Below are 288,358 nucleotides of genomic sequence, written 5' to 3' on the forward strand. Positions count from 1 at the left end.
TCAGTTTTTGACTACCAGCCACCTGTTATTAACATTATGACATTATAACATTGTATCAAAGTACACTCATAGCAGACATGGACGCTGATACAATATTCCTCTCTGAGACATGAGTCAAGGTTAGAGTTAGTAAAAGAAAACAAAGCAGCAGATGACTGTAAATGTGCGTAGTATATACCTTATTGGTGCTGAAGGGTTATTCGGTGGAAAAAACAGGGACAGCGCCACTTTCTGGAGATAACTATAATTTCATGTCATTCAGAAAACGACAGTAAATGTGTGTATCTGCAGCAACAATATCAGATCAGGGCTCTTCATCTAATGCGGACGCAATTTCATCTAAAGTACATGAGCAAAAACGCACGATCGTGCTACACAATAAACTTTGGTCGTCAGACTCTCGAGATTTTGTACTTCACAATAAAAGCATATCTAAATTTCTAAACGTTGCGGGTTTTGTCAGTGAAACAATATTTTGCATAGAAAGTGTGACAACGAAGACATGTCGGTGTTTTTACAACTAAGATCATTACAGCAACATAACTGATCTGTGCTTCTAGTCGGAGTCTAAGTAAATACAAAGGATTGTTGCGGTTTACCGGATGCGCGTTCTGCCGCTGCAGGGCAGCAGCACAGATCACATGAGCTGGAGCTGGTGTTGTGTCACGTGAGGCGTCGCTCTGAAACATGGCTCCAACTAGCCCGGAACACAACAGCGTCGGCTGACTGGGACCTGACACGCATCTGGAGACACCAGGCGATGGGGCAGACATATGTCATCCCGCGGCGTTGTATCGTTTTTTAAAAGTTAATGTGTTACAAGCTCATCATGCGTGAAAGCGGAGGTGCCCCCTCGGCTTAACGCTAGCTAGCTGTCAACCTCTACAAGTGGCGAGAGGTAAGCTAAACATGTAACGGTAACTAAGCGCAGTTCTTGATGCTTGTCTGTTGTCCTGTAATTACGGTGGGGTTACATGGAACAGCGACGACCCTTTGGATTTGAGCCACCCATCTTAGAAACATCCGGGAAAGCAGGATTTTTGCTTTGTTCGGTGAGACACTTAACAGTGTTTTATGTTAGCTTCCTTGTTACGCTAACTGTTAGCTTTAAGTTGGCTCTGACGGTACTTCCCTAATCGTAGATGGTCTGAAAGATGTTAGCATTAGTTGTGCTAGTTCCCAACGTACTTGACTTATATACTTGCGTTATAACATTAATTATATGAAGAAATAGAATAAGAAAATATTTGAAAGTAACGGTGGTTGTTAGTTTATTCTAGTCATAGTTGTACTTTAAATTAGCCTGTATTATTATGGCGTATTAAAGCTATGGGAAAGGCATATTTTAAGGCTTTTTTTCTTTATGGCTTAATTTGAAGAACTGATGTTTGTTTAAAGGCAGCTGTTAGTCGTTTAGCTCACCAAACACAGTGTTGGAATAAGTATTAAAAATGTTCTCTGCTATTGGGAAGCTAGCAGCTTAGCTAACGTCAACGCTATACGAACTTAAAACTGTACGTTTACTACAGGTAAAGATTATAAGATCTGATATGATGAGTTGTGCATTTTGTCAGAGTCAGTGAATATTAATTAACATCATGCATTTTAGTATATTTAGCACCAGGCTGCAGTACTGTGGATCTGATGTGGTAGATGCAGGTCATGTGAGAGAAAAGTAGTCGTGCATTTAGCAAATCTACTATTTTAGTATTTCGCCAATAAAATTTCTCAGTCCTCTTAATGCAGAACCACTACCCATTATACTGTTTTAATTATGTGCCCATTTATTATTTTTTTCATAGAGTTACTCGGCAGCATTGGCAGTAGAGGAGACACTGTCCCTCCATGGATCTCTGAACATCAGCCCCAGTGGGTGACAGTGACGTGACCACAGCCGATCGGTATGCAACTCTTACCAGACATGGATTGGTTGATGCACGCAGTTGAAAAAGACTTGGGGGTGGACCGGCGACAGCAGGGTGCAGGCCCACGGCCCCTGGAGCTTGTTGCACTTGTTCCCACGCGCTGGGTGATGGGCTTGCGAGAGAGGAGAATCATGCGTTGTGCTCGCTTCGACAGCATCAGTGAAACCGAGATTCGGACCTACCTTCACTGCTGCCAGGCGAAGTTGCCTCCCGGCTGGACGCGGGTGTGCATTCAGGGTCTGAGGAAGAGCAAGATGAACTACAGATTAGCTAGAGACCCGTGCCATCAACAAATGGAGTTCACCTCACTGGAGTCTTATATTAAAACCATGCAGTGTGTGTCACAGCAGAATGTCAGGTACAGTATATACTATAATGTTATAGTTGCTATTGTTTTTACTAAACATTTAGATTAAGGCTTAAAGTAATGTATGATCTCTTACTCAGTTAAGAATTCACTGTTAAATTACTAACTGTGAACATTAATTTCTCAAATTTAATGTTTGCTGTATTGCAAACATTTTGTAGTCAATCAGTGGGAAAAATAGAAAATTAAGTTGTAACAATAACTACAAACAAACAAAAAATATATGTATATATATATGTATGTATGTATATATGTATGTGTATGTATGTATATTTATATATACACACACACACACACACACATGTATGTGTATATATATGTGTGTGTATGTATATATATACACACACACACACACACACACACACACACACACACACACACACACACACACACACACACATATGTTGCAAGTATATGTTGCACGTAATTGCAACCGCAATCTTTTAAACAAAAATAATGGTTGAAATCTGAAAAGATTTGATTTGCCTTTTGCAGTTGTGCCTGCCATGTCTAGGACAAAGTTCTTTATTCAGTGTTAGTGGGATCACTTAATTGATTACTCTTAATTATTAACATTAGAAATGCCTGACTATGGCTTTTAAAAGGCAGAAATTGCATATAATTTATAAGTTTGGTGATACATTAGCTTTTTATCTTTTTTCCAGGAACTTATGGCACGAAGCACATCACAATCTTGTGCAACCATATGCAGGGGCAGCGGAGCAGATGCATGTTGCAGCGGTAGATTCAGTGCGTCATGCACTGCAGAAGCTATTCCATACTACATTCATCTCATCTGACCGAGTGTCCCCATCTCTTTCTCCAGCCAGAGAGAAGGAGAAAGAAAACTTCTTGCCACTCACTTCATCCTTTTTACCCAAGTCCCAGTCAGACCAGCTGTGTCCTAATGTTCTGCTGGCTGAGTGTCTGCTAGAGACTGCAGATATGTTATATGTGATTCTACCTTATACTCAGTATTCACTTCTTGATATAGTCTCCTTCAGTCCTGCCAAGCTTGCTAACAGTCATGCCAAAGTGTTGTTCATTCTCTACCAATTACTAATTGCTCTGCAGGCATGTCATGTAGCAGGTTTGTCTTGTGGTGAGCTCTCATTGCAGGACATAGCAGTGGATGAGCAGCTCTGTATCCACCTTAAGCTCAACCTAGCTCACTATGAGAAACTGGGAACAGAGAGGGATGTAGACAATGATGTCAATAGCAGACAAGTACCAAAAAGTGTCCTGCCAAAGCACAGTGCTTGTGTGAGCCAAGAGAACAAAAGACTTTGTAGAGACTGCTTTGGCGACCTCAAGACACTTGTTCTCGACTGGGTTCATGGCCGAGTCAGTAACTTTGACTACTTGATGGAACTGAACAGGTTAGCAGGACGTCGGGAAGGAGACCCTAATTACCACCCAGTTTTGCCATGGGTGGTGGATTTCACTGTGCCGTTTGGAAAATTCCGGGACCTCAGGAGGTCCAAGTTCAGGCTCAACAAGGGGGACAAACAGCTAGACTTTACATATGAGATGACCAAGCAGGCTTTGGCGGCAGCAGCCAGTAGTGGTGTTGGCGTAGTAAGTGGAGATCTTAGTGGGTCTGTTGGTGCTGGTGGTGCTGGGCAATCTGAGCACCTCCATGTCCCTCATCACATATCAGATGTCCTTTCGGACATTACCTACTATGTCTACAAAGCTCGGCAGACACCCAAAACGGTGCTATGCAGCCATGTTAGATCCCAGTGGGAGCCAAATGAATATCCAGCCAGTATGGAGCGCATGCAGAGTTGGACCCCCGATGAATGCATACCAGAGTTTTACACAGACCCCTCAATTTTCCACTCCATTCATCCTGACATGCCAGACCTGGATGTGCCTTCCTGGTGCAAGTCATGTGAGGAGTTCATTGAGGTCCACCGGCGTCTTCTGGAGAGCAGAGAGGTGTCCCAGCATTTGCATTACTGGATAGACCTCACATTTGGTTATAAGCTGTCTGGTAAAGAAGCTGTCAAAGCTAAGAATGTGTGCCTGCATCTAGTGGACAACCACACCAATCTGACGACGTACGGTGTAGTCCAGCTATTTGACCAACCCCACCCCCCCCGCTTATCTTCTTCTCAGTATGCTCCAACTGAACCTCCTTTTCTTGGTCTTGCTGCTCTTAATGTGCCTTTACATGTTCCTCAAATTGACCCCATGGCTGACGCTGTGGATGGAATGGTGCCAGAGTCCACGGGGTGTGAGTCCGCTGCCTGGACAATGGTAGACAGAGACGAAGAGCTTGAACAAGGAATGGAGGCTTTGGACTCATTAGCGTCCAGTGGCACGTCTAACTCCACGTCCTGCTCTGTGCCACTTCCAACCACCACCACATGTGGAGTGAAGATGGGAGGAGAACACACAGCACTTACTGTGTCTCAATCCCCAAGCTCATTCACAGGTGACTTCCCAAGTGGTATAGGCCCAGGTTTACGCAGTGGCATGTTACAAAAAAGTGGGCCAACAAACAAAAAGCCTGGAGAGGGAAGTGTGGTCACCAACAATGCGGAGGAGTTCAAGATAATCTTACCTGAAGGTTTCAGTCCATTGCAGCCCTTGGAAGAGCTGGAGAAGATGAACAATTTCCTTGTTAAGAGTCTGCGTGCTGAGGTTTGGCACCCTGGAGGACACAGTGACTGCATTAGAGATGACGTGTTAGCTGAAACTCTACCCTCTGTTACTCAGCTCTACCAAAGAGATATGCAGGCGTTTGGCATCCTCATTGCTGAGATATTCTTCTCATCCAAACTGAGAGGACTGAAACCAGGCACCCCTCTCAGACAGCGTTTCCAAGCTGTAATGAAGTTATGCACTGCTGGCCTTCGTGATGTGCCACTGTCTTTGCATCATGCCCTCGAAACACTGCTGCTGATAGAGAAGCACTCTGGAGTAGAACACAGGGAAATGCCAGATGACCCAAGCCCACTTCTTTTCAAGTATGACCCCATTTGTGATGGTCTCCCTCCCCCAAACCCTTCCCAGTTTTTGAACTCAGTCATCACACCCCTTCCATTCCCTTCATATTTTGCAGCACTTCATCATTTTATCTTTTCCTATCATACCACAATTGAGAAACCGGGCAGCCATCAAGGAAGAGATGTTGTGTTTCAACTGTGGCAAGAGCTTGAGACACTGCTACGTGGTAATATCACAGCTGAAGGCCTTGAAATTCTCCTGCCCTTCATTTTGGCCCTCATGCTTGAGGAGTCTACTGCTGTTTATGCTGCTTGGTACCTTTTTGAGCCCATCTCAAGGGTGCTCGGTCCCAGAAATGCAAACAAGTATTTATTAAAGCCATTGATCAATGTATATGAAAACCCTCACTGCCTTCGTGGGCGTTTCTATCTCTACACTGACTGCTTTATTTTGCAGCTCATAGTGAGACTTGGTTTGCAAGCATTTCTATCCAGCCTACTCCCCCATGTGCTGCAGGTCATCACTGGCTTTGAAAGCTCAGGTTCAGAAGGGGAAACATGTAAAGGGATAAGGGGTGGCACATGTAATCTAGGAGAGGAAGAGGAAGACGACTACCACTGTGGGGATGTGCGGTCATCATCTGGGTCTGTTAGTGGGAATATGGGAAGTAGTGGTGGAGCCAGTGGAGGGGTTGGGGTTATGGGGGATACAGGGTTAGTTGATTACTCCTCCGGCATAAGTCTGAGTGACCAAGTGTTTCTGTCAGAGACAGAGTATTTTCAGAATGGGTTTTATGTCAACAGTGGAGCGGGGGCTTCTGGAAAGCAGCAGAGCCAGAACTCTGCATCCAAAGATGAAGACCAGGAATCAGTAAGTGTAGGAAAGTTAAGTGACAAGAGCAGCACAAGTGAACTCTCTCTGGGTGACGGGGACTCAATGCGGGACCGAGCCAGTCTTAAATCGGCTGACAGCAGTCAAGACCTAAAACAAGCCAGTGAGGGTGAAGAGGGAAAAGAGTTTGAGGAAGATGAGGTGACTGAGACAAATTATGGGAAAGAGGGCACACCTGACTGTAGTTTACCCAACATGGCACTCACTCTATCTAGCTGCCCTGAAGCTTCCACTCTGAAGGCTGACTTTGTCAATGGAATGACACTGGAAGAGAGCAAGAATGGGATTGTGGGAGAACAGGAGGAGGAAGATGACAGTGATCTAACAGAAGACTCTGAGGAAAAAGAGCAAAAGATTCTTTTAGGTGAGTGAATGTTGTAGGTTTATGGAAACCATACCATTCATATTTTTGAACCACCTCTCTGCGTCTCTCAGATACAGTCTGCAAAACTGTTAGATGGCTGTCGGCAAAGCTTGGGCCAACGGTGACGTCTCGATATGTAGCCAGAAATTTACTGCGTCTGCTTACAAATTGTTACATTGGTAAGTAAGTTTAGAACACCCAAAATTTTCTTGCCTAACTCCTAAATTGTATTTTCTCACCACACTCGTGTTAATGCTTGTGTTTTCCTCGCCCTGAACCCTTCTCATTGTCTCCCTTTGCAGGACCTAATAACCATCGCTTTGTGGTCCCTTCTGAGGAGAGCACTATAGAGAGTGTAGGACTGGGCAGTGTGTATGAGAAGAAGCCTGTGGTTGGTGACCAGACAGCTGGGCCTGTGTTGGATTGTCTCATTTACATAGCACAACTTTATGGAGAGCCTGTACTCACCTACCAGTACCTTCCTTATATAGGATATCTGGTAAGAAAATGTCACTTGTACATATGAATCCAAGAAATGCCTTTATTTAGAGGTATGGATTTACAAATCCTTACCTCTTCATTCATCAAGCCACTTATCTCAGGCTTGATTGTGGGGGCAGCAGTCTAATAGGAGAACCCCAGATTTCCCTCCAAACCACTCCTGTAACCTCAGTTTGGGAGTTTGGTGAGTCCGCCTCAGGCTCCCATGCCTCTGCTTCCTCAACGAAAAGCATGCCAGTGGGATTGCGAAGACCCTTTCCAGCCTCTCTTGGAATGTTTTTAAGCTCTCTCGGAGGTTGAAGTTGACTCTTCCTCTGATGGGGTTCAGGCAGATGTTTCCAACAGGTCCTCACAATACCTTTGGTCCTGCTGAGTCAGTCTAGCGTTTTCCTCCGTCAGAGAATCCAACCCACCACCAGGTAGTCACAGTGACAGCTCAGCCTTTCTCTTCCTTTAAGTTTCCAAAACATATGGCTGAAAATCAGATGACATGATCTTCAGCCTAAGACACCCAGCTCCAGTAACTGCCCCCTGCCCATCAACACAGTGATGTTCTTTGTTCTATGTATTCTATGTCACAAAAGCTAGTTTGTGTCCACAGATTTGTTTGCTTTTAGTTGTTACTAATTTGCATTTTAGTGGGTGTTGGGCCAAAGTAAAAAGCAGAGAAGTTATGAGATTTGTGTACAAGCACTAATCAGATTGATGATTGATTTCACAATTGTTTTTTGTTTCCAGGTTTCTCCACCTTCATCACAGCGTCTCAACACGCGTAAAGAGGCAAGTCTGCTTGGAGCGGTTGCACTTACACAGAAGATAATAGTCTTCCTCTCTGATACCACTCTAATGGACATGCTTATGAAGATCAATCAGGATGTGCTGCTTCCACTTCTTGACCTGCTAACCACTCCTCGCATGGGGTAAATAACACTCTTTTCTCAACGTGCATTCTTCGTTTGGTGTCACTTTATTTATATTAGATAAAAGCAAACTTGTTTAGTAGGACGGCTTGCTGTCAATGGGCCTCTGTTCACCTGTGTACAAGCTATTAGTATGACTGACATTAGTTGAATTAGTAATGTCAGTTTCAGTATCTCTCATTTGATTCTTAGTATAAAAGCTGTAGCGCTTACTAAAACAAGAACTTTTCTTGTAACTTTCCAAAGTTACACTCTATAGCCATACTTACAGGTGATGCTGTATACAGAGGCATCACAAAGTAACGGTGCCTGAGGACTCAATAATTTAATCACAGCATGTTGCAACAGCAATCTCACTGTAAAGTAGTGAAGATTGTTTACCTTGTTAAGTGTGTGACATGCTTTTAACTGTTCATATAGTTTGAAGTCTAAAATTCACTTCAACACAGGTTTGTGTTGAAGTAGTGTGATGAGAAAATGTGCCTGTGTGATTGTGCTCATCCTGCTGTACTCAGGTTCCCCAGCGGGGTGCAGACACGCACTGCCGTCTGTATCAAGACCCTCAGCCTCATGGCTCTCATCTGTCTGCGCATCGGGAGGGAAATGGTGCAGCAGCACATGGCTGATACTTTGCATCGCTTCTTTGCGGTTTTCTCCCTGCTGCATTCTCTGCAGCTCCAGGTACAATCCCTTTACACACGCACACAAACACACAGATACAATGCTTAAAGACTGACAGGTGTCATCTCAAGAATATGTCTATAATTATTACACAGAGCAGATCTGTCACAGACGTTGATGGGAAAAACAATTAACATCAAGGCAGAAAAGATTAATGGCAGTGAAAGTAGGACGAACCTGGCATCTAATTTTTTTGTGGAATGGGAAATGAAGAGAGAACATTTATTTGTGAACACTGAAATTACATTGAAGGCTTGATCTTTGTCTCTGTTGTAGCTGGAGAATGCCCCTCGCAGAGTTGTAGGAGAAGTCACGATGGTGGATGTTTGTACAACTGAAGAGTCAAATGTGACCTACGAATTGGGTGTGTTGGAGGAGCTTCAGACTGTCTTTAACTCTGAGATGGCCCATGCGTCCTACATCCCATTCTACTGCCTCATAGGTAGGATATGCTGTCCATCAGGAAGACAGCAGCATAATCTGTTGCACTACTGTGTTACGAACTAGTGTTGGATTTCTATGTGTAGGTGACGTGGCAATACGGAAACTGGTTCCCAACCATGACACTGTCTGGCAGTTGGCCCAATCCTACCATCAGAGTGTGAGCCAAGGGAGTCAGAAGACAAAGCTACCTACATCTTCCATTGGTCTTTCTTCTGGTTTCGGCAGAAGCTTTGGTGGTAGCCCTCTACCTACACCTTCAAGTAGCTTCATGCCACTGGCGGACTCCCTCCCTGAATCAGGCACATTCGGAAGCCACCTGGTAGGAAACCGTATCCAAGTGTCCAGAGACACCGATTACGAGGGACGCCATACTGCCGCCATTATGACTACAATGTCCACTTACACCTCTCCTTCTACGGGCATAACTTCTTTTTCCTCCTCCTGGGTAACGGGTCCCACCCCAGAGGACAGTGCCCTGAAGCAGGAGCTCCCACGCAGCAGCCGGTCCCTCCAGGGGAACTGGCTGGCCTACTGGCAGTATGAAATTGGTCTCAACCAACAAGATCCCCATTTCCACTTTCACCAGATCCGCCTGCAGAGCTTCCTGGGTCATTCCGGCACTACAAAGTGTTTGGCACCACTCGCCGGAGAGGATTATTTCCTTTCTGGTAGCAAAGACAAGACTGTGAAACTATGGCCACTATATAATCATGGTGATGGAACCCAGGAGGTGGAGCCCAGGCTGACATATAGTGAGCATAGAAAGTCTATCTTTTATGTTGGACAGCTTGAGGCTTCATTGGAGGTAGTGAGCTGTGATGGGACCGTGCACCTGTGGAACCAGTATACAGGTTAAGGAGATCTGCTTATGATTAGAATATATATTGGGCTTATTATTTCACTTGGTATTCTTCTATGTAACGCTCCACATTCTGTCTGATTGGCTTAGGCAAGCAGATCCGCTCCTATGAAGCCGTGGATGGAAAGAATCCCATTACAGCTGTCGCCACCATGCCAGCTCCACACTGCAGCGTCGTGTTTGGCAGCGCCGATTCTGTGCTTCGCTTCATTGACCCTCGCAAACCAGGATTACAGGTACGGCAGCAATTTGACTTGTTCAGCTTAATTTTATAAAGCACCTTTTACCACTTCTGTCAAATAGAGCTACTCCTGACAGTGATAAATTTCTTGCATCACCAGCATGAATTTCGTCTGGCCTACAACAATTTGAGTGCTGGCCTCATCCGGTACCTGGCAGTGAGCCCTTCAGGGCGCACAGTGGCTGCTGGTTTCTCATCTGGCTTCATTGTTCTGCTAGACGTACGGACAGGACTTATTCTCAAGGGTTGGCCAGCGCATGAAGGAGATATCCTCCAAATGAAGGTACAGTACCTGTGTGTGTGTGTGTGTGTGTGTGTGTGTGTGTGTGTGTGTGTGTGTGTGTGTGTGTGTGTGTGTGTGTGTGTGTGTGTGTGCGTTTGCACAGTTCTCCTACGTAACAAAACATACTATAAGTATAAATAGTAGCAAAATTCACATAACTCACCTGGTCACGTCACACAATAATACAGTCAGCCAGTCTGAATTTTCCCATACAGCATGAATCCTTCCGCTGGGAGGTATTTGTGGTTGCATCAGAGCTGTTCTATGTTTTTGAAAGTGAGAAGGAGAGTCTTGGGGTGTTTGCTACTGCCCAAGCTTGACATTGCATCAAGTCTGTGTGGTAGTAATGAATACCTGGAGGCAGGCTTGTCGTTCACCTGAGGATTGTTTATTTCCCTTTTGGATTACACGAATCCATGGCTGACATTGACAAGAGTGTAATCGACAGGTTACTGGTTCTGTGAATACTCTGTAAATGCAATTCTACATGAGACCATTTGAACGACCTCACAGACACTGTGATCTTTCAATGTCTAGGTGTATAACCAACTGAAATGAACTGAAGAAACGTCATCTATGTTTCTTCAGTTTCTTCCCCCGAACATTAATATTACTGCGTGTGCGTGCGTGTGTGTGTGCCTTTGGGTTTCACAATATTTTGCTCACGTGTGGGATTCGTTGTTTGCAACAATGCAATGTTGTTTGCAGAAGACGTGGGCCTGGGAATACAGGTCGTGCAGTCTGTCGCATAGATGGGCCGCCTCCTCTTTTTTCTGTTTGCCAAACTTGCACTCTGGCAGATGAACTTGTTCCCAAACACAGTGACAATTTCTTTTTTCAGCATGTTTTCAGTTACAGACATTACTATCATACTGTAAATATCTGTTTATTTGTTATTTAGGTTGCAGCATTTGAACCAGGCTGAACAGTGTTTGTGTTTATGTAATAATAGCTGTTTTTAAAGTATTGGCACAAAAATAGTGGCTATTGTCAATACAAAGAGGAGAAATAAGTTATTTTATGCACCTTTTAACATGTAGATGAATAGTTACAATTTAATAATGTGCTCCAGGTATGAGGCCATTGTGTGGCTGCATCTACCAGACAATTGTTGACACTAATTGTACTGTACGTTGAATCCATATTACACATTGTAGAAAAGTCTGTAGATGTGGCTCTTCAGTACTTAACTGATAGCTACAATAGTTAAGATGATCCGCCAAGTGGCTTTTATTCTGACAATTCTGGTAGGCAGCGGTACACAGATGGTGAAAGATGTACTGAGCAAATGTGTTGTCAACAGAATGCAAGGATGAGCAAACTTTATTTAACCCCAATTTAGGTCAAGGATTGTGTCTCTAGTTTTAAAAGCAAACATGGACACGGGTTACTCATTAGAAAGCCCACCAGGATTCCCATTGGCACATTCATATTACTCAGACTGCTCCTTAATTCTTGTGTGTATCAGTCCCTTTTCTAGTTAGGATATTAAATAGAAAGTGGTAATTTAAAGTAATTCTAATAGGACTGTAAGTAAAAAAAAACCAAAACAAATTCACCTTGTTCGCTACTAAGGTTGCAAAAGTGTAGCTAAAAGAACACAGCTAGGCAAACATATGTTATATTACGTTTGGGATCTGGTTCGTATGGGGCTAGTAAGGACTAAGACATCGGACTGTACACTGTTGCCCGATCTACATATTACAATCACCACATATTTATCCCCTCACATATAAATAAAATAAAGGTAAGTTAGATTCTTACAACAGTGCATGTCAAGGATATGATCGAATGAAGTGAACAGTCTGTTTTTGTCCTTTTGTCAGTGTGTTAGATGTAAGGTGAATGGCTTAGACAAAGTTCAGGCTTTTATGAGCCTGCATTGGTAGGACAAACCATAAACCGGTCACAGAGTCTGAATGTAATGATGTACTGCCGTTGTAGCTTCAAGCCTTCAGGACCAAGGGATCCATTGGTACCATCCAGTTACCAGATAGCACAGGGTGCCTGTAGAACGCTTCCAAAGTCCATGCTTTGGGTCAGGTCACGGTGGGTTTAGTGTCATGTGAGGGACTGATAATGTGTAAGGTGAGGGAAGCCACTGTCTCTTGGCTAATTAGTTTATTTCCATTATCACAGATACATTCTAACTGTGATAACTAACCGTTATCACAGATGCATTCTAACTGAAAGTACTGGAAAGACAATTTATAAGATAAAACTGTTTTAAAAAATCTGCAAACTTTACATTTGGTGTGTCTTCTCTAATTTTTAGGCTGCAGAGGGAAACTTGGTCATTAGCTCCTCAACTGACTACACACTGACTGTGTGGAAAGACCTGGAAAACAAGTTTGTGCGCCAGTACAAGTCGCAGTCAGACCCCATCCATGCCTTTGACCTCTACGGTTCAGAGATTGTAACCGGAACGGTGGCTAACAAGATCGGGGTGTACTCCATGGCCGACATCTCGCTGAGCCCCATCAGCAGCACCAAGCTGAGCTCGGAGAACTTCCGCGGGACTCTTACCAGCCTGGCCATCCTACCCACTAAAAGGCTTCTGCTGCTGGGCTCTGAAAACGGTGCCATTAGGTTATTAGCTTAGGCCTCACAGCGTTACTAAACAGTCTTACTGCCAACTGTAAGCGTTTCTAATTTTAAAGGCACATGCAAAGGTTTCTTTCTCGGCGTCGCCTCCTTTGCTTTATGTCACTTGTACTGTTCAGATTGTTCACTTCTCTAAATTGCAGCACAACAAGAGGCAGTGAAAAACGCTTCATAGATACGGAGTCAAGCTACTCTTAAGTTCGGCACTGAATTTAAAGGACAAGAAATGTGTGCCACACTACTTACATATATCATGTACCTATGTATTTTTTTTACTACCTATACATGTATAGACAGTCTATAGTGGGAAATTCCTATCTTCACTAGGTCAGTTATTCTCTTAAAAAGAATGAATTAGAAGATGTGCTCAGGAAGGTGGAGCCAAACCTGGTTCTCATGTAGTGTTTACACTTTCCAAATAGATACATAACACCAAAAATACATTGACCTCACCTTTTGTTTCTCTCGATGGTAGAATACATATGTATCCAAATGCACTGATTAAACTATGCAGTATTTGTAGCTCAAACTGTTTATTTGGGTTAGCATTACTTCTTTTTCATTCATTGTCTATACATAAATAAAAATACATTGTTGTGACACCAGTCTTGGTGCATCTTCACAGACTGAAGACATGAACAGTAAGTTGTCATCACTTAGAGATTTACTGACGCACAGCCTTCTTTCAGCTTTACCATGTATGGCCTGAATTGTAACATGGATTCTCATACAGATTTTATAGGTGAATGTGTTTATTCACTAATTAATTACTTGACGCTGCTTTGGGCTTTTCTAAAACTGTGTGTGGGGACTCTCTTCAGAACTTGTAGCAGCATCATCCTGGGAGATTCTTTTAGCAGGTGTTACTTGTTACGCTCGTAACTTTTCAAACTTCTGACCACAAAATGGAAGAACAGTCAACGCCAAGGTTAAGAGTTTTGTATTTTAACATTTCTATGTAACTGCATTTAAAGACGTTGAGAAAATGCCAAGAAACGTTGAAATAAATAAAAAATGTGATGCACATTAATACAGGTACACATTTTGTTGTGTAACTTCAGCACAATTTTGTTTAAAATAAAACCTGAGGATACAGCCCATTTGCATTCAAACTATTAAAGCATTTCCCTTTATTTATTCTGACTACTGTCATTTTATAAAACTGTCCCTTTGCTTCTTCTCTTTCTTCCATACACTGTCCCTGGTTTTTGCTGTTCTCTGGTTGTGATTCACCTGGATTCATCAGGTCTCCCTGGTTTCCCATCCAGTCTTAGCTTTGGATTGGACAAATTGGACAAAGTCCCCTCTTGTGTTTGTAGATGACTGTCGTGTGACCTAGAAGATATCACAGTTGCTTAGTGGTGAGACTAAACTAGCTGAATACATTTATTTCCACTCTGTTTCTTTAAGATATTGTCGGTCGTGATATCAATGTGATTTGGGAATGTAGAAATCAAGGGTGTTTGGTTTTGCTAGAATAGCAGCTTGTGCAAGCCAGGGATTTCAGGGAAACGTGGACTCATGTTCTCTGACAAGTGAGTAATTCAGGAGTCATTTGTTTACCAGTAGCAGTGACTACTTTACTAGCAGCTAAGCTGTCACGTTTTCTTAAAGTAGATGTAGTTGTGTCATGGTGTTATCAGCTGTTACCATGCAAATTAGCTAAGCATGTCTGAGTATTTTACCCTGGAGCCTTAGTCGCTACATTTCTAAATAAATAGTGGTGTAAACGAGGCCCCAATCAATGCAGGTTGATCTTTAACTTTTTGCTGAGCAAGTGCCAATCTTTGACTCTCAGGAATTCTGCCATCCACGGTCACAGTCGTTCTTTTTTTAGGACAAGGCAGCCAGTTTTTTTACTAAATTTAAGGTAAGATCTTACTGTGTTTTTAAAAGTGTTAAATTATGTATTTTGCATTTAATCTTGCATTCTAACAAAAAGATTAAATGAAAGATCTCTCAATTATTCGTGGATTTCTTTTAGGTATGATCTGTAAAATGGGTTATTGGTATAAACCACTACATTTGGCTGTTATCAATGCTACAGTGGACTAATATTAAACGGTTCACCTCTACAACGCTTACATTTTTTTGGACAGTCGGAACGTAGGCTACTCGCTGAGAGTACACAGTTTGCAATATGTTGCTGTGTTTCATGTCCAATTCCAGATGACGTGGGCAAGTGACAGTGTTTATATAATATATAATATAAAGCTGTATTTGTTGCTAGATTGTAACTGCTAAGAGCTATATTGTTCTCTTTGGAGAGAGATTTATGACTTATTATTTATCAGGCCACATGTTTCAACCATCCTCATTTTTTTCCCTCAGTTACAAAAGGACATGGACCTCTGTCTGACACTCCTGTTGATCTATCTCTGCAGCCAAGGAGTTAGCGTAAAGCACCAATATTACTAAATCATTTTACATCAGGCTGCAAGATTACGATCTGAGCTTATTGTCATGCTTGTGCATATTTATGCCGTCTTTCTGCTTGACAGAATGTTGCCGTTGCAGACGATGAGTCAATTCCCTTGGTTCCTCTGATTCCCAGCCACCCCATCGAGGTCAGAGGCGAATTTGTAACGTTTGAACATTTGAACGTTTTCACTCTCTTGTGACCTTGTGACGTCTCGCGGCACTGTTCTGATTCAAAATGCAGCCACATTTCTCCCTTTAGAACGTAGAAAACGAAATTACAGTGGCACCGCTAACGGATGTCCAGGAAGCAACTGCCACGACTAGCAGGCCCCAGGGGGGCTCGTCCGAGGAAGAACAAGATGAGGGCTGTGTATCCGCTGGCCGAAGCCGGCGGTCAAGGAGCGCCATCGCTGCTGCCATTCAGAAACTTGGCGTGCAGCTGCTGCAGAACCTGGACACAACAGAACAGCAACCAAATATCATCATATCTCCTCTCAGCATATCACTAGCCCTCTCCCAGCTGGCTCTAGGTATGTGTGTGTACTACTATCTGGAACTTTATACTGCACCTAAGCAGCTTGCTTTTGTTTTTTTACACATGACCATATTCAATAAAATGTGTCAGCAACTATTATTCTCTTTTACTTTTATTTATTTTATTTTTTATTCATCCGGAAACTATCACTGTTCTGTCATTCAATTACTGCCCCTCTGTTTTTTTTATTACAGGTGCAGTAAATGAGACAAAGGAGCTACTGATGCATCACCTCCACGACAACGCTCTCCCCTGCTACCACGATTCTCTGCATAATATCTTGGAGCATCTCAGAAGAAACAACTTGCAAATTGCCACTCGTATCTTCCTGCGCCAAGGTTACTACCTAGATCAACACTGCTCACACCTAAGTCATCTTCATCCATGTTGAGGCTGTATTGCTCTCGCTTGCAGAAGCAGTCCATTATTTTGAAAAACTTGTCTTTCTTGCTTGGTGGTGCTAAGCCTCAGAGAAACAGTGTTATGCTTCTTCATTGTATATTTCAGGTTTTGAGCCAAAGCAAGACTTTGTCCATGAATCCCAGCGACTGTATAAATCGGAACCGGCTGTGTTGGAGAGCCTGCAGCAGATAAACGACTGGGTAGAGAAGGCAACACAGGGAAAGATAGCTGAAATCCTGCCTAGTTTGCCTGCCAATCTGCTCCTCATGCTCATTAACGCTGTTCATTTCAAAGGTGAATGAAGCAAAAGGTCATCATTTATCAACTGTTGATGCTGAGAAATGTACTAGAACCTGGTAAAATATCAAAGGCCAAATATCTTTACTGAAAGTTTAGGCTCTTTGGAGCCTCAAATGGCTTTCCCTGGCTTTTCCTTAAGTTTTAGTGCATCCATTTTTAGTAGCAATAAGAGATCACAGTTTATCCCAGCAGCCACCAGTGGATGAATTATTGTTTACATCACATGCCTATGAAGGCCACATTAGTGCTGAATAGTATATCCTGTCCTGGGTCCAGTGACAGCTAGAAAAGTAAGGAAACTTGGTTTAATCTTTGACCAAGATATCCCTTTTACCTTGGATTTAAAATCTCTGGAACCGCCTACATATTTCTTTTGAATATTGATGAAATCCTGAGCATTCCCTCTCGAAGTGATACGGAAAATTGAATTCATACATTTGTTACTTCTTGTCTGAACTCCTGCAACTCCTTCCTAATAGGAAGTCCAAAAGCTCATTAAAAATAATTAAATTCAAATGCTGCAGCCAGAGTTCTGAGAGAAACTAGCAATAATTTTCATATATTAGCTTCTTTTCCCTGGCTCCACATGAAATCTAGGATAGAATTTAAAATATTCCTCCTTGTTTAAAAAGCACTTAATGATCAAGTTCCATCTTTATGGGCTTTACGGTATGTTCACTCTCAGAACTCTCAGGTCTCTCCGCTTTTAATTTTGCTGTGAACTAACACTCAGGCTTTGTTTCATGTTTGCCACAGGAGAATGGAAATCTCGATTTGACCAACGTTTTACCTCCAGAGGCGTGTTTTACCTTGATGACAAGCACATGGTTGATGTTGATGTGATGGAAGATGCCAAACATCAATTAAGTTTATTTGTGGATGAGGAACTGGAGGCTCAGGTAAAACACATTTTTCCCTTTGTCAAACACATTTATAACTTGACATAACACCTGTATTTGTACCCCCCCCCCCCCCCTTGTGCAGGTTGCAAGCTTTCCATTTCAGAAGTCCATGAGCTTCTTGGTTGTTTTGCCTGTTTCTGGTCAGCTTAATACATCTTCACTGTTTGCAAAGCTGAATATCTCAGACTTGTACAATCATCTACCCAAGGAGAGGACTGTTCAAGTCAAAGTCCCCAAATTCAAGCTGGACTATGCGCAAGAATTACAAGAAGTTCTCACCAAGTTGGGTAAGAATCTGTTCTCAAATCCTTTTTTAACAAATGGGATAATTCTAACATGCTAAAGACTAAAGATCTAACCTGCTGAAGTGACTTTTTTGCCTATGCTCCATTTTAGGCCTCGGAGAGGTGTTTTCCAATCCCAACTTGGCTGAGATAACAGATGGTCCTGTGCTGGTGTCTAGTGTGGTTCATAAATCCAGCATGGAAATAAATGAGGAAGGTGCAGAAGCGGCAGCATCCACTGCTGTGGTCATTTCCCGCGCATCTAACCCAGTCTTCCACCTCAGCAAGCCCTTCTTCTTTGCTCTTGTGGATGATAAGACTCTGGTACCGGTTTTCATGGGAATCATCAACAACCCTAACCCTGGTGCTCCTGTCTTGCTAAGAGAGGATCATGGAAGCAATGATAAAATGGGATTCCCAGTTGACAAGAATCATGTCAGCTCATTTGGAGTCCCACCTAAATAGGGACTAATAACCTGCCCAGTAATCCCATAGAAAACCAGACCAAGACCGTTTTGATTGTACAGATTAGGTGTACAGGATCATAGTCTGTGTAACAACATAATACAAATGCTGGAGAGCCCACTACCCCCTTACTAGTCAATTAATAGGTTAAATTAATAAGAGGTTTTTCTACAATGCACCTGCTTATGAAGCTGTCAAGTACAGTAATGTGTCAACTCTATTAATCTTTTAATTGATTGTATATATTTTTACAGATTATCAACATGTAAATTTAGATGGTATAATATCAGAATAGCAATATTTAATTTGTTTTATAATGGGCTAATAAATTCAGTTGATCACAAGTGAGTTTTGCTTTGGCAGATGTTAGCAAAACCTTGTACTGTACCAAATAACACACGAACGCTGCTGCATTAAAGGCATTGGGAAAAAAAACACAGACGGAAGAACTTGTGCTTTTCACAAGTCAAGCCCCAGTCATTTGTGGTTGCAGCCAATCCCTTCTAAATCTAAAAGGTATGGAGTCGTTTATGTATTCGTCTCGCGCTAAGATGATCTATTAGAAGGTGCTGAGACAATTCAGTTGCGCCGGAACAGTACCTTCGGGATAGATAAATGAGGACCTTCACACAGACGGTTACATAAATTATGTTTTCCATGTGTCTTTGAACGCTTCTTGTGTGCGCCTGCGCCTGGCGTCACGTCACGTTTGGCGCTGATTTTTCTGTTGCTGGCCTCTGGTCAGTTTGGTATTTTCCCGGAACTCATAAAGCAACCGTAATGGCAGACTGTAAACTGAACCCAGATCTGTAAACGGAAGCGGAAGCTGCTGTAGACTATACGCGCGTTTGTCTAAATTGTTGGCGCCAGCAACACAATTCACCAACGACTGTCAGTGGAAGGACGTTACAGTTATTTGTGAATATACTTTTCTCTTATTTGTGGTTCAGTCACTTGTGTTCAGACATGACAAAGCTCACAGAAGGTGCGATAGAGGTAAGGATATTGTTTCTGTGCTATTAATTATCTAAAACGCTGTTTTTAAAGGGAAAACCGACACTTTAACGTAGTCTGAAGCGAATGGTGCGCTCTTTGTTTAGCAGTAAAGTAGATGTTGGAGTCACCGTTAACTAGCATAAATGCAGTTGCATTCCCACGTACTGTACGGTATTCTGACTAATTTGTTAAACAAAAAACAAACGTTTCATGCCTGTGGGGGATTCGGTATTAGTTGCTTAATTAACCAGTGTTAGCTACAGCCTGATGTTGAACTCAAAACTTTACACAACGCTTGTCAGGCTTCACGTTATTTGAACCTGCTTAGGTCAATAAGTTTACATAGAGTTGGTGAAGTGTTTACGAATGGAACGGTGCAGGTAAACGTCGAACTGTTTCAAGCTAACTACGTGTTTTTGCTTACAGGCCCTGTCAAATGGATCAGGTGCTAACGACGTAGTGCTTCAGTTAGTGGTAAGTGACCAAATTCTACAGCGGCTTATTTAATGTAAAACTGTCAACGTGGTGTCATAATGTGGCTGCATAGGAATACGACTTCATTTGAGGTGTAATATATATTTAATATGTTTATACAGCAACTGAAAACATACCTATACCGATTAATCTTCTTGTATTATAATAATTAACTGCAGTCTTAGTTCATTTTCTTTGTATCAATAAAATCACATTTTATTGCTCCTCCATCTTTTTAAATTTGATTTATATTAGTTTATCACATATGAGTAGCAATTGATGAAACCAGATTGTTCCTAAGGTAGAAAAACAATCACACTAAAATAAAAATATAATCTCCAGGATCTATGACAAGGAGCCAGGGAGGCTAAAAACGTATAAAGTGTTTCATATATGGAATTAACCTAATGCTATCAAAGTTTCTGTCATCATTTCAATGTAATATTATTAAATAAGAGTGCATTTCGCTATGTACTGAATAATTTCCTTTATATTCTCAGAACATTCGCAAGATTGATGGGGGAAACGGTCCCGCTCGCTTCCGGGTGATGATGAGTGATGGACGACACACACTGTCGTGTAAACTTCTTTTACCATTTATATTAAACAGTAATTGTAGGACGTGTGGGTCTAAATGCAGTATGTTCATTCCCCATGATCATTTCCTTAACTGAATGTGGGCTGCACTGACTCCTTTTATGTCCGTTGTCTCGTTGCACTTTTGCAGCCTTCATGCTCTCCACCCAGCTGAACAGCCTCGCAGAAGAGAGCAAGCTTGCCCCAAACTGCATCTGCATTTTGAAAAAGCATGTGACCAACATACTGAAGGATGGTCGGTATGTGGCTTTTGTGTAACTTATTGGTAAACTTTCACCATAAGGTGAAACGATTAAAGGTTGCCTATTTTGTGTCCAAAACTGAACAGATGAAAGCAATTGAATTACTATCAGATACATATAGATGTACTTTACGTTTCAGACGGGTGGTGATTATTTTGGAAATTGAAGTGATCAAGTCCGCTGATGAGGTTGGTGGCAGGATTGGTGACCCTGTTTCTTACGTTGATGGTAAGGATTCAAGATGTATTTCATACAGACCTTTCCAATTTTTGTATGACTACAGTGCAAGCAAAATATGTATATATTGAGCATGTTAATTTATAATTAATAATCTTGTGTTGCTGTTGGTAGGTCAGAGCAAAGGCCCACAGTCGGCATCAAACCCTGAAAGCCGCCCCCCACTGCAAGCTCAAAATAGAAATGAAGGTGAGTGCAAGCTTTACAGTCTTTAAAATCGTGAATGTAAATTCAAGTGTTAAGAATTCTATAGATAGCAAACATCCTTTGGATTTTATTGAGAAAAGCTTCTTGTAATGCAGACCTAGACGACAACTCGCCACCAGATGGCATAATTTTTCTTTTCCTCAGCACAATTTGTTTTATCCACACATTTGTAAGATGCTAGTCATTTTCATGGCTGCATTGAGAGGTTTTCACTTTCATCTTCCTAAAGACTGTTGGAATGTCAGTCACTGAGTTTGGTTTTATTCATTTTATGCACAACTGAGCAGATCGGCAGCAGCACAGACTAACATTAGTGTATGTATTAACCCCATGAACAAACAGATTTATTTTTGAAACACTGGCAGCTGTTCATGTCAAAGATAGGCAGTGGATCACAGCATTGCAAATAACTTGGATGAGGAGAAATGTGCCATTCAGCTGTCAAGGGTTTTGCTGTCTTCTACTGTGTCATAGCAGGTATTCATCCCTCTAATCTTCCATGTGGGAATTTAGGTTGTTGCAAGCACCCTCCTCATCAGCACAGTCATTGTTCATTTCTCTGTGTGCGCTGCTTGATCTGGTGGCTTAATTACCAGAAGTGCAGTGGTTGGCAAAGTGGGAGGACTTAAGTGGACACTTTGAACTCTAATCCTCTGCGTGAGATGCACACAAATCAAATGTGCAGCGCTTGTTCAAATGGAAAATCTTAAAGTCATGCAGCACCACTCTCTAGGGGAAGAGCAGCTCCAGTTTGTTATAGCATTTCACACTGTGCCCTGATTCTGTGAAATGTGAATCATCTTTCTCACCAAAATGCTGGATCACACATCTCTAACAACTCGCCTTGACAAGGTTTTAGTTTCCTGTTTAAGTCTCTCCTCTTGCCTGAGTTACGAGTCACTGGTGATTAAAATATATTTTAAGTCATTAAGGGTTTTCTTTGATGACATTTCCTTATGACATAAGATAATTACAGCAAACACTGTTGAGTCCAAATAAATTGGATTTTTATAATTAGTTGCATCTCTTGAAACCTTTCTGTCTCTGCTCTTCTTGGATCATTTGTTTCTTTTTGTTTCTCCATTAGTAAACAGAGGTTTCAATAGAGACTTTGGAAAAAAGGCCCCATCTGCTATGCCCAGTACACCAGGGGGCACCTCCAAAGTGGTGCCCATCGCTAGCCTCAACCCCTACCAGTCAAAGTGAGTCTGTGTGTGTCTGTTATTCATTTTATGTCAACAGATGTGTAACAAAAGCGTGACAAATGCTTGCAAAACCATGGCTTACTGCAGGTGGTCCAGTGTCTGTTGCATATGTCCACAACTTTAGTATACTTTTTTCATTTCATTCTTATATAGACTATAGTCATTACGAAAATGAAATCTTATTTCTTCTGCTGACAAATTGTTCTACACAGTAACAATAATATTGGGAAGTTAAAATTCTGCATTGAAATTGTGAAGCTGTGATTACAGGTCCTAGTTTTATCTGGTGTGTATGATATTTAAATGATGTCTTCATGTGTTTAGGGTAGATTATCAAGCCTTGTCCCGTGTAATCCATCTGTATCAGATTATGTTAGTTTTTCACCATCTATTTTAACAGACTTATCAACAGGTGCTGTCAAGCAGATCCATCCATTTTACATGACCACTAACTTGAAATGAAGCAGTCCAGAATAAATTTAGTTTTAGTTTAATGACATTAATATAAATGACAATTTCTGTCATTTTAAATACAGCTCTTCTACTGCTTTACAGCCATCCCAGTTACTGTAAGTTTGGTGGTGAAATCCCTCACCATTTCAGCTAACGTTACCTTATTGCACGTCTAGCAAAGCCTCCTGTGTCATTTCAAGTCTTTTCTCACACTTTATCATCTCGTCATCATTATATATGTCAGCCCTTGAGCGTACAGTGCCTAGTAAAACCTGAAAGTGCTGATAGTGGTGGTGGAAGTTAACACTGGGCACTGTATAAATCAACAAAACAAACTTCAAGTATCACTGGCGAAACGTTCTGTTATAAAAACACTGTTTCATAACATTGTAGTGATCTGGGTCTTGGTGTCAGACTGTTGATTGCTGCCAGCAATCAATGGGTCCAGGTGCAGAACCCAGGAAATCTTTCCTCAGAGTAAAAGCCTCACAGGAGTTCATATTTTACCCTTCCGCAGTGCCTGTCTTTAAAGATGTGGCTGTAGTAAAGGTAAGATAACATTCTGTAGACCGTCTTCAGTTCCCCCCCCATAGGTTTCCGAAAAAAGTTTGCGGTTTGTACACCTACAAAATATTACAAAAAAACAAAACTTCTAATGTAAACTATTTTACCATTTAGTGCAACCAAACTCAAACTATAACATTATACAGCATTCACTGGTTTACCAGCATAGCATTTCCTTGAATCAATTGTAGGCATCTGAAAAGTTTTATAAACTGTAAATAATTTAGGTCTGTGTGTTTTACCATTACAAAAGGAGCGAAGAGCTGATGCTCTGTTGATGTCTTGCCTCTACACTCCTCTGTGTGTTGTTACCATACATCTAGAGGTTCTAGATATCCCCCAATGCGACCTTTCTACTGTCGTCTGTTCTGCAGACAGACTTTCATCTTTTACAGGAAGTCAAGGAAATGACCCAGCTTCAGGGTTGTTCCTACACTTTGTCATTAGTCCAAATGGCCTCCAGAGGACACACTATTAAATGGTTGGGTTGATGAAGTAATAAACACGCATGTAGGTGTCCACTCTGGGACCTTGGGGCGTTCTAAAAATAAACCGTATTGACAGGAATAACCTCAGGCTTGTCATTGACAGGTGGACCATCCGGGCTCGTGTAACCAACAAAAGCTCGATTCGTACGTGGAGCAACTCTCGCGGTGATGGCAAACTCTTCTCCATGGAGCTTGTAGATGAGAGTGTGAGTATGTGTTTGATTCCACTGCATTTTTTTGATAATATGTTTTGAAGGGCTTTCTTTTTAAATAAAGCCAAATGTTCTGTTTATACACAGGGAGAGATTCGCGTGACTGGTTTCAACCAAGAAGTGGACAAGTTTTACAGCCTGGTTGAGGTTGGCAAGGTGAGGTGTTCTTCCACAATGATTAAGTTTGTCTTCAGTTTTTGCCACCACTGTATTTCAGTTGAGTTGGCCCACACACTGCTCTATCAACAGCTGTTGGTATCTCATGAGTTAGAACCTTGGAGACTATTAGTGATTCATCTGCTTGCACTGTAGCCATACAATAAGCAGCTTATGATCATCTGCCAGCCTCTGTTGATTCCCCTTGACTGTCTGAAGTCAAATCTTGTTTGCACCATTCAGTCAGGTGAAATGCTCCCTAGATCTTTGATTTACAGGTGGCTCATCTGTGTGTGTGGGTATTAGGTCTATTATGTCACCAAGGGCTCCTTGAAGATCGCCAATAAGCAGTACACCACTGTGAAGAATGACTACGAGATGACACTCAATGGAGAGTCCACAGTCATCCCCTGTGAGGACAGCTGTGATGTTCCCATGGTGCAGTGTGACTTTGTCTCTATTGGGGATTTGGAGAACAGAGACAAAGATGCAATTCTCGGTAAGAAGCCCCACTAATGACAGTTCCTATGTAATTTATCTATTCCCTGTATTCCCAGACTGTTTTTTTGTTTTTAAAGGGAAATGCTAAATAGAATATAAACCAGATTATAGATAGTATGGTTTTAAGATAATTATTATGTATGAGTAGAAAAGGAAAAGTTGTATTAATAGCCTGTAGTGTAGATTGACTTCAGGCTCTATGGCAGAGTTGATTAGAGAAATAGAACATGCTCTCACAGGTAAAATAAAGTAGTTGTAAGAAGCCTGCCTGCAATTCTTTTTAATGCAGCTCTACTGTTGGAGTCCTTCCTTTCTCATTTAAGTCAGCATCACGTTAAGCTTAGTCACCACCATTAAATACACTTAAAATCTACTTTTACTCAGAGGAGCTTGTGTTTATATTTAAGGAGCAGTCTTCACTGATCGCTTGCATAAGAACAACAAATGTCCCAGCGTCTTTGGTATTTAGTTGCATTGGTTAACAAAGAATGCAACACACAGTGCAACTATAGATATAGTCAGGTTTCTTGAATTCTCTACTGCATTATACTGTAGGTGGAAATACCTCTGTACAGGCCAGTGCCCTCACACCTGATGGGGAAATAAATGAATAACTTATTTCTCCTGTGGCAATTTGCACCAGACAGCAGGCAAAGTGTGTCCTTTGGGCATAAACACCAATCTTAATATTTAAGCTGTGTATATGTGGGATCTGTTTGGCATATATGCATGTTATATTTAATTATGCCGTGTAAGAAATAACTAATTTGACTAGATTTCTGCTTTGCTATTTAGACATTGTGACGTTGGTTTGCTTTTCACCATAGATGTAATTGGAGTGTGCAAGAGTGTGGAAGACGTCACCCGCCTCACAACAAAGACGAACAGAGAAGTGTCCAAGAGAACCCTGAATTTGATGGACATGTCCGGGAAGATGGTGACTGTCACCCTTTGGGGAGAGGAAGTGAGTACCGACATTAGATGGAGAATGAGGTGAATAAATATTATTGTAATTGTTGGCGGTAATCTGCAAGAACTTTTTTATGGTAATGTGACACTCTTTTTTTGAGCACATTTGTTCTTTAAAATATTATCATAATTTGTGAACTGTCTCTGATAGGGTAGTAATTGTCCAGCCCTTTTTAATTTGCGTTTGAAGGACACCATTTAGGTTTGAATGAATGAACAATGATGAATGATCTGAAGTTAAGGATGCACTCAGGCTTGAAGACAATGACATGAGCACCTGCAATCAGTGCCTCTGTTTTAAAAATGTGTTACATTAAAAGGCTGTTTAATGCGCTCACTGAGCAGCGCTCAGCATTTGGCGAATCCAGTACATTTAACAGTGTGTAGAGTGTAATGGAGGTGGAAATCGTTGACTAAATTCCCTGTCATGGGGTGATGAAGTAACTGTGCTCCTGCAGTGGATTTTTACCTATGGCTCAGAGGGACTGGGCCTGGTTTACCACCATTTCTTTCTTTCTGACAGGAGGCACAGTTCTCCCTGTTTGTATGTTTGTTTGACAAATACCCCTTTTCTGTTCATAGTTTTGTCTTGTACGAAAAAAAAAAACGAGATTCAGATATTTGGTCATCCATCAGCATGGTCCTAGGAACAGACTTTTCTGCCTATATTCATTTTGGTTTGCCAGTCACCCTCATACTATGCTACAGATTGAAAAATCATAGCTACCACATATAGTAGGTGACCATTTTGATCAGGCATGTTCCTCAGATGTTAAACCCTTGTAGATATTTGGCCAACCTTTTTTTTTTTTTTTTTTTTTTTTTTTTTAAATAGCTTTTTTGTTTTGAATGTCTTGCATGTTTTGACATAGTTTTCACTGAAGATTAGTGCATACAGATTAATTTACATTAATTCAAAATACAAAAAACTGGAGCTCTAATAATATTTGTATTTCGTCACAATTGGGTCAAAATCAGATGGTTTAGTATCTGATGTAATAATTGTTGCCATGTTGAGCAATTTCAATGTAATTTAATTCAAACTTGTTTAGTAAAGCACTGCTTTTCATAACAATATATTATTATAGCATTATTCTTACAGCATATCAATACTAAAAAGGTCTTTGTCCACATTTGATTTTTGAATAGGCAGAGAAGTTTGATGGCTCAGGCCAGCCCATTGTGGCCATTAAGGGAGCGAAGCTTTCAGACTTTGGAGGCCGGTCCCTCTCCGCTTCATTCACAAGCACCCTGATGATCAACCCAGACATCCCTGAGGCATATAAGCTCAGAGGCTGGTAAGTGAGCTTGAGGTTCATCGGTTATGCAGTTACAAAAATTGCTTATGTCCACGCTGTCATGTGCTCATGACAAAGTGCTGGTACAGCAGGTATGAAACAAGGAATGCATTTGATGCTGGAGGGCTTTTCTTATTTACTTCTCCCTAAGGAAACCAAACTTGTAACATGCAAATATTACTGTTAAAATTGAAGAACTCAAAGGATTTAAACAGCACATTTCAGTTTCCCCAAGATGAGAGAGTGCATGCTTGGATTCTCATTATCAAGATTAGCTCTCCCTCATTAGCCATGATGTGGGGATTGTTTTAGTGAAGCATTACATATAAATGGAAATCATACTTAATCTGTGGAATTGCTTTGCTGTGTGTGTGCGTGCGTGCGTGTTTACATCTCATCGTCTCCAGATGGAATGAAATCAAGACACATTCAGTGTGATTGAGTTGAATGTATTGCTTGGGGGTTCTGTCGTTTACATGCTGTGCTATGTGGTTTTAGTTGTACAAAGATAAACTGAAATAAAGCCAAGCTATATTTAGCTATAAATGAAAGTGCTTATCTGTTGTACATGTTTATTGCACTATATAATCCGTTCAGACATTCTTCAAACATTTGGGTTTCCCCCAGAAGGTCTGAATTGCAGTAGAATAGTCTTTAAAACTTGTAGAACTTGTGAATCATTTTTCATTTGTCTGATGTAATGTTAAATTGGTCTTACTTATCTGTTCTGAGGAAACTGTAGTATGGTCTAAATTTAGAAAAAGCAAGTCAATGACAACAGTGCATAAATCTGTACCACCATCAAAATTGATGCCTGGACTGCGTGTGTGTGTGTGTGTGTGAGACTCTGTTTTTATCTTACAATATGGATGGAAAAATATTAACTTTTTTTTTTTTTTTTTTTTTTTTTTTTTTTTAAAGCTTTAATTGCAATGAGTTTGTGGCGTTCATGTTTAAGGCACAGTGTACACCCTAGCAGTTACCCACTGACCCAGAAGCAGAGATGGGGGCTGATGCTTAACCTACCAATGCTGTGGCACACCGATTGACCTGTCCTCCTTATCGATACCATTGAGGCAACCCATATGTCCCTTCTCTTAGACATGAAGGCAAATGATTTTTATTTATGGGTGGAGAGCCAATCAATTCTATCCAAATGGTTTCATCTATTTACCTCCCTGTAACCCTGCCTGCTCTCTCCACTAGAAATAAGGCAGAAAACAATGAGTAGGTTCTTTTTCTTTTGCCTAGAGAAATATGTTTTCACTTAAACAGTGGATGCATCTCCAATCTTAGTGATAAGATATGTATCTTTTGTCATTTGGTCTTTTTACAGCAGCAAAGCAATGAGCTTTATTCAGATTTCTTGCCTCAGGGCCATTTTTGGGGGGTTTAAGTTAAAATCATTACTGTGCCTTAGTTTGTGATAATTAGATATATGTGTAGTTATGCCTTTTTATAGTTATAAATCTTCAATCTTAAAACACATTTACTTTTACCTTTTTTATATATTTATTAGTGCTAGGCAGTGATTTAAAATCTCCTTAACTTTGAGTTTTCTGTGATTAATCGCGATTTAATTAGAGAAGCATTCAGTAACAAATTCAAAAGTAGTATATCTCGCATTTTTATTTTAAAACTACATGCAACAGTTGGTGCATGTTGTAACGCTGTTGATTTTATAGTCCTCTCCTTTTCATACAACTTGTGTATTCTTCCTGTGATGGTGCTTCTTGAGTGAGGCTCACAAGTGCCATCATTCATTGCGATTCTATTAACGTTCCTCAGACTGACATATTCCAAGACGGCCTGTAGTTTGTAGCTAACCAAATTTGTTAGCTTGCCTTGTATTTGTTTATACTTTTGCCACATGCTACATCCAATGTAGTCCAAAGTCTCCGTCTGCTCTTTGTTTAGCTGGGTGATATCAGTGCAACAGTGTTTATTGCCTTTAAGTGATACTTCAGACTCAGCTTTGCCGTGAAGGACTTGTTTCCATGAACTCGGCCATTCGGAAGAGATTTAAATTGTCCACATAAGACACCTTTTATTCTATTAGGGTCCATTTAAATTCTGCAGCTGTCTTAAGCCCCGCCCCCAAGGCTGTCATTGATTGGCTGAGAAGCATATCTCGGCACAGTACTAAACAGCCTACTCCTCCTGTGACCTATTGTCTGTATTTATTTATATTCAGAGCCAGTGAGCAACAGACTTTCCAAATATTAATAATTATATTGTCAGTGCTAACGAAGTGTTGCATTAACCTGCAATTAATGCGTTAACATGCCCAGCACTAATCTTTATATAATATTTAATATAGGCTCGGTTCCCTACACAATGAATAATAAAATGGCATATAGGTTGTAGCACATCTTTCTTGCTGTGGATAGAATGTTATTATGGAGGATGTTAGGCTCCAGAAAGAAATTATATTTAGAGATGACAATTAAGTTGTTGTCACCGGAAGAGGGCCTGTTGAATACATAACATGTTTCATTGTGTTGGTGATGAGCCCAAGTCTCAGGGCGGTAGCAGTCCACAAAGTGCGTCCCTTAATTGTGTCGTAAGCCCAGTTTGTAAATATGGGAACACAAAACTAGGAAGCAGATCAATTAAACTTGAAATGAATCTTTTGACGACCATTTTTAATCCCGCACAAAGGAACCCAAAGCTTTTTACTCTCTCAGCCAAACAAAGTGCCTTTGCAGCACAGCCAAGGCTGCTGAAACATCATTGTTTTGCTCATGTGGGGGGCATCTTAATTTGATTGTGTTTTGGTGCAGACCTTTGGGACTACCTCAAATGAATAGTCTGTCCTTGGTGGGCTGTTAACTCAAACTCATGCAGTATTAGTAGGTGCCACTCAGCCGTTCCTAGTGTAGTTACATGGAAAACACAAATGCACGCACATCAATCTTGCATAGATGAAATCATGTTTTTTGTGCAATACATTAAATATATTTCTCTTGGTTTTTTCGAGGCATGTTTTTATTTGGCATGTGCCTTTTGCCAACTAGGCATGTAAGGTTTGTGCATAGCTGTGGAGAGGCAAGCACACATTTAGAGTTGGTCATACTGTAATTTCCCATATCGCCACACAAGCCCGTCACTTTTTTGTTAGTCACCAGATGTGCTAATGGCACAGAATATAGCATTCTAAATAGACTAAAGCCTGTGTGTAATTTGTACTCTACATGTTCACATTTATTCACTTTTTTTGTTGTTTTGATTCTATTAGCTCAGGCAATAGTCTCATCTTGTGCTGATGCTTGCTAAGTTTCCTAATTATTGGATCAAACGCTTGTCTGCAAACCTTCAATCATCTATCCTGATGCTCGAGCATCAGATTTTGCATCAGATTTTGTTTTTTGGCAACATTATTGTGGAGGCCAATATTGAGCAACCACTTACAGTAGCGGGAGTTGATCAAACTCTTACGGATTTTGCATGAGTTTGTGCATTTCTCAGCAAACCCAGTGTTAATAGTGATTTATTTTTTTTCTCCAATTAGTCATGTCCCTGGGAGCAATGCAGGTCTCATGTGTTTACAGCTTGACACCTCCAATCACGCAGCAGTCTGCCTTCTGGCAGAGATTACATCTGATTAGTAAACTTCATTCATTTCCTACTGTTTTAAATAATTCTTTATCCTTTTATCGCCTACCAGTCTTTTCTGTCTGCCTTATGTCTCTTTCTTCCTTCTATCCTCACTGAAATACTCGAAACAATAGGCAAAATGAGTTAGTGAAATCAGAAACAGCCCTGACCCCCAACCAACTCATCTGTCCCTCTTCTGTTGATTCATTTCATAAACCTCTCAGCCTGCTTTGCTCAGACTTGAGCCATTCCTGCTCTGACAAACACAAATGAATGTTTAGCCTGCAACCATTTTTGGTTTTTATAAGCCAACTTTTAAATGGACAGCCTGCAGGATGTTGATAGCCATGTGAACAGCAGCGTGTTCTGCCCTCTGTTTGGAAAATATTAAAATGAAAACCGCTGCAACCCAAGAGTGGTCTCCGCATACAGACAGTATGAATGTTTTTAGTGGAAGTGCTGCTGTCTTTTATTTTTATGACGTTAACCTGGTAATGTGGAGTTTTTCTGCCCAGTAAGTCAATCCTCCAAGCTTTACACACAAGTCTGATTGTAGGTATGTGAGAGTTTAACTGCATAAATAATTTAGTGCTGCTCCACAGAGAGCTGCACATATTCAGATAAATTACTAGAACCTTGTACGAAATTGGTAAATATTTTCAGTTATTAGACTTCTCTGATGTTTAGCTTTGGCATTGCTTTGGAGGTGGTATTGGTATTTGTCATTGAAAGCAAGGAAATTGTTGAGTAATTATACCGTAGTAAATATTTTTAGTTTTATTACAGCACTGACCAACTTATTGCATTTTCCATAGGTATGACAAGGAGGGCCATGCCATGGACGGGCAGTCTCTGACTGAGGTGAAAGGTGGCGGTGGAGGAGGAAACACCAACTGGAAGACTTTGTCTGATGTTAAGAATGAGCATCTGGGACATGGAGACAAGGTACCCACATGCTGATTTTATTTATTTATTTGTTTATTTTTTTTTTCCCCTCTTCAAACCCTCCGGATATGGGAACTTCAGTCGTATTGTTATTCATGGATGACTCTGAAGATATTCAAGGACACACTGGAGGGCCGATGTTGAATCCCAAACAACAAATATGAAAGTGCTCACTGTTGAGCTGCATTTGTTAGTGAAAATCCTCTGCGCATTGCAGGTTTCTATAGTCTCACTATAGGGTACCTGTATGCCTCCAGTTGTGCTTAGCAAAGGTTCTTTATATTTACCAACTCGCTGGCTGCCCTACCAGGTTTGTATGCTTAAAACCTGCTTATTAGTCACTTTGTATTGTGGGTGTCCTCTCAGAATCTTTGTGTACGCTGTTGCTGAAAGTCCTATTTATCGTTGGCATTGATTGTAGTCTCTGTTTGCCCTCCGTATTGAAATGACTGCCTTCAGATAAGTAATGTGTGCTTTTAATTTCCGCCTCGTTATTTATACTGTTGAAGGAAATTGTACTCGCACGAGTGTATAAATAGTTTAGAGTGGATAATGTGTGGAAACCTTAACTTGTGTAAATTAACATGCTGTGCACTGTAGTAATCATCACAGTATGATTAAAATATTCCATTAGGACTGGGACAATTAATGGACTCAAGTGATTATGATAGGGCACAAATGTTGTGTGGGTTGCCTTTATAGAACTTCTAGTATTACGTACTCGTGCTGTGACTGAACTCCCACCCCACTGCAGTCATGTCCCTGGGGCATTAGAGACCCATTGTTGGGGAGGCACAAGTTTAAGTCTCGGTCACAGAGGTTGTCGCACGTCCTCAGCATGGCATGTGATGCGGCCTAGTGATGACAAAAGAAAAGGAGCTCCCGCTGCCCTCAACCCTTCTGAGACATCCAATACACAAGGGCACAAAGGTTGCGCCTCTGAAGCCCACCCCTTCAACTAAAGTCTGTTACAATTAATGGTCCCTGTCATAAAGTCTTTGTGTCACAATCTGAAGTTTCCACATTGCTCCTGTGCCCTCTCTGTCAGGAAACGGTCAACCCTCCTCTTGTTGGCTTGACACCGCATTTGTAAACGGGTGTGACAGAGACTGGAAACAAATTCCTTCTCCTTCTCACAGCGCTGGTCAGTCACATGCTAATTAAAGAGGTATTTACTTGATTAATTGGACCTCTGGAAAAAGCGGCTTAAGCTGTTTTTTGGTAATCAAAACAGTCATCAAAAAAAGCTTTGCCAGCAGCTCTGTTCGCTGCAACACAACAATTATTCATTCTGTTGCTGTCATTTACTACACTCTAAACGGCCTTTTATTTATCTAAGTGACAGTAAGTATCACATTTCCAGTTTGGGAAGCTAATTGGTGTCTGAAGCCTTTCTCATACTAATGTGGTGGTTAGTGTTGGAAGAAAAAACACTAAATAATTGTTGTAATAATAATAATAATTTATAAATCTGATTTAGGTTTAAAATATTGTTTGCTTGGTTAATATTAAAAGTTCTTTAAACACATGTAGCATTCACAAGGCATCTCGACATGATGTACTGTATTTTTTTGTAAAGGCCTATAATCATGGCTGCATTACTGAAACAGTTTTAAAAATGCCTCTCGATACAAAAAATACAGCCTGTGTCAGTCATATGGACAAACTGTAATTAGAGTTCTCCCTCTGATTTAATGTACATGCTTAATTACATCGTTACGTTGTGCTGTTAATAACGTACTCACTTTCTGGCCACAGAATGGCAAGCGGTGGTTATGCTCCCTTTTCCAGAGCAGGCTAGGTGGTGTGACTCATCTGCAAACATGCCCAAATGTCTGATCTCTTCATTTCGGCTTCCTTTTTGTATTCAGCTATTTCTGGCCAAGATGAAATTCTTGTCACTTGCTTGGTTATTATTCATGCTGACTAGGAATGCTCCACGGAGGCTGTTATGTGCCGATGGTTTTCTAAAGTTTTCCTTTCCGCAGATGCCTCACGGGGCTATGAGGTGTTTGGTTGGGAGTGTAAACCTTCACTTCATCTGCAGCACTAATGTTGCTTTGACTGTTCACATCCTCCTGAAAATGTCGTCCTTATGTTAATTTAATGGTTCTCTCATCCTGGAACTGGAACACTAAATATATGTAACATAGAGATCGTTTTTAAAGGTAAAGTAAGATTGGAACACTAATATGCCTTCTTCTATTTCAGGCAGACTACTATACTTGCATCGCTACTATTGTGTACCTGCGTAAGGAGAACTGCCTTTACCAGGCCTGCCCGAGCCAAGACTGCAACAAGAAAGTGCTGGACCAACAAAATGGCATGTTTCGCTGCGAGAAGTGTGACAAAGAGTTCCCTAACTTCAAGTACCGCCTCATCCTTTCTGTAAGTGACTCAGCACTAGGTCACGCTCTAGCATGTGTGCTAACGCATTAGCCTAGCCTGAAGTCACTCTCTCAGTTAATTGCCCCACTCCCTGGAGTTGAACATTGTCTTAATATGCTCTTTGGTGTTATGTTTACATCTGAAGCCAACTGGGGGTGTTTATGTGGCACAAATCCTAGTAAGGACTTCATTCATCACTAGTGTTAATGCTCTGTTGGCTCAATTCTTTCAGCTTTAGATACTCTGCCATGAGCCGTTTTTAATTCTATTCAGTTTTATTTACATAGTGCCAATTCACCCCACGGGTTATCTCATGGCACTTTTATAAGGCCCTTACACAACTAAAACCCAACAAATCCCACTTAAATTAGGCTTTTAATTGTAGCCAATCGATAAATTTTATATACACACAAATATGTTCATCATTTAAATATGTTGTTTACATAAAGTGCAGCAATACACATAAATACAGGCTTCTTCTAATATCTTATTTGCAAACAAACATTGTTTTTAAGAAAAGCAGAGGAAAAACTGTGGAATAAGTTGTGTTTTGTTCCTGAGTTGACACATTGTCGTTCCCCACAGTCTATACCATAAACTGTGAATTTGCTTTCCCAGTATGTGTAACACGTGCATGGTGTTACTTCAGGTTTTGCCAAGTTTGACAGCAGGATAAAGTATAGGCTAATTAGAGAATGTAATGATTTAAAGGGCTAATGTATGGACTCACTCACTCACTCAAAATCAATCACGAATATTAACTTGGAGTATGTAGATCTGTTTTATATGGGCCTAACATGCCCTCTCACCTTTGCCATCTGCCCCCCACCGCCAACAGGCCAATATTGCAGATCACGGGGACAACCAATGGGTGACTTGCTTCCAGGAGAGTGCAGAGGCCATCCTGGGCCAGAATGCAGCTTACCTGGGCCAGCTGAAGGACTCGGTGAGACCTTTTTTCACCAAACTCACTGGAACACTTACACAGGTTTTGCAGAAGTGCTGAGACTTCTATTTGGCTTTGTTGCTTCCAGGCAATTACTGAGGAAAATCACAGAAGGGCTTTGTGTTTGTTTGTTTGTTTGTTTTCGAGTGTTTAGGTATCAAACACCTACTTTGTTTTGTACTTTCGACCACAATGAAATCATCTTTGGCTGGAAGGAATGTGTATGACTTGCATTGAATTCAAGCCAATATATGTCCTTCAATTTCAGAACGAGGCTGCCTTTGATGAAGTCTTCCAACAAGCCAACTTCAACACCTTTGTGTTCCGCAACAGAGTGAAGCTAGAAACATATAATGTAAGTAAGACACATTTAGGATGATAATGTAATGGCAGCATGTCGTCACAGCAGGCGAGTTTTAACCTTTTGTAAGGTTAAAAATGCATAGAACATAAATGGATGTTTATTTTTTTTTCAGTATTTTTTTCCATTTTCATCCATGTCCCATTCATAAACAAAACTGCCCAGCTTTCATTCTGACTGACAGCACATTCTCTACAAAAAACAGTTTACCTTTAAAACGCTGCTTGTTTTCAGTGGCTTTGTGAAAAGTGCACACACAGATTAGTTGCAGCCACTATTTCCTGTAGGGTACACATCTTCTTTTTTTTCTTTAGGAAAGCACATAAAAGAATTGATTGGGCTGGGACTCTGAGCAGGAAGTCTGGAGCCAAGCCAGTGGCTGCATCCGGCTTCAGCACACAAAAGAGGCCACTGTGCCTGTCACATTCAGCTTAGCATCCCAACTGCCAGTGGCAGCGCTACAAGCGTGTATTGGCTGTTGCCTCTGAACCGCATTCTTTTTCAGAGCAGACACCTGCAAACTCTTCTGTCTGTATTTCTCCTCTTTGGTGCTACAAGCCGGTCATTATGCTTTGCGGTCACATTTTGTTGTGTATTCAGTTGAATATCATTGATACGGGACAACAGTTAATGACAGCCTCCCATTTTTCATCCTCATAGTGAGACTAACAGGAAGGAACAGAACAGTTGAGTAACCTTATATTATTCATAAGAACATTCAGAGAAGTACTATGACATTATTTCAAACACACAAACTTTCAGGCTATAACTATGGCTACATTTTTTTTCTCCATTTAATACAAGTATAAAGCAATGTTAAAATCATTTCTTACAGAACATCTTGGAATTGGAACTGTTTTTTATGGCTTACTGTAAAAACAGCAGTCTTTCTGATTAACTTTCTGAAATCTTTAAAGCCTGCTCTTCCCTTTAACCTGTACATAGACATGTGATTGATGGAAAGCCAAGTTTTAAACCGAAAGTTTTTGTTTGTTTTTGCGGATGAATGATATATTAAGGCCCCCCTGAAACCACCCGCACGTAGTGGTTCCTGTAAGAGGGCCAGCACAGGTTGTCAAATCCTGGATCAACACTCACTTGGCTGCTTACAGCTTCACGCATGTGTCTCATCTAAACTCACCCACTCATCATCTGCAACACCAGGCAACTGCTCAGTGTGTATGGTAGATGCATGACATGACAAAAACATTTATAATGGCTGCAAATTATATTCAGATTTATTTTCCACACTCTTTATCTTTAATCTCAAAGCTTCAGTCATGTGTCTATTAAGAATATACTAACAATTAGTAATGTCAGCTCCCAAATGATTAAAAGGAAAGATGATGTAGCACAGCGGTAATCATGCATTTTGTAAATCTCAAATACTGGCACAATTCATTTGATGAGTGAAAACAACTTTACTTTTAATAATAACATTTCAACCAAACAAATAATAACGCATTCTAGTTTTTAATTGTATGTCTGTCTATTACATTGTATGTAAATTTCCAGCCTCTGGGGAAATGTAGTTTGTACATTTAAAACTTGTTGGAGTTGGACATAATATTTTGGAGGGAATGGGAAATAAATGCGCGGCAACGTTTTGGCAAAGCAGATGGTCATTTAGTGCTCGATAGTGCCCTGTGGAGTTTGGTTATGAATAGTTTCTGTTTGCATTCAGCGTTACTCACCGGAACAGATGGTGTGTATTCTTGAGGCCTGACGAACGTGTTAAATGAATTTTAAATGAATCATGCATTGTTTATAACCTTGTTTGATAGCTCCACGTCCTCGTCTCGCCTTTGATACATTACTGTGTTTGATGGCGTTTTACTGTTGCCAACTGCCAGTGAAGGTGGAGGCGAGGATTCCTATTGCTTTTACAACAAACGTTCTCTTTAGGATTACTATTGTCAAACAGTGGGTACTGAGTTCACCCTTCGATCCTCTGTCCATCTGCATATTCTGCTTCCCATGTTGCACCTTTTTTCTTACCTGCTAAAATAGTAGCATCAAGCAGTACATTTGTTTCTTCAGTATATTAGGAGGGAGGTGGGAAAAGGAAATTCCCTTATTAGTCCCACATTCTCTGCATTTGACCCGTCCCCTCAGGGAGCTAGTGTGGCGTGTCTTACTCAAGGACACACCTGGTGCCAGAAGCGGGGATTGAATCGGGAACCTTCTGTTTCCCAGGCTGACCCACTGAGCTACCCGGCCACCTTGTTCTCTGCACTGGACCCATCCCCTTAGGGAGTAGTGGCAGCACCAGGGAAACTGGGGATTTTCTGCTTCCTAGGCCAATGCGCTACCTGAACTACCACCTACTGAGCTACCATTAGTTGTTTTAGGCAGTTATATTGTATTTGTTCTCCATTATTATGCTGTTGACAACATTCATGTTTTACAAATGAAGCATAGGCCATAATAGTGACTGTTCAATCCAAATGAAGGCAATGCACACTTCACCCACATCAGCAGCATAAGGATTAATGGAGGCAAAATGAGTGTAACCTCTGTTTAAATGCAGAGAATAATTGCCCTGGTAGAAATGACCTTCCCTGTCTAGACAGTTGTGGAGGTGGTTGTGGCTTTAAAAGCTGTCTCTCTCTCTCTCTCTCTCTCTCTCTCTCTCTCTCTCTCTCTCTCTCTCTCTCTCTCTCTCTCTCTCTCTCTCTCTCGCTCCCCTTTTTTAATGGCTTTTATTTGAATGCCAGCATAATTCAGATCCTTAGACCAAATATCTTGGATAAACCCACTCCATAATAAGAACGATGTGTTTCTACTATATTGCATTTGCTGCAACATAATAAATGCTTGACTGTATTTGCATTTAATTTAATTTTGATGCTGGATGTAATAGGGGTGGCTGAAGTAGCTACAAAGGCCTAGTTCACTTGTATCTGCTGTTGGCCTTTGCTCATCATTGCTAAAGAGTGTGGGTCTTTACAACGTAATGCTGGGTTTTTCAGTGAAAAGAGGTGCACGTATTTATTATTGTTTCTCTGACAGGACGAGTCCAGGATCAAGGCCACGGTGTATGAAGTGAAGCCCGTCGACCATAAGGACTACAGCAAGAGGTTGATCATGGCCATAAGGAAGCTGGCTGCCCAGTAGAAGCTCTGTTCTGGGTTTGCTCTATTTTTTTTGTTTTTGTTTGTTTGTTGTTTTTTTTTTTTTACAAGTTTATATCTGTAAAGCCAGCAAACAGTCTTGTATATTATAGTTTTTCGCTTTTGCAGCATCAGTTTAGTTTTCTTTACCTTCCTGTGAATGAGTAGTGCTACTAATAGAGTGACTGCTCACCTGTCATTTTTGTCAGTGATTCTGTAAACTGGCTTTTTTTGCAGCAAGCATAAAACATGATTTTTTGTCCTTGTTTTGCATGAAGCAGAACAAAGTAAGTCAGTCACACACAAAAAAAAAAGATCCGTGTGTCTTTAAGTTAAGTTGGTCTTCCGTGTACTGTGATCATGTGGGGGTTTGGTGGTTGCATTAAGCAGAAGACCAGCACAGCAGCTCACACTGTTCACCGTCTGATGCGCAGTCATTCTGACTGGGCTGAAGCTGCACATCCCTGATAAGGACGTTTACTTTCCCACTCTCGTTTCCGACTACTCTCGCACACTTGCAGGTATAAACGCACGCACAGTGCGGCTCAAGTGGAGAAATGCGCTGCATTATTTACAGTGCATGTGAGGAGTTGTCCAGAGATCTGTATTCTCGTGTGTAGTTGCTTTTTGTGTTATAAATATGACAATAAAGATTTATTATGATTGTTTGTCTTTCTTAATGTAAGTATTGGTAGAAGTACCACTTCTACATTTTACTTACTTCACTATTAATGTTGCGAGATTATTGATTTGAATTTGCACCATATCCTTTTACCTTGTCACTATCATTTGTAGTGCTTTTCAAATGTTTGTTTGTTGAAAGTGAGGCTCTGTTACCATTTACTGTAGTTTTTTATTCAGTAAGTGACATAAAAACTGCTGAAAAATAAGTGTACCCTCCTTCTGGGTTAAATCTACCGCAGCAGGGGATTTTCTGTGTTTAATTCAAGGGATCAACTGAAGTGCTGTTTCGATTAGGACGATTACACCGTTTGATTGAAAAGTATTGTTTTTGAATGCAGTTGTCAAACGAACGGAGCTGAATTGCATTCGTTACCCACTAATGGTTCGCTTCGGCTCCTTTATTAGCAGTAAACGAGCGTGACTATGAAATTGTCACACATGGTCAAAACTGGTCACGCTTTGATTCCGTTTATTTATAAACCGACGGTTCACAACAAAAGCCATCTAAGTTTCAGAACCTTACAGGCACAATAAGCACTAAATTTCACTTAAGGCACAAGGCAACAGTGGCGAGCTGGTTGGATTTGCCTCGAATGATGGGGTCCATGGGGTGGATGGAGATGAAGGCAGGACAAAGAAACGTTCAGAATAACAAAATTGTCTTTTAGCATTAACCTCATCGTTCCAAAGTTTTAAGCTGTAGAGTGGCTCGTTCCACAGGAGAGGTGCTTGGTAGCTGAAGGCTCTGCTTCCCATTCTACAACCAGCGCACGGAGGGTGAAGTGCCCTGTTGGGAAGAAATGGCACTATAAGGTTTTATAAGGTCTTTTATTCCTACACAGGTGGTCACATACTTATCTCCCACCAAGGGTTTCAAACGCAGATTGAATATTGGCCTATAATTAGCTACAATGCCTGGCTCTAGAGCGAGACTTGGCCTGTGGTACGCAGCCTGGTTACCTGCAGCATGTAGACAGTGTGCTGATTAAAGGTAAGAGTCACATTATGGATCGATCTGGGGGTCCAAGTAACAGCACATTACAATATGATGACATAAACAGTTTTTATTAGCTCAAGCTGTGTTGCATGCTTATACATATCTGTTTCCTTTGTTATTTCTACTTGTAATGAGTTTACTTAGCTAGTTTACTATTTCTTTCCTGTATATCACTTAATGATAACTTAGTAACTGTAATCTCAAAGTACTAGATAATGGGGGGTTGGACTTTTATATTCCATTTATATTTGAAATCTGTTTGAACCATATACCACCTGATGAGGTCTGTACAAAAAGGAGGAAACATGGAGAACCGTCACAAATAAAAGCCTGCCTTTTCACCCACGCTTTAATAATACAGATCTGATCATATACAGGTGTCATGTCCAGATCCAGTCCTAAAGCTGCTGGTCTGATCCACTGTCGTTTAGCCACACAAGTTGAGTACTGCTGATGTCTTCCTGGTGTTATGCTGCACATGGGGCACTTACTGAAGCACCCACATCACACACCAGATGCACCCCCGCCGGCCTTCGAACACTAAAAATTCTATGTTCAGCTGTTACCGAGATGTTTATGGCTTTGACATTTTCTGTCTCAGCGTGGAAAAATGTCACTCGTGCATTTACACACGTGCCCGTAAGAGCGCCATAAAAGCATGTGTGCCATAAGATCGGCCGCCTGAGGGAACGCCGTCGTTTTAGGCTCCTGCTCAATACACACCTTTGACTTTATGTTTGTCTTCTAACACAATGCAGATGCTCCGAATTGTGTTCCGATAGAAGAAAAATGCGAAGGGAAACCGGGACCAGGAGAGAGCTTGTGAACTATTTTCCCAAATTATGATTATTACTGCTGAACACACCCGCCATTCCAGGCCTAGCAAGCGAAGAAATTGGTGGAATTTGCATGTTTGTTCTTCTATTGTGTATTTGTCATATTGTTTAATTAAAGTGCCCTGAGTTTAGAATGTGAAGGTTTGGGAAGGGAAGGTCTAGTCAGTATTATGAGTTAGGGGTGGAGTTAGCTGGAGTCTCTCCAACTGGAAGCATCACTAACTTTGTTTAGTTGTACCAATTAGTTAATATTACCAAGAAACTGTTTTAATGCAGAGACGAGCCGTTTAAATGCAGAGATGAACCCTCTTGGCCCTTGAACACAGTCATTCAGTGACCATAGCTGACGCTGTGTTTCTATGCTGAGGCTCATTAAATCCTCCTGTATCGGAGGTTCACCAGGTCTCAGGAACATCTCCGAGGCTGTTGTCGTCTGTAGTAAATATGCAAATGCAGGTGAAATTCCTTATTATAACGGCCTGGAGGAAACCTAGAGAACCTAGAGAAGGCATGGTGTTATTCTAAGATAAGATACTTGAAACATAGATGAAACATATCAATCAATTTAATTCCTCGTGTTTCTTTGAGCTCGGACATATTGCTTTTATTGTTATATTTTTTTGGCATTTCGGAAACATGAGAAAACACACAGGGTCTGACATGTAATAAAGGTCTTGAAGTGGACTTGAATCAGGGAAACAGCTTCCATTCCTTTACTTTTAATGAAGTTTGATGCAGAATGTTGGCGTGCTCAGTATTGTGACTGAAGATTACACGATTTACTGTTTTTACCTTGCAAAACCTTTTCAGAGTCTAAAAGACTGAAATAAAATATTTATCACATTAAAGGTTTATCTGCACATGAAAGTCGTGGCTACAATGTTTCCAGTCCTCTTCGTTCTTTGGGTTTGAATGAGTCTACAAAAACCCCATCCTTATCAAAAGAACAGCCACAGTCAGCAAGGCTGACTGCATATTTACCAACTCTTCTTTTCACTATTGAGCTTCACATGAATCGATTGAATGACCCAAACTTAAGGTGACGTCCACGAATGTAGGATCACGTGCAGGACAGGAAATAAGCCAAGCTTTCAGGTGAGCTACTAATGAGAAAATAATTGAATATCAAATAAAAGTGAACCTTGAAACAAAAAAAAAAAGCAAAAAGCAAAACTCACAAAAAGGTAAAAGAATGAAACAGAAACGCAAGCGCTACATCCGGATCGGGCTGTGACCGCGCATGCGCTCGCTGCATATCTGCAAATCATTATGAGTTATTGTGGTGGGTGTCAGTCAGCGGGGCCGCGGCGGCCGAGGCCTTGCTGCCTGTTTGCTTTCATGCCCGTAGACTCCTCGTCGTGCAGCGGTGCTCAAGGCCCTGACACCGTGGAGACAAATGGGCAGGATGAGGACCCCTGGGTGCTGCTGTAATGAATGGGAGTGAGCGCTGTGTGTATTTCTCCAGATTCATTGGCCTCGTTCCTTGGCTGCGCCGGGGGTGTTTGCTTAACGTGCATGTGAAGAGAAAGCTGTGAGACTTTTGAGCCTCTGGTCGAGGGACGTGTTAACTGAACGCTACTCGTGCAGATAAAGTGTTTGTTTTCTTTGTTTCGCTGACCTCCACGGCACCGGAGAGCGCGTCCCCGTGTCTCTGGCGGTTTGTGGGCCTTGTTTTCAGTGGAATCGGCCGGCAGGTGGAAACCTGATTGGTTATTGTTTTATTTGAGTGCAACAATTAGAGTGATAACCGCTGCAGATATGAATGCGTCTCCCGTTTTCGTTCTAATTCGTTCGTCCTCGTGCACTCGATCACGTTGGCTGTTTAGTGAGTGGAATTCGTCCTTGTCCTCGCTCATCTCTGAGAAACACACTTTAGTTTGAGGCAGTTCACTGTATGTGAATGTTGCTCCCTGGAGCCCTGGAGCGGCGGAAGCGAGAGCGAGCTGGGGACCAGGATGCAGAGGTCACTCATCTTCGTAGCCAGGATGCGGCCGGTTTGAACCATGTGATAGACAGTCTCCATTTTCGTGCCCTGAAACAGTCGGTGACCTCCACATCCACACCGAGAGGCTTACTTATATGCCTGAGTGACACGACTGTTGCTCTCTATGCATTTCACATCTAACACTGCTGTAGGGAAGAGCCAGGCCTGGTGTAGCTGTGCTAACAGGTTATGGGCAGAATGTTTGTTCGTTGCTTTACTGGGGATTCGAGTGCTTCATTCTGTGACTAGTGTTGTCTCACTATGCATCGTTTCAAACATTTCTTTTTGCTCTATGAATGAATCAGAGGTACTTTGATTTCCAAGGTCGCACATCTTCCCTTTTTGTAGCAATGTTAAAAACAGCAGGTTTCTTAACAAATAGTACAAATAACCAAATTGGCAGCTTTAACATTCAGACAAACCAAAATATTTTTGAGATCATTTACATTTATGTAATCCTGGATATCGCAGAGATGAAATGATTTAATGCCTATGTCTGCACTAATATATAAAAGAAGAAGAATGTGCAGTTTAAAACATGGTAGGATCAAATGAGATAAAAGTGTGCTGGACATCATGCATCAGTTTGTGTCGTTTCCTCAGCAGCTACAGTAATTCACAGATGAACAGGTTGATTTTAAGCGTCGTTAACAGTCGGTATTCACACAAAGGCTTTTACTGCCTCAGAAGAAGGGCTTTATTAGGCTGCGAAGCTGAAGAGATTAGGGGCAACCAAATTAACTGGTATGTTTTAAAACTGAGACGACAGCAGCGAACTCGGAGGGGTCAAACGGGTCGTGGTAAGAAAAATGGGTTCTCTTGTGAAGAAAAAACCCTTAACATTAATTGGCCATCTGTTCAAGAACAAAGCCTCAGGAGGTGTCATATCGGAGTCAGAGGAGACGGGAACGGGGTGGGGGGTGTTGAGGAGGACCCCCACGGAGGAGGCCGCGTTCTGGTCCGGTGGCACTGGACCCTTTTATCACGGATGGCGCTGGGAAGAATCCGCAATGGCCGAATGATGATGCAGTAGTTCCCAACAAGGTGGGCATCAGGTGGGGATAACACACAGTTCAGCCAGTGTCTTTAAAAGGCTGGACCTCAGACGCTTGATGGTTAATTTGAATTGATTCTGCTGCTCCATGATGCCAAAATACTTGGAACGTGTCATTGTGTATTATATTCTCCAGCATTAAGAGAAACTGGCGTCACTATGGTCTAATGTCGCCACATAAATATGAACCTTTATCCGGCCAGTTATTGACTTGAAACCCCAGCTATGTCATTCGCCCCATGCTGTGGGAAATAACCCCCCTGCTGCTCCACTTATTGGCACTGTGCTTTAACCCCGGCCTACAATGTGAATGAACACTGAAAGTGTTGGAACAAGCTCGAGCCGCTAAAAGCTTGCACCACTTCCTGGACTCCGCAGTCGCCCAGAGCATCAGCTGCACCAGCGCTGAGTCGCCCTGTCCTGCTGCATTCACGGCTCCAGAACTTTAAAGCACTTCCATGATTCAACAGTTATTCAACTGTTGAGTTTGGGTCAGGAATCCCAGTAAAGAGTGTGAACCTGTCTATAGTCCTTCACGTAGAGAGTCTGTATTGGCCATGAGAGCTGGAGTAGAATGAACGTTCCCTGAAACTGTTTTTCATAGCAACACTTTCTGTGCATCTCTAAATATAGGTTCTGTCAGTAACATCTGCATGTACTCTTATTTTTTTGCCATTAAATCTCTGTCAGTCCTCGGCTCCCTCGCCGAGAACCCGGCTTCCTTGGCTGAAGTTTAAAGATCCTCCAAGGAGGTTTTTTGTGTTGAGTGTGCAGTCTTGGCATAATTACTGCATATATAAATTTTCTCAGCAAAAAAAAAAAACAAAAACTACTCCTGAGTGCATGTGTTTAAAGCATCATTTTAATATAATTCAATTTAAATGAATTCAAACATAATAGGATTTGGCCGAGCTGAGTCATTTGCTCAGCACTAACCACGGGGCTATTGGCACATTTCACCACTTAACCACCATTTGTGGCCTTTTTTGTCATTTGCTTGGTTTCCCTATGTATTAGGAAACATAATAGTGGGTGTTTGTCTTGTGCCTGTCAGGGCTTTTCTTTTCTTTTAAAAAAAATTAAATTTGATTTTTTTTTTTTAGAAAAAAGGACCAGAATCAGCACCACAGGGGCGTTCTGAATGGCGCTGGCAGAGTATTTTTCATATACTCATTATACTGAAGGGGAAGAAAAAAAAAAGGGGGGGTGGGGTGGGGGACATCAAAGGTTCAGCACATCCCTGAAATTACTATTCCTTGTATGGTTTCCAATATCAAAATAACTTTGAAGTTTCATGTTGCTCTTTTGTAAACCTCACAAAGGAAGCGGCGTCCTCATTCCGCATGTGCAGATGTGGCTGACCTTGCCTGGGTCCTCTTTAATTGGATGACCCGTTGCTTTGAATGCGGGCCCCGCTCATCAGCGCATGCTGACGAGCGGTCTCATCCCTGGGTTCGTGCAGGTGTCAGGATAAGAAGCGATTAGACGGTACGAGGAGGCGGCCGCCGCCGCCGTCAGAGCGCGTCTGCGTACTGGAAATGGTTGCCCTTGGTGCCAGATGTGGACAGATGTTTTAGCTTCTCCCACATCGGGCCTTCATCGGGGCTCCTCTCAGACCTGAGTGTGTGAACGCTGCGACTCCAGCTGCTCTGCATGAGCCCAGACTCGCCCGCTCCCGTCCTCACCTCCCTCTCTCCCCTCAGCTCAGGTTATAGGCTTCATGGGCGCCGCTCCTCCCTTACGCTCTTATCCGACGTAGCCTCGGTATCTGTCTTCGCTGAGCGCCTCCACATATCTCCTCGGTGCGATGGGAGTCCGAGTGGAGCTCATGCATTCAAACATGTTTGTCTGAGATTATGCCAAGGTCTTGTTGGTTAGAAAAAAAAAAACAAAAATCTGCTTGCTCCTCTGTTTCTCCCCAGGATACAGATTACATCTCCATGTCAAGTAGGCCGGGGTGAGAGTCAGCCCTTGAGGGGGAGGCCGGAGCCTCGGGCTGAGCTACAATACGCCTCAGCAGCCTCCATCCGTTGATGCTCTGTCACCGCGGTGACAGAGTCATTTTTGCCTGCATCCGCGCTGCGCTCAGTTTACACAAAAGCCCTTTTCCTAGTCCACCCTCCCTTCGCTCCCAAGTGAAAGGCAATTGGCTTATTTACTTACTGTCAGTAAAACCTTCTCCAGTTTCTGGAACAAGATGAAAAAGGGTAAAGTCAGGGAGGGAGCGGCTGCACTGTCTCAGGAGTTGACAGCTTTACACACTTCCTTCTACAGATTATATTTTGACATCTTTTAACGGACCCCTTAAAGAGAGGGATACATCTGGAGGAGCCCTTTAGTCAGTCATGCGAATGCAGTGGGAAAAAACAGACAGAAATATAATACCAAAATACAGCCGGGGAAATATTTCCACCTTCTTTGCTCCACTTCTTCAAAAGCTTTGCTCGATTCATATCATCACTGTCTCATTTGCTGTATTCCCACTGAAACGCACTGTCTCCAGCTTATTACGGCGACGATGAATGTACAGTATTTGCGGTTAGCGAAGCGAAGCGCCCCGAACTCCACACAATTACAGCTGTGCGCGGAGTCGAGTTTGGCTGCAAACTGATCCGAGCTGTCGGATCAGGCCGTGACGCATACAATCAGGCTGAAGAGCACGATTGAGGGAAATGTGCCGTCACCTGCGCGGCTGTTGGGAACGTGTGTCACACTGGTGGCTCCTGGTTGTGTCGTCTTCTCTAAACTGAAAACCAGACAAAAGAAGAGTCAACTGCACTGCAGACACACGGGCGGCTGTCAAGGTGCCCCAGCTTCGGTCCTGCCAACATCCCGGCTCTAAATGCAGCAGATGCCCTGCAGCCATCATTCCCCATCATTACTTACAAGCCATTGTGCCGCGTGTTTGCCTAATAAAATCAACAAAGTGAAAATAGGGGAGGAGGCAGAAGCGAGGGGACGTTTTATAACAGCCATTAATGAGGGAGAATTAACGTAATGTGCAGCATTACTCTGAAGAGCTATAATCAAACAAGGGGGTCCGGTGCCAACTGCGCGTCTTCTGAGGAGCTGCGGGCGATGCATGCGCGTCTGTGGCGAGGGAGATAACGGCGCCGCGTGGCGTGGGCGGGGAGCGGATCCCGGGGCCGGTGGTGGAACCCACCGGCGGCCGTCGCTTTTGCCTAATTGAAGCCCTGCTTGGCCCGGCGGTGACCCGCGTGCTTGCTGGCCGGCGTCTCGCCGTCCGTTTAATGGTGCTTGTGTGTGTGTGTGTGTGTGTGTGTGTGTAATTGTTCTGTTTATCCCATCAGCAGCGAGCACCGGCGGAGGAGCACGGGGGAGACGCACGGAGCCCCCGCAGGGATGCGTCGCATCTGAACCCGAGGACGCGCCTCGCCGGAAGCTTCAGTGCGGCGGTGCCAGGTTGAGGGATGTGCGGGTCAGCGTCTAAATCCCTTCTTTTCATGCCTGTCAGTTCTGGAATCGACAACAGCCCCTTAAGACGAGAGTTTACAGAAGACACAGACGCCGTTGTCCCCTGCCATATTGTCTAGCCTGAGTTATCCTGATAAAGAAATAAGCCCGTGATCCGGTGTCACCGGGAGCAGCGCTTCAGTCACTGGGGATTCTGCGAGATTGTTTCCTTCAATGAGCAAACAGTGTAGAAGAGGAGTTTACTGTACGTGATGCGGGGAGGAGAGAGGAGCGGGATGTGATACAGTGCATTATTCAGCCAATTATTATAAACAGGTGGAGCCTTTTAAAGCTGTCATCCAGTGTTTCCTCTGTGGACGAGCAGCCTGTTCTCGCAGACCATCGGCAGCTCCATTCGCTTTAAGTTACGGAAATTAAAACAAAAAGCACATCAGCCGAGTCAACAGCAACGTTAGCTTCACCTGAGATGAGGCCGCCGTGGATCGGACGGTTCACGCCGAAGGACACACAGGGATCAATATTGGTCCCTTGACTCTCTGCAGCCTCTGCAACACAAACTGGGAGTAATCAGACGGTGCCTGGAGGGGGGGGGGGGGGGGGGGGGGGGGGGGCACAGGAGCCCACCAGTCCAGGAAAGGATGATTTGTGTCCAGCAGGACTTCTCTGCAGCTCTGTTTTAGGACAGAATCACATAATAGCGTGATCGTATCATCTCCTGATCAGCCATCTTTGACCCACGCACCTGCACACACAGGACATCTGACCGTGATTGGGGCCGTTTTATTTATTCTGCTGCTCCGTCGATGTGAAATTAAGTCATGAACCTCACAGGCCGGTGCGTCCGACTGTACTTCTACTCAATTGATGCAGACTTCAGAGTCGAGTCGAATGTGCTGACGTTTGGGGTCCAGCGTCCACCAAAGCGAGTGAAGTGCAACCGACAGCGAAGGTAGACAGAAAGTTTGAGGTGGAGCCGATGGAGGGAGTTGGTTTGATTGACACTTTCTCGTACCTGTTGTTTGTGTTTGACCTATTTTCTGGCTGCTCCTCACAAAAAATAAAAATGAAAAAGAGCTTCTATCGTGTGTGTGTGTGTGTGTGTGTGTGTGTGTGTGTGTGTGTGTGTGTGTGTGTGACATCACTTCCTGTTCCCTGTTCACCATCACCTGTCTTCCACCACTTATGTCGCTCTGTTAAAGTTACATCTCGTGGCTATTGCTTGTTGTCCAGTTTGTTCATCTGTTCAAAGGTTTGTCTGCTGTTCCTCTGTTTGGTCTGTACAGTACTTTTAGTTCACCTGCATGAGCTGTGATTCCAGCATGTCCAGATTCATGGGATTTGGTTTGGTGTCTCTTAGCTGTGGTTTAGTTGCTCTGTCGGCCTTAATAGCTGCCTCAGTGTGTTTTTGTAGGGTTGTGTGTTACTTAACCTTAACCTTCAGTGCTGCTGGTCAAAATTGGTACAATAACAGGAAGATTTGGAAAAAAGGGTAGTTCAGGGGAAATAAGTGTTAAATTTCTGCAGCCTGATTTCAATATAGTTTCTTTATCCCATATCCTGACTGTCAACTGTCTGACAGTCAACTGATTCAAAGTGATCTAATTTGAGTTGCCAGTCGAGTTTCTGCTTGTTAGCAGCAGCAAAACAAAACTTGAAACCCTCACAGTGGATATTTCATATGAAGCTGTTAACGTCACACTGTACCTTCATCGTCTGCACTAATGATTCAGCAGCAGCCGAACGCCCCAACTACGAGTTGTGTAACGCTTTATATGGAAGAAAATGAATGGGAACAAGGAAATGAAATAGTTCCACTTTGCAGCGTGCTTCGGTTCCATGTAATTTTCTAAGATTGCATTTTTTTATCTACTGTACTTATTATAAATAGACACAATCTCTGATCTATAAACAGAAGTGTCTTATGGGTAATTGCAGGTCACGGAAGCTTGCGATGTCGACTAGAACGACTAGACCTCAGTGATGTTTTATATGAACATAATTGGTAAGTGTCTAGACTGGAAGTGACTGGAATCAAATGAAAGGGAAATGAGGAGTGGAGGGAAGATGGAGCAGCTACAGTAGGAGGTTGAAAGGTGACCTTTCCTCTTCAACAAACGGTTTGTGTGTAATGATTTCTTACACCTGGGCAACACCCGTTTTATTTTCCACACATTTCATACAGTAATACTTTGCTGAATGTGACACTGCCTTCAGTGATTCAAGTATATACTTGATGAAATATTGATCGCCATTATGTTCTGTGGAATCTAGTCCTGGAGTACAGTACTACAGTGGCTCACAGTTTGTGGGGGGTTTCATGTGGATTTCATGTCTCAGGAGAAAATAGACAAAATAAAAACAGCCTGGTCTATAAATAAACCGAAATAACCCTAAGATTGTTCTGGGAAAAACAAGTTGCTGACGAATGTTTGGAATCTCATTATCGGCCTTTAGAGCACCACAAACACCCATCACCCCCATTATGCTGAGGTGAGCCATTAACCTGAGCAGTGAACATCTTAAAAAGTAACAAATAAAAGGAGAACTACACTTTCTGTCTGGACAAACGCCAAGAATTCTGTTTTTAAAGCCTGACACATTGTTACAGACCGTAATAATCTCACAAACTAACTGGGAAACCAACTAGAATCTCTTATACTGGGGATGTTTGTATTCACTACTCAACAAAGAAACACATGACCAGACCAACTAACAAGATACTAACAAGCTGGAGCTAAAAGTGGAGCTGAAAGTTAATAAAACTCAAACTCACTGTCAATGTAGGGGAAACTTAACAAACTATAGGAATATAACAGGAAAGCAAAACAGGACCACAGGGTTGTAATACACATGACAAGGCCCACGGAGTGACAGACAGGACAGACAGAGTAACAACATAGACAATAGGGAAATGTTCAAGCAAAGCAACAAAGTTGGACTGAAGTAACAGACAAGTACATGATGAGGAGTGACGTGAAAGCTTTAAACAAACTAAACCTGTAACATCCACTGTAACAAAGCAACAATCTGGTGTGAGGTAAACATGATTTTATATTCAACCTTTTATTTTGTTAATCGGACAATATTACTCACATTTAGTTTGACAAATCTTGCTCGCAACAATGTTCAATTTTATAACTTAAAACACATTTTTCCCATGATAATATTTACATTTAAAGGATCTTTTCATTGAGAAACATGTGCATCAAATACACACACACTACAACTGTGTTAACACCATCTTCATACAGTTGTGCCACAAAACATCGGCTGCTCTAAAAACACTGAGTGTGTTTTAACAAATCAGCAGTAGCATCAGCATCTTTCAGTGGTAAACAGCTGCCACTGAAGACTTGTCCTCTGGGCTGGATGCTGCCTTTTCCAGGATAAATGGAAACGCCTCACGTCCTCACAAATATTGACTTAGCCGTCAACTTGTCAACTCTTTAATGATGGACTCTTGAGCCTGTAGCGGCGTCATTTCTTCACAGGAACGAACGTGTTGGGTTCTTTTGGCCAACGGATCAAGTGCTGTGGATCTAACAGTTTTTTGCATGGATGAATTAATCATCTACATGTAAAAGTTAACACACTGTCAATGGTTAGTTTCTGAGTGAATAAAGAGGTGAGGACGATACAGTGGATGACGGTGACCTACTGGGGAAAAGTGAAATGCTTTCTTTATGAATCAGTAAGTGATTAATAATTTAAATAAATGATGAAAGGTTCCTTTTTACTGTTGAATCTGTCACTGCACATTATATAACCATTAGTTAGTCTTTCTGTATCGTCTCAAGTGAAGTGATACACAACACTGAACACTCTCCTAGCACGTCTTTGATGAATCATGACTATTTTTGGTGTCTCTGAATTGACTTGCCATAATTGCTTGGTGCACATTTGCAGCACGTGGCCCAGATTCCTCTCATTCATCTCCATTCGCCTTTTGTGGTGTTCTGGGCTAAAGAGCAGAAGGTGTTAGTCAGCTGGTTACCTTGTTGGCTCTAAGTGAGATCAAACCCAGAGGTGACGTAAAACGTGTGCGAGCGCGTTGGCTCTGTCACAGCAGCTCAGTGTCATGTGAGACAGAGGAACGAGTTGAAAACGCATCACCGCTGTTTGTCATGAAATACAAAGATAAGTTGCATTTCTTTGATGAAGTTACAGACGCATAAACAAAGCATGCTCCCATTTTTCCTAATCACTAAACTCTGAGGAAATAAAATACACACGTCCAAAGGCTACGTGCTAAACAGTGAAACTAAGCAAATGTAATAGAAAATATATTGCAGTATAAATATTGCTTATTTAGGAAGTTTCATAAAAAAGACAAGCAATTGTGATAATCATTAATTTATTAAGGACTAACAAATAATTACGTTGGCTCACTTTCTTTTAATGATAATGTTTTTTAATGATTACGTATTGAGTAATAATTAATCATGACATCTTTGTGACAAGGTCTAATTAATTATCATGGTCCAATATATAGTCTTGGATTCAGAGTTTAAACGATGTAGCAAACATGAATGATCGGTCCTCGCTCACCACTGACGTCATAGTGTACGTGCTACGTTTTCTCACCTGGTGCAACATTTATGAATGTGCATAATTAGATGATGGCATAATTGGACGTTGCCATCACGGTGCACATTTTGCCCTTTTGTTTCAGCAACGTGAATGATTTTACGGCCGCGGATGAAGGCGCGCGCGCGCGTCCGTCTCCATGAAACCCACCCGAGGCCGTGCACGTCCCCTGTCTTATAAAACAGCGTTAGATTTGTTCATTTCCTCCCAGCAGCTTCATGCATATGCAGGAAAAAGCAATTATTTCCGTGAGCCACTCAGAGCCTCCATTAACTCATACATCACACTGTCCAAAATCCACATTATCGCTCGCTGCAAATACGACAACAAACAAACAGCCTTTCCGCAAATATCAAAATGGTCTAATGACACAATTTCAATTATCTTGGGCGGTTTTTCCGAGCATCAGCAACGAGGAGCTGAAGCTCCGGCTGTAAAGCTGCGCTGCTCCATGAGAGTCAAAGGCAAATACGGTTAGCGTTTGTCACGCTAATGCAATCGTAACAACAAATGTCAACATGTACGGATGTGATTAAATCATTTTAAATAACGGGGGGTGTTTATTCTAGAAACGAGTATCTTGTACTCAATGGAGCCGTGAGGTGAGGGGGCGACGAACACGTTCACGTTGGCTGGTAATTAAAACCGACGCGTTCCGGGACACACTGGCTCCGACACGACGCCGCGCGCCTCGTGCTCGCCCGCGCGTGCGTGCGTGCGCGCGCGTATTGTTGTCTAGATAGCATCAAAAAGCAGCGGCAGACAATTGAGCTGCGCCAGATAACAGACGGCAGAGACCGATAGACTAAACCGTCTGAATGACAACTGAGTCCCCTGTTCTCGCTCCTGCTCGGGGTTATTGATTCAGCTACAATTGATTATGACTCCAAATGGCTTTTCAGTGGACTATGGGCTAAGCAGAAATGGAGTGATCGGGCCAAGACGTATTATGGGACTTGAGTTTGAATAAAGAGACGTTCCTGTCAGGACAAGCAGGCCTTTCTGGCTTAATGATGAGGGCGGGGCGGGAACGTGACGGGGGTCGTTCGTTACGCGCGCGGATCAGCTGATAAACAAACAACAGCGAGCGGCGCCGCACGCGCGTTTGTTTGTGTCTTCACATGGTCAGAGCCGCTGTAATTGAACTGTGCACCCCCTCCAGCGCTCTGTAATCCTTCCAGCTGGGTGCTTATGCTAATCACCCCTCCTCTGCGCCCGCTTTGATGAGAAATAAAGCCAATATAAAAGGCCACCTCTCGCTACAGCGGTGCTCGCGCGCAGTGACCCTGACCAGCTCCACTGATCGATGGGCAACTTGGCGCCAGGCTGTGTTTATTGGCAGCATCTGCATTGTTACTGTAAACACTAATTAACCAAAATCATTTATGCACGGGATTAAAGATGCGCTGCCAAAGCCTGCCGTGAACTATTGCAGCCGTTGATTACTTTGTAGCAGTCTTCAGTAAGGCTGATGTTGGTGTGGAGGTTGTGACATTATACCACATTAACCTGCTGACGTTCCACGAGGAACGTGCACAAAAGCAGGCAGTTCTTTTTACCAGCAAATACAGAACAGCAGCATGTAAAGAGTCCAACAACTGGACTGTAGGTCGGTGATTTTGTTTGACTCGACTGAAACTCCTCCTGAAAACGACAAAAAGGAAGACAGTAGCATAGAACAAAATGATATGAGTTTTTACCAACATATCAACCAATCATTTTAATGGCTTTATTCACGTGACGGTTGTCGGCGTTCAGATAGTTGACCCACAACAACTGCAACCGCAGAAATGCACCTTTTAGCAACAGGGTTCACGTGAAAACAACATTTCTGTGCAACCTGACAGCAAACACACCTATTTTAATTGTAGTTAATGTGTATGACTGACAAACAGCTGCTCTTTAGGCCCGTGTGAGGTTGAGTTTGGAGAAGAAAAGCACATTGGTTAAGACGACAGGAGACGACAGACGACGACAGTCGTCGGTTCCCTGTTCACTTCCACATTTCAGACCTCTGCCATTTGTCAAGTAAGTTGGTCAGTATAGTGAACTTGTGTTATCCTGCTTCACAGTGATTTTTATTTCCAGCCTTTCTAAATTGAGACGCGTTTCCCCTGTGTGGTGCAACGCTCTCAGTTAGTAAGTTTGTTTGTTTGTTTGTTTGTAGTTCCAAGCATTTAGTTCCTGCTCAGAGTAGTGAGTTTTGTTTCCTGGAGTGGAGTGTTTTCGTCTGAACTTGCCGTCGCAGCCTGTAATAAAGAATCTGCTTTGTATCTCCTTGGGTTGTGTTGTGGTTACAGCAATTGGGTCCCTGTCGGTCACGAGTCGGGTGTGATCATTTATATAGTTCCAAATCACGTCCTCTCAAGGCACTTTTTAAGGAAGGTTTAGGACTCTACAGAATACTATATAAAAAAACCCAACAAAGTTCAGAGCAAGTTTTTCAGTTCAGTGAATAAATAAATGTTAATTCATTCATTTAAATGAAATGTTAATAACACCAGTGGAGAGGAAATAGTCCCTCTAGTGGAAGAAATCAGTAGAAGTAGCAGCCATCTGCCTTGACCGACCGCATGGAGAAGAGAGAAAGGAACAGCAGTAAACAAAGGAGCAGCATAGCAGCAGAAGTGCAGGCAGGAGGCTGGGTCATCTGCTGTAACTTGGCCAATGCTCTGCAGATGGTGGGAATTACTCACAGATCAAAAACCTTTGAGCACCAGAGAGGGGGCGAACAAAAGTCACCACGAAAATGACTTTGAGACTGCGCTAACGGACATCTGTCAAATGTCAAAGAAACTGATTGAATAATCAGAACTAGGAAACTGAGCGGGTGCCTCGAGCTGAAACTCCTTGAAGGTACCCGACTTCTTTCTGCAGAACTCCACCTACTTCACCAGTGCCTCGTTTCACTGATGTGTTACAGCAACCAACCACCCAGAAAGAAATAGTCAGGATAATAATTGTTCTTCATCATCAAAGTCAAAGTAAATTTTATTGTCAATTTCTATATGTTGTGGACATACAGAGAACTGGAATTAGGTTGCTCTCCTTAGACTCATTGTAGTTATTTGTGAGAAAAGCAAGTGAGCGGATGATATTTCCTCAGGTTATTCTCTCGTATATAAATCTTGAAATGGCTGTAGGTGATGGAGATGTTTTGAGGGTTGCGCTGTCAGTCTTGGAAGATTTTATTAGCAGTGCACTGTGGGAAATGGCTCTAAGGTGCCATACAGTATCATGAGCTAAAAATGCAAAAAAAAATAACTGGAAAGGAAGGAACCTGCCTGGAAATACTGCATATGCACTTTTGGAGCCAGCTGTTCTTAGACAACTTCTCCCACTTTGTTTCAGAGGGAGTCATTTTTAAGTCCTGCTATTCAAATTCCATTTGTTAAATATTAGCATTTATCTAAGACAATTGTCTGCAATAGTAATTAATGCCATAATAAAAATAATTACAAACACAAAAATGTAATCCCAAAACTATTACTAATTATATTAATTCTGAGTTTAAATTTGCAAGAGTGGTTCATCTGAATCTGAAATCAGAAAAAATCACTGATCAGCTAAGCGATAGGAACCGATCTGATTTAATACTGACCACAGTCAACACAGTAGCGATTCAGCCGAGCCCCTGTCAGCCTGCATGGTTGTGTGCTACTGTAGCATGTGTGTGTCTGTGTGAGTCTGTGAGAGGCAATGGGCTGAATTTGAATAAAAATCATCATTTTCCACATTGCCCACTGACACGTCTGCCATCCTGCATGTGGCATGTGGCCACCCTGCCTCTACCTGCCGTCTACCTTCTAACCTGGAGTCTTGTCAAGCTCCTTCTTTCGTGTGTTATCTGGGCCTGAGCTCTCTTCATCTTCATTGCCCTCTCTCGTTATCGATTCCGACTTTGTCCCAAGGGGAGAAACTTGTGAGGATTTCAGATGCTGCAGTGCCTTCACGTTAGAGAGGACACTGTTTGTATTCTGAGAATTAGCTTTTGCTTTTTTTTGACCTGTGCACTTGAGAAAAACCAAGAGAGTTAGAGGTTTAGGGCAGTAGAACGAACAGAGATGACGCACTGTCAGAGGGTGAGTGTATATACTGTACATGGTTCACCATAATATGTTGTGTGTAGAGTCCCTGTCTACTTCTATACCAGTTCATTACACACCATGTTTAGTTATTCCTGTTTGTATGACGTTATCTGTGACAAGCCAATGTTTTGTGTGGTCTTTGAGCAGCATGGTCCCTCTTAATGACACGATGCAGCCCAGATAAGGTGAGCTGTTGAATTTAGAACTTGTGAGGTCATCGTTCCAGTCGCTACGTGGGGTTTCACCGGGCTTTATCAACTGCTATAAGGCTGTTAGCGTTGCATAGGCCACAGCTTTTCTTGCTTTTTGGTCTCAGTACGAGATCCCAACATAGTAAAACAGCACACTGGCACCTCTGACATGAGAGCTGGAAGGAGTTACAGCTCTGAAGCAGACGAGGAGCAGCAACTACCTTTACAGGGATGAGGAAGTCGATAACCTACCACTATCCTACTGTACGTAGCCTAAAGGCCAGGAGAACAAATCAGTCAGCGCATAGAGACAGCCGCTGTCCCTTTTCCTTTGACTTTTCTTGGCACTGGACCTGCAGCCCATACTGTACACGAGGCTGTTCCTTAGAGATGTCGGTCAGTTAGAATACAAAACGTGTGGGTCATGGACACTATATGGCTCCATTTCACCTCCAGTAGATCACTATAAAGAATGTTTTATTGCTCCACCCTCACATTGGTTTAAATGATGTTCACTGCACTCTTTTAAAAAAAAAACAATTTCTGACATTTATAGTTTGCACAGAATAACTATTTGATTTCTGGTGATGTTTTACAGTGACTGTTTGAAAATTAAACCTGAGAAAAGAACATTTAGTTCTACATCAGTTTTTAAAATTCTAAAGCCTCTCACTCATGTTTAGATTCAATTCAAGGTTCAAATGTTTTAATATTTAAATCCGACACTGATTCCAGTTATAACATGTAGACTTTACATCATCACAAAATGATTTGTTCTTGTTTCCATTACGTGAGTTTTATTGAAATGTTTTTGAATCCTTTTGAAGTTGTCAGCCATCACATTAATCCTTGAGACGGTCTGCAGAGGTTTTCTTGCGTTGTCAGTTTCATTAAGTGTGATTAATTATGAACGCATATACACATTTTTTTTCATTTGTTGGTCGTACTCTGCTTTTCCACCTGATCAACCCTGTAACTGACACAAATACAGACATATTGGTTTGTGCAATAATTAAAAAAAAATAATAATTTTTTATCATTCTTTTAAATTTACCAATCATATGTTTTAATCCATCATTTTCCGCCATTTAACAAATATTATAATTTATATGGTTTTAATCTTATTTGTGGAAAAACACCTTATCAGTTAAAAATGTTCAGTGTTTCTGATTTCAAGAGATTCACAAGCCGATTAGAATGATTTGTTAGAATGCAGATTTGCCTTTTAGAATATTAGTACTGTTGATTTTCAATGTCAGTACATATGCAACGTCTTTAATTTACGTACAATCGAATGAATATTGATTGGTTTTCTGTTTCTGTCTGCTTTTCTGTAGGCATCTATAGATCCATATACGTCATAACGCTAATCCTTGTGTGATGTTTAGCATTGGAAGCATTATTAGCATATTTGGAGTAGAGGTGTGTATGTGAGCATTGTGTGTGCGCGCACCACTGTACGTGTCTGTGTGGGTGTGACAGGACAAACGTTGACTGTCTGCACCATAAGAAAGCGGATCAAAGGCTCCCACAGATCGTGCTGTTAATTGAGTGCACTGGACGGCGTGCGAGTGCGTCACAGCAGAAGCGACGTCTGCCCGCAAATGTCAGCTTTCTTCTTCTCACCGTGAATTAAAGGCATCAGTGCTTCTGCTTGTGTACCTGTCGGGGGCCTGTTATGTGTATGTGTGAGAAGAAGAAGGCAGCGCGAGCCTGTTTGATCTGACGCGCATCGATTTAATTGACTGTGATGGGGAGGAGGTGGTGGTGGGGGGTGGGCTACAGAGGACACACAAGTGGAAGGCCGGACAAAGAGCAGAGGTGGTTTCTATTTTTGCTCAGGCTGAGTTTGACACATGAGTCTTTGAACCACAGCAACACTTGAAGGTCTGGCTTATTAAAGTTTGGAGTCAAGTTCCTGTGTTGCTCCAGAGCTTGTATGTGGGCCCAGACATGTTATGTTTCCAATCAGAGTAAGATGAGTTAGTTTTTCTGTTGGAATTTCTACATCATTTATACGTTTGGACCTCGAAACTCATGGCATTGGACACTTTCTGAAAATTGTTTGGCCAGAAGCTTACATGAAAAGACATTAAAACATGTACTGTATCTCCAGCAACTTCCACAGTAACTAATGTGAAGCTATATGTCGCATGCTTTGTAGATTTGTTTGTGGGCTAAAGAACAGTTGGAACACTGGGGCTGATGGGATGGATGGAATCTTTTCCAGTTCCTCTTTTAAGGCGATTCACTGTAGCAAACAGATGCTACGGAGATGGATATGACTCATTGAGGGGAGACTCCTTTGAGTTTAGCTTTGTGTAAGATCTTTATTCTTTTTAAGTAATGATAACACACTTTGCAAGCAGTACTGAATTATATACAGTTTGCATAATATATATTGGCCTGGCTTTAAGTTTTTGTTGAGCTAATGCTTAAGCTATGGTGTAACACTACCTTTCAGCTGGCACTACAGAGAGATAACATTCTCAAAATCTCTAGGAAAAGAATTCAATAAATAAATCTACCAGTGAATGTTCAATAAATGCATCGTTATTGTTTTCCTTGTAGGCACTGACAAGGCTGAAGTTACAGTAGCCTTCGACTCCTGTCACTGAAGAACAAGAGGGAATTCTCTACAAAGACTGTGGTGCAGGATACTGAGGAAGAGGAGAACGAGGCTCCTTCGGGCTTTCACTCTACATACGTCTGTTATTATTAACAGCCAAACTCCTTATAACGACTTCACCTGTTTCCTTTTATAACTAAATGCTAATGTGTCACCAGTGGTGATTAAATCACATTCTGGAGTATGTTTGAATGACAATTATTTACTTCTACCCTGACAAGCAGCTCTTTTGAAGTAAGACTGACTTCACCTTGATGACTTCTTGAATAGGGCCCCGTATCTCTAAATGGGTTTTCTCTGCATACTGCAGCTTCCCTACACTGTCAAGTTAATTGGACACTAAATTGTCCATACTATAGACGTGTGTGCACCAGTGAGTGGTCGTTCAATGTGTGGCCTTGTGATAGCAGCCTGTCCAGGAGGTAGCCATGGGATGTGGGGTAGGCTCCAGAATCACCCGAGCCTTACAGGGATGAAGCAAATCACATGTTGAGTAAGAGTGTTTTACAGTAAAAGCTTCATTTCAAATTTACAGTAGTCATATACATGTATTATAAAAATCAACACTGCCCAAGTACATATACACATGAATCCCAAAGTCAAATTGAATTCAAACAAACTGTTACAAGCCGCCATACAAGATGGGGGCTGGTTCAGAGCCAGGGAAACCTAAGTAATGAAAAAAATAGTATCTTAATCCAAACTTTAACACAAAACACTCCTTAAAAAATAAACCAAAATAAACCAGGAGGACGAAACCGCTAAATGAACAGAATAATAAATAAACAAAACTATGTTAACTACTAAGGCCCAACGTAAGCTAACGCATGGCATGAACCAGTGAGGCTAACGCATGGCATGAACAATCGCTAGTGCAGGCTAGACATGGACAAAGGCTAAAGCTAGGCTAGGCATAGACAGGAGCTAATGCACATCTTATATGCAGAGCAACGCGTAGCTAACATATTTGAAGGTTTAACAGAAGACAAGCTTAACAAAACACTGAGCTAAATAATGATGCCAATGCACGGGTTTCATGCCGAGCAATGCGTGGCTAACATGACCAGGATTTAACAGAAGACAAACAGGACAAACTAAGACAAATAAACACACTCAAAAAATAAGAGTTCAGGAACCTTCAACTGATAATAGTCCATGGGAAACAAAAGTTCAATGCAATAACTGGCATTACGTGAGCAGGATGATGTGACAATGACCCAGCCCAAAGTGATGGCCTGGGGAGGTACAGTATGTGAACAGAGCAGAGGGCAGTCACAGGTGTGAGACACTCAACTGATTACAAAGAGTCTACTGAGGGAGAGACAAGGAGTGGGCGTGGTCCTAAGCAGAGGCGTGGCCTGGTGAGGGAGAAGATATGGTCTAGAATAGGAGAAACAGAAGGATCCTGACACGAACAAAGAAAATGATTAGGGTTTTTTCATTTTGGTTAACCCAGTCTTAACTTTAGCCTTAGCGTTGGGTAGCTACAGGTGGACCCGATGCTGCTAAAATAGCAATTTGCATTTAGCTTTCTGAGAAGTGAAGATTTATACAATATTAGTCAGTAAATGCCAACAAAATGAATATACTTGAAATTTGTAGTTTAAGGTTAAGGATATACAGTAGTACTTAACAGAAATAAATGATGTATCTATGTCAGAAAGATGTAGATAATAGAGTACACACAGCTGGTAGAAAATACAAAACAGGGAGCAAACACAGTTCCCTTAAATCTGTAAAAGCCAGCTGTAATTTTCAAAAATCATCATGGACTAAGGGTTCGGCTGTTCGCTATGATGCATATCTAGCTGACGGAGGAGCCGTGTGTGGAGGGAATGAAGCTTTGTGCTACTCGTTCTGATACCAGATGAAGCAATCCTGCAACAGACTCATACTCTTCCTCTGATCAGCTGGACAACACTGGATTAATCCATACTGGTCAACAATGGGTCCACATCTCCTTGCCTTGGAAATAAGTTGTGGTTGTACCTCCTCTACTGCGTGACAATTGGGAAATGGATGCAACTCCACAACCGTACACTAACAAGGATGTTTGTTTCCGACTTCACACATCAGCTATTGACCAGAACACTTGCCTCCCTGGATGATACTGCTGTTGTCACACCAGAGACATATCAGTGATAAAACAGGCCTTGTCCTCTGCCTCCGACCTGGAGCGATTATTGTGTTCAGAGACTAGTGGACCTTAGAACCACCCAGAGGCTGCTCCTGTCCCTGTCTGTCCTAAACTGCCATTGTGTTGTGCAATCAGCTTGGACTGCACTTGCACATCTCCAAATAAAAATCAATACTGATTCACATGTCACAAAATCAATGCAGATGCGTCCACCAATGTGAGGAATGGTAGTGAAGGAGACATTAAAAATAATGTGTTTTTTGCGGTATGAAAGCATTACAGTATAAATGTTAACAAAACAGCAAATTAATTATTATAACTCCACTGAATCATAGACAAGTCCATAGACAAGTTTATTTTTCTTGTTCTTTGATGATTTTGTTGAGATGAGCGTACTATTTACTCTGCTCAGGCAGCCATCTTGATTTTTCTACAAGTCTGGCACATTTCAAGACTAATGAAAAGGAACTGACAAAACCATCGAAAGACTATTTCTCTTTGATATCACATTTAGCATCATGCTCACAGTATTTAACAGGTATTGACCCCAAAAAAGAAAAATAGGAGGTAAACCAGACAAATTCTCATAGTTGTCTAATCTCTAAACAGCTAAATTGGACAATTTAAAAAAATAGATATTTGCAATACAAATAATTAATTACAACTGGGTTGTTTAACACAATTATACTGTTCCAAATATTACACCATTTGATCCCAATGGCTCCAGTATAGTGTTCCAAAAATGAAAAGAAAAAAAGAAAACCACAGAAGAAGAAGATGAATCTAAGCTGCTGAAATCCCCTATAGACTAGTTACAGCGTTTAATTGCAGACCAGGTGGTCTGGTTTTCCTCCCACAGTCCAAAGACAGGCAGCTGGAGATACGTAGGTGTGAGACTGAGTGGCTGTTTGCCTGTTTACATGTCCCTGTGATGGACTGGGATACCAACCATGGGACAGCGCCAGCATCCCCACCACCAATGATAAAATGCTTAAAGATGAGGTTTTCAACTTATAACATCTTGATCCGAGAATTCACTGAGCAAGAAATCTGATTCCTCTGTCTTAATCTCCTCACTAGTGTTTTCTTGCGTTGGACGTACTGTGTGATGTGAAGATGCACAAAAACACACACGGCTGGTTGCTGGCCAGTCTTTGAGTTCATCAGCGGGGTTTGTTTTCAGTAAACACAGCTGGGGTCTGCTACTCGTGTGGGTGGTACAATCCTACTTGGAAGCCATGCAGGTGCATGCCTACACCCATGTATGCTGGTGCATGTGTGGCTCTCAGAGAAGCATCGCATGAAAAAAACAGGTTGGAAGAATGTTTGTTTGTGAGTGAGTGCTTTTCATTGTTCTGCACTGTGCATCACTGTGGGTGTGTGTTTATCCTATGCCTTTGGGCAAGAACACCAAGCAGGGGAGCGAGACAAGTTTGAACTGGACCCGGCCCCTCAGCAGCCCACTGCGAGCCGGCATGCGGCTGGAAGGGGACACGTGCACTGTACTGGAGATGGGAAAACTTTTTTGGGGGCACTTTGATCCAGAAATGGCCTCAAACACGCCTCCTGCAGCTCCTCAGCAGCCAGGAGCCTGTTTCATTCGATCCATTTGCCTGAAACATATGGTAAAACTGTGTGGTTTCTGTTGATGTCTGTGTTTTGAATGTGACATAATAAGTTGACACTGTTCAGGCCCATCAGCTGCGAGCTACGGGCGTTATTCAAACTGCCAGCGTCCTGAATGATCCCGGGAGTCTGAGCTCGTCCTTCTGTTTTCCATGAGCCAAGAGGATTAGGGGGTCTGTCGCTGGGTCGCCTCAAGGTGAGTGACAAAATCAGTACATCAGCATGTTTCATTCATGTTGTACCCGGTGGTAAGAGACCCACTGTTTAAGTAGATTCAAATTAAAAACAGGGGTATCGTGGGCAGATAAAGCAGCTGCCTGTTGTCCTGTACCTGAGGTCAGGCCTGAATTCTGGTCTATTGTCTTTAAGCCAGTAGAGAAACCCTCTTACGAATCTAGAGACAGTATTTACATTTTTCTTTCCGTTTATTTTATGTATTATAGTTTAAGATAATGTATAATGAATGCCATTTTTTAAATACACTTACTGTATGCTCAACTAGTAAGTGTCATTTAGTTGGATATATGACACATGTGGCTGCATATTTATTAGTGAAATACATGTAGCCACTGTATAGTACATATAGTATATATTGTTCACCCAATATGTGTAAGAGACATGATCTAGGCAAGGCATAAGAGAACTAAACAGAAACGACAATGGCGAAACAGGAATGGCTAGACAGAAAAAATCAGAGAGGAGCACCAATGCACGGCTTACAAGCACGGCACAGCGTGACTAACATGGGTGAAAACGTCCATCAACGTCAACGTTAGTGATGAAGGTAATGGAGGTAGAGCAGCGCGGGTTGACGATGACCCAGCACTGACGGAAGGGCTGAGAGTGTATCTGAAGGGAGGCAGAAGCGAAGGTCCAGGTGTGTGGACTTGTCCTGATTGCAGGGAGTTTACTGAGGGAGAGAGAGGAAGTGGGCGTGGCCTGAAGACGTGGTGTGGTGAGGGAGAAGGTGTGGCCTAGAACAGGAGAAACTGAAGGGCTAACGGCATACTGACGAGTACACGCCTCACATTTTTCTAAATATTCTATTATACCTTGTCATGTGACAACAACATTGTAGTTGAATGACACTTTGAAACAATGTAGTGACTCTACAGCTTGTATAACAGTGAACATTTGCTGCCCCCATAAAATAACTCATCTCAGACATTAATGTCTAAACCATGTTGTAATATTTCATGTTTAATAGTTTTTTTATTATTTAATTATATCGTTTATCAGTGCTATATTTTTTACAGATGTGTTGATGAATGGATTTATTTGCTGTATTCACCTGTAGTGAAGTTCTGGCTCCATCCATTCTTTGACCCACTGTCTGCTCAGAATGTACCAGCTGGGTTGAAAGGAAGCGAAAGGTGAGTGAACATGAGAGAACACCGAACTCTGACCTGAACAATCCAACTCTCAGCAGGAAACAGGAAATCATCTTTCCTCTCATATTTAGCTCTTTGTTTGTGTTGCCTTTCAAAATGTCTGCTTCTAGGAAAATAAAAAGAACCGTTGCCTCACAGTTTGAGTGACAAGTGTGGATTTCCAACAGCTGATTTGAATGTGGTAAGTCTGTAGGTCAGTGGAACCCTTTGTAAATGCACATGTACTAGAGAATGTTTATTTCTAGTTTGACCTTTTGGTGATTGCCTGATTTTCACAGCTGCATACTTGGAGCTCATTAAGCGCTGAGCCACAAAGTGGTGTTTATTCTTTTGAATGACGGACTGTAAATGTGAGATGTACTATAGAGTATGTGCTGAATCTGCTGCATTAATATGTGTAGAAATGCAATTTTATGTATTTGACATTTTGTTTGCCGTCTGCGCTACAGTTTGGGAGATGAAATGTATGCATCCATTTAGTGCGTAAAAACAAAAGCCCGTCTAATCAGCAGCCCTGATGAAGAACGGAATGCTGCTGTGAGGAGATTTACTTCTGTCAGATCTGCCAGAAAAGTGATTAATTGTGGTAAAATGGAGGAGGGGCGTCTGTGTGTGTCATTAGCCTCTTGACTGGAGCTTGGACCCCTCGTGGAGCGACGGCCTTCACAGCTGCTTCACACCCGAAGGACAGCGCGTCTCTGTTTTTGGGCCTCCTCAGCTGATTGCGCGTGTTGATTGGAGGCTTTGATCAGGACAAACCTGCCCCAAGGTGCTTCTCAGCAGCTAGAAGTCAAGTTTAGTGTGAGTTTTATTTTCTCTGTTTTACTTTTTGTTTCATGGGCTTTTGTCTTAGGGACACCTGTGGAAAAGATGATTACTCCGCTCCAACCAGGATGAGTCACCGGGACATTTGCCCCGGAGCAGATTTATGGCTCTGGGTTCACTCACTTTATGCTGCACTATATAGGATACCTGAGAGCATTTGCTGGATTCATTAGTTGCTGTCTTGTTCGTGTCACTTGTTTAGATTCTGCAAAGCAGGAGAGTGTTAAATGTTAAATGATCCTGTACTTGTATAACACTTTTTTTATGGCTGGTAACCAAATCGCATTCAACGCTGCATTCACATATTCACAAACACACAATTATACACTGGTGGCAGAACTTCTATCCTGCTTATGCTGACACCGGGGGCAACTTGGGTTCCAGTGTCTTGCCCAAGGACTCTTCGCCAATGACTTGGGGAAGCCAGGAATTGGACCACCGACCCTATGCTTGAAGGACACTTAATTGGTTGCAGCGGGTTACTCTGCATTTGACCCATCCCCTGGGGGATGGGACCACGTGGTAGCATCCAGGGACGTGGGACGCTCTGCTCCCCAGGCCCATGCTCTGCTTAATGAGCTACCAGGTCACTTCATGAGACACCAAGAAGGAGAGATAAAATGCGTTGAGTGTCTAAAACACAAACGCTTCATAGTGTTTCTGGAACAGTACATATCATCATGAAATGATGATATTTTGATATTTTACATTGATAGTTGGTAGATCTATACATTATGAGGCTCAGAGATGGAGTGATGACCCTTCCACAGATAATTGGCGCAGATGATAGATGGATGAATGGAAAAGGGGACGTTAAAAATAATCCTGTCTGTGTAAATGAGTTTTTTATCTCTGTAGGTGTGATTTATCATTGAAATGAAAGTCAACATATTCTCCTTAGACATAAATTGGTGGAAATCAACCATTAATAGTGTGACAGTTTAGGAATGCGTGAGTTTGTTTATTATCTTGAAAGCTCCTCGTCCCTGTATGATATTATAGCCTCAGAGACTTTCTACTGTGGTTGTTCGCTGAGGAACAGATCCACACACAGCACATGTGGCTATCACTTTGCAGAAAAGAGCTCTGATGCCCCTTTTCTCTGCCAGTATACTCACACTCTGGCCATCTCAGGATTTCTGGGGGGAAAATGTTGAACAATTACTCTCGGCATTTCTCCTCCAAACAACACGGATAAATACTGGAGAACAAGAACCATGCTGGAGGCCTTGTTGAGCCTGGGCAACACACACACACACACACACACACACACACACACACACACACACACACACACACACACACACACACACACACACACATACACATACAATACAACCACAGTGCGACAGCTGCACATTGGTACATAGCGTAGACTAAACCTTAAACCTACAAACAAGACAAAAAAAGATGGAAAACACAGAAACTAAAATAATCATATTGAACACATTGGCTTTGGATAGGATATGGAAGATATACACATAGCATAATAGGTATAATGTCAAAGAGCAGCAGTATCAGTAGCTTTGGTTACAGAAGCTTTATCCATATTAACGCAAACAGCTTTACTCTGTCCACCTTTGATGACATTTATTCTTATGTTAATAAGAAACGACTTCAAACCAGACGGGACAGAAGTCTAGGCAAAAAAAAAATAATCATTTAACCTACATGTATTGTTATGGAGAAGCATGTCACGCTGACTTTGAGTAATTTTTCTGCCTTTCCGTCTGACTCCAGGTCAAACGCTAAAGGATTAGCCGGCCTCTAATCCATGCAGGTGGTGGTGTGGCCGTGGGCGCCTCATGTTCACTGCGGCTACAATGCAGGTTTGGAGAATTGGAGCACGCCGCTGCTCTGGGGACCGTTTGACGCTAAATAAATAGACAAAATAAAAAAGCTGCCATAAGAAAGGGTCTATGGAAAAAGAGGCCATGGCTGTGTGATTGCACAGGGAGAGTGGGACTCTGAGATGAAAGGCGAAGGGAAAGTCACGCTAGGTGTGAGGGTTTTGGCTTTTCGTGGCGTCTCTGCTCTTAATTATCGTGTCTCCCCTTCCCGCCCATGAGCCGTCTCTCTTCCCAGCTCACCCACATTCGTCATCTCCTTTTCAGTTTTCTAATTGCTTGGTTTTAATTAAAGCCACACACATGACCGTGCAGAGCCAGTCAAAGGCTGCAGTCTGTTTCAAGACTGTCGTATCTACAGGTTGGGTCACTCTGCCTCTATGGACAGAACATGTCAAAGCTCATATGCAGCTGCATCCTGATGCAGATCTACCAACGATTTGGACTCACCAGTTACATTCTATCACTCCTCTTGAACAAATAGCTTTTACGGAAGTGTGTGGGGTCCTTGTCTTGTTGGAAGGTAAATGATGGTCCCACTAACGTCAGACCAGATGATGATAAATCCTTTATTCATCATACAGTATGTCACACACATTTAACCCATTCCCTGCGGGAGCAGTGGGCTCCCACACAGAAGCTGTGGAGCTAAGTGTTTTACTCAAGGGCACACCTGGTACCAGAAGCTGGGCCTGGAACCTGGACCTTCTGCTTCCCTAACCATGCGCTACCAATGGAGCTAAATTTGACTCATTCTAAATTACAAGTTTCTAGCATGTATTTGCATCAAGACTTGCTTTTGTTTACTTATATTTAATTGATGTTCACTTCAAATTTGCTATTTTATACAATTACAGCTTTTTATTAAAAAACAAAACACACCTTACCCTCATATAGGTCGCCGGTACGCCGGCGAGGCTAGGCCATCACAGGAGACATAATACTGTACAACACTCAGCACCTGGCAAATGAGAAAGGTGCCCAGAAGTAAAAAAAATAAGCAACTTCATATTTACACTGCTCCACAAACCTCCCATTAAAATCACCCACTGCTGAACGAGTTATGGCCCATTTTGGGCACAAACTGTCCTGCAACATTACACCGATGGTCAAAAGATGATACAAAATTTCATACAAACTAAAAGAAAATTAGCAACATACAGTAATAATTGAAACACAATAACAGGATTATATTTAGAAGGTCAAATACTTTTTTTGACACCTGACACCACTACACCTCCTCCACACGTCACAATGGGGAATGTTAAAAATACATTAATGTGACTAATCGTATGAATAATCAATAGATTCATTAACAAACACATAATCATTTAGCACCAACTACTTTCTTGTCAATTTCACTTTCATTACATCTCATTATATTCTCATATCACATGTCTGGTTTTGTTCCCCTGTGTCATTTCCTCCCCGATGGATCCATAACCGCTCAATTACTGCAGTGCTGTAGCCCTTCTCTCATTTTCTTAATGATACCACATTCCACATTTCGGAACATATTTCTCTTCATCTCACCTTTTAATTATGCAGCAGCGTTTTGGCTCCGTCTTCTAACGACGCAGTCAAGTGTCCTACCTGCGTCGTGCTAATTTAACTGGGTCTGTATCCTCTGCAGCGAGACAATTACAAATACGTCCCTACCTTTGATGTGCCTCTCGACTAAGTGGGTCAAGTCAGACGAGAGTATCTGTTAGTCAGACACCTACAAGCTGAGAAAAATCAAGCAATTCTGTATTTAAGGCAAGGCCACCATAAAAGTGATCACTTTACAGATACTTTACAGAGTTTACAGGAGCATTCATTTTAGGGGTTTCTCTCTGTGTTAAATACAGGGTAAACATGAAATCTTTTTTGTTCCTCGAGCCAGTGATTTCCTTCATGAAGTCGACTACATCATACAAAGAAAACGTATCACATTTCAGAATATTTTGCAAACTTGTTTTGTCTGACGAATATGAACAGCTCAAGGTTGAATTTTTGACCTTTCAGTTAATTTTATTTATGATTTCCATTGAACAGCGTGGATTCACATAATGAAATATTTTCTCTTGGTTTTCTTGATTTTCAAACCTTTTCTTCTTGTTAGCCATAAAGTTGATAGACAGCAAGAACCACCGTGTCCACCCCACAGTGTTCAAGCCACAACAAACTGTATCAGCCCTTACCAAAATCCATTCATATCACATCATCCATCATCATTATTGGGCAGTTCAACCATCCTGCCTGTGCTCTGTAGTAGCCTGTTGTTGTTCTTTTCTTTGTCCCCTGACGCCAGCCAGTCAAGGCAGATTGTAGAGGCCTCCTCTACCAGAGGCCTGGGAGCTCGAGGGTCCTTGCAGTATCTTAACTGCTCCTAGGACTGCACTCTTCTGGACAGAGATCTCAGAATTGAATTGAATCATCTCTGTGTGGTAAATGTGCTGTATGGTCAACTACTGTAGCTAGTTAGCAAAGCATAGAGCAAAGCCTGTCAAAGATAATCCAACATTAACATTACAGATGCTCACAAATGGATTTGTGAGCATCTGTAAAGTTCTGGTTGAGTCTTTAAATTAAGCAAACACCTATGATATAGGCATATTTTCCTAAAACGCATAAGCAAGCTCACATCTAAATGAGCCAACTAGAACACAGTACTCACATGAAAGCAATCTTCATCCACACCAGACATTTCAGCTTGTTTCTGCAATTACCAATTACTTCCAGCTCCAACAAAAGACCAAGAGGGAGTGATTCTCTCACTGAGGCTGCGTCGGGAATGGATGAGCCATCAAGCCAACAAATGCCAAAGGAGAAATATTATACTTCTGTTTTCACTCCACACTGGTTATAGAGCAAGCTGAAAGAAATTTGGACTCATAGCTCTGTTGCAAAATGATCATAGTGATTTTAGGAAGGGCCAGTATTATGTGTCCATACATTTTTTGCAGTGGGAATATTAGTAGTAGCAGAAATAGCATTTCTCATTTAAGATAATCTTCCAGTTTATCTTGCTGCTGGTTTATTTCAGTATTTTCTCATTTACGAACCACAGTGCATGAGATGATCCAACCATAATTACTTACCTTACAAAATGTCCATCCATGAACCCATGAATCCATCCATGAACCCATGAATCGATCCATCCATCCATCCATCCATCCATCCATCCATGAACCATGAATCGATCGATCCATCCATCCATCCATCCATGAACCATGAATCGATCGATCCATCGATCCATCGATCCATCGATCCATCCATCCATCCATCCATCGATCCATCCATCCATCCATCCATCCATCCATCCATCCATCCATCCATCCATCGATCCCTGGACAGGTCTTCTGTCCTTCAGAGGGCTATCACAATATGACCAACCATGCTCACTTAAACCTTTAGCGAAATTTAGAGTCTCAAATGAAGCTGACTGCGTGTGTTTGGGGGGAAGCCAGAGCACTGAAACAAAACCCTCTCCAACCGTAGCCGTGGGGAAACAGCGCTGACCCCCACAAAACGCCATCGCGTTTTGCTTTCAATTCCAGGTCAGGGTTGAATGCCATGCTAGCACCACCATCTGTTGGGCCACCGTTATAACAGCGCTGTTTTCTCTGCCAAACAGGCATCCTCACATGTACACACCCCAGAGGCTGCCGTGGGGAGGAACCATTTTAGGGTGAGAAACATGCCGCAGTCCAGACTAAAGGCCACATGTAGAAAGAAAGGTGCATTTACAAATTTAGCCAGCTGAAAGTAGACATAATTAGAATTTCAACTGCTATGCCCTGAAGACAGGACTGGAGTGGAACGTGACAGCACCACCTTTTTACTGCAGCTGCAGCTGCAAGATTCTTGGACTGGAGCCCAAACAAGAGACTGAATTCTAAATGTTTACATCTCACAATCCTTTTCACTGAATGGAAGTACTGTAGCACAGAAGCTTCGTTCTGAATGTTCTTTATGCAAAGACAATTCCAAAGCAGAATTGCCTCTATGCCGTAAACTGACAATGATATATTATGACATTGATCATGAACTGATTTCAGCCTGGAGGAGTTATTTCTGGACTCAAACTGAATACATGGACAAAATCAACCCCTCTCATCGTGGCTGCAAACACTGCAATGAGGCATTTTTTGATCTGGACTAATAATATTCTGTGCGTGTCAGTTTTGTGATGGACGTTTATGTGCATGTGAACAAGCTTATTAGAGAACCCACACCCCATCAGCTCCCGCAAATAGTTACAAATAGATACAGGGATGCCTCAATTTCTCCTGTTTATCATTTTACATCTCATTCAGTGCATTCAAACATGAACGTGGGAAACAGAAAATCACCCTCTACTGACTGTGGACTTGATCATTATTGATGAAGTTCACTTGGACGCTGGAAAAATCTACACATACGTCGTAGACCCTTTAAAATTGAAGCCATTCCTCACGTACAAGGCACCTTTTCCACCATAATAAAAATGTGGATTCAGTGTCACCCTGTAAATACTTAGTGTGATAAAACTGGTTGGAGCTTTATTTATTTTATTTTTGTGTACAGCATCTTCAAAGTGACAGGAATAACATGGTTGAGCAACCAAAGGGAGGGATTGATGTGAGTGATGTAAAAGAAAGCTGAAAAGCAAAAACATTTAGAGACGCCCAGTCAGAGAGTGAACGGGTCTATTTGAAGGATTTGGTGGAGCGTCAACCACCAGATGCCAGACCTGCTATTAATTTAAATATAATTACACGGCACTCTCATCCATGCATGTAACCACTTCTTCTGCGCTCATTTATCATGAAACAGAATTTTAAAAAAGAAGATTAAACTCCAAAACACTTGGATCTATTTTGATCACAGTGAGGTGAGTTTAGAGGAGAAAATAAAAAAAGAGAGAAATCAAAGTTACGTTTCTCTTTTAATAATAATAATATTCAGGGGAATGTATAGATTTCATTTGAAACTTTTTTTATCTTCAGTGCTTCTGAAAGACTTATTGAACTGCAGTGCGTTGCAGCTCAGCCTGAATGTTGTCTTGAAATTATTTTGTAGGAATCTTGAAATCTCTGTTCGTAGGACCCAGGTATTGTTTAGGCAATAAGATCTAATAAGGGGAGACAGATTGCAGAGTACAGCAAAGTCAACAACAGGAAACAGGGAGGTAAACGTTAAGTTTGCTGACAGAATCAATTCCTCGTTGTCACAAGTTAGGAGGAAAGAAAGGCAACGTCTTTACTTGCTCCACACAAGCAATCGCTGCAATAAACAGAGGCACACTGCAATGGTAGACATAAGAAGATATAGATTTTAATATCTTTATAAACATTTTTATACGGTTGTTCTCTGATGATAACTTACTGAACAACTGCAGAATAACAAAAAGATGAAGAAAAGTACAGGTAGAACGAGAGAAGAAGGAGGGTTGGGGGGGGGGGGGGGGGGGGGGGGGGGTTGGAGGAAGGATGCAGCAAATAAGAGGTTCTAAAAATATAACGTGAAAAATATGTAAATAAACAAAACCACCAGAAAATCAAAACTTGAAAGACTCCCCCTGGACAGGAGGAGTGCGAAACCCTGTTATCATCATCAATGTTACTGATACTGTTTTTCTCATAGTAATACAGTAAATGATTAATATGAGCACTGCAGGACGTCCTCTTGTCGCCATTGTCACTGGTACATGTCACATCATTGATACAACACCATCTTATCAGTAGATTTAAAGGAGGCACAAAAGCTCCAGAAGCACAGCGAGATGTCCAGTAATTGTCCACGTTGTGCGGCATCTCCCCCCCATGATACTTCAGAAGCTGTTGTCTCAGTCTGAGATTCCCACATTCCTTGACAATCACGTCAGTTAATTAAGAGGCATTTTTCTCTCTGTGTGATCCCTGTTGTTGCTCTTCCATGTTTTGTGAAATCTTTTTAATCATCACAAGTCACTTTAGGTACACACACTGTTTTTTTTTCTCTCGAGTCTTGTACTCGTTTGATTTTGAAGTCGTTATCAAAAAAAAACAAACAGGAAAGGCGTTCCTCATGTTCTCCATGAGAGAGGTACACCTTCACCGCCGAGGGGTGCGTTCGGCGCGACCTCATCGAGAATCTGAGAAAGCCCCATTTGACCCTTGACCTCTAAGGCTCCCGCGGCCCCTGCAGGGGCTCTGTCTGTAGGTCCGTTTTGTGTCTTGGAAAAAAAAAATAGAAACGGGAAAGAAAAAAGAACAACATCTGACACAAGATATAGACAAACACTTCAATATTCACAGCTTGATCTCCCAGAGACACACACTGGTTCCTAAGCAAATCAATGAAGCGCATGGCAGTCCTTGTTATCCCAAAACAATTAGCAGCTTAATATTTCGTTGCACAGAAGGAGAGGGGGGGGGGCGTAAATGAAGCAGATTGTGTACTTTGATGTAATACCAACATGGAATGGAATGAAACAGGCCGAGGGTTTGGTGCAATACCTGAAGAAAGCCAGCATTGTGAAGGAGGCTGCTGTTACAATTGGTTACGGCTTCACGCGACGTATGGGCCGACTGGTTGCTGTGTTTATGGCCTTAAAACGTGTGGCTATAAAGTTCCATCCTGTGGTAAGAACAGCACGTTGTGGGATACAAGCTTATTAGGCCGCGTTCAAATCCTAAAAGAAACACAGACTGTACACGCAGTTGTTAGAACCTGGCTTCTTTAGCAAAGCAACATGAAGAGCAGATCTGTCCGAAAACATGAGAGCAAAACACCGCGCTACCTTCTTGAAATGAAATAGAAATTTAAATAAATTCATTAAATTAATTTAAAAGAAGCTGAACGGAGCACTTGGACGCCTGTCTGTCTGTCTGTCTGAGTTCACTAGCTCACGGATTTCACCCTCATTTCTTAGTCTTACCAAAATGTGCTTGCCTGTGCTCCAGTTGTGTGGAAACAGTAGTTAAAAAAATATAGATCGAAAATATACCAAGTTACATAAAGATGAAGCCGTACTGGCTTAAGTGGCAGTGCAAGCTAGGTCTCAATCCTCCAATCATCATTCCCAGTCCCTCCGAAGTTTGTACTGCTAGTCGTTTGTTGCCGTAGATGTTTGATGCTTTTGATGCCTGTTGAACAGTAAAAGTCTGAACAGTAAAGCTCCGTACACAACGTTTACACATATAATCAAACCCACTCACACACACACGCTCACACACATACATAAAAGACACACAGGCCTTGTAGTGCAGGAGCAAAAGAGGGTCCGAGGGCTGTGTTTGTGTGTGATTAGCGTTTGCCGAACCCTCCGAGGGTCAACGAAGGATGTAGTCAATATCGGTTGTTATCAAGGCCACAAAGATGGCGTAGACGTGTAGTAAGGGCTGGGATAAGGTCGCCCTGTTGTTGGCTTGCTGGACCCCGCTAGGGGGGCGAACAGTGGTCCGGGGAGTGCACTTGTGCTTCCTCCGCGTGACGGTGCCATCTGGGGATGTGTGGTCATGTTTCCCCCCGTCTGTGAAATCCGGGGAGGAGTCCTCCTTGTCTGCCATGACCTCCTTGGAGTGGTACGCCTCATTGTCACCCTTCCCCTTGCTCGCCCTATCGCGGGGCTTCGTGCAGTTTCGAGGGCGGCCCGGCCTCGACGTGTGCACCACGTGGTTCTGCCCTCCAGAGCCCACCGCCACACCGCGGTTCATGGACGGATTCACCGTGCCAGACAAATTGTTAGTCTGAGCTCTGGACTCGGAACTCGGAGCCGTTGGCGAACAGTTGGGGAAGTCCTTCTTGCGCAGGTCCTTCATTTCTTTCCCAATCACGTCGGCTGGCGTCACGCAAAGCACGGCGGACGTGGACCCTCGGAAGCGTTTCAACCATTCCCATAGCGACAGGGCCTTGCAGTCACAGGACCACGGGTTGTCGTTGAGACGCAGGTATTCCAGGGCGGGCAGCATGTCCAGGCACTGTCCGGACAGCTGGACCAGTGTGTTGTTGAACAAGTAGAGGGTGGTGAGGCGTTTCAGGTCGTGGAAGGCCAGGGGGTCGACCCACTCGATTTGGTTCTGGTGCAACAGCAGTCGATCCAAGGCTCTTAGGCCTCTGAAGGTGTTTTGGTTTAGACTCCACAGGCGGTTCCCGTGCAGGAACAGGTGGCTCAGGTTGTGGAGGTCCATAAACGTGTCATCCTGCAAGAACTTCAGATGATTGTCCTGAGGAGATACAGAAATGACATGACATGATTACATTCCAAGGTAATGATGCCGTAACGGTTCTGAAAAAAAAAAAATTTACACAATCAGCAAATATCTGCCCGGAATTGCTCCATCTTGGTCTTCAGTTGATGCAGGGACCTGTGTATTCAGGAAAAGTTCAGGCTGGACATTATGTTGTAATACCATAAGATTAATGTGCCTGTAACAGATTTACAGCAGCAGCCTCTTGTCTGGCTTTGGCTCCGCGTGTTGTGTTGAAAACAGTGTTTCATTACAAGCCCTAACAGACTCTTTGTCAAGCCCTCTGGCCTAAGTGACAGCTGGGATAGGCTCCAGCATCCTCCCCTGACAAGATGATAGATGGATGGTTAATTAAAAAAAAAAAAAAAACTAGAAGAGCCTTGTGCACTCGTGTACCTGCAAGTAGAGATACTGTAGGTTTCTGAGGCCTTGGAAGATGTTATTAGGAAGGGAACTGAGTCCACAGCGGTATAAGTGTAACGCGTTGAGTCGCGTCAGTCCGTGAAAGGTGTCTTCGGCCAAGGAGCGCAGGTGGCGGTTGTCCCCCAGATCCAGCTCCTCCAGCAGAGCGAAGCCGTGGAAGGTGGAGGGCTCGATGTACGTGATGTTGTTGGAGTAGATCCACAGGGTCACCGTGTTGGCGCTGAAGTGGCCCCGGAGTAGGCGGTGGATCTTGTTGTTCTGCAGGAAGATGCGCTCGCTGTCGGGGGGGATCCCCTCCGGCACCGACATGAAGTTGTGCGCCTGGCAGGTGACGGTGCTGGGAGCCGTGTAGCAGATACAGTGACGAGGGCAGGACCAGGAGAACTCGAGCCCGCAGAGCACCAGCAGGAACTCCAGCCCACAGCCTGCAGTGAACGCACACACACACACACACACACACACACACACACACACACACACACACACACACACACACACACACACACACACACAGGAGGGATGAGAAAGATACAGCGCAGACATAAATCACACATACGTATACATGCTTGTAGTAATCTACTGGGAGGCGCGATCTGATTGGTGACACGAGAGCTGACTTAATCGAAGCCTCATCTAAACTGAGCACAACTCACGACCCATCACGAAACCATCTGACAACCCCCGGCCGACGCCTCCTCGGTTTGTTATTCACACCACCAGGCCTGATTCTCTGACTCTGTGACTCCAATCGATGTGCCTCTGTTACCTCACCCTCTAATCCTCCGTCTTTTACGGTGGAAATTCAGCAGCCACCATCACTCACCACCAGGACGCGGGCCCGTGTTTTGTGCGCTTTCTCGCCAAACCGCGGCTAAGCTGTGACATTCAGCGTCTGACTCCAGTGACCTTTAACAGTAATTCTTTGTGTCTAGCTGCAGGGCCGGAGCACGTCACCTGAACAGAACCAGGCTCTCTCGGGCACGGATCCAATCCTATCCGTTAAACCCCGGCCACGGGGCGACGATGGAGACCGCAGCCGTCCTCCTAAACCGGAAACGTACGCGCTAAATGAGGCGATTCTTCACGCTTGAACGCGGTCAAAGGGCTGGACGCGTTTCATGTGCGCCGGTACGCAGGTGGATTTGGCGACAATAAGGGCACTTCACAACAGGAGACCTCGGCATTATCGAACAGTGTTATTTTAATTCCATGTCTCGTGTCAAACGCATGGATTTTCAGTTCTGACTGTATCGAGCTCCGTCACAGTCGAGACCAAACAAGCCTGTTTCGCCGTTTTCTCACTCTGTCGCTGTTCTTATCTCAATCTTTCTCACCATTTCTGTGAATCCGTATCAAACATGGCACCTAGTGACTGCGTAAACAGGTGAAAACGCTTCCCATTACTCCCGGGAAACGACTGGTGTGTTATTTATCATCGAAATAGCCAAGACAACGCAGCGGATTTTCCAGCTGTTCTTCAAAGACAATTTGCAGGAGGAGCCACGCAGCGTGTTCCTGAGATGCAACCTCGCAGCCAATTAATTTAACATTGGTTCATGTAGCATCACAGTATTGACCAAAGCGAGCGCGCGCGCACCCTCGCTCTTCTCCTTTGCAGTTACATTCGTTTGGAGATGAAATGATACCCGCTTCAGTCACCTGCCTCAGCGGGAACCGATCCAAGAGATTCCATTATTCATCGAACTGATCTTGCTCTCACTCCAGTAATTAAATTTTTTCGAGCCCTTAAACTATTTCCATTAACACTTCATTCCATGCATGTCTTCAATGGAATTTGTAACAGGAAAATGATCTGAGCCGGCGAGAGACAGACGGCGATAAGCGTGATGCGCGCGGGGGGAGGCCGACGGAGATGCCGCTCAGATAGCGAGTTAGTTGAAATCGGTGATGCGCTGATTGTGCACATAACGCATACTGTACGCACGCGCTCGTTCTCATCAGGACTTAGTGGTATTTCTATGCTGAATAATTAGTATTTTAACGGTTTCACTGATTGGCTAAAAAAAGGACAACATCTTCACACTTCTCTCCCCCGTGACCCAAATCTTTTCACTGAATCCCAGACGAGCACTTTAGATGTAAACCTGTAATGCAGCTGCTGTTTAGACGCCGGAAATATCCTCTCCCTCGTGAACGCAGACTGAGTGACGGGGGAGAAGCCTCCACCCTTTGCTTTGTTCCCACCGCACTGACGCCGCGTGTTTACTCATTTGCACCTGCAACATTCCGGCTCCCTTGAAGCCCTTAACACCTGTCAGCGCACTGATCTCAGCACCGCGCATATTCTCACCTTGAGTACAGCTGCTAAGTCCCCGAGCGGATGCATTCGCGGGACGCGCGCGCGCGTCTTTTACATTTGCGCGCGGCGCGTTTGGCCTCTGTGGGCGCACAAAGGCGCGCGTGTGCGCGCGCTAGCGCGTCGGGTTCACTAATGAATGAGAGAGATCATGTCAGTGTGACGAGCGCTAGTGTTAACTGGCTGAATGAGGCCTGTTTACAGAGCTTTGAATAGGGGAGGCAGGTTTTCAGCACTGAGATAAAATAAACAGCGTGTAAATGCTTTTCCTAAATGAAAACGCGGGACGGCAATGTGTGCTGCGGCAGCATTGTGCGCCTACACAATGAGCCATTCAGCTCTAATTGTACTATAAAAATAGCCCTGGACACTATGGAGCATACATACGCCAATAGAATCTAATGGAATCTATTAAGCTGAATAAATAAGGAGGCTCTGAAAGAACGATAATGCGTTTTGGAAAAGGGGGAAACTGTGCAGTTATTTCTGGTGGAAGTCACTGTTGTTTATTAACACTCTCGTCATGTGTCTCTCACCTAGAAGTCTCTCTCCATCCAGCTTCTCATCAACCTCTTGGTTACTGTTAATACATGCTATTGATAGCTTTTGAGAAAAAAGGATGCCATTCATAGCTTTTTATAGCGAGAATGACAGCTGACCCCGTGACCCCATCAGCACTCGGCCGTACTTCTTTCTATAGAGGTGTAGAAATAAAAACGGCACAAATATATGAATAAAAGCAGAATGGTGCAGGTCCCCTGATAGACAATGGGAAGGGACTGTGCAGAATATCAATGGAAATAGTTCACTCCAGATTTGCCCTCATGAATAACACATCTCTGCTAATAGGAGGGAAAACGCTACGTCTGTAGAGCTGCGTGACTCTGCCCAACATTACACTGGACAAACTCAATTTCCTGTGTCTCTCCAAAGACCTTGATAAGATCCGAGGTGTTCTCGCCATTATTGGCTGCTTCTAAACAATGCCTCGACACACCACGTGCTTACAGTCGTGTGCATGCACACTGTGGATAATAATTAGATTATCGAGGGAATGGCTCCATTTTTTTGGAGAACGGAATCTTAAAACACGGTTCCTGGTTACTATCCACTCTGCAAACACATTTAAATCTTCACACATGCTTCTAAGCACTTTTGCATTGTTATTTGAAGTCGGCGTTGTGGGTCTTGGGTGGGTGTTGGACCATACGCTTTGTTACAGTAACATCAGGGTTTGGTTGCGTTTCGGTGCAAAGACAAGTAGGTTGGAGTAAAAAGAGTAGCATGAAATATTCAGGGCTGTGTTAATTGAAAACATTAAAAATTTAAAATTATCTTCACACTGTTGGTGTTACAGCGCACTGTGTCTCCTGATGTACGATCGCTGAGCGAGACGTGCAAGTTATTATCGTGGTTGGCTGACAATCCCCTTTTTTAAGGCCCTTACAATCAAATCCTTGTTCCGTGCAATAAAAATATTCTAACGTGTATCTGAAACAAATAAAAGGCTTCTGCAGTTTTAATCCAGTTAATCAAATCGACACACAGCCGAGTCTGCAAACAGCAGGAGAATAAGTCATTTTATTCTATACATGGCTAACTTATATATTTATTATACTGTAAATGAATGATGATGATCATCATGATGATGAATGAATCATTTGGAATGCTGAAGTCTTACAGTACAGTCTGATTAGATAAACACAGATGGAGCTGTAGAATTTTGTCCATCATTAGGCACAATTTGAAATGATTTCTGATGATAAGTGCTGCAGCCAAAAAAAGTTTCACTGAACAAAAAATGTAATGTATGTAATATATATGATTGATTTCACAGTGAAGTGAACAAAGCTGTGAACAGAGCATCGACTTGTGCCTTAGTTTGAGTGAAGGAACAAGCTTGGAACAAAAGCGCAAATGCTTCTGCGGAAAAAAAAGCTGCAATGACACAAAACAAATGTATTCACTCAAACTGTTTCTCATTTCCATGTTTAAAGAATGTTTCTGTTGACGTGTTTAAACCACAGATTACTGCCATTATTCGCTGACTGAACAGCAAACCCGCACGTGAACGCCCGCGCCGCCAGCGCCGCCTCCCTCGGCCTGGGAATATTTATTTTGGTTTCATTTTACAGGCTTCTGCAGAAAGTTATAGATTCTGACTGGTTTGCCATTCTCCGGCCTCGCTGCGGGCGATATTGCCTCATAACGTCGCCTGACTGTTCTTCTAGTGAGCGAAAGGGCAATGAGAGCAAACAATCACAACGCTGGGATGTCTGAGAAATGCAGCAGAATAGCAATATTTCAGAAACAGAAGTCTTTTTATGATGATATTATTCCACTGCAGATGCATCAGCGAATGGAGGCGTTGCAAACAACCGTGTGTGTTCTGTTGTACTGCGGCTCCTATTTCATAGTAGCAAATAAATTAGACTAGTCTAATTCTTACATTTGGTGGCTTTACCACACATATCAACGTTGGTTCCTTCTTTATGCATGCTTTTGTGATCAATATGCTGCATTTTATTAGAGGACTCAGTGGACTTTTCTTATCCCGTCCTCTCATAAAATAAGTAATTTGTTCCTAAACACATTCAACTTTCGAAAATCCCTGCTGAAAACATCAAAGGTCTGTGTGTTGTTAGATTCTCGGGGCGGGGCAATGAAACCACTGGATCCACTGAACAGAAGGGAAAAACAATGAAATCCTAACAGCAGAAAAGAGAGCGGAGGAAGTTTAGTGAGTTCTGGGATGGAGTTGATTTTATTCGTCACGTCTGAAACTGTATCATTCTACTCTTGCAGATTTGCAGCCTGTCATTTATTGTGTACTTTTGCACAATAAACTGCTGGCACTCGGTGTGATCTCATCCCTTCCTCATAAATTAGGACTAAATTATTCTGTCAGTTTGGCTCCACGTCTCTGATGACCTCCCGGCCGCGGCAGAAGGACGGTGAAGAGCAGAGAGTGCGGCGGGAGGACTGGAGCCCGGTGGTTCCAGCAGGTTGGCAAACTGTGTGCCAACTTACGTCAGACTTAATGGACCAGCATGTTTCCCACATTATTGATGTTTATGTCTGCTAAGTGCTATTTGATGGCTGTTTGATATTGTAACCAGCAGTGGCTGGTCAATGAGCAGCCCTGTAGATAAATCTCTTTAGATCCCCTGTGAAAAAAAGAGGAAATAAAAGATGAAAAAAAATGAAAAAATGCAGAAATAAAAGAAAAACCAGGATATCAGGAAGCCAGTTGTTTTAATATTTAATAAAGTTAGAAAAACAGTTAGATAAACTCAGACTAAGTGACTGTATTGATGAGATTCCATCCGTGTAGTACTTCTGCTGACTGCTTGCATCCTGGACATAGACGGTACCGAACCCTTTGTCTTTAGCTTTAGCACAGCGTGACGCTTTGTTCAGATCCCGGCCTGTTCTGCCCTGCTGCTCCCTCTCACTCCGGCCATGCTCCCTTGCGTCAGCCACGAGACCACTGGGCCGCATAAATAACAAGTCTGTCATTCAAAGCACTAATGAAACAGCCAGCTGAGGTCCTTAAGCTGTTACCTACCATGCAGCTCTGCATTGTATCACACAGCCTGATCCCAACCTGTAAAGGCTGTGGGTGTGGTGTGAGCTGTCTTCATACATGGGTGGACAATGACTATAATTGTTATATATTGTAGGTACGACGCTTACATGCAGTTAAGCAGATATTGCACAAGCGTTTCCTCAGTTCTTCCTCAGATTTTCTATAAAAGCATCAAGCAAACGAGAAGTTAAAGATGAAAACGGCAGGGATGAGGTAAGTGGCAGTGTCTCTCTCAGGGTGATGGATCAGACGACCTAAAAATAACTCCTCCGTACGCGAGCAGCATCTTTATTTTGCGGGAAGTGCGCGGAAGATTAAAGCTCATTTATTGCCTGAACCGAAAGAAGCCGAGGCAGAGAGGTGGATGACTGAGGAGCCACAGATGTTTAATATCTGCATTTTAATAAATGGGCTTTATGGATTTCTACCAGGCGCTAATTCCACCTTTTTTTACATTTGGGGAAGATCTGTGCCCATCTGGTCTTTTTACCCCTGACACCTCACACCGTTTTGTTGCACACTGATAGATGACAGCACACACACACACACACACACACACACACACACACACACACACACACACACACACACACACACACACACACACACACACACACACACACACACACACACACACACACAGATGAAGTACACGCACCTTCCATGCAAAGACGTACACAGCAAACCCTGCTGTTGGGGGCGACGCTGCTGTATCAACCACCGCCTCCAGTAATTCATCACGAAAGCACAAAGCCAAATGATTCAAATACATTACACTCCCTGGTGTGATACTGCGCCACACTGGCCAAAGCAAACTGATGGTTCTTCCAAACCTATATAAATCATCCAAAGTGTGTCCGTATAGAGCAGTGTATAGCTCATATACCGGAGTTTCAACGAAATGATAGAAATCATTTATAATCCAATTCCTCTCAGTGGAGTGTTTCGTAATTTTCTCTCATGGTTGATGGTCTGCAGCCCTCGCGTGTTTAAAATAGCGCAGGGACGTTAACTCTTTAGATGCTGGCAAATCTTTTCCATGTAGTAAACAAAGAAATTTTTGTGGCCATGCCGCATCATTTAATGTTCACTCACCTGATAGACACCCCATGACCTTATGTGGCCTTTGGGGTTTAGACCTTTTCCTCATTTTGACAGAACAAGGGCTCACACCACACCCACAGCCTTTACGGGTTAAGTAAGTCTAGTAGAAGTGAAGGAACAAAACTCTCAATTCTAAATTGACTGTGAGTTAACAAACCAACTTGGAAATTATATAATTACCAACTTATTGGTGATGTTTATCATGTCTGTGATCGTAAAGGGCCACAAAGACTAAATACCCAACTCAGTAACTGAAAGAAACATTTTAATTGATAAATGAAAGTAGCAGTAGTGTATTCCCACATTTAAAACACCATGCTAGCAGTAAATGTAGATTTACTTTGGTGCAAACAAATCTGTTTTTTCCTTTTCCACGTTCTTGATGTCTGAGTAAAGTGTGCCACGCTCAGTTTCTTACTCTCAGGCTGGACGGTTGTCAGACTCATTCAGTCGCTGTGTCTTGTTCAATCATGCGCGCGTGCGTCAATGACAGGGTGCAGCACGGCCAATCATCGCGAGGCTCCGTCAGAGTGACAGCTGAGCGGCCGGTGATGCCGCGTGACAGCGAGCAGACGGAAGAAGATACTCAGGAGTGAGTTGTGCTTTTATGAGTCGGCTCATACAAAGCCAGAAAGATGAGTTCACTTATGGAAACATGGATGCTTTGATACGGCGGTTACTCTGTGAACCACAGGGCCTGAACATGAAATCTAAGCAAGACCTTGAATTATTTGCACCTCCAGGCCTAGTGTTATTTAACTGACTTTGTGCTTTGATGGGCCCAAACAAAATAGGGAGATTTCCCTACGGAGTTCAATAAATTAATAGAGTGTTTATAAATGCAGAGCAAAATGACCAATGCACGGCTGGTATGAGAGTAATTCCCCTTCTTAGATTTTCACAGCAGCACTAAACTAAGAAAGCTATTATACATAACGGTGCAATCAGTCTAATACCATGCTGATGCACGCTCCAATTTGTCTTAATCTGCTCTGAATTCTGATCTCGGTGTCCTTGATGTCTGATACCTTCCAGTTTAAACACTGATTCCCCTGAGGACGGCTCGGGAGCAGCTCTCAGCACGACTTCATTTCATCCTATACAACTAGTTTGCTTTAGTGGCTGGATTTCACGTGCTGCTGCGTGGCTGTTATCAGGAAGTGCACATCCTGTTGCTGGATCTTCTTTTAACTCGGGGCTTTGTCCTTTACATAATGTCACCATCCTCCTCCACCTCTTGATCCTGGTTTATTTACATCAGGGGCGCGTGTGAATAAGACACACCGCATAGAAGAAAACATACATATGCTTTGGAACCATCAGGTCAATAGAGACACCTGCAGTGAGAGGTGACATCTTTACTTTCACTGGTCTCAATCTTGTGTTTCTCCCCACTTTCTTTCTCTCCTAAAACTCCTTGTGAGCTCCCTTCCTGCTGTAGCAGCTGCCTCCCTGCATACAAACCTCATGCGTCCTAGATTCAACAGATCAATTATTCATTGCAGGTGAGAGTTTGCTGCTCCTTGTACGTAAGACACACACACACACACACATGCACACACAAACACAGACGCACAAACATGCAGGCACGCACGCACGCACGCACGCACGCACGCACGCACGCACGCACGCACGCACGCACGCACGCACACACACACACACACACACACACACACACACACAGAGTTTCATGTGTCTCAACAAAGGGCTTCAGAGAGCACAGAAAAAGGCTAAATCACACGTTAAGGGGTGCGAGGACAGGAAACAGGAAGGCACTGTGACTCGTTAGACTTGTACTAGTGCATATAGTGTTACATTATTATGTGAGAATGTTGTGGTGTTTAAAATGGTCAAACGTATGTTTTTCAGGTAGCTCAGTAGGTAGAGCATCGGCCTGGGAGCATAAGGTCCTCGGCACCAGGTGTATTTTTCTCTATATAACAATGAAGGGACAAGGGAGTGAGTATTGGAGTTATATAGGGCTTCATCACGGAGCAGGAGCAGAACAGCAGGGAGGACGTGCGTATGTGTGTCCACAGAAGAAAGTGTTCCAATAATGCCCCCATCCACTGTACGTGTGCACTAATATGCCGCATTGCCACAGCTCCATTCTGACTGCACTGAACATACTCCAGCGCCACGCTGGTGGTCTCAGATTTACGGCCTCCAGAGGACACTGCATAAAAGCCCTGCTGCAGGGGAGGAAGGCTGTCGTTTCAGTCTGGAGGGACGGACAGAACCGAGAGAGAACGGCGCAGTTGCACAGTTACTCTGCTCAGTATCCAACAGATTCCCAGTCGCTACACTGACTTCAACCAATGCTGTGCACTTGAACGTACCACAACACAGACGCTTCTCGAGCAGTTACCCACATGGTTTCTGTGCCTTTAGCATGAAACGGACCACAAGGGAGTCTTATTGTGCAACCCTGTACTGTATGATGACAGTGAAGCTCAATCCTGAACATTGAAAGCGGTTTATACGATATGGAGCGGTGATGGTAGGACTGGATCACTGTGAAAGCACCGTTTGTGAAGACATTTTGATGTTTTGTTTGCCTTTGACTCTGGGTTCGACTCTTCAGGGACAATCTACAAATATATTTAGTTCCTGGAGCAGTCACACTACAGCACAGCCCTCTCAGATTTACTGGATTATAACGCGTGTAATGTCACAAATAGAAGAAGCCACCATCTACATGCGTCGCAGAGTTCTCTCACTCTGTGACACGTTTCCAGTCAACATCCGCATCCGAACCTGTCGAGCGGAGGAGCCTCATCAGACGCCGGCTAAAATTAGAACGTGGCAGCGCGAAGAACAAAAACCCAGCAGAATACAAGCGAGCGGAGGAGAAGCCGGGACTGGAAGGCCTTGATCCTATGGAGTAATCCCTTTTCATTAAGTGTAGTTTTTCAGACCCTGAGAGCTTCACCATTGATCCTGGTGTAATGTCAATTCATTAACTCGCCGGGCTGTGCTGGGCTCATCACCTTCAAGGCCCCCGTCGCTCTCCCCTCCATAAACGCTCTCAGCATTTGCTCAAAACCTCGTTTTTCCTCGCTACTGTATACGTACATTCGCATCTCATCTCAGTCAAATCACATTCAGATCCGTTGGGCTCCTGATTGGATTCCATCGCTGCCTTTTCGCGTTTTTATCACTGGGTTTCCATTGGGCCCGTCTCCAGCCTCATGTACCGGAGTCCGGCGCCAGCTGCGGATAACTTATCACCATTTCATCCTCGCAATTCTCTGCAGTGTATTAAAGTTGCCCTTGAGTCTCTGTTGTGTCTCCATCGAACAAATACTCACATACCTGTGCCTGTTTATTGAGTCTCGGCTCCTGAGAGATGCGCCGGCGTTCGCTGTGAAATATCTTCAATTTAAAGCCTAAGCAGCGGTACTTCACCGACGCTGCCCGCTCCGTTTTTATATAAACAGATAGACTTAATGCCTCTCTTGCTCATTCAATTTACTGTTCCTCTTTATGACCCGTCTCCGCCATTATTTACTCCTGTCTCCTCTCGCGCCATGTCCCCCATGCTGCTTAATTGATTCTGCTGTTGTTTTCGCAAACAACAAAGCAGGAGGCTTCGCAGGATAAAACACAGTCACTGTCTAGTTGTGATTAAAGAAACCCTGGTCTGGCTGTTAGAGATACTATAGCAGCTTATGGGATTTAGTGAGTCACTGGAAAAAAACGGAGCGGCACCAAAACCGGAGATTCACTTCAAAGTGTTTCATCACCAAAACATTCCATACGTACAACCCAAAAATTAATTTCTCCCTCTTGTAGCGCGACATGTGAGGATCATGATCATTGTGGTGTTTTATCGCGTTGTGAGGGTGATGCTTTTTTCCTCCTTTGGCGTTAGCTCTTGCTATTTATTTGAAGTTCCTCCTCTCCATCGTAAACCTGAACCCTCTGGAGGCAACCCAGGCAAACTACTCAGCTTTGTGAGTGCCCCCCCCCCCTCTCAGCTGCTTGTCTGCATGCAACTACCACTCACTAGCGAATGCTCCCAATCCCCACTCGCCTTATAAAGCCAAGTGCCTTCCTGCAAACGCTCCACAGATAAGTGGGTTATTTTTTTTCCCCCTTGCCTCCACAGCGATGGCCTGAGACTAATTTTCGTTGCATGTAATGACTTGGTTTCTTGAACTTCTTTCAACGTATAACCAAAAAAAAAAAAAAAACCTTCCAAGGAATATTTCACCGAGTCCCGAACAACAATGATATTCAGACAAGCTGCGGCAGAAGAAGACGTCAGGCGCCATCTCAGTTCATACGGCTGGATGATGAAACATGATCCCCTCCAGCCGCCCACCCCTCTGTCCTTGAATACGGATAACGAGGAGTAAAGTCAAGGACGGGGAGCGACGGAGGGAGCGAGAGAGAGCGAGAACCACTGAGTGGTTTGTTTACACAAGAAATTGTGAATAAGGCGTTGGAACGACTGAGGGAGCGGCAGAGAAACTGACAGACGGGGAGGAGAAGGCGACTGAACGTGTAGAAGTCATGTAGACACAGCGAGAAAAAGAACAAAGGGGAACAATGACGGCTGAGCTGAACGAGGCCCCAAACTATTGTAACAGTGTCATCCCTGTTTGGTGTTTGCGGGCTTCCTCCCACAGTCCAATGACACGGACTTATGTTAACTGGCGACTCTAAATTGCGCATAAGTGTGATTGTGAGCATGAACGATGGTCTGTCAGCTCATGTGATACACCGTCAACATGTCCGGGTGTTATCTGCCTGTTGCCCGGTGACAGCTGGGATTTGTTTCCATAACAGTAGCAATAGCATAGATAATGGATGGGTGCATAATATGAACGATATGACACATGATACAATGTGTAATTTGTCATAACCAAATTTACTTACAAGTGAGCGATCCATCCTTTCTGGAGCGTTTCCTGGCTGATGCGAACAATTATGGGAGATACTGCGTATTACAGTCAGTTCTAGATACGAGGCGTCATTCGTTTCTGATTACTTCAAATTTAACGCAAGTTAATTGCGGCCCTCGTTTCAAACCTAATGGCTGTTTACAGCTGCGTGTGCTGCACCAGTGTTATGAGAGTTTTGCCAGGCTGTGCCCAGCATTGACAGGAAGACCTCACCAAAACAACACAGGCAATGAAGCCGTGCTCCAGCTGTGGCAGATGCACGGAGCAGGGGGACGGATCTGTCCAATCAGGGTGAAATAACGGAAATGTAACTGTAGTCTGTCTCTTTGGTTACTTGAATTTGTAGTAAACAAAGATCCAGAATTACTGTACGTATATGCAGTTTTAGTCATGAATCTTGGATTTTGTGCATTTCATCCCAGATGTTCAAAAACCAGGTAATAGCACCGTGATTTACACAGCAGAACCGTGTTTCACTAAATTTCATCAGTTTCAGCTCCACCAGCACAACCACATCATAATCACAGAAAAACAAACCTCTGCACATCAGCAATTACACAAAACCAGAAGAAACCTTTTAGCCATCTAAGTTGCACATTAAGAAAGACAAATACTGGCTGAGAGACCAGACTATGAGAGAGTCGGATGAGGACAAACCTGGCAAACGAATAAACAACAACCACTGGCTGAACTCTAGCCTTTGTACATTACATTTTAGCAGCAAAAATGTGCAACACCATTTAACACTGATAATCTATGTCCAGAGAAAACAGGGAAAACGGAAGTCATTTAGCCCCGCCCCCTCTCAGCCTGACCGTTGCTGGGGCAGGTACAGAAAAAAACAGGAAGCACTAGTCGTAGTCTGTGAACCCATAACAATCAATCCTGAGATGCCTCAGGGGACTTTTGCAGAGAAATAAATGATAATTTCTCTGCATAGAAACTATCGAGGAATCTGAGTGTCCCTTTGTTCTTAAATACTACCCACCATCACATCGAACAGATTCCCCTCCACTTCACCTCCATTGAAAATTGGTGAAGTTTTCCTTTAAATACTGTGTCATCAAGCTGATTAAGCCAATCTGAGTTTGAATTCGAAGAGATATGGGGTGAAAACAACAGAGAAGGACAGAAGTAAAAAAACAAAACGAAACAGTGAATAAGTTGAAGATTATTCTTTCCCTTTCTATGTGCAAAGCAGGAGTCCTTCACAGCAGACTGACCAAGCCTCATAAAGCACCCCTGCCTTGCATATCTCCCCATCGGGGCTATTATCTTCACACCTCTCTGCTCCCACCACCATGAAAGTTACCTCCTCACCACGTCGCCCTCTCTCACCCACCTTTGCTGCTCTGCCCTGAGGCAGCGTAGTCAGTGGGGCCGTTTCAGAGGTTAAACTGGGCCCCAGTCAACCATGAGAAGCTGTAATGGTGAAAGCCCAAACTCAAACACACTAAGTTTGCCAAAGTGATTCTTTCTGTTGAGCTCATACTGTTGACGGAAAAAAAAAAAAAAAGATGGGGGGATGTGTTGCAGCCCTTGTAAAAGGGATGAAATGCACTTTGTAATGAACAAACAGCCAAAATCAATATTATGAAACAAAAAAAAGTATTTGACATTGATTTAATGCAACAACAGAAAATTGAATACATTAATCTTTTTAAACAATGTCATTACTCAAATGCCAGAGTAGCTCATTTATGACCTATAGGTTGCCTCATAATATTTGATGAGGTTTAGGAAAATGGAACCAATCACACCATCTGACTTCCACCTTCTCTCCCAGAGTCGGAATGACAATAGCAAACAGAGCTGCACAAATACATTACAGCCTTTATGATGCCGGGATATTAAGACGTCATTGTTCTTTATGTTGAATGACACTCTCCAATTAACCACAATGTTGTTTCCTTTTTATGAACATAACCAACGCGTGTGTCCAATTCAATACAACTCCTATATAAATGTTCTTGGCTCATAAACTCTAAGAGGAAATGTTTGCTGCCATTTTCTAAAATGGTACTAAATGTTATTGTCCTACTGTGTGTTTTTACTGTAAGGCTCAGGTTTCTCTTTTTAAAATCCAAGACCTGTAAAAAGGGATCAACCATGTTGCTCTCTAACGTCTTAAAGAGGGGGAGAAACCAACAAACAAATGGACAACCACCTAATGATCTCAAGGTGAATATGACGCGCAAAACAGATCGTGAGAGTCTAATAAAGGCAGAGGTCAGGCATTAAAACTTCAGGGGGGCCATAAAGTAGCGAGAGGCAAAGTCAAAGGGCAAATCAGCCGATACTTGATGTTCCTGGCAACCGTTCTCCGTGTTCTTCTGTGAACGTCCCCCGGTGGAACAGAAAGACTTTCCCTGAGTGGAAAACAAGCCACATTTAACTGCTTTTCAAAATGAATTGTTTGTGTGGGTGGGCGTGTGGGCAGGTTGGCCGATGGAGAGGTGGGGGATCCGAGCAGCGGTTCTGCCTGCAGTCAACGCGGGGCTGATTATTAAACAGCATGCGTTTTTCTAGTCTGGAGCGACGAGAGCTAGAGAAATACTGAAGACGATTAGAGGTAAACGAATGTGGAAATTTCATGGTCTGATAATCTGACAGAAATATCACACATAATGCTAATTATTGGGAACATAGATAGGATTCTTTACAATGGGGGCTTGAAATTCAATTTCACAGTTAATTTTAATAAACTCGATGCGAGTAAATGAGTTTATGCGACATGTGAGCAGCACAGTGTAATAATCTTTAGAGTTGAATTCATGATAGAATGTAATAAACATTCTATACTTTATAATCACTGCATTAATCTACAGTATTTCCCTATTACATCAGACTAATTTTATGTGACTACATTCTCATCAATTCACTGCAAAGACTTTGCAGCCATATTATAATGGTCCTTCTCTGTTTTCGTATGCTGAAGATACTCAGCGACCGTTATTAGACGCGTGTGTTTAGCGCCGCAGGTTGTCGGCCGCCGAGCAGCATGTGACCGATTGCAGTAAATTCAGTTTTGCTGAAACGATATTGCCCGGTTCGGTTATTTGTTCGGGAGAGTAATATGTTCTTTTATCTATGTACATCACAGCGCGTCAGGTTTTTTCGCTGTGTGAGAAAAAGGGCACGGTCTGGCGTCTTTGACAGGAACTAATGTGCAAAAAGCATGAGAGAACTTTTTTATCACAACAGTCAATATTCAAAACCAGAGTGAGAAAAAAAAACAGTTTGGAAAAAGCAGCCAGTTTTATTTATTAGGACTTTAAAGACATTAAAGCTACAAATTCATTTATGGATTCTACAACGTAGAATTGTAGACTGGTCAAAGTGCCTGTTGTCCTCTCTCTATCTGAACCATCACGTCTTTACAGCTTCTGAACCTCAATTTATCACTGTGGGCTGTTGTGCGCTTTGTTTATGACAGTCATTACAGTACTTTATTTATACTTGTCCCTACAAAATCCCATTGAACCATGTCTCTACCAAGAGAAAGCATTTATAAAGATGTCCATCTAAAACTAATCTTACAGTGGTTCATCTGGTGTTACCACATAACCAACTCTCAGCCACAGGCAGCCTGGTTGGGATGATTAGCTCCAAATCCCTCTTTTCATCTTTTGCCATTAGCCCACTTCATGTTAAAAAGCACAGCTAATTGATAAACTATAGGCCAGAACATGACAGGTCATCAAATATGCTACAGTATATTCTGCTCCCCTCCCTGCTCCCACTTTGCAGCTGAACCCGAGCCATCTGTGTGACACATTTCCATTTCATTTACAAGTTTTCAAAATGAAAATTCTCCCAGTGCTCCTTCCAAGATGTCAGCGTTTTGTGTTATGTTTCGGGCAGCCACATAAGAGCCAGGCTGTGTGTGTGTGTGTGTGTGTGTGTGTGTGTGTGTGTGTGTGTGTGTGTGTGTGTGTGTGTGTGTTTGTTCGCGTGCGTGTGTTTGTGTGTGCCTGTGTGTGAGTGCGTGTGTGTGTGCTTGAATGCGTGTGTGTGTGTGTGTGTGTGTGTGTGCGTGCGTGTATGTGTGCTTGCATGTGTGTGTGCTTGCGTGTGTGTGCATGTGTGTGTGCGTGTGTGCGTGCACTTCAGTTCACATGTGAGGCTTTTGAAGATATCAGCATGTTAAAGACGTTACAGGGAGCATCTTGCACCATGTGCAGCAGTAAAACCCAGCTTCTCCGTCTAACAAGTGGAGGTTTTTTAAGTTTGTAAAGGTTTTATTTCCTGCAGCAGCCATGTTTGCTTGTTGTTTTCCTTCTAGCTTTGACACGTAGAAAACATTGTTTGTGAATGTGAAGCACCTTAGCTAAAAAAATCAGAACTGCTGTATTGTCCTCGAACTCCAACAAAAAAGTTTTGGTGCCTCTTCTTAAAGGTGCCAGCACATGTAAAATCTACTTTATGGGCATTCTGGGACATTTCTATGACTCTGTGCTTCAAGTGCATTGAATTGAATTGAACTACGTTCAATTATTGCCTAAGTCAACAATAAACAGGCCGCTCACAGAACCTCCTCTGGTCTAGCCCAGATGAACACAAAATACCAGAACAGCATTTCTGACACAATTGGATCACAGACACCAGCTGCTCCAGTGACACAGAGACTAAGCAGCTACTGCTGTATCAAGGTGCTCTGTGCTATGAGGTCCATTCGCTGCACGCCCGCTGCTGTTAGTGTGCCGTTAGCCGCTAGCTTTAGCCAGACATCAGCAACCAGGATGCTGTGACCTGTGACCCCTGTAATGTCATGTGCTTCTCTACCAAGAGAAGGCATTAATAAAAGTGCCCTTCTAAAACTGATCTTACAATGTGCTGCATGTGAACACAATGGTTCACCTAGTGCCTAAAACAGTGTTTTCCACAAGGGCGCTGGTAATACACACTGTGAGATGGGCAGAGCAGACGATCTACAGGGCTTATTAAGACAATTCCCATATTCTTTAGCATGAAAGCCATGAGCAGTGTCCTTTAAACAATGCAGAGAGATGCCCATATGCACAAAGACAACATGCTTAACAGGCTACAACATACAATAAATAATTTAAATGACATTGGAAAGAAAATACTTTTGCACTGCTGTTGTGATGATGCAAAATGATGTATGTTGCATAAACTTAGCATAAAATTCTTTCCGCCCGCCATTTCAATAAAAGACCCATGAAGTGAATACAGAGGCAAGAGAATGAGTGACGAGTGACACTGGTTTCATTACACTCACAACCCAAGTGTTATTATCCCCAGGCTGCTCCTCCACCAAACTACGTTTTTGAAAGTGTAAATCTGAGCAGCGATAATGCACTGAGCTTGGAGGCGAAATGGAAAATGAACCTTTTTTTTTTCGAACCTACAGACTAATGACGCCGGGGGAGTGTGAGAAATAGCGATGCAGAAAAAATGTGCTTCTCAGTCAAGAGGAATTATTTCCTGTTAAGTGTGTGCTGGATTTTTTTTCTTTACTTTCTCCCCTCAACTCCCCCTTTCTGACATGTACTTTGGTACTCTGGGAATTCATTCAGCGGATTGCTCCAGTTAGAAATGACAAAACAGAAATTGGACGCGTATTTCTCAAACCAAAATAACGGCGCTGGGACTATGAAGTGAGACCAAAACTGCTGATGTGCTGAGGGATGGAAACCGCAGTATTGTATAGCATTTAGAACATTTTGAATTTTTCCACTGAACTTTGCCCACAGACATTTTGAAGGAATGAGGCGTGTGAGAGTCTGAAGCACACATACATTTGAATGCTTTGAAAGCAGCGGGACGTCCTTCTAGCTCAGTGTAGGTGGTGAAGTATAATCTCATCTGGCGCATTTGGGATCATAAAGCTGACGTAGCGTCCCGTTTGTGCAGCGCTCACTGAATAAACTGCCACATTTTCTTCCATGCCAAAACTCAGTAAGTGATCATGTGATGGTTTGTTAGAATGACTGGGCAAAGCTTTTGTGCTAAGCTAATCAAATGCAGGTTAATATTCCCTCCCCGTGCCACAGGTATCGACCTTCCCATTGAACTCAACAAGGAAGACAACAGCATATTAGTCAAAATGTCAATAGAAGAACATTATGGAATATTCTCTGGAAGGTGCTGTGCGTGATTGTTGACCTCCGTCAACTTAGGCAGGGTTGAGGAACCTAGATTGATTTGCATCACGTGAGCCGTTAGGTCTCCGAGGAGCAAACTGATTATTTTCTCATTATTGTTCAAGTCAGTCTGCTTCATGCTCCAATAACAGTACTATCAAACTCCACCACCTCGCCTTGTGTACAGTGGCACATCCCTGGTGCAGGCATTATTATAATTATACATTAGAATCTAGACCAACACAAGTGCTGTGCAATCAATGTTTTCTATAGAGATGTGATTGTTGATGATTGGGATAAATTGCATAGTGTTACTGTTACAGTATTTCAGCTATAAACACTTAAACACACAAATAGACTGACAGCTCAGTAAACTAAAAAGGTTAGAATAGAAATGATAGATTTTACTGTATGTGAAGTGGCACAACAAGTAATTCTGATGTCTTAAGACAACAATTTAAAACTGCATTCATCAATATAAATAGTCCTTTTGTGTTGCTCTCTTCAAGTGTTGCTTTTGTGTTGCTCTCTTCAAGTGCCTTCCATTCAGCCACAGACATTCCTGCCATTTCAAGCCCAATTACTGTACTGTATGTATCCTTAAGTTTCCATAAAACTAAATTGCTAGTGTCCGTGTTCATGTGTCTTGGTAAACCAAGCCACATTTGAGTTTTCAAGTTAGTGTGTTTCTGTAGCCCAAGTTAAATCAAGTTCTAGCCTTCAAGTATTTGTTTTCATGTTTGCACATAGTTGAGCATTCAACTAACAAACCAGAACTAACAAGAGTAACAACCATGTCTGAAAGTTCTTGTTTTTGACCAAGATTTTTTGGTCAAATTTCATATTTTGTTCATATTTCATATTTTATTCATTCAGAAGCACATGTTTGTTTCCTACCAAGATGCCCCGTGAGATGCGGCCATTTTGATTTTCCAAAGTCTCACCTCTTCATCGTTTTGGAGGTGCTTTAAGCCGTGCTTGTGTTTGAGTTTGGAGATTGTAGTCACCTCTATTAAATATTACTCTTGTTTTTTATATCCTGACACTTTATGTGTTGCAAACTTCTAGTTTGTACTCCGGACCTCAGCCTCTGTAGTCTTGTTCCATATCTCCTAAGATTCAGTGTCCACCAGCGTGTTGGTTGAGTACCTTCAGCCCCTTCTGGTCTTGAGCATAATGTCTTTGTGTCCAGCTCTATAAAAAGGCCACGTTGGTGACAGCGTGGACTACTGTTGTTGCTGGAGTGTTTCACCTACAGCAATGGCTCCAGTCTGGGACCTCGTAGTTATGTCCGAGGGATGCTTTGCGTCATGCTCATAACTTTAAGTGGGTGCCTGCTCTTTGACCGAGTAAATTTTACTCACGGAAGCTGCGAATGCCAAGACGGAAAAATAATATCTGCCTCATTCACCCTGATAAATACCGCATTTCGCAGCTGTCCACTGCTGTTTTCTACTGTCTATTTGCCGAAGTGTCTGCCTGTGAAACCACAGTCTATGACTAAGTTGCCATCTGTCCACCTCTCTGTCTTTTCAGTCACTGCTACATGTAATTGCGCGGCCACAGTTTTCACAGCTCATCTCAAAGTCAGTCAGTCCTCTGATTATTTCCAGTGTGTGTGCACAAAAGAACTTACTCATGTGGCTTTTTGAGGCTTTTCCACAAAGTGCTTTGACAGTTTAGTACAGTAATGTACATTATATATGTACTGTGCTCTTTGTTTACATTTTTAATAGATGCAATGAATAAATTTCGCATTTGTTCAGTTTATATGAAAAATTTCTGCCTCCCACAGTGAGAACCTTGTAATGAACCTAATAAGATATTCGGAAATGAAATCAAAGACAACTAATGTAGCAAGCAAACACTTCCATGATCTTAACTTATGCTTTACTACAGATACAGTAACATTCTTTGTGCTCATCCTTTCCTGATTTAACACAACAAAAGGCCACAGGAACTGTTCTTTGAGCATCGTTCCCGTTGAAGAAATGAGCCTTTCCCGTGAGTGACCTTCCTCTGAGCAGCATCACTGTGGTCTGACTGACCGCTCTGAGCGCTGCAGTGCCTCCAAACCTCCCGTACTGTAGTATTTATGAGGCTCCCCTCAAAGAATCTCTGCCTTTTAGTCCTCGTTTTACCCACTCCGCCGTCCTCCTCAGCCTCGTCCATTGTCATTCAGCCTCGGTGTCACCTGTTGCACCATGTCAGCAGTTCTCCTCAGCATAACTAACAAGACCGTCCTGTAGAGGTAGCATTGATTGATGACATTCCTGCCAATTTGTCACTCACTATTCACAACTAGTAAAACTGTCAAACGCAGAGGACACTTACTAACTTGCAACGATTACATCAGGTATCCTGACAGAAGCCTCTTTTGCGCTGCGTAGTGCAGCTCACCACAGGCTCTGTCAGTCACGGCCAGTGGTTCATGTCAGAAGTTTATCTGTGCAGCACAATATGTGCGGCACCCTCTCTAACCCTGCCGGATGTGATGAGCTTCAAAATAACTTAAATAACACTCTCATCAAAGATAAACTATAGACGATAGTCACATTGGCCGTGTGTTTCATTTCATGAGTTGAATGTTTGGTGGAGGAATAAAACAATGTGGTTATAATTGTATTTATGCTGATCCACAGACCAAAGACAAAGGTTTTGATACTGGAGATTTGTTTCACTCGGGGGAAAAAGTGATGCAAGTAAAACACATTAAATTGCAATAAACCACAGGGTCTTTGTAAATTGGTTATTTCCTGTTAAATTAAATGTTAAATGTTAAACGTTGGTGACGGGAGGTCATGTTCCGTGACCTGACTCTGTGTGCCCTCACTCATTCCAACTGTCCATGCCCCTGACTATGGCCACACATCCTCTGCCACCTGTAACCAGCACTGGTTGCATCATTCCACTCACCTGTGCCTTTCCCTCTGCATCAGCTCGAATCTTCCACTGATGTGACCAGTCTGGTCCACTCCTTGATTCCAGGTCTTGTATCTACAGTATTGTCTTGTCAGCCTTGTTCTGCTGAGCTCTCCTTGCTTTACCCCTTCATACTGTTGTGTTATGTGTTCTTCTCCTGGTCTCTAAATTATAGTGTTGTTGTTCTTGTTTTAGGTATTTTTGGTCTAGCACACCTCTACACACATTATGGTGTCAGCATGGTGTCAAGCATTAGCATAATGTTTCATGCTTGCCTTATACAAGATGCAGAGGCTTTTTTTCAACCAGTGATCTAAAAAAGTGGCAAAGAATTTTTCCTTTTCCTCAAGTGAAAAATTCTTGTGTTGCTGTACTACTGTCAGTGCACAAAATGTAGCTCAATGCATCACTTCTTCTTTCTTTGAGGGTTCTTGAAAGACATTCTGGAAATCAGTATTTCAAGTGGGGGCAGACAGGGCAGGCTGGAGGAAAGTTAAATGAGAAGTGTTCTTATTTTAGGTTTGGTGAGTACTTTTATTGCCAGAGTCCAGACGTGGTGTGGAAGCCAAGAGCTGTTTAAGCCTTGGGAGGACGAGTCCCGATAATCTAGTGCTCAAAGTTCTCACTGTGAACAGAGATCATACTGGGTGACACTGATGTAAAACCATACCCTCATGGGTTTCAACCAGTTCACTTCTCTGTGTCCTTTACCACAGGGGTGTCGAGCCCTGGTCCTGGAGAGCTCCTGTCCTGCGTTCCAGCTCTCTGCCACAGCTACTACTGTTTACCTGTGTTTATCCAATCTGCAGCTAACTGACACACCTGATCACAGTAATCAACAGGGAGACTTGGAAAACCAGCAGGACAGTGGCCCTGGAGGACCAGGGTCGGACACTCCAGCCTAACATTTACTGGAGCCGCTGGGCGATTCTTTGCTCTTCCATTAGCTGCCAGTAAGAGTTTACTGAGGGAGGGGCCGTCTGGCTCTGCCTAGTTTGAGAGTCTGGTACTAAATAACATTTCATTCTGGAATCATTTTCAAAAGAAGAAATCTACATAATTTCTGCCCTAAAATGTGCCCAGCTTTCATTATATTTGGACAGCAGCTCGGTCTGAACATGATGCTGTTCGAAATCGAGTGGACACAAAGCCCCGTTCTCCGTTTTCAACCCTGGTGTCTCTCAAACTCTAACCCCCAAACACCCAGAAGCTTCACTGCTGCAGTAATTACAAAACCTTTGCTGTGATCACTTGCCAGAAGTTGAATGCTTAGACCTATCTGCAGTGATCATCTCAAACAACACCCACCATGTGTCTGATCCTGCAAAGTAAAAAAAAAATCCGTTTTACTTTACAAATCATTATATTATAGGGTTTTCATTAAACCCCATAAATTTAATTAATCTAATGTAGAAAATATTCAATATTAAAATTTCAAGAGCAGAACAACCATTACCAGCATAGGGATGTAAAGAAATCTATTCACCTCAGTATTGTGATACTGTATTAATAAAAAAAACACATACATTTTTACCAATCACGACTTGTAAACTTGTTCACAGTCTGTTCTAGTTGAAATATTTGTCCTGTCACAAATACAAGTGTGAGTGATGTCTGCCTACTGTGATCCTATTTGCTGAGTCACGGTAAGGATCCTGCGCTCAGCTCCTTCTGGAGTCGGGCATCTAAGGGATCTACTGTAGTCCTCTCTTACCCAGAGAGGAACATGTGAAACACGAGAGCAGGCAGCGTAATCACCTCCTGACATGCATCTCCACTCGCATGACGTTAAGTCGGATTAAGGTCCTTCATGCCAGTTTAACAGCGTCTTCACGGGACTGAAATCTTGGGTCTATTTGTGAAATCAAACGCGCTCTCTTCTCCAATTCTGTATGGACAGATTTGTCATCTCGCAGATGAATATTTAATAATGACCCAGAGAGTTTGCAATCCCAAACTCAGAGGCTGCACGCTGAAAGAACTTCCTTGGCAACGCTACAGTGGCGAAGCGTTATTCGCTCTAAGCTCTCCCGATGTGCAGTTTTCTCCTCGGCATTGGAGGCTGATTGACTTCACTGTGGTGGAATCCCGCTCTATAATTACCAGTAATTACATGTTTCTCCTACCATGCCAGTGTTTACATGAGTTGTGCTTAATTTTAGATTGCATCATTAAACCATTACCAACACTTATTTGTGAGAGCAGTAATAATTATGGTGATTGTCAGTGCTGGGTAAAGGCTTTCAGCATTGAGTGTAAGAGAGGCTAGACTTCCTATTGCCTCCTGATTGAAGATGAGGGCTTCCCATCAGTCTATCTGTCGATAGACTGTCTATTAGTATGATGACCACAGTTACACTCACACTAGAAGCTAGAAATGCATTCATTAACTTATAATTTAGGAATAAGCTTGGTTGGTTGTTTTGCTTTTATAATGTATATAACTGAATAAAGTTTGATTATAAATGGCACATAACATTATTTTAATGTGCCTGTTACATTAACCAATTATGTATGTCTTAAAAATATATAAATCAAATACTGTTTTGTCCTGTTTTTTAATTGTTTGTTTAATTAATTATAATCTGAAGCAAAACGAACAGCCAAGCTTAATGCAAACTTATAAGAGAATGAAAGTGTTACTAACTTGTGTGTGGCCGTATTGTGGCCATCACAGTCCGTCTGTCTGTCTATTGATGTTTCAGCCTGTCTGTCTATTTGTCTGGAGTCAAGGGACTGTGTCCTACCAAACGCAGGCAAACACCTGTCTCCCCAGCCTAAAGACTTGTTGTTTTAACAAACTCCAATTATCTTTCCCCCTAATGAGCTCCCGTAGTGGTCGATGCGCTCCCCCATCATCATTACTGTAGGGACAGCAGTTGCAGTGCTGGGCCTGACTGGCAGCTTACACAGACCTGTTCCCGCCGACTGGCTGCGGGCTGCACTCCCTGACAGCTGGAAGCCAGCCTCCTGGAGCCCACAGCGTCTTCACACACACGCACGCACGCACGCACACACACGCACGCACGCACACACACACACACACGCACGCAAACAAGTGCACAGGTGCGTGAATGCGTGTGTGGTCCAACAAAATAGGGACTAGGTGTGCTGGGGATTGGCTTCAACATTGTTTCTCTATGTATAAAGTTGTAGATTACTGCAGCACCTTGAGAAGACTGAAACTGTGCTATAATGTGATAAAATAATTATTAAGAACATGAGCAGAGTTTCATATTTGCTTTTGCTCCCTTTTCATTTTCTCATTTGAACCGTTTTGTGCGCCACAGACATAAGTGGCCTCTGAAGATGATACTGGCACTGAGCTTTAGTTTGCACTTTTGATAAAAACATTGAGCATTCCCCAATAAAATGTCACATCATTCTGGTTATTTCCAACGCATTCCCCACATGCAGAGTTAGAATTAATTACTGTGCATGCGCAGGTGTCTGGAGGTCGTAACACATCAACCCGGTCTTATTTTCCCATTTGATTTAAGCGCTAACATACGTCTAGTGGTAAATTCTTCTCCGTCTTTTTAAGAACCCCCCTGAGAAACTATGGTTAAACCCCCCTCAAAGTGCAATTGCTTCTTTCCATAATGTGTCATTTTGATGATTAATATAACTTGCATGGCTTCACAATGGCCTTCACATCGCATTTCACAGTAGCGACTCTGCCTGCCGGCGTCGCACGCAGAGAAGCCCGAAAGAGCCAGAAAGAGAAGCTGAAAAGGAGAGTGATTGCGCTGCAGCATGCTGCACTTACATCTTCACCTGGCTACAGAGGGGACTTGAATGCAGCACGGAACATTTTCCTCCTCATCATCTATCAGGCCAGATGGGTGTGACTGGAGGTTGGTAAATGATGATGTTGCACTCAAATAGTGTCAGGAGGCAGAAAATAGCTGTCTGACACATTCATATCAAGATAAAAAGGCCAGTAGTTTTTCTCAGCGGTCTGTAGGCACCTTTCAAAGTTTGCTGTGGTGTATATTTGTTTAAAGTCAGGAGTGGATTCAATTGTCAAGGGACAATGATGTTGGGCCTTAGTGGCAGTGGCAGTAAATGTGCAACTGCAGGTTATTTCTACTCAGGTCAGCTTTGTCCAGTATAATGTATTTACTCAAGTACCTGACTTAAGTATCATTTTAAAGCACATTTCATATTTAACTTCATTATTACCACAAATATGTTTGCCACAATATCCAGCTTTTTTAGTTGTAAAATAAAGTACGTTCACTTTATCACTTTATTCTCCCACTCGTAGATATAATCAATGCATCTGCTCAGTCCTGTAGTATTTCTGGTAATTATTTGCACTTTTACTTGAGTACTGGGTTTGTGCACTTCTCTCACCTCAGTGCAGACCTTCCTAAAGCCCGATAAGATCCCTAGGATAAGATGCTGTGGAAGAGTGGAGCATATTCTATAAGTACAACTGCAGAGAGCAAACTAAGTGTACTGCATACAGAGCTGGATTTAGTCTATTTAATTAAGTTGTGCTATTTTTTCTTCTCTTTTCGCATTTCATTTAGTTTCACCACAAATCCCCATTTAGCTTTATCTGAAGAAAAAAATCGTCCCTAATTCACAAACTGTCCAATGTTTATTTGAGATTCATCTCACAGTGACGGATAATGACTAGATTTATTTTTGCCTTTTCGCGTGTAAAGCCAATTAGGGTTTCTGTACTATCTGAACAATGGGAGGATAATTCGAAATGCCACATAAATAACACACAAACACTATTTGTAAGTGCAGCCGTCCAACAATATCTCGGTACGGAGTCAGCGCAGCATATCATTACTGTTTAATCCTGTTTATACGTTTCAGTTTTGGGGACATTATTCAGGTTGTTTACTAGATAAACATGCAGCAATATTCAAATCTCTGTGTCTTTCTGACAGAAGCTTTGAAACAGGGACTTGCAGGTCAAGGCATTGAATGAATTTATACTTCTCCTATTTTTTGTGGCACAACTATGAACAGTAACGGGAATCCTGAGTCACTTCAGCCACACAGGTGGAGGAGCCGCTCCTGTTGGTCGTTGGACTCCCAGCCTTGGATCTGTGCACTGTGAAGAACCAAACATGGCGACCTTGGTGCCAGGCGCAGAGTGGAAAAAGAATAAAGATTGACAGGAATGTAATGAAGTGTTCTGGGAATATTAAGTGCCATTCTGGTTGACGCTGGATTGCAGTTTAGAGGAGATATTATTCCAAGATTGCCCATTGCAACTGTAGAGCGATATCCGGGACTCAAAGTCACCCTGTGAATGACATAAAAGGGAGGAAAACAAATGGTCTTCGGTGATATTGCAACCTGTGAGCCGATTCCCTGTTTTGCTTTGATTCAATATGTTGGAGAAACTGTTACCGGCCGTCAAACAAGACTTTAATTTTGTCCCTGGTAGAGCTGAGGTGTTTGTCTGTAATTGCCCCAGAGGTAAAATACATTTGAATTGTCCACAGGCAGGTTGTGTAGTGTTTTCTGTTTTCCCCAAAACAACTACTTGCCGCCCAACCATTTTTCTATGGCCTGGATCCCCACTTTATTGGACCCAAGATTGCTTCTTGATAACACTGTTCCCACTGCTCAATCCCCACAACTCACAATTGCAGACACTCTGAAAAGATTCAAAAATTGGGAAAAAGAAGGAAGAAAGTGGCAGCGTTGTAGAAAGGTGTCCTGCTGGCATCTAGAGGATGAAGAGAAAAGATTTGTGGATACGCTGGCAAACTCCAGCTGTTCGGAAAGTCATATTTCCCACATACAATGGTTTGGTTTATGATATTCCACCAACATTGGTACTAGATGTGTGTGGATTAGTGATGATTCTTATTGCAGGACATGTGGCGTATTCCTGCCTGCCCTCAGGAAACGCTCCCGATCAGGGAGCAGCATTCAGGACCAGTGGGTGAATCAGTTTTGATGCTGCTGCAGGAAATTTGCACCATCACAACTACCAGCTGAAGGCACAGGGAGAGTCCTTGAAAAGCTCAACAAAGGAAATTGGGAAGAAACTGCATCAAAAAAGGAAGTACAAGAAAAGTTTTGATTCTGTGTGAGGATGTGAAATCACCACAGGGTAGCTCCAAAAGGGAAGGTTCTTCATCAACAGCAGCTAACGTCTGTTTACCACTTCCAGGTCAGATCTGCCTTGATCTCCTTTTATTAATTGCAGTTTCTTCCAGGTTTTGTGATCCCAGGTGTTGTTGTCACTTTAGAGTGGTTAAAATGCTTCTAGGTCCCTTTAACACAATGCAACCGCCTAATGTTTTTAATATTAGGCTTACTTTGGATATAACAGTTCTGATGATGAGTGAGTGATTTTCTGATTTTAGCTTGTGATCCTAAACAGAGAAGTAAAATAAGTAATGGAAAACAGGAGCAATTGCTTCTAATCCTACTAGCTTATTTTACTTATTCCTTTTCCTCAATGTCCCTGTAGCTGCAGTAATTTGGCCTTTTGAGAACCAAACTCAAAACCTTTTACCTTTGCTTCTACAGTACAGTGTTACTCTTAGGACTATACAATATACCTTAGCCCTCCTTTGTGAAGCCGTATTCCTCCAGGGTTGTAGCTGTTAGCTCTGGCTGGATGTTCCAATTTTGCTCCTACATGCACTTACAATGAGGCAAGCTGGACCGATCAGCACCAGCAGCATGGTCCTGCATCACGTGACCCAGAAACACGTCTCACTCCATGTTTGATTCTTATAAAATGCCTAAAATTCTATGTATTGCAGCTTTAAAGATCTGTGCGGTGGTTGGGAGAGATGACTGTGCTTTCTGTGCTGTGTGACATACTGGCTCTTCAAAAAGCTGGTTGTCAGCATATAGGCCATTTTTGTCTCATAATGACACTGTGACTGATTTAAGTAGCAGATAATTATAGCTTAAATGTATAATCCTAAAGCGCCAAAGACAAAAAAAAGACATTTTCCCAGATTAGTATTTCAGAGGAATGAGGATTTAGGATTTTGCAGGTGATAAAAAGACCTGCACTGCTTGGACTTGCCTTCAAGACAGGATTTCATACACAGATCCTCATGAGCCCACTTTAACAGTACAGCACACACATCTAACCGTACTTTATTCAGCATGCATATGCATACTAGTCCATGCTAACCATAATCCACATAATTACTGCACCTGATCAAATTCCCTGCGTTCGCCCTTTCCTCTCGACCCGACACACTGTGCTCATAGTTCAACTGGCAGGAGTTCAGGCGCTGCGAGTAATGCTCGCCCACCTCCGGCTCCATTTATCTGTTGCTAATGCATTTTGCATTAATGCTAATATTTGTAAATGGCGTGCTAAATGCAGCCCGGCGCTGCTTGCCGAGTTGCCTGCGCGCGGACGCATCAAGTGCAACACAAGGTTGAGATAATGGGCAGGACGTTGACGAGAAGAGTAGAGGGAGTAGAACCTGAGCTCACTTGGACCAATTATACTCGAGTGAGAGATGATAACGCGGACGCTGTGTCGTCTTGGACGAGCACAGAGCAATCTGTAAAATGTCACTGCCTTCTTTTTGTTTTGGTACATAAATGCAAAGCCAGCATTGACATCCAGCTGCTTTCATTTCTCATTTACAGTCAGAGAATAGACTGCGGAGCCACAGTTCTCTTAGTCTTGCTGAATCCGTGCCACTAGCACCAGGGCATGAGTGCTACTGTGGTCTGTGTGTGAGTTGCACCTACATATAAAGCTTTGTCTGGGCCTCTGATTACAACTATCTGAGTCCTCTTTCACAGATTGTAGAGAAGTATTATGGCGCCAGTAACACGACAAGGCGTTTTTTTCTGACCCCTTTCACAGACTATGAACTATAAAACCAAGTCAATATCCTAAATATGTAGAAGGTTTCTCAACACTGTTGTTGGAATCTCTTTGTGTCGATACGATGGCACGCCTCCCATGATTGAGGTTGCCCATCACAAGATCACGAAAGTTAATTAACCTGTTAGTTAGTTAGTTTAATTAATGTAAAGCCCGTAAAGCATCTGTACTCATTCAGGAGATGTCACCTCTCATTTGTGTGCGATTCTAACTCGCCCACATTAACATGGGAACAATGCTGTGATGGAAATGCAATTTGCTTTTCATTTGCTTTCACAATAAAACATATTTCATAATACAAATGGGAGCGTGTGCATAATTGTGAACATTCTTGAATGTTACTGCAATTTGAACTCTGGGAGGACACATGATTAGTTTGGAGTGCATGTGTGTGTGTGAGTATGTGTTTACTTGTACTTACATCGAAGTGAGAACCAAATAACGTACTTTCCAATCAAAGTAAGAACCTTTTGGCCGGTCCTTACTTCTTTGAAGGTCTGTTTGGGGGTTAAAATGTGATTTTAGGGCCGAGGTTATAATTAAGTTTTGGTTCAGATTAGAGCAAAGGTTAGACGTCAGCCTTTAGTTGTGATTGTGAGGGTCAGGAAAGGCATTATGTCAATAGAGGACCTCACTTCCGTGGAAGTACAAGGATGTGTGCGTGCGTGCGTGCGTGTCTGCTAAAGAATGGCCTTGTAATCAACCTCTTTTATTAGAGAGCTGTGCAGTGCATAGGTTTGTGGTATTAGTGTGGGAGCAGGTGGTTTGTCATTTTGGCTGATCAATATTTGATCTTTTTGTTTGTTGCACGCTGGTGCAATAAAAGCATGAGGAGGCAAAATAACAGGGTGCTCCTCTGGGGCACCAGGCAACCCTGAGGGCAGACAGCACAGCCCCTTTAAATTTCTGCCCACGAGCCACAATGACCAAGCAATTGTTTGTGGCAGACACAGGGGTTGCGGAGCTGATCAACCGGGGGAGGGGGGGGGGGGGAATATGGATTTAGAGAGGGAGCAACAAAGCTGGGCCACTTTATGAACATTGCCTGCACTGCTTCCACCACAACATCTGCAGCTGCATTCGCTTTGCACGTAAAACATCTGCAGAACTGTCAAAAATAATCATCTGAACTCATTTCTGTGAACACATCACATCGCACACAAATGCATGATGACACAGGAGCGCATCTGCTTAATTTCCTTACATGCTGCCTTCACTGTCCTCAGAATACAGCGAAGCCAGCATGAAATGGCAGATGCATTACTCTGGCTAAATTACAGCTCGCAGGCTCCACTGGAACTTCCTAAAATAGACGCCAGACAAGGGGTCAGTTACATTTATGTCATCCACCAGTAGAAGCCGCTCATTCTGGGTCCGACCCACCGACGATTCCGATGGCGAACGTGTGATTGGCAAGAGAGCTGTCGCTTTGATTAATGGGACAATAATGTCTGCAGCCACAACGCTCCATCTTCCCTTGCACATATGTTGCTCTAATGTAGACGGTCTGATAGTGGGAAAATATCACACACAAATGCATATATTTCTATTTGACATACAACTCCTCATGTCCATAGACATAACACAAGGTCGTGCCAAGGTTTTAACCAGACTCACTTCTGCTTAGAGGAAAATTTGTATGAACCATGTGCAACACATGTCTAATAAAGTTACTTTAAATATAGGATATTGTGTTTTCAGTCAGATTGTTGCCAGCAGACAATGTTGTTCCTCCCCCTCTAACGCTTTTGAAGAATATACCGGGCATAAAGGTCTGAAGTTATTATAACTTCAGACCATTTTTCAGTCTAATTTAATTTCATCTGAGTGCTTATATAGGTGGGTAATCTTTTATCTACAAATCCCAGTTCTCCAGGTGTCCCACACAATATATGCGCTCTGCCTCCTCTCTTACTTTGTTCTCATTATAGGCTCCACAGGGGGTACGATGCAGCCAGCAGCCGCCTTGAGTCTGGCTCCCTGGGATCCGCGTCGCCACACCTCCTGTCACACCATCCATCCCCATTCAGCAGCCTGTGCGTCCCCTCGTGCCTGACCCCCTTTCGTGCCCCCCGCCATCCTCGCAATCCTGCTTCGGTCTGAACGGATGTGCTTTATGTTTGCCGTAAACGCTTGATGGAGACTTTCCTACGGTGCCAGTGAATTGCTTGTGACAGGCTGTTCCCCCGACCTGCGCCTCCCGATGGACAGCTGTGGCTGCAGCCAGTGTTAATGTATAGAGCATTTGCTATTTATCAGCAGCGTCTAATCCATCTTTGCAGGTTTTGCTATTTTTAATGACATCTCAATCAAGCACCTGTTATTTTTTTTTTGTTTTCATTTTCAAGTTTAGCACCAAAGGACTTGCATCGTGGGTCGCCGTGCAAGGTTCTGCTCATGCGCACGCACACAATCTCTTCTATGACCGTTTGATGAATCTTTTATATGTTTATCCATTTTAACTCCATGGCTGCTATATTATTAAAGGCCTGGTGGGCAGCCTGCATTAACCCTCGCAGACAGGGCACCGGGAGACCAGGGCAGAGCTGTACTGCAGGTGCTCCTCTCTCTCTCTCTCTCCTGCGGCCTGTGGCCTATCATCTATCATCATCTGTTCATCTGCCTCTGCCTGTTTACCAGTCTTGTCTCTATCCTTCTCCATCGTGCCCGTCAACGCTGCCTCTTTGCTCCTCGCCTCGCCGCCGCGACGCCCTTCTTTCGGCGACCTGTTGGAAAGTCCCCCGTACCTTCTCTCCGACTCTCAGGAGCCATCTATCAAAATGAAGTCGCTCCGTGCCTGTCTGTCTGTCTGTCTGTGTGTCTAAGTCAAGAGAGCTCGTCCTCCTCATTGACAGCCTTTTGAATCTCACTGTGCTTTGGCCATGGAGCCCTGACAGAAACTTTAGAGGGCCTGTCTGCAGCACGACAGCGGGGGGAAATTGAGAGGGCATTGAAGAGGTTATGAATCCCTGTACCAAGTCCTCTGCTGACAGGCAGCTCATCCCCTCCTGGCTCGCAGTCAGAGGCTGAGATGGATGTGGGGGATAGAAGGGATGGATGGGTCCCAGCTGGAGAGATGGATCTGAGACGGTGGCAAAACAGCACAACAATGGATAAACCGGGCGCTGAAAGCTTTGGAGCGGCGCTGCGGGCGGGCATGAGCGTGCATATGTTTGTTTACGGCCGCGTGTTTGTGTTTGTTGGTACCCACATGGGGCGGGGCGGGGCGGCGGTGCGGTGGATTAGGAAAAAGGACGTGACTGGAGCCGAGGCTGCAGACGGCGGCACAGATTATGTCTGGATTTCACCGCAAACACCCGTAAACATCACGGGGTGTGCGGGAGCTGGGACTCGGCTCCTCGCGCCCGCCTGGAGCTGGGTTCTGGTTTCCACTTCGCCCGATCCACCTGGACACCGGGACAAAAGTGGTAAATCCTGCCCAGACGGGACCAATTGATTGCTGTGTCACACGATAGCAGCCCCTTATTGGTTTATTCGGCCCGTCTCAGCCTGGTGTAAAGCCAGTGGGTGACATTTAACCACGGCTGGTGCACGCCCGCTGGACTGCAGCTGACAGTCCCGCTAATAGCTACTTTAGCGATGGCATTTCACTCTTGACTTATTAGCAGCCTCGTTGTTTCGTCTAGATGCGGTCTCGGGCACGAGGGTGTAGATATTGCTCATTAGAAAACGAGCGCACAACCTTTTTGACTCTGCTTTTCCCGTCCTGCAGGCGATGCTGCGGCAGCGCCAGAAAGAGCCTTTCAGGGATCTCTAGACGCGGATGCAATTCATTGGATTTACAGTATTGGTTAGATGCTTCCTACACTTGATAAAAAGGTCACACCAGTGCTCGGTAATGCATGTGGTGCCCTGCAGGATCAGCGCAGCCGAGAAGTTTTACGGCCCCTGAACCCACCGAGCCGTCGCCGCTGCGGCGCCTGCTCCTCGCTGCAGATCAGCACATCAGCAGATCAGCCAGGCACAACAGCACATTTCAGTTCCTTTCATCACTATTGTCACAGCATTTGCCACCTTGATACAAGCAGGCGCTCAGAGGTGGTTTAGCGTGTCTCAGTTCCACTGTATTTATGTCTCGGAGTAATTGGTTTTCTGCACACGTCCGCAGGCAGCTGTTACGGTTACACGAGGGAAGAAAGGACGGCCTTCGATAACAACGGAAGCCTGATTATTAAATATCAACTGGCTGAAATGATCATGAACAAATATGCAGAGTTACAGGAAACAGCCTCTAAATAGTTTTTTCAAGCTGTAGCAGCATATTTTTTTAGAGCCTGCTTGTCAGGTGGTCAGGTCTAATGATGTCTTTCAAGCATGTCCCAATTACGAAACCCACTAAAAGGTGAAAATGCAATTAGATAGAGTATAATTTAGTAAATACATGATGAGCTAAATGGTCTTAAATCAAAAGCGTTCAGACACAGTATACCCTGCATTTAAATCAATTTCTTCTTCACCCATTTCTCTCACTAAAGTCATTTTTGTCTTCATTTTTATGCCAGCGAGACGATATACTGTAACTGCGAGGATAGAGTTTTATATCGCGATGTGTTGGGAAAACACTTTACAACCTCAAACCACTAAATTTCCTATTTGAATCTTATTGCTGACAGTGCCATGGCCCTGCTTCATACACATTAACTCTCTGGGGACCACAGGAAGTAGTAAAACACGCTCTGACTTGTAAAGTATTTTCTGACAACTCTCAGCAAATCCTGAGGTTATTTCTGAAGCCCTGCAGGCTATTGTAGGATGGAAGGATGACTAGTGATCATAAGTATAGTCATTTTATAATTCAGTCGTTTTTTGTTGCCTACTCACTTTACCTTCTGCCACAGACTTTTATTTTAGTTACAGCTCTTCTGGTTTGATTCCTTCCTCCTGTTTTCAGTCACTCCAAAAGGCTGCCAGCTCATCTGCACTAAATTCACAGTATTTTCACTGTAAATAGCTTTTACCGATCTTCTTCATTAGCTTAATTTCATGGGAAGACCTTTGCACATACTGTACAGTACATTGGAGGGATGCTGCCATGTTTTCCACCTGGGACTGTGCCCTGTTTCAGGAGCACATACCTGGAATGGATTATATACATACAGCACATTTGAATTGGATCTTATCATTAGAGTGTTTAATGAACTGTTCATTAGGCCATCCTAACACATCATTACACCCATTTAATTATGCTGAGTCCAGCACTAACACTGCATGCAACAGGAGCGAGCTGCTTTATCCCTGGGGTCCCAAACAGTCGCCATGGACCCGGAGCTCCTCTGACTGAAGCATATTGTTTTTACTGGTAGAAATATCATATATCCAACCTATATATCATTTAACAATATTTTAAATGAAGCTGCTGAAAGTTGGGGTTGATCAGAGCAGCCCATTAGTCCCGTCATCGTTCCCCTGGAGACGCGGTGCTCACTTCACACCTTCCGTCTACATTGACACCTCTCTAAGAGGTTCAGGAGGCCTATTTTGCACCAGCAACACCTACTGCATGAAAAGCAACAGCGTAATTAGTGGAGCCGCAGCATAATGCGAGTATCAGGGAGGTGATAGATAGTTCTAATAGTTGCCGTCCGGACACCACGGGGGGGCGGCGGAACGTTGCCCGTGGGAGAGGAGACGGAGGTGCGGCGGAAGGAGACATCAAGTGGCGAAGCGGAACGCCGTCTTTCCCCCTGAGAGGACAGGTGTGGACGACGATTAAGACCGAGCTTCGCCGGCAGCCATCTGGAAACAGCCCTCGCATCACCCGTGAGGGACCGGACGTTCATCCACACGTGAGACACACGCACCAGCATCAAAACGAACTGCTCAGTGATGCTGCTGGAGGGATGATCAGTGTGAATTATGAATACAATGATATTTCCCTCCATTTTAGATCTTCCTGTTCCAGCTCAAACTCAAAAAAACAGACACAACCCCTGCTACAGTTCTCAGTCAGTTTTTTTTCTTTCTTTCCCTCCTGCTGGCTCATCCTAAATCACTTCCCTTCCTCTCTGAGCTGCAGGGTAATAAGGGACCAGGACATGGGGGGAGAGAAAAGGGGAAGAGTCTAAATGAAAACCCAGCCTCAGTTTAACATCTTCTCTTTCTGGGGCACAGCTAAGCTTTATTGGATTTTTTTTCTTCCTCCTACTTTCTCCAAATCAGAAAAGAATTTCCTCATAACCTTTGGCACATGTGCAATGTCATATTTAATCACTTTCCGTGTTAAAAATACACTGTACATGAAATTAAGACGCAAAGACAGGGACAAATAATAATATAGACTCTGACAAGTGTTGCTCCTTGTGAGACAAAGTGATAGTGAAACCTCTGCTCCACATATTTATGCTGCTGTAATCAGGGGAAGTGACATGAGTCCAGCTAACGCAGAGCATCCTTGTAGACACAGTACTGTAACTCAGACTTAATCCTCAAACTGCTCCTTCTGACTGAAGACAACAGTTTGATAAGCAGCAAGAGCCTGAATCCAAAATGTAAAATGTGTATTCTGGGTATGGAGGGGTCACTGAGAGCAAAATAATGATGGTTGTGATGCGTGATGTTTGGCAAATTACAAACAGTACGAGAAAAACATAAAAATAAGGTTCAGGTTCTAACTTTCTGACTTTCCATTTCTCACTGAAACCTTAATTTATAATAAAGTCGACCCATTTGACTATTTTTTACAATATGGTACAAAATTATAAAGGTGGGTCATAATTGTCTCATTTTAAATTCTGAACTTCAGTGTCGCTCGCTTTATATTGTGCTTGTGCTGCCTGTCTCATTAATTCTAGACTTGTTCTCACATGCGAGTATTTCATTTCCTGAGGAATGGCTTTAAACTAAAAACTAAAAATGTTCAAGTTATTCTGTTGAAGGTATTCGTAGTGTTTATGATGTGCAGCGTAAAGAGACCTAGTCTGAGTATCGCACATTTGAGTGTTTTGATATTGATGTTCAAATTCAAAGTCTATAAATATTTAATTATAATACAGTGTCAATAAAAGACACCAAACAGTCTGACCAGTGCATTAAGTGCATCTCTGACATCTTCATGAAGCATCATCATCAATATCATCACCATCTGAATGCTCTGTTTTGCCATCCTGCTCAGTATAAATCATCCGAGCCTTCTTTATCTGACAGCTACATTATAATGATGCCTGCACAAACCTGTCATTAGACAGCATCTACCTAAACACAAACAGCGTCCTTTACGTGCAGATTTGATTTCCCTGGTGTTTTTGGGCTTTGCCTTTTGTCAGCAATGAAAAGACGAAAGCGCAGAGTTGTGCGGTAAACCGTTCTCAATCATGCATGAACTCAGCCCTGCAGGAGAGTCGGGCCCTGGAATCCACGCTCGCCCAACGCCTCTCGCACGGAGAGACCTCATCTGAATGCAGCTCACGGGGCGTGAGTTTGCCTGTGCAGTTTGCAGAGCAGGCCTCACCCGTCTCGTGATAAATATTATTCCCGGCAGACTCTGGGAGGATTTGCTTATGTGAGTTAGTTTGCCGGCTTTAAGATGACTGATCTCTGTTGTGAGCTGTACACTCGTTTGTTTTTATGGCACGTACTGCACTTAAAATATTCAGGCTGCACGCTGAGGCTCTGGGACAGAGACTTTGTCGTGTCTAATATGTTTGATTGGTTGTATCTTTTCAAACGTGTCCACGGTGAGATAACACCTCCTGTTATCAGAGCCTCCCGTGCAGATGAGCGAGTGACTGTTCTCCATTACAGAGAACAATGAAGTGTTTAGGTCTTCACTAAGCTGAGTTCATTATCTGCCACTAACCCAATCATGGCTGCAGTTACTAAATGTTATCACTAATCTTATCACTTCTTATTTCTAGAATGAGAACGATTGTTTGCATGGATTATTTGTGTACAGTATGTACAGTATGTTCAGTGAAGAAGTTAATGTGCACATCCATTCATGAGCCAAAGTGTTGGTCCTTGTACAGGTCGAGGGGGGGCTTATGTCGGCTGTGGGTGGGGTGGGTCAATGACAACCCCTCATGATATTGTGGTGGAATGTATAGCATAAATCGTCTTTTGTATAGAAAAATGTATGGGTTTTTAACATACTGTACAGTAGTAGTAGTAGTATACAGTCCTTTAGCGTATCTGCTAACCTGAGTTCAAATTCTGTAACCTCTGTATTGTGGCATAGACAAGTGGTCTGGGAATCAGATGTCAAAAGAATTTCTGAGATAGATTTGAGTTTACACTTACATTTACTGTGAACACTGATATAAGGCCTGCTCCAAAGGTCAGATGTCGAGGTGGCGTATTTTTCACAGTCTAAAAGCTAATGCCTTATCTTGATGGGGCTGAGCCCCATGGTCCGGTGCATGACTATCTGGGACGGGACCATGGATTTCTCCAGCTGCAGGAGACCAGGTGCTCTGGATCCGCTGCTCTCTCTCTCTTTGTCCTTTTGATAATACGATTTTATCACTTGTAATAAATTCAACAGCATTCATTTAAACCTCAACGCCGTGGTTGTTTGACTCTGTCTGTGTCGGTGTATAAGGTATATTACCCATCATGGCTCTAGACTCATACAGTGCCTCTCACGTGTCAGGAAGCTCTCCTGCTGTCCTGCCCAGCCAGCAGCTAATGGCCTGGTGCGGTTCATACCTAATGGCCTGTAACTGAGCTGCACCGGCTTGTACAGTAAGACCGCTCTGGAGCCTTGTGAAATCTAACCCTGATCTCGTTCTGTAACAGAACCTTCTCGAACACCGCGTCGCCAGAGGGGGCGAGTAGAACCAGGATCCGAGCACGGCGTCCGACGGCGGCGTTGCTCTCCCATCACAGTGGGAAGCCAGACCCTCAGCCGGCTGCTAACCCGCCGCTCTGGCTCGAGGTTCTGGTTCCAGCCCACGCGTGTTCAAGTCTGTCTGATCCGTTGCAACATCTGCGCGCGTGCGAACGTGGTGAATTGCTGCACTGCTGGAGGGCGTGGCGAGGGCGAGCAAGAGAGAGAGAGAGAGTGAGTGAGTGTGCTGATGCTTCTCTAAGCTCCTAATCCTATTGGAAGTTAGACCTGCTGTTTGTTTCCCTGTGTTGGCCCTATCAGTCACACTTAGATGAAGCCTGAGGGGATGTAATATGTGTAGATTGGGCCTGAGTGGCACGGAGAAGTTGCCGGGGCAGATGGGGGACTGTGGAGTAGCACTGAGCCAGGGGTTCAGCTGTGGATGGATGTGTAATGGTAATAAAGAGAGATGCGATGAATCTGATACTCGGAGGAAGGAAATATCTCACTCTCCCTCACACACGCGCACACACACACACACACACACACACACACACACACACACACACACACACACACACACACACACACACACACACACACACACACACACACACACACACACACACACACACACACACACACACATTCCTCTATGGATTACGCGCTGAAACGCCTGCTTGTGATAAACATCATTCCACATGGTGCCATTTCTGCAGCGTCTCCACTTTTAAATGTTTCAACAGAGATAGAGCCAAACTTAGAAGAACAGTGTTCACTGATACACGGCACGAAGGGGAAAGTGCTGACATGATACGCCGTCGGTTCTGCAGTCATGGACGCGCTGGAAACGATTCCTCTGATAGGCTTCACGTCCACGCGCCGCAGAAGTCAGGTATCTGGAAGTCAGGACTTCCTCCGGCGAACAAGGACTCCGGCATTTTAAAATCCCTGCCTGATGCCAGCTTTTGTCAAACAACAATGTCAACGGGATGATTCAGTGGGTCTATTTTTAAGCAGCTGCCAGACATTTTTAACGCACGCCTTGCTTCTTTTTTACAGGATGTTCTATGGTTAAAATATGCAGCGATGAATGTCGCATGCTTCTTTCTCCACGCGAATAAATAAAACATGGACGTGATCTATTTGTATTTTATCCTGAGTGCTCATATTAATAAGCTGTTACAAAATCAATAAGTGGACCTTCCTGTTGTAAGAGCTGAGCACAAACACATCCAACACTGAGAGGAATTATTTTGGAGCCTGTTTTGCAGCGCGAGGCTGGCGGCTAATGAGCCCTGAGCGTCCTGCGCTGGGATTGTACCTCTATTCAAATGAAGGCAGACGCCATCAATAATCCCCTGTAGTCGCTCGGAAGGCGCCGATTAGAGTTGGGCGCCGTCACGTCAACCTTTCGCCTCCTACGCGAAAGGAAACGGCTCCGAATCAGAAAACGGCTCCCCCTTCGTCACTCTGTGGCGTCTAATGAAGATTCATAGCTGGGTGGCGTGGATTCATGGATGACGTTCTGCCCCGGTGAAGGCAGAGCAGAGCTGACGGTCGGGTTCATGAAGGATCAACGGCTCAACAACGCCATGACGTTCAACACGCTCGCACCCAGGTTGGAATTTACAGACATTTACCTGAGACCATGTGTGACGGTCAAAAACTCCAGGAACAGGTGGAGATTCCAGAGCCTGAATCCAGGAATGTCCCAAACTGTTCCCTTCTGAAACACTTTCGTGCCTTCGCCCAGTTTGGCTTTAATCATCGCTGATCCTCCCTGCTATTCACGAGCGCCCAGCTCCTCCGCCGTGCCTGAAAGCCTTTGATATGGATAGGTGTGAAAGCGGCTCTCGCTGCTGATCCCTACCACCACCAGGCTCATCGGCCCAGTAATTCAGTTTGCAGTCTCCGGTTTGTGAATTGATTACTTTGCTTTGCCTCTTTAAATTGGTGTCTTGAGAGAGTCTCTCTCTCTCTCTCTCTTTCTCTCTCGCTCGCTCTCAATCCCACTCTCTCCACTCCAAAAAAGCTCATATTAAATCAAATGGAAATCTAATTTAGGACAGTAATGGGAATGATACCGGGAGACCTTTGGTTCAGAATGATGTGTGCAGGTGATGATTTGACTCGTGCAGGGATGCGTCTGCAGCTGCTCGCCGCTCACTCCACCCCCGAGCTCCAGAAGCGCCTTGAGGACGACGTCGGCGCATGTCGTGTCAGAACCGATGCTGTGGCTCCTTTGATGCTGATCTCTGTGTCTGGCTGATCGGGCCGCTGTCATGCGGGCATTACATGCTCCACGGCCTGCTGCGGGCGCTGCATGAGGAGAAGGGGCCACATGGCAGGAGGCGAGGAGCCGGAGGAGCCGACCATGAATAATTAGGCAGGCGTGTGTCAGTCGGCCCGTCTGCGGAGACGACTACGTAATGCGGTTAGTTCACAGCACATTTGGAGCGTCTAGACTGGAGTTCCACTTTAGCAGCGCTGCCCTCCTGCAGATTCATGGCACCTCTCCTCAAATCGCACTCCTCCCGTCCATCTCGCCGGCCCGTCGTGTCTAGACAGCCACAGCCGACGCAGGCGTTTCCTTATCACTAATCGATGAATCACCCGGGGGTGAAACACGCGTCACAGCTGGGCACTGTCGTGTTCCTCGAAACCGCAGACACACACGAAAAAACCACACAAACAGCACGAACACAACAGAGATGTCGAGGTTACATGACTGCAGAGTGAAGTGTAATGGATGAAAGTCATCCCAGCGGGTTCGCCTGCTTCCCAAACATGTCGCCACATGCAAACTCTCCCGCTGCTGTTATGACTTACTGCACGTGTGAAGAGGAACCGGGCGATGGAATCTCACAGAGAGCATGTGAAGGACTGCTGGAACCCAGCAGGAACCCAAAGACAAACTCTGAATTACTCATGGAGCCGCGCTCCACATTGTGATGCGGAACCCGTCCGTCGCCGCTGCCTGCTGTAAAACACAGCTGACCCCGAAACCGGAGGCTGTTCCTCACTTCAACCTCACACACGCTCTCCTTTCTTTTTTTGTTGGACAGGACGACACAGGGTGATTAAAAGAAGAACAGAGATGTTGTTTAAATATTTCAAGACCTGAGTGAACGAGCGACAGCACCGACAAACGCTGCCGCTGTAAAAGAAATAGCTGAGACATTTTTGTGCAGGAGGGAGTGAGTGAATAAAGCTTGTGTGTGTGTGTGTGGGGGGGGCTTTCACACCTTGAAGGACTTTCAACTAAAGCACATAGTGTACATGGATCTGCTGAGCAGTGATCATTTAGCCTACAATGAAATATAGGGCTAACGTGGAGCGGGGAACACATAAGGACCAACTGAAAACATCCAGCGCACAGAATTTGCTTATGGTTGTTTCCACAGCAGCCTTTTCAGGGTTATACATTCCTCCTCCTCCCTTGATATATGGGCTACTGTACAGTCTCTTCATTTTCAAGTTATTGCATAATTAGATTTTGCTCTGAAACCGAGAATAAAACTGCCTCGTCCAGAGGTACTTCATGTCCTCAACTCTCACATACTATATGAACATGTTTTCTTCTTATTCCGTCTTCCAAGAGGAAAAAAGGAAAAGCCATAATTAATAACTGCCTCCACTCTCAGCTTTGAAAAGCCTCTTGAGATCGGCACGGCAACGGCGGCGCAAGCGGAGCCTCGCACCGCTCGATCTGAGCGCAGCCTAGATTTCCCTCCCCCTGGAGATCGGCGTCTCCCTGGTGACTGTCTGGGCCAATTCAGCCCAGTGCTGATGGCCTGCAAAAATCCCAGATCCTGGACCGCCAGCTTGTAAAACATTCATCATGCGCTCACTTTCCCTCTCAGAGCGAGCTCGGTTCATGTCGGGAGATTTGACCGAGGCTTCTTCTTCAGGGCTATTGGAGGATTTAACACAGTCCCCGGCAACGCCACCCTTAGTTTAAAGCACTGGGTCAGAGCAGAGAGCTCTCTAACCACGGGTCAAGAACAGTGGGCTCACAAAAAACCCGCTTCTTTGTCTTAGTTGTGCTAAAACAACAGTTCTGTGTAAGTAAATCCAATTTATACAAGCGTTAAATCGCTACAACAGCATTCTCCACCACACTACAGCGGCTGAGAGCTCGCACTCTGAGGTGAAGGTGAACCATTTTCCACACAATGGCCCGTTGCCATTCAACGCCTGAGCCGCTCGGCTGCTTTTACCTCCACCTGATGCAATTAGCTGTTGCTTTAAACCGGCCGACGGTGACCAATGTCGCCTCCCGGCTTCACGTCAGCGCCGCGCTTTGTGGCTGAACCGAGATCAGTGCAAAGCAAGGGATCACGCAGACACCGGCGCTCAGGGAAACCGCTGATCATTCACCGGAAAAGATGAACCAATGACTGAATATACTGTAGAAGCAAGCACACAAAAGAATGTGAACGGACCAGAAGATTAGGCCATAATGCACTTGTGTTTGCTGCTGTGTATTGTGACCTGAACCTGGTTTAACTAGACAGCACATTGTTTTGCTTGTTTCTTAGCATGTGTTTATTGGTGGTTGGATTTGATTCCCAATAGTATGACTGAACTGAGAGTATTTTCAGTCTGGATGTCTGGATGTTATTAGTGTTTGTGTAAATGGGGGTGGTTCACTTTCTGCCTGTCAATCAAAGTAGGCAAAGCAGCGTCCCTCTGAGATTAATAAAGTTTTTTGAACTCTAAATCTTTGAATCTTGAAGTTGCTTCAGCTTTAAGAGTCATTTCCCCAACCACTTGTTTCCTCATAGTTACTGTTGGACGCGATGCGTCTAATTACTGCTGTCTATGAGGTGATGTGAGTGGCTGAATGGCTCTAAACTCCTTAAAGAGCCACTGATGATGCAGATAATGTTCACTCTGCAATGGCGCTGATGTAGATCAGGAGGTACAGTTTAGCAGATGTGCTCAGTTCTACGTTTTTTGTGAACATTAAACGTGTTTGATTTTGGGGTAAATCATTCAAACTCATTTAAAGACACACATGAAACTGACTGCATCAACTGAATGAATCCACTTGTCCTTTGACTATGGCTCCAGCAGTAAAGCAGCTGCTAGGTCTATTTTATGCCTCCTTTTATTGTTTGATTCTATCGAGCTATGTGAAATCAAGGCCTGGCTCTGTGGTTCACTGCTTGTACTGTGCAATCAACTAAGTGTCTCGCTCCTGTTTCCGCTGACGCCGTTCATCAGATCAGTAAGTGTTTGCCTCCTTCCTTGTTCGTCTGGAAATGTCCAGCTAATGGGATGAAATGCACTCTACATTCAATCAGTTTGCATTTCCAATTGTTCCATTTGTGTCCTCACATTCATTTCTCCTCGTGGTTGTTTCTATTAATATAAATCTCAATGTTCTTAAATGACCTGCTTGACGTCAGAGCACGGAGCGAGACGTGTGGCGGCTCCATCGCTTATGTGATTGTGACTGAGCAGCATCAGTGAGGGCAAACATCCCGTCGGCACCGTCAACCGTCAGCACAACGATCTGATCGTGCAAAGGTACGCGTGCGTGAGAGAATGTCCTCTAACGTCTGGCAGTGGAGACTGTCTGAGTAAAAATCTATCTCCAGAACACACTCACGCGATTATTGTGTCGTAAACAGTACAGCCTCCCTCTCCACTGAATATCACACAATTTATAGCCTTGTGCTTGGGGAAAATTCACAGAAATACCTGGGTATACCTAGGTATGCAGTGTGTGTGTGTGTGTGTGTGTGTGTGTGTGTGTGTGTGTGTGTGTGTGTGTGTGTGTGTGTGTGTGTGTTCCTCGCCGTCATAGACTGACCCTCCACACAGACAGGCCTCGACCATCGCCCGGCGTCAAAGCCATATTCAGCGTGAGAGCGAAACGTATCCAGTTACCTGAGGAGTTATACAGACGGGCTGAAATCTGAATCCCAAAATGCGGGTGAGTGCTTGATGTGTACGGGTGTGAATTAGAACCGGACCGGAGAGATGGAGATAGAGATAATAGGAAGTGTCGAGGCAGAACAAACCACAAACAGGCTCCAGGGGGATAAGGTTCTTGGCCTCGCTGTCAATAACGGGTCACAGCGATAACCAGCTGCTTTCTCCCCCACATGTCAACATGGTCCAACAGCAGCAGTGAAACCCAAGCTAATTTGTGGCATTAACCTTCTTCAGCTCCTATTCTTGCTTATTCCAAACAAAAACTGAGCATGTCACTATGAAAACACAACACTTGTTTCTCATGGGATGTGAACATTTTCCAATCACCTGCCAGGTTCCCTCACAGTTAGGACATGGTGCGTTCAGTTCTCGTGATGCACACGCTTGAAAACTCCGGCTGCAAGCTGCCGTATAGATCAGAAGCTAACAGCCGAGCAGATGTGAACAGCATTTGTTTTATATAAGAGGGTTTAACTGATTTAATGAATGAATGAATATTTTAACTGATAAATACGAACGAGCCGCTTTGGAAATGACACGTGTGCTTGGACTTATAAGCAGGGGAAGACCCAGGTTTCCAGGCTTCAATGTTACCAGGCTTCAATGTTACCAAGCTTCAATGTTACCAGGCTTCAATGTTACCAAGCTTCAATGTTACCAGGCTTCCAGGCTTCTAGACTTACAGACTTACAGGCTTCCAGGCTTCCAGGCGTGACCATTAGGTCCAATAAAATGAAGCGCGCTGGAAGCCACTCGCTGAAGCTGTGTCAGGTGCCGTAAATCAGGGGAAAAACACAAGCAGGCGTAACAAGGTTCAACCTTCCAGACCTTCCTTCTCAGGTAGCGTCACCCAGCGACTGATGAGGCTCAGGAAGGAAGACAGGACGGTCACACGCTGGACGGCTCCCGTCCTCCAGTACCGAGACGCTCGCTGACCACACAGGCAGCGAATTAAAAAAAGACATCTTTTATTGTACGTGAGATGCGCCGTTGCCTCGGTGGGTCAAGTGGAACGGCGGCGCTGCACAACCTCGGCGCTGACTTTCAATCAGCAGTGAGGGGGCGCTTGTGTGAGAATGGGCCGCCTGACTGACACCGCTAAAAGGGGTCAGGAAGTCCAAGGCTGCCGATCAATACATGTGAGCGGGCACACACACAAACGCGCTCTCTGTCTCCGTCTCCGCAGGAAATACAGCTCACTTTGGACTGTTCATTAAGAGTCACCAGACCCTCCGCCGTCCTCGTGCCCTCGCGAGCGAGCCAGAGACACTGAGCCCATTGAACGCGATCTCCTCCTCGTGTATTTACTACACTGGACCCGCGATCCGCTCTCGCTTTCATGCTGCATCGTTAAACGCTCCTGTCAGCATTTCGGATCACTTCTCAAAGCATTCCACTATAAAACAAAATATAGTCAAATCCGATTGCCTCGTTCAGCACTTGGCAGGAGTGAGAAGATGCAGATGATGGGGGTGAGGGGACGTGAGCCGGTCCCTATGTGCTAATAAGGAGCCCGGAGGAGCAGCCTCCATCAGCTCAGCAGATGTGTGTGAGGCGGTGAGCAGAGTGATAGAGACTCGAGGAGGCCGCGGCCCATTACAGGAAAGGTCCAGTCGTCACTCGACCCGTCGTCATTTTCTTTGCAAGGGTGTTCTGAGCATTTACTGTACTGCAAAGACAACGAATGGGAAACAAGTAGTGTGTCAAGCTCATGGTCACAGTATGAAAACAATGTGGGCTTTTATTTGTTGTTCAGCAAAAATAGAGGATTCTGTTTTGTATCAGAACAAATTGGGTTTGTAAAGAAAAGCATCACTTCTTCACCTCAAGGGTTTCATTAGCATCTGGGCACCGCCTACAACAGAACCCCTTGATTCAGGAGCATCTTCTCACTTCTGACCAAAGCAATTTGGATGTTTGTGTTCAGAGTAGGTGAGTTACTGCAAGTAAGTCCTGATAATAACCTGTTAATCTCCTGACATGTCTCAGCACTTGAGCAGCTACTGAGATTCCACTCAACGCCATCAGTTTGAGCTCCGGTGAGGCTCCTGCTTGCCCCATCCTCTACCTGCAGTGTGCTGACTCAGCAGATAAGTCCTCCCTAACATTAATCCGCACGCCGTCCTATGAGCAGACCTGCTCATAAACACAGGCCTGCGCCGCTTTTACCTCATCTGTTCCCCACTCTCCCCTTTCCCCTCTCATTTCCCACCAGTCTCTGATCCTCTGCCTCTTTTAAAATTTCAATCCGCTGCCTGTTCCTCCTTGTCCTGCCTGGGCGAGTGAGAGAGAGAGAGAGAGCGAGCGAGCGAGCGAGCAGGAAAGAGGGAGTCGTCCCCTTTGGGTAGCTGAGCGATTATGGTTTAAAAGATCCAATCCCTTGCATCATACCTATCACAACCCCCTCTGCTCCCACATCGCTCTGTGGGAACCGCTTCATTTTCCCCCTGCATGTCCCCCTTCATCCGTTTATTCTCACTTCATTCACACCTCCCCTTGTTGTTTCTAATCCCACCCACATGTAAAGCATTTAGATCACACTCATGAGTCCATCTACGCGTCGCCATTCTTCCTTGGGCACCGCGTGCGCTGCAGCTGCAATCGTGTGTCCTTCACAAAGGGCCTCAGACTGTGAGCAGCCCACACAGAGTATCGGGGAACCATAATTGCATGCTACCAAATGTGTGTTTTGTAGTGTGTGTGTGTGTGTGTGTGTGTGTGTGTGTGTGTGTGTGTGTGTGTGTGTGTGTGTGTGTGTGTGTCATGCTGTGAGCTGCCTTAGGAGCCATGTCTGCATGCCTTATCTGGCTGAGTGGAGTGCTGGCTGCTCCCGCATCAGAACCAGAGCCCACCGCCTAAGTGGAAGAGGACTAATCCCTCTTCTCAAAGCCCACTCCTGTAAATACCACTCCACCAAAGCCACCCATGCACGCCTCGGCCTGTCCTTTCCAGCCGCCGTTCCCCGATACTCTGCGCGGGCCGCTCACAGTCTGGGGTCCTTCGTGAAGGAGGAAAATTTCATTAAGGGGAAAGGAGCTTTTAGAGCAGGCCAGCAGTCTGAAGATATGTGTCCCCTAAATCCTTCAGCAGAGCAGGGCAGAGCATGGCTGTGCGCTGCTGTGTACCAATCTGCCTAAATTCATTACGCTTCATCTTCCATGATAAGGGGAGCAGATATTGTTACAGCCTGTAAAGTGCATCAGCTGGAGTTACACCCTTGTAAAGGAACCATTCAGCAGCTGGAAACGGGGACCAGACTGCCAGGGAAATCATCCTTTGGGTTTTAATTTGAACCTCGGAGGGTTCGTTTTACATTTTTTATATATTTTCTCAGGAATGATCTTCCTGCTTGCTGTCCTCGGGGTATGATTTATACTAATGGAAAAATATTACTTCTTGAATTAAAAAGTGCTTAACACTGACCAATACTCCAGATAGGGATCTGCTCAGAGACAATCACAAGATCTCCATTTTCTGCTGCAGCTTTTAATAACTTACTAGCCACTGCAGTATCTGTGTGAATATTAATCTCATACCAATCTCTATGTCGTGTGTGAGGAAAGGCAGAAAAAACGCGGCCCATTATAAGAGTTTTCCTGTCCCAGCGGTACAGCTGAAGGCCATTATCTGCTTACCTCGCTACTACGAGCCAGGTATTTAGTGCGAGAAGGTCAGATGCAAAACAGAGATCTGCCACATGCCGTGACGAGTCTCTGATGAGGGAATTCATCAAAATCGCCGGCGTGTCTGGCAGCCGTGCGATTCTTCGCCGTAGCGCTTCCTTTAGCCGTTCGGGGTGCGTTCAAAAGGTGGAGGCACGGCTCGGCAAATTGAAATTCATTAAAGTAAAGCGCGGCATGAACGCCTCACTCGGCTCCGCACGGACGATCGGCGCTCCGCTCGATCAAGTCCGGTAGAATCTGACCCGCATCATCCGTCGCATCTGTGTCTCGGTGACACGGCGCGATGGCTCAGAATGGACAAAACAATATGTCAGAATCTGCCGCCATGAAACAGGATTTGACATCAGGCTTCCATTTATCACCAAAAGCTGGAAATGCGTCTCACATTTTTGTCAAATTAACAAATAAATCGAAGTCAATAAATGCCCACATGCAAACAAAAATCACCATTCAGCCTCATCAATACTTCAAGTTCCAGCTACTGATTATATAAAATGTATTTATTCAAGCTGATTGACACAACCTACAGAGTGACCTTTCGTGGCTGAATTAATCAAAGGTTAAGTCTGATCGAATCCCTAAAGAGGACACTGGGGAAGGAAGTAGATCGAAAGTGGACTAATCATTATGAAACACTTGCTGACATGGTGGGGCCTCGCGCTCCACAGTGGCGCGAGTGGACCGCAGCAACAAATGAGAGGATACGAGAGGTGCAGGGATGAGGACAGGGGCTCCATTAGCATCTCCCCGCACCTGGAGACCGCTTCGCGCTGCTCATCTATCTTTTAGGACTTGGCTGTGAAGGAAAGGTGGTTCTGGAGACGAGTCGCTGCCAGATGCAGCGGCGCCAGATTCCCGAGCTGCTCCCGAGAAGCCGCAGCGAGACGCAGCAGCCAGCTGGACTCGGCCCGGTCCGCTCCAGTCTGGTGGATGGAGCTCAGCCTGTCTGTCCGTGCAGCAACAAAACAATTCGCCTCGCCGCAGTCGGCGCCCCCCCCCGAATCCTGGAGCGCTGACGGTCCAGGAACACCAAGCGTGCTGAGTAAGGTGTGCGTCTCTTTGCCAGCGAAAACCACAAAGCACTTTGATTTCGCCCGTCCGACCAACACACACAAACACAGAGGCTCTCTCTTCAAAACTGCCCGTCAGCTGTCACACAGTAGTCCTCCACTGATCCACTGTCTATCTTCCTTTTCAAAGCCAGCCGCCACAAAAAACACCAATGTTATTTTCTGTCAGAGATCTGTTATAGGTGAAACCCTCCGACGTGACTGCCAGGAGAAACTAATGAGCATCAGCTCTCATTCATCACTTCTCACTTCACACGAGCTCCGCCAGACGAGGACGTCTACGCAGCGGCGGCAGACACTGCGTTTGCTGCCGATGCTGTTTGTTTCTCCCGTTTGAAGGAGCCGAGCGTCCCCGGGGCACAGTCGGAACACCGCGGGCAGCCGCGGAGCGTCGGCGAGTCGAGGTTCCGCTTTTTAAGGTTAATATAAAGAAAGTTGTCTGTTCAATGGCGGACGCTTGTTTTCTGGGCCTTGCGCTACACAAAGCACTACCTCGGTGCCACTTCTTACTGTATGTAGATGTAAACAAAACCACCGTGGCGCTTCGTTCTCTGCAAACGCTTTGTTACATCATGGCGATGCTGCGTTAGCAAGTGTTAGCATGTTCTTGCAAAGTTCAATGGGAATATCATCATCGAGCGCTTCTCGGAGTGCCTTCAATTAACCTTCTTAGTGATTACACTAGAAGACATATTGGAATCCATTGCTAATCCAATAATTATTGTCTGGCGGATGTACTTGACTTTGCCCCATCAGCCGGCTAATTCTCTTCGTCTGTTTTGTTTGCCAGGGTCAATAATTCTTCTGATTAGAACTGGGGAGGTGTTGAGGTTGTTGTCCACACTCCAGCTAGCGGGCCAACGGAGCAGGCTGATGTAATGTACCCCATGAAAGGTGTGAAATATGTCAAACACAGCCAAACGCGTGGGGTCTGCGTTCCGGCCCACATCCAAATTCTGCTTTTTAATGCTGTGGCGGACAGGAGTAAACATGCTCTGCAGGTCCATGCGCAGCAAGCTGCTTGTTGTGACATCTGTGGATCCCAGCCAGGATCCAGACTGCCGTCCGCCACCGCGCTGAACCACCGGGTGGATTTACATGAACAATCGAATCTAAAGATCTCAAACAATACAAATATTTCAGGTGTTCATTTCTCATCATGCACAAAAATCTGTTCTCATTGGCTTTAAAGAATGCACTGTGATGAATCCAAATCATGGAAAAACCCTACGGTGAGTGAATCATGTTCACATTTTGTCCTCACGGGCAAGTGATTAGCGCCGCACAACCACCATCACCATCTGCAGCATCACACGAGCGCCGTCCCCCGTGAAGTGCAGCGCTGTCAGTGGCAACACAACCTGAGCTGCAGCGCGTCGTCCGTCCCTCTGCTCCTGTACGCTGCCTCCCAGTGCCTTTCTGCCTACACGTGTTAAGGAAAAGTCATGCGAAGGAAAACTGCAGAAGGCAGATTCCCCCTTTCACTGACAACAGGCAGCCGCTCAGCTCGTCCCGCGCTCCCCGCGCTATTTCTTCTCCTCTCCAAGAGACCCATCTGTTGCTAGAAATCTATTTATCGGTGACTATTTGCCTCTCCCGCTTTGCTTTTTGTGCCTCAATATAGCCGCGGAGCGCGTTCCAGCGTTTCAATTGTTTGCCTCGCGATTGCAAATTTCCCGGTGTGAAAAGCATCACGGTGAGGAAACCTGGTTAAAATTCCCAGCAGCAAACCGCAAGCTGAAGTTGGAAAGTAGAGTCTTGTTAAAGTGGATCATTTATCTTGTGTAGCCAGCGTCTGTCCACGCACTGACTCAGAGATTAGACGTTTGAGGAAAAATCCCAATCAGGCAACAGAAACGCTTACGAAGGCCCAGGACGGTCATTTCACCAAACGATGCTCATTGTTTCTCTTCCTTGCAAACATGAACATGCAAACAGTTGAAAAAAGTTAAGACGAGCGGAGGTAATTGTTATGACAGAAGCAGAGAAAGTACTTCTTGCTGCCATCTCAAAAAAACCCACAATGATTTAAGCAAGTTACAAAATTCCCACTCAGCTACAGACTAATGGAAGGTTAGAGTCATGAGAGCAGAAGCAAGTTTTTATGGGTGACAGTAAAGGTTGAAATTAACAATGATGAAACACCCCGAGAAAGTGAATATGAAATTTTCCACCAGTACAAAATTGCTCAAATGAAGTGAGACAAGAACAATTAAAGAGCGATGGAGCACGGGGGGAGGGGGACGCAAAGGAGGTGGAGACGGACCAGAAGCTGACGTCGTCAAGGCGGAAGGTTTGAACTGACAAGATAATATGGGAAGTAAATGTTTCTACTAAGACACTTTACACTTCATTGCGTGGCTAAGGGGGTCAATTGGAGGATGGCGACGAGCGGCTGCGTTTAATGATTTATCCTCCTAATCTGACGCAGATCATTAGGCGGCAGCCCCTGTACATCGGAAACAAGGCAGGCATGAAAACATCAGTGAATCTATTTCCTCCAACAAAACAACCCAATTCTCCCATCTGCAGCACTTAGGAAGTGTCTTTGGCAGACGGCTTTGATGCACATAATGGCAGGACAGGATCCAGCATCCGTCCTCCCTGCGCTGAGGCCGGCCAAAGCCTGACTGGACAACGCTGAATATGTATAAGTCCTATTTATTTCCAACATCTCTTTGCAGATAATAGCGGGCAGGCGGCGAGGCTCCGCCATGTGTGATGTGCTGGTGATTGAATTTTCTTATTAACACTGACTGATCAGGATCAGTGGGAGGCAGCAGGCGGGGGCTGTGAGGGAGAACCGGCCCAGCTGAGACACAGCCGTGCTGCTGGGAACCGGCCAGCGGGGCAGACGTGCATATAGAGGAACGGCTGTCCCGTATTCATGTGTGACCTACAGTACGCGTGTGTGTAAGTACACGGTGGCGTGTGGCCGCGCTGCAGCCTGTCACATAGGCTTTATTATAAATGAGGCTGGCTCGCTGGGGCAGCTGGACCGCGCACGGGGGCAGATGGGTAGTTTGGAGAGTTGCGGGCCCAGCTGTGTTAGCTGAGGTAGCAGAAAGCGTATCAGTCCGTGCACCGTCCCGGCCGCTGCTCTGCATGAGCGCCCGCGTTTCCGGAAGCACTGAAGGCATCTCCATGCCTTTATGTGCTAAGAGGAATAAACAGGCCTGGGACTGAAATGACACTTCAATGAAACATTGATCATCCTCCACAGCGAGCGGAGAATGCACAGGGTACAAACGGGTAAACAAAGATAGACACATGAAACGGAGCAATGCAGATGTGAGGGAATAGGTTTCTCAACAAAACCTTCTGGCAGCCCAGCGTTACATAAACATGTTTGCTTTCCTATACTTTAAATCCCGCGCTGATAATTTGCCGGGATGTCAAAAGGCGCTGCATAATTTAGCGTTAATGATTCAGTGTTGACAACTTGTGCGTGGACAGTTCTGCGATGGGCTCGAACTTTAAAGGAGTAAACACATGGGCGAACCACAGCGCTGCGCCGGGAAACCTAGCGGCTTGTCTGGCTACTCCAAACACATAAATTATTCAGGTCCCAATCATCTTACAGTCTGCCAGCTTGCAAACAAACAGGTGTGGGCGGAGCCAAAAAATGGCGGAGCTGCAGCACCATTCGCACGACCTGCTGTTTGGGTTCCTCCCGTCGCTACGGCCAGAAAGCGCGGGAGGCTTTACCCAAATCAATTAGCAGCATCGCCCCGTGATCCAGCTGACTGAGGAGCGCGGGGGGGGGGGGGGGTGGTAGAGGCACTGGAAGGAGGGAGAGGACATGTGGAGCTAGGCATAAAAAAAAAATCGGATCGGCCTTTGTTTTCCTTTCTCCCTCCTTCATTCTAATTAGACAGGCCAGTGTGAGCAGAATCTCAATGGTTGGATGCAGGGAAAAACAGATGTACAGAGGAGGGAGGAGGTGGGGGGGGTGCTTGCTGTATCATGACACCAACCTGGGCCCACGCGCTGAAGGAAGCTGGTGGGGTAAAGACCACAGTGATGAGATGATTAAAAAGTTAGTGTGTGCAAACCAGCAGATAAGGAGGTCGAAGCAAAAGACTACTAAGAAAACTCAGTGTGTGTGTATGTGTGTGTATGTATGTGTGTTACTGGAAGCAATTTAAACTGCAGATGGCAGCACGCAGAGTTTTTCGCATCCTGTCAAAGTCAGAATCTGATATTTGGGAATTACACGCGGGCCTAATTGTTTTGGAAGAGATGAACGTTTAGGTTCATTTGCATAATTATCCAGAGATTAAGTTCTTTGCATTACTGTTCACTGCCAGCCTTTTTCCAAGTTATGCGGATAATTAGGATAAAACGTGCAAAGTGCTGCAGCGTGTGGCTCTTAACCAGGGTTTTTACTTGAGCAGCGGTGGTTGAGCTGACGACCAGCACTGAAGCCACATGTCGTCCCTTTGCAGCCACTTTGTGTCTGCGCCACTGAACAGGAATCTGTCGATACATGTTTGTATGACGGAGTGGACTATAATGAATAAAGTCTTTCCCTTTTGGCTCAGACAGGACATTGTTCCACGTTGACTTTTATCCTTCTGCTTAAAGTGCTGCCTCACGGCACGAAGGCTCACTACGCTTTGGCACTAATTGAATAACCGTGGATCAAATGTAACCAACATAACAATGCTTGTGTTGACTGTAGGTTATATGGACTTCTGTTAGAGCGACCCTGAATCAGTGATTAAATGTAGTGGATCTCACATGCATCAGTAAAATGCATCAATTTGTTACACCAGACAAGCCAGCAATCATTTCATTTTAACAAACTGTATCAAAACTATGACGACAAATAGGCCCTTTACTCATTCAGTGGTTCAACTTCAACAAAGTCTCAGTCTCCTCATCGTATGCGTATGGAATGTTTTCCTCCAACCTCCTTTAATGGACCTTCCTTCATCTGTGCCCTCAGTTTAAGTGAACCCAAACGCTGCTAAACATCATCTAATCAGTTTTCAATTTAAAGGGTTTGAGCTCGCACACGCGTCCTCGCACGCAAAGCGATTCAAAGCGGAGAAAAGAAAGCGGGTTGGTTCCTTTTATTTACAGTAGAACGACAGAAGAGAATCTCAAACAGATTTCGCCGGCTTAGTACAACGGGGGTTTATTGAGACGTGAGGTGGCTTCATTAAATATTGAGCGGCGTTTCAAACGGGGCTGTCAGCCTGTGATTGAGAACAGCGCGGCGGAAAGTGAGATAATCCATCAACACGTTTGAACCTGCAAACGCAGATGACCCATTTCATCTTGACACCTGTTTCAACACTCCAGCTGAAACATGCATTATTAACAGCATTTATCTTTCATTTCCTGTGGGTGTGCGTGTGTTTGTGTAATAATAGGAGAAACAAAGGACATGTGAAAACAGAACTAGCTTTCATAGAACAAAGTCATTTGTTTCTATCTTTAAATCAAATGTTAATGTTGTCTATTATGTGCCAAAATAATAGAGAGTTTAGATTTTAATCCAGATAAATAACTAGGTGTTATTTCAGGACACGGCGGTAATAAATTGAAAACATTACTCCGGCACCACATGAAACTGACTTGTTTAACGGTGCATTTTGTCTAAATCCTCTCTCTAAATTGGTGCGAGCAAACCTCAGTGTTCTGGAAGTTTCCTGGAAACCCTCCACTCCTTCCGAGAGGGAAACACAATCCATCTATCTAAGTTTTTTTGGGGGGGAGCTGTAATTAAATTCCCTAACGATCGAAGGGGTATAACAGAGGGGGATTGGACACTGACTGGAATTGAAGTTCAAAGGAGCAAAACCTCTGTAATGAAGCTTATGCATTTAAAGCACACAGCATGTGCTGCATCGCAAGTCAGCTGCAAAACCTGAGAACAACAACCCCATAAAATAAAAAAAATAAAAAAACTATACACCATGTGGCAGCAGCAATAATCCAGTTTAATGTGAAACCTGGTGCAGATCACAAAGACACAACACATGTTTTTTAATGAGGGAGGCAATTAGGCTGTAATTCTGAGGGTCCATGTGTGTAAGACTGTTAATTTCAATTACAGGATACATCAGTATCCACCTCAGCTCGCATTTTCCTCTGTGGGGAAATCTAGCTCCACTAGATTACGGCGCATAAGTGAGTTAAGAAAAAGTTTGGTGAGGCCGCAATCAGCATCAGCAGCACATACTGTAGTTACACCAATTAAAAGAAGAGAACATTCAGAAACGGGTCTGAGCTTTGAAGATGGGAAAACAACTTCTCCGACTGATTTTTGATGTAAGGAGCCGTGCCCTCGGCCTCGTAGGAGGAGGCAAAGTGTCCATTTTTAGATACAGGAAATACGTTTGGTTCATGTGTGAAGGAAACGACAGGATGTGATCAAATGGATTACAGTACGTACAGACAACTGTCCTACAATGTATCCAGCGAAGTCCAGGGTGAAAAGCAACTGAACATTTGTGTTCGCCCGATAATCTGGATTCTACCCTGTAGCTGCAGCCACAAGTTCTGCCTGGTGACTGAGAGAATAGAAAGAGGGTGAGGGGCTCAATGTGGACCCACCACTATTTAGAATTTAAAAAAGCAGTGATGATCTCTGTTTGTAGGGGGTGCGTCTAACCGCTCGGAGACCTCAGGAGAATGGATCAGCTTTTGTGTTAACATTCTTTCTATGGCCTTGGAAATTAGGTGAAACATAGGACACAGTGGCGAGAGTCAGTGCGGCTTTAGCAAAACAACAAAGGCAAAAAACTGTAAAGGAATTTGGCCCTTGGGCCAACAAACTAAACAACCATGTAAATAAAAACTGTCCAATCAGGAAACACACGCATGTCTAGTACAGCCTCTCACAACACAAACAATTATCCGGCATTGCAGGAACGTCTTGCAAGAATTCCCACATCTTCAAATTTTTAATGACTTTGAAACTCCTCACCTCTGCCAAATATCAAAACAATGCACCCTTTACAAATTAAACACTCAGGAGCCAGATTTATAATATAGCTTCACACAGAGTAGTTGTGAGTTCGTTTAGAGAATCATCTCTGCAGGCTGGTAATTGCTCTCTGCAGACCTCAGATAAGATCTGAGGCCACTGTAATTTGTAATACATTTACATGTGAGGGTACATCTGACAGCATGTCATGTAGAATATGTGAAATCCTGACACAGTCTGTTTGCAGATGATGCCATCTTTAACTGCTTCGTTGCCCATCTTCGAGCGCGGCGAGTCCGGACGGAAGGCGGCGGTTTGGTGGCTTTTTCAAGCCCCACACGAGCAATAAAATGTCTTTGGAGTCTTATCGGTGTGTGACAGTATGAAGGATCGTGAGGTTAATGGAGGGTGTCGGCTGAACTAAGTGCAGGTGTGATGATAAAAAGTGTGGGGCCATGGCGCTGGGAGGCTGCAGATGGGTCTCAGACCCAGTGATGTTCAACTAGCACAGCGACAGTGAGACGGGGAAACTCTGGCAAATCAATCTGTTATAATATGAAGAAAAAAAGAAAAGGAATCACATTAGGAAGGAGGGAAGTTGCTGGAGAAAGGAGCATATGTTTTGCTTTTTAGGGGCAAGATGCCAAATTAATGGGTAAACATATATAAGTATGAATGGATACAATGGAGTAAACAATTATTCAAAACCCAACCAACGACTGCTACAGCTAAATGGAGAAACATGAAAGCTGGGAAACGTCAACAAGTGGCTTAACTCCCTAATCTTTAGTGTAATGCCATTATTATTGGTGACACGGTGTCAGCGCGGAAGCCATGATATGGTGCATCCCCTAGTTATTCTGTGTGCATATTTCACAATTGGACGGGGATGGAGCCGCGTGCTCAAAAAAAAAAAAAGAAAACAAAATTAATCTAACGAGCTTTCGCTTGTTGAGTACGTGCTCCGTCTCCGGCTGAATGACAATGACGCGCGAACAAATGAGCGTGTGAACATGCGGCGAAACAAAAGGCAAATGGAGGAATTAATTCGACGAAATGAAAAGCCTGTATTGCCAGATAAGCCACGGGGGCCTCGCCGCCGGGGCCCCGGGCGTGACGGCGCTTCGCCGCGTGGACGCGTGACAATCTGCCGGCGCGGCGTCCGCGGCGGTGGCCTTGGCCGGACTTCCGAGCATCATTGATTCGCCAGCTCCCTTGCTGCTCTCGCCGCATATGGGCAGAGTCAACGCCAGGACAGACAGGTTAGACTACAGAACAAGCACTGTCTGAAGGAAGCTGGAGCTCCCACAGCTGTGCTTTGCCTTGGAGGAAACAAGACTTTTTGCCATAAAGATAAAGATATGTGTTTGGACGCGATCAGTTCAAACACATACCTCCATCACTACAGTGATGGAGATCAGAGAGGGAATCCGTATCGAGATCGGATCCAGCCGGACCCACAGCGGCGGATCAGGGCCAGCGGCTGCCCAGGGGGTGAGAGGGGCCGCGCGTCCAGCTGCAGCAGAGGCCGTCGGGTTATCAGGACGGCTAAAACAGGAGCGGCGCCTGGCACGGAGCTGCAAAGAGCCAGCGGTGGGGGGGTGATAAAGACGGACGCTCACCCTGCCAGCTAACTCTGAGTCATAAAGCAGGGGACGAGCGTCGGGGGGTGGGAATGAATAACGTTAAGGTGGAAGGAGGTGGGCGCTTAGCTGTGATTAAACCGAGCCCCCAGTATTTCCTACTGTGCTCCTCTGGGGCCGGGGCCTGTGCAACAGGCTGCGCTGAGGTCATTAGAGCAGCGCAGCTTTAACTCAAGTACTGGTCTGACTCCACAACAACACGAGCCCAGCGGACGGACCCCACGCCGCGCTGTTTGAACGAAACGGGCTCGTATGGAAGAGATGCGTATCACTCACCGTAAACAAAGCCAGCTGGAGTTTCCACGGAACAAAAGACGGATCCTAAACCAGAGTGGGATCAACAGCGTGACCTCCACATGTTCCTCCCACACGTTCTGATCGCTGAGCACTTATATTACAGAATATGTTGACCAGCAGCTGGTCAAGTATATAAAATTCAATACGAATACATAAATATGAGGAAGACGTATATTTTACAATAAGGATATTTTCCATGACTCACGTAGATAAACTCAAACATATAGACGGATGAGAGGCCACATTGAAATGCAGCTCAGCACACGCTTATTATTTTTACACTCGTTCAGTCAAAGAGGATGTAAAAACTCGGGCTTATAAGGGGGCAAGGCTTCAGATTAGTGTTCTGAAAAGAAAAAAGAGCTGTGAATTTGAATGTATTCCATCTCTGGTTCTCTGTTTTTTCCTCTGAAGTGTTTCCAGAGCGACGAGAAGGTACACGGAAAAAGGTATTTAAGCACGAGAGCGAAGCTGGGATTAGCTGAAGCTTTAGCCCGGCCGCCAGTTGACCTTGGATTCAGGCAGAAATGGATCAACACATGCAGATGGAATAGAAATATAATTGATAAATAAAACTTTATTGATCCCACTTTTGGGGGAAATGTATCTCTGCATTTGACTCATCCCCTAAAGGAGCAGTGGAGCTAGTGTCTTGCTCAAGGACACACCTGGTGGCAGAGGCGGAGATCGAACCGGGGACCTTCTGCTGCCCACCATCAATCTACTGTACCTACACACAGCGGTGCTTCACTAACTTAAACAGGCATTGAGACAAAAAACTGCGAATTTTTTTTTAAATAGTATTTTTCGTACTGTAAAAATCCCAAATCTGTAAGTTTGACATTGAACAGTTCAGCACTTTTCCTGTAAGGTTAGTTGCTTAGGTGCAATAAAACTCTAGCGGCAACTGCTCGACTGTTTTCAGACTCACAGTAAATACTTTTTCTGCAGTTGCTGTCTCATCACTTTTTGCACGTCGCATGCTTTCTGGACTTTTTGTGACGTGCCGCTGCCTTCGTCTTCGCAGATAGATGAATGTACAGTAGCCTCAGGGAACGGGCCTGTACAGAACCGGCTCACGTTAAGGTTGTTCTTGCAGGCGGTAGATATCACTTACAGCACTATTATGTGTAAATGTGTTTTATTTGACTTCTCATATGCCTCTTGGCCTTTTCCTTCACTCTCCTGTTAAACAGTCACAGACCTGCACACATTTACTTCCATGTGCTGTACTGACCTCTGCTACTGTAGAAGTCACGATGCCACTATGAGGCACTAATATGTTCACTGCGTGTATCAAAGGATCATTAACTGCAATTGTTAGGGCACTTTAGTATTTAATAGCTTTTCTCAGCTCATCCTTGTTTCCAGGCCTGGTCACATACAGTGATTTCATGTCATTTTACAGTTTTTAGCTCCTGATGAGAGAGTCCCTTCAATTACTCTCTCCACATCTGACACGTCCTACTCCGCTGTGGGTCACCTACGGCATTAATCAGCTTTTGCTATTTGTCTAATGCTTCACATTTAGACTCACATCAACATGTATCATCCAACGGAAATACGGAGAGCGTTAATGACTGTAGATATGACCTTTTACCATCTATCCTCTTGCTCTCTCTCTCTCTCTCTCTCTTACTGTTTCTGTCTCTTATCCCCATTCCATAACTATGTAAAAATGTCATATCATGTATTCTCAGCCCTCAGTCCACCATTCACTGCATTAACCTTTGCACGTTGCAGAAGCGACAATCCTCCATTACAATCGTGAAGAGGTCTCGAGGGTTGAAAGGCCATTAAGTGGTCTACAAGGAGCCTCAAACTCAACCCTTCGCCTTCCTATGCTTTTCCTGTCTGTCCACTCTCTTACAGTCTATTTCGACAGGACAGGGTCATCATACTGTAGCTGCTACAGACGTTTTTCCCTCAAAGTCCCAGAAGAGGGCTTTGCACTTTCAAGATTTTCACAACCCACTGACTACCGAGACGTGGGAGGACGGCACCTTTTGGACTATTTACTGTTGGACTGAGAAGTGATGCTTTGAAGGTGTTAATGTTTTCGCGTATGGATTGATTTGCTGCACAGCGATGTCATTTCAGACAAACACAAAAACTTTCTTTTGATTTGGGAATTATATCCATGCACTTTCCTCTCTCTCTCTCCAGTTGATGGCTTCTGGAGGAAAAACTCAACTCACCATCAGGCTGTGTTTTGTTCCGCGCTGCTACTTTGTCTTCCGCCGCAGCCCTGCCATTCACAGGCTTCCACCCCTGTCAGAAATTAATTAGAAACTGCTCACAGACACACAGCGCAGCTTAGACTGATGTAACACATCGTGCTCAATAGCTTTGTGTACCGCACTTTGACTCCGGCGGAACAACTGATTTCGTCACCGCCGTAGCGATCGTGTTGGAAGTTATGAAATCACGAGAAAAATATACCTCGCCTGTGTTTTTTTTAGCATGACGGATTAGTTCGGGCTGCGTTGAGCCGCTTTTAATGGGTTTCTGACAATAGCAGACTGTGATGTTGGCTGGTGGAGGAAAAATGCAGTGAGTCGTATGGATTGGTACAATATTATTAAACGGTTTCAACAGTGATGTTGGATGAAAACATCACCATTAAAGCAGCATGTGCCGTGTGCCTCTAAATCAAAAGGTTATGAAAATACCTGAAGCAAGTGCAGTTTACTGAAATATACCAGTAAACACAGTGCCATTACTAATGATACTATTATTTTGTTATTGCAGCTCAGTTCTCTTCATATTTCCACACACTTGGTGCAACAGAAGTAGCCGCTGCAGTCAGAGGGACAGTGAATAGCCTCCAGTACTAGGAGCAGAAGCCAAACCTGATCCAGCAGCCCCCGAGGCGCTGGGCGTGTGTGCACCACCACTAGAACTCCCCGTTCCCGGGCTGCACCATTCTGCTCACTCCACGCGCGGTGTTTAGTATGTAGCCTGTAGTGGTGCACAGTGATCCGCGTTCTCCTCGTGTTCTTTTAGGGCATTAAAGGTTTATTTAAGACATCCATTATTAAATCTGACCGTGGTCATTGGTTGGTGGAGGAGGGATGTCTTATTTATGGCCAAAGTGCAGCAGTGTTTTAATCGGAATCAGTGCAGGTTGGTGGAGCTGCAGTAGGACGGGGAGGCGCTTCGTCGTCCCGTCGCCACGCTTTTCATCACATTCTTACATTTTTGCTGCTTCACTGTTAGACATCATCAGTTGGTGATGTTCAATTTGTTGATGAAACGTGGTAAATGTTTTGTGCTCACTTTGCTGTAGCTTGCCTCATCAACTTCTACTTCAGTGGGTGAGTTCCCAGAATGACTGGAACCAGCCGCCAGAGAATAATGTGACAGAAAAAACATACTACAGATGATTCACAGGGGGGCACTTTGTGTGGTTCTGTCTGACATCTTTTGAGTCTTTTATCACACATACAGTCTGTTAGCATATATAAAAGCTGTTTGAGCAAATTTTGCCAATTGGTAAATGGTACCAAGTCATTCTATTAAGTAGTTCATTAATGGATTAGTGTTCTGTTTCCTGTAGACCTGTAGAAAGTATTTCTCAGAAAAAATTCTCAGCTCTCATTCATCAGCTTAACCAGTTAATGGCTTTACTTTATGAAATTCTCATTATTATGCTAGATTTAAATTAGATAATTGTGTTTTTACATTTTTTTTTTCAAATTAAGCCTAAAAAGTTTTTGCCATAAATAGCGTACTGTCTCTTTAAAATGATCACATTTGGTCACATTTGTTTGTGTTTTTGTTTTAACACTGTAAAGTCCCACACCAATTGAACGCAGCAGCGTCGGCTTTCGCCTCAGTGGGACTCTTTGAATTTGTGCAGCACAAGACGGCGTGATAGTTACTGGGAAACGAAGCGAGGCGCGATGTATCCACCCCTGGCCCGCGCTTGATAAAAGGTGGAGTGATGCATTTTGCGCTGGCATTTAAAGAAAAGAAATCCACTGATTGCCTTGATGAGCACGCCTAAAGGTCAACATTTCACATTTTAAAATTCTCAGGATGAGGCATCGTTTCACTGATTGGTCCGCGCGGGGGCGGGGGCTGCGTTCGTTCGCCTACCGTTTGGAGCAAACACACAACCTGTACCTGTCCGAGTCAGGCCCCCCTCCCTCACGTCCGCTCCCTCTGCTGCACAGCCCCAAAGTCAGCATTTGCTGCATGCATACTGTCACCATTAAACACCTTTACGATGGCGGCGGGAGAAAGAAAATGCCATTTAAGGAATACAAAGGGCCATAAATCAGGAAACATCTCTGCAGAAGCTACGGCGCATTACACAGGTGCCACGGCATCGTTTATCACTCCCTGGATCTGTGGCCTTCTGATGACTGTAGGTTGCCTGACATCACTTTCTCCCCGTGTTTCACCTCCAGCACAGTCAGCCATGTCATCTGGAACCACTTTATCTCCAGCCCAGGGGCGGCGCCACCAGGACGGCGCGTTAACAATGCATATGCGCGCTCGGAAATACCCACATCTTCTGCAGCGGATAATAAGAGCGAGCGTGGCAAAAGAACCATGTAACTTCTCGGATTCGGCGCGGGGGCTCAAATCGGAAGCGATGTCCACAGGCTCGTGATTCCCTGGCGATCCATCACTGAGATTACACATCGGGGGATTAAATTGTCTCTGAGAAGAGTTGGACGTTTTCAAACCTCCCTACTTTGAAACAAAAAAAGCACAAAAGAAAATGTCAGCTGTGAATTTACTGTACAGTATACAGTCATTTAATACTGATGATGCCGCAGTGGTTTGGATAAAGTAATGTGGATGTTTGTAGCCACTGTCAACCGGGGATTACCAGAGAGCTCAACTGTTACATAAAGCTGCGATGCCTGTTTCTCCTTTTATCTCGTCCACAAACACACAGAGAGTCAAGTCACACAAGATCAGAATGTTTTTATTTGCAGTGCTGTGATCAGATATAAACACAGCGAAGATGGCGGATGACAAAAATCCAGACCCACAGGTTAACAGTTAAAATCCCAGCAGAGCCTGAACACACCATTGAGTTACACAATAAACTTTTTATATAAATTAAAATTAATGTGCCCTTTATTCTACCTATTTAATCAGTTTGTGCTCATTTGTTCCTACATGTGGTTCAACACATTCACTTACATGTACAGTATCAGAGTAATCAGTGTTGACGCTACTGTAAGCTCAGGTAAAGAAGACAAGATGCTGACAAGAAATACTGTATACAGTAGGTTTCAGTAATGTTTGCTTCCACCCACTGGGGAGTCAGGAGCAGATCCACAGAAAGCAGAGATACAGTATGACGGTAAATAACTGTTGTGTGTATGCTGCGTTACACAGATGTGGGGTGGATTCCTACATCTGTTTGATCAATGGAAGAGGTGAGCCAGCGACATGCAGGAGAAGAAGCCGCCTACAAGCTGAGACTGCCCAGATGAAGCCAGCGAGTATGATGCAGCTGAAAAAAGCTGGCTCCCAGTTCGTTCTCCAGAACCACTGTTTGGTTAAACTGGGTGCAGCTTCTGGTCCAACCAGCCTGCGTTTGGTTTGCTGCCTGTTGCTGATGCTAATCTTCTCTTCTCTGTCGACTCACAACCAGTGGAGGTAAATGGCTGCTCACCATGAGGCCGGATCTGCTGGAGGCTCGTCCCATTTCAGAGTGTTTGTCTAACGCCTGCTCAAGTGGGATTTGTTGGGTTTTCCACACATACTGTGAATACTGTTACTGTATTTGTGTCTTCTGAGGTCTTAAACCTTTATGTTTTCTAAATTGACCCTATAGAAATAAACTGAATTGCTAAATCTGTCTCTGACCCACCTGACGTAGGCGTGATCAAATAAACAAGAAGTATTGATTTACTTTCGACAGTGAAGAGCAGCTCATCCATGTCACACTTTTATTGGACATCTGTCACTTAGATTTAAGTAAAGCGTCTAGCAACTGATGTCTCTGTGTGGTCAAGTCTGCGGCTTTTATGCTGTAACAGTCCCCCAGAAGTTGTTTGGACTCACCTCCACGTGCATCAGGAAAAAAGGCAGCTCTTCTCCTTTTGGTGATGGAGAAAGAGAGTGTGAGAGGGGCACGTCTCCATGACCCCTTCACACAGCACTGCTCATTGATTGATTGCCAGCGCCATGGTTAAAACCCTTCCCAAGGACAAGTGCCCCCCCCCCCACACACACACACACAGACGTCTTCCCGGCCTTTGCTTTGAACAGCTCTCTAAAGTACACTGTGCTCACCTTTGTGTTTGATGACAAATTCAGTACAGGAGCAGCTGCAAACACAGCGTGTCCCTGTGTGGAGACAGGGCGGATTGGCAAAGTCAGAGCCGGCGCTGTGCTGCAGAGCAAACATCTTAATGTAAGTTTCTTATGTCAACTACAAACAGAGTGGTCAGACTGTACAGCAGTAAAAACCCTGCTCCGACGCTTGCTACTGTTTGATTTATCAACAAGAGATCCATCATATTAAAGGCTGTGTAGCCATGACATGCCCAAGCCTTTGGATGTAATATGTGTGTTCCCACTGCTTTGTTCAAGTGTCCACCTATATTATCACTATATGCTGTTACTGTATATATCGCGGTGCGGTTGCCAATAAAAGGGAGCGAAAACACTGCCTACAAGTGTTCCTCTGTCGTAAGCGTTGATGAATGTGCCTTTCCGTCCACAGGAGACTGCGGCGCGTAATGCAGCGTAAATCAATGGTTCCCAAAAGTAACAGCGTCGAACCCACGGCAGATTTCACTTGGTCGGCAGCAAAAAGCGCTGAGCTGCAGCCGGTAACTCACTTTTCATCTGACAAGCAAAACAACACAGCCCCCATCAAATCCAACACCATTAATATATTACATCAATCTTCGTATCGCCGAGTCGCTTGTATTGGTGCTGAAAACACAATATGCATTTGCACAAGACCTTCGCCTCCGCGTTATTCCCTCATTATTCCCCCTCCCTCTCTCTCTTCTATCCGTCCTCTCGCCCTCTGATGCAAACGGGACGATTTGGGCCGACGCACCTGCGCCTCCGTCCGCCACGCGCGCATCCGCATCAGCCCGCATCACCGCGGCTGAGCCTGCGCGTATCGCAGACTTCCCCGCTGTCTGCCCCCCCTCAGCCCCCCACCCGCCTCACACGCCTGAAGGCATGTTTGGACTGTACACGTAGAAATGCACGGAAAAAAAGTGCCCAGCTCCCCGGGGGGCCGTGTATACATGAGTGGGTAGGGGGGTGAGGTTATGGGTGGGGGCTAGGGGGGGCACAGACAGCCACTATGCAGCTGTTAGACTCCGCTGGCCTGCCGTGCGTTATTTATTGCCGCACTGGTTAGATTCTCAGCATGGTGCCAGCAAACTGGGTCAGCACATTATCCACTCCCCTCCTTATTTGCTTCCTCCCTCACTCACCATCTTCTTATCATGTAGTCCCTCACTAACAAGGCCTCTACACGGCGTGTTGCGCTCCAACGGCACGTCACGTGTCCTCCTCCCGTCTGTTTTTCGCATCTCCCCCTCTTTCTTTCGCTGTCCACCGATTGTTCCCTCGCCAGCCGTGCATCGCTGCAGTTTCCCCCCGTGTGGCCTCGGCGAGAAAGGAAAGGAGAGACGGGTGGGAGATGGAGGTGGAGGTAGCCAGTAAACAGCAGGGGCACACGACTTGCAGCCCAGACACCCAGGCTTCATTAGCAGCTTCCCACACGACACATTATCGCAGACTTACTGAACGAGCGCTCCCGCAATCGCCGACTTTTCACCATCACTGCGAAAGGGTATGCTCAAACACGCTCTGAATTCTCTCTCCTGACTTTGCGAACATGATCATCAGGCCATGAAGCTGTAAGGATGTAGCCCGCTGAATCATCAAGGCTTCTTTTGAATCATTGCAGGATTTTGGGTTTTGGACCCCCAAGGGTCTCGAGCCGCCAGGTTCCCACAAGTCTGAAGAGCTGCGCTGATGATTTGCAATTCCCTCTCCAACTGGCCTAAAGCCTTAATCAGAATTTAAATCCCAGCAACCCCTGGGGCATGGGCGGGGCATCGGCCTATTCCCACAGCCACGTTGCTAGGATACCACACTTGGATCTAATAAAAGCGAACACCTGTGTATGACTTGCACCTGCTACTATACGGGAGGAATTATTAAAATCTATGCCAGCAGTGCTCCTCTAATCTTCCTCTTCTATTCATCCACGCATCTTAAGAACCGCTTCAACCTTTGCAGCGATTCGAATAGTTTGCAAACACAGTCAATCCTTCCTCCTCCGACAACAACAAAAATAGTCCTATCAATCCCAGCGCTACCAAACAAGCTGTGTTTAAACACTTCTTCTGAACCTTTCATGTTTCTGGACTGACTTGAAAAAAAAGGAGCGATGAAAAAACATTGAATCTAGGCCATGCAAAGTCTGAATGTTTCATATTCTGCTTTTTGGAAAACACACACATGCACACGCGCAGCCGGCAGTGAGGTTGCGATAAAGAAAATTAAGCGGCTCCAGCAACTCCAGCAGCTTTTTTTTTTTCCTCTTTTACTTTCCTCTCCCCCGTTCCCCCTCCGGCTCTGCCCCCTCGGAACAATATGGAACATGTGCAGGTCTCGCGGAGAGAATAGCTTTAGAGGAATTGCGACCAATTAAAGGGAGCGGCGGTCCACTTTGAGGAATGGCTGCACACAAGACAAAGCGCTATGTTTGTAATCTAGCCCAGTGTCTCATCACTGGGCCGCGCTCATCAATCCTGCTTACAGCGGGTGGCAGAGGGGCAGAGAGGAGCCAGGGTCACTCCATCATCACCCTGAGCCCAGCCGCCGCTGCTTCTTGCACCCCTGTTGCCTCATCCTCATCCACGGGGCACTAGAAATGTCAGCGGCGCCGCCCGACTCCGGGGTCCAAGCCCGTGTGGTGAGAATAAACCCCCCCGGGGACTTGAAGCGCCCCTTACGCTCCCCGAGCCAGGAACGGCCATCGGTCATGGGTGCTCATTGGTTCTTCCGTGAGACTGTGTTTGTGGAGCGAGGAGTCGCAGGTAGTGGGATGGAATCACAACCGTGAACTGAAAAAAGTGCCATACAGTAGTTTAAGGGGAAAAAAAGCCAAAGGTGTTTTATGCCTTGTGGCATTTGTGTGAGATCAGCCTCGTGTTTGCTCCTGCTCCAGTGGATAACAACTACCCGCAGACAGGCAGAACAGTGATGGAAGACTGGATCCAGTAAAGACCTGCAGTATGTGCTACATGTCCCACTGGGTCACTGCACATCTCCACCGCCCCTCTCCTCCCTGACATTTACTTACTGCAAGGCTTCCCTAATATCTTTAAAAGAAATTGCTTGTCCATCTGTCACTTTCTTTAATTCTCAAGGGCGATGGGTATTTTTATCCTTTTGTTACTTGCCTGTGTCCTTTTTTTTTCCTTCCTTTTTTGCTGAACATTGTGTTTTCTCATCCTGTAAAGAGGCCTTCTGTTCTTTTTTGGCCTCCACTCGCGTCCGGGTTTGTCCAAGCGCATTCATTCTGTCTGAAGCACAGACGTTTGGTTGTCTCTAGATGCAGATCCCTTTTTAATTGCACCAAAATAAGTTAATTGTATTAAACTGATTGTTTTGCAGTGAGTAAAAAATGAAATTGAAAGATTATTTTGTTGTTGTTTGCTCACACTGACATCAGGGGGTTGGAACAACAACTACTTATATTTTGGTATTTTTGGTACATTTTACTAGCAAGTAAGTGGTAGGAACATGTGCAGTAACTTGTTTCACTCACTCACTCCTACAAAGCGACAGCTGAAGTTGAGAACTTTCATCTCATCTTATCATATTTCCATATTTCGATCTGAATCCTCTTCTATGGAGAAAAATCAAATGAGCTTTTGCTGCTCCATCGCTTTCGGAGGCGACCGCATTAACGCATGTTGTTTACTCACCGCGGTTCCTCCCACCTGAACTGGTTCCCCCGCACGTGGAACGCTTCTCACGTTTGCCTCCCGCATCTCGGCTGCCAAACGCGTGCTTGTTCAAGCAAATGCAACGTCATAGGCCTATTGACTTAATGTCATGGCGAGCCTGTTCTGTGTGTGTGTGTGTGTGTGTGTGTGTGTGTGTGTGTGTGTGTGTGTGTGTGTGTGTGTGTGTGTGTGTGTGTGTGTTCTGTAAACGCCACTGACGGGCCGGGGGAGACTACGCTAACAGTGACAGGTACTGAGGGAGGCAGAACGAGGACGGTGCCGGATCCGGACCCTGCTGCTGCTTTCTTTACTACTGCAGTATCTGCATCAGCCAGACAATGAACACATGGCAGCCTGTCGATCACAGAGGGCAGTAAAACAACAACAGAAGCGTTGGAGTGACGCAAGCTTTTGGTTGTTTTTCTCAACAGCACGGGGGATTTGAGGACCTATGGTCTCATAGTGCTGAATAAGAATCGCTGTGCTTAAGTCCTCATTTCAGTGAGTCAGTGTTTAAAAAAAAATATGCATGTGACAGAAATATGAGCGTATGAAAGCCTAAACCAGCTGTGGCCTGAATGTGTCAGGTTCAGACGTCACTTTGTGTGTGGAATGAGGAGCGGAGCGTGAGCAGGAGGAGCAGAGGGCTTCATGGGGGCCCCCATCAGCCGTAATGGAGTCTGAGAGGCAGCGAGGTTCAGCGCGTCCTCTCAGATCCCTCCTCTGCCTTTGTCTCCTCGTATCTCCTGTGTTTTCTCCTCCACGCCTAAACACGCGTTTCGGAGTTATTCGCGATTGTCAGCCGGAGTGAGCGCGCGGGATGAAACCATAAAGACTGAGCTGTCACCCGTGCTGAAAGACACTTTACTACTGGTGTCCTAGCTGACACTTTAGTTCATCGCAGCTTCGTATTCCACTGTGGATTCACGTTCACATCTCCCTTTCTTTAGAGTCGCGCCGCCTTCTGTTTACGGGTGGGTCATCGTTCATCGCGGGCTAATGGCGCTGCAGAATTTGTAGCGTAACCCAAGGCTGGATGTGAGTCCACATTCCTTTTACTTCACTCTGCCAGGACCTTGAGTGTCACCTTCTATAGGTTTATCTGCCTGTCAAACACACACGATCAGTCCCCAGCTGTACGTGCTCTTATGGATGTCACCTCCATCACCATGACTACCACACACACACACACACACACACACACACACACACACACACACACACAGTTTTTCCTCCTAATGATGTTAAGGAAATGCACATTTTTAATAGGCCAGACAACAGCCGACATCATCATGCTGTATTTTTCTCATCTCATTAGTATCTTCGTTCCTCTGCCCACATGGAAGGAAGCGGAGAAGAATGCACACGGCGCATTGTTTGGTGCCCTTGATGATGTGCCTGCAGCCTAAAATGAAGAATAAACACGCCTGTCTGGCTTTTCCTCATGCAGGTCTGACATCAGCTACAAAAGCTCCATGAATAAGAAGAGGGGGAGACAGAAAATGAGCTCCTCTAGACAATGATTGGAGGAATGGAAGCGTGGCTCAGCTCTGTCCCATGACCCCAAACACGTGAAACCTACACAGACCTCCCCTCGCTCCAGGTGTGGAGCATTTAAACATGCACCGGTGCAGCCTGTGCCATGAGCGGCAGAAAAAAAAAAAGAACCCGAAGCAAATCCCAAGGTTTTCAGGTCTCGTGACTGCGATGTGAAGAGGGCTTTGATTGCGAACTGCGTTTGCTGCGCCGTGTTGGGAGACGCGGGATCGATGCTGAGAAGACGAGGCGGTGGCTGCTGCAAACACAGACGGAGCCGCCTGCATTCTCTTTGATACGCCACAGTACAAGTTCATGTGAATAGCTCATTGGGCTACCGCTGTGCTATTCTTTGAAAAACATACAGTATTATTTAATTGCGCTCCGAAGGTCTCTGAGGTCTGAAGCTCAGCGGCGCTTTCTTGCTGGAGCTGGGCGAGTTCACACTCTTTAATCCTGCGCGTGCATTATATTAGGACACTTAAACAGCAAAACCAGGACTGGAATTAGCCAGAGTTGCTTCTCGGATGAATTGGACTGTGCAGGTGTTGACCTGTGCCTGGCATTGAGTGGCAGCGTGGGAGCTGCAGTATCACCCAGTCATCCAGTACATGGAGTTTACAGCTTTCACTTCTCCCTCGAAGTGAAAACACCTTTAGCCTGCAGCTGCAGCCGCGTCTGGGAGGCACAGACTGGTTAATCATAGCTGGGCCGCGGTAGGTCAGGCGGTTTACCCGTTTCCTCACAGACCCGGCTCTCGGAAGGCGACAGCCTCGTAAAATAGGTGTGAGACCTAGGCGGTAGTACAGTAGACACAGTGAAACAAAGGCGAGCGATAAGCCAGCGATAGGAAGCACTTGATCCACTATCTAGTCATTAGGTATGACTGTACACGCTGCAATATTGCATATCTCAGTATTTGTATCTCTACTCATCAACTCATGCGCAGACTGCGAAGGAATCGGTAAAGGAGGAGCTGGCAGATGTGTGGTGCAGCAGGATCACAGGTGCAGGCTGGTTTAATGAGGCCATGTGGACTAAACTCCCTCATCTGTTGCCATCACACCTATGATAAGCCCATTTTGGGGTCAGTTCTGCTCCGTTTAGCCCCTTCAGGACAGACCGGGCTCCAAATCCAGCCATATGGACTTCTAACTGGGAAGCGCAGCTCCCCCAGGCTCTAATCTGCTGGACACAGGCCACTGATGGACAGGGCTGGCCTGTGCTTAGTAGGGGTGCTAACGATGACATGGCATTAGGAGAGTGATAATACATCAAATCAGTGGAATACCAGGTCTGCAGCAGCGGGTTGTAGTAGCAGGATCGTATACTGTAGCGTGGATATGATACAGAGGGCGGTGCTGAGGATGTAGCAGCAGGTAAAATTATACGATGCTATCCTGTAATCTCAAATAGACAGGCCAGGCCAGCCAAGCTTGGGTCCTTAGAAATTCTCATCCCCAAAGGGTGTGAAAAACAGCGCGATACTGTGTGATTTTTATATTATAACAAATGATAATATCCTGCAGGGAACTTATTTGGACCCGAGCAAAGGTGTCATTTCCCGAGGCTGAGATTTCAAACTCGGAGCGAATCGAAAAGCCGTCTGGGGATTACCTCAGGTTTCACTATCACATTTTGTTATGAGATTTTCTCCAGACCTCCGTCAGCCGCGCAACACTGGGTTCTGGCTACTTGACTTTAATAATATTGTAACGCTAAGATACTTTGCTTCTCTGTGGGACGTGAACAATGTTGCATGACAAAGAGGGGCAGGCGGGGGGCGAGCGACCACTGTACATGAGTGGAGCTGCTCAGGCTGCAGCCTTTCCCCCGGCCGGCCGGCCTCTCAGAAGGCCCGCAAAGTAATTACAGAATTCAAAGTGGCAATGGGAAATATATATGTCACACACTCAGGCTGATCAGGCCGCATTAGTTCCACACGTGGCTTTTGTGCTGACAGGATGATGAAAATCTGTACAGCACGAGGGCAGATCTGACGCTGTCATTGCACCCAGCCATTCTGTGCCTGGCTCTGGTTTCATCTACTGAACCAAAATAACATCTGGGTGATGCAGGTTTCGCTCACTTCTCCATTCGGGGGTGACTGGGTTGTACGGCCAACAGATTCGGGCCCAGGAGGGCACAGGTGAGAGATGTTGCATGGGCATGGGCAAATGAAAGGTTTGTGTGTCTGCTCGTGACCACAGCAGTCACACGCATCTCTGCTCCTATGACAGCGTCTGCCCCATTCAGCTGAGCTAACGGAGACAAGCGCCACCCCACTGCTTCCCTGAAACATCAGCAGCTGCCCTGTTATTTACCACAAGCTCAGCTAGTGATCAGGTTTCCTGGGCAATATATGTAGAGATATGTCTACATATACAGTACATATGCTGTCTGATCCCAGGCATCACTGTTCATTATCATCATACATATGACTGGAGAGAGCTGCTCAGCATCGCTTACAATCACAGTGAAATTGGAGAATGAATGACTCTTGGCTATTCATGTGACATGTGTATGTTCATGTGTTCATGTGTCAATCTCTTTGGTCTCTATATCTAATATCAGGAACAGCACGACTAGATATACATCTTTATTTCATCAGATCTGTGTTGTAAGTAACTGAATGAGTGCAAATACTTATGTGGATTCATGTGATGACAGGCAACTCACATCGTGATGCAGGTAGACTGTAGACGTGAGTATAGTAGACACAGAGGAATGTCAGATTGATTGTTCTGCAGTAACGCTGCCCCTCGTTGATCTGAATCAAACTAAAAGCTGTCCTGCGCACTCATGCGTCCAGCCCAGGTCTCCATGTTGCATGTTAGCTTCCCACACCATCAGCCTACACACACCAGCCTCCTGGCGTTGTATAGCCTACAACACAGTTGTTTAACCCTGTGTATGACATGAAAACGGATGAATGAAAAATAGAAACTCATAAAATTGTATCTCGTGGACTTTGGGAACTGGTCACAGCTTCAGCCTCATCCAAATGTAAGGAAACTTCAGCGATGATTGAGTCTCATTTTTAAAGCAGTCCCACATGAAGCGATGTCCAAATGTTGGGATGGCTTGTGGCTGCTTGTCCATTATGAATATGAGGTATCCAGTCCAGCTTATGGGAATGTGATGGTGATAGTAGCAACCAACAGCGTCAGCAGGTTTGATTGGTAACACAACTTAAAATGTCCAAAATGTGGAACGTGCATCATATGAGCTCTTCAACTCCTGACCTCCACAGGGGGATCTCGTCCTCTGTGCATTCACTGCAGAAGGCCAGCGTGCGGCTGTCACCTTGTTAACCCTCGGCTCACACACACACCGTTCTCACAGCTCAGAGATGGGGCTGAGGAGGTTCAGGCGCAACAGGGGAGCTCGTACGCAGCTCACTTGAGGAAGCTCCTGGTCAGTAACCTCAGGAACGCTCCCAATTCAAATCTGGTCCTGAAACTGTGATGCAAACCTGTCAGCAGCTAATAAATTCACCCAAAAGTAAAGGTTGATTTTAAAAATATATATATATAAATAAAGGTATTAATGGACGTAAATCCTGTTTATCTTCTAGTCTAGATCCTGAGGTCTGCGCTGGGGTTTGTTAATTATACGCATGTCTGTCCCCTTACTTTAAAGCTCTTAACTCGGCGTGTCGCAGCGCACAGTGAGTCACCATTGTATCTTATTAGATAAGGCCACATGATCCTGTTTAACAGAGGGAAAACCACATTGAACATTTTACTCAAGATTGAATAGAGGGTGTACAAAGTGATTATGTCTACATCAAACAGCAAATACGGTGATTACAACAACAGATCGGTTGGTGTTTCCAATTCTAATGCCGCTTGTTCCGCACACAAGTGGATGAACCCCACGTGGTAAATGTGCTATATTGTTTGTTTTTTTTCCAGCATGAATGTTTATTGTTGTGCGCACGAGAACTGTATAAGCCAACAAACCAAGTAGTGTAAAATTAAAGGCAGCTGCTTTTACTGAAAGTGACCACATTATATTATTTTGAAGCAAATCTGTTTCTTAGTGCCTCTCACGTCTTTTCAGCTCGAGTGTGTTTTCCTGCGGTCTGAACTGAGCCCAGGTAGAGCAGCTTCGACCCAGCCAAAACCAGGACGGGTTGCAAACAGCCTCCTGGACGTGTAATAAACAGATCGAAACAGCGCTCGAAGCCTGTTGCTGGCCGCTAAATGCCTCCATTGTTGTTTTGTGGGTTCAGCGTCGGGCAAAGTGAATTTGCGTGGAAACGTATAACTAGCAGCAGCTGGAAGCGGCTGTGGCGGCCGACCTGAGAGGGTCAAAACACAAAAACACACAACACCGACGATCCAAAGTGGCACGTCACCCACTCACCTCCTGCCCATCGCAAAAGCGCTGCCTGTCAAACGCATGCACACACCCAAACGCACACCACACTGCAGCATTTCCTCCTGCAGATTCACGGCAGCGTGGAGACACACACACACACACACACACACACACACACACACACACACACACACACACACACACACACACACACACCGAGAAGAGACAGAGACACAAAGATCGAGATGCATAGCTAGGAGACGTTTTGCTCACAATAACAAGCTGCTAACTGCGAGAACCCTGCAGCACACATAAACACAAGAAAATGATACATATACTCATATGCAGCCACCAGGAAAAAAAAAAAAGATTTGTTAACAATTGAATGTTGAGAAACCCTATGAGCAACACAAAGTACTCACTGATCCTGATGCATAATTCATTACAGATATAGAAATGCATTAATGAAACACTGTAGGTGTGTGGGCAGCTCTTCACAGGTGAAACGCGCATGTGTTTCCAGAGGTTGTCCTGCCGATCCAGATGTGCCAGTTACAGTACCTCAAAGTGTCGTTGGCCACTAACGATCCACTTTTAAATCTCAATCACAGCTTCCCAGGACAGCTCGGCATCCCATCGCGAGGCTGCACACGGACAGACCCGCTCACACCTACTGTGTTTAGAATCTCCAATTAACCTGGCGGCATGTCCTCCTGCGGGAGAGAGAAGCAAAGCGGGGCAACGGCCGCACGGCTGCGCTCGTAATTGCATCAGTTTGAAAATAAAAAAAACGCCCGTAAGTCAGCAAAGTCAAGAACCTAACGCGGCGATGTCTCAGAGCAAGTAAAAACTCTCTGAAGACAACAATGTAGCAGCTAAAACTCTTTTTCTCCCTATCTGTCAAGTCGTCTTCGAGCAGAATCCTGTGTTGCCTCCCGCCCACATCCTCGGTCGGCTTCAAAACATTTCCCCTTTTGATGTAGTCAGTAAAGTCGGCGATGGCGTGACACAGACGGAAACAGTGCATTTGCGATCCGGCTTGTAAATACACTGGAGCAGGCTCAGCGCGCTGGCGTGGAAGCGGCGACACCAATTCCTCTCAGGTTATTAATAGCGTCCTGATTAGAATTCACCCACACGGAGGGCGTGCGGCGCGGTCGGCTCACTTGCGTGTCTGAAGCGTGCGAGCGTGGCCGGTGTGTTAATGGCTGAGGCTCATTGTCTTTGAAGATGTCAGGAAAAGATGAAAGGGTTTAGTCTTAGCAACCCCCCCCCCAACCCCCGTGACCCCTCTCTACTTTTTCTCTCTTCATAATCCAACGACTTTCCGATCTGTCTTTTTCACACACATGTCCTATTTACATGCACGGGGCCACACCGCTCTCGCCTTTGAAGGAAAATGGATTTTTTTTTTGTTTATGGAACGGAGGCTGGAAGCACTTTCGCTATGTTGAATGTCCCGTGGGGGGTGTGAGAATGCTTAGATCTTGCCCAGGACCAGGTATAAAGAGAAATCTCCTTTACACACGCACACACACGCACACACACACACACACACACACACACACACACACACACACACACACACACACACACACACACACACACACACACACACACACACACCAATCTATTAGCTCCAGCCCTCCACTGCCACTGTAGTGTCCCAGCTGCTGAGCTCTGTTGTCAGAAGAGATGTTTACCGCTTCCCTTCCACGCGCTCAGAAGTAAAGTAAAGGTTACCCAGCAAAGAGGTAAAAATAAGAGCGGGTTCTGTGATAGAGGAATTTATGCCGTGACAGGATAGTCATTTGTATCACATCCCCAAAAAGCACTTCAGCGCCTGGTGACTGACGTTTTAGCAAACACGTCTAAGTTTAATGACACCAGGAAGACGCACGCCATCTTTTTTCTTGGAGATTTGTATCGCCATGAAAACGTTTCAGATACGATACAGATGCCTGTGAACAAATATGCAAATTGAACCCGTGTGACTGAATTAAAGCCACAATAGGCAGTTTAAAATAGTGCTGGAGTGAAACACAAAATGAGTCCATTCTGCTCCCCCGGGCCTGCTCGTCCCTGCTCCCCTATATTATTCTACTGTCGGCTCCGCTTCGCAACACACTTCAGATATTAGCGCCATCGGAACACAACAAACAAGAAGTTGCAGTACAGTAATCACGCAGAAATCATTAAAATTCCTTGATAAAATAAAGAATTAAACATATAACAGATACAGGAAAATGCATCCAGTCGCATATCCTGAGGCAGCGTGACTCCCATGCATACACATGAAGAACAAGGCAGAAATGATTAAGGAAACAAGAGTTCATCGGTTGAAGCCGGTCTGTTGCTCAAACACAACACGGAGACGTTCCACAGATTTGTTCTGCGGAACGTCAGAACAATCTCTCCACAGGTGGCAGTCAGTCCCAGCCGCCCAATTAGTCAACAATAGCACGAGGGCCGGGGATGGGACCCTCCCCCTCCGTCTATGCCTGACTCCAAGCTGGGCGTCCTGCATTCGTCAGCAGCAGCGTGAATGTCAGAGAGGAGAAGATATTAACACAGTGTGGAACCCCGACGGAGGTTAATGCAGGAGCAGGCCCAACATTTGTAACCCGAAAGGAGATTAATTACTGTGCAGGGCTTCAGCTCCAGCATTTGCCAGGCTTCTTTTGTTTCCAGGGGCCTTCATGGGTTCAAAATGGGGCATTTAGCAGGGATCACGTCCGCCCTTGTTCCGTGTCCCCTCAGAAGCGATATCCCTCATTCACCGAGTCAGGACCTGCTGCAAAGCCACCTACTGTACAGTATAGATGAGACAGGCTACAGATAAGCAGATGAACAGGGCCAGAACCAGCAACGCGCCTCCACCTCCATAACAAAGGAAGCTGCTTTGACAATGCAGTCATTGTTCAACAGAGACATCTTTCAACCAACAGAGGTAGAAGGAATAAACAGCAGTGTTTTTTATTTTACTATTTCATCAGTTTATCAGATGTGGAAGAAGACAGACTGTGGACTTGAGCCACAGCACAGTCGCAGCCTCACTCTGCATGAAAGTCTGTTCTTTAACGTCTCTCAGGACCACACGGAACAACAGCTCTTGTCATTTGTTTTGATTTAACTCTTTGTTTTCCCACCACACACACAGCGTAATGTTTCCAAGGTGAGGTTAATGACAATCTTGACTGACTCAAGGATTCGTTTTCCACAGGGTCGCCCGTATTGGCTCATTTCTGGGAGATCTTGGAAGTCCGTTGCCTGGTGATCAGCACAAAACAGTCCTTCAAATGAGCAGCCAGCAATGCGGAGCATTCCATGACGCAAGGCTAAAACACGGGGAGATTTGCACATGAATGTTTTACGTGCTGTCCATATGCCGTCGTTGCCATTTCATCTCCTCAACCTAGCGACTGACGTCCAGTCACTTTAAAGCTACAGTATGTGAGTAATTCACCAGCGACTCCAACACGACAACACAGTGTAGGGAGGAGAGAGGGAGAGCATCACAACAGGAGACCTTGCACTGATTTAGAAAATGACTGCTGCTCACTAATAAAGGACTGAATGCAGTTGATGCAGCTTCAAATGTCAGAGGTTTGGAAGCACATCAGAACAGCATTTTTATTTTTATCGTCCTTAGCTACTAAAGCGTGGTTTAGAGAAGATGCAAGCAGGGGTTGATTCAGGTTCAGTAATAGTAACACACTGAGTGAGGTTCAGTTTTTATATTATTACTCCATTTAAGTATATTTTTAACATGTTGCATTCATTTTATCTAGCATTATGGCATCTGTGCCAGCAGGTCAGCACCAGGATGCTGCACGTGACTAAGAGTTGTATAATGGATAAAATTTGTCTTCATGTTACCAGCCACAGTTGCTGACAGCACTGTTTTCTTGTTTTTGGAATTGTCTGCATAAAAAATGCCCCTCGGGGGGGGCGGCTTTAGTCAAGACAACAGGTCTCCAAGGTCATTCAAAGGACAAGGCTCTAAGACATGACGACAGAAGATGTGAAAACACTTTGCAGAACAGGAACGTATCAGCTCTCTTGCTGCTATAATTTAAAAGCAAATTGCACCATCGCAAGCAGCCAACATGAGCCGGAGCGATTATGAAGGGAAATCAAGTGCCAGGGTAAATTACACATCACAGTAACCCCAAGGTGCAACGCGTGTTTCTACCACGGGAGCAAAGACTCGCGGTAAGCGATTTCCACTCCACCGCATGCTGACGTCGCCAGCCTGCACCTAATTTCCTTCAGAGCGGGATCTCTTTGCCTGATCTGAGCTGAGTCATGTCTCACCGTTGTGAGGGGGGAAAATGGAGGAAGCTTTCTATTAAGAGGTTTGGATGGAGACCAAGTTGAGGAGAAAAGGCCTAACAAGGTAGAAAAAGCTCAGGGAGGCGCGATATGTGGGCCGCTGCTCCCGTGGTGACCCGGTCTGATCAGAACAACACTGCTAAATGGCCACAAATGCAGCGTGCTCCACCTCCCTCCCCGCGCTTTATACCCACAGGCACTGTCTGTAGCTCTGCAGGTCATCCTCCTATGACCCAGCCTTCCTGTAACAGGTAATTGGTTAAGCCATCGCAGCAGCTTCTGTAACAGTCTCCAGTCCGCTCTGCACGTCCACTGTGGGGTTTTTTTTCTTACGTTACATTTTCTTACTGTAGCAGTCGCCCAATCCAAGCTAATTCCCACAGAAAAGTCTCCTTTCTATTAAGTGTGTCAAAGCGGTTTAATCTAACATCAGATATGGCCTCATGTGTGTGGTTGTAATTAAGACTCAGTGGGAGCCGTGACCCTGGAGGAAAAGAAAGGTCTCTAAGGCCGGACTACAATCACGGACTTTGCATGCGGCCCGTTACCAGAGACAGATCGGAGCTCCCAGCCAGGTGACTTTATTACCCGCAGCCTAATTGGGAAAACATGCTTTTCATTGGCTGCGTAATGACTGCGAATGCTTTTACAGCTTGTCAAACAACAGGCGATTTTCAATTACCTGCAGACCCAAGTGTTCGAACGCCATGAAATTGAGGAGTTTAGGAGGGGAAGCGCCGGCTCATGTGCTTAAATCTGTTCATTTGGAAAATGGACCTGTACAACCGATTGCTGCGTAGTCACGGAGGCAACATCTAGTGTAAATAGTTGACAGAGTTATGCTGCATAACATAATACTGACTCTAACGAGTTATTCTGCAGAGGTGAGAAAAAAAATATCTCCGTCGGACAAATCATGGGTCACCGCATCAGCATCAATATGTTAGTATTTAAAGCTGCCCTCCTCATATATTCAGCCTTGGTTCGTTTCATCAGTTTGAGTGTGTGTTACCCCTGTTCCGTGCCCCATGCGTTTCAGGCTGCTCTGTTTATTGTGTCAACGGTGCTTGTCTTCGTTCATGTCTCTGTTTGACCCTAAGTGTTTGAGTGTTTAGTTCCCTGTTTGTATTCTGTCTGTGGGGTCAGTCATTCGGGTCCACTTGTTGGTTGGTTACTAGTCATGTGTGGTCGTGTCGACCTTAGAGGCCTTAGTAAAGTTCCCTCACCGCTCATGGGGAGCTTTGGATTTGAAGGTGCGCCTGTCTGCAGATTTTCAACGGGTGCTACTGAACATAAATTCAGTGTTTTTGCTTTGGCATCCTGACCAGTAAATTCACTTTATTGTTTCCTCTTCACGACACCATTTTTTTCTTGTTATGGCTCCTTTCCTGCTGCTAAGCTATTCTTCCGTCGTTCCAGCTCTCTGCCCCTTTCCCTCCGTCCCCATCAATTCCTGCCTCATTTCCCTTCCTGCTCGGCTCCCTTCATCCACATCACTTCCACTCTTACGTGCTGCCGCTCTTTCGATCAGCCGCTCCCCGGTTTATATCCTCTGGAGGGTGAATTCTCTATTAATAGCGTGGCAACGTATGGAAAGAAAAAGGCAACGACGGAGAGAAAAGACCTTTCACATCTTTCACTCCAGCGCAGACGTGGAGGCCTGTTGCGTGGTAGCCAGGTATTTACAGTCTACACACTGCAGGTCCCGTCATTAGTCGAGACACGAGCTTCGACTCAGCTCTTCAACCCCTGAAGACAAACCCGTGTGGGTTTAAATCCCATTGTTCTTGGTGTTAAGATCCAGGCACTCCCTCTGGACACCGTAATTCCAACAGAAGCCGCTCACTTGCTTTCTGCTTAAACGTCAAACTGAATAAGCAAGCTCATTCGGTTGCTTGGACCTGAATCAGTATTTCTTACCCTAAAATTAACTATTCTCTTCTTCCATTTGTAAAGAAAACACACACACACACAAAAACCAGCAAGTGCAGGCAGGGCAGCGTCGGGGGAGCGGAAGAGGCCACAGGGTGTCGTTTTTCTTCCACTTAGTGTCACGAGGGATACGCGGCTGAAAGAGAACAATGATGAATCTGGCAAAACGGGTGTAGCGATGAAAAAAAAAGCCAAGCAAACGACTGGGGAATAAAGGGCCGTCTATCAGAGACTGTAATCACCACGCCGCAGAGCTCCAGGCATTACTGGATGCTTTATCTATCAAGGAAAGATAGCAGCCAAGTGATTCTGTAAACTGATTGGAATGCTCTGATGAGAGCATTTGACTGCGATGTGTTCAGGGAGCTGTTTCTACATCTTAACCAGCCAATGCCCTTGTGTTCACGGCTTAGCCTCTACTATTATTCTACAGTGAATCTAGTTTGAAGCAAACAGGGAAACAGTGGACTAAACAGGGTTGAATGAACAATAGCGGTGATGCAGTGGATAACGCTTCATTCCTTCCAGCCAGATTTCTCAAAGAATATCATATACTATAAATGCTATATAAATACTACGGCACTGTGGTGCATTCAAAGAAGGTGCTATTTAGTTATTCCAATGTCAATTGTCAACATATTCATGAGCTCTGGCAACCAAATGAATTCAACCCCGAGAGCACGGAGTGCAGAAGCAAAGACCATGGAAACGTTAGCGTGAAGCTCCCTGCATTCGAAATGTATGTCTTCAGCAAAACACTCAAACATCTGATGAGCGTCCTTGAATTCGCCACCGAAGAGATTCCTCAGAACACTAAAAAAATGGCGAACGTTTTGACAAGGAAGGCCTAAAAACGGATTTGTTCCCTTTTGATTAGATGTTGTTTGGGGTGCGGTGGGGAGGGGGTCGGTTCGCCAGGAGCTAGTAATACAAGGTATGTAAAAATGTCATGCTGCGCTACGGGTCAAGTCGAGCGATGACAGTGAGCTTTTCTGTGTACTCCACCTGTCTGATTACCTGTGATTGCAGGGAAATTACGGCGCGGCGGCCGCGCCATCGCGCGACCCTTTTAGCAGTCCGAGGCTGCGTGTTGTATCGTCAGATCCCCAAATGGGCTGCGAATTATATGTTTGAGTGCGGGACCGTGCGATCGCTGAGAGCGTGTGAAAAGGTCAGAAGAGCGTTCAGATAAAGCACAGCAAACAGAGAAGTGTGCGCGACGAGGAAAAGCTGCCGGTAATGGATGCAAATTACATCCTGCAAGTCAGAGCGCGGGGAATAAATGCACAAACATAAAAAGGGCTTTCGCTTGTTTTAAGTGTGGGATTTAACATCTAGTGCTTTCATGCTTTTGTTGCCATGTGTTTATGTGTGTGTGTGTGTGTGTGTGTGTGTGTGTGTGTGTGTGTGTGTGTGTGTGTGTGTGTGTGTGTGTGTGTGTGTGTGTGTGTGTGTCTATTTTTTTTTTCCCCACTCCCACTGATATCATACACTCACACGTTTGCTGCGGTTCGAGCTTCGCAGCATCTCGATGCTGCCGCACTGCTGCCATCTTTTATTTATGTCAGTCACGATCGCTTTTGTTTACTTTCAACAACCTGTGCTCCGACATCCCACCACTCATAACTGCTCACAGCTTTACTCTGTTTATACTTCAATACCTATTAGCCAGCCATGAGCAACAAGAGGCTATTGCTTTCCCCCGCAGCACATCCAATCTGCTCTCGCGAGTTATTCCCGTCCAGTCTTCTACCAGAGCTGGCACGGGTGTAACACGTCCATGCTCAGCGCTAACGCCGTGTATGCAAACTTCAGGGTGTGAGGATATGAGGCTGTAATGCATTACCCTCTGCTGGCGCGGCCTTGTGGATCACCAACCCTTCCTTGTGCCACTGTGTCTGAGCTGTAACTATGCATCAGCAAAAGCCCAGCGTCATGGAGGACAGAGAGGTAAACAAGTTCGGGCCTTCTGGGTGCTGACGTGTTGCGCAGGAAACAGGTGAATCAGCACGGGGGGAGAAAATGCATGGTGTGAAAGGTGAGAGGCAGTGTTTGATGCATTAGCTCGCTGACATGTCTGATTAGACGGGAGAACAGCGCCTTGTGGCATCATATTTCAGCCCTGACTCTTACTCTAAGGTCTTACTCAGCATCACTAACAAGTTGCACTGTTACACAACCCTTTATGCAGATGTAGAAGGTGGCTGACTGTGAATATGTATAGACCCACACAATAAAAAGGGTGGGAATAACAGATTAGTTGGAATAACATGTATTAAAGTGTGATCTCTTAAACGTGGTGCCTGTTTGTTTTACCAAAGAGAGTTGTTTGTGAATGATTGACTTTTCTTGAGCAGCTAGATGTGTCCAGTTCATTTGGGATGTATCCAGTGCATAGACTGACATCCAATTCAGAAAATTCTGAATGTCTTATGATTCAGGGTGGCTTCACTGCTAAATAATCCATAAGGTAGAATGTAGTGCCTGCTTTAAGTAGGGTACAAATGGAATGTCGCAGTTCAGCCTCCAGCCTGTCGGAGGCGCTGGTGTTTTTCTACTGCAGGTTTCTTATTATGGATGAAATCTTTGATTCTTCCTCCACGTCTTCCGTTGTGCACATTGTTTGTTGCACAGGGCCCTTGCATCCTCAGCCTTATATCCTGTAAGACTCGTTAGGCAGTGGCCCAGGAACCTCATTGTCAGTCACACAGTGGCAAAGACAGACACTTTGTTGGTGAGTTCTTCGCCGGTTTGTCAGCCGCTAATTATGTGTTTTTAGAACTTACACGTACATTGCCCTTAAAACAAGCTTCCAACTTCCATTATTTTTGCACTTCAGGGTTTAAAAATACACTCGCGCTCAGGTGCGATTTAGTAATTGTTACTGGCTCCAAACAGCAACTAGTGAACTGTGTTCTTTTAAGGCTCTCCTTTAAGTGCGTAATGAATAACATCAATTAGCAGCAGTGGAGTGTCTCCACATATATTCACCTTGCAGCCTTTGTATTCATCTTAACCTCTCTACAGAAAAATCTATACCCTTCATAGGGTTTGTTCTATTTATAGCTACAGTACGGCCTGTTTATGTAACCTTATATCATGGATGTCTTTATTCCCTTGTTCAAATGACCCAGAGATTCTACTTAAAAGCAAGAGCCTAGAGACAAAATAAGACGCCCTTTTGGCTGCCTGCCTCTCGTCTTCTCCCTTTAATAAATCTCTATCTGCCTTTTACCAGCTGCCACCCTTTTCCCTGAAGGCTGTTGAATCTGGACTCTGCTCTGTTGTCCTTCATGATCCCATCCTCCACATATCGCCTGGTGTGGACCTACTGGCCACCACATAGACCACCAGATCTTTTAGGATCCTATTGAGTGAAATCTCATTTTCCGTCTTTTTTCCTTTTCATACAAAACCTAAACCGTTGATAATTGAATAAATTAAACCAGATGATTTATGAAAATAGCTGCATTTATAGATAATTAACTTGTAACATTTGACAGCTGGATTGTGAACTATATATGCTTGAGCTTCATTATTGGAAGGCCAACGCATCAGAGAGACAATGCTCCGGGACATGCTGTGAATTCAGAGTGGCTGCTATTTATCCACACACCGTGAAGATTCCTCACATAGGCTACGACCTGGCAGAATTACAAGCATGCAGCACCGCGAGGCCATCGATCTGCGCAGCTCCTCAAGCAAGTCGTTCCCTTTTATAACTAAAGCGTGTGGAGGAAGTTTCGCTGACAAATATATTGCAGAAGTTCCTGGGAAAAAAAAGCACTATCCGGGGACGCTGTCCTATGGCAGACAGCGCATTTGATATTGTTGATGCACTTGACTTTTACAAGAATCCCTCCAACATCTGGCCTTCACAAGAGGGACACGCCTGCCAAGGATGCGGAGGACGAGGAAGGCCTCACAAATCATCCAAACACTGAAAAGAAACTCCTCCGAGGACGACTGGACATTTTTACGCGGCACTTTTTCACTCGTGGAAGTGGTAGAGACAGATTCTGACTCCACTGGTGTTCACTACCAAAGATTTTTCACAATTATTAGTTACTATCAACACAGATCTTACATTTGTCATTTATTATCAAATTCAACAGAACGATGTTTCAACTAAATTTCAATATTGCACAGAATCTTAACTAAAGGTCTAAGAAAATGTTAAACATTGCACCAAATGTTTCGGAAACAAAGATGTCGTGTTGCTCTGGCAACAACAGGCTCCCAACACTGTCCTAGCTGTCGTGACATGTTGAAGACGCTAAACTTTGAAGTGACACCTTTCACTCTCGCTGAAGACGAGCGGGTGACAGTGCGCTTGATGGCAGTCGTCATGGTAACAGGCAGGCGCCAGACCTTCTCCACTCATCTCGCTGCCTGCCTTAGTTGTCGTGTAGTCTTCCAGCGTCATATCTCTGGCTGTAAAGGGCTACTTGATCTCGCATCTCTCATAACACAGACAACTGACCAGCCTGTAGAGCGACTGCGACACGGGGCCACTTGATATTAGAGTCTCTCACATCACCCTGCACTGCTACCCACAGTGTTTGGTAGCACATATTTTCTGCCTTCTCCATTTTGCGGGCATCTCTGGCATTTAGGCTGCTGGGCAACCGTGTCCTTTAGCATTGCATCACCAAGAACTACAGTGCAGCAGACTCTGAGTTCAGGCATTTCTCCCAGAGCGTAGACACAAAGACACAAAGTGTGTTTTGAAAAAAAAAGGTGAAAGTTTGCTCCCTGTGGCAAAAACCTTGGAAGAGTTCAAATTCTACCTCAACTCACACAGCTGAATGTTTTTAATATCTCTATCCGGTGCTGCACTGGTGCTGATGGTTTCCCTCCTCCTTCTGCCATCTGTTTTGAAAACACGAAGATCTTAAAAATGGAAGTTGTCACCAGTCTTCAAATGAGATGCGTCTTAGCACACACATAATGTAATGTAACCCATGAGGATACAGGGGAAAAGGCAAGCAGCTGTCAACTCAAACTGAACCATTGTGACCTTATACCCCTGTTGATTATCCGTGTAGAGAGGCTATTCCAAAAGTAGAATCAAACATTTGAAAACAAATTATAAATAATATGATATGGTAAACCTCCTGGTAAACCAGTGCATGTGAGCTCAGTGCACTAACTAGTAAGAAAAGCAAGAGTGGGCAGTAAAGTCTTCAACGACCAAATCCCTCCATGCTACATCATTAAGCAATCCAGGATTAATAGCCATAAAACCAAATAGCATCCGCATGTTGTCAGTGAATCAAAACAAAACCTGGCACAGCAATTAGTGTGGCGCCGAATGGATTTTCACCGCATCCCTGACCACCAACATGCCATTAACTATACATCAGGGAAGCCTTTTAAATGGAAGTTAACGGGGCGGCTTCTCTCCCACGTTTCTGCAGAGCCTGCGCAGAAGCATCGTTAGGGAAGTAATGCAGGACTCTTCAGATGCCGGGGCCTTTTTGGAAACGTCCGCTTATTGAGCATAGTTTGGTGAGCCGCCTCACAGGTCCAACCTAGATTTGAATCCTCCTGAGCGTGGCACAACCGGAACCCTGCGGGTGTAGATCTCCCACCTCTGCCACAGATGAAAGACGGCCGCTCAACGCTCCGTCTTTAGGTGCATGATAAATATGGGAACGCATGCGGTTTAATATTTGAAAAAGGTTAGCGCGTACGTTAGCGCAGCACGTTAGCGTCACGTTTATCTGCAGAGCCGTGACTGAGTGTGCTTTTTAATAACTGGCGGGACATGTTTATATGCCGTATAATAGTGATGCCGTGTATTCTCTTGGCCCTTGCTATTAGGCTCGTCTCACACGAGGCATCAAAGGTTGTGAATTTTAAACAGCTATTAAACTGAGGTTTATGACACTTGCACCAAAGAGCTGTTTGATTTTATTATTTTGCCGGGAAGCTCATGTTTGCATGTGCATGAATGGTCAAAACAAGCACAAACACTTCATTCATCTTCACCAACAGGACATTTGTACTTGAGCTCCACGTGCGCACAGCCACAAATTTGTGATGTCGTTCATAAACATCACTGACTGACAATGCAGACTCACAAACAGACGGCAAAAAATCAACTCTACAAGTGTATTTGTCTTAAGTAAAATAATGTTATACTTGAAATAAGTCATATTTGCTTTACAAGTAACATTTTATTTCACTTCTATTGGCAGATGTTTTTTACTTGTAGTGTTTTGCCTTATAACAAGCCCTTTCTATCTCATGAAATGTTACTTGTTGAGCAAATATGACTTATTTTATGGCACTATTTTACTTAAAACATGACAAACACTCTTGGTGCGATGTGATTCTTGGCAGCGCATTAGCAGGCGTGTGGCTGTTCCAGCTGTGCAGGGACAACCTCCAGTTGTCTCGCACAGAAAACGCAAGCAGAGAGTGGGAGAAAGGAGGCGATGCTGCGCTGCGACTGACTTCCTTTCAGACACATGACATTTACTCAGTTATCAGAGCTGTCAAAACAAGTGTATTCTCCCACCAGTAGGTGGTGGCATGCGAGGCAAGGAAGGCGTGAGACACATGAAGCACTGGCCCATTTTATCAGCAACTGATCTGAGGAGCGTCAGCTTTACAGCACGGAAATCCGACGGTCCAGCCTCTTCCTATCTTTCTATGATCAACCACTCTCTCCGCGGCCCGACTAAAATTACCCGGACTCCAGGCGCCGCAGGACTCAGGTCTGGCCCCTGGGACCAGAGGCCTATTGGTCTTTGTTGCAGCAGAGCCGTGACTTAGCCGCGGCTGTAATGATTCAGCTCCGCGTCCTCAGCTCCCATCGGGTGCGCGCGGACGGATTGTATTTGCATTAACGTGATTTCGGCAGCCGGCACGGACGATGCTATCTGCAGGAAAGATGATTCGGACGTGCCCGTTGATAATCATCTGGAGCAGCCCAGCCTCTGGGGTTCCCCAGAGCTCCTGTGGAGTCAGTGGGCGTGTTTAATGGCAGGGCGCAGCTCATAATGCTGTTTATTACTTTTTGCTTCCATTCCACCTACTGCACTGGGACTGACAGTACAGGTGGATGCATTTGGAGTCGCTCATTATTAGCTTGTCAGTCCTCCGCCATAGCTGCATTCTGGTGGGCAGCCGCTGCCTCATTAACATACACTGATGGGAATGAAGGGCTCTGCTTTGGGCTGCACGGTCCTACGACATCCACCTACTGCCTCATTAAAACACTCTTCATAAACCCTGTGGCCTTTAATGCTAAATTCATCGCTTTTGTGTTTTTTTCCAAAGTACCTCCCATTAGCAAGCACTTGAACATGTTAATACTTGAAGCAAATACGATTTCCATTACTAGATGTGGATATAATGGCACTACTTTAGTGTGATTTACACTTCCTGTTTACAGCACGTTTGGCGCTTAAAAGCCCATATTATAGATGTGAAGCTATGGGGACGTTATGCTACTGTGTCTGGCTCCCGCACATAGAACTCTATGTGCTCTACACCATATCTTACATTGCCAGGTGCTTGTATATGACATCCATATTAGAATTCTCAAAAGACTCAAATAACACAACCAGGATGAGTTTCTCCCTCCACACAGTCCAAAGACATGCAGTCAGGTTAATTGGTGCCTCTGGTTGCCCACATGAATGCGAGTGTGACGATCTCTGTCAGCACAGAGATGCTCTGGCTACCGGCCCAGGGTGTGTGCTCCACCTTTTGCCAAGTGACGAGTGAATGAATTTGTGTGTGGAAAGCGGAAAGAGGAGAGAGAGGAGGAGAAGATGGAGAGAAAAGGTAATGATGGGAATAGTAATAATGGTATAAGAATAATGTAGTAAAAGCAATACAAAGCAAAGACAGGGCAAACATATGGCTTATACTGTACCAACACCCCTCACTATCACCCAGCGCAGGCAGGAGCAGACCCTCCCCCCGACTGTCCAAGCAACAGGATCCAAGCTCCGTCTCTGCTTCACTTCACGCTGCCTTCACTTAGTTTGACACCACCCGGTGAGTTGGGTTCAGTAATGCGCTGTCCTAAAGTAGACAGTTCTCTGAAAACGAGATTTATAAAAAGAACTGAGCGCGTCGTTATGAATGAATCGTTTCAGAGAAACATTATGTTATCAAGGTCTTTGTAACAAGTGGAATAAATAAGAGTTGCTGCTTAGTTGCTGAGGTCTGAGGAGCCCTGTAACACATCCATGGCACAGACCGTGCCGGTGCACGGGGCTTCACGAGCTTTAAATAGGATCAAACTGCTCCTGTGTTTTTAGAAAGCAATTATTGAGTGCTGCTGCTTTTATCGCAAGCGGCTGCTGAGCTCTTTCGAGTTGATTTGTTTCCCCTCAAAGTTCTGCCCAAGCTCATTAAACGGTGAACATCCACTACACGGGAAATTGTCCATGAGTGTTCAAAAGCGAAAAAAAACAGCAACAATCTGTTTGAGGATTGTCTGCACTGTTTTTAAAGATACGTGTGCAGTGGACGTATCTGGGCTCAGCCACAGATTTAAACGAGCATCAACGTCTGGGCCTCATATCTGTATATTGTCTGCTCTATGGTTGTGGATGGATAAAGCAGTAGGCTCCATCCCAGACACCACACGCTGCATTCATATTCTCTCACAGATCAGAGACTAAAGAGCCCCAGACTTGTGTGTTGTGCACTATCATCTGTGCATCACCCGTAAGGGAGCAAAGAAAGAGAAGAATGAACGGGAGATTCAAATAGGCATGAATTCATCATCCGACAGTAACTGTTGTCGTAGCCTTTACTCTCGGCAGCCACCGTGGTCTTAGCGGAGCCAGGCGTCGGCAGCCGTGAGGACCTGAAAGGAGGCGCGAGACGCAGAGGAGGTTGGGTCACTGGTCAGCAGCGGCCGCACCCTCACGGGTTCTCGCTTGTGTTTGAGGAGACAACGGACGCGTGTTGCAGTGAAGGGATGTCTCCAGAGGAACGGCCCGACCCTCTGTGCCAATTTGGGCCCTGCTGGCAGTGCATTATGGGAAAGAAAAACGTCCCTCCTTCCTTTTCTCCCCTTCCCTGTGAAAAGCACCACGGCCTGAATACAAATTCGTCTGAATAATACGAGCTGTGTCGTCGAGGGCGGACAGGACTTTTTTTTTAACATTCATCATCCAAATGCTGACACCCCCGCCTCCCCATTTGCCCCTTCAAGGTGAGATATTGGGCGTGAGCACTGCAGCATCACACGCCGACTTGTGAACCGAGCGAGAAAGCCCAAGAAAAGACGGGGCGAGCGCTGCGAGAGAGAGAGAAAAACAAGCAAATGTGATTGCACAGTCGAGAGCCGCAGCCCCAGATTCACAATCATACTGGGAATCACAACACTTTTTAATAATTCAGGATGAATGGAGGAGGAAAGAAATCTGCAGAAAATAAGGAAGCTGAAGGAATGACGAGTCCCAGTGTGGAGACACATGGCGGCTGCAGGGTCACGTGAGCAGAGGATTGTCTTTAGCGTGAAGGAGCTTGACCTTGACCTTGGCTCCACTTTGACGTCTGCGTTTCATCTGCGGCTGCGCTTCAAACGAGGAGAGCTGAGCATTTAGCTGAACATCGGCTTTAGAACCTCTAGTGGTGGGTGGGAGACGACGCTCTGTACGTACCTGAGGACACACTCCAAGCGCAACAACACAAAGAAATGAGCGCCGGTGCAATTATTGCGGTTTCGATTTTTCAATTTGTCAAAGCACCTGACGCATTTCTCATACTTCCCCTTTCGGGTATAAGACTCCATTCTAATTGGGTTTTGTCTCAAATGAATCCCTTCACTCGGTTGTTCTACTTCTCCCAACTCTCGCCCCAACCAAGATCTCATTAGGGTCCGCTGTTCTTAATTTCTTACCACCGGCAACAAGGTAGTGAGAAAAAAAAAAAAACTTGCCAATTAGTCGGCGCCCTTGTGATTTTGCCACTCTCGCTAACAATTCCAATTTACATTAATTATTCATTTTGAGGCCGCGCACACAGTTGTCCCGCCAGAAGGACCTGAAAGAGTGGAAGTAGTGCGGCGAGATCCAATCACGTTCCCCTTTCGTTTCAAACACCGTCACTTAGAGCTCTTGTGTTTTTAGCGTCTTGTTATTTTCAGCGTCAGAAATCTATTATTTATTTTCCAGCCAAGTCATTTCAGTGATGGTTGCCTGTCTGTAGCATGTGCTGCATCAGCTAATGCTTTTCAGTGACCTCCGTGACCTTTTATTTTGCTTATAAATCAACACACAAAATAAAAGCGGGCTGCGAGAGAGGTAGGGGGGGGGGGGTGATTCGACATAAATTTTATTTTGCCAAGTCTTTGTTTATTACTGTGACTGGGGGATGCGTTAGATCTGCTGGCGTGTTTACAGGACTGCGGCTACTGAGCATTCTGGGCCGAGGGGTCACAGGACTGATGTGGAGGGGTCGCGACCTTTATGTTCAGATTTAGTCCTCGTGGTACACCAATTTTCTTTTGCCAAGGATAACCCCCCCCCCCCACACACACACACACACACACACACACTCATCTGAGGCATGTCTTATTAATCATGAACCAAAGAAAAAGAAGGGAGCAGAGGAGGGATGCAGCAGGGTGGAGCTTGACTACAGGCTATAAATCAACACCAGCCCAGACAGATGTTGCACACTTGTTGCTCCAACATGCAACCACTGAACTGGCTCAGATGTGGATGGAGGAGGCCCATTATTTAGTTGTAGCAACAGAAAACCTCAGCCACACTGAACCCGCCTTAGCTTCCTTTTATTCATCTCCTGTTCCAGTCAGATCAGACTTTAAGGTGCTTTTCTTTTGTGACATCTAAAACGCAAGACCTTGTGCCTGTCTGATCTCCTTACACCTCGTAGCCAGTCTCATGGGCTTGAGTTTCTCAGAAAGTAGGGCTTCTGCAGTGAGTGACTTCAAATTAAACTGGTCAGCTGGTCAGTTTCAGTCTCTCAATGGAATTATCACCTACAGTACCAACTACAGTAACAACCATCGTGTGTTCAAATGTGAGGTTCAGACAGGATTTGAGCTTGTTTTGATTGTGGTTTAGTGCCATGGAAAAACATAGTAAATGACTTGCTATAATCAGGACATTGTTACATTTTACTAGGGCTTTGTCAGTTTCATATTTAGCTCCTGTCTTTGTTTGGCATGTTTTTAATGACATAAGCTTTTGACACACCTGAGCTGATTTACATTCAGGACTGCTTATAAATAGAAAATATTCAGGACTTGGAAAAGCAGCTAATGATGAAGACACTAATGTAGACACATCATTTTAAAGTACTATCATTTACTAAATGTTTACGTCTAGTTTGGTTGTTTCAGAGCTCCTCTGGTTTGACATGTATCACGCGTTCCATTTTTCTGCCACATCAGCTGCAGCTGTTTTTACAGCACAGAAGTAGCTGTCATGTCAGAGGCAGTGGCGTCCACTACACCTTCCAGGTCACAAACACAAGAAGGTGACATGGCAGAATGCTGAAGGGAAGGTCTTAAAGGATGTGTCATCTTACACCACTCAGCAAGTTGACCATTGTGTTGCATTGTCCACATGAGCACCTAATGGGTCCAATATTGAAATATGTGCAGTTGTGTTTTGATGACATTACATCAACAGGTTTGTTTCTCCAGTTTGGGGTCAAGAGAAACAAAGGGGAAGTTTATAGTACAAACTGTTTTGTTTCTCACCTACGTATGTGATCATAATATCACATTCCTACGGAGGACGCCATGGGCCACGCGGAGCAGAGGAGCAGTGTATGGAGAGACAGAGCTGGAACCGCTCGCTGTAGCTCTATAGAAGTGCCTGCACCTGCTAAGTGGGAGGCAGAGTGCTGAAGGGGGCTCATGCATACACGGATGTAACAACAATGGTGTGAATGTGTGTGTGTGTGTGTGTGTGTGTGCCTGCGTGTGTGTGTGTGTGTGTGTGTGTGTGTGTGTGTGTGTGTGTGTGTGTGTGTGTATATGTGTGTGTGTGCGCGCGCGTGCGTGTGTGTGCGCGTGTGTGCGCGTGTTTGTCTGTGTGTGTGTGTGTGCGTGCGTGCCTGCGTGTGTGTGTGTGTGTGTGTGTGTGTGTGTGTGTGTGTGTGTGTGTGTGTGTGTGTGTGTGTGTGTGTGTGTATACACCTGCAGCCAGATCATCTGTACCCACACAGTGCCAAGAGCTATTCTTATCTGCCGGATAATAGTGCCATCATCGCATGGTTTCATAAGCTGATCTGTGTTGAGATGAGAAACGGAATAAATGTATGCATTCGAAAAGACAGCCGTGAACCAGGCTAATGCGTGTGTGTGTGTGTGTGTGTGTGTGTGTGTGTGTTTGTGTGGACCGCTGTGATTGGCCCTGACAGATGGGGCTGTGGGTGCGCCTTCTTCTCACTTCCACATCGCGAAGCACGGACTGCGTGGAGACTTTCGGGACGGGAATGATGTTTACATCACAAACAAGGTGTGAAATTTGGAAATAAACACAGCTCGCTGAAACGGGGCTAATCCTGTCAACGCAAGGACTGGAAGCACCGTCCTGCACTTTTTCTACCAAGAAAATCATTTCCAAATTATAAACACGTTGTCCTTTCAGCTACTTGGTAAAACCATTAAGGGGCTCATTTTTGGGCCTCTTCTGCACCGGCGCGTGGAAACAGCCTCAGTCTTGGAGGTCAGTGGGCTTTTCACGTCCACAACAACACGCCAGGAAGCCGCGATCAAAGCTGGTCCCCCTTCTCCATCCTCCTCGTTCATGCTCTGTTTTAAGCCCTACCCATTTCCACAGCTCTCTGTGCTTGTGGCTTTCCTTCATTGTTGACAATGTCATCGAATCTATTAACTTCCCTTTGACCGGCTCCCACTCTGCCGCAGCAGCGCAGCCTTGCTCTGTTTAAAACCACCACATGCAGGCGCATCCGTCGCACATACCTGCTCGCCTTGTTTTGCGGTCTCTCGTAGGAGAACGTTCAGTGTCCCCCCCCCCCCCCCCCAGACGCCGCAAAACTAATATTTAAAAGCAGAATGAATGAATCAGCCTGTCAGAAAGCAGCCACACGCAACGCCGCGTGACAGAACAAGCACAGTCTGCCGTTGGTTGGTGATGCCGTCCACCCGCTCCTTAACCCACAGCCACTCTGAACCCCAGCATCCTGAATGGGTGGAGCAGCCGTGACATGCTGCTTCACATAAGTCTTCTGCCTCTTTCTGCCGCTATGAAGTGAGCAACTACTGTAAACAAGCCTTTAATAATGCTCCTTTTGTCACCTTCTCCTCGGCGCCTCTCCCTTTTCCCCCGACGCCCTGGTCTTTGAGGGACGGGGGAATTCATTTTGGCAACGGCGAGAATTGGCGCGCCGACACGCAGGGATGAAGAGACCGGCGCTTATTATGGCCCAAACGCACGAGCAGGCGTGTGGGAATAGAGATGCGTAAATGAGCTCCACGCACCCAGCGCGCTTCTTTTCTGGGCTGTTGTTTTGCTCTTTTAAATAATTGACAAGGCTCCGCCGGAGAAGACGGGGACAAATCTGCCCAGTTAATGTCCCGGCCGCAGGAGTTTTCGCAGCAAACGCTATCAATCCCTCCTGCGTGGAATTGTTACCGCCGTGGCAGTTCATAAATCTCATGCAACCCCAGCCCGGCGATACGACAAGTCACTGTTCCACCAGCGCGCTGTGTTTATTGTTTCACTGGAGAGCTGGCAGGAGATGACATCTGCTATGTTTACCCTCCAGATTACGTCCCATTTCCCGACAACAACGCTCCAACGTCAGGCCGGTCGCGGGGACGTATTAGCATGATCGCTGAGGGCAGAGCGGAGGCTCTTTGGGGCCGACTGGGGAATAAAGGGAGTTGTAGTTTTCTTGAGGGTTGTCGGGGATGAGATGTAGGCGGTGGCGTGGCTGCGTTTTCCTGGAATCCTCCGGGCGCGATTGAAGCTGTGCAGGATGGAATGTAAATCGACCCTGCTGCTGAGTTCCCCTCAAAAGCAACGGCGGCCTGGACCACAACGTCGCCCGTCGTTTGTAATTCTTACGGCAGGCGCCGTGTGTCACAATGAGCGCGCCATTAAGGCCCAGCCAGCGCTTTGTACTCTTAACCAAGTACCCCAATAATTAACACGCTTATCTGAGACACACAAAACAGCACCTTGCACCTCTATTGTGAGTCCGACGCCCAGCGTTTGTGATTCAGGGTCCTAATGGCGGCAACGGTCCCCGCGAGCGAGGGCCAACGCTGGAGAGCGATGCTCGTTAGAGAACGAAAACAGGCAAATGTCAAGGACGCCGCTCTCGTTCGCAGCACGAGAAGGAGAGCGCGTAAGTGTCCTTTCTGTAGCACAAATAGTGTTTAATAGTATTTTAACGGAGCCAGGTCAGCGTTCACACTGACTCGGGCACGTGTGGAGGAACATAGGAGCGACACTGACCCAACTCCTAATCCCAGCTCATTCTTATTGTACAGTCTTAGTAAGGTCAAAATATGGCTCTGCTGCAATAATGGATGAATTTAATACAATTCTAAGACAACTGTGATACATTTGCATATAAAAAGACGCGTGATTGTGGAAAAGACCTTGGACTGTATTCTGTAATTAATACAGCTGTCCTTCTCAGTCCTGCCCTCTAACAATAACACTCATTCACTCTTGTTTTCTATCGTTTGGATGCTGTAGTAAATTTTTACTCAAAGTTTCTCAAGCCACTGTTCACTCTACACTACATTATAATATTTGTGGCCAGACTGAACTTATCAATTACTTCTATGTAGTTTGGTTTTAACTGACCAACCTCATCACATTGTGGGATATAATCAGAGAAAATGATTATAAATAAATATTGATTACCATTTAAAACCTGGAAACACTTGTTGAATATAATTCAGGAGCACAGTTGTTTGTTTTAAGGACCTGCCAATTAGTACAAGGAGATTTTTTTTAATGCAATGTAGAAACATTATGTATGCATAATAAGACCAAGCATGGAATTCATTGGCGTGCGACCTACAAGGCCTAACATGAGAATCTGTCATGCTGCTTTCAGATACAACAACAGGGACCAAAAGTACTTTAAACAATTGTTGCTGGTGATTTTTGGCCTAGTTCTTTTCCAAGTAAACAAGTTAAAATAAGGATTAAATTATTAAATGACATAGGACAGCAAGTTGCTGGGTCTGATTCAGAGTTAGAAGGAGGCCAGGCATCCGGCTGTCTCCAGCCTCACGGTTCATCACTGCGTCCATCTCAACAGCGGGAAAATTATCTGCCTTTGAGGAATTCATCTCGCCACTGTGAGTAACTTCATGTATTTGTTTAAACCGTGTTGCTGAGTTCGTTCCAATTCTGCTCAGCAATCTCGGTCCACTGTGTGTGACAGTGGGACATAATTAAACATATGATGAATTCAAGGGAAATTCACCCAAGTTCCAAATTTAATCTAATCACCCGGCAGCTGCTTCGAGGGGAACTCAGCTCTAAGTGGTTGTAGGGTGGCAATATCACAGAGCACAAAGTGGATTAATATCACAGGGCAGAATTAATACTAACTGAGGCTATTACCCGAGCTCTGGCTGTTCCTAACAATCAGACATGACAGAAACACAAGCACAAATAACATTTATCAGAACGCACAGATGCACACACCAACCAATGCTACACCTTTAAGCAAGAACGTGCACGAAGCAGCTGGTCTGTGGTTCAATCCCCACCTATTATTACAGATAAATCCTTTGTCTTTTATTTGTGCCACTGCCCTTAAATGTCTCTGCACATCCCTGTTATTATTATTATTATTATTATTATTATTATTATTATTATTATTATTATTATTATTATTATTATTATTATTATTATTATTATTATTATTATTATTATTATTATTATTATTATTATTATTTTAGCCTCTCTGACTGAAAGGATGGGATGGAGCGTAGTGAGAGTTCTACAATGAGTACAGCTGCCTGTGCTCGTGAGCTCGCTTACAGCTACAGATCTGTCTCTTCACCCGATCACAGACAATCGGTGTATGCGACAGACATGTCCATCCCAAGCCTGTCGTCACCTTTGCTCTGTCTTACGGCGATGTGCCACTCTATGTCAAGAAACCGCTAACTCTCGAAGCCGAAAGGGCAGATGCCCAGGTGCCGCGTGGCTGAATTGCTGTCCTCAGCGCACAAAAGCAATGTCACCTGGGAAAAACGGCTCAGGAAGGGGAAGAGCTGTCAGAGCAAACGGAGGAGCACCTGGGATTACTGTCAACAGTTTCCCGGACAGGCTCTCTTTTGCCTGTTCTCCACATCCCCCGCGTCTCCTAAGATCCGTGGCATCCTCGTTGACATTGACCTTTAAACTCCAATTAGCCACTTAATCAGAAATTAATTATTAATATTAGGAAAACCAACAGGGCTTACGCTGTTTGTCTCTTTCACCTCATTATCATCCGCTAATGACCATCCCTGCATCTCATTTCCACAGCGAAAGCCAAGGAGACGGCGTTTGCGGGAGGATCTGGTCATATTTTTGGGGGGTTTAGGGGAAAAAGAGGTGGTGGATTTGTTTCTTAGCCCATTTGCCCACCAGTAACTCCTCATTGGACTCAAGTCTCTACAGGCTGTGCTTCAGTCTTCAGCTACAAGAGCAACACAAGCACTTCTGTCCTCAAAGCCTTTGTGCCCTAATTTGACTTAAAATGGTTGACAGGAAAAATGAAATGGCTCCACGAGTTAAAAAAAAACAAACAGATCAAGACTTTAGAAAATCCCGTGCTTTTCAGTCAGTCTCTTCTACAAATAAACAAACAAACAAACAAAGAGCAAACAGACACAGCACATACACTTGTCACCACTCTGGGGCGTTTAGGGGCATCTGAGTGTTGGCCCCTAATAAATAGCTTTTGAATTTGATCTTCTTGGGGAAAATGAGACGCTTGGAATGCAGAGGTGCGTCGCACGCCACTTTAATAAATGTGACTCAGCAATCCCGCCGTCAATTACCCTTGACACTGCGTTTTATAGGCCAGCACCACCGACTAGACATCCATCAATTTGTTCACGTTTTGACCGCCTCATTCTATTAGGTCCCAAAGAAAACAAGCGTTTGCGCGCAAGCTTCCATTTCCTGCGTGGGGTTTGATTTTTTGATCAGCACGTTCTAGCGTTTTAATCAGAAACGGTGCAGAGGGTTTTAAGCCCCCAGTCCTCGGCGGCGCGTCAGACAGAGGTAGAAGCGTTTCCCCCCGCGCTATTTTTTCCCAGGACTTAGGGAGATTTGGCGGATCACTTTGAGGTTGATTTTTTTGCTCCCTTCCACGTTATCCTCCTCGCGTCGCCTCAGACCTCCTCCCCTCCGTCGGCGGTCGGCGGCTGCCTCTCAGCCCAACGTGCAGCAACGCCGAGTTGACAAGGAGTGATAGCAGAAGGCCGACACTGCGCGGGGATTAGGGAGATGATTATTTGAGTGGAGAATCTTTTCTCTTGAAATAGAAGTCTCTCTGAGCCCCTGACGATGGCGGAAAGTTTGCAGCACATCCCAGTGACAGATGGGCTTTTACTGCTCCTGCGCAAATTTGCGTTGACGTAGCTAATCGGCTGCGTGAAGCTGGCTTCAGGGCAGTGGTCAAATCTGCTGCTCAGCAAATAAATAAAAAAATAAAATAAATAATTGTATGTTCATGAAATCACATGTTTGTGTTTCATTCATTGGGTAAAATTCGTTAATGTCAATTAGATTCTAAGCAACATGTGAAACATTAGTGGCCTGGTAGCGTTGACTTGGTTGCCGGTTCGATCCCACCAGGTGTGTCCTTGAGCTCCTCGGGCTTGTGTGTGGCAGCCCACTGCTCACAGCAATGGATGGATGGATCAAATGCAGAGACACCATTTCCCCATGGGGATCAATAAAATACGTAATAATAATAATAATGCCTTAGTAAAATGTGCGTGGAATTGATTTTCTATAATAAATACGGAACTTTTATCTTTTTTCAAGTTCTTATCTGTTTTGTCAAAAAATGCAGATACAGCATTAGGACCAGATTACAGAAGACATTTTGTTTCAGACAATATGCATCATGTTTATAACCACATTAAAATATATTGTTGTCCCCAGAGATGCTCAAGCAGCGTGTAGCCAAAGTTTTTAAAGGCCAAAGTGCCTCAAAATGATTTTTGTTATCAATTGGTGTCATGTAAATAAACTGAACTGCACTGAATTGAGTACAGTTAGCGATCCATTGTTGCTGAACCACAGAGTAGAGCTGTTACAACCCTCTTTGTTCACTCCAGAGAAAAATTCCATTTAAAAAATGCTCATCACGTCAAATGAAGCCAATGCAAATGCGTTTCCCAATTAGTCTTATCTCACAAGTCTGACACTCACAAAATGAAACCTTACCCCATTTGTGTGTGTGCGTGTGTGTGTGTGTGTGTGTGTGTGTGTGTGTGTGTGTGTGTGAGAGAGAGAGAGAGAGAGAGAGAGAGAGAGAGAGAGAGAGAAAGAGAGTAAACGTATGTCTTCCCTGATGAGTCCTTCACATCGCTATTTAGGAAGCTGGTGGTTGATGATGGATTAGCTTAAAGTTCAGGTACAAGGGCTGAGGTACAACACCTCGCGACGATTCTTAAAGCTGCTTATCGGTGATTCTTGCATGTTTTAGCCCGTTAAGTACAAATTATGCATTTCTTACTGTACATTGCATCCCGAGCATCTGTAGAGCGTGGAACCCAGCAGGTCGTGAGTGATTTCTCCCGGCAATCACTTTGACTTCCCGCCAGCACAGTGCGAAGCTCTTTTGGGAGACGCCGCTGTACAAATTTCCAACAAATAATCCATCACGCTGCTCATTAGTTGCCTTCATTTCTGTTACAGGTGACACTGCAGCGAGGAAATGCCTTGTTGTGCATTCAGAAGGTTTCTACAAAAGCTCAGAGATCTCTGATGCCGTGACATGTGGCGGAAAATATTTGAATAGTCAATTCTCGCTGCAGCTCCAATAAAGGGGCTGTAAGGGGCTGTGAGGGGGCTCTCAAGCATGTTTGCAAATTGATTTTCGTGTTATTCTAAGATGAAGAAAATCCTCCTGGCTGCCTCTGGGAATGAGAAAATCTTTGACATGCAGGTCAGCGGTACATTTTAGTAAATGGGCACGAGAAAGCAAAGCATGAAAGACGGTTGACATATGTAGGATAAATGCAATCAGACAGGCGTGTACGTGTGTTTTCTTCGGGTTTGGCTCGTCGCACTCTGACAGGAGCCTTTCTGCTTCTGCGTGTGTGAGTTGTGACAACGTGGCTCATGTGTCATGTGTGGAGCCTAAAAGGTAGCGCCACGCTCTGGCTGCGCCTCCTTCAAGAACCCTGAATAATGTAGTAGCTGCTGCTACATGTAAACACTGTGGTACATTGGACGAACGGCTCGTCCTCTCTGTCTGAGAGCTGCTCTGACAGATCATCCCGCGCGCACACGCCACGGCTGAGCGCCTCGGATGAATCGAGGCGCTCCTGCAAGCGAGTCGGGGCGATCGAGGGACGAGGCCGCACAGAGACGGAGCGGCGGCTGCACGGACGCCCGTTTCCCCGGACGCGCTCGCGCACGTGGCCCGTTGGGTAAACGAGAGAGATCGGAACCGCAAACGCCGGCGTCGCTGTCCAAACACCGATACCACCGCTGGGTTGTCCCACCTGCGCTTCGACAAACACCACGGACGATTCGCACAAGTCTGGCCGCATTCGTGGATTATCTGGACACGGACAGATCTCGTTGCGGTATCGAACCCGGACCGGTTCGTGGCTGCAGAAGACGACATCAGCAGCCGGTTACGCACTGTACAGGACAGGAGCATAGATTGGGGGCAAAGAGAATTAACTCAAGGCGCTCCGCTCACAATTAATTATCCCTTTTGGGTCTTACATTGTATTTACACTGCAAATCACTGTACTACAACAGAAACAAGGAACAATTTGAAGGAAACAGAAATCTCCATGTACAAGAAGCAGACAAACCCAACTTCTAAGACCAGGCTTCAATCTTTTCTTTGGCTAAAGTTGATGTTTGCAGATAGTTCAGTCACTCTGAACCATGTCTTAGTTAATCTACACTCTTGGAAGCCTTTTTCATACACTCATCCGTTACATTTCCCCCACCTTTCCTCCCTTACATGCTGCTGCATGGGACTAACATGCACTCCCTCACCTCTGCCTCTCTACAGGTGTCATTGGACTCAGACCCGCTGCCACTGGTCCGTCCATCCTGCCTGGGTTCTGTTGCTGCTTGTCGTTGCTGTCTGTTGTCCCTTTCTCTCATCTCCATCCCTTGACCCTGATGACGTTGAGCCCGGTTCTGCTGGAGGTTTCTTCCTCTGGAGCATAGAGGGAGTTTTTCTTCTCCACCGTTGCTATTAAACCTAATACATTAAAAATGTCATTTCACTTTCATTTATTGATTGAGCTAAAACCTTGCTCAAGTTGGATCAGTTGAATTTTCTACATAGCGTTATGTGGGGTAATAAGCCTATCTTTGTAAAGAGCCTTGGGATGTTGTTTGTTGAAGATGTATATATATAAAAGAAAAAATCTAATTATCTCCTTACTAATCAATGCCCCTCCATGTTTTTGAGCCCCCACGCATGTGGAGCTCTGAGGTTATCATAAAATCAACAAGCCCAAGCTTTTATAATAGTAATTAGGTACAGCTGGCCTCCATATCACCTTGAGAGATGCTGCTGGTGGGTGTCAGTGAAGACACCTTCCTTCCTGTGTTTGTCAATGGTGTATATGTCACAGTAAATGCTGCGTCTGATGCATCAGCCAGGCTCCCAGGAACGTGTTATTTTAGGTGCAAAAAAATTCTAATTCACTGGAGAAGTTCTGCCAACGCTGACACATCTCTGCTTCACTATTGTGGCCTCAGACACGCTGGCATCCTGAGCACTTTTGGCAGAGTGGTAAAATCTGTACTTTGAAGTTGTTTGTCTTGAATTAAGTGATTTTCTGTCTGGCCCTGTGCGGCGGCAAGACAGCTGATTCACATACACAAACCTTGGACGGAGCGCGGGCGACGCATGCCTGGAGTACAAAACCCTTAGACGCCAATCACGCCTGGTTTCCACTCTCGGCTTAAATGTCAAACACATGTGACCTGGGGGAAATCTGTTGATGACAACATCACCTTACGAGCCGCAACAGCTTTTACCAGCGCATCCTTTAGGTTGACACAAAACGGAGACAGGCACGTTTGCTCAGACATTAAGTCCTAAATGGCTGCTGCTGAAGAGCACACAAAAAGAACCACACATCTCATAGATGATAAGAATGAGCTGTTTGCTTCTCTGAGAGCCTAATCAGTTATGAGAAGCTGTCAGGACGCAGGTTCAGACAATAGCTCTTCCCTCCAAGCAGCTACAGCTACGGCGCTCATCACCGCGCCGAGCTTCATCTCACATATTGGAACGGCCATAATCGATCTGATGGCAGCCACAAAAGCACGTTGTTTCTCTCTGCCCCTGAGGCAGACGGCAGAAAGACACCCGCAGGCAGAGACCGAGCAGATGGTTTATCACGTGAAAATATAAATATGACACAAGCGGTGAGTCTGGCACGGTGGCCCCCGCCGTGCAAGCGCGTGTTTGTGGTTGCTGGTGCGGGTCCCAGACGTTTGGCTGTCTCCTAGCACGCCTAAATGGTACAAAATGGCAAAAGTGCAAACCACTGTGGTTCTAACGCATGACGAACTGATAAGACTAATGCAGAGGCTGCTAAAGTGGAGACTAGGGACCTACAGGAATCCCTGAAGGGCTCCACAGGCCCCAGGAAAATGAGAAACCATTTAGATTCACTATGATTTCCCTCTTTCCGTGGCAGAACAAAAGGAGACTGCATTAGTCTATGCTCATCTATTATCATAATATCTATTTATTATGGCAAAAAGAGACAGAAGTGTTCATTAGAAGCAAAGGTTATCACATAAGAGCCTGGGGTCTTGGTATCTGTCTGGGGGATCCTGATATTAAAAGTTTGAGGACCTCCTGCGTCTCATATGAGGCGGTAAAGGTCTGGGGTGTTCATATAATGTTGCCAGCGGAAAAATAACCCCGTGAACCGCGGTTTGATCCGTCGCACCTCGACGTCCTGACACACAGCGGATAATAACACTTGGAGCAGCGCGCACCGCTCAGAGAGATAGCCCTGTGACCCGGGTACAACTCATAAACTGCAGTGCGGCATCAGCCGTATTAATATCACATAGTCGCCCCCCTCGTTTCCTCGCACGGATGAATATTTAATTCTCAGCCTCGACGCGTGCATGTGCAAAATGAAAGACGCGCCACAAAACGGCGCACGGTCTGCGACAACGCACCTGCGGAGAACGGCGGCGGGCGTTATTAGATGGCATGTGGTTAAACATGTGCTTCACAACTGCACAAAGTAGCGGCAGCGGGTCCGTCTCAGCCCACAGTGGGAGAAGGGAGAACTGTAGCCTGTGGGAGACGCTGCCTCGCAGGCTGCGCGCTCGGCTTCCAAAATGGGCACAGCAGGGAAATACGCGTAATGATTCCGGGACCAAAGTTAAGAATTACTCACCCCTTTTGAACATCTTGCAGGCCTAGGTGGGTTTCGTCTTCTGCCCTGTGAGAATCATCTATTCTTATATTCCACACTTAACTTGTGCGCTACAGTTTTAAAGTTGCTCTCGCGTCTCGTCGTGGTTAACGCCGGCTGTCGCTCCTCGGAACTGTCCTCCAATCCAGCGTGTTGAGTCGCTCTGCGGGCTCCGATGGACGACGACAACAAATAATAATAATCTCCTTCTCCGAAAAGTCTGGCGAACCTCAGTGGAACCTGGAAACGAGGCGGCAGCCGTTACAAACCGGACGCACTGGCATCGTCCGCTCTGTCCAAAATCATGATGACTGCAGTGCGCGTGATGAGCACACACTAGTCCGATACAACCGCTGATAGCCAACTCCTCTAAACGCGAACGACCGTGGAGGCTGAAAATCAGTTGCGGTGAGCACAGACTGTCTCCAAGAACCACATGCAAGTGGCCAATCTCCAAATTGTCTCCCGGTGCTTCAGAGTCGCTCAAATCGCATCACATTCGTTAAAATCTCTAATTAACATAAGTTATTTGGATCCACATTCCGCCTCTGATGTCGGATTATACGCGCGGTTTCCTCAAATCCTCCTTAATAATGTAGACTTTGATGCCGTCGGTTTGCTTAAACGCCCTCCGTTTTTCCGCTCTCCTCTCCACTCGTAATTGTTACATTTCTCTGATCTTGTCTGTGTAGATCTCTCCGCTTTCCACCTATGGATCAGAGCTGGCTGATGCGCTCAAGGAGGGAGAAAGTATGTTGTACTGCCTCAGCCCATCCACCGGGCAGCATCCTGCTCCATCACTTTCACCGCCGCCGTCCCTGTGTCTGCGCCAGCCCCAAACACTGCTCCCTGACACCAGAGGTCTTCATAATAAATGCAGCAGGCGATAACTGCCCCAAAACAGCAACGTTTACACGGTAGATAAAACAAATGGAATTTGTGAGGGTTTCTCATACGGTGCCATAAGGTAAAATTAGTAAAAATGACCATTATTCAGACATATTTCCTTAATTTGAATTATGTATTATGTATGCATATGGATATAATTTCACACACACACACACACACACACACACACACACACACACACACACACACACACACACACACACACACACACACACACAAGCGCGCGCACGTAAATAGAGTAAAGCTTAGTGTGTCAGACTCAATCAGAATAAGACAACACAATTTCTTTATTTGTTGCTGTTTTTATTTGATATTTTACTATGCTGTAATAACACAAACATGACGTCTAAATATAGGTAGCCACACATGCTATTTGTGTCGTCGTGAGCTGCCTCTTCGTTTGTCCCGTTCACTGACATCAATTCGTCGGCGATCGACTGATCTTACCTGAGCTCTCCGGTCGATTAGTTTTGCCTTTCGGTGCTCACATGTTTCATGTTTTGGAGCAGAAAACATGGCAGCCCCCACCAGTGAAGTCCAGGTTGTTCCAGTCAAGAAAGCCACGGGTAAATAATAAAGCGGCATATAAAATAAAGTTTTATTAGAGTTATCAATTGGTGTAACTCGATACCACGCCGCTGGTGTGTGGCTGAGCCGTCCGGTTAGCTTGTCAACGCTAGTAGCATGGTGTTGGGTCAACTTGTATACTCGTCTGACATACCACAACATTGCCATTGAGATATTTAATTTAGTGCAACAGTAGCTCAGAGACCAAAATGACGTGACAGTAGCTGCGTATATGACCATAGCTGCGTATATGTTGCAAATAGCCGTAAAACACAACTGTTTAGGATAAACACAGTTATATTCAAAGCAGTGTTTGTTCTGTGGTTGCTCTGTTCAATGTATGCGTCTTAGGGTTAAAGCGTGCTGAATACGCTATAACGGAACTGCCTGAGAGACTGACCACGCACGGTTTCTACAGGATTCCAGTGGATGTGATGTACGGTCAATGCTAATGGTTTTTACGTTTCAAGGGGAAACGGGTTTTTCCAGCTGCATGACATCGCATATGCGGGCTAACGTCACTGAAGAAAGGGTTTTTCAGGCGCGTTTCAAGCCGCCTTCACACCGCAGAGTGGTCTGAGCTGCCACAAAGCCTCACACATTGGAGGAAAAGATGCTGGGACATTCTTAGATGGGTGAAAGTGACTCCAGGAACAATACACTCTAGACAGGAGCTGCTGTTGACAGATGGATCTGGAGCACTCATTTATTTAGAATTCGATTATTATGCTTGCTTTTTTTGTTTGGAATTCAGAAATTCAATTTCTACTGTTGAAATAGCACAAATCATTTGAGCAGTTTTTTAATTACACAGCTGTTATAGAAGGAAAACAAAACATGTCATGTCTGACTGGTGCCAGAGATGTACCTATATTGGAATTGGTTTATCACTATTATGAAAGTTTTACACGTAATCATATGTGAAAAAATATTGTCGAAACGAAATGTTTGACTCAGCATTGAACTTGTCACCAAAAAGTCAGTTGGATTAAGTAGATTCAGAGTAAAGTTGTCCTAAAACAGTGGAATGAACTGCCCGCCAATTAAAAGCTCCGACGTCCAGTAGCACACAGGATGCTGTGCCAAAAATCCAGTGCAGTTTCTGTTTGAGAGTAAATACTGCCTGTGTCTTGGAACGAGTGGAACTACAGTATGCCAGGTTAAGAAACCTCCATATAATGAGAGGAAAATTTCTCTCTGTGTTCCTCCTCTTTTTAAATGACATTTCACGCTCCCCAGCAGCCTCTGGAAAATAATTTGAAAGGATGAAACAGCGACAAATTTGTGGTGCAAATCCAATTCCCAACACCTCTTACCTTATTATATGTGTCCCGTCTGTTCAGTGTTCTGTGGTGCATTTTGGGTTAAAATGTGGGAAATGAACAGTTCTGATATGTCTCACAACCCTCCACACCGAGAGAGCTCATCCAAACCTGCGAATAACATTACTCTTACTGTGAATGGACCCATGTCTGACCAGTTTGTCTGTAAAGTTGCTGCATTCACAGTTACATACTTAATGCTTCAATCTCTGCACTGCTGTCATCCCAATCGTTTAACTTTGCTTTCAGTCCGAGGCCCACGGCGGGCAGTCAATCAAATTCCGGATGAAATCCTGGAAGACCCACAGTTGCAGGAGGCGATCAAAGCCCTGCCTCCGAACTACAACTTTGAGATCCACAAGACGGTTTGGAGAGTGAGACAAGCAAAAGCTAAGAGAGGTAAGTTTTGTACTTCCTTACTTGTCTAATACAGTGAATGCATGTGGATCATCTTTAAAAATTACTGCAAACTCTAGTAGCGTGAAAAGATTTAAAATAGTCTTTAAGGTTCTTGCTGTTTTTTTTTCTGTTTGAAGAACATGGACATCCAGTAAATTTTTACTCACAATCTGGTGTAGTTTTAAAATTAGTTAGCACTAAATATGTGAAAGAATCTTGTTTTTGAGTTACAATTAGCTGTGGCGCACTCATGACACATTTACGAGGCAGGTCCCTGGAATGGTTTTCAATTTACCGACTGCAGAGTCGAGGGGTAATATGTGACCTTTGCCTTCTGAGTGTGCTTTACATCATCAGATGTCTTGTGCAGCGGAAGGGCGGACACAGAGGCAACAGCCATGTTAGTCCTACTGCTACCACTGCTGTAGTAAAGACAAAGGTCACTTCATCATTACTTTAGAGGAAATAGAGGAAATGACAGTCAGTCCCTCTAAAAGCTTTTTTGTTTTATTCTGATCAGTATATGAGATTTTTGGTTGTAACTACCATTACAGATGTACAGTATTAATGGTGAATTGACGTTTCCTGAATGTGTACTACTTTTTGTGGCTAAACTGTTACTGATCATTAACACACATGCTTATTACAAGGTTTTTGCAGCAACATGCTAGCGTACTGGTTTGATCTTAGTGACACCGTCATTTGTTTTCCAATGGGACAATGACCCCAAATACACCTCTAGATTACGTAAGAGCTTTTCATCCAAGAAAGAGAGTGGATCTAATATAGGATATAAATCCAGTTCAGAGCGTCTGGGATGAGTTGAACCAGAAAGCAAAGGGAAAAACAACCAATAAGTACTCAAACCCCCTGGGAACTCTCTAATGATTTTTGGAAAACCATTCCAGGTGAATACCTCATGAAACTGACTGAGAGAACGCCAAGAGCGTGTAGAGCTGCCATCAAAGCGAAAGGTGCCTACTTTGATGTTTACAAAACATTTTAATTATTGATGTTTATAAATAAAAATATGCAACACATCAGTTTCCAGTCTGATTAAAACATATAACAGCATATAGCAAACATAGCAGTGATGCTGACTCATTTATGTAACACAAAGGGATGAGTTGCAGTATAGAATCCACCCTCCTGGGTTTGTGTTGCTCTAATCATAATGCTGTAGATAAGGTTACGGCTTTGCTTTTACTGTGTTGTCTTTCTGGAAGCTTTACACTTGCTCAGCCAAAAAAAGGAGAAGGTGAAGCAAAGAGACGGAGCTTCACCTCCGGGGCAGAGTTCTTCTTGAAAAGGCTCCGTCCAATATGCGTTTCCTTTCCAAACCGGCTCCGACCCAGCCTAGTTTCGCCAGAGGCTAATTCGACTGTGTGTTTACTTCAGAGGAAGTTTCCCATGATAACAAACTCCCAAAACGAGATGACCCACTCTCAGCTTCCTAGAACACAGACTAAGCCTTTACAAAAACTAGATATGAGACATGTATTATATTATGATATAATATACAGTATATTAAGTCATCTTCCTTCTCACAACACATATCACAACACAGTGATATGTAAGGAGTAGCCCTTCTGGTCCAAGCCACACACTAGAGACATGTAGCACAAAATGCTATTTCATATAAGGCTGTTGTGTTTAGGACACATCCCACACAGGGCCTACACTGGGAACATGGAAGAATGTGTTCTGGTGTGAGGAATGGCCAGTGACCAAGGGTGTCTCTCATGGCAGATGTATTTCCTGATGACAGTACTCTCAGCAGGAGAGTGTGCCCTGCCACAGCCGCAAATCATTTGTGGAACAGCCTCCAGTCAGGGAAAATATAAATGTCGCTAATAGAAATGTGGGAAGGTATAGTGTTTTAGCTGTCGCTGCCTCGGGTGGATATGCAGATGGCAAACCAAGAGGACTGGATCATTTTGAACGCCCTATCCCCTGTGGGCAGCATGTGTTCGTGTGCTTTAGCTTGTTGCCTCTCCTTTTATGTTTTGCAACATTTTTTCATTTCTGTCAGAACTCATTTTTATTTCCTGAACCTAGAGAATGGGAGTCACCTCGTCACCCCTGTCCCCCTCTGTTCCTCTGTGTCCATCTGTTTCTCTGTCAGCCTTTGAACATCTCTAGAGCCCCATACGCTGAGCTTTTGAAAGCGAGGACTGAGGGATGTGGATTGTAATGTTATCTTAGGTACCCGGCCTGTTTTGCTGAGTTCATGCATATTCAAAACTTCTAATAGATGCTGCTGTGATGTACTCTGTTACAGCCCCAGTTAATTTGATTGAAACTAATTCAAAGTAATGTCTTCTGCTTTTGGTGTATAGTTAGAAAGTAAATATATGTAATTATAATATTACATATATTATAATTATAATATAACATATTAAACAGATCTAATATTTGTTGTATAGATGTGGCATTGTGTATTAAATTGTATTACTTTGGAATCAGACCTTACTTTGCTAACTTTACTCTTACTAATTTACTTTAGATAATGTAATACAGTACATAGAAGTACTGAATTACACATAGGGAAAAAGACAATTGCAAAAGGAATCTACACAATAAAACAGCCTCTTTTGATGTCTTGGGGGACCTTGGATCCATAAAAGTGTTTTCCGTGGGGACCGCGCCATGCCCGCGGAGTTCTTCTGTTTCCCAAGGTCTTAGCACAACTAAACAGCAGGCAATAAAAGCAAAGCACAGTTCAAATTTATTTTGAGACATTTTCCTTATCTCCACTATAACAATTGACATGTAGAGCTTTTAGTCTCTGCCTTTTCTCCTTCTGTTTTTGCATAAGACCGACTAAATTCTAAGTGTGTCATGAAGCTTTCTGTGGGTGCACATTAAACTAAACCTGCACTAACCTGTTCAGGTTGAGAGCACTTCAGTTCAACAACAACTGCTCCTTCCTTTACTGCCTATAAACAAATGCACTCCACTGAGCGGTCCCTGACTAACCGGCACGCTCTCCTGACAACAGGAGGGGAGCAGAGCCTGGTTAAAGTCATGTCTGCAGAGTGGACATGCACATGTGGATCTCAAGATGTGCCTTAAGTTTAGACTGGATTCTATTTCAAGCCTCTGTCAGATATGTTGCCCAAACTTTGTGAGGTTTGCGAGAGCTGGCTGTGGAGCAGCCAGGTGTAAGAAGATGAAAGGTGTAGAGATGATTTCAAGTGAGTCGCCTGCTTTGGCACACTTCAATACTGGGTCATCCTGTCACTGCCAGGGAACAAAGTAAAGCTTTAGAGAGCTATGGCTCTGGCTGAAAATGCGATCTGGAACACCTTTAAAAACCGCGGAATGAGCCGGTGAAGTTAGGACCAGACCACAGAAAGAGGCCGAGGATTTTATCTGGTGAAACAAAACCCCTCACAGCAGGAGGTGTGTCCCTGCGTTCACCACAGTAAATACAGATCATGGTCGTGTGAAGCCCCTGAAGGAGGATTCTTTTCCTAGGTGCATCTGATAAACTGGCGACCGGCCTACTGTATGTCATTTCTTTCCCATATTGGATATTCCGTAATTCTAGATCATATGATCATATATATGTGAGTAGAGAAAACAAATATCCATCGCCACCTGCGTCCTTTTCCTGTTTTAACAGTTTCCCTTCTTGTTGTTGTCGCCAGCTCCAACCCTCTTTGCACGTTGCCGTTTTCTTTCACACAGATACATTATTGTGCTTAGTTTACACACAATCTCTCTTTCTGGCTTTCTACTCTTCACACCTTTCCTACGCTTTTTTAGTTTACTTCTGATTGTTGACTTAATTAATTTTCCTGTTACCTGTGATGAAAGTAATTCATAACAATCTAGCGATTGACGCTTTCTGCAGATTGAGGCAGCTGGATATTTGCCTTGTGGGAAGTGTCACACGTGGCATGCCAAAGCATCGGATTGGCTTATTTTTTCACCCACTTTATAACCAATCAGCACGTCCGCAGGTCCAAGCGGCTCATCACATCATCCTCGTATGCACGCGCTCTCCCAGCCAGTCCCAGCTGTTGCATCTGACTCACCTTTTGCTGGGGGCAGCTGGCAGCGATATTTCTTTACTTCTGTCAGTGGAGGCAGGGGTGTGCTCTGAAACCTTTCTCTGTTAATAAACTTGCCCTTTCCTAGGTAATGACCTGTCTTTCAGTGTCTGTATGAGCGCTTGGTCATCCTTTAACCTTTCATCAGTAAGAAGCGCTCTCACTCCTCCTCTTTGCACCGCCCAATCTTTCCCTCCATCTCATGACCATCTTCCCTCAACCTCCTTGGCCTCTTTGTCTTCCATGGCTTTTATTGCCTAATGCCGTCTGACACCGGCGTCTTGAAATTGTTGGCGTGGTCATGTGAAAAACATTGCTGCTCTGAATTCAGTGGCTTTAGATGTCCACTGCGGTGTTGATGGATTTATTGAAGTAAGGTGTGAAAGGGTTTGTTCGGGAGAAAATGTCATGGTTGACTGAAACCAGGCTTTTACTCTCCAGGTTCCTGCTCCACCTGTCTGACATGTTGGGCGCTTCTCTGTGATCATCATGAATTCCTCCTCAACAAGTGGAAACACAGTGTAACACACTGACTTTTTTCAAAACCAAGAGACTCGAGTCAATAATGTAATTTTGATTTATCTACTTGATTTTTAAATATGGAAATGGAAAGAAAATGTTTTAACATTTAAAAAGGGGCACAATAAAAGTCCCTTGTTGCCAGTGCAGATACACTTTGCCGATTGAAATGACCATCATACAACTAATACAACTAAATAACATTTATATTATTCCCAGTGTTTTAAGTTGAACAGAACCAGAAATTGAAGTTAAGCTTATCATGCTGCTTTTTTCTTCTTAAAAAAGCACATTTGTTGATTGGATTATTTTCTTAACAAATCACTTAATAGACTGGTCAATTAGCAGAGGATGAATTGCCAAGTATTTGGCTAATTGATTAAATGTTTTCATTTATCAAGCCAGCGTGTCTGGCTTCAGCTCCTTAAGTGTGAAAAATGTGTTTTTAATGACAGAAAATTAACTCTTTGGTGGTGCTGGACTTTACATGTGTTGCATAAAGCTCAGCTACTGTAATAATGTGTACCTTTCACTTTTTTAAATTTCTGAAGGAAAATATAAACAAGGAACATTGTGATCACCGTATCAGCATATTTTCTGCACCTTTCATTACTTGTCTTTTGTCCTCATCATGCTGAGATTGAGAGTTATATTTGACATTATCAGTATCTGAGTTGTCTATGATGCAAAGTTATCGTGTTTTATTTGATGATAAAATGTCATGGTCAGTGTACAATCATCCCTAAACCACATGTATTATCACTTGACTTCTTATTTTAGGAGGTATTTTTATCTACTTTACACATTTAAGAAAATAGAAAGACATTTCTTGAGGAGCATGTAGAGGATTCACTTTGCCTGAGATGAGAATATGAAGATCAAACCCAAGCGTCAACAATGTGCAACTGAGCATCACAACCGGAGCAGATGAATAAAGTGATCGTCAGACGCATGAAGTTATTGTATGGACACAGTAACTTCATGCGTCATAATGTTGTGCCTGATCCGTGTTCTGAAGAGCTTTTCATGCAGTCTTAATACAAAGAGAGCCTAAAATGACAACGACAACAGCAAATAGTAATTACATTAAACTGAGGTTTAGTGAAAAACTCCAGTGGACACATTGACTCACAGCAGCTGATTAGGGTTTGAACATAATGACCATATAAACACAACCCTCTGTTGCAGTGGTTTCAATGGCCCAAATGATTGATTTGTTATTGCTTTATGTCATTTCTTTCTCCGAAGCCCACACATTTTTTTCATGTATTATTCGTGTTGAATGCTTTCCATATTATAGCAAGTCACTTTTGCCCTACAAAATTGTTAGAGGTGGTGAATGTCAAGTCATTCTGAAGCCTGTATTTACATTAGCACAATGTGTGATGTCACCAGCAATTCATCTTTTAAAATGAAAGGTAGAAAGGAGAGAACAAGCCGTGCTTCTAGACCTTTCTGCCTGTTTGCATCAAAAAACATGCAGAGACAAACGAGGCACAAGCCACTTACAATACATTCTGCCTTAACTGAAGTTGTTGCTTCATCTGAGTTACTTTCACACATCAGTAGATCAGTGGATCCCATGTGTTCAATATGTAACACCATAGCCAGGGGTGAAGCTGGTTAATTGGTTGCTTTAATTAAATTTCATACCGGCTCCGCCAGTGTTTGAATTTTGACTCCAGCTTAGAATCCTAAAACTTGCGAGGTGTTGGTGAGGGAAAAGGTCTGTGTTGGAGGCAGTGGCAGGGAGACGGTAGAGCTGAATGCTTCTGTACAAGCCATGAGCTGCAGAGGTTGACTGGCTGGCTCTATACCTCCAACGGCCCGACACTTGCTAAAATAAACCAACAGACCTGCTGTGGCAGTGGGGAAATTGCCCTGGAACATCACTGTTTTCTGTCAGCGGAGCCCACTTAAGCGGTAGCAGGTGCTATGTATAGCTGCGCTGCCCAGGATGTATCGAATCATCTTTGATGCCGCTGCCTGTCTAATGACAGTATGTAACTTTGCTTTTTTTTTTTTCTTTACCCTCTATCTCCAGTGGCTTTGCAGCTACCAGAAGGCCTGCAGATGTTTGCCTGTGTCATCGCTGACATCGTGGAAAGGTAAGTCGGCGGCAGGTAGTGCCGGTGCACTCGCTCGCTCCGCTATTGGAGAGGCGGGGAGCAGGTGCAGGAGTGAAGCCATCAGTGCATGATGTCGAGCGGCCGCGGCTGCTCGGCGCTCATTAGGAGAGCGGCGGCTTTATCGTAATTCTCCGCCTCGGACTCAATCAGGGATTCAGCGGAAAATACACGGTTTTAGGACGGGAGCAGATATCACAGCTTCCCTTCCTCTCAGTCGGAAGAGGGAAGTGATATTATTCTTGTTAATTACTTCTTAGTCCAATCTGCATATGCCTATTGCACCCCAGCACTTCATCACACAGATACCACAGTGTTTTTTTTTTTTTTATTTGTTCATCCTACAGTGAGAAGTGCTTGAATCTGCTCCAGCCGTAATAATTTGTCTTTTATGCCACACTGTGGTTTTTCCTCCACCGTGCTAAATGCAATTTATACTTCAGTGCTTCTTGAATAAAAACACGCATCCTGACACACACACTTCTGAAGGCTACTGCAAAACAAAAAGAAGGGAAGCCATCCCTTTTTTTTTCCAGTTTTGCTTCTTAGTTGCTGTCTTCCTGGTCCCTTTAGCTTTTGTTTCTAACGGACACTGTCTGCTAAGTGTTTTCTCAAACACACGACTGCTATCATTAAACACAGAGTGGATTTCTTTTATAGATGTTTCGTCGATAGTAACCTGATGACGAGATGGATAAGATGAGGAATGGAGCATCAATTTATAGTTGATTTGACCTGGGAAACACAGATCAGAACCATTTGGTGGCTGCGTGCTGTTTATGTTTACTTTCACTTTACATCACACATTTATTACATTTATACTGTAAATGGGAAAACTTTGTTTTTTAAGTAAGATGATGGTGACTTATTGATGATGGGGTGTGGTTTTCTCAGCCTGAGAGCTATTTGAGCACTCTGGCTTTAAACCATTGGCCCGTGTACTGTAGCTTATGCTCAAATATTTGAATTGTCATTGTCCTTTCATTTATTCAACCCCTCTTTTGGTTCATCTTTTCTAATGACACTAATTGCTTTTCTCATTGTCTTGATATTCCCTCCGCGTCTGCATTTCTCGTCTTGTCCTCAGAAGAGAATATGGTTCTCACGGTTTCCCTTTCTTTCGACTTAATGTTGCTTTTTTACTGGTTTGTGTTACTGTGTAACAATTCCTTTTTTTTTGTTCATGTCTCTACAGATTACAGATGAGCAGTAATAGAGAGTATCTTCCATCTTTGTCACAGAGTGAATATGTAATTACAATATTTTTCAAGGCAACAAGGTCATCCTTGATTACTCGACCACTCACTTAAGGACATTTCTAGTCTAAAGCAACTCGGGTCTCCACGGCCAGAGGCATTATGTTTGTTAATTCATTTGTACACTTGTCCAGTTGTCATGAACACAGCATCTCTTGAATATCTTCAGAGTAGAAGATTAGGCTGATTAGAATAAATCTTCAGTCACACATGCATATAAGCACCAACTTGGCAGTAAATCTGCTTTAAGCGTTTTCCTGCACAAAATAAGCTCCAGGAGTTTAACCAAATAGCAGGTTTAGGTAATAATTTTATACTTCAAATGTTCTTTCCTGCAAAATTTAATAATAATTATTTAAAAATGTGAATTATTTTCCCTAACCTGTAATTTGTTCAGTTTGGTAGGTTTCTTTTATCAATTAATGGATTAATTGGCCTAAATGTCAAATGTGAAGCTGTGAAGATCCAAGTAATAAATGAGCATTCATAAATGATTTGTTTGGTCTCTCGTAATCAGATAATAGTGCATGACACTGGTTAACATACAGTGTCAGAACAGAGTTGCAAAACCTCTGCTCCTATTAAATGGGAATCTGTTTGAACCCTGCATTTAAGACGGTCAGTGCACTTTGACTCACATTGTGTATACAATATGGCCTTTGCCTCTGTGATGGCCACATATCCAAAAAAACATCTCTTCATTGACAGCCACACCATGTCTGAGGGCTTATGGGAGCAAACAGTGAATCTAAGGTCAACACAATCTGCGGCTTTCACTGTTTGATCTTTGCTTCTAATGCTTCAGTGGGATTGTAACTTTTGTAGGGGAGATCCAAAGGAGCTCAGGGTCAAGTCATACTGTAATCAGATGGATACTGCCCAGGGTCTCAAGACATACTTTCAGAATGTGGCTGATCCGTTACAAGGCTTAACCTGCAGGTGAAAGCTGTCTGTCTCGAAAACTACCCAATATCCAGCACATCCACCAGAACCCATTCCTCAACATCTGATATGTCTGCTATGAAGCTTGTCCATTGTTTAGTCTAAGTTAAATAACAATGATTACCTTGTTATTTACTGTATTGCATCTAAATTGAATGATATCGGAAATATTATTTGAATCTGCCTTCATCAACATTTTAATCTTGGAGCACTTTTTTGTAGTAGTCAAGCTTACTGACTTACTTACTGTAGCGAGGGCCTGTCCAGCTGTGTTCCAGAGATTTAATGCCCGTAACCATTGGGTGCTGGCACAGCAGAACGTTAACCTCACGCCACCTGCCTACCAAGGGGTCCAGGAGGTGGTCAGCTTCAGCATCACTATCATCGCAGCCCCTTGTGCCTGTGAGACAGGGCTGAGGTCCATGTGAAAATGGGGATGAAAGGACTAAGCTGCTCTCAGAGTAAGGAGCTTCAGAGCGATGGACTGCTAAGTCTTAATGAGGACAAGCTGCTCTGAAATATGGCCATGCTGCAGTTAATGCACTTAAGCCAAAACACACTCCCTTTACATATGAGCTTTACAGTCGGTCTACCGTACTTAACGTGACAGGCACCGCTTTTCTGCCGGAACCACAGTCTCTCGTTGTCTCATTCTCTCTCTGTTTGTGTCCATCTGTTTGTCCTTCTGTCGCCTTATCTTTTTATTTGTTCCTACCTCTTTCTTGTTTATTTGTTTTTATAGTCATTTTCACACTATCCAAAGGGGAAGCTATGATGTTGAACTCCTATTAACATATTTACAATGATGCTACCCCACAAACTACAGCCTCCCAAATGAGCTTAGAGTAAAATCACTACAGTTCTCACTTCAAAGTCAAAAAAATAAGATAAATAAATAAGTTAAGTGCAAGAAACTGCAGATGCTCCCCTGGCTGTTTGCTTTTCACCGGGAACTACAATTAACTGGCATCATTAAATTCCACTCTAAAACCGAAATATAAGTATTTAGAGACTCTGTATGCAGGACACTGACACCGAGCCCACTACACTGCATAAAGTCTAAAGGACAAAGTCTTTTGTAGTTTTACTGTCCTACTGTAGCGTTGACATTGGCATAGGAACGGAAAGACTTAGAAAATCTGCTTTCACAAGTAAACAAAAGCTTTTAGAAAACACAATTGGTAACTTGCGCAGGCAGACAATGATGCATGTGCTGTCACTGTACCATATGTTTCATTGCCTTTGATGGTATCCCAGCTGTCTTGTTCTAGCTTTCAAGCATACTTTTCATGAACTTTGTTGTGTATTTACTGCTGCAGCCTTTGCAACAGCACAAGAATACAAAGACAGGAACGGAAACTCTGTGTGTGGGGCTGTTGCCATCCCTTAATCCTAGGGACAGTGCTAACATTTAAATCCCTCGCCTCTACACAGGGATGTTGGCCTGTCACCTAATCTGAAGTCTTGTTCTCGCATGTTTGGTGGTGCAACAGCAATTTGATAGGCTCACAAATCCAACGGCCACCTGGTACTGGTGCAGGAAAACAATAGTGAGACATGTCAGACTAATCATCACCTTCCCAAACAGTTTCAACCAAAAGAAACAGGATTTATTGCACAGCTGTCATTTTATAGTAATAATTTCACCGAAAACAGAAAACAATTTGTTGTTTTTTAGGGCATCAATTGATCCCATTTCCACTATTTGAGACTAGTCAGACAATCAGCCTTAAAAAGAGATTACATTCAAAAACTGCCTTCATTGTAAATAAATATGCTTTTTATTAATAATAATATTCAATGTGTTCTATATATTTACTGCTGCATGACTTACATATTGGGGGAACTAATCATTCATCAATTATGCTTTTTAAGCTTTAGAAAAAGCACAATACACGTTAAAATTAAATTAAAATAGTGAGCAAAAATGCATTTAATAGTATTAGAATAGTATAGTTAACATGAGTAAAGCACCAAAACAAACATAAGTTTGTATTTACAATGAAATACAAAACAATTACACACACAGTCATTAAACCTTGTGTCTGTTAAGCAATCTGCAGCAGACAAAGGTCCTTACCAAGTGAAACATGTGTAGATTAAAAATAACTGAGTTCTGCTTCTTAGTAAGTATGGGACATGTTGAGGATGAGCAAGTCTGTACGAGGTTTTATATGGTTTTCTACTCTGAGACTGTTGCTAGCACAAGGAGAACAGAAGGTAGCTACAGATATACACAGTATACAGAATAAAATGCACCAATATTAACAAGAACAAATAGAAGAGAATTAAAGAAAGCAGAAACTGTGGCAATTAAGATGTCTAAAATGTCTCACTGAAAGCCCTGACAGTCATCAAATATTAATTTGCCTGAGATTTGGCAGTTTTTCTGAACCCGTTCACCAGCCGTTCCGTAGAATAAAAATATATCCCAGGTTTTTATGCTTTAGCATAATAAAGCCCACATTTGTGATTAATATAGAAACAAGAGTAGGAAGAAAGCGTTCCGAAAAAGGCTTTTATAACCAAAGACGGACCAGTGACTAAGCCTGTGCATTGAGAAGAGATGGCCATATACCAGTACACACGGTGAGTCAGGGATCTGCAATTTGTAACCACCTCAGTGCACCATAATAAACGATGTGTATCATTCAAAATCACCTAGCTGTTTTTAGTTTGGAAACAATATATGTGAAAAAATTCCAACCCTAGTTTTGTTTGAGCTTTTGAAAGGAAAATTGGCAAATTATTTTCTCCTCATCTTGAATACATGTTATCATGTCATGTTACAGTACTGATGTTTAGTGAAAGTGAATCACTATCACTAGCCTCAAAGAAACATTTTAACCATATGTTTGGGTTGCGAATGAGCCCCTGCTACTTACTCACAGAGGTTGCAATCTCCATGGTCCCCAACTCCATGTCTGGTCTCCATTGCTCTCCAGTTCACAACAGCTACAAAAGGTTTGCGACCAGTGGGCTTCAACACCTGCTTTCTTCCATCCTGGCTTACGCTCAGTAATTAGTGACGTTTTTGAGACATTGCAATTTAAGCAACCTCTTCAAAACTTTGTATGCAGGTTTAAGTGGCTTTAGTGATTTGATCATTGAAAATGTTTAAAATTGAATTTGACCGTTGCCCATCATAGCAGTCTGTCAAATGCCACGCATGAGAAATGGCTTCTGCAATGGATGATGTTCTCTTGGCACTGACTTCGCTCTAATCAGGCCCTGAAAGCTTCTGAGTCGCTGCTTTTAAAAATAAACAGACGTGGACGGATCATTTTTTTACAGTGTATCGCGTCTAGCGGGCGCTTTGTGATGCAGGTGTTTAACACTATGCAACCCTGAACCCGTGAAAATAAGAAGTGTCGAGTAGAATGTGTGACCAGCAGTGACATGAGTGTCAGAACAAGAGTGGGATTCAGTCAGGTCTGATCGGCGCTGCGAGCTGGTGTGGAGGCAGTTGGTTCTGAGATGCTCATTGTTGCGCCTTCTGGACGACCGGCTTGTGCTTGTATGTATGATTCAACAAAATGTGATGGAAGAGGCTGACACGGCGGTCCACTGACACAATGTGAGTTTTCTCTTTCTCTCTATCGTGGTCTTTGCTGAACACCTGTCAACACATGCTCCAGATGACCCATGTAACCATCCTAGCCAGAAGCAGTGTGTTGGTAAATTAGGGTACAGTATGCACACACAGCCCGCGGACATCTTCAGGTCCTTCGCCGCGGCCCTTTCCATCCATCAGAATAGATTTCGCACAGCAGGTTGAATCATTTCTGTCAGAGTCGCAGTCACAACCACCTGGGGTAAATGTCAACTCTGCCATTAGGAAGGAGCCCGGTAGGAGCCTCAAACGCCTCTCACACCATCACATTCTTCATGGCGCCCACAGCACAGCTGAGCTGTAGCAACATGTCTGGGTGTAAATGAGTAAATGGGGCCGTGTGCCAGTACGATATGCGCATATGTCTCTTTGACCATATGGGCGTGCGGCTGTGGTAACTCTTAATGCTGCTCTTTGATGATATGAGCTCTTGGTATATATACAAGCCCTTTGCTGCCCCACACAGACACATGCTGCTTAATTAGCCCCCCCGCCAGGCACACCCTCGGTGTCTTTGTGTTACACTGAGCTCCAACAACATCATCATCTGCCTGCAAGTCAGTGTCTGTCTGATTTTTCTTATTTATGCATTTGTGGAAAGAACAAAATCTATGTGGTGACTTGAATGAAAAATGAGTGAGAAAGAAGTTTGAACCTTCCCTTAAAACGCATCTAGCACAGGTAACAAATGTTACTCTTCCTTAGTGTTTGGTGCATTTGATTAGGTTGCTACATCACAGTACATGAACTGTGAAGTGAATGGGCCACACCCATGTTCCTGCCCATCTCACAAAGACATGGACGATGACTGAAACACCTGCCAGCTCTGCCTTCAATAATCTTACATCTCATCTAGGAGACATCTTGTCCAGGCAGACTAGGTATCCTGATAGGTGCTGACACTGTGTAATATGATATCTTGGCAGATAGCACCTTGGAAATTGCCTGGGCTGTCGTGAAGGTACAATTGATTCCCACTAGAGATACAGTAAGAAAAGGAAAGAAATGGTCACTTTGGCTGTAACTTGAACAAGACCAGACAAGCCGGGCGGATGTCACGAGGGCGTATCGTAATGTTTGACTTTTGATGTGCTAGGGGCGGGCGTTCATGCAGAAGTCGGCGGTGGAGAGATCAACAGTGGTACTGCAAACTGGACACTTCTTATTTATGAAGCCATGATATAAACACATTCCCGTCCTCTCAGCAGTGTGTAGAAGAGATAAGCAATATTGAGCGCTGAAGGTTACAGTCCCTGTTTTCCTCTTTGTTCTCGCTCCAACACAGCCACTCAGACCAGCCATAATCACTCTCATTTTGGATGGCTCCGTCCCAGGCACACGTCCATGTAATTGCACTCACGGAGAACCATGTAATATTATGCACAGCCCAGAAAGAACGTACTGGGAGAATATCCCATATGCTTTTAAAATGTCCTTTCACAGTAATTCGACTGACATTGCTGTGGCAGCTGAAAGTTGGTCTGACGCGATCTGCAAATTGGAAAGAATAGAAATCACAAAAAAATCTGAGTGTAATTTGAAATTCTGATTCGTGCTGCCGTTTAGGGTTTTAGTCCGTCACGAAGCATCATTGGATTGTGAGCGTAGTTCAATAGATGGCTAGGAAAAGATGTTTTGTAATCCAGCATGAAACTGCTACTTTTCCCATGAAAAGATGGAACATAGCCGTTTGTCGCATTTGTCATGTTTCTACCTTTGGATATTGTTTTGTACAAATATTTGCATATATTACAAGCCTGCTCCTCTTTGTAATTGTCTTCCCTCATCTGTTCTCTGTGCAGGTTTAAGCTTCACACAGCTATGCACAGAGCAGAGAGGAGGTTGTGTTTTCCTTGATTCCTCATAACCATAAGTGCAACACATTCTGCCAGCGATAGTCATTTATGAGAGACATGTTTGCAGAGTTATGTTCAGCTCCTTTTTACCTTTGTTTGCGCGTTCATCATCGTCTGTTGAAAACCACCCACGGCGATCAGGACTGAGTTCATTCAGCCACGTCCCGTTCTGGTCTGTGAATGATTTTGTTATTTTTATTTGGGAGACGTTTTAGATTTTGTTTTTTTCAGCACTTCCTCAGCTCAGCTCAGTTCAAAACTTCTGGAGAATTCTTTCTGAGGATTTTAGAAGTCAGTTTTGGGATCAATCTGTGTTTTTTTCAGAACTAATAGCCAGGAGCTGAAAGTAGGCTGGTTGTTGGTATGGATAGAACATTATTTAGAAATTATAATAAGGTATGTGGTGGGTTCAGCTGTAGGATTATATTGCACATACATTGTACCAGTTGTAGTTGTCAATATGAGATCATTTAAAAAGGTTTAATTTATGTTGTCATATCTTTAGGTAAGGGCCATTAAAATATGTGTGTTTGTGCCTGCGCGTGTAGAATAACGTGTAACCTGTATGTATTATACAGTATTTATTTCTTAGTGTAATTGTCCTTTATGACAGACGCTATCTTGTACAGTACAGTATGTGTGGGTGATTTATGTTTGATGTGACTTGTTGTTCTTTAAGCTTTGCAGAACGCGCTTCAGCTTCCAGTAATGGAGGCCTCTGAAAGGCCCTCAAAGTGCTCCCTTCATTGCACTTTTGCGTCTTTGCTCTTTAAAGTTATTTCAATTTTAGCAGCTTTGAAAGCTCTAAAAACAGCCTTTCTGTAGCTGCCTGTGGTACGATTAACTACATCAGGTCAAACAAGAGGTGAGTAAACACAGTAGTTTCAGCCAGAAGATCAGCTTCACTGTAGCTTTAGGGTTCTGTTTTCTCCCGTCTTTGGCTCTTTATCTCCAGCTCTGTCTTTTCACCCCACGGATCTGATAACCACTGCGTAAAACTAGATTCACTTTTCTGTATTATGTTTTTGAGAGATCCTCTGAGATTAGGACTGCTCCTGATTGTAGGCCTAGCTCCGGGTCTTACCTCCTACAGCAGTTTTGACACAACAACGTTCACTTGTAATAAGTGCCATATCACCATCTTGTTTTGTTCAGCAAATTGGATTGCTGCTCTTTCAAGCTCTTTTTTTTTTTACTCCACTGCGTTGTGCAGTTCGGAGCTCTATCTTGATAAAGCTGTAGGCTTTTCCCATAATGACCCATGGCTCAGGCTTTTGAATAAATGCCATGACAAATAGATGTGATACACTCACAGAAATAGCAGTAATGATCTTGTTTTTCGGGGAGTTAAAGGATTATCTAATGGTATTACTGAAAACATCTGTCTCAGCGTCATCCCGCATTCACTGTCGCGTATTGCTCTGTTTGCTCATTCCTGGCAGATGTTCAATGGCTGCAGTTAGACTGTCATATTTTTCACAGGGTTTTGTCACCACATTTTCCCCCGTGGAAAGCCCAGGATTCATGTGTCAATGCGGCAATGAAATGAAGTGAAATAGGAGGGGGGAGGCCGGACGGAGGATACAGTGTATAAAACGAGACACGACGTGGAGGTCATTTAATCTTCCTAACCAGTTCCTCCGGCCAAATCAGTTTTTTTCCTGTGTGTGTGTGTGTGTGTGTGTGTGTGTGTGTGTGTGTGTGTGTGTGTGTGTGTGTGTGTGTGTGTGTGTGTGTGTGTGTGTGTGCACAAAGCAGATCAGATGTTAGATTTGCTAATATTAGAAACCCAGATGCAACTTTTGAATGTCCACTGATCATCTAGCATCCTTTAGCATTCTTCCTGATTCAATCGTTCTTTCCCTCATTTACCTAAATTGATCCTATTTAAGGAGGAAATAATGAGGTTACCTGCTACCTGTACCTCATGTCAGAGCCCACATAGAGAGACACACAAAATAGGCAGAAGGCGGTAGTGTAAGAGATGAAAGATTAGTCTTCGACAGATGTAGGTGTGCAAGAAACAACGAGATGTGTCCTTGTGTGCAGGTTTCAGCTTGTCACTTTGTTGCCTGTGAGACCCAGCGTGTAACCTTTGCTGCCATTATTCCTCAGAAGTAGAAGAAAACCTCAGCGGCAGCGCAGTTACGTGGACAGACAGCCTTCTGTAGAGTGATCTGCAGCTTCCCACTTCACAGTTTGGCTGGTCGCAATGCACACTGTAGTATGTGCAATAAGGACAAGGCTTCAGGTTTAGTTCAGTCCTTGCTGCGTCTGCTACTTTTCAGTTGTACACACACATGCACAGTCATTTACTTTTCCTTTTGCTGTGTAATGATTTATTTATTTGGAGCGCTCAAGCTCCTCCACAAATTTGCACAAAATAATATATGGCTGGTTGAGTCGTACTGTTTGTCTCTACATAATCAATGTGCTTTAAGCCAAGTCAAGGTGAGTAATGCAAATGCCGCATGTATAGGTAAAGCACTCCTTTTGATCTCTATTATTTGGTGTTGATTTGGTTTCTCTAAAGGACGGCTCCACCTGAATCAGATGAATGTAATAGTGGGAGACACAAGAACCTTATTGAGACATCGGTTTTATTATGAGCTCCGAGCAACAGAAGAAAATAGGCTCTTTGAAGGAAAGCCAGCTGGATCAGAGTAGCTCCGTAGATCGTTTGGAAACGTCCTCATTATATCACGAACAAGGACACGAGCAGCTTAAATGAGTGATCTAACTGTGCCCACACAAGTACAGCACCAGAGATTCTCATGATTTGGGGACAGCCAGCCTTTATCCCATGCTGTGGCAAAGGCGGCAAGAAAATCTGGCCTGAGGTGTGGATTCTACTGAGCGTTCTGACTTAATAGACCAGCTGACAAAGAAATTTTAATTTAATATAGTGCCAAAAGAAGGTTAGTTCCCCCTAAGAAGATATTGCTTGATTGCTTAGCATGGTATAGATATTATATGTTTATGTCAGAGTAAAGTGTACCATTCTGAGCTATCTACCTATTCTGTTCACTTAAGTACAGCATATACCTACAATAATGTAAAAGCTTGGCCTCGGAGAAAAACCAGTGGTAACATTAAGAAATATCACATGTAGAGTGCACCCCAGCGTGTGCTGAGTGAAAGGCAGTGAATAAGCCTGAATAGATCTCCAACAACAACATATTGACAGTTTGAGTCACAAACCCACTTACGAGCAAGAGAAGTGTGAGAAAACTCGGCGCCCCTGGAGGAAACCCACACATTGTCAGGAGAACTTAGCATAGAAAGAGCTTTGAGCTCAATTTTTAAAAGCACAGATCTTTTCTTGGAGGGCTGCACTAACCGCCGAGCTCTGCCCTCCGACGTTGCTTTGCCTTGCTGTGACATCGGCATCGTGACTTTGACCACTGGAACGTATCTTCCATGCGTAAGTGGTATAATCCACCTCATAATGGCAGATGACAGTTTAGTTGTAGCCTGCCACATATTGAAGTTTCAAAAGCACTTACTTACTCAGATGCATAATATGTGGCAAACGTTTAATGATGCACCTTCAGTGATTGTTTGCTATAGTGATTTATATACTTTACTGCTTCTATAGCTGTGTTCATGCACTGAGCAACAATGGTTTGGGTTCTTTGAAGCCGGTCATTTCCATCATTGCGGTCTTTGGATCAGCCACGATGGGTTCCTGTTCCTACAAATGCCTCTTTTTGTTAAACAAGGATGTTTTTCAGTCTGTTTGTTTCCCGTCTCCTCTAAGCTGCACCGGAGGGATGTCTGCTTCTTACTCGGGTTGCAGAAATAAAAGCCAGGATAACCTCAAGCACACCCCACAACCCATAAAAGGATGAACTGTTCAGATGACGAGTGAGTTAGTCAGTGAGTTACACGAACAGAGTAAGCTTCTACCTCGTGTTGAATTATGTGCGATTAGCTGATGTAGAAGGAATTATCATAAATGCACGGCCAACATCCCACACTGTCTCGGTCTTTACTATTAATGCATTGAGTTTGTATTTCAGGACCAGTTTTTTTCCATAGATCAAATACCATAAACATCAAATGGAAAAAACACCTTTACATTTATTAAAGACACAGCTTTAATAAATGTAATTCAAGTCAGCTTTGATGTAATCTTTTAATATTACATCTGCGTTTGTATTCCTCTCACACACTTCATTTTTAGTTTCATGAACAATAAGAAGTATTAGTTTAATAACAGGACTGGACTGTTTCAGTTGCTAGTTACTGCTCAGGTTGTCCTTGGTTGGTGCTATATGTGATCTCTAAAATAATTTGGTGGCAATTTAGTGGGATGGAATCAAAATGAGAAGAAACCTGGATGGAACAGCACTGAGCATATTTAATGTATGCGTTGTACTAAATAGCTTCCGTCTCAAATATAATATTTTTATAGAAACAATTGTATAATTATGCCTTCAAAACATGTTGTAGGGTGTATAAAAATGAATAACATTGGAAAGCTAACCTGTTGTTGCTAAGGTTCATAACGGTAAACATAATGAACACGATGCTAGTCATTGCTTATTGTTGTACAAGAACAAACAGTCATGCTGTACATGCATGAATCTGTTTCTCAAGGAGTTATAGAGTGAAATGTACCTGCAGCTTCTCACACCTCAACACACATCAAAACACTCATGTAAATCGACTGACATTTAAACAGATGGCGGAGCCCGTTTGTTAAGTTCAGTCCATTTCAGTCTTCATCAACAGGTGAGCGAGCGTCATCTGCGGAGGAACGATTTGTCATCTCTTTGACGTCTGCTTCAACTTCCGCAATTTTGTGTATTTTCCCCAAAAAAACCAAGTGAAAATCACAAAAGTATAAATATAAAGCTTAGATGTTAGGAACACAAGGGCTAATCCGCTTTTACAGTATGCTTATGCTTAGCGTAGCCAGTCACGCTATAGGACCATGGAGCTGAGTGAGAGGCTATCATTAGGTACATCAGCTTTTGTGTTTCTTACCTTGTGGGAAGGCTGTGCGTATTTGTAGGAGCAAGGTTGTTGCACATTTATGCAACTCCAGAAAATAAAAAAATAAAAAACCTCCAAAAACATGAAATAAAAAGGACAGTGAATGAGAATACTAATCTCAAGGTGTCCACAACCTTTGTTCTTGTCACTGAAACTCAACCCAGCGACATGGGTTTTGTGTTTTTTTTTTTTTATTTATATTTTTTCATTTTATACCTGTTGTTGTCATCTTCCTGCTTCTGGCTGCGCACACACGCACACACATCCTTGTACTTCCGCGGAAGTGAGGTCCTCCATTGACATAATGCCATCCCTAGCCCCTTACCGTAACCCTAACCATCACAACTAAAGGCAGACGTCTAACCTTTGCACTAATCTGAACCAAAACTCACTTCTAACCTCAGCCCTAAAATCACATCTTAACCCTCAAACAGGCCTTCAAAGAAGTGAGGACCGGCCAAAATGTCCTAGCTTTGCTAAGAAAATAAATGTTTTGGTTCTCACGTCGATGCAGGTACAATTACACACACAAATACACACGCAAAATGCACACACAGACATAATCAAAACCACCACAAGACGGAAGGATAATTGATCCGACTGTGCAAAGGTAAATATTTGTTTACCAGATTAGCTGCGTCGCTGCCCTTCATTTAAAAGCAGCCGTTCGGCGAGAAGGACGAGGGAGAGCGGGAGAGAGAATCGCACTGTGGGTCGATGATGAGGAAGCCCGGAGAGAGCGCGAGGCAGAGATTACATCAGAGAAAATGAGCGAGGAAAGGCTAAACAGAAATGTTGTCTGGAGCCCCCTGTGTGGAGCGGAGCGAGGACTAAACAGAGGGAGAGGTTGCGAGTTGAAAGATGGGGCAGCGAGACGCATTAGTAAGAGCCTGTTGGCTGCTGGAGAGGCTGTTCTGTGTGAAGCCTCATCCTTTGACTCTTCCCCCCTCGACCGTCTGTCTCATCTCTATTCCACCCCTCTGTCTAGCCTAAATCTGTCAGACTACAAGCCACAAATACCTGGCAACTTTCACCACACGCGCCCCAACCCTCCCCCCTCCTCCTCCCAGATACCGACTTTTCTTGTTGCCGCTCCTCCCAGCTCCCGCCGACCTTTTTATTCAGTTGACTTACTCTCTATGCATTTACTTAGCGCTTTATTTGCCCGTAAAGGGCGATAAAAGACAGAGCTTGTTTATTTTGTAGTGTGATCACCAAATCATTTTAACGGGTTTGCGTACACAAACGCCTGAATAATAATGGAAGTTTTCCTCTCACGGAGGCTGTGAATTAGTTTTTTTTCTTTCCCATCACTGCTACAAAGTGGAGCATTAGGCCCACATGGTCGGAATATAGCCTGAATAGTGTGCTTTTATGCTGCAAACAATAGCTGTTGCTAAGGCTGCTTCTCCTCTTCCCAGGCAGATGTCCCCTATGAACTTTAATTCTTCCTTTTGTGCTTCCTACCATTTCTGAATGTTTTTCATGAATATTGACCCGTTAAACCTCATTTAGGAGGACTTTTACTATCAATCAGCTTGTGTCACACTCGGGCCTTTTGCTGCTGGTTAAATAATAACACCATTGTCCTGTGAAAGACAATGGTGATACCCAGTACACTACTGTAGTAAAACCATCAGGCAGCCTTATGTGAATTTCATAATACTTTATTTCAGATTTTTAAATGCCAAAGGGCAGGATCGGATCCTGTGACCTTGCTGCCTTCACTCTTCACCAGTGAAGATCTCGACCGGCATTAGACATAAATGGGAAACTAGTGTTTACAGTAGTTACAGTGGTTTAGCTGTTGGACAAGCTTTTCCCTATAATTTATATCACAACTTACTCCTGTTGGTCTTGTTCAAAGTAAAATTTAATTTGCAGATCAAAAACAGTTGCATGAGAAAGTCACACAAAAAATGAAGAATCAGAAGGGGGTTGAATATTTATCAAAGAACTGTGCAAGGTGTTTTTATCTGTATCAAATGGCTCCAGATTCATGACATTCAGCTCTCCCTTATTATCACGCTGCTTTGTATTCTAATATCTACGGTGATGATTTACACAATGTGCATGTAGTCCAATTCCACTATTTTATTTGATTGCGTGATTGATTGAAGTGTGTTTGCGCTCACCTCAGGTTCACGGAGGCAGATGCCATCGTGATGGGAGACGTGACGTACGGGGCCTGCTGCGTGGACGACTTCACCGCCCGAGCCCTGGGAGCCGATTTCATGGTGCACTACGGGCACAGCTGTCTCAGTAGGTGCCTTTTGTTGTTGTCTTTATCCATGTCTTCATTATTCTTTGCGCTGAACACAGAGGGCTCCCACCTTCGACGAGTGGGCCGCGCGAAAAGGAAGTCAGAGAACAGAGAGAACGATGCAGTTATTGATCAGCGGAGAAAACTAGTGAGTGCAGCCGGTCCAGGCCTGCTATGGAAAGGCATATTAGACCTTTGGAGCCTGGACATCACATCTACTCCATGGATCAATGGGGAACATGCATTAGAGCTGTCCTTTGAAAACCTCGAGCAGCTTTCGAGGACCTTCACTCTCTCTCCCGCTGTCTGCCTCTTGCAGAACATGGGAGGAAATGCTAAATCAATAGTTTTGATATATCCCTGCCAGAACAACCTTAGCTCGCCCAAATACCAGAAATAACCAACAGAATTTTAATACACCAAAAAGCTCTGTGTTGTTTCTATATTGTTTCACAGTTACAGTATTGTAACAGTTTGCGGAGGATTTTAGGGGTATATCTTTAAAGACTGGTACATTTCCTCTAATTCTGCTCAGAATTACCAGATAAAACCAACAAAAGACGACAACTAATTTCTATTGCATTGTGTCAGATGAAATATTGATAAAAGTGTTTATGATTATATGGAATGATCAACTGCTTCCCAGACAAATATGTTTGTGTGTATCATGAGGACATCTTCAACAGGGATTCGCAAGATGTCGGACACCTGTGGGTGATTAAAGGCCCAGTGTTGTGGGTGACTCGTAGAAAAACTGTCTCTCATGACCCTTTATTTCCCTTTCATTTCCTCAGCAGTCTCTCCTTTCCAATGTTTGTGTCAGCTTGTCCTTTGTCATCAGAAAGCAGGACAACAGCCTAAATCCATATTTTGTATTGGAACAATATTAGAATGTACTGTATGTGACTGATTTACCTTTAACATTGTAAAAGCTTAAGGTCTGACTAGTAAGACTGAGTAAGAGGCAGAGGAAGCCTGATGAGAGCATTCTGATGGGAAAGCAGGATGCCCCAATAGCACCACGCTATGTGTCATATCTATTGCTGAGCCCTCTTCCTTATGCAGATACATTATTTTATAAGAGCTCTTTAAAGCAACACATGGTTAGTTATTGGCATGAAGCAGCAAAAGGCTCTAGTTTTTGGTCTGACAGGCCAGTGCAATTCTTTTACCAATAGCATAAGTGATTTACTTCTAGTTTATTACACAGTTTAACATTTCATATACTGTGGGACTGTGTGAATCCCTTCAATCAGACCCATATGCTAAGGAGAGAACAAAGACACAAAATCTAGAATTATTATATAAAAGGTTTTTAAAATAAAGCAAATACCTTTTTATTTAAAAAAAAAAGAGCTGTGTTGTTTATGACTAAGTTAGTGCACTTTTGCTAAGTCATTTGCTGATTGTTACACTGTACACATGCATATATTAACACAGATATATGTTAACACAGATTTCATTATTTAGAAACAAATAGAATGCCAATCTAGAAAAATATGCGACCTTTCTTTCTTTTTACCCCAGATGAATCGCAGATGGGTCCCGTGTCTTGTTTTCCATCAGCAGAACAGCACTATCACTGCTTTGCGTCTTTTTTCTTCCAGCGCCAGCTCTGACGACAACATTTGCATTAGAGTGACATAAAACTTGGATTGTGATACAGTGCGTTGTGGCTGCGCTGCTACAAATTAGTTCAGGGACTAAAATAAAAGAAAGCAAATGTGACGTGAGAGTGGAAGCTGTGTTTTCACATTGATTTGCAAATAAGCCATTTGAAAACCAGCTAATGCGGCATTACATCCACGCTTTTCTTCGTGCCACTTGCTATGGATGTGTTCGTATTTGTTTACACGGCGCTAATAAGCCGCTGTGCTAAGTGACCTCATAGCCATAACACATAGATAAATAACACCGCTGATGGAGAAAGTGAGCCCTGTCCATCTCATTGACTGTGTCTGTAATTGCAGCGGCTAAGTGCTTTCAGGCTACCGGGCCCATGTGGACGCCGATCAATGCCACTTTTCCTTGCCCTTTATGTTATGTTTTTTGGGAGCGTCTATAAAGAAGTAATAGACTGCTGTTAGTCCCAGTCTGGATTTTTACTCAGCTCCTCCAACCTTCTTTTAGCCTGATGAGATATTTAACCCCTGAATGTCCCTCTAACCCTAAACTCTTATAAAACACTCATCCCTTCACTCTGCGCTGACAGTAAGCACATTTATCACCTCACTGTCGCCAATTAATTGACAACCACCCAACTATATATCATAAACACACACGCCTTGTGTTCTTGAGTTTATACTGCATTTTCCCCAATTCAAGAATGTCTCATTTCTCACCCGTTTCCATCTTCTGCCTTCAGTCATATTGTAAAGACATGTATCTTGCAGCTCTTCCATCTCTCCCAGCTGGTACGTTGGCCATTGCCTGTCTCATTGTAATACTTAACTCTCCTGTTACCTTAAATGTTACCTTAATCCAGCCCATTGAGTGAGCTGTCCTTGCTTATAACCCATTAGAACCACAATGAGCTGTTTGCTTAATCATAGTCCCTTTTGCTCCGGTTGTGCAAATTAAATGTAATGCAAAAGAAAGACTAATTGTGATTGGCAGTGCAAAGTTTTCAGTCTTGTCTCTGCCCTTTTTACTCTTTCTCAGCCTATCACCTACTAAGCCAAGCCAGCCAGTCTCTTGACTACCTCTCCTAGGCCTGGAAGTGCAGTAAATGGCCTGTGAAATGAATAGCATTAATAGTAATCATGTGTCCCTCGCCTTCCTTACTGTAAATAATTTGGTCGTTTGCTTCGGCTCCTGCGTAGCCGACGGAGTCCCAGTCATATGACACAAGCACCCACTGCGAGCTACAAGCTGTGTTGTCTGTCATACTTGACGAAACGGAGCAAATTATTCATGACTCCTGGTTGTGTCTGTGTCTCCCTGCAGTCCCCATAGACGCCACGGCGGGCATTAAGATGCTCTATGTGTTTGTGGACATCAAGATGGACAACGTACACTTCCTGGATACCATCAAGTTCAACTTCACTCCCGGACAATCTCTAGCTTTCGTCAGCACCATCCAGTTCGTGGCAGCGCTGCAGGTGATCAAGCTGTGTGTGTGTGTGTGTGTGTGTGTGTGTGTGTGTGTGTGTGTGTGTGTGTGTGTGTGTGTGTGTGTGTGTGTGTGTGTGTGTGTGTGTGTGTGTGTGTGCGTGCACATGTTGATGGTTGAGAGAGACTTTTTCAGTTAAAGTATAGAAATCCACACACACAGCACATGGCTGCCTGTTTTTTTTCTCCTGTTTCCTGTCTTTTATAAACAGTCTCACACTCCACACTTAAGCTCAGTTCGAGTGTGGGTTTTAGGAATCCAACAGCAGTTATTTTGGATTCAAAAGGTGGAGTGAACTCTGAAGGTCCCCCCTCTTCCAGCTCAGTACTGTTCTCAGCTCTGCTCTTTACATAAGCAGTTGCTGCAGCTATAGTATTACGCTTGAATGCATTTTTATTATTATCATTATTATAGTTTTCTCAGACTCACTGCTTTTGTGTTCTATAATGTTCTGCTGCATACATACGAGTTAGCTCAACATCCACTCTCTGGCTCTCTCAATGTTATTTGTGATAAATATTTTACACCTGGGTTTGTGCTTGCATACCGCACGTGTTTCCATCTCTCATGTTTGATGATGTGTAGGCATGTGGAGGTCACACAGTATGGGTGGAAGAAGCTGGGAGTTCATCTACATCCTCTGTGGACTACCTTAAGTTAGCCTTAAATCGTTGAATATGTCCTTCCATGTTCAAACAGCACTCCAGGCAAACGTTTCCTTGCTTTGCTTAAATAGAGTACTGTTCTTAAAAAAATAATTACTTCCTAAAGGCTCTATTAGAATTTGTCTGTTTTTATTTATTCTTTTTTTTATTTCAGGAGCTGGAGTGGCAATAAAGTTTCCATCTATTTAAGATTTTCAGTCTTTTCACAATCTTTGCATCATTGCCCTCCCTTGATCCTCATCTTCTGACGGCTTCTTTTTTTAATTTCAGCATGAATAGTTCCAATCTTCTGTCTCAACTGCATCTGTTTTCCTGTCTGTTGTCTTATGTGTTCTCTGTTGTGTGATCTATGTCCTCACAAAGCATGGTTTGAGTTATTCACACTTTTTTTAAAAGTTGTATTAAAACAAGAGGAAGAACTCAAGGTGACTTGGATGAAACCTGTAAAATTAAATTTTCCTTTTTCCTCACCTCTGTGCTACAGGCTGTGAGCGCAGCCCTCAAACCCGAGTATGACGTGCTGGTCCCTCAGTGTCGACCCCTGTCACCAGGAGAAATTCTGGGCTGCACCTCTCCCCGGTTGGACCGTCACGTCAATGCCATAATGTAAGAACTCTCCTTCCTCGTGTCTTCTACCTGGTCTTTTCTTCCTGTTAGTTAGCAGGGATCTCCAGATAACCAAAGACATCTGTCCCTGATGTACCCAGTCATACGGTAGCACCCTTCCCCTCATTAGGTTCCATAATTACACTTGTCATTCCCATGCCCACTACTGTGTCACGAGCAATAATGACTATGACATCACACCAGGCACACCAGATGAAGCCACAGTAGCTGTGACAACCCATCCTGTCTGTGTGCTTCTGACCAGGCAGCTGGAAACAGCCAGATGCTGATCCAGAGCATTCAGGCGGGATAATACTAAATTGTATACTGTAATGCCGGGCAGCCACTTTGTGACGGTTTCAAACCACATCCGAATTTACCGGGTTGTTTTCTCAAAGTACGACACCTGCTGCGGCACTTGGACGGTGACAAATGATAACCTGTGTAATATGTCACCGTTTGTTTGTAATTCAGTCTTGACTTGTGTGATTGTGATGTCTGTTTTACGTTCAAATTTTCCCCTACATTTCCTCTAAATGGTAAAACTAGAGCCAAATCCAGCAGGTAGCTGCATGAATCCTAAAAGACCAGTTCTTCTGTGTTTCTATGAATATAAATACTATGCATGGGAAACTTATGAGAGATTTCCTGTATGCGCAACCTGCCTCTGACAAAGTAATAGCTTCAGGCAACGAGCACCACCTCCGCAGCCACTTTGGGTCTATACAGTACGTCCCGTGCAGCTCTGAAGTAGAACCGATCCTATGGTTTGTGATGCGCAGTGGGTTGAAATAATTTCCCAGGAATAATTATGTCTAGCTGCATCACCCGGTGTCTGGACTCTTACCTGCTTGGGTTTGTGTGAGTAAAGCAGCTGCACAAGTACAAGCTTTTCTAGTGTATGTGTGTGTCGTTGTTGGAGTGTGATCACAAAACTAAGAAACAACGGTAAGGTTCAAACAAATACATTTGCAATGGTGGCATTAACTCCTCAAAAGCAGTTCTGTGCAGGTAAGATGAACACAGCTCACAGAGAAGCTCAGCACCTGATCATAAGTCTCTGTGTCTCTCTGACAGACACCCCCAGGCAGCCTCAGCTGGTCACAGCCCGACCCTGACCTTCTAACTCTGGCTCAGGCCAGACAGCCTGATGTCAACCACTTAAACCAGATGTTCCCAAGGTTCTGCCATGTCATGGACATCCTTCAAAATCAGATTCTCTGACTTAAGCACAGCAGAACACACTAGAACTATCTTCACAAGTACAGTAGGCCCCATCACTGAAACCCATTACAACACTAAAGGCAAACAGTGTAACTATAACTGTTAACTACCATTTCTTTTGTTTTTTTCTTTTTCTACGTGTGTGTGCGCATATGAATAAATGTAGGTACTATAGAGATGTTGCAGCAAGGTGCACCTCACCTACTAATGCGATGCCTGTTGTCTTTGAAGCAGAAAGTATGTTTCACTATCTCTGCATACTTTATCGTGTTATATATTCCACCTATAAATCTGATCGAAATATCGCCTCAGCCCAGACCTAAACTTCACAGAGCACCGCTTATAAAGACTTGCCCAAGATGATTTAGTGATATAGCAGCTGTTAAAGCACCTACTGCAGAGAGCTGAATTAAGTTTCTGAATACTTTTGAAAATGGGAGATATCAGTTTTTTAAAGTAGCTTTTTTAGTAATGTTAGAATAAATTCTGCACAAAGCACAGAGGAGGGGTCTGAATAATATCTGTATTCACTGTGTACCCATAGATAAATTACAGTATAATCTGACATTGACTTGAATTAATTTACTATCTACTATCTCTATGAAAGACAGACGTGTTTTTGGTGAATCCAATAGTCCACAGTCATGGTCAATGACTTAATCAGTACAATACATTTAATAATGGGGTGTCTTGCATTAATTAAAAGGAGCTGCAAGAAACTGTTACATGCACAACCTGTAATTGCATTTTACCTCAGCTATGGGGGCTGAGTGGCGCATTAGTCTTTGAGGACCACCTGGGAGCTTTAGAAAGGACCTGGCTTGTCTCGTCATTATAATGAAGACGCCAGGAATAAAGATCAGTGCAAAGTGCATAGAAAAGAGCTTTGATTAAAGATCTGCCGATTCATTCTAGCTCTTGCAAAAGCTCTGTAGCTCTCAGTCATAATTAAACAATGTGGAGATGTGCACATGCACAAATATATTTTTAACTTTTGACTATCTATCTATCTATCTATCTGTCTGTCTGTCTGTCTGTCTGTCTGTCTGTCTGTCTGTCTGTCTGTCTGTCTGTCTGTCTGTCTGTATACAGTATATACCTGTAGTCAAAAATACAGTCTTACTGAAATTATTCATAACCCTGGCAAATTCTTGTTACTAAGCTACTTTTATTCAAGTTTTTTTTTTTAGTTTTTTTTACCAGAGTTAACACTTATTTTCTGTTACACAGATAAAAAGACAATGTACAAGAGGCATCATTGTGGAAGAAAATAATTAGTGATCTTTTATTTAGGAGACCTTCCAACCTGAAAGGGATGGAGCTCATCGCTAAAGATGAATAGACAAAAATACCAGTGGAGACATGCAAAAAGGGGGTCAGTTTGATAAAAAGCCTTTGATTGCTGTAATAGCCGAAAAAGGCTATGTTATGAATAATGTAGAAAGTGCCACTATTTTTTTTCTTTTATCTTGTACATCAGTCTTATGATTTGGGAGAAGCTTGTGTCGTTTCCGATCAAAAAAAAAAACTTGCTTGTTGAATGAAAGTAACCCAGAAAGTAAGGCAGAAGTTACCAGAGGTGGAGTTCTGTGCGTGCGTGTATAGATATATACAGTATAGTCTCATTAAAATAACAAACAATAAGCCAGATGGAAAGCTCCAGGTAGAGCTGGATTCAAGCACAGGTCTCTAAACGCTACCAGGAGCCAGACAATCATGGCTGGAGTGGAGTGCGCTCATTGTTGGGCACATAATTGTATGAGGGCCTTGGATGCTGCTAAGCATAGGAGCGGTGCGGCAGAGGCTTTGCTCGACTTCACTTTGTGTTGCCGTTCACTGTTGTTTGTGCTACAGTGCACACATACACGCCTAGTCTTGGCCAGACTTGTCTCCAGCTAGACTTCATGACAAGCCACCCACGGCCTGCACTGAGCCGCTTTAAACACTGGACAGTTTGTGGATTTAATTGCACGTCCCCTTTCAGGAAGCCTGCGGTGACTGTACAGTTCTGAGTAGTGACTACCGACCTGACTGCCTTCGTATTGACAGCAGATTTCTTTTCCCCGTTAGAAGCAGTTTGTGTAAGGCTGTTCCCCCGGAGCTTGTGTTTTCAGGAACTCTACTAAGGCTGGTTCGTGAACTGTGCCTCTGCTCGGGCCCTGGTGGAAACAGCAGCACCAGACCCCGGGTTAATTGGGAGGGCTGGCAGTCCTCATAGAAATGACACGCTCCAGTCGTTGGGGTCATGTTCCCAGACAGCAGAGATCGACAGACCCTTCACCTGAGCCTCAGGCCTTCTGCCTGTTCACACTTTATTTTCTGTTAAAAGGCTAGAGAGGAGTAAATTAAAAAGAAGACAACAAGTGACAGGAAGCTAGTTGAAAACAAAAGATAACTTTTGTTTGACGATGTTTTGTTTCTTGCTTTGACAGTTATTTGGGGGATGGAAGATTTCACTTGGAGTCCATCATGATTGCAAACCCAGATATTCCTGCCTACAGGTATTGTGAAGCAAAATGACCCCTTTATACACAATGATGATTACAGCACTGAAGACTTTCACACAGTTTGGCAGCACATAAAAGACAATGCAGTCGTGGAATAAAGTAATTAACTGCCCAAACAGCTAACGTGCGATCTCCCGTTAGGATAATTCATTGGGATGCTTTATACATGCTTCTCAATCTGGCAGTCATGACCGCCTGCCTTATTACAGTGTCACGATAACATTTTGCAAGAATAAAGTTGCGCTTTGATGAGGTCTTGTTTGTATGCAAAGTAAGATCGGGTTGTTATAGACATACGCACTGTCGCGCAGATCACAGGTCTGTCTCATAAACAAGATTCTAATCTCAAGTGAACTCCTTGTACCAGAGAAAAGGAGATTAGATGCTCAAAAATATCTTGCTTTTCCCTAAGATACACTAACTCCTGTCATACTTGATGGCTTTTCATGATTGGATTTTTTTTTCCTAACGTCGTCGTGCTTTTCTCTCGTCAAGATAGACACCTGAACAGTACTGGGGTAATGTGCATAATAATGTCTGCCTGCTTATCTCTGTGTGCACATGCAATTCACAGCTTTCTTTGCGAGTTTTCACCTTTTGCTGTCCATATTTGTTCTGCAGATACGACCCCTACAGTAAGGTATTCTCCAGGGAGCACTATGACCACGAGGCCATGCGTGCCTGCAGGCTCCAGGCTATAGACGAGGCCCGTTCGGCCCGGAGATGGGGTCTGATCTTGGGCACGTTGGGCCGCCAGGGCAGCCCTAAGGTCCTGGAGGTACAGTAGGATTTTATAAGATGTTTTTAACACTCTGTGTGCCCTCAGATAGTGAGCTTGTGGCACACGATAACAATAAGTCAAGTTGTTTTTAACACTGGGAGCCTAATAACTGTCATTTACAGGCATAAATCGAATAAGTTAATGTTGTAAAACTCCTCTTTGCCAGACAGACTTCAGTTGACCATTATTAAAGCTACACGAATAAACGTCTGTTGATGGAAAACAACCTCTCGCTCAGCTAAAAGGTATAGCCAGAAAATAATGTGCTCTATGTTTGCGCTCACACATCCAGTTGCAGGCCCTTGAGTGAGGAACTTAAAGTCTTTGAGAGCGCCAACTATTATGCACTGGCATGCTTACAAACCTGTCCAGGGTGGCGATCGATGGAGCGAGAAGCCCTGTCTGGTCATTCCTAACTCACAGCTGCTGCTCCTGTTGCTGTCTTGTCTGTCATTTCTTTCCCTCCTATTTGTTTCATAAGCCCACTTTTTTCATCTTTTTGTGAAATGTAAAATGCAATGACCCTTCACTTTGGCGTTTGTTTTCCTCAATACATTCCTAATGTGTGCTGATTGGGCTAAAAGTGGTTCTCTTGTGATTCTTCACTGATGGTGCAAATCGATGTAGAAATATCAACAGCAGAGCGACAGGTTTCATTATTGCTGTAGCAGGAGAGAATGGGCCATTTGAATAAAAATCCCCTTCAGCTCCTATAGCGATCTGTCGAGATCTAGGAGTGTGGCTTCAGATAACCTCTCAGGTAGAGGGAACCAGAACTATCTGTGATAAGAGCACACTCATAGGAATGTCTCCTGGTACTCCCAAGGACAGTTCATATCAGCTACGCTCATATCTTTATCTTGCCAAAGAAACATTTATAGGGCTTCTGAACTTGCATTCTGCATCCATGAATAACCGCTCGCTCAACTCAAGATCCAATGCCTCAAACATCAACGGTAGCAGAATCCCTTCAACTTGATAAACAGGGTCCTTTACTGTTGTTATACTAGGAAGTTTCAGAATGGAAGGGCCGGTCCAACTCAGCCTTCGTACCTAAAGTGACTCTACATTGACCATCTACTGTCCAGAATGGTATAGGTATCGGGGGCATGGCGAATTGTAAGGCAGAGCTTCTAAATCCTCGCAAAATGTGTAATGTCACCTCTTTGATATAGGAAATGCCAGAGGTATTAATCAAACTGCGGTCCGATTGGCAACAGTTCCCCACTCGACTCCTGGCTGGACTTTTCTGTTCCAGAGCTGCCTTCATATTCATGTTTCTGAGTGGCACACTGTTTCAGTTCAAACTGTGGATGCTCATATCTGCGTGTAGCAGGCTGAACTCTTAAACAGTGCAGCTGCTTGGTGACCTCAGGATGTCATGTCCGCTAATGATATAGTTCTGATGGCTTCACCAAACCTTGCCCTCCAGCAGTCATTGTAGTGATGTACTGCTGAGCGTGGTGTTTGCGAGAGTCAACTGTTCAGGTATAAGGCTATGAAACTGTTCAGAGAAATGTATACCCCCACTCTTTGGGTGGGGAATCACTTACCGTTCATAGAGAATGTGTTCAATCACTTCATATCAATCAGTGTATAAAACTGCTTTCTAGTTTAGTTGTATTAACAAAACTTGTGAAAGACGGCTGCGGGAGAAGCAGAGACCGTCCCTTTGCCGCACGTTTGTTCAAAAGCTGTTTACCAACTTGCTCATACAGCATGAGTAATGAGCCCTCATGTAAACAGAGACCATCACAGCACACCAGAACCAGCCACATTTAAAAGTTCTATTTATGGGAAGCTCCAGGTTATAGAGCAGTAAGTTTCTGAAGTGGAAAACAAGCTTAGGAGGTACTGAGAGACTGAAAGCTGGGATGGTTCTGTGTCAGCAGTAACACAGGCAGTGTTCTGGACTCGAGGAGGGAATTTGATGCAAAGCACTCAGTCTTCTTTTCTGTCCTGTCCAACAGTTTTCAGCTCTAGGTAGAGACGGTAACGATGGGTTGTAGCATTTTAATATCCCATTTGCTGACATTTACTGTCAACATCTATAAGAGGGTCACAGTAGAACAAAAAGACATTCTGATGACCCACAGGATAAACTGGCCGGATTCCAATTTTCAACTGGGCCTAAAATTGACAGGATGAAATACAGTACATAGTAAAAATGTACAGTATCTGTCTTCTTCCACTAGACCTGGGTGAGTAGCAAGACAGTGGAGGCTGGATAGATATAATAATTGATTTGTAATTTCCCTGAGTTTGAGAGCTGTGATTGATTGGATTTGAAAACATTTCGATTTATCTGCCAATTTTATACCTTTTTCCTTTTTAGCACCTAGAGTCCAGATTGAAGTCAATGGGCAAGTCGTTCTCTCGAGTGCTCCTGTCTGAGGTTTTCCCCAGCAAGCTGGACCTAATGTCAGACGTAGATGCGTGAGTATGACTATACTGTGAACACTTACAGTAACATGTACTGAACACACACTAACCCAGAAAGAGGCGCGTTATTTATTAAGTAAGACCGGCCCGTGGCTTCTTCTTCGTAATTTGCAAGCGTTGCACTCCCTCTGAGAAATCTGACAAGGGATTTTGAAAAACTTGCTTGTGCTCCTTAGATTTCGTCTGTGATGTTCTCTTTTGCTCCTCTGCCCCAGGATGTGTGTTCTTATGGGCCTGGATGACGACCGCTTGTCGATCCAGTTTTTTCTCCAGTGACTCTGCATCGTCACTGAATCACTGATCTTTACTTTCACGTTCCTAATCACTTCTTGCTGCTTTGATTGAAAGAATAAGTCATTTGACTTTCAGACCCCCCCCCGCCACACACACACACACACACACACACACACACACACACACACACACACACACACACACACACACTTATTACAGGATGTAGTCACCCAAAACTTGCAATCACCAACATTTGAAATGTATTCTGTCAGCATAATTGCACACATAATTAGGGAGTCAGCGTAATTTGCAAGCGCACACTACAACAAGGAGCTGACAATTAGCAGCCAGCTTCTCAAACAACATTGGCATTCCTGTCTTGGTGAGCTTCCATAGTTTGCCTTGGTAGCAAATAGTCCAGTGTAATGAACTTTGATGCTTGATACTGTTTCCTCAGGCGCGACGGGCACAGCATAGAGAGAGGAAGTTCTACATGAATAGTCCTGTGTATTTGCAGTAAGAGCTAGAAAAATGTCTTTGTGTTGCCAGATTTTTGTTTTGATGTTTGCAAATTCTGTTTTCACTTCACTTTTATTTTAAACACTACACTGCTGTATGTTGCTGTTGAACCAAAGGAAGCAGTCAATTGCTTCAACACTATGATTTTATCGAAGTGTGACATTGTAGCGTTTCTAATGATCCCATTGTTTGTTGCTGGAATGAGCTCTACTACCTATTATTCATATTTCATTAGTGTCTTCAAAATAACAGCCCCTTTAAGTTTCTACAGTGGCATAGAGTATGAAGTGTTCAGACTTCAAGGAGAAGTTTCTTAGGCTTATCTGGACCTCCAGCCCTAAGCAGAAAAGTGAGAACCTCCAAAGGGTTAATGAGACGTTGATGCGCATCATGCTCCGATCGCTCTCCCGCACACAGAGGCTCTCGAACAGTCAGATGCACACACACGCTCCTCACACTCCCTCAGATTGTCCTCTCAGTGTAGTAATGAGAGAGGTGATGTGTGAGGGAGGAGTGGGTGAGCGAAGGACAGGAGGTCTGAAAGAGATCGAGAGAGAGAGGGAGCGCGAGCTGCAGAGGTAGTTGAGGGGGCTGTTTGGAAAGAAGCGTTCATGTTAAAAGCGTTTTTTTTTTTGTGTGTTTTTGTTTTTACTCTGCTCTTCGGTTTGATGTATGAGAGCAACTCCAACATTATGTAAGTCAGGCACGAATCCGTCAACCAAAACAAACCTTCCATGCAGACAAGCTAGCTGTGTAACAATGGCTGTTTGTAGTAGATTTGAAAGCACTGTTCAACACCAAAATAAAAGCACTGACTCATTACCTGCCAATGGGAGGGATATAGTGTACTGTAACTAGTCAGTTCATTGGGTTTATGTTCAAAATTTATTTAATTTTCTGTGATAAATATATATTGTTACTATTGTTCAGTGAAATCTATTTATGTGCACAGTGGACCTTAATAGTTTGATGGGGTTACGCTTCTTGAAAATCCGTGAATTGTGAAATTGCAATATTGGATGCAATGCTTCTAAAACACAGAATTGTTTCAAACCAAGCTTCCGTTGTGTCAGATGTAAAATACAGATCTTCTTATCCGACGACAGAGCACATCCCGGACTTTAAATTTATATTCTCTGATTCTATGCTCTGTTGTCGGAGCACAGTTTTCAATTTAATTGAAATCATTATTATTGTTATTATTATTATTATTATTATTATTAGTAGTAGTAGTAGTAGTAGTAGTAGTAGTAGTAGTAGTAGTAGTAGTAGTAGTTAGGTCCTAAGCAAAAAATCTGTAAATGTGTACTTTGAACAGGGTATCAACTGGATATTGGTCAGGTAAACTGAATGCTAATGGTTATCTGTATTTCCTTCAATAGTCAATGGAAGGCATATATTAGAATGGGACAAATAAACATGTAGTTCCTGAAATACTGAAGACCCTGATGAACAGTATGAGTAATAAGAGTGATGGGCCCAATCACACAGATAGGCAATACTACAAATCTTTGGATATTTAGATATATGACAGGATATAATAGATGTGCTGTAACGTGCTAAGTGGACAACTAGATATGAGTTAGGACATCCTTGTTGGCTACCTTTACCTCCGTGTGATGAGTCCTTTGAGCTTTAGAGCTGAACCAGGACCAGGAGGAGGTGACCTGACCTGTGTGTTATGCTCTGGAGGAGGTTCTGCTGGCAAACCTTGGTTTCATGTAGCTCTTACGCTACAGCGTACACCCTGGTAAGACAGCAACATTCTCCCAACCGCAGGAAGGTACACACTTCAAGGTGTTACAGTGGGCTCAAAAACCAATTGATCATCTTGCTGTAAAAACAAGTCTGGTCCATGGAAAACAAACCTCTGCGCTCACATGACTTAAAGGATAAACTTCTCATCTCCGTGCCAGAACCAAAGTTTTATGAAACCCCTGATCCTATGAGCTGTTTTGGCAATAATACGTAGAAGATGTTTCCTTGTTTGTTTGTTTTTTATATGCGGCTTAGTACAATTATGAAATACATGCAATATAGTTAAATGTCCAAATTATAGACCGATTTAGTTTAGTTATTTCTAAAAAAAAAACTCAAAATAAAGTGAACGTAAAATCATAAACATAACAAACATAAATTTTCTTTGCAGTACTGATGTTTCATAGACTTAAAACTCTTAAATTCAGACAGATGCTCAGTAACATGGTTGATAGCAACACAAAAAAAGGCCAACGATTTTCCTCCACCATTAAATGACATTTATTTTTCATGATGGTGTTTTTTTTTTTTTTTTTTTTTGAGAGCTCATTTTGGAAGACTCACTGACAACATTGTTTACCTCATTATTCACGGGTGTTTATTCCGAACGGGTAGAAGATTAGAACAACATCAAGCAGATCTCTCTTTCTAATATTATTCCAAGCCTCGTATTTTTCACCCTTGCACTTGGTCTTTGTTTCCCTCACTGCTCAGACAGGCCTCCTACACCCAGCTACGGTAGTCATTACAAGCCACCAGGTGTTTGAAGCCCTCTCAGACCCAGCTGTGTCGAAGGAGGGAAGAGTGTGAGGGAGACGGCGAGATAAACAGTTGGGTGTAAGAGGACACATTAGTGCTGAGCACCAGCCCAAACACTGTACAGTTCACAGCCCACCCCCACATTCTCTCTGTCATTACCCACCAACATATTCACTCATAAAGAGACACCATTAGCATATGCTCTTAAGTGTGTAATTAGACTGTCCCCAAGCAGGGTTGAAACTATTGTACAGATACTGTATCTACACCACGCTCATTTATCTCAACTAGGCCCCTAATGCCACCCTGAGTATCGCAGCCTTTTATCTGGCTTTGGATTCGGGATTTAGGCTCCGCTCAAATGAAATTGTTTGTTTAATTTCAAATGAAATGGCCGTTAAAGGTGAACGCGCCCCGTCTCCCTCCAGCTGCTGAAAGGTTAATTGTTCCCCCTCTTTGGCGGAGCGAGTGCAAGCGGAGGGAAGCCGTGCAGGTGGGGGGTCCTCCTAACGGCGCCCGGGTGTAATGGGCCTCGGCAGGTAATGTAGCGGCGCCCGGCTTAAAGATCACAGCGCGGCGCCACTAAATGCCATGTGGCCCAAACTCTGCTCCTCTAATGCTCCTCTCCTTGTGTGGAGTTCAGACAGGTTTCTGTTTTCCACGGACAAAGGCCACATCAATTTCCAGTGCGTATTGGTGGCAGGACAGTGCCCGTGCATTACTGAAACGCTAATATTAGCCAGCCAGCTATGAGGGAGCCTCTCCCATGCTCACTGCCTCACTCTCTCCTCGCTCCTCACCCCACGCGTTAGTCAGAGTCTGGCTTTGCTCACTAACCTTCCTTCATCTTTGAACCTGCCCTAACGCTCTTTGTGTCATGCTACAGTTGAGAGCCTCTACTCACACACAGCACGTGCGTAGCCTGTCAGACTCTCCCTTGGTAATTTGTTCCTTGCTCTGTGTCTAAGGGGCTCAGGCAGTTTGCAGCGTTTGGCTCCTAGAATAACTAGAAGTTACGAATTGTAGCCGATGGACTTAAAGGTCACGCATTCAAATCCCACTTCTCCATGTGGACTCAGTAAACTGAAGGGATCGGGACTCGGTGCAAATACAGTACGTCTGACTCAGCTGACTCTCGGATCAGGAAGAATGCACTCTTTCGAGGGGGACGTTAAAAAAAAAAGAAGTGCTATTTGAAAATGAGAAAATGCCAAGCGTTTGCCCGGAGGGGCTGGGACATTTCTGTGACAGAGACCCGAGCGGAGCGGGAGTCGACGGCGCAATCAATTCCGCAGCGGCGAAACCGTGTGAAAGTTGGAAAATGAAGAACAGACAGACGGGGAATGTGACGCAGCGGCGCAGACATGAAAGTATTCAAGCGATTACGGCCCAACTTTTTCCCCCATTCGTGCCTCCTGACTCACCCCTGCTCCTTCGCCGGCGTCTCCCGCAGACGCGCTCGTAATGACATTTACCTAGATCTGGCAGCATCTCCTGGGCTTTTCATATGCGCCGCAGCCAAATTCATATTTGCCAATATTTCTGATGGAGCGCTATCGGTAGGATTAGGGACAAGGGAGGGGCCAATCCCTCCGTGGAGATAGAGCAGCGGATAGCATTGATCTGTGAAAGCTAACCCCTGTCGCCCCGGCCGCGCTTTCCTCCGTCTTCATTTTCCCATTGTTCATTTCTTTCCCTCCAGCTGTTTACATCCACGCCCTCCTCATCCCTCTCTCATGCATTATCCAGAGTAAACACTTTTCTCCCTGCCAATCTCCCTCTCTCTTCCGCTTCTCTCTCACTCTCTTCCCTTGCTTATGCTCTTTCTCACACACACACACACACACACACACACACACACACACACACACACACACACACACACACACACTCTCTGCCTTTGTTTTGTCTTCATTGCTCCTTCTTCCTGTCGCTGTATGTCTCTGTCCTTTTCTCCCTCTCCTTTTTCCTCCTCACCCCCCCCCCCACCCTCCGTCTCATCCCTTTCACACACAGCCACCCCACCCCACCCCGACACACACCACCACAACCACCCTGTCTGCCAGCTATGTAGGCTACCTCCGTGGAGACCAGGCTGGTGCAGCTATTTTATTCACACTCACCTAACCTCTGTCTCCCCCCCCACCCCCCACCCCCCCACTGCATTTCTTGTTTTTTTTCACCCCTCCGCGCTTTTTTGGCGTTTTCTCTGTTTTCGTGCCTCCTGCTCGCGGTCTCCCTTCTATCCGCCCTCCTTTTTCAGCCTCTCCTTCACTCGCCAGCTGCCTGTTGTGACGACGCAGCGTGGCCGTCTTCTAGGGCTGTTGCAAATCAGGACACAATCTCTCCAACAGATGCTGGAGATCAGGTGGAGGGAGTCTGTCTGCACAAGCCATTGCATCATGTATCTACATGCAGCGTGCAGTCACAGATGTGCCCTGCCTGTCTAATGGAATCTCGGTCTGGCTTCCCCCACGAGTGGGGTGTGTGTTGCACAACTGCTTCCACTCAGGGATGCACATTTTCAACACCGATTTGTACCTTGTCTCTCCTACAGGTGGGTCCAGATTGCTTGTCCACGCCTTTCTATCGACTGGGGCACAGCCTTCTCCAAACCCCTGCTCTCTCCATACGAGGTAAACACACGCCTCGGAGTGCTCTGAGCAAGATCAGAGCTGTCACTCACTTATCACACCCACACAGACCCTTCCTATCGGCTCACAGACCCCTCCACTGATGTCCTGCTGAAGCCTTCATCAAAGGTATTGGGGAAGTGTTTGAAAGGGTGGTGTATTTGTATAGGACTCATCAAGGCTCGCTTGTGCTGGAGACGGAGTCGCGTGCCTCTCCTTCCTCCTTTCTCTCCCCGACATAAAAAAACACATTCACATATGAAAACGGCACCGGCGGCAGACGTACCCCCCCTACTGGCGGCTGGAGCCGCCGCCGATGCTCCTCCTGCAGCCGTCACGTTTTCCTGAAGGGTGGGGAGAGGGAGCGATCGGACAGCAGCCCGTACAGATCCATTTCAAAGCAAGTGTTTGTGTGTGCACTGCTCCAGCTGGTGCAGCAAGGCCTGCAGGAAAAAAGACCTGCTTTGTGATGGCGTGACTCTGTAATATTTGATGTCAACTATTACTACTATAACATTGTGATTTGCACAATGATGTGTCTTGATGTGAATCTTCAAATTCAAGAGGCCTTTTTCTTCCAACTGCACATCTCTCACCTCTTTTGTATAATATATATTTAAAAATTATGCTATTATGGATCATAATTGCTTTCACATTAGAAGTAAAGGTGATATTTATTTAGTCTTTCTTGTGACTTGATGTCTGGATTTCAATCTGCTGTATTGAGAAACGAAGCCGGCTGTTGCTTTAGCTCTTCCTGTGATCTGCTGTTACTCTTGTGTCTATACATGTTATGATAAGTCTGAAATCACCCCCATCTCATACCCGTGAGCGCTCTACGTCACAGTGCTCGGCGTTTTTCCACTGTGGCATTTGGAACGAGGATGAAGACAAACGGGATGGGAGGGAGGTGCGAGCGAGCGAGGAGAAGGGTGGAGGCTGGGGGGGGCGAGGCATTTATTTTCAGTGCGTCTCATGTTATATTTATAGTCAATAAGACACACTTGGCTCTCCTGTCAGAGCAGGGATTAGCAAGAGGAGCTAGCATTCACACAGACGCAGTTGGTCTGAGCACAGAGCAAAAGCTAGAGGAAAGAGGTGGGAGGACTGAGGGCAGACAAAAAGAGAAAATAAGGCTGGAGCGGGAGGGTTTATCCTTGTTCACAGGTCGCTGGATAAATTATATGCTAACACAATTATACTCTCCTTTATGTTGCCTTGGTGCCTCAAAGGTCTCTAAAGAAGTTTTTTTTTTTCACCAAGACAATAAAATGAGGCCTCCGTGGATCAAACTTCTTTGTGTTTGTGGGACTGAGAGTTCAGATACAGTCAGAGTAGGTCACTTGTTTGGGAGACGTTCACTCAGCCACTAGTGTCTTTTGTGACTTTGTAAGTTGTATCATAGCTCTATTCTTGTATCACTCTACAACAAACCCACATTTGCTTTACTTGCAGTTATCGGTGATAATTGTCTATATTATACATTCATAATTCAAATGAATGATGGGACACTATGCTGATTTTATAAACCAATAAGCATCATCATCTACATGTTGGTAGACATGATACATTGTCTCCCATTTAAAGAGCAGCTCTGAAACATTTTATTTTTACTAAATTCTCTGAAAAGGTAAATTCCTTCATTGATTACTCTAAATATTATCCCACATTGAATACGCTGCAGGCGGTTTTTGTCAATCTGTACTTTGGCGTACTTTGATCAGTGATTAAATGAACAGTGGAACGAACTGTTCCTCCATTCACTTCGCTTGTTTATTCATCTGTGCAGTCGCTCAGCTGCGCTTTCCTTCCGTCACAATCAATATTCACAGGCACCCGTCTCCCATATGGAGCAGTCTGCTCTTATGTCGCAGCACTGTCATGCCGGTGCTCCTGCGCCCGCGCTGCAGCTGTTGTGTCACGCAGCGCCGCTGCACAGGGATAACGCGACAACGCCGCCTGTTATCCCGGCTAAACGCGACGACACCTGTGCTGTCTGCGCAGTCACAACAGTAGTTTGTAGGATCTCCTCATCCCAGCTGGGGAACGGTGCTCAGCACATCTGCCCGGCCACTGGCCTGAATGAGCAGGGCTTGGTTAAGACTCTGGTGTGTTTCTACATGATCCATGTCAGGTGCATCTATCTCTCTCTCTCTCTCTCTCTCTCTCTCTCTCTCTCTCTCTCTCTCTCCTTCCCTCTCTCTCTCTCTCTCTCTCTCTCTCTCTCTCTCTCTCTCTCTCTCTCTCTCTCTCTCTCTCTCTCTCTCATCTCTCTCTCTCTCTCTCTCTCTCTCTCTCTCTCTCTCTCTCTCTCTCAGGCAGCTGTTGCTTTACAGGAGGTTGACTGGAAAGAAGTCTACCCCATGGACTTCTACTCCAATCAGAGCCTGGGGCCGTGGGCACCCAACCATCCGGAGAACCAGCCGGCGCGTCCCACTCGCAGACCGACCCAGGTTAGTAAGAAATGGAGGAAGATGTGCAAGAAAAGCTGAGGAAGTGTCACCTCTCAATGGCTTTTAGCAGTGTGTCACCACACTGACACCCAGTGGTTCAATGACTACAGGACACGTACGTGGACCTCTTACTTAAAGTGACCTTGAGCTTGACATGTACTGCACATTTTGTCATTTATTCAAAATGTTAAAAAGGCAGACATTGAGTTATTGGCTGCTCTCATTTAGCCTCTTCTTAGCACTAATCTGTCTGAGGTACTGTTGGTGCTGTCACTGTTCCAAGTGTTAATACTTTACCACCACCTGCCTGCAGAAACCAGGCTCGGAGCCAGTGCCCCCCATCAAGCAGTGCGGGCAGAACCCGGGTGCCCCCTGTGGCTGTCAGGGAGAATGACACCACACTGAGCCATGCTGCATTTGACTCCGTCTTGCCACTGCTGCAAACAGCTGGAGGGAGGTCAGACCAGGCCAGAGGAGGAGGAGAGTGGGTATTTGTCCAGACAGTGTATCAACAAGCGCATCTAAAGCCAGAGGAGCCCCAACCCGCTCCTCCAATGGATTACCAGCCATAAATAATCCCCCAGCAAATCAAACCAAATTCATTATTCGCGTTCACATGTTCTGCATCGACTCAGAGCTGGATGTACATGCGACAGAACGGGAGAGCTTGTGCTTTTAAGCTCACGCGTGTTCACGTGAGGCCCATTTCCATAAAGGAGGAGAACTGACTGCTGTGGCGGAAAAGAAATTCTGCCTGCACGAGGGAGATGCATCGACATTTATGCACTGCAGATGCGGCTTTTGTGATTGTTTGAGAGAGAGAGAGAGAGTGAGCACAGGATGACCTTGAACACTTTGTATAGATTTAAAGACATATTCATGTGAGGTGGCTTCAGTCAGATACAATCCACTTGTCTTTAGATAAGTCATTGTTGCTTATCAAGGATAAATGTTGTCAGACGCTGACAGTGAGAGACGTTGTTGTGTTTCAAAGACAGCCAGACAATGTATTTCATGAAGCACTTTGAAGTACAGGATGTGACATCTCTTCAAGAATAATAAGAAAAATGCGATGGATAAATAATAAAACGTTTGTCGTTCTTGGTGTTCGAGGGAAATTCTGCAACAATAAATCCGAACCCGAACTTTCTCCTCCGCCTGTGATCGCTGCTGTAAAATGCAGGGCCACGCTCGAAGCAGCGCGCCTGCTCTGAAGGCTGACGGGCGCGGGTTTCCAGAGGCATGCAGTGCTAGTCACGACTGTTCGCCATCCTCATTATTTATTGATGTAGGAGGAGACTGTCAATAAAATAAATAAATAAATGCTCTGTTGCTGTTTGGCTACCAAAGAAGAAGCTGAAAGAGCGTGGTCTGAGCGGATCCAGGGAACTTTTCCCCAGCATGGAGCACATTGTGTCAGGTGGGTATCACAATCCGAGTGCCGCTGTTTCCCCACAGCTCCTGAGATGCCCCCCTTTATGCTTCGCCGTTGCATCTCCTTGGCAACAGAGGCCAGCGGGATGCTCGCTGTCCCACCAGTTGTCCGCCGTCTCCCTTGAAGCGTCTCGCATGTCCCACTCTTGGCTGTTCCTTTTGAAGAGCTCAGTACTTACTGCAGCGCAGCATGTGAAGTACAGCGCTTGAGTATAAATTATTGGGTGGCAGAGCTCTCTCCTAGCTAATGTTTGATTTTTTTTTCCATTTGCTGTATCATTGGGGAGAGCAGGGAGAATTTAATGTTTTTTTCTGCTGCCCATTTGAAGGCAGAGGAGTTTTTTTATTATCTTGTGGCTGAAAAAAAAATTGCTTTAAAATTAATGACTTGCTTATTTTAATGTCAATAAAAGCAGAAGTGCCTCAAATGTGTCCCAGCTGGACCTTTTGTTTGATGCAGCAGGCTTTGAATTCTAACTGCTTTGTGGGTGCATGGGGCTTACAGTAAAACCTCCTCAGCTTTTGGTTTGACCACAGTAATGACCAGTTTCTCCAGAGCACAAAGAACAAGTGTAGATATTTTACTGTTACTGTAAAAGAAAGTTACTTGATCTGTTTTGTGGACGAAAACTTTTAGAGGAGTTAGACCTGAAACCCAACGAATCCCTGATCCAAGGATTCGTTTTAAATGTTTAAACCAGCCGCAGGGACGACTGTGAGTCGCATAAACCCAAGTAGTTCTCTCAGATTCCTGTCCAGCTGATTAAGTGAGCCGCCACTAGGTGGCAGCATTGGCTTGGCTTATTCGCAGCCGGGTGAAGCATACGGAGACGGACGGTTCCCTGTTGAAAGGATGAAGGCCGGTGACTAAGTGAGTGTGAGTGGTGGAATGCAAGAACCCGTTGTGCTTTTGCAACTGGTGTGTGCAACTGTTTCCACATGTGTTGGGAACCCGGCTCCTGTCGGGCGTCCTACCTCCTCTGCAGCCTCGCTGCTCTGGGTGTTTGCCGTCACACTCGCTTCCCGTCCTGAGGGCACCGCTCGCCGCTCGAGCATTCATGGCATGTTGGCTGCGGGTGTCAGGACTGCAGAGTGTGGCTTTTACACAGCAGGTGCTCAGGGTCACATAGCGCTCACAGTTCTATCGATATACCCAGACTGCCTCTTGCTTCTATTAGTTCCCAGCTTGTCTTTGTGTAGTCTACAGAAACGAGCAGTGATATGACTCAGAACCCTCATATCATACTGATCAAAAGAAAACTAGTGAAATAACACGGTGAATTCAAACTAATTTTCATCAAGTTTCATTCCTATAGCACCATTTCACAACAAAACATACATATTTACAAACTAAGGTTGGTTGTACCAGGAACCGGATACAGGAAGGATGGTTGGACCAGAGACTGGACACTGGATGGATGGTTGGACCAGAGACTGGACACTGGATGGATGGTTGGACCAGAGACTGGACACTGGATGGATGGTTGGACCAGAGACTGGACACTGGATGGATGGTTGGACCAGAGACTGGACACAGGACGGTTGGACCAGAGAGTGGACACAGGCAGGATGGTTGGACCAGTAACACACACGGCTCTGAGTCTGAAGATAAATGGGAAGTGTTTGCCAAGGTTAATATTTTTCTGTGGCTTTGTCTGCTACCTGTGAGTGGGCAACGCGTGTGAGTGCGTCTGATGTATTTATTTGTTTATTTTCTGACCAGGGAAAGGCTGAGTCACTCCCCACCCCCTCCATCTCATTGTGACTGACCCTTCTTTGAATGTGAGGCGAGTTTAGTTACGTCACAGCACCACTCACAAACGCTTTGATTCCATATACTGTATCTGATTATTACTGGACTGTTTTTTTGTCAGGTTTGAGGTTAAGATAAAATATCTTTTTTTTTAACTCAGTGATTTTATAACAAAAATAAGCAGCAGACGAGGAGATTTGCTTGGCGAGTTATTTTTCCCTCTGTTTTACCTTGGAGGCACGCGTGAGCAGGGCCGAGCTGAGGAAGGAGTGGCAGCGGAGGACGCATAGAAAAGATCCAAACTGGGCAAATAGCAGCTGTCTGGGTCCGTCTGAAGTGACGCCTGGATCACATTCGATGCCTACACGAACGACGGCAGACTCCGTTTAACTCGGCTGCACTCACATCTGTCAACTCTCTGTACGTGGGTGAGAAACTGTTTAGAGAAACACACCAGGAAGAGCAAGGGAACGGGCGCTCGGCTGCAGCGGAAGGCTGTTTATAACAGATTTTTTTTTCCTGACTGTGCTGTGACATAACGAGAGTCTGATGTGACAGAGCATTTGCAATTTCAATTTCAACGAGAGGCCCAGAAGAGCCGCACGTGTACAAGCTGTTCCTGCTCCATTTGGACATTTCACTGATTTTTTTTTTCCTCCCCTGTTCTGCAAAAGCCCTGATCCACGAAGCTTTGCACAACGCCTGTCTAGCTTTGTCACAGCGCAGCGTGTCTAACCTCAGAAGTAGTGCGTTCCCGACTAGACTAAACCGGGTTTGGACAAGCGTGTCTGACAAGCCTCCGCGTTGGAAGTCCAGCATTGTGCTGAAAAATCTGACAGACGGACGCGAGACAGGGCGCGTTAATTAGCGCTGATGTATTTAAAATGTAACTTCAGTGATTTTTAATGAGCTTCATGTGATTCTATGCTGTCTAGCTGGTCGTACTCCTCCAGATGACATCATAGGCAAAGGTTCATGTAACATCGCACAGAGGAGGCTTTTTTCTTAGCCACGGTGATGTCATCTGGAGGAGTTCTGGAGGAGCGCGACCTCTGTTGTGTGAGCAACCAGACGACACTCACTGGACCATAATAGTCCAGATGATGTCACTCAGGAAGAAGCGGAAGGAAGATTAGTGGCGCTCATATACATTACAATACTAATGTATGTGTGTGTGTGTGTGTGTGTGTGTGTGTGTGTGTGTGTGGGAGAGAGAGAAGACGCCGCCCAACAAGGTTGCTAGAAGGTTGAAAAAGAGTCTTTAGTGGGAAAAAAACAAGTGGTGTAAAAAGATGACTAATTCTGCGTGGGAGGTCAGCCTGTCCCTGATCATGCGACCAAGCGCTCCCCCAGCACAGGCCTGTCACAAAGTCATCCTCCTCCTCAACCCACTCTGTCCTGCCGTGGATTGTTAGTATTCTCCTCCTTCTTCTTTAATCTCTCCAGGTTCCTGTTGATGTTTTAGTTATTTCTAGCAGTAAAGTGATAGGTGGTAAACCTAATTTTGGTTTAATTAATTTTGAATGAATTTAACTAATTTTGAATGAATTAATCATTAAATATTTGACTGGGGTTTTAGACAAAGTGGTGTCTGCATATTATTAAAACAGCTGCTGACACGTTAGACTTCCTCCAAATGCAGAATGTAAAAGACAATGCGATGACTAAGGCGTTTGGCAAGAATCTAATCATGTACATTCACCAACCTGCACGCTCACCCTTTATGAAAGGCTTTTTTAATAACATTGATTTTGTCTGATTTCCAGCGGGGAGCCGCGGCCGCCGACTCGTTAAGGAGCTCAAATAACTATGCAGCTGTTAGAAATGAAGTTGGTAAGAGCAGGGAGGAAATATGAGTCATAGGGCGGACTCATCGCTGGGGACGAAGAATGGTACATTTTACCGCTCGCCGTGGTCAGATAATGATACAACATGTGAATGTGAGCATTAACAGAAATGTGCTATGTACTGAATGAGTTCATTCATGGCTGATTCCTGACTGCACTGTGATAAATTAAACCTTCAGGTCATCATTATCATTATTGGATATATATTTTTAAATTTTGTGTAGACTCTTACTCAGACTGAGTATTTCGCTATGATTAATGACTAGATGCAGATTTGTTTTTTTATAGCACTGCATTTCACTATTCAGACTCTGTTTCCTGTTTTTCTCTGTACAGTTCCAGTGACTGGTGACTGGTGACTGGAACTGTACTGGGCTCATCTGCTTTACCGGCTAATGTGTTGCAGGATCTGTGTTGATACAGGTTGATGGTGAGAGAGGCTGCAGGAACCTTGAGTTCAGGCTTTAGATTTACAACAATGTCTGATCTGGAGTTTAAAATACAAACTAAAACGTTGGTCGTCTTCTTAAAGACCCAGTCATAAGGCTCTAATGTCACAGTGAATGACTTCTTAAATGAGAGTTTGTTCTCCTCACGCTACCTTGTAGGAAGTGCGCCTCTTACCATTGTGAGCCTGTTCTAAGTAGCTGTCCAACAAGAACAATACCTGTGAATGTAAAAATGTGTCTTTTGTTTTGTTTTTTTATGCCCCATTCACTGATTCATCATCATGAGTTTAACCCTGCAAACGTGTCGTCTCTGAGCAAAGTGCTGTGAACCTTTATTCGGACTGGATCACAGCAATGAAACTCAGGTGGCTGATTGTAACCAGCGGAGGTGAGGGTTTGATTACGTGGCTCTTGTTCTCTGTGAGGGTTAACGTGCTGCTGGAACGTGGTTCAGCACAGAGACTTACAGACTTACAGTGCAGAAACAAATTCATTTTCAAATTCAGGACTATTTATTTGAAATGGATTTACATCACTAGTACTGAAACAGATACAAAGCCTTGTGTGTTTATTATTCATTAATTTATTGATAGGAAATAAAACATTACAAGGATTTCTTGCAAACAGCCATGCAACCGTGACGCTATAGTGGAGCAGCCGTAAACATTTGACGGGAGCTCCAGGATGTTTCCTGAGCCCATGTTTCTGGCAGGAGCTTTTCAGTTTTCATCAGGAATGGACAGGTAGCCTCTGCCTGGCACTGCAACGCTGCATTTCTGATAAACCTTCAAAACCCAATCGGTCAAGGAGCCTTCACTCCTCCAGGATGAGGAACCACTAGAATATTCCTTATGCAGCCGATGTGCCAAACCATTTTAAATATGATCAAATGTTTCCATCTGGCACCAGAAAAAATTCACTTCTGTAATTGTGGTTGGGTTTGAGCAGCTGAGTTAAGGTTAAAGTTAAACACAGTAGTTGCAGTGTTGAATCATCACTGGTCTCACCTCTTTACGATGTTTTACATGCAATTCATCTTTTTCTGCACTTTCTGTTTTGCACCGCTCTGGTTCAGATGTATGCTTTGCCCCCTAGCGACCATGGCTGTAGACTGTTACCAGTGGTGCTGTTGCTACAGTAACAATCTAATGCCACGGTCACCATGGAGACAGTGGGCGAAATATGATTGGCTGTGGTGACTACTGACGTCCTCTGTGGTTTGATGATGTTAGTGATGCGGGCTTCAGTAGTGCTAGGCTCCAAACAGGAAACGTCATACAGTACAGCGTTACAGCAGCATCTTCCCACTCGTCTCAAACCGGCACGGCCACAAAGGTGGTGCAGAGTTTCGCCAGACGTCAGTAGCCATGACTGTAGACTGTTACTGTACTTTAGGGGAGTTTTAGCAGTAAGCAGTCTAGAGCCAAGGTATTGATGCACTGACTGATAAGCAGCAGGGTGAGATCGTACAGACTGCAGAGAGGGAGAAGGAATACTGTACAAGCTCATGCCATAAAGTGAGAGAGACTGGATAAAACGGCTTTTTGTTTAACAAGTCGATCATTTCTAATTGGGAATTTCCCCGCTGTGGGACTAATAAAGGCATTCTTAATGGTGTTATGAGAACAAATCAGGCTTGTGACCTGAGGGAAGTAAAAAGATCATCATCCCACTTCATTCCCATGTTATGGTTACCTGACACATCAGAGGGACCAGACTCACCCATTGGTCCAATCAGATCATATACCATGACACAATAATTACAGCAGCGCACATCATAGCCTCTCCTGCCACAGGCCTCAGGCTTCATAAGCCCGGCCAGACCAGCTCACTTGACGTGTTTGTAGTATTGATTTCCATGTTGATTATCTATGAGTCAGACACAGGATATGAAGAGACGGGAGCGCGGGGTGCATTGGTGGCTTATGCAAGCTCAACTGAGTAACCCTAGCACTGACGTCAACAGCCAGGAAATGTGAGCACTCGCAAAGCTCTCATCAGATCTTCGTACATGTCGTTTGGGTTGTTTAGAATAAAACGCCGAACACGTGTTTCAAATGATTCTAGGAAGATGAGCAGTAGGAAGAAAGATGCTGGCTGGGACAGTGCAACAGTTGAGGTTAACACCCCCCTAAACTCAGCTACTACCAGTTGTTTACATTAGTGCATCACATTACTCACAGATTGACCAGTAGTAGCTCTAAAAACCGAATTACACATTCATTAAATGTATTAATGCATTATCTTCAGTCTGTGGCGCCCAGAGTATCTGTCACTGTCCATGGTGCTGAACATCATCCGCTTTTTTTTTTTTTTTTTTTTTTGGTTTTTGCTGCTGCGTGAGCCGTAAATATCTTTATAAACGCGCTGCTTCATTTGTTAAGACGCAGACGTTGGATAGAGTTCAGCGAGTTTAAAACGACCCTGCTGGTGATTTAGCACTCGTTAGAGTAAAAGATCCACGAGGCAAAGTTAATTAGTTTATTTATACCATTATGAAACATCCAAGGTCCTGTTTCTAATATATTAACCAAGTTTTTATTTACTTCTTCGTCCGATTTCTGCAGCTTCACAGTGTCTCGTGCTGGTCAACCCACAGAGCACGTTCAGCACCACGGACAGCACCACGCAGCTTAGGTAGCCGCGGGTTATTTCAGATCTTCTGAGCAGCGTGTCTGATGTTGGCTCGCGTTGTTCCCGGGCTCCGTCAGCGCGTTTTAAAAAGCCAAACGAGCAGGGCATTAAAGCCACGACGCAGTGGGAGATGATATTGAACCGAGTTCATTGTAATTCAGGTCATAGCTCCCAGTCCAGGAGTTACCGTGGGGAGTTTTCTTCAGACCCCCAGGCCTTCCCATCCCTCCGCACACCCCCGCCTCTCTCTCTCCCTCTCTCTCTCTCCCTCTCTCTCTCTCTCTACCCAGTTCACAGACTCATCGCAATGCAGGTTGTAGACGTACATATGCGACTCACGCTGTGTCTTTAAAGCGTTCTGATGGATGATTGGGAGTCGTCGGCATGTGCGCAGGAATGACGCAAAATTGACTTCATCTCGAGAACGCGTCACGATGTCATTTCGACATGAAACGGGGGGGGGGAAACTGGCGAAGTAAGGAGAGACCCTGTGCAAGAATAACAGCTCATCTTCAGTGTTCACAGCCACCATCACAGAGCGAAGACGCTATTTTATTTGCCATTCGTTTTAACGCGGCGCTTCGTTTTATCGTCTGCCTCGGCCTGAACCAGAGGAGGAACACATGTTCGCGTCGTCCCGCGCCACACCGACTCCACACACCAGTCCTGGTCCCACACACGCGCCATGGAAAGCTCCCAAATTACCCGCACGGGGCTTTGGCTCACTGTTTGCGGGGATGCAGTGTGGTTATCATGCAGCCAGCGTAGCCTACACCCCACAAGACGTTCTCTCCCTTTTTCACAGTTGTCACTGCCCATGTGCGCCAAAGTGACTCACACTGCAGTAACTTCCAGCCTCTGTAATGTACCGTACATTCGCTAAACGACACGCAGGGGGAAAATAACTGGGTGACAGGGAAAAAGAGTGAGCGTACACTGATTTCGTCGACAGTCCTCGTTGTATTACACGTGGAGGGAAAAGAAAGGACTGCTCCTGTGGTCAGTGGACATTTCTACAGTATGAGACAAATATTGACACAATAGAAATGGGAACTTACCTCTTGGTCTTCGCCGGTCCGGTAATTTCTTCAGTTTGCGACTTCATCAAACTATTACAATTACAGCACAGTTTTAACATATTTCACCTCGTTCAGTCAGAACAAGGCGGAGAGAAGCGTTTGTTTCTATAAACTGTAGTTGCATCCTATCTAATATCATCTTCGATGCTGGTGCGTAATTAGCGCAAAAGTAGCACGACTATTGATTTGCGTTATGAACCCCGCGTCTCCGGCTTGCGCCTCAGTATCTCGTGAAATTCAGCGGGTTGTCCCGGTGATCTGCTCTTATAGACATCCCGTAGTACTAGTAATGGAGATGGGAGGGGACACTCATTCATTCAGAAGCATCACCTACATGGACGATGTACGTGGACTTTTACGTCATCGAAGAAATCTAGTCAACAGGAGGACGCTCAGGGTTCCGCGAGGGAAGAAGGAGGAGAGGATTATGGGGTGGGAGGAGGAGGTGCGGGGGTGGGGGTGCGGTGATGGGGGCGGCTTTTTAGTGGGTACTGTAATGCCATCCCCCAGTTCTCATTGCAATTGTTAAGCATGTTTCAGTCCGGTAGATTAACCGCCCGCCCGGGAAACTGTGTGAGAGTAAGACAGAAGAAAGAACCAAGAAAGGAGGAAAAGTTCACACAGAAATTAGTCACCTGGACCCTAGTGGTTGCTTTATTAGGTTGTTAGTTATTTGCCTGGTGTGTGTAAGCTTGTGTTACTTCCAAGATGATCAGTAATTCACTTCCTGCTTTGATCTGGTTATGTAAAACATCCCCCTTGTCTTTGTCAGAGAATAGTAACGGTGATAAAAACAGATCTCTGTCGTTACTGGATCCACTGATAGTGGTGGGATCTGTTAATTGACCTTATTAACTACTCACACTAGCAAGACTTAAAAACAAGCAAAAAGCTTAAAAGCACTTAGCATACAGTACACATCATTTCAAATGTAATTATGGGACATTTGGGAAGAAACGTGTTCACAAACTCTGGTCTACATATTTGTCTGTGGTGATGTTTTTTTTTTCAGTAATGTGTCTTATTAATTAATTTAATCAGGAATTGGTAGATGTCTGTGATTTTTTCTTAATTTTTTTGACTGAGCTGGAACTCAGAGTTAAAGAATAACTTTGTCCCAAAGATTAAATAGTTTGTCCATTAACTGAATATTAGGAGGTATGATTATGATTATATAATAATATGATCCAGAATATTATTATGACCTGCATATAAGGCTTCCGTGCCTTAAGCGGCAATTTCACACAGAGTCTCTGAGTCTCAGCATTTTACAGCAGATAGTGATTCAGTTAATGAAAGCACTGCATTTGACACCATTCCGACAATGAATAATTTTATGATCTTTACAACATCAACATATATACAGGAAAAAATTTAAATAACCTAAACCTAAAGCATGTGTAGGAGGTCTACATGTGTTATCGACAGTCACAAGCTACTGCAAGAATCCATCATACTAAACATGACTTGTGAATAAAGGTGTAAACTGGGTTTGATTAGATAATGTTTCATCATAATATATTTGCATTCTCTCTCTTCTTAAGAGGAGAGTGACAGGTTTAGGGCAAAAGGTCAAAACACCAGCAGTTTAAGGAAACACAAGCAAACAGGTCCAGCTCAGCAACACTGGCTCCACCTTTAGAAGTATTGTATGTTCAGGAAGTAGCATAGAAAATGTTTTTCTATCTAAATGTTCATCACATGACAGCACTAAAAGGGCTAGGAAGCACTTGTTGCTATGGTGATTCATTTAGTTATTTAAGTCAACTGGTGTTGGACAATGAATAGACAAACACTCCAATGCAATTGCAACAATTTATAAATGTTACTTTTTACTTTTGTTTTTCAGACAATGTGATGTTTGTCAAATGCTTCCCCAGTGTTTTCACATCGGAACAAAGGTTACAATTAGGAGACACCGTGACCAGGGCCGTGCACAGACATTTTTAAGGGCCGTGGCCCAAAAGACAGAAGAGACCTGTTACAAATTATTCAAAAAAGAAGTGTAGTTTAAAGGTTTTAATGAACACTCGGCGGTCAGACAGGCGAGATGGTACACAGGTAGCATCAGGGAACAGGCAGCAGGCAGTCAATCTCCAGGCAGGGTGCAAAAACACTAGGCAGAGTCCAAAAACCAGAATCGAAGGAGCAGGCAAGGCAAGGTCCAGACACAATCCAGAACTGGTACACGAGAAGGACTTACTAGGTATAAAAGTTGACACACGTGATCTAACACCTGGGGCTTAAAGTCACAGACTGATTAATAAGAATTATAATGAGATGAAGGTGATAAATCACATGACCAGATGTAAAGCTAACCAGAACTAAAGTGCAGGGAGTGACCCGGAAGTGGCAGAATCAAAGAGGAAATGCAGGTAAACATGTCTACAGAACCAGATCTGTGACAGAACCCCTCCCTCTGGTGCGAATTCCCAGGGAAAGTCGCTTGCATCACCAGAGGCGGGTGCAGGAACCGAGCAGAGAGAACTGGCCCACATTGACACCGGCGTCTGGAACCCCAGGAGGAGCACCTGCAAACACAAGGGCAGAAGACACTGGAACCGAGGCCCCCGGGTGCAGAGCAGCAGTCAGACGTGGGACCAGACACAGGGCGGGAACAGGAGCCGGCAACTCAGAGCAAACGGACCAAGGCCGGTGAGGTCATCTGTGGACCAACAGGAACCAAGGCGGACGTGGTTTCCTCCAGACCACCAGGTCCAAGCTCGATGTGGAAGCTGAAATGAAGCTGGAGCACGACGTGGCTGAACTGGAATTTGAGCTGAAGCTTGAACTGGAGCTACTACTGGGCAAGAAGGCACCACTGATGCCTAAACAGGCCACGGCTGCGGTGCTGAGGCTTGATGTAGCTTGGCGGCAGGAGAGCAGGGACCTGACGAGCCTTGGCGACAGAGGCAGCAGATGCCAGGTGAGACTGGGTGTCTGAGGCAGCAGAAACAGGCTGTAGAACCATGACTGGAACAGGCTGAGGTTCTGTGGCAGGAGCAGAAACAGGCTGTGGTTCTGTCGCTGGAACAGGCTGCAGTTCTGTGGCTGAAACTAAGGTTCTGTGGTTGAAACTAAGGTTCTGTGGCTGGAACAAGTTGGAGGAGCCGCTGGGGCAGTGGCCATTTTGAACTTTTGCCATTCATTTTATTTTTGTTGTTTTGTTTGTTTCTAATGAGTGAAAATGAAACCACCTCCTCCCTGCCGCTGTCGTAACACACTCTATAAAAAGAACCTCACACCTCAGTTTTGGCCAAAACTCTACCAACTGAACTACCAGGCTGTATTAAAAAGGCCAATAACTGTATAAATATATATTTAATTAAATTCAAATTTCTATCTTTAAAAAACTTTTGAAAAGTCGAAAACAAAACAAAAGCTCCACTGACTGAAGCAAATGACTGTCAAGTCAGGGGTGTCGGACCCTGGTCCTGGAGAGACCCAGTCCTGCTGGTTTTCCAGCTCTTCCTGTCCCAGCTGAGCCTGATCACCTTGACCACGTGTGTTCAGTCAACCAGCAGTTAACTGGTCAAGGTGATCAACAGGGGGACTTGGAAAACCAGCAGGACAGTGGCGCTATTGGACCAGAGTTGGACACTCCTGGTCTAAGAGACTGCTCATGTTTGGGAGTGGGTGAGAACTGACGGAGTGGAGAAAGAGAGTGAGAAAAGTAAAACCCGGAGTGGAGTGAGTTCCCCCCCCCCCCCCCACACACACACACACCCACGCGGGTGTCCCCGACCAGGGCGGCCTTGTACCTGCTAGAATTCATTATAGATTCATTATAGCACGTGTTTTGATGGTTTGTTCTCGAGCCTTTTTGAGCCTGTTTTCTCATTATTTCAGTAAATCACCCCCATGTTTGCAAATATGTTCTGATTCTGAGTGAAAGATCTTTAACTTTAACATTTAATACTGAATAATGAATTCATGTGTTCAGCCTTACGGTCGCTCCACTGATCTCCAAGCCTTCAGGAGCGTCATTCAACACTAAATGATATATTAAACATCGCATCATATTCTTATTAATAACCTGACGTGAATGTTCTCTGTGCCGTTCTGCACCAATACTGGTCGTTTGCAAACTCTAAATGATGTCCTGAAACCAATTTCAGAAATCTGATACCAAACTGAAGAAGCCCATTGGAAATGTAAGAGCTGCAATATGTGGACTTCAGAGTCATTATCCATTTATTAAGTCCAATTGATTTTCATCAGGTGAGTAGCAGCTCTCACGCTGACCCAGCAGCACACATTCTCCATCCAGCTGGACTCTCCCACAGATCCAGTAAGTGCACGGGGGAGAGATGCCTAAAGATGGGCCGGCCTCAGTGAGTCACACATTAATAAATCATACAGTATGAGGAGTGGTGTTGGTGAGTACTCTTACTCTCACATGCCAGAGTGGCATCCATGTTCTCGCAGAAGTCTCATGAATTAGATATGAACAACGTAACGCGTCACTGGGAGGGAAAGAGTGCAACACACTTGAAGTTCGCGTGCCGGTTTCACCCCCTGCGTTCCTGCCCCTGGGCTGTATTTCGCTCCTGCTTCAGATTCCCTTTAGTGCTGTACGTTGTAGCGCGGTATCATTTCCAGCTCACCCACCTCCACCCGTCAACTTCGCATTCAGAAGTGAGAGAGAGAAAAAAAAAACACATCTGCTTTCCGATGCAGCAAGTGTCAGATGGAGAGAAAGACAAAGAGACGGACAGAAGCAGCGGGAGCGCGCGGGCGCGTTGCTTTGATGTTCGCCGCGCCCCGTCTGATCCCGAGTGACGTTTTTATTCTGCAAGTGCATCTGACCCTCGGCTTTGCTGGCGTCTTCTAATTGCCGCCCTTCGCTCTCTCTCTCTCTCTCTCTCTCTCTCTCTCTCTCTCTCTCTCGCCACGGTTTCCTCCTCTCTTCCCATCCGGCGTGTTCACGGTCATTTCAGCGTGTGTTTCTTGCATGAGCGTCATTTCGGTGCTTTGGGGGAAAAAAAAAGTCGAGACGCCCCACAGGGCTCACCTGCAGAGACCCCCCCCCCCCACACACACACACACATGCCACTAATCAGTATTCTGCTTTACTCCTCTCACCCCCCCCCCCCCACCTCCTCCCCCCTTCCCTTCTTTCTTCCTTTTAATTTCCTCCTTCTTATTTCCTGTCCTCTGTCCCTTATTCTGCCGCAGATTAATGGTTTTACATGCACTGAGGCGCGGCGCTGACAATGATTCAGCCTGGTTACAGTCTGCAGCCTGTTGGAACCGAGGGCCTGGCCTCATGTCAACGGTGGCGCTACAGTGTAAAACTCGCTGCAACCACGAAGAAGCAGTGACGACGTTCTCCGCTCTGTGCTGATTGTTAGTGCTCATCGCCGCTGAATTGCAGCCTAATGCTTATGTATTTGTTCCCCATGCATATGTATTTTGGGGTTCGGCCGGTTACAGCCCTCCTTTTCACTTCCATCTAATTTCCCCACCGCTCATGAATCTTTCATCGCGCACGCACCCCCGGCCTCTCCTCGGCTTCTTCCCCGCTCCCCGTTGGAAAGCCGGCGTCAGCGTGTGAGAATTAATTAAACAGCATCACCCGAAGGCGCTCTGATTCCACCAGACGTGACTGCTCATTCACCGTTCGCAGGTGCGGGCGCCGCGGAAGAGGCGCTGAGGACGAACATTCGGGCGGTGCATCACGATGCCCGATGTTCACGCATCGCGTCTGAAGATGCTGCAGCGTGTCAGGCTGATGCCTCCCTTCCCATTCCACGCGTATATACAGTGCGTTCGTCACTGATCGGATGAGACACGGTGCTGGAGTCTTCCACTGACTCACTGAGAATACAGCAGACACGTTTGGACAAAGTCTGACTCAGCCGGTCACGAATCCCACCACCAGATAATTAACAGCAAGGCAACACGCGCAGGTATTTTGGCTTTTAAACCTCTGCGTGTACGAGGTCAGCGTTGATGTGGATGAACGGCAGCGATGATCCCCCTCCAGCAAATCTTACATTCCTTCTTCGCGAAACTTTGTTTTTTTCTGCGATCAACTTTTCCCAGAGTCCCCAGTCCCGCGCGGGTCTCCCGTCACTGCGCGGCTGGCCCCCTTTGAAACCTTATGGCGCGTCTGCTCGTCCTAAGAGCCCCCTGCTGGCCGCGTGCGGGCACTGCAGGGTCTGGGCTCACAGGAAGGGTTGTCAGCTTAGTCGCTCTGTCTCGTAGAACACGATAAAACTCTTTCGGAACGGAAGCAGCGGGCTTTACATACAGAATGCTCAGGAAGTCGACATCGGGTTCCTTTACCCATAATTCAGTTCGGGCACACGGAGCATAGAGTCAAACCTCTGCTGTTCCACCCTGGCCTCCACACCACAGCCTGCGTCTTTCTATCCATCCTTCCCGTAGCTGTCCACACACGCGCACACGCGCGGCGCACATGACTCATCCAGATGACTCACACCACCACCACCACCACCACCCCGACCCCTCCTCCCCCCGCACACTCACACGTCTTTGTATTATCTCCCCTGGCTAACCTTGACAGAGAAGCACAGAAAGGTGCCGGTGTTGTAAGACGCAGCTGGAGATGTGTCGCTTTACCCACCTCCGTCTTTTATGTAAGTTCTCTCAGGGCCCATCCCCAAAAATATTAGCATTTCTATAAAAGTACCCACAGACATCATCCTTTAAAAATAGCCTTTGGAGTCAGTGCATTTTGTGACCAAAAGCAACACACAGAGTCTTTTATTAAATTAGTACACTTACAGTACAGAGTTTTGTTTTTTAAGTCTGCTGTTTTGTTGCTGTGAACTGTACAGTCAGTGTGTCATTTACTGAATGTAAGGTAGAGTAATTACAACAAATGCAAACTGTCTTTTAAGACAATGTCTAAAAGTCTTAAGCACAATGTACTGTATCAAACCAGCAATCAGCTCGAAAACACAGATGTATTATATGCTCCACTGTCAAGTGTTAGGTCTTACTATAATAATCACATTCTGTAAATAAACCTATATAATTTACTAGCAGGTCATTTTTTGCATGCTATGCTGTTGTTGTTTGCAAAAACTCAGATGATTAGAAATCAAGAAACTTTTCAAGCAGGAAACACATGTTGCCTCCAGATGTTACAACAGCTGGACTTCCTAAATAATACTTTTAATTGAATGCGTGTTAAATCTAAATGTACAGCATGTCACTGGTCGTTTATTTAGGCCATCGATGTAACAGTTTACTTCCTGCGAGTTGACATGTGAGGCCACCGCTAGATGTCACTGTTGACCTGACGACATTGATCGTTTCTTAAACGTCGCTTTTAAAACAAATACCTGAATAAGAAAACAGGAAACGTGTCTAAATAATTTTTTGAGGTCGGCAGCTCTCTTTCTGAGAACTCCCCGGGCACAAGACTCGGTTCTTATTTATCTTGTTTTTCTTTTTTCGTGTTCAGTCTTTTCTCTGAAATCGAGATTTAATAAATTACAGCTACTGATTTCCCGCTTTCATCTGTTGCAGACAACCTGAACTCCGCTGACTCATGCGGGTGATTCAGTAACGTCGCTTTTTCCGCTGTGAACGAGTGCAGATGTGATGTACGGCTGCATCGCCCAAAGCCTCTGCGCCCTTAGTACCTGCAGCAGAAAACGTGTCCATTCCATGTTGATTCATATTTAATACAGCTCGTTGCAGGTGAAGCCTGCAGCACTGCTCGTGTCAGAGTTTGAGGTGCCACACGTCCACTCTTTAAATTCACGAATTGTTAAAATGCACAAACTTGGCTAAAAACCGACATTGTTTCTTTGTGCATTCCTGCAGGGAATGTGTGGGTTTAGATTGCGGCTCCTAACTACCCTGGGAAGAGCAGATACGCTTGTGATATGAAATGATTTAGAGTTACAATGGAAACCGCTGCTGGTTGGCTGCGGCGCAGGTCACCACACACTCTGGGTGTGTAATCTGCGTCTGGTCAACCTCACACAGGATATGCCAACACACACTTGAAACCCACTGAATGCCTTCTTTCTCAAAACCTGCTTTGTACTATCTAATCTGAGTCACGAGGGACAGACTGTGATGATTTGTGTTCATAATTGTGCTTATCATGATGCTGGAGGACCTTGCTGGAGACAAACCTGTAAATCCTTTGTTTGGATATAGATCGTGGCAGGGTCAGGGTCTAGAGCTGAACGGGCAGGGATGAAAAAACAATTTAATGTCACACACTGAAGTTTGGATAAATGTGGTTCCCCTGTTTGCCTTTGCTAGAACATACAGGCCCAGTCAACCCTTCTCTCTACTCACTCAACACACAACTGAAACATGTTACACACTGTGTTGAAACAGTGACAAACAGCCCTGCATGTATTTTATCCAAGGTACAGATATTTATTACTTCTATTCCAGATTATCCGATTACTACACGCGACCGCCCTCTAGAGGTCATTTTGACAAATTACACTATTTCGCCTCACTTTAAAAATCGTTTCCTCTCAGTATTCTCACATATTGGAACAATACAGCATATCAGAGCTCAGTGATTGAATGCTAACCACATTTAGTTCTGCACCTGGAGTTTGAAATGAAAATAAGAAACATTTCATCCAATAAAACAGACGTTATCTGTCTGGAGGCAAAGAGCAGAGGAGTCTCACATGACGGAGGAGCCCACGCTTTCCTTCGGAACCATCATCGTCTCCACTAAATGCATCTTGTGTTGAGTCGCGTGTTTCTCGTGGGCGCCGTCGTACATTCTCATCCTACTTGTCAAGGTTTCATTCACCTGGCTGTCATCTTACTGCCGCTCATGGCACAGATGAGGTCGTCCAGTGGTGGAATGATCGGTAGTGATTTGATCCCTTGTGTGTGTGTCTGTGGCCAAAAAGCCGCCGCCTGAAATATATAGTGTTGGACGGCACGGTGGTGCGGTGGGTAGCACTGTTGCCTCACAGCAAGAAGGTTCTGGGTTCGATTCCCGGGGGCGGCCCTGGCGCCTTTCTGTGTGGATTTTGCACGTTCTCCCCGTGCTTGCGTGGGTTCTCTCCGGGTTCTCCGGCGTCCTCCCACAGTCCAAAGTGCATTAGGTTGATTGGCCTCTCTCCATTGCCCTAGGTGTGAGTGAATGGTTGTCTGTCTATGTGTTGCCCTGCGATGGACTGGCGACCTGTCCAGGGTGTACCCGCCTCTCGCCCGTAGCCAGCTGGGTTAGGCTCCAGCACCCCGTGACCCCGCACTAGCGGTTAAGAAAATGGATGGATGGATAAACCGTCACCGTACTGATAGCAATGAAGCACATCACATACTGTGTGCTGACGGAACATATCTATATATATCTGTGTCTTCATGTGGGAACTGAGTTACTGAATTGCAACTTGTGGTTTAGAGTAGAGAAAGAATCTAAAGTTAACTAAGATGAATCTGAATCAGAAATACTGCATGGGTATAGTGATAAAGAAAATACAACTTGGCGCCACTGAAAACAGCATGACTTGATTTTATACCTGTAGGGTTCATGTTTCGTCCTTTAGGGCAAACTTGAGTCATCATTACTGAACACATGTGGTGTCTCTTCCTCTGCTTCTTATAAAAGGTCTGCTGAGTGTCAGCATGTTCATATATATATGTTTAGTGTATGTGTGTGTGTGTGTGTGTGTGTGGGGATGCACACAGTCCCTGTGGTCTGGCAGCAGCCGTTGCGTGGCCAGAGTCACGTCTTTTAGTGCGATGCTTGTGGGAATGTGGCGAGTTCGGTCGAGACCAGCTCATAAAACACTGAACCCTGGCACTGCGCTGCTTCCCCTGCAGACAGGGAAGCAGCGACCAGTGGGGAAGCCACACAGGCAGCCAGTGTCAAAAGTCCCACACACACTGAAGCTCAGCTGACACGGGTGGGGGGGGCGTTGGGTCAGGACCTTCAGCTTTTGGCCACTGGGTTATTCTGTGCGTGCGACCAGTTTCACTTCACCTGGAAAAACTGTCTTTTGCTTCATGTCGCCTGATGTAATGATTAGAAGTGGAATATGTTGCCACATAACTCTGAGTTATGTGGCTGTTGATGGAGCCTTGCCAACAAACAGAAGGTTTAAGTGATAGGATTCAATTAAAAGCAGATGTGAATCTACTGAAGGTGCATCACTGTAGTTTGTGAATACAAGCCGCCCTTCTGCGTTTTTGTTTGTTTTCTGCACGTAGAGACGCAGGATCCAAAGCAACAGCCCTCACCCCGCGGGGAAAAGGTCTTTGTCTTGTTACAACTGCAGCGAGTCCATAAATGATTCAACTCAAAGAAGCGAATTGTTGAGCAGGAGTCAAGCAGAAGTGAAGTCGACTGAGAAGCAGGTTCAGGGTCAGACTTGACCTTTTGTTCGAGTCAAAGTAGCAGAAGTGACTTTGTGGTTTGCTGTTGTGTTGTGCTGCACAAGTGAGGGTGGATGTACCTCTGCCCTGTGAGTGCACTCTGCGGGTCCACACACACACACACACACACACACACACACACACACACACACACACACACACACACACACACACACACACACACTGAGGATGAGGGCCAAGCAGTAATTAAAAGCAAAAGTAAATCAGTGGTTGTTGGATGTTTTATGCATCATTACAGTCCATGGAACACTGCACCACAAGTGTAAGTCATCTGTGACAGGTCACATTTTCTATCAAGTGAGAAGCTAAATCGAGACTTTATTGTACCCATCCATAGTCACAGCGTGATATATGGAAATCAGCCTTTGTGTGTGTGTGTGTGTGTGTGTGTGTGTGTGTGTGTGTGTGTGTGTGTGTGTGTGTCGCCGCCGCTGGCTCCACATTGGCTTCACCAGTCCCCAGAGGTTCCCGAGCGCCGGCAGCTCCAGCGCTGCGCTGGCCCCCGTCGCAGTCTCTGTCGTCTGCCATGCCCTCAAACCCTTGGAAGGACTCCTTCCTGCCATAAATGTCACGAGCCGCTCTCACAAGATGAATGAAGCGTGTGTCACTGGCCAAATGAAATAATCTAAAATCAGCAGCGGCTCCTCATCTTCTCCACCTTCTATCTTTTTTTTTCTTCTTCTGCAGGATGTTAGTCAGGATGCGTGTATCTGTGTAAACATGCCCGTGTGCGTGTTGGGGATGAGGTCTGCAGGAGTGGCGCATCATCATTTGCATCGCTTAGAACAAAGTAGAATTTCAGAAAAGGTGTTTTAAAGGATGCAAATGTGTGAGTCCGACTGGGACCGGGCTGAATATCGTCCGACCCACGGGTTTCAAGAGCGCGCTCTCAGTTCCCCTTTCTGTAATTCCCCAGAATGTAAGTTGATGTAACGCTGTCACACCGACGGTGTTTGTACACATGTTTTTCTGCAGAATTTTATTGGCATTACAACATAAGTGGCGTAATTCAAAGGGTTAAACTGCGTTTGGGTTGAACTGTGTTTGGTGTCCTGTTAATTGGCACTAAATCTGCAGCGTGTATGGACCCCCCCTTCTCTCAGGTTAAGGCCCTCATTCTGCTGCCATCTTCACAGCATCAAGCGCCCACGTCCCTCCCTCACACCCCACTCAGCTCCTGGTCTCCCTCTCTCCCCCTGGAAAACCCCTCTCAAACTCCACAGGACGAGCTGCTTTCATGACAAACCATTACTGAAGCCATTCACAACCTCCCAGACTTCCTCCATTTCACCGCACATTCAGGCTCTCTGTGATTTACTGGACAGATGTATTTTATTCTTGTGTCATAATTGTTGCTTTTATCCACAGGATGACTCATTTTGTATATATTGTTATAGAAATTTAACTAAGGCAACTAATTTTGAAGCAATATCTCGTTCTCTGGAAATAGTAGAAATAATAGAAAAATAATAAAAAGGTGTTAGCTTGTCCATGGCCAAACTAACAACAAACGCCTCCTACAGTGATTACATTTGCTTTGTTAACCTTAGTTTACTTTAGGTAAACATTGAGGGAAATCACTTTAAACCATGTAACGGTTCTCATGATTAAATATAAACCGTGTTAATTTTGTACCTTTGCTTATCTGCTGTAGCATCTGGTGACTGCTTCTGCTGCTGCGTGGTTGGCTTTGGAGCTGCTCTATGCAGTAATACGTAGGACACACACACACACACACACACACACACACACACACACACACACACACACACACACACACAAAATCCTAGATTCACATAGTTTTAGGTGCAGCAACTACAAAAACAAACTGTAGTTTTGAAAATTTTGATACTACTTTTAACTCCACTTGTAACTAATTGTCTTATTAAAGCTGTCTTGACTATGACAGCAGATGAAACACATTACTTTACCAACAGACGTGAACAGAAAGGCTTGACCTCCTGACCTCCTCTTTGTTCCTCATTTGTGTGCAGCCTGACCGGACGACTGCGATGCTTCTGACGACCATCTGATGACTGTTGAGAGCACTTGAATGGTCCGATGTCGATATCTGAGTCCATATTTTGTCCTTCACAGTGTTCAGCTTCTGTTAGCTGTTGATGTGTTACAGCAAAAAAATGAATTAAAATAGCAAAACGTGGCCTCATGTTCATAAGTTTTGTTACACTAAGTTCTATTCATGTTTTCTTCTAACAAAACGTATATACACGAGAATTTCCTCCGTATCAATGAAACACAAGCACCTCAGCCAAGCTACATACTTCTCATTCACTCTTCTCACCGTTCCAGAAACTGATTGAATCTTGAATGAATGTGATTATGATGTGCTGTCAGACTCTGGGTCCAGATCAGACAGATGAAGGTGTGTGTGTGTGTGTGTGTGTGTGTGTGTGTGTGTGTGTGTGTGTGTGTGTGTGTGTGTGTGCGCGTGCGCGCCAAGCCAGCTGTTGTTGGCCATGACGTTCTCTTGGCTAGACGGAGTGGCTGGCCGTTCAGACAGACCTTATCTTTCCCGCATAGCGGATGCTGGAAGCTCCTGAATCACGGCACAGGCTCGTAACAAGAAAACGATCTCCCACCTGTACACATGTATCACAGACTCACAGCTGGACGCGATGGGAAAAGGCTGTGGAGAGGTGCAAACAAAACTGAGTAACACTGTGCAGGTGTTCTTGGGAGTGTTAGGAGACGTAGCTATTCTGTATGTGTGCTTTCTTGTGATCCAAATGCACCAATGAAGCCTAATTGATTCAATTCAACCATCAATAGATTTTAAAAATAAACCAAAGTGATATTTCTACAGCAGATCTTACGCATGGTAATTATTTGGATTTCAAAGACCTCACGCCCGTAGTTGCTATGAGGGTTGTTGCACAGGAAGCTGATCTGCGCCAACATGACTCACCACCGAGAAGGGGTGGAGCAAGCGCTGTGCATCAGCGGGCAGCGCCGCAGCCGCCTGTTGCCACGGTAACCGCCTCCCGTCATCGCCGGCTCACGCGCGCACTGGAGCGGCGTCCTCACAGTGGCAAGGCCAGCGCGCTTCTTACAATGCGCCCAGCGGCCGGTGGAGGACCCTCCAACTCCGAGCACGGCTCGCTGTGCTGCATCAGCCTCTGAAGAGGCTGACGCACTGAACTGCACAATGTGTCCTGTTAATATACAAAGTGCGCTTTGGTGCATTTTAATCTAAACATCGGTGTAGTGTTAAGGTGTAGAGGCTATAAATAGATAAGACACAGCTCCTGACGCTATGCTGCTGCTGCATTACATGTGTTGAACGACTAGCACCAGCAAACCATGCTGGCACCACTGTGAGCTGCGACGCTTGCTAATATGCTGATGTCAGCGTTCAAAGTGCCACGATGGGGAATCGCATAAAGCGGCACCTTGGCACCTCCTCAAAGGTAACTCTACTGTTGAGGTCTGTGTCAGTCTGACTGGACCTGCGGCCTTTCCCTGTGAGATGCTCACTGGAGCCCGGGTCACCTGTGAAAATGCACAAGCCTTAGTCGCGTTAGCGTCGTCTCCGGCCTGATCCAGCTGCTAGCGTCGCTCTCCCATTGTTGAGCGGGGCTGTTTGCGCGCGCCACAGCGCGTGCTGTGCGTGAGGCTCCAGCCGCTCGCTGAGGCTGAAGCGCCTGCTCTCCTGCCTGCGCCGTTCTCACGAGGGCAGCGTTTAGCCAAACGGTGGGATTACCTTTGACTCTGGCATAAACAACCTGGCCACTTGTGTATAGCCCTAAAGTGCCAGACCTGCTCAAGGGTGTCTGTATACACACCCACAAGTGTGTGTGTATAATCTATAGAAACACTCTTAGTGCGTGTTGATACTGAGGGTGATTTATGTGCGACTCAGCAGGGACTACTGTGTAAACTATTGTTTTAATCCTGCCTGCTCTGGGTCAGCGCCTCGTTAATGTCTGTCTGTACGAGGCTGCATATTAAGGGAAACCATTAGCTTGTGAGTAATGGCCAGCTGACTGTGCCCAGCGTTACCTTTAAACAGACCTCTGTCTGACGCCGTCTGTCACTTAGACGCGGTATTAATAGTTTGTGCAGTAGCTTAGTTTAAAGCGGTGCCGATCATTTCCTCTTTTTTTTAAACATCTTATCTCACTGTGGTTTCTGCTGCATGAATAACATTTGTAGTCCTTCCTCCACCTCACGTCTAGTGCCCTGATGCTCACATCAATAGTGTAACACATTGAACACATGTATGATGGTTTTTTATATTCAACCTGTGTGTGTGTGTGTGTGTGTGTGTGTGTGTGTGTGTGTGTGTGTGTGTGTGTGTGTGTGTGTCTAGACTTTCCACTCAGCTCTGCCTAAAGTAGTGCAGGCCAGTTTTCAAGCGAGCGGTTTTCTGTGAGAGTTTCGTATCGGAGACACAGAGTCTTTCCTGCGCCTGTGACTTCTGCTCGCAGTTACCTCACGCATGGGAACGGGCCGTCTCCGCGCGTCCGCCCGTCCCTGCAGTTCACGCACGCGCCAGCAGAGGGCAGGCTCCTCCTTTCACACACGCCGGCTCGTCTCGCTCCGGCCTGCTTCCCTGCGCATTGTGACACCGATTGACACATTGACTTTTTGACTTTCACTGTCAAGTTCATTTAAAGCGTCCACATCCGTACCCTCCTGCCTCCTTTGTTCCCTGTCGGCCTGTCTTCTTCTCCTCCCTCTCTTCTTTATCTCTCTGAGTTGTTCCGTGTGTGTGTGTGCGTGTGCTTGGCAACACAAGCACTGGGTCCAGAGAGGGCTCAGAGGCCATGAGAAAGCCTCACCCGCCCCTCCAACACCCGTCACACCCCCCCCCCCCCCCCCCCCCCTCCACCAGCGCTGCTCGCGCCCCTGCAGACGCTCCGACACACACGCTGTCACATGCGGCGCGCACACGCAGGGGCGCGCGCGCATGCACACAGACACACACACACACACACACACACACACGCACACACACACACACACACACACACACACACACACACACACACACACACAAAGTAGTGTAAAGCTCTCAGTAGCTTTTGTTGCACATCTGCAGATACGCTAGTATGTGTTTCTCAAAGATTACAATTTCGTAGCCAGAGGTCACAAGGTTACAGATAAGGAGCGCGGTTCGATGAAGAAACCGACTGACGGTGTGACTATGCAAATGAGGCGCAGCGCAGCTCCCGCTCGTTTCCCAGGGTCAAGTTCCCCATCTATCGTCACCGCATATTCTCATGCGCTCGTTTCCCCCTGTAGCACTTTGGGCAAGTCTTAGCACTCTCGCCAGCTCGACTTCTGACAGCTGGCACATTTCCTCCCTCCTGCTGAATAATGAGCGACGTGCACACGCTGGCACGGTGGCACATTCCTCCGTTGGCTGCGTTTATGGGTGTGGGGCCGCTCTTTTATGAAATTGTCCAATCAGTCAAACTTCACGAACAAACGTACAGTTGTAGGCGGCGTAACCGTGTTATTGTTGTATCGAGGGAGCATAAAACGTGATAAACAAGACTTGCGGTGTGTGTGTGTGTGTGTGTGTGTGTGTGTGTGTGTGTGTGTGTGTGTGTGTGTGTGTGTGTGTGTGCGTGTGCCATGACCTGCGAGTGAACCTTAACCTCCGTGTGCTGATGTTTCAAAAGTGCTGCCACACCAGGCAGAAGTGAAACCTGTGGGCGTGCGGCTTTGTGTGTGTCTAAACATGTGCCTGTACGTGTGTGCCGTTGCGTACCCACATCTGTTCAGGCGCCACTCCGCTGCCTGTAGGTGAGCTCCTCGCGCCTCGGCGCCGTCTCCTCGTGAGGCGGGCGGGCGGGCACGCGCTGCGCTGCGCTGCGCTGCGCTGCGCTGCGGTCAGGTGACACACGCTTTCGCACACACACGCAGGGGCAGCGCGACACGTACGCGGCCCGCCCGCCGCACGTACACTGTCGCTTGCCCCCTTCACGCATGGGAAGCGAGGCGTGTCCAGTTTCACATGCTCACGGACGCGTCCGCCGTCCGTGGGTTTCGCTACGTCCCTCCGGTGGTCACGCGTGTCCGTGGTCGCCCGGCGACGTGGCCCACGGTCAGCGTGAGAGCACGAGCAGCGGACGACACCGATTGTTGAACGCAACTGTCTGTCGGGGCTTTTTTTTTTTACACCTCAGCATAAACTGAAAGAGAAATTGGTTTTCATTTTGAAACTGTGAAACTGAGCTCCCGTGTCCTGCGGGGTGACAGTTGAATGAAGAGGTTGACGAGCGTTTGTTAGCTGAGTTTCTTGGAAATTAATCAAGGGACTTTTTTAGCCTGAGCGCTCGTCTTCACTTGTACACACAATATGGAAAGTTTCCTATTGCAATACAGTATGTCTAAATAAATGCACCAATATGCCCTGTTTACTGTAAGGCTTCAATATTATACATCAGAGTTACCAGATGTAATATTAGTAAATGTAAAAACATCCCAGATGTGCCAACAAATCCGTCAAAAGCAGCATCACTGTCTTCAGCGTGAGGAGTAAATTAATCACGTCTTCCATATTGTGCGATCAGTGCTAGGAGGATATTAGGATATCAAACGTGCACAGAGAGCTACTCGGGGCCTGGAAGTGCATTGGCAGCTCCTTCCTCCCCAGCGCGGAGCAGCTGAAAGTGATTCAGCCACTGATGGACTTTCCAGTGAAGGTCCTCTCAGTTTTCTGCTGCTCTGCCAACAACCACCAACCCCTCTTTGTTTCCTGGCTACAATCTCCACCCAGGGGCAACCAGGATTATGCCCGAGGGGCGGTCTGGGGGTCCGAATAACGAGCAGGAACTCTCGTACGTGGGCGGCGGCGCCGCGGGACGGTCCGAGGAAGGGAGAGGAAGAGGAGGAGGGCGGGAGGGCACTCTGGAGGCCCGCGGAGAGGGAGGATTTACCGGCAACCGAGCGAACCGCTGCGTGATTCAGGCCCCCGTGGGGGGAGGGGCCGGAGTGGGCAGGAGGGGCAACAGGATGGAGGGCAGAGGGAGGCGAAGCAGGGGAGGGAGGGAGTGCCGGGGCGGGGAGGGGAGGGGAGGGGAGGGGAGGCTGACAGATGCCACAGTCCAGGCCCCCAGAACAGGAAGTCGTTGGTGCTGGGAAGCGCTCCCACTGTCCACTCAGCAGGAGAGTCAGCAAACATCCCACTCAGAGCTGGAGGCCAGAAGAGGAACCAGAGGTGACGCCCAGATATGACGGGGGACTCGTTGCGTGTGAGTGCACTCCGTTTGTGGAGGGCATGAGCTCAATGCCAGTAGCAGTAGTTGCATCAGTTACTACTTCAACTACAGCTGAAACAGGAACTGTACACATTTTAAGGAGAGGTAAGATGTCGAAACAATAAGCTTCGTTCTGCTGTAAACGACCTCATTAATTAACAGTTGCTGCTTCTCCCTGTCAGCACGACAACGCTCATCGTTTCAGTCTCGACCTCCAGCTTTTTTTTCGCCGGCTCTGAGACGGGACCCGTCCACCGAGCCCTCGCAGGATCACAGGTCCTATGAGCCACAGTCAGTGCGAAAGCCATCAGCTGAGCAGCTGTCAGTCAGCGAGCGCCGGCCAATGGGGCGGGATGAGGGACGGGCAGAGTGGGGGTCTGCTCGTACCATCGCCCACACACGCGAACCCTCTCTCTCCTGAGCCCATTTCCTTCACACGGGGCATGGGAACTCCCCCTGACCCCCCCCCCCCCCCCCCCCCCCCCCCCCACCACATCACCCCTGTCCTCTCGCTCACCCTCTCTCCTCTCGTATCCTCACTCTCCATCACACCCTCACCCTGTCCTGCCCTCACCGTGTCACTCTCTCTGGTCCCCCCACACCCCCCCCCCCCTCCTTCTCCCCTTCCCGGCCCTCCCGTCCGCCTCCCGCGCTCGCTCCTCCGAGTGTCTTCTCATCGCCCGTTTTTTACACGTACATATATTTCCTGCCTCCATCTGTGCCCAATTTATCCCGAGCGCGGTCTGTGTTTTTTCTTGATATTTGTTTTTTGATTCCCCAGAATTAGAAAAGCATTGTGTGCACTCTCACTTGGGCGATTGCAGACACCCCCACACCCTCCTTTCAACCCCCCCCCCCACACACACACACGCACGCACTCACACACATCACGCGCACATTTTTATTGTATTATTCTATAAAAGTTCCTATAAATCACTGGTTATTAATCGGCCCCAGACGGCCGCCCCCCTTTTGCTCCCCCTCTCCCTCTCCGCACAAACACAGACCAGATGCATAGGAAATGGGATGGCAAAAAGGGCACCCAAGAGACAGGCTGCACTTTTTTTCCCCCTTTCTCCTCCTCGTTTTTTTTCTCCCCACCCGTTTTCTGAGAATGTTCATTTATGTAGCAGTACCCCAGCCCCACAGAGGAAATAAAGCTTAAATTAAAGTTTAGAAGAAATACATCAAATAATAAATACAAAAGGTGATTTGCTGCCAAACGCCCCGGTGTGTGGGATGGAGGTTAAATGTCCATTGTCTGTAGTTGAAGGCAAAGGGGTGTGAATCCAAGTGTTTGAATCCAGCCCATTTCATCTCAGCAGTGTTCAGATGTGCACTCTCCTTCTCCAGGAGGCTCTGGTGCCAGACCTTCGCTCATCTCCCAGCGCTGGGTATGGCATTTCCTGCATTGCACTCGCAGGAAGTGCATTGAACCTCGCACCTGTGCATTTGGACTAATCTGAGTCAGTTCTTTAACTGCCTGAGACATCTGGGTGCCCCCAAACTGACATTCGTCTGAGAGCCGGCGTCTGCCAGACATTCTGTTTCCTCCCTTTTAGCTGAGACACTTTCATATTAGCAGTTTCCCCCCTCATCACGCTGCAGCAATGCATAGACGCACACGCACACACCTGCACTCAGTTGGCTCGCTCAGACAGAGCGAGAAAGGGCAAGTAACCACCAGAGAGTGAGACTTGGCCCGAGTGACGGTGAATTATAGGGAGACTTTGGAGACAATGGACGAGAGACAGGGGAGGATGTGGATGTAATGTAAGTGAGAGGAGGTATCTGTCCCACCCTGTCCTGCAGTGCCTGGGAGCCTGGAGGATGTGAGGAGGCTGAAAGTCAGCCGTTCACAGGGAGCAGGCAGAAAATGTGAGAAATGTGCGTGTTGGCTGCGGGGATGAGGGGGAGAACGCTGGTTTTTCAGGCATGCAGGGACAGCCTGCAGAGTTCTGCCAAGAGAAACACAGGGCTGTGTTCCTTGCAAGAGCTATGGGGCTGAGCGAGGTGGGAAGGGGCAAAAAGACAAAGAAGAAAGAAGGTGCATGCTGCTTGAGGGTGAAGAAGAAGACGGAGGGCTCCCCAGGGCACGTCCCTGGGCCCCCGCCAAAAGATGCACAAGGTATTGGAAGGCGTGACATAAACTAGTGTCATAAAAATTGCTTCTTGACAGAATCTGGGATTACACGTAAAATATGCCATCCGTACACAGGGTGTAATCGTATATTACACGTGTAGGTTCATTCGAAGTTTCCACTAAAGATAAAATCTTGCGGTGTCGAATGGGCTGAACTAAAGTGTCAGATGTCTAATGTTTCAGATGGTCCAGGCCGATAAGGGCCAAGGGAGTGAGTCGCGGGCCCAGATGTCCACTTTCAGCTGTCCTGGCTGACCACCGTCTCGCCTGCCAGCACTCGGCTCAACATCCCCACATCGCTGCAAATATGTAAATATGTTGACTTGGAAGGATGTCCTCTTCTCGCCCGACCTTGTAGCACTTGTGGAGAGAAGCAGGACAGCGGAGAGGGGAGAAAACAGCTCCAGCGCTCCATATAAGGGCCTGCTTTGGGCTCAAACGCCGGCTTCTCATGGCGTTCTACTGCGCCGGGCCGTTACGGGCCGAGCGGGGGGGGGGACGCGTGCAGCACAGGGACCCCAACCTTCAGCACTCCAGGCACACGTACTGCACACACTGCTGGTCGCAGTGTAAGAATTAAAATCAGCCTCGGTTCCACACTGAGGTAACCAGATGCTGCTGCTGTGGGCGAACTACAGTACGTGCTGCTCAGCGTATTGTAAACATATTTAAACAAGGCGTCGGGGTGGAACGTCATTACGTAAATTCATTTTAATATGCTTTAATATACTACTTTACTATCGAGCAGTGTAACTATACTGGTTGAACAGGTCTAATAAGAGCCCAGGTTGACTAGGTGTAAAAAATAGTCTTATAGTTTTGAAATCCTGGTGGCTCACTGTAGAGCATCGGTCTGGGACGCCAGATGTGTCCTTGAGCAAGGCAGGCATGCTTCTCCGGTGAATGGATTGAATGCAAAGCCAGAATGTTGTAGCCATTTATGTACAGTACTTGTGTAATGACAATAAATAAGATAAATATTTTTTTTCTACTTTTATGATAGTCATTAGAGGTTGACTTTTACATCTTGAAAGAAATTTGCACAGTGTTATTAGCAGATCTAGTTACTGATTTCACCTCTATAGGCTGATTTTTTTTTGTCAAAATGGCAACTTTTGACACATCCCAAAATAACATTCTGTTAATAATTTAAAATAAAAATGTGACTTCCTCTCGGTTCTTTAGGGAGAACTTTACTGGTTATTGTAGCAGCTCAGTTAGTAAAACAGTCATCAATTGATTTCTGAGTCATTTCTAATTTGTCCTTCTTACTCTTCACGCAGTGACACATGCCCAGTCCTCACTCTGGTGCCCCCTGTGGTTGCAGCAGGGTTAGCAGGCAGGGCTCCTGGGCCGCGTTGAGCCTCCTCGCTTCCTCGCTCCATCAACAAGTCACAGACCCTGGGACACTTAAACGCCTGTGCTGATCCGTTTCTACTCTGCTTAGTTACATTTTGCTCCAAGTACATCTGAATACTAGACAGCGCGCACGCAGACGCCCTCCCCCCTGATCTGTGACGGATGTATTTCAGAGCAGTCATCACCTCAGTTTCCCAGGCAGTGGAGTATGTAGTAAGGCTGTTGCTCATCTCTGTAGCGGCACCTCCCCGCCTACATGCCTTCTTGTCCCCGCTGAACTCTGCGTGCCCTTTTGAGGCCGGATGATTAAAAAGGGGGGAAAAGAAGACAGAGAAAGACAGAAACCTCACTCATTCTCATTTTCCATAACTCTACCTCTTTACTCGGTATGTGTGGTTGTTCAGCTGTGTGTGCGAGTTGTGTGCGCGTGCTGTATGCATGTGTGTGTGTGTGTAAGCGCGTGATGGTGGGTATATTCATCCAGGCTTTTATGGCTTGTGGGTATTGGCTTGTGGTTTGGGTCTTGGTGGAGAGCGAGGGTGAGGGTGGTGGAACACCATGGCTGCCACACTGCCACAGACATACTGGCACCAGTGAGCCAGTACGAGTTCCTCTTTCCAAAATACGGAACCACTGCCTGTGTGTGTGTGTGTGTGTGTGTGTGTGTGTGTGTGTGTGTGTGTGTGTGTGTGTGTGTGTGTGTGTGTGTGTGTGTGTGTGTGTGTGTGTGTGTGTGTGCGTGTGTGTGTGTGTGTGTGTGGTGTTAACCATCATGAGACTTACTGATTGCCTGTGTGGCTTTCAGCATCTCTGTCTCACAGCGATGAGTATTCGCACAGATACTTTATAATTACATATGTTTTGCATGTAGAATCTCTTCCACCCGTCTGTTGATCTAGTCAAAGATTCTTAGGCTTTGAAAGACGCAGTGTTCATTCAGAGTGTCAGAGTGATAACCACAGACGTGCTTCTGCTCCACAGAGGGGAAATTGTAGGCCTTGGTGACCTGATGAGAGCGAGGACTGACCTTCAGGTAAACGCTGCCTTACCCAGAATGAAGAGGTAACGATTAGGAAGCTGCCCTGAAGCCATGTCATTTTACAGATGTGTGTGTGTGTGTGTGTGTGTGTGTGTGTGTGTGTGTGTGTGTGTGTGTGTGTGTGTGTGTGTGTGTGTGTGTGTGTGTGCCTTCATTCTCCATCCCTCCCTGGGGCTGGCAGCAATGTCTGGGCACTCATTTTACCGTTGGCCCTGAACCCAGCAGGATGTGGACATCAGAGTGCTGTACAGTGTGTGTGTGTGTGTGTGTGTGTGTGCGTGTGTGTGTGTGTGTGTGTGTGTGAGCTTCTGTTCTTTTTTTTGTCCTCCTTTTTGTGATTTTGTGTCTTGGCTGACTTTTTTACCTCGAAGAATTTGGAGAGGTTGTGAGATTTTTTCTCCTGCATGAATTTTAGCAGGGCTCTCTCTCTCTCTCTCCCCCTCCCTCTCTCTCTCTCTCTCTCCCCCTCTCTCTCTCTCTCTCTCTCTCCCCCTCTCTCTCTCTCTCTCTCTCTCTCTCTCTTGCTCTCTCTCTCCCCCTCTCTGCTCCTATGTTGCTCTCTCGCACCATCTCACCCTGCGTCTGCTGTGGCTCCTTGCTAATAGATTTCATATGTTGCTGCAGTTGACATCAGTCTTAAACTATTTTACATGTGATCTGCGATATTTCCTCAGGAAATCTGTCAGTTATTTATTAAAGACTAATAAAATAAACCTCTGCTGTTGTCATTTCACCTTTTTTTCATCTTTTGTCTTTCTGTCTTTCCTCTCTTTCTTTCGCCCCTGCATTGTGTTGCCCTGCACGCAGAAGCTGGTTTAATATTATTATTATTACTCATCCTTTTTAATATTGGTTTTGTTTTGTTTTGCGTTTCAAGAGACTGTTTCCTTCCATTCATAAGAAAAGTCTTGGGTCAGACGGCACACAGGTGGGGTCTGTGTGGGCTGCTGGGGTTCTTCCTCTTCCTCTGTCTCCTTGTCCTACTGACTTTTTCCTTCCTTCTGTCTTAACATCTAGTTTCTCTACTAGATTCAAAGATTTAGTTAAGTCTCCTTTTCATTCCACCAGTTAAATTGTATCTGATCTTAAAACATTTGCTATTCTTTGATGCTTTGGGGGTTGATTGGTTTTTCAAAATAAAGCTGTTTAATTATGTATGTTGCCTCCGTCTTATACCTTACCTCTCGGTGAAGTACGTAGCCCAGCGTGCCTGGAGCTGTGTCTGCCACAGGCGGGAGCAACACACTACCTTATAAAGACAGGTATTCACTTTAGCATAAGGCACCGCTGCACAGTGTAAAAGTTGACACAGTAAAAGTCACGCTTTTGAACAGACGCCGCGCCGTGAGGCAGTGACGGCCGGCGAAACCCGCGCCAGCGTTCCGTTCGTCTCGGTGGCTCCACATGAGAGGTGATACATCTGCGGCGAAGACACGCCCACCGCCTCCGTATGTTGCTCCTTTATTGTTCAGGCCTCTTTGTTTCTTCCTGAGAGTGAAACTAATGAACCGTGTTTTGAAGTCGGCCTCTCACATTCCACGCATGAAGATTAGATATGAAGAGATAACTAAAGTTTGGCGATAAGTACGACGCGAGAATTATTGCTCTGAGAATAGAGTTGAAAGTCTGTGTGTAATATATCAGTGTTGCCGTTTGTTTTTTCTCTCTGTCATTGCCCGGAACAGCAGTGATGGAAAACAAACACATCAGCACTTGGCATCGTGAACCCTTAAACTGCCCTCCCCCTTTTTCTCCTTCCCTTTCATCCTTCTCCCAGCAGTGCACTCTCTCGCTTCTTTCTGGGGTCCCCTGGCTGCAGTACCCATAACTCACCCCGAGACTCCCAACACCCACACCACGCTCCCTCTGAGCTTCATAGAGCGGCCAAGACGCAGCCAGGGAGAAGGGGAGACGGGGCAAAGGCTTTCTCGGCCTCAGGCTGGAAGACATGGAGGAAGATGGACTGGAGGAGGGTCCAGCCCGGGCACTGGAAACGGAAACCGAAAGGCAGCCTGCTGTATGATTGTGGGGTGTACGAGGGGACAGAGGGGAAGCAAGGGTTAACGTTCCAGAGCGGTGCCTGGTGTGATGGAGGCTGAGAGATAGCTGTGGCAGAGGGTGCCTGTCTGTCTCCGCGTTCGTCGATGTGTCTGTCTACGGCGGATTTATGTCTTTGTTTGTGTCTTCGTCCTCGGCTCTGTCACTTCCGTAATGCACTCCATATTTTGTGCCGTCACCAGCAAACGATCACTGGCTCTCCATGGCAGTTCGGGCCTTTTTTTTTCCTTCCTTTCCGGCGTGCGCACGGCCCAGCGTAACCCCTCGTGGTCCTGCCGTCTGCAGAGGCGCACACGCAGTAATTACACAAGTATGTGACGCTTTAACTGCACACTCAGTCACACTTGGATCCTTTGGTTTGGGGTTATGGGTGCAGTTTGGGCCGCTGCTGGAATGTGAATTAGACGTGTGGCCAAGTGTTCGGTCATATTCAGGTGTACTTGCTTTGCAATTATGCGGTTTTATTTGTTTTGCTATAAACAACCTGTGGCCGGTTGGACGGGCACAGTGAGGTTCAGCAGAGTGGCCTGGTGGCTCAGTGGGTGGAGCGCTGCCGGTTCAAACACAGTTGATCCCACCAGGTGTGTCCTTGAGCAAGACATGTAAAGCTATTAATACTAGTTCTATATTTTTCTTGCAAAGATCTTCTGCAAAATTTTAAATTCTACCAGTAATCTGAAATACCCAAATGAAATAAATCTACTTGTTTTATAGTTATGAACCAGGTGAGTTTTCTTTGTGGTGGAGGTTCAGATTAGAAAATCTTAAATCAGAGCCTTTGGTGGTTTAAAACACAGCTCAGTCCACACACCTGTGGGCAATTACTCTTAATCTAGTCATATTACTCAATTCAAAATCTATTTTTAATGGCTCACGTGGCACGATTCATAAACGTACTTACACCATGCTAATGAACAGGCACAGAACATTTCAACTGAGAAGCCAGGACACAGCAGAATGTCAGCAGCTTAACTGGTTGAGTTGAGCTGAGTTGAGCTGAGTTGTGCTGAGTTGAGTGGAGCTGGTTTAGGTTGAGTTGAGTTGAGTTGAGTTGAGTTGAGCTGGTTTAAGTTGAGTTGAGTTGAGTTGAGTTGAGTTGAGTTGAGTTGAGTTGAGTTGAGTTGAGTTGATCTGGTTTAGGTTACGTTGAGCTAAATTGAGTTGAGTTAAGATGAGCTGGTTTAGGTTGAGTTGAGCTGAGCTGGTTTGGGTTACATTGAGTTGAGTTGAGTTGAGTTGAGTTGAGTTGAGTTGAGTTGAGTTAAGTGGAGTTGAGTTGAGTTTAGCTGAGTTGAGTTGAGCTGGTTTAGGTTAAGTTGAGTTGAGCTGAGTTGAGTTGAGCTGAGCTGAGCTTTAGGTTACGTTGAGCTGAATTTAGTTGAGTTGAGTCAAGTGGAGTTGAGTTGAGTTAAGCTAAGCTGAGTTGAGTTTAGCTGAGTTGACATAAACCGAGCTGAGTTCACTTACAGGAGGTGCCAGGAATCGTCAGGGAGGCCGAATGTGGTTGGAGGCCACAGGCTGACCAGTGTGTATAGACAGGGCTTTATCAGAATAACTGAGTGCTGCATAACAAAGGGAGTGTTTGGAGAATGGGTATGTGTATTGCTGTAAATGAGTGTGACTGAGAGGTTAGATACCATATGGCAATGAAGTCATCTGGCCTGGCCTTTCACTGGAAGCCCCGCCCGAGCTCCAGCGCGAGACCGAGGGTGCTGAGACCGGGGAGAAAACAAATTTTAATCGATTATGATAACCACATCTAAATCAAGTCCTTTTTCTCCCTGCTGCACTCCCCCCGCGCTCCCTCACCTCTTCCACTCTCATTTATTCCGCCTCACCCCGGGGTATTCTGTTTTCTTGGCAGAGCAGCGCAGCGAGCCACCTGCAAAACCTCCATCGCCTTAATCACACAAAAATCGCGCACACACATGAATGCGCAATGGCGTACACATGAAAAGGCAACCCTCTCAATCAGCTCTATGCACAAGACGAAACGCACAACACGCAGCGAATGTACTCACAACGTGGGCTGTTTCCTCCTGAGAGGCTCTTAACTCTATTCCAAGATGTGGATCTGTACACGTGTAGAGTTTTTTCTCTTTTTTTCAGGCTACATGCTCCCTCTCTCTTTCTAATGACTCGCTCCCTTCCAGCCGATAAACTGGCTGACACACATTCAGACGCACACAAACAAGTGCGGCAGCTACCTCTGGCTATGACAAGAGCAACGCACCTGAATCAATCCTCGGCACGTCAGAAAATGAACCTGGGATCTGAAGCGGGATTTTCCATCATAAATTTCCCGTTTCCTCTCAGTGCCCGTCATTCTCTTCTCTTCCCCCCTTCACCCTCCTTTGCTCTATTCCATTAGTCCTTTTTATGTTCACTTTCTGCGGTCTCGACCTCTCCTCCTTTCTCAAAGGTGCTGATGGATGCCTGGGCCTTTACCCTGAGCTCTGAGCTGTCTGTTAGGGTCAAAAAATGGAACGTGACCATTCTAATATCTGTACCTGCAGGTGTCTGAGGCACAAGGTCAACACTGCACTGTAGTAGGTGGCTGCTGCATCCATTGTCAACATCCAGTGCAGGTTTCAGGAGGCCTGAGATGTAAACCCTGATTTGTAAATCAGATACAGTAATTATTAACTGTAATAAGCGCCACAGGAGAGAACCATTAGTCCACCTCTACTGTCCCTGTGATGAATGAACCAAACCCCTTATGGCCAAAGTTACAAATAAATCAATATTACACCTTCCACGGTTTGAAATGTTTAAATTCCTCCCCGTCGTCTCTCGCATGGCCTGTATCTCCGGCTGATGCTCCAGAGGGCCTTCGCTGACAGGAGCGGCTGACAGCCTCGTAAATGGGTCACGTTGATTTGCCACGGGTCACGCGAATGAGTCAATTTACCGTAAGAGACGGCAGCGCGTCGGGCTCCGCGGGCCTTCGCCGGGCCAGCCGGCTCTGGGGAGCGTTCCCAGGACGGCGTTCCCAGGACGGCGTCCCGGCGCGGGGCTGACACGCCTGTGTTTGACTGATTGTAAACCAGCGGTCGCTGGGTAGCCTCAGCGCTCCGTTTACTGCTCGGGACGGACACAGGAGTTGGTGGATGGGCTCGTTCGTGGGAGTTATAGCTCGTTCTGGCCGACTGCCCCGTCTGAATGGGCGCCCCGGTGCAGAGCAGCTGTTTACAGTAGACAGAGGTGCACCTTTTATTGTGTTTATTCTCGCTTGGGCTGACGCGTGTGTCCATGAGCACGCACACACGTGTGAGACCTCATCGGGTGAATGGTTTACAGTTGGACTTGGATGGGTGTTTGCTGTCAGGGCAGGTGCTGGTTGACAGGGCGTGTGCGTGTAAATGTACAGTAGCATTAGTCTGTCTCCTGCGTCGATCCTTAGGACGCCTCCTTGCTTTTCTCACCAACAGCCCTGTAGTAAAAGAAAGAAAGAAAGAAAGAAAGAAAGAAAGAAAGAAAGAAAGAAAGAAAGAAAGAAAGAAAGAAAGAAAGAAAGAAAGAAAGAAAGAAAGAAAGAGCCATCAGTTTCTCTTAATAAGTCAAAAATACAATCATCATCTGACTCTCCATCGACTCCTCGCTTTTATTCACTTACACACAGCATATTTCAGCAGCTCTTCCAACACCAAACGACAGAGAGGCTGATGGCTTCTGTCGCACAGGCCACAGTTGACCAGATACGACGTTAGCGGGCTAAAATGAGACTGTGGCTCTCTGAGTTTACAAACTGGTCTCCTGTCCAGTATCACCAAAGCGATTCATCAGATGTGAGAACGCCAAGCCTGGAACCCTCCTTCACTAACATGGCACAGCGATTGAGGATGTGAGGATGGAGCAGCGATCACGAGAAGCTCGGTGTTCGCTCGGTGACTGGAGCAGTTGCAACTACAGAAAAACCACATGAGATTAGAACCGGTGACGCAAGACGCACGTCTGAGAAAAAAGCCTGGGAAAGTGTGTCACCGAAAGTGCAGCAACACGTCTTACATCCTCTTCCAGTGTGTTTGTGCGCTATAATGAAACATGTAGACACTTGTGTTCGCTAATGTCAGCAAGTTACAGAGTTTATGTGCTGAGAGAGTGAACGAATATCACTTGTTGCTTTCCTTTGATTCCATTTGTTGCCACAAAGCTTAAAAACTGAGCAAAATCGAAACGTATGCATTGCAACAACAGTTCCTGACTCGGTTTTGTTACTCTTTGAATTTTCAAAAGATAAATTCTTAACTTGCCCACAAGATTATGCAATTTTGGACATTTTTGGACAAGCAGGAGGACGTAACCACAGGAATACTAGGATTCAAGGCAGCTGAATAATTGTTGCATTTTCCAGACATGTTGACTGTAAACACTGGATTATCAGTACTAGTTAAAAACCTGGCTTGTCACAGCTGATGTGCTACTGGCCAAAGAAGAAAGTTAATGTAACGGTTCACAGAACTATGAGGTGTTTTCCTTGGAAGACACAAATCACAGTGAAAAAACAGTGAAACTGGCAGGGTCTGGAAATACCACCAGAGTCTGGTAAATTGTCCGCTAATGTTTTTGTCAAGTATGTGTCAGATACAGGGAGTTTTAGATCTTTTTATGGTTCAGTGGGCAAAAATACTTCAGTCCAGTATAGTAAACAGTTCCTGTGTTTACTGTAAGGCCTTCCTCATTTCCTCTGTACTTATACTATGTCTGTCGGGTCTTGCAGAAGTAAGATGACGCACAAAAAGGTATACATACACGATGCTGATGCCAGATGGTAACCGACTGGGTCCATGCATACTGTATCTACGAGCCTGTGAAGCACCTGGTCAAGTGAAGCCTAATGAACTCTATATGCACTTTATAGCGTCATTGTCAGTTTAGACAGCAAGATAATAATTACATTGATTCTCATGCTACATCCAATAGGTGTGACTCATAGTTCGTTAATCCAACATTGTCCATCATGTTACTCAAGCTTAATCAGACCTGCATCATTTCAAGCTAAATGGGTTGTGGTCGGAAAAAAAACACTTTGTGGGACAGCTGCGTTTGGCGAAGATCAGATCAGTGCAAGAGCAAAAAGTGCACAAAAGTTGAGATGGTAAATCCTGGGGAAGGACTGTGACCATGGCAACCAAAGTATTGTCAGGTCAACATTGAAGATATAGAAAAAAGGTCTAGGGTTTAAAAAGTAAAAATACTGCAATAATAATTTGACTCATTGTTTAAAGGCATAGTGGTACAGTAACTCATAATCACTGATGCACATGTGTAAACAAGGTCATAGGTTCAACCTGTATGTGTCAGCTGGATAACAGATAAAGTGCTGATACATCATTATGTATATTTGTATATATGTATTAAAGTTTTCATAAAATCACTTCGTGAATATTTTTCATCAATGAACACGTCACAACCTTCTGGTTTTGAGGTTAGTTAGAGGGTCGGTACATGTAAACGTAACAAATGATTATGTTAAGATTTGGAATTTGATGCTGCCCGCATTCATTTTCTTTTGGTTCTGAGCATATTTTAGAAAGAATAAAAGAGATATCAGATCTAAAAATTACAGTTAGTTTACATTTGCTGGGTCTGTACTGTATGTCTGCGTTTTCATATGATTTCACAATCTTTCAGACTGAAGCAAATCAATTTAGTAATCAAGAACAATATTTTTTTAAGCTCCACTGGAACAATCAATCCAATCAGTAACTCCACAAGTATACGTGTGTGTGGGGGGGTTGTGCGTGAGTGTGCGCTTTGTATATCAGTGCGCGAGGGCATGGGTGTGTATTTGCCTGTGAGAGGCCCTGTGAGTGGGAGAGTCGGCCTCTGCTGGGACTCACAGCTGCTCCGTGGGCCTGTTCCAGGAAGAGCTGCTGGACTTGTTAGTGTTTACTGGCAGCCGCTTCGTAGGTTCTCGCTGTGTATCTTTGCATCACAGTGTTACGCTGGGTGTTGGTCCACTCTTGTTCAGCCCCTCGTGCTCTCCTCCTCGGCTCCTGACGCGCTCCTCCGGTCTATGGCTGAAACATTACACAACAAGGCTGACGCACCATGACATGACACACGCTTAGAGAAAAGCATGAATTTATCTGATCATCTATACTAGTAGATGGTTCGTGAGCATTCAGCCAAGCGCCAGTGGCCAGTCGGCACTTGGATGAACGCACAAGACCTCATTTTCTGGCCACACACTAAAAAAAATGGTGGATACTTGGACAGGAGGCGGATTTCACCCTGGACCAGACACCAGTCCATCACTGGGCTTCACAGAGAGAGAGAGACAACCATTTACACCTACAGGCAATGTAGAGTTCCCAGTCATCTGCTTGTCTTTGGACTGTGGGAGGAAGCCAGATAGTCCCCCAGAGAGAACCCACACAGATATAAGGAGAAAGAACTTGGCACTCGAACACAGAATCCAAGACGGACTCCTTAGATTTATAACTAATCGCTTAGAAACATTAAAACTGCAGATCTTATTTTCAAGAGCCAAGATGATTTATTAGTTCAGCCAGAGGCCGCAGATTTAAACAAACACTCACACCTACAGGCAATTTTAGGATCTCCAATTAACCTGACTGCATGTCTTTGGAGTGTGGGAGGAACCTGGAGTAAACCCAGACAGATAAAACACATTCACACAGAATTGGGCAAAGTGGAGAATCAAACCCAGAACCTTCTCGCTGTGCTGCTTTGAATTGGGGAGGGAAAACACAAGCTCAGGTAATGTACAGCTATTATGTTGACAGGGAAAGTCAGAGTGTGTGGCCTGGAGTTCCTTCGGTAGCACAATCACAAACAATCCAAAAAAACCCGGCTAAGTCTCACTCAACAATATGTAAAACAGTTTCTGTTGAAATACACTTCTTTCCAAAATCACCAAAGACTAAAAGAAGTAAACGAAGCTAAATACAATTAAAAAATAACTGGGGAAATTGAGTTGTTAAACACATTTTGCCAATAATGAGTTATTGTTATTTAAACCAGTCTCTTAGTCCAATATCGCCGCACGTAGAGATGAAAATCTACTTAGAAAACCCAAAACATGAAACTACTATTTAATTTAGGTCTTTTCTTCCTTTCCAGCTGAATACTTCACAGTAAATCACAGTGACAGAGGCAGAGTAAATATTTCACTGGATGTATGTCTACAGTAGAACGGTTGCGAATCTGTCCTGACACTCTAAGTCCCCTCCGTTACTCCTCAGACCCTCATGGGTCTTGTCACAATTTGAAAGGCCAGAAAAACAGACTAAACACGGTGCGACTGGCCTTTCTCCTCTCTAAGCTCCGAGGCGTCCGCGCCAGGTGGAGATGGACGCGGAGGGTGAGTGTGTGCGTACGCCTTCCTCCAGGTGATGTGAAGAGGAACGTGATACCTAACAGGACATGATGTCAGTTGGAAGGCGGAGAGGTGGGATGGAGGGGGCTCGCCGATGTACTGCTTCTCATGGAATGTCGAGTGTTTCTCTTCACTTACTGTCCTTATTTTTACTGGGTTTCATGTTCAAAGGAATTTCCCCTGAAAACCCTCTGTAGGACAGAAAACCGCAGGCCTGTGTGTGTGCGTGTGTGCGTGTGCGTGTGTGTGTGTGTGTGTGTGTGTGTGTGTGTGTGTGTGTGTGTGTGTGTGTGTGTGTGTGTGTGTGTGTGTGTGTGTGTGTGTGTGTGTGTGCGTGTGTGTGTGACAGCTAGTGTGTTTAAACGGATAAGTGATCGCTTGAGGGGTGTTTAGGAGGCCTGAATGTCCTCATAAGGATAAAAAAAGAAATTTGGTCACAGTGAGGGTATTCCTCTGTTCCTCTAAAGATGGACAAGCTCTCTTTAGCAACAAGTGTCTCCATAGTATCAGTGTAAAAACAATATGATGATGTGACAGTGATTAAAGGGAACCTATAACATCACTTAAGATGAAAATAAAGTGAAACTTACTAGTGAAAAAGAGGGTTGATACAGACAAAACAGACAGAAAAAGACAGTAAATGTTACATTATGACCAGCTCACCAGAAATATATGCAGCTGAAATGAAAGTGGCAGCTAGCGTAGCTTGCTAAAATAATGCTCATATCAATGATCAATGCTTATTTTCTGTTATATTATGGCTTTATCTTTTGGCTATATTATTTTACCACAGAAACTGAAAAAGTGATGCAATGTACACACTTGATGTGCTGACACATCAAGTGGCCAAACACAGTTTGTGCGTGTGATGTTGATGGATAATAAAATTTTTTCAACAGTCACACACATTTGATTGCAGAGATTTTGGCACAGTCTATAATCAATTATAAAACAAAGCCTGATTTTGAATAATATTTACTAATATTCCTTTTATTGCAATTATGTACATGCATTACTGTTTATAGTTTTATTATTAGGCCTCGTCTCCACTAGACTGTACTTCATTATAATTGGTAAACAGGATTACCTGTAACTTTTGTATCACAGATAATTGTTGTTATCATTATTTTATTAACTCAAGCATGAATTTTAAAGTTTAACCCCATCTCGTTCCATATAAATCAAGGGGCATTTGCGCCTGAACAAACTGATAGATTCAAATGAAAGCAACCCTTCATCCCTTTGGAGTATACTGTATGTAAATGGTTGACCTCCTTGGACCTGTAACACTCTGTAGTTTTCACCACAGCTGTCAGATTTACTGTAGATCTACATGGTAAACAGTATTACATTGTAGAAGACAAAGGAAGAAATAATCTTCCTCCTCGCCTGTATTTTGCAAGCAAATAACTCTCAGGTGTATGGGGGAACATGCTAAATGACAAAAGGAATCCAACGAATGAAGCCGCGTATGTATTCATATATGAAGAAATAAATACAATAGCTTTTCAGCTTTACGATGGCTTTGTTCATTTTAGTTGAAGTTGAATCTAGAAGCCGGGGAGTGTGGGGGCGGTGTTCTCGGGGACTTGGACATGATTGGGTAGTTGTTGCTAGGGAAACCCCATACTTGGGCCTTTTCTGGCTTGTTTGGCCTCACGCAAAGAGTGAGGCTTATGGCGTCCATCTTGGCTAGTCCGCTTAGCTTTCGGTTTTAAATTTAGTGAGTTATGGCTCATAGAAGTGGAGGAAAATAATTTTTCACTAAGGAGTTGGAGCAGAATTGCAGTATTTGGACCGTTGTGGATATACCGTGTGTTTTGTATCGAAACGCTTTATTGGATTACATTCGCTGAAACATAACGAACGTCACAGGATGACACCACACTGGCCATGAATGGGATTCAGAAGTCGTCAAAAGTAAGTGATGGAAAATGTATGGAGCGTTTGATTACTGCGCTGTGATTGTTGTTGCTGGAAATGGTTTGGTGGTGGCAAAAACGAGAGCTTTCTTGTGATAAACTGTGCCGGTGTTCAAACTTAGCTAAAAAAAGTTTAACGACTTCCGAATGCTGCACTGGTTGCTCTTAGTTACAGCAGATGTTTGAAGCAGAGAAAAGCTTGTCCTCGTTGATGGCAATGTTTTGTCAATGTTATGTCGCTGCCACTGCATCAAAAATAAACCCAACACCATGGTTTTAACCATTAAGCAACAGTGGAACAGTGTGAAATGTGGACAATGGAAACCAGATCAACTTGTTGACATTTTTTTTTTGGTCTTATGTTAAATTTAGCGGATTTTATTTAAGATCTACATTCATAAGTTGATGTGAGCAGCTGTTCTCGTTAGAGCGGCCTTGTCTGTTGTTACTGAGTGGTCAGAACACACGTTTAACTCGTGTTTTGTGTGGTTTTTTGGTGAAGGAGTCACTGTCACTTTCAACATTGAGATGAACGGGTGGAGCCAGTAACTGTTTACGCCTGGATTCAGATGTGACACAGGTTGACAGACACAGGTTAACAGACTGGTCAAAGGTTAAATTATTATTGCACATGAAAACATATCTGAACATTTGAACATCTGAACACAGGGCTACACGTAAATTATACAGAAGGTCTCGGAAAAGGAAGTCCTCCAGTAAATGTCCGAACTCAGAAAATGGAATACAATGACAAGAAAAATACCAAAGCCCTATACCAGCGGCATCCAACTTAATATGTTAGATACAACTTGTGAAAGATCCTTTGCAAAAATTCTGAAGGCCCGTCCTCAGATTAAAGCTCCAGATCATAGAAATGGCCTGATAAGCCCAGACCCATTATTATTTGGTCTGGCATTATAATTGTAGTTACAATCATTGGTTTATTGCTGCCACTACACTCCAGCTGTCATTCCAGACCATTCATAAAGAGTATGCAGCGATGGGGGCCATTCAGCAGGTGCAGACGCATCACCACACTCAGTGACAGTAGTAGATTCTACAGATGGATCAGATACAGATGGATGATTAATTTACTACTACTGCTCTGAAAGCCTGTGTACATTTGATTCAACCTTTACGAAAAAGTTTTATCATGAAACTTTTTTCAAGATATGTTTCATGAGAGAACTGAATAAAAATAGCTATTTTAGGGTGCATAATGTATGTTGTTTGCTGAATATATATATTCAGCAAACAACATACATTATGCGTGTATATATATATATATATATATATATATATATATATATATATATATATATATATATATATATATATTAGCACAGTATTATATTGCTTTGTTATTTTAACAACATTACAACATTCAACTAATTTTTGTGAAACTAATAAAGTCCTAACTACTCTTTTATTTTTTACATTGAACATCTATAAGTAATTTAAAAGGACTTAAGTGTTACAGTTCAGGCCTCTGGGCTTCGGAGGTGCTGTTGTGTTTGTCTCCGGTGTGTGTGTGCGCGCAGGCCTGTGTGTGTGTGTGTGTGTGTGTGTGTGTGTGTGTGTGTGTGTGTGTGTGTGTGTGTGTGTGTGTGTGTGTGTGTGTGATGTCCTGTCCTGTTCCTGTTTCTGTTTCCTGTCTGGTTTGTAATCATGTCAATCACCTACACCTGCTGCCATAGACAGAACCCTATACTTCATATTTGCTATATATATATATTTACTATATTTATAGTAAGTAAAAGTAACATATTTGTTACTTGTCATCTTGTCATGGAGGTCAATCCTTGTATTGAATCAGTCATCCAGGAGTGCTCCTACATTTACTCCTCCTTACTACTGGTCAGGCAGTGAACAGTAAGCTGATCTGAAAGCAGCTGCCTGCCCTCACTGGAAAAAATGTTGATGAGTGTAGAGGATGTACTAACACAATAAGGTTGTGCAAATCCAAACTCTGGGCTACAAGATGCTGTAACGCACCAGCGTTTGGAGTGAACTGCAGATGGTCATTGTCTGTATGACTGGCACCGCAAACAACTCCTCTTACGTTGCATTTTGTAATCTCCCATAGTATTATTATGAAATGCTTGATTTATGACACTAGGCTTGAAATACAGCTTAATCTATTATTAATTTATTGATATATTTGGGAATTTAGAGTAATGACAGACAAATATATTTCTGTGCGTGTGTCTATGTGTATGTGTGTTGTGGGGGGGGGTCTAGAGTCAGGGAATAGAGAGGAAATGGGTCCAGAGGCCAGACTCAGCTGTGTATATATTCTGTTGGGATCTGAAAGTGGCCGTGTACCCATCCTCCCCTGCCTCCCACCACTTACTCCCTCCCTCCCTCCCTCCCTCCTTTGCTCCGCTGGCCAGCACCAATCCGTGTGTCTTAGGGCAGATTTCTCCCACAGTGGGGAGTGCTGGGTTGTGTGGCGGCCTGTTTATACTGGAGCGTGGACTTCCTAGTGGCAGCCTGCACCTATCTAAACATCCCCCGGCCGCTGCTCTGTGTTCCCGGCCTTGCACGGCCCTCCCTCACCCTCAGCTCCTCCACCCGCTTCATTCCCACCCGCCTGACTCTGGTCTCTCTCCCACCCGTTATTGTACCTTTGCTGCCCATCTTTTTGTTTTCAGCCATGTCTCATTTTAACGCGATCTTCCTTCTTCTCGTTCATCTTGCTCTGTTCGCTGCATGTTCTCACGATTCACTTTCTGTTGCACTTTCACCCTTCAGAGAGTAAACACCGGGTAGAGTGGGTAAAAGGGAACTCTAAAGACATGCTTAGTGTTTTATAAAAAAACTTTAAAAAAAACTATTATTATAAATTGATAAAATAAAAGTTTCACAAATCACTGTAGTAATTTGGATTCATCATCTGCGGACCATAAAAAGCAATTGCTGTACTTTTTTAATCTCTGCCTGAAGACTAACTATAACTAAGGCTGTATTTATAATTACAAGTTCAAGTAGTCAATGTCTGATCTTATAAACACCAAGTCAGAATCAGAACACCCAAAAAGTTTAATTTTTAAAGTGGCCACTTACTAATGTGTGGTTTGAGCCCCAATTCACATCTAATGGTGCTCTCCGAATGTCTCACTTCTGTGCCTCTGAAACAGGCCAGAGGCCTTTTTTGCCTTGGGCTCACAGACTACAACAAGTGCATTAAATGATCATATCTCTGCATAGAAAATATGGAGGAATCTGAGTGTCACTTCATTCTTAAATACTACCTGAGATCGTGTTGGTCAGCCCCTATTGAAAATCTGTGAGGTTTTGCCTTAATTAACATACCATCAGGTTGAGTTTAGACCCTGTTAGCCACGCCGTTGGTTTGGGCGTTTGGTTATTAAAGTGATCAGTTTTCCTCACTCTGGTTCTCCTGGTCTCCAAAAGACATTTTGCTGTAGAACTCAGACCTTTTTGTGTGATATGATTGTTTCACATTTGTTAGCACTGTGCCACTTACATGTACATTTGTGCATGAATGGCAGAGCAGTCAGAGCTTTACCATTATCAAAGCTAAAAATGTTTTAGTTCGTAAAATCAAATGACTGTCCACCTCCTGGTGTGGTTTGAGCATGGCTTTGTGCGTCCGCACACACACACAGACACACACAGACAAATCCACATATCGTATAAGACAACTCCCCTGTGTTTGTTTATTTGTATGAATATCTGCTCCTGTCCAAAAGAGCAGCAGCAGGATATCTGGTGTAACACAATAGCAGGGTCTGTTCCCTGGGGAGCACAACACAAGCCATGAGGCGAGCTGAGAATGCAGCATCATAGGGTGTTTATGTGTGCAGACAAGTGGTTCCATTCCCATCCTCTTCTCCACCTTCTGCACTGGGGAGTCCTTATCTTAGTCATGGTCTTGCACTGTTAAAGAATGAGCGCTCTCAGGGGATCGCTTCACCCCATTTAGGGTTGATGCGAGCAGTGATGACTGAATGATTTGTTCTGGCGTAGTCAGTCCCAAGTAAAGTATGTGGAAGGCAAAGACTGTGATGTCTCCAAGGACGCGTGTGCATGTTCATGTTTGCTCTGGGTGAAAAATGCACGTGTAAAGTGTTGGTGAAGTCGGGAGTGTGAAGTATGGAGGTCCGGCGAAAGGAGAAAGCTCCAGTGAAAGCGCGCCCTTGCTGACAGATGAATTGCTCTAATTAGAAATCCATAACATCCTGCCACATGGCTGCCTTATCCCCAGCACACTTCCTGCTCTGGGCCAGGCTGACGACAGCCAGCCCTGCTTCTTCCGTCACTTCGAGCGAGGAAGCAAAGTGTGGGTGTCTCCTCCAGCACATGCCCAAGTCTTATCTGTCAGTTCCCCTGATTTTTCCTTCATAAGTGAACACGTGTGTGTGTCCCTTTGTGTCTCTACCACTTCCTCAGCGTTTGCCGCTCTCACTGCTGCTGCATTCGCCCGCCTCCCCTCCATCCCTCCCTACATCCTCCTCCCAGGTGTCTGGATGTGGGGCACCAGTTGAGGGAATCCAGAGACCAGCCCTGGGGATGCAGATGATAACAACGCTGCAGGCCTGGTTTGTCTGCGAGGGGAGTTCTTTCCCAGGCACGGAGCAGCATTGCCAGCTCACTGGACACACAACAGAGCAAGAGACAATCTGCTGCGCACATTAAACAAGACATAACAGAGATCCATGACCCATCATAAACATTATGCAAAGCTTAATGGCCCTGCTCAATGATCTGCTCTATCTCTGGTCCATTATGAGACAAATGGCTCTGGAGTAATTGTAATGGTCTTGTAGCTGTAAACGTCTTGGCTGATGAGAGCTTTCACAGCAAGTGCTTCTCACGAGAGTATTTTAATAGGTAAGCCCTTAAAGGTAAGTGCTAAGTGGTTTAGACGCGGCAACTTAAAGTGTTTAATGGCGTCTCCAAATGCTGCAATCTGCTTAAACAGCTTCGTTGCCCACTTTTACTTCAACAATACTTAAAAGGCAACTGTCACAGTTCACATCACGTAGTCAGGTTTCTCACTCATTTCCGGTTTTATTTTGTACCACTTCCTGTTCAGTGCCCATGTTTTCAGTTCCAGCTTTACCTCCGGTTTTAGTTGACGCACCTGTGCCCTGTTAGTAATTACTCACCTGCTAACTATCCAGCCATCATCATCACTCAGTATTTAAGCACCACCCCTCACCCCAGCACTTTGCCAGATTGTCTCTTTGTGTTATTGCCAGCAATCCAGCGTTTTGTATCCGTGATCTTGAAACCCGTGTATGACCCTGCTTCTCCGGACCTTGACTCTTGCCTTGCCTACGATCCTGCCGTGAGTTGACCCTAGCCTGCCTTGTGACTACTGCTTGTCTAACCCTGCCTGTACTGTACCTGCCTGCTCTGTGTATCGACCTTTGCCTGCCTGACCACGAGAACTAGTAAACTGCGTTACCACCCAGTCTTGGCTCCGCTGTGCGTGTGGGTCCGCTACCTAGAGCGCCGTGACAGCAACACCTTGTTCTTGTCTGTTTGAGTGGCTGTATGTCAAGGTGCTGCTACATACGTGCACTCTTGAAATTGAGAGTTTCAGATTTTGCCATATTTTCAAAGACCAAATAAAACAGATCATTTAATGAGCCCAGCACGACTGTTGTTTGCCTCATATTCACCACAACATCTTGGCTTCTCGGGACAGAACCCTTGACCCGCTGCAAACATGATGCAAAGCTACTGTAGACACCAGCTTCTGGCAGCATTCCTCTGGATCTCAGCCCATTCCTCATGGGCAATGGTTTCTACTTATTCTTGGGTTTGTGTTGAACTGCCTTCTTCAAAAATACTTCTTTCTTTGGGTTTCAAGGTGACAGACGTTCTAGGTCTTCTACTGCAACCACGTCTTGATGAACAGTAGAAGGATGACATTGTTTCAAAGGAAGTCAGGATATTTGTATGAAATCATCTTTGTATTGATGGATTAATGGATTGTCATTATTTGTTTAATGGTCTATTGTACTGTTTCACATGTCGTTTCAATGCACTAACTTTTTTACTTTCTTTTTTACAAAAAAAAACAAACTCAAACACAAGTGGCTGGAAATGTACCTAATCACATCTTCTAAGTCAATCATCGTTTCTTTTCTGCCGATGTTAAGGAGCTGGCTCTGGTGTTTGGTTTACGCTGTTTTCAGGCTCATCCAATTGTTCAGTGACCTCCTGTGTCTTGTGGATACCGGCTCTGCCATTTCGAAGGAAAAAGAATTAGATTTGTTAGAAACTTTCCAAAGAATGGAAGTAATCACAGTGAATGGTATTGTGTTTGTTGGCATTTAACCTGCCCTCTGAGGGGAAGATTAGACCAGAACCAGAGCAGGAAAATTCCCCCACCTGCTTCCAATATATCCTTTATCCTTTTACACTGGCACTGCCTACAGTACAATGCAGCGTATAGCTGGCGTAATGTAATGCTTTAAAGTGAAATCTCATGCCACAAGTACAGTGGAGCTAATTATCTCGTACAGCTAAATATTTTTGTATTGAGCGAACTGAAGGAATTTCAAAGTACACAACGCTGATAAAATACAGCTCCAGCAGACATGCACGTTCACGGATGTCCGGGGCTCTGCAGCGAAACACACGCAGCGTCCGACCCGCCGCGGTCGAACCCGCAGACCGGACCGCTACTATTGTTTTTATCCCTTTTGGCTTCTCACTGACCCGGCGTACACACAGCACACACACACGCACAAACACACACGAGCCTACAGACAAACAGCACCCACGCACAAAGCACACATACCAGCATACATATAGTTCTGGCTTCATGTTTAAAGTATGCACTTTTGTGTGTGTGTGTGTGTGTGTGTGTGGGGGGGGTCTGTCAAGAAAAGTAAAAAGGGGGGGGTACAGGGAAGGGAAAAGTGGGACAGGGGAGAGTTGGAAAAGAGGGAGAGAGAGTTGAGCCACAGAACAACGCTGCTGTTGCGAGCAGCTGTGGCACTCCCAGATTTCCCCCTGATTGCTTTCAGCTGGTACTTGAACCCTGGGCCTTTTGGGTTTTGGAGGCCAGCCCAGACCCCACAATCCCCCCAGCGCCCCATCCAGCTGCCTGACCCCTCCCTGACCCCGCACCGAGGATAGGAAAATACAAGCCGTGCCAAGCCAGAGAGACTCTTTTATTTTGCCTGCTGGCATACTGCCGGTGACCAGGGCTTACATAATGGGAAACATAGCAGGACCCTGGAGAAAGCAGCCCCCACCCCCTATTTTTTTCTCCACCAATCGATCCTCCCCTTTCTCCCCCATCTCTTTTCTCCTCTTCTTCATTCTTTTTTTTTTTTCCACTTTGCCTTGCACTCGCCCCCACTTTCTCCACACTCTTCCTTCCCCTGTGCACTCTGCCTCCCCTCCTGTTTGTGATATATCTTTCTGGGCCCACTCGCCCGGGCACATTTATTACCGACGGCCTCGACACAATCCTGAAGTGGAGCCACCAGCAACACAGCGGCACAGCACACACACACACGCATAAACACAGGCGTGCACATATGTGTGGGCGTTTGTTTGCATACCCTGAAGCATTTACAGCTTGTGTTGTGCGTCCTTGTGTAGATAACTGTAATGGAGGAGTTTAGATGTGGTAATAAAATGTGGCTTCCACATAAGGACACAGCAAACGGCACTATATTATTGCAAATAATCGCAATTCTACATTTTCCCCACTTGTTTTATGTCTTCAGTGTGGTTCTAAGATGTCTGGAGGTTTGTGTTTGGCTGGATTTTAGCTCACTAAAGCAGATTCTTACAGGCCATGTTGAAATGGCACTTGAGGCCTGAATCATGAATGAGTCAGCTCTCCTTAAGTGAAGAGGAAAGAGAAAGATGATGCTGTGAATGGCAGTAGTGTGGGTACATGGTGGCAAACACCTGAGTGCCTGTTGTTGCTTATCTTCACCTTGCATTTGTATTTTGGCATCACATGTCCTGTCATTCACTGCAGATGTAAGAAGTCAAGCACTACAAGTAAAAGGACTGCTTTGTATATCGGTGCTCAGTGTTGTGTGATCTGAATATAGCGAAGCAGAGCAGCTTGTCAACTCCTCGCGGGCCGCGGGGTTGATCAAGTCCACCGGGAGCCAATTAGGAGGTGATCATAAACCAATTAGCGGCGCAGTGTTATTCGGGTGACATCATCAGACCACAGAGCTGAGTTTGTGCCGTCTAGACTGGCTCACCACAAGACATCACACAAAAGGTGGTCTGCTTCTGCTTTCCATAACTCCAAAACAAGAGAGTAGGGACTGTTAACCCTATTTTTGATTGATTCACGCTTGATTGGGAGCTGTTACAATACAGATGTTTGAAACTGTGCAATGGTACTTGGAAGCAGGCGCTTTAACTGAAGGGATATATTTAATATGCAAAGCAACAAGTGATACAATCTTATCGTTTCTATCTGTTGTGTCATACTGAAATACTCCTCACAACTAAAATCAGTTTTATTCTACTACGATAATAAAATATCCTTGTGTAAATGATGTCACCCGTTCTGCCACATGATGATGCAGGAACATTCAGCACAGCTGGAAATCACACTTTGAAATTCCTGTGCTTCAGCATTGGAATAATGGCTACATCAGTATTCATGTGCGAAAGGGAGAATACATTTTGGACCTAATATTTATTGTAATTCACAAAAATCCTCCTCCCACCACCCTGCTATGATACAGTATATCACTACTCCCCTCGTGAGAAGTAAATATATTTGTCCTTATTAAAACAAATGACATTACTAAGATTCATTTTTCCCATGTACTTGTCCAAGTGTGTTTGAACCTGTCTAATAAATAACTGGCCATCTGAAACCTACAGTCTGCTCCTCAGACATCATCTCGCTGAACCTTTGATTATGTGGTATTTTTTCAACTTTTTATACCCCCTTTGTGTAAAGTACCTCTTTTTTTTTATAATTGGCTGATTAACATCTTTTGCAATATGTTAGCATGACAAAGACCTGTTTGATTGGCTCTTTGGCCTTGAAAATGACTTCATATGAACTAAAAATAAAATAAGCCACAGTGATTTTGTAACTTCTGGTATGGCATATTCTTAATTCAGCAACTGTTTGTGCTTCAGAGGCATTGCTGGTATAGAATACGGCACAGGGGCATGTAAGCGCAGTTTCATGCAGAGGGTGTGATAAATTCTGACCTGCATCTCACTGTGACTAAATGCTTAAGGTCTGACAGGTTGACTGCCTGCTGCGTTTTCTGGTTGCGCTATAAATAGAAAGATCCAAACTTGCTCTAATGGTCAAAGTCGGCCTGTGTGCGCATGCAGGTGCAGTACACTCACTGTGTTGATTAGCAGCGAGCTCAACAGTCAAGTCTGGGTCTAGTTGCTGCATACGACTGCATCATAGTCACACTGATATTTAGTACAACAGCACTCATGCTCTTGTCCTGTTGAATAATTACAAATCAGTACAAAACTTGTGAGAAGAAGAAGTATCAAATATTTGAATTAAAGTTGCTCCTTTCAGCGTTAACACTAATAGGTCTTGTAAACATTTTCTGAAAATGGGTCTGACCTTATGCTGATGTTACATTTCACCTTCACCTTACTGCATCAACATACTTTTTCTGAAGAATAAAAAAGCTGCAAAATTCAGAGTTGGCCTATTGAAAACTAAAGGTGGCTTTAACTTTGGGATTAATTTATTGTGGGTTATTTGATGCTAAAATTATAAACTATTGTCCATCTTGTGCGTCCCAGTTCAATAACCTCACCAACTTCAATCTCTATTTTCTCTGTCATCTCCCTCTCGCTGTTCATCTCTCTCCCTCCTCGTGTCTGCAACAAATCCTCGTTCCTGGGAAGGTCTCAGTAGAGCAGAATAAGATTAAGTCATGGACGGGTGTTAAGGGAAAACGCTGACCTCCTCTCCTCCCTTTTGCTCTGCCTTTCATTTTTCAGTTGCTCTTCTTGGCTCCTTCTTCCCGTCGGTGTTTCGCCGCTCACATTGTAATAATAGTAATAAGGATAATAATGGTGATGGGCCATGTGACGGTGATGTAAAGAAACATAATATTAGAATAACAAACACGTTCTCTGACCAGTGGCCGTCACGTGACCTTGGTGGATGCGAGTGTGTGCGTACATGTGTTCTCCGCAGCTTCTGCAACTTCGCTTTGTGTGCGCGCGAGAGGCCGAGTCGAAGAAAAACGAAGAGATAGGGAAAGACAGTGAGGGAGAGGGAGTTTGCTGGCATGCTGTATATATGTTCACTTCCTCTCCAGTTTAAACAGAGCAGGCTGTGCTGGCAACCTCAGCTCCCCACTCCAAATGGTTTGCATCATGTTTAAACCCCCCTGCCACCACCCCTCCCTCGCTCAAGCTTTTTCTCTCTCTTCCTTTCTCTATAAATCATCAAAATCTCAAACTTTATGTGTTTAAAAAAAAAAGAAGGGCATAAGAAAAAGCTATAAAACGGGTCTGGATCTCTTTCCACCCTCCCTTCTTCTCTTCCTACCTCCTCCATCCCTCCAGCTCTCAGCCGGCCTCCTGTCACCCTCGTGTCCTGGTCATGATGCTCTCATATCTGGCTGAGCGGGCGACCCAGGAACCAACGTGGCTCCAGGAAAACACCACATAAGGCAAGACGGTGGCCTCCAGACACAGACTATCTCTACGGAGGAGTTGCTTTAGTTTAGCTCCTGATTGTGAATCATGGAAGCCTCATTAAATGCTCGGTTAGGTCATAAATGGTCCACTCTTCAACTTATGTTGTCACTGATAAATGAGAAAAGTAACAGGGCAACAGTCGAGCGAACTTTCAAAGCTGGAGTCACACGCTCCCAACACGCAGTCCACAAAGTTTGAGCTCATCCTACCAATGACAAACAATTGGACAAGTGAGTATTGCCTGATAAGACCCTGTTTTTAACAACTGTGAGCAAGTTAGCCAGTTACTGATCCAGACATTAGCCAGAGTCGCTGGGTTTGTCGAAAGCAGACAAACGTCACCCAAGCTGCTAGTCTGCGTAAATGTAGACGGCTGCTGGTTCAGAGTGGTGTCAGAGTGGCTTTGTTTGCATATGTATGTCTGCCTGAGCGTTTCCTTCTTGCCCTCGGCTCATGCTCGCTGTCCTGGCCACGCCCCTGCTCCCAGATCATGCATCCATGCATGCATCTCCATGCATCTCTGTCACGTATGCACACGCACACACGCGTCCACTCCCTGTGCTCCTCGGCCGCTCTGCGTCTGCGCAGCCACACTGGTCCTGAGTCAACCCTCTCTGGGCAGCTGCTTGTGTTTGCTTCCCTCGGTGCATCGCCTTTCATCCTGTCACTCCCACTGACAACTCTGCATACATTTTGGAACTGAACTGCTTTGTGACCATGTTTCTGTCCTACCCTGAGAGTCTTTGCATGGATTCTTTACTAGTCTGCACTTTTGCTTAATGAACTCTTTACTATCCTGTACCCGACCTTAGATTTAGACCTTAGACCTTAGAACACCACCATCTTGGTGTATAATTAGTGTCGATCAGCTGAATTTCCCATCTCGGCTCAGAAAAGGCTCTGCTGGTGCCTTCTGTTCATGTCGTATACAGTAGCACCTGTGTGAAACTGAAACATCTGCTTGGTACCCTGGCATGTTCCTACATCCTCCTAGCTTGAAACCGAAGCCAGTTTGATCATGCACTGACTGATAAGTTAAAATCACTGATGAGCCTCACAGATAATATTACAAGCTTGTCTGTTCCCTTAGAGCCACGTGACATAGAAAACAAATCCATGGCTGAAGGTCAGAAGGTCTGGCCACTGAACTGCCAACGGTGACTGCTGATTTCTTTTCTTTCACGCTATAACAGACATTTCAAGCCACTCAGACTTAATCTTAACTAAATCTTAAAGAGAATTCAAATGTTTGGCCGAGAGTGGTGTTAACATCGGCGTGCGCCTCGATGCACGCGTGCCCCGACAAACAGAAATGTGAGTGAGCAGCGTAACCACGGTCAGGGCAGCCAGAAGTTGTGGTTGACTCTGTGCATGATTGTCTGCCAAAAGGAGAAAATGTTACAGAGTAAAAGTCAAATTCTGCTTATCTGCTCATTTTGCCTTCAGTTGATTGACTTTGCTTTGATTTTGTTCTGTGTGTGTTTACATTAAGCCTGTAGCTGTGACTGATAGTTTGTTGTTGTGCTTGACTGCATGCGTCTACATGGCATACATACCTGTGCCTGTGTGTGTGTGTGTGTGTGTGTGTGTGTGTGTGTGTGTGTGTGTGTGTGTGTGTGTGTGTGTGTGTGTGTGTGTGTGTGTGTGTGTTCCCTTGTTCTCCTCTTTAGTCATCAAGATGATTTCTCCAAAGCCTGAGGAGACTCCATAAATCAGCAAAAATATTTTGAGTCTCTGCTGGCTGGCACAAACACACACACACACACATAGGTGCAAAGAGACACACAAACACAGAGAAGCACCCTAACGCTGTGAGAGTTGACTACATGGGTGGGCACACATTACTGTCAGCTCCATTTGAGGAGCTGATAAAACAGGCCTGAAGATGAAGGAAAAGAGAGGCAACGTAGGGACAAGCAGCATTAAGGTAACACACACACACACACACACACACACGCACGCCTTGGGCTTCTGCTCACTGTGCTGTCTGAGCAGATCACATTTCTCCATCTCGCCCCTAGATAAGAATATTTATCAAAGCCTTCCTGGTTTTCTGCTGAGCCAAGGTTCCCTCTCACACGTCTCTTAACGTCCTTATAGATGGCATTTATCTGAAGGAAAATCCATTCAGTTGGAATCGATTCACACCAATAAATAAAGAGGGGAAATTACCATTATGAGTTCTGGTGGTAGCTGGGATAGGAAGCCTCAGCGCTTATTACCATTTCAAACGAGCTGCATTAGCCCGCAGCTGCATCTTCACTGACTGAACATGTTCCTCATTCACTGAACTGGACCTGAGTCAAAACAAGTCTTTGATTAACACCATCCAAGGGCCATGACCTCAGCTACTGGGGGACCAAAGAAACCACAAAACCCAAGGTAAAGACCAGGTGCAAGAGCAAAAGAGCAGCACGTTTTATGTGTCAAGTGTCTGAGCTTGTGCGAGAAAAACTGTGTAGGCTGCTGTAGTGAATGAAATCAGTAGCGACAAAAGGGAAAATGCAACTAAAGGTCATCAGGTGAGAGGAAAACTACTCTGAGAAACTGGGGGGTGGTATTGTGTTTGTCTGGTTACTAGCTGACTAAAAGACACTCACTTGAGGGTGTTAATTGCCTCTGCTGAATCACTGAATATTGAAATAATATAAGTGACACACATTTTCCCAACACAGTTCAAAATAAGAGCTTCACACCTGACGAGTGAGTTTTTAAGTCACTTTGACAGAGGCGCTTACTCAGATGTCTTAGAGAAACTCTAGCAAATGTCAGGAGATCACAGACGACGGCCAATTCTTTTATTGCCCTTTGTCTTCCACTAAAAGTCAGAGTAAATCTTCTCCGGCTCCATTTCTTAATTATTTCACATCTATTTAGTTTTGACACAAATTCCATTGTAATCAATCAAACGAGGCAGGGGTATGAATTTAAGACTTGGACAGCGGCGAGCCAGCATCCCTCCCGTCATAAATAATCACACACAACACAAGTTGTAATTGGATGCCTTAAACATCTGGCTATAAAGTCATCAGGCAGTAAGAGGGCGTAGTTCAATACTTTTCTGTGACCTTATGCCATGTAATTAGACCCTCATACATAGAAACTGGCCTGGCATCAGACACAATGTGTTAATCTACCTGTGCAGACAACTAACCTCAACAACAGAGAAGGTCCAGAGTGACCTGAGCCAGCGTCCATCGATGGGGTCTGATAGAAAAGGGCAGCCCGGCCTCATACGACCGCCTGACCTCACTTCCATGTCATAGTGGTCTCTTCCAAGTCCATCCAACTGTCCAGATGTTGCTCAAGTGAAGCCAAATGTTGCCGTATTCATTAACATCACAAGTGCTTTCTCAGCAACATATTTTATAGACTTTCTCTTTATTAATATGAATAAATAATTAATTTTTATCACTACGATGTTGGGTTCATGTCATGTTGTTAGAAGGTTAATGCATCGTGTCCTTTTTTCTTTTTTTCTCTCAGTCATGTCTTCCATCATTACTAATGTGATTTGTGGCGTCACAATGATGCTGGAGGAACTGGTGTGGGAGCACATCTAAAACAAACAGTGACTGATATAACTGTATTTTTAGTAAGTAGCACAGAAGAAATTACACACAGAACATGCAAACAGACACACAGCGCTTTATTCTTAGCTGCTGAGTCATAATGCACCCTGCGCTAAAGTCAGTGTCTGGTTAGTGAAACCACATTGAGACTGCTTTAAGACCAGCAGCGTGTTATTATTTCACAGTGAGAAAACTGAATGCGACTAGATAGTTAATAGACGCAGTAACCGAGTTAGTTTGTCATGTGTGCTCAGACACAAACACTCACAACTGCCTTCCTCTGTTTGTAACACAGAGCAAGAGGCCGTCAATAGCACCAGTTGAATCTAAACTCAGTGACTTGGCCGCGGTTGAAAGGCAAATTCAACCCGCTCAGGTAATTGAATGCAGCTGACCCGAAGCCTCGGTGAAGGTCACGGCCTCGCGCTGTCTGACGACCCCTTGTTTTCACAGCAAGCCGAGTGGCTGGGCGTCACGCGTGGCCTCAGCACACACTCGGAGGGAGGCTCAGATGAAAGGCGTCGCACCCACAACAAACCGTGGAGAGCTCCCGTCATGCACAGTCACCGGCCCTCAGGGTGCAGCTCCCCGGCCCACCAGCCCGACCTGTGGTGTAAATGCCCTGCAGGAAACACCCTGCAAGAATCTTAAGCCTAATGTATTACCCAACCCTTCGACACCACAGAGAGGAAGTGTTATCGTTTCATCACTTCCTTCATCTTTTCTAGCTCTCATACTCCTACAAGTTGTTACTGATGCAGTATTTCATCGCCGCCATATCTGTCGAATCAGTCGACGAGCTTAGTAGTCTTGTCATGCTTGTGTGGTGAGGGGTCCCCTTCCAGGGCAGCGGCTCTTTGAAACAAAATGGCGGTGACAGATGAAGAATCGGGGGATCACGTCGCTGCTGCCAAAGATCACCTCCATTAATAAAATATTTTATCTGACGCAATTATGCACGTTCATGTAGCGATATTGACCAAGTGTTCATGCTAGAGACACTGTGGATGTACTGTACTACTGTGTGTGTGTGTGTGTGTGTGTGTGTGTGTGTGTGTGTGTGTGTGTGTGTGTGTGTGTGTGTGTGTGTGTGTGTGTGTGTGTGTGTGTGTGTGTGTGTGTGTGTGTGTCCCACTGGGCTGGAGCTGAGTCACAACCAGCCTCTCGTGGCCTTCATCTGGCCTCTCTGTGACTACAGGTGCTTCGCATTAGTGCTCGTAAAACCCAGCAAGAGAGGAAAAATTACTGCCACAATTTGTTAGCAAGGAGAGGGAGAGCGCTTGAAGGGGGAGGAGCTGGCGTAGATCCGTGCGTGGATGCCTGCATCGACATAAATGACTGCGTTGTGTCTGCTGAACAATTCACCATTCCCAACCTGTGCCAGGAAAGGCCATATTGTTTTTGAATTGCACTCGGAGTCGGTGATTTATCGGCGTGTTTGTGGCCGCATACGTGTCCGTGTCACATGCCAGCTGGCACACTCCTTGGCTGATGCCATACATACTGGGAGGAAGGTCACGGGGTCATGGGGTCGCTGGGAGTGCAGCGTGGAGAGAGGAAACAGGCCTAATCTCAGAGAGGCTGGCAGCTTCCTGTTCTGAGTGGAGGGTACACAGAGGACACTGTCTTCCCTCTGGATACCCAGCTAGCGAATTTACTGTGTAATTCAATCAGGGCTAGTCCCAGTCACCGACACCCTCTACTAGTAATGAAAGGGCAGACTGAGGTCTGCATCGCTATCTCCCAAACCTGATCTTATAAACAGACTCGGTCCAGACCTCACTGTGCGTCTTTCTGTACAATATGAGCTAAAGAGGATAGAAATCGAAATATTTTTACAGTGTTATATTTATATATACACTCTTGACCAGTTACACCAAACATATTGTTTATGTCAGAAGTAGAAGGTTGTCAATTTAAATTTAGCTCATTATTAATATACAGAATACACCAGTTTTTCACTTATATGTGCATTGCTGATATATCAAGTTATATTATTTTGCTTATCTAAAATGTCTTTTCAAGTAATACGTTTAGTTTTGTCCAGTTAACAACACAATGCTTATTTGCTTTTTTCCATATCCGTGTGTGGTCATTGTGATGGGATAAAACCTTGGCTCCAAGCTGAGGAGTCATATTAGGATAAAAGGTCAGATGAGAGGATGATTCAACAGTAGGTAAGACGTTACAGACTTTACAGTATGTGGGGCCGAGTGCTCGGTCATCCTGTAGGCGAAAACCACGGATATGGGAGGGAGGAGTGTGGAGGGAAAATATGTAGATCAGGGCTGGATGAGACACAGCAGCGTGCAGAGCTCTGGGTAATGACTGAGTGTAATCACCACCACTACACTTTGGAACAAACCTGCAGTTGAATTCTGTAAAAGCTTCTTCCTTTCAGTTACTGACAGCTGGACATAGCCTCAGAATAAAATATTAATATTGTTAAAAAACAATTTAAAAAAATTAAAACATTTTTACTTGTCTCAAATAGTTTATTGATTTCGTGTTTTTTATTGTTTTTTAATACATTACTATAAAATGTATTTTATGATAATTTCTGTCTATTTGAGTCACTCTGTACCTACAAAACCTTTGACATTCAACTCAACTTAAGTTTGAACTAAATCATGTGAAGGGAACAACTACAAATCTAATAAGTGAATTGGGAACGCTTGCTTCTTTAAAACAATGAATGCAATTACTGATGCTGATGATTTGTTACTTTAATAGCGAAAACACGTGTGTAATTGTGTAATGGACAAATACTGTGCAAAACCAGAAAGGAGGCTACACTGACATTGCAAATCAAGTCTTCGTATCTGATCATCGCCATCAACCCGCTGACCTCGTCACCGCGCAGGCTGTTTGTTATCGTCCAGAATCACACGCTGTGCGTGACGTCATCGCTCCTCTGTCACTCCTCTATCAGCGCGACCGTCACGTGCGGAGTCATATCTGGTTAACCATGACAGTCATTATCAGATCACAATCATAACTTTGCCATAATTTTTCCTCACGCTATTAAATTCATGTGTGCTTGACACTTTTTAACAGTTTATCAGGCAGTTGCAGTAGAAGCGAAAGTTTACAGGAGTTTTCTTTGTGAATCTGCTACTCAGAATATAAATGTTAGTGCCAAATGATATCATTCAAGGCTGAAGTGTGTTATTACTGACTCGTGTTTTACATAAAACACGCACGTCTGCATCAAACAGTAAGTGTCTGCGTTTTCTCCAACAGACCCGAGCAGCTGTTTTAATGTCCGTTGTTGATACACAGTCAATCGCGGAGTCCTACGCGTCTTTACTTTTGGTTCTATTGGCAGCATAGCGGACAGCTGATGGGATTATCATTGTTATTGTTTGTTTACATCCAACACTCAGCAGCGAGAGCAGCTCCGCCTCAGTCGGCAGGAGAAAAGAGGACCAGGAGCGAACGAATGAGGGAGAAATCGCAGCAACAAGTCTCACTGACTGCAGTGTTCGAGTGCCGTCACTCACCGTGGCAGAGGTTGCAGCAAGCTACAGCAGGGCAGCACTTTGGGTCATGCAATTACAGCATTACCACATAATGAGAGTCATTTGTACTAATCACAGGGCCTGTATTGACTTTGGGAAGAGCCTATAGGAGCAGGAGGTCCCGCTGGGAGAGGCTGGTGAACAAAGACCTGCAGGTGCAGCGTTGATGCAGACATGAAAACAAAATCACGCCAGCATTTGAATGTGCTCACGGGTGTCTTTAACCCGCTAACTCTGCTTCTCTACAAATCTCTTCTCTACAAAATCATGTCTGTGACCTATTGTTGAGCTGGCTCAACCTTCAGCAACATTACAATCTTTAATCAGTAAAACGCGTTTTGATTGGATCTGATTTTGCTCAGAATTGTTAGTATTTAGCCAAATATGAAAGACGTGGGATAAATACTTAAATACCATAAATAGATAAATACCAGCGGGTCCAGACATAATGTATCACAGGGAATTCTGATGTAGTTACAGAGGAATATGCTTCAAATGTCACTGCAAAAAAGCAGACTTCATGACGTTGTGTTTATACACACTGTGTGTATGTTGTTGCAAGACGTGAGCATTACTGTATGTCATGGAAAACAATTATAAGGGGCCCTAAACTTCTGGGAAGTGGTGTAGATTCATTTCCTCTTTAGCACAAACTGTCAGCGATTCCCACCATCGTAAATGAAACGTATTAATAATGCTAAGTGGTGACAAACATGTTTTAGCTGAAATCACTAACCACGTTTCCTTTCATTTCAGAACATCTCTCCTTCTCTTCGCAATACCGTGATAGCTGTAGTTGCCTTGTCTTATCAAACAGCTTTGGACCTCATAAAAAGCTGAGGTTGCAGGTTAAGGCCAAGCAGCAGAGACCATCAAGGCATGTAGCAGGGATGTTACAAGCTTTGTTTTCTCAATGCGTCTGTGCTGGGTCATGAAACGCGACATGTGTGACCAGATCGACCTCAGACTTCTTCCTTATATTTCCTATCCCTCCTCATGCACGTACCCCATCTCTTCCTCTCCGGTCTGGGCCAAAGGAGCAGTTTCGAGTGGGTGGGCAGGAGCAGGGCTGAAGTGTTTCCTGTAGGGTCTGTGGACAGGAGGAATCACTGTTGGCCCTCGGCCTTCACGGGTGGAAAGTATGTGTCGTAGGCTGCGCTCCCATCTCCCACCTCCCAGCCTGGGAACGGAAGCTGGGAGCCGCCAGGGAAAACAAGCAGACAATCAGGTAGGGCCTGAGCCCAGAGAGGGAGAGAGAGAGAGAGAGAGAGAGAGAGAGAGAGAGAGAGGACAGGGCAGGCGAGATACGTCAGGCCCTAAAAGACTCAAGCGAAGCTCGAAGAAAAGCACACAGATGTAATGGGCCTGGGATGGAGATTTTGCTTATGTTTGCGGGAGCATTTCCTCATCCATCAAAGACAGTGAGAGGATGTGTGTGTTTTGAGAAGGATCAGCACACAGAACAAGTGTGTGTGTGGGTGTGTATGTGTGTTAGTCGCACACGCGCATCACAGAAACATAATCCGATATTAAAGTTCAGGGAGTGTTCGTGTGTGAGTGTGGGAGATGAGAGTGGAAGCTGCGTATGTGTTGTGTGTGTTTGCTCAGGGACCGTGGCCAGCAGGGGACGGGGGAGGGGGCTTGAGGGCAGGGCAGAGGGGATGCCTTCAGGGAGGACGACTGTGCTCGTCGCTCTCGAGAAGGGGGGTCCTGTCCGCCTGCACGTAACAGTGTGTGTGTGTGTGTGTGTGTGTGTGTGTGTGTGTGTGTGTGTGTGTGTGTGTGTGTGTGTGTGTGTGTACTTTTACTCGCATCGAAGCAAGAACCATAAAACGTATCTTCCTACCAAAGTGAGGACCTGTTGGCCGTTCCTCACGTCTTTAAAGGCCTGTTTGAGGGTTAAGATGTGATTTTAGGGCTGAGGTTAAAATTGAGTTTTAATTCAGATTAGAGCAAATGTTTGACGTCAGCCTTTAGTGGTGATGGTTAGAGTGAGGGAAGACATTATGTCAACGGAGGACCTCACTTCCACGGACGTACAAGGATGTGTGTGTGTGTGTGTGTGTGTGTGTGTGTGTGTGTGTGTGTGTGTGTGTGTGTGTGTGTGTGTATGTGTGTGTGTGTGCGTGCGTGCGTGCGTGTGTGTGTGTGTGTGTGTGTGTGTGCGTGCAACAGTGAATGAGACGTCTCTGCAGCAAGCGAATGAATGAGGGAAATTTCCCTCTAATGATATTTTTGAGTGGCCTTTGAAGTGACTGAGAGGCAGGAACAGTCAAGACTCAAACTGTTTTTATTGGCGAGTTCCTGAACACATTAGAGTTATTATAGTCGATGTCCTAGTCAATCATTTATAGGAAAAAAGGCAGAAAGCAGGGATCCAGTCCACGGGTCCAGTCTCCTCCTGGGCCGACCTACGTCGACGTTTGAGGAAGGTTTTTTTAATAAACAACCTACTCATATTGTTTCTAAATATTAAAATCAGCTTCCAAATCTATTTTCGCTTTAGTCCGATTAATTATTTCGCTCACATCTTTGTATATTTCCTTGAAGCCTTAATATTTTTGCTTTGGCGTTTGGGCTGAAACTTTCCTTTGGACCTTGAAAACGGTGAATTGTTTAATTCTTCCTGAACGTGTAATGACTTACGGCTGAGCTTGGAAATCTGTGATGAACTCTTTTCTCTGAAATCAGTTTATTATCGGGGGAAATTATACACAGACGTTATCCCACATACTGTATTAGACCCAGGCCTTAATCTCTATCTGTATCTTTTCTTTTCCAGGACAAAGCTCAATTTTAGTTGTAAACGTGTTTGAGATGCACTAATTGCATGTCAGGCTGTAATAGCGCTTTTCTTTTCTCCACTATAGTTGAGTAGAATGTGACAAAAACTGTCCTATGGTTTCCCTCTGTAACAGGAGCTCGCTGCCATTTCATTACGGAGGTGGCCCAACATGCTTGAGGGCTTTTTATGGAAACGTTTGACCATAAATCTCTCGCTTACTTCCTCCCAGCGGCCACACTGCCTTTTATTGAATTCACTCCATATCCCACCTCCTTGTGATCTCGCCAGAAATCTGAGTTTTTTAATGAAAGGCTTCTAAGGTCATCAGTGGTTTATGAGGCGAAATGGTGTTATTATTAGTGGTGATAAATGATCTACGCGCACACGGCCTCGCTTTCCCACCTGGGTTCACTTGCTCTACACCTGCTATTGTGAGCAATCATAATCAAATCAGCGCCCGCGACTGCTTTGCATCATCGGTGCACTTTGAAGAGTTCTCAGGGCGGACGGCGGTGAGGTCACTGGCTCCGAAGCAAAGCTCCGTGTTTTGTTACAGTATCGCAAGCTGTTTTCCTCAGGAATGGAATATTTCTCCGTTTTCTTGCTTATCAAGAGGAAAAAAGCAAATTACATAAAACAATAAACTAATTATACCGTGGTACAGAATCACACAGTGTGTTATGTCTTATTTATTAGTATTTCATTTACTTGTTACTTGTTCCGTCTGTGTTTATGATTTATATTTACGGCATATTGATGCTGATTATTGTGTGTGTGTGTGTGTGTGTGTGTGTGTGTGTGTGTGTGTGTGTGTGTGTGTGTGTGTGTGTGTGTGTGTGTGTGTGTGTGTGTGTGTGTGTGTGTGTGTGTGTGTGTGTTTGGTACGTGCTCCGCTGACCGTCCCGGGTCACAGTGGGACTCCAGCGATTGAAGCCAAGTTGAGAGGGGGGCAAAGGGGGGAGGAGGGGGGAGCATAGGAGGGTGTGGACGTGACATCCCCAGCTGGACTGTGACATCACCGCCGCGGGGACAGGAAGTTGGGGAGATGGGAGGCTAGGGCATAGTTGGTGACTTGTGTCTGGGTCTTGTCCAGCTGGGTAAACGGGACACAGAGACCTCCCGCGGTCCTTCCTCGTCACATGCGTTGCCTACGTTGTGAACATACAATGCCATGTGTTTCCTCACGACGTCTTCCCTTTATCTGACGCTCGCTTTTAACTGCGTGCGTGCGTGTTTATGTTTGTGTGTCTGCGTGTCTGATCCTCATCCGCTCACTGAATGAACGTGATCAAACAGCAGCGGCCCCCCGCCGGACAGACACACATGTACCTGTTTGCCCCTTTTCTTCCTCAGCACAGTTGGGTCAAGCTCCCGGCTGGGACAATGTCAAACTGTGGCTTTTTGAAGCTTTTGAGAGAATCTTGCACTTGTTTATGTGCATTTATGTAGCGTTACTATAACTAAAAAACTCCTCAATGTTTTATGACACTTTTGGGATTTTGTGGTGTTCTCCATTAAATAATAGTCATAAAATGTGATCTGATTTTGACCAAAGTCACAAATATCAACAACCACAATTTGTACTGGCTACAAATATTGGGATCAAATGTCATTGAACGGTTCTGTACCTGTGGCTAAGCCTGCGGGTCGTCCAAGGCAAACGTTGCCCTTTTCTTCGTAGAACAGCCCCCCACTCTTCGGGTCAGTACACAGCATCTCCACTGGGCTGAAGTGTGGGCCGGCCCGGGCCGCTCCAGAATGTGGACTTTGCATCTGCAGAGCTGTTGTGCAGTGGAGTTAGCTTCAGCTGGCTCACAGCCACGCTGAGCACGTACGCTGCCCTATGACTCTGCTCAGTCAGACTTCCTCCATGTTAACTGCCTGTCCAGGTCCAAAGGAAGCGCGGCGGATCCCGACCATGATGCCCCCCCCCCGCCCTGCTCCACCTTTGGCGTGACAACGTACCGTATCTGGTTCTTTGGCTTTAAGCTTTCATCGTCTGGAGCTTTCGTCTCCCGTGGCAACGTTCATGAAAACCAGCGAGTTTCCACTGTTGAGCTAATCGCTAGACTGATTTGCCAATTTGACAAGCAACTCCATGTAGTCTGACTTTGTTACTCACTAACAATCCCCTGGGCAGAGTCTCCACTGATGCTGTGCGATTGTTAAAGTGTCTATCTTTCCAAACTACAATAAACACATATTAACGTCTTCACAGTGGCGCACGAGCTTGAAAATGACATCTTTATCCTGGAAATCAGCTGAAACACAAAGGCGTCGCTGTTTTTCACCGTCGCGCGCCGCGTTTCATGCAATCTGATCTCGGTTTTATCAAGGTCACGCGCTCCGTCCTGTCACTGCAGACGGAGGGAGAGCCGGCTGCCAGTTGCGCCGAGCGCTTGGCCGCGGGTTCGCACATCTCTGCCTCCAATGCGAAACACATGTTATTGTGTGGGTGGCAGCCCAGAGAGCGGAGGAGAGGGGGGTATCCATGTCTCAATACGAAAACGCCCCGTCTGTCCATCTGCAGGAGCATTTAGCAAGACGTGTACACCAGCAGACCGTTTTCCCATCCAGCTTCTCGTTCTCCATCGCCCTCGTTATCTCTGATCTGCGAGCTCTGTTCGTTTCCTTCGACGCAGCGCAGGCTGGAAAACGAAATAAACCTGCGTTGTCCTCGCTTTTACTTTTGCCACGCTTTCGTGTTTGCGTAGGCTTGTTTGCGCTGCGTGTATGTGTATGTGCTTGACCCCCCCCCCCCCGGCGCTCTGGTGTGCGTCTCAGGCCTCTGCAGTGGGTTTATGGTGTCTGGCAGCGAGTGCGGATGAGTGCAGATGGCAGGAACGCGAGCGGCGCGAGGGAGGGAGAGGTGTGTGGTTGCATTAATGCGGCCTGCAGTTCTCGTTAGCGCTAATCAGGCGCTTCCTGTGCGGAGAGGAGTGTGAGTTCACACACAGAAATACGTGTACGCACACTGTCAGGAAACACGACTCACACTCACACTCACCTGCCCTGGTTACCGCCCGCCTCCCGCTTCCTCCCCCGCTCCCCTCCAACGCTGTCTGTTTCTGACCATCGCTGTTTGTTAAACTGGTAGTAAAATAAGTAGGAGGGGAAAGTCCACCCCCCCCCCCAGGGTGACTTTCCATATGTTCAGAGTCACACGAGACCACAAGGAAGAGTTCGCGCTCCCCCAGAAAGGCCTTTGTCCCCACGTGAACTCAGACACGGGTCGTGAACTTCCGCTGAACTTCGGATCTTCCGAGATGCGGCGAGTTGGCATCAAGGTGCGGGACAGATGACATCCTGGAACGCCGAAGCGCGGTGACGCACTCGCACAGGCACTAAATCATGTGCTGACATTGGCATATTGCAAAAAAAAAAAAAAAAAAGCTGGAAAAAAAACAGACTCAAGCCTGACAGGAATCAAGAAATCTACATGTGCACGAAGTGTGTAATCCCATCTGTGAGCGTTTAGCTGCTCCGAGCTCGTGTGGCCATGATGGCATGTGGAATCTTTGGGCAATATGTTGACCACAGAAACAATAGAAATCAAA

The 288,358-nt window shown here is 44.7% G+C and overlaps 5 protein-coding genes and 1 long non-coding RNA gene across 11 annotated transcripts; 5 read left to right on the plus strand and 1 right to left on the minus strand.

The window, feature by feature from the left end:
• Nucleotides 1-653: 653 nt before the first annotated feature.
• Nucleotides 654-14,172, plus strand: wdr81 (WD repeat domain 81). Of its 2 annotated transcripts, none has more exons than XM_029171293.3 (12): nt 654-898; nt 1,803-2,283; nt 2,958-6,502; nt 6,574-6,681; nt 6,805-7,001; nt 7,742-7,923; nt 8,439-8,604; nt 8,881-9,046; nt 9,132-9,899; nt 9,998-10,143; nt 10,249-10,431; nt 12,707-14,172. In XM_029171293.3, the coding sequence occupies exons 2-12, from the start codon at nt 1,904-1,906 to the stop codon at nt 13,031-13,033; spliced, it is 6,168 nt and encodes a 2,055-aa protein (XP_029027126.1). In that variant the 5' UTR covers nt 654-898; nt 1,803-1,903; the 3' UTR covers nt 13,034-14,172. The 2 variants fall into 2 exon arrangements, with proteins under 2 accessions (XP_029027126.1, XP_029027127.1); XM_029171294.2 differs by lacking the exon at nt 654-898 and adding an exon at nt 905-1,052.
• A 312-nt stretch (nt 14,173-14,484) lies between these two features.
• Nucleotides 14,485-18,688, plus strand: serpinf2b (serpin peptidase inhibitor, clade F (alpha-2 antiplasmin, pigment epithelium derived factor), member 2b). Of its 3 annotated transcripts, XM_029171914.3 has the most exons (10): nt 14,485-14,570; nt 14,834-14,905; nt 15,367-15,432; nt 15,537-15,602; nt 15,716-15,986; nt 16,186-16,329; nt 16,499-16,687; nt 17,450-17,592; nt 17,678-17,882; nt 17,992-18,688. In XM_029171914.3, exons 3-10 carry the CDS (start codon nt 15,379-15,381, stop codon nt 18,342-18,344), a joined length of 1,425 nt encoding a protein of 474 aa, XP_029027747.1. In that variant the 5' UTR covers nt 14,485-14,570; nt 14,834-14,905; nt 15,367-15,378; the 3' UTR covers nt 18,345-18,688. The 3 variants fall into 3 exon arrangements, with proteins under 3 accessions (XP_029027747.1, XP_029027748.1, XP_029027746.1); XM_029171915.2 differs by lacking the exon at nt 14,485-14,570 and having other exon boundaries at nt 14,655-14,905; nt 15,367-15,426; XM_029171913.2 differs by lacking the exon at nt 14,485-14,570 and having other exon boundaries at nt 14,658-14,905.
• A 358-nt stretch (nt 18,689-19,046) lies between these two features.
• Nucleotides 19,047-38,956, plus strand: rpa1 (replication protein A1). The gene is made up of 17 exons (XM_029171912.3): nt 19,047-19,340; nt 19,767-19,814; nt 20,315-20,393; nt 20,542-20,650; nt 20,793-20,881; nt 21,005-21,079; nt 22,185-22,299; nt 23,911-24,013; nt 24,107-24,175; nt 24,482-24,674; nt 25,504-25,640; nt 26,795-26,943; nt 31,356-31,485; nt 33,697-33,873; nt 34,712-34,819; nt 35,088-35,174; nt 38,193-38,956. The coding sequence occupies exons 1-17, from the start codon at nt 19,311-19,313 to the stop codon at nt 38,295-38,297; spliced, it is 1,803 nt and encodes a 600-aa protein (XP_029027745.1). The 5' UTR covers nt 19,047-19,310; the 3' UTR covers nt 38,298-38,956.
• Nucleotides 38,957-63,776: 24,820 nt separating this feature from the next.
• LOC129605024 (uncharacterized) lies at nt 63,777-65,933 on the plus strand. Of its 2 annotated transcripts, XR_008696491.1 has the most exons (4): nt 63,777-63,914; nt 64,043-64,113; nt 64,555-64,701; nt 64,786-65,933. It is a non-coding gene; the product is annotated as an uncharacterized LOC129605024 (long non-coding RNA). The 2 variants fall into 2 exon arrangements; XR_008696490.1 differs by lacking the exon at nt 63,777-63,914 and having other exon boundaries at nt 63,942-64,113.
• A 5,949-nt stretch (nt 65,934-71,882) lies between these two features.
• On the minus strand, nt 71,883-177,836 carry rtn4rl1b (reticulon 4 receptor-like 1b). The gene is made up of 3 exons (XM_029170238.3): nt 177,064-177,836; nt 75,199-75,650; nt 71,883-74,778 (listed from the first exon to the last, which is right to left on the minus strand). The coding sequence occupies exons 1-3, from the start codon at nt 177,074-177,076 to the stop codon at nt 73,885-73,887; spliced, it is 1,359 nt and encodes a 452-aa protein (XP_029026071.1). The 5' UTR covers nt 177,077-177,836; the 3' UTR covers nt 71,883-73,884.
• A 26-nt stretch (nt 177,837-177,862) lies between these two features.
• dph1 (diphthamide biosynthesis 1) lies at nt 177,863-222,750 on the plus strand. 2 transcript variants are annotated; one of them, XM_055513758.1, is made up of 12 exons: nt 177,863-177,998; nt 180,129-180,278; nt 186,900-186,963; nt 201,790-201,911; nt 204,859-205,013; nt 206,174-206,295; nt 209,952-210,020; nt 210,648-210,804; nt 213,143-213,243; nt 219,077-219,155; nt 221,471-221,605; nt 221,919-222,750. In XM_055513758.1, exons 1-12 carry the CDS (start codon nt 177,956-177,958, stop codon nt 221,997-221,999), a joined length of 1,278 nt encoding a protein of 425 aa, XP_055369733.1. In that variant the 5' UTR covers nt 177,863-177,955; the 3' UTR covers nt 222,000-222,750. The 2 variants fall into 2 exon arrangements, with proteins under 2 accessions (XP_055369733.1, XP_029027410.1); XM_029171577.2 differs by lacking the exon at nt 177,863-177,998 and adding an exon at nt 178,398-178,556.
• Nucleotides 222,751-288,358: the final 65,608 nt, after the last annotated feature.

Source organism: Betta splendens, chromosome 13, assembly GCF_900634795.4.
Source record: "Betta splendens chromosome 13, fBetSpl5.4, whole genome shotgun sequence".
In the NCBI taxonomy this organism is placed as follows: domain Eukaryota; kingdom Metazoa; phylum Chordata; class Actinopteri; order Anabantiformes; family Osphronemidae; genus Betta; species Betta splendens.

Coding starts and splice junctions, on each gene's coding strand:
- wdr81 (XM_029171293.3), top strand. CDS start 1,904: ATGCAACTCTTACCAGACATGGATTGGTTGATGCACGCAGTTGAAAAA. Junction 6,503..6,573: donor AGAGCAAAAGATTCTTTTAG/GTGAGTGAATGT, acceptor TGCGTCTCTCAG/ATACAGTCTGCAAAACTGTT. Junction 7,924..8,438: donor CTAACCACTCCTCGCATGGG/GTAAATAACACT, acceptor TGCTGTACTCAG/GTTCCCCAGCGGGGTGCAGA.
- serpinf2b (XM_029171914.3), top strand. CDS start 15,379: ATGGACCTCTGTCTGACACTCCTGTTGATCTATCTCTGCAGCCAAGGA. Junction 15,433..15,536: donor TCTGCAGCCAAGGAGTTAGC/GTAAAGCACCAA, acceptor TCTGCTTGACAG/AATGTTGCCGTTGCAGACGA. Junction 17,883..17,991: donor AGAAGTTCTCACCAAGTTGG/GTAAGAATCTGT, acceptor GCTCCATTTTAG/GCCTCGGAGAGGTGTTTTCC.
- rpa1 (XM_029171912.3), top strand. CDS start 19,311: ATGACAAAGCTCACAGAAGGTGCGATAGAG. Junction 20,651..20,792: donor AACATACTGAAGGATGGTCG/GTATGTGGCTTT, acceptor TTTACGTTTCAG/ACGGGTGGTGATTATTTTGG. Junction 24,675..25,503: donor AGACAAAGATGCAATTCTCG/GTAAGAAGCCCC, acceptor TTTTCACCATAG/ATGTAATTGGAGTGTGCAAG.
- rtn4rl1b (XM_029170238.3), bottom strand. Junction 74,779..75,198: donor TACAGTATCTCTACTTGCAG/GTACACGAGTGC, acceptor GTATCTCCTCAG/GACAATCATCTGAAGTTCTT.
- dph1 (XM_029171577.2), top strand. CDS start 178,505: ATGGCAGCCCCCACCAGTGAAGTCCAGGTTGTTCCAGTCAAGAAAGCC. Junction 201,912..204,858: donor CTACGGGCACAGCTGTCTCA/GTAGGTGCCTTT, acceptor GTCTCCCTGCAG/TCCCCATAGACGCCACGGCG. Junction 210,805..213,142: donor GCAGCCCTAAGGTCCTGGAG/GTACAGTAGGAT, acceptor TTTCCTTTTTAG/CACCTAGAGTCCAGATTGAA.